This window comes from Paroedura picta, chromosome 7, assembly GCF_049243985.1.
Source record: "Paroedura picta isolate Pp20150507F chromosome 7, Ppicta_v3.0, whole genome shotgun sequence".
NCBI lineage: Eukaryota > Metazoa > Chordata > Lepidosauria > Squamata > Gekkonidae > Paroedura > Paroedura picta.
The window spans coordinates 98607536-98895893 of record NC_135375.1 but is presented as its reverse complement, the minus strand read 5'-3'; the positions used below and the strand labels follow the sequence as shown (position 1 = coordinate 98895893).

General features: G+C 45.8%; 4 protein-coding genes across 7 annotated transcripts in view; 3 read left to right on the top strand and 1 right to left on the bottom strand.

Moving 5' to 3' along the window:
• DGKQ (diacylglycerol kinase theta) overlaps positions 1–86217 on the top strand; it is a 130692-nt gene extending 44475 nt beyond the window's left edge. For both annotated transcript variants that reach the window (XM_077345597.1, XM_077345596.1), the window contains exons 2-23: positions 21507–21586; positions 34046–34145; positions 34833–34918; positions 35181–35306; positions 40965–41118; positions 46315–46392; positions 49312–49412; positions 49986–50209; positions 51718–51808; positions 55107–55161; positions 55741–55802; positions 60106–60256; positions 62473–62511; positions 63949–64064; positions 69472–69623; positions 71792–71940; positions 72895–73076; positions 74870–74970; positions 77181–77327; positions 82486–82597; positions 84627–84779; positions 84982–86217. In XM_077345597.1, the coding sequence (XP_077201712.1) occupies positions 21518–21586; positions 34046–34145; positions 34833–34918; positions 35181–35306; positions 40965–41118; positions 46315–46392; positions 49312–49412; positions 49986–50209; positions 51718–51808; positions 55107–55161; positions 55741–55802; positions 60106–60256; positions 62473–62511; positions 63949–64064; positions 69472–69623; positions 71792–71940; positions 72895–73076; positions 74870–74970; positions 77181–77327; positions 82486–82597; positions 84627–84779; positions 84982–85080 (2547 nt within the window). In that variant the 5' untranslated portion in view covers positions 21507–21517 and the 3' untranslated portion in view covers positions 85081–86217. The remainder of the gene's footprint in view (positions 1–21506; positions 21587–34045; positions 34146–34832; positions 34919–35180; positions 35307–40964; positions 41119–46314; positions 46393–49311; positions 49413–49985; positions 50210–51717; positions 51809–55106; positions 55162–55740; positions 55803–60105; positions 60257–62472; positions 62512–63948; positions 64065–69471; positions 69624–71791; positions 71941–72894; positions 73077–74869; positions 74971–77180; positions 77328–82485; positions 82598–84626; positions 84780–84981) is intronic.
• A 13598-nt stretch (positions 86218–99815) lies between these two features.
• On the bottom strand, positions 99816–129284 carry SLC49A3 (solute carrier family 49 member 3). The gene is given in 11 exon segments (XM_077345592.1): positions 99816–99937; positions 99939–100087; positions 102697–102809; positions 104882–105039; positions 108378–108530; positions 110753–110869; positions 113203–113340; positions 113502–113578; positions 115163–115382; positions 116664–116822; positions 128897–129284. Coding segments are annotated over 11 exon segments (1431 nt in total). The 5' UTR covers positions 129023–129284; the 3' UTR covers positions 99816–99916.
• Positions 128363–261430, top strand: PCGF3 (polycomb group ring finger 3). 3 transcript variants are annotated; one of them, XM_077345595.1, is made up of 10 exons: positions 128363–128618; positions 231256–231298; positions 246102–246219; positions 249678–249774; positions 250060–250115; positions 251594–251704; positions 254000–254088; positions 255723–255860; positions 259033–259113; positions 261122–261430. In XM_077345595.1, the coding sequence occupies exons 3-10, from the start codon at positions 246111–246113 to the stop codon at positions 261167–261169; spliced, it is 729 nt and encodes a 242-aa protein (XP_077201710.1). In that variant the 5' UTR covers positions 128363–128618; positions 231256–231298; positions 246102–246110; the 3' UTR covers positions 261170–261430. The 3 variants fall into 3 exon arrangements, with proteins under 3 accessions (XP_077201710.1, XP_077201708.1, XP_077201709.1); XM_077345593.1 differs by lacking the exon at positions 128363–128618 and adding an exon at positions 168143–168473; XM_077345594.1 differs by lacking the exon at positions 128363–128618 and adding an exon at positions 203466–203486.
• On the top strand, positions 132849–139459 carry LOC143841936 (uncharacterized). The gene is made up of 3 exons (XM_077346485.1): positions 132849–132917; positions 134580–136216; positions 139330–139459. The coding sequence occupies exons 1-2, from the start codon at positions 132849–132851 to the stop codon at positions 136173–136175; spliced, it is 1665 nt and encodes a 554-aa protein (XP_077202600.1). The 3' UTR covers positions 136176–136216; positions 139330–139459.
• Positions 261431–288358: the final 26928 nt, after the last annotated feature.

The window sequence follows — 288358 nt, the reverse complement described above, 5'->3', positions numbered from 1 at the left end:
CGCATAGATGTTAACCAATGTCAAATTTCTCCCGTTTGATAGGATTAACTTTAAAAAGATCGAATGGCCTTGCAAGTCTTGGCTAAAAGATCTGCTGAGACATTTGAGTTGACTATGTACACTGCCATTCCTTGAGGCAGAACTTTTTGACATGCTGAGGAGGAAAACCCAAGCAGAAAGGGCTGTTGATGTAGGGCTCTTTTATATATCCTAATGGAACAATTCAGTGTCATGGAAGAAAGCTCTGTATTTTCTCCTCAGACTCTTTAATATATTGTTTTGTACACGGAAGGAGTAATAATAACTTTTTTTGTCAGTAGGTCAATCTCATTTTTCTTGAGCAAAGGGATTATTTCTGAGGGGATCTTTAGGGGAGGGCTGTGTATGTGCTTTACCAAAGATCACAGATTCAGAATGATTTCGTGTAGCATGACCAGGGAAGCCCTCTGATTTGAGACCTTGGAGAAGGACTGCCAACTACATTAATGGTACTAAGATAGTTGGACCAATGGCCTCATGAGGCCTTTATATAAGATCTCTTTTCTGATCAGAACAGTTCTGTTTTTACTGCATGTGTTTGCAATAAGTTCCACATCCGTTCTTTTGTGCTGACGATTCCTCAAAAGTTGGTCCAGAAATTATAATTACAGAGTGACAGATCCATACTTCCTTAGCTTACACTCTCAGTTTCTTAACATCTTTGGAGAGGCTATTATTCATCTTCCCATTAATCCATTTTATTGGTAATTTTTGTTGCTTCCAGAGTGGGTATTTGGTCTGGCTTAGATGCTAATGCAAAGCAGAATTTTTCTCACTTCCATGCAGCATCTTGGTGCTTTCATACTCCTTCCCCCTTTTCTAAGGCTTTTCTGTGAACCTTCATAAACCCACTTTATTAGGATCTTTTTTTTTTAAAGAATGAGCAAAGCTGGTGGTGGATGGGAAAGTTGAGATCTTTACTGACTTCCCTAATATATATACGTTGTACGGTTAAGATATGCCTATGCCTTTACCCTCATATCTCCACAATGGAAGAGAGCACAGAATTTTTTTTCTTAGATATAAATCATAGAATCATAGAGTTGGAAGGGACCTCCAGGGAAATCTAAAACAACCCCCTGCAGAATGCAGGAAATTCACAACTACCTGCCTACCAGCAGTGACCATAATTCCATATCCAGATGATGCCCCCCCCCCCGTGAGAGAAGCTAGTTGATTATTCAATTACAATCTGTGATTTGTCAGTTGTATTATTTTCTGAGTTACTGCCACAGAGACCTATGCAGCATCCTGATGCTTTCATACTCCTTCCCCCTTTTCTAAGAATGATGAAAGGAATATATTCTATAAGATATATTATTTTCTATTAAATACTAATACTAAATGGCTGAAAACAATTGTGAAACTCTAGATGAAAAATTTGAAAGCCCCGATAAGCTCAGAGATTTGGGTATCAGTGTTAAGCAGTTTAACATTCTCAGTAAACTTTTTTTTGCAAAGGAAAATTAAATAAAATGCTGTATCAGTGGCATCTTTTATCTTATAAATTAACAAGGGCTAATGGGTTTGTTGGATATGTGGGGCTACCAACTCCAGTTTTTATATACATCTGGTGGGAATGTAGGGGAGCAGTAGAGTTCTGGAATATGAGGGCTACTAAAGGCATAAGGAAAGAGCCAGCTTGGTGTAGTGGTTAGGAGTGCGGACTTCTAATCTGACAAGCCAGGTTTGATTCCGCGCTCCCCCACATGCAACCAGCTGGGTGACCTTGGGCTCACCATGGCACTGATAAAACTGTTCTGACCGAGCAGTAATATCAGGGCTCTCTCAGCCTCACCCACCGCACAGGAAGGGGAAGGTGACTGTAAACCGCTTTGAGCCTCCTTCGGGATGGGAAAAGCGACATATCAGAACCAACTCTTCTTCTTTCTTCATTATCATCAATATTTTGTGGGGGTTTTTTGTTGTTATTAAATCATGTAGAATTTCCTTCTAAAGATGTTTATGAATGTGTTCTTAAGGCGATAATATCTGCAAGGCTAATTTTTGCTCCGACTTGGAAGACAAATATAATCCTGAAGGAAGAGGTTAGGGAAATCAACAGAATGCATTATTCTATGTAAAATAACTTGTTTCCTACATGGCCAGATGCCTGTTAAATTAGGAAAATGGAATGCTTTTCTGCCAAGAATGAGAAATTAATTTCAAGATCATATTTGATGCTTTATCATAGCTTTGTAGTTTGTATTTCAGAATTTTGTATGTATTAGTTTTATTTCTATTTTTTTATCCATAAAAAAGGGATTAAAAAAAAATCCCAAAGCTTTTCCTAGGGAGTTTGTGAGCATGAAGTTATCCTTGCTACAGATGCTTCTCTCTTGAGATGGGACACTTCCTGCGAGGGATTGTCCGCTTGGGGTACGTGGTCAGAAGATGACAGGCAGTTTCATATTCATCTGCTAGAGTTGCCAGCAGGTCATAATGCCCTTAGCTGTTTTTCAGATACCCTGTGGAACCAGTCTGTACTTGTCCAAAGAGACAATAGTGTTGCAGTGTTTTATTTAAACAAGCAAGGGGGCACAGGAGTCTATGCCAGAAGGCTACTCTGACCTGATTCATGGCAGTGAAGCTCAGTGCTTTCATTCAGACCATCCATATTCCTGGGAACATAAATATAGAGGCGGACAGGTTGAGCAGAGTGGGGAAGCTCCCTTACGAATGGTCCTCAAAGACCGCATGCCCCACCCCCTGCTGAGTAGTGTGCTAGAATCCCCATTTGAGTCTGCACAGAATTACTGGATGAACAACAGTTACATCTGTCTTCTATGTACCTTCTTCCCTCCTGTCCTGCGGCATGCTTTGGCGATGCTAGAGGTACTGAGGATGGGGGCTCTGCTGCACAGGGGCAGGTGGTCTCTGGGTGAGAACAAGTTTCTGGCTCCAGCGCACAGTGCCCCATGGAATCTTTTAGCTGTAAAAACCTCTCCAGTGGCAGGCCTGCTCATGTGCAGTCCCCTTGTGTGCCTTCACAGAAAATACTCAATGAACAGTAGTTACAGGTATGCGTGCTTATAGGTTCACTAGCAGAAAAGCCCACTGCAGTGTGCAGTGCAATGGGGATGGTTGTTTGGGGGGGAGGGTTGGGGTAGGCAGCAGGCAGGTGGAGCATCCTCCGTGTTGGGCTTGCAGGCTTGCATCAGGCAAGATAGCGGGGCAGGTGTGGGGCATTGGGGGGGGTATTCCAGGGACGGTGGCAATGGGCAGGCGGCTTATCTTCTGTCCTGGCATTGGTGAGGCGGGGCAGATTGGGAAGCAGGGTGGCATGTAGGGTATATTTTCTGCTGCTTGCTAAGTATTTGGGGGGCAACAGGCCCTCCGTTAGAAAAGGGGCATTGGATGGTGGCCTCAGTTGTGGGCCTGGTGGCACGGCAACCTGTGGCTGCTCCTGTCCTGTGGTGTCAGTGGGCGAGGGTAGCGGGGCTTGGTGGTGCAGCACCCATTGGCCGCTGCAGTCCTGTGGCAGTGCTGGGCAAGGGGAGCGGCCAGCAGAGAAGTGTTGCCCTGGGTAGCCAGGTTTGTCTCCGGGCTGGCTGTTGGGCAGGCAAGTGGCCGGCCAGGGAGGATGTGAACTTATGGACCGGCCAAGTCAGAGTGCCGCACCCTTATTGGGCTAGAATCAAGTCTGGACAGTTTTCGTGGGGCCGGAAGTACTCTACCCACAGGCCTGTTTCACAAATATATAAGGGAACCATGGATAAAAATGGTAACAGCAAGTTATGTAATTTGTTTTGAATGGATCAGGTTTATTTGGTTTGGATCACTGGTGTGGGGGGGCAGATGGAATGTTGTATGGGGGCCCATGGTGGCTCTCTGCAGCCATGCCCCAAACCCTCTGGGAGGGAGGGAGGCAAGGTTACCGTGGGAAATATGGCAGGGTAAATACAGAGAGACTCAGCATGTGGAGGCTCTGTTGCTGCTGTGCTTAATCATCAGCCTCAGCTGCAATCATTATTAAGTGAAAGTCCCCTCTATGCCCATGTATACTTTTACTGTGTCTCATCTTTCCCTTTAGTAGCTTTTCTCTCTCTTTCTAGTAGAATAAACCAGAGCATCCTTTTTTGAGCAGGGTTGGTGCACTTAATGTGTGCGCCCGCGCCTCCCCTCCACAGTGTGGTGCTGGCTGCGTCGGGAGCATCCGACTGTTTCTGGTGCCGAAGCACTCAACCCTAGTTGGTGCAGCCTTATGGCACATTGCAAAATGTTTTCCATATATTATCAATAATGTCAGGAATACAGTTATTCAGAAGGGAACGAAATCTTAGGTGTCAGAAAGTCCATTCTTGCTTAGTAAAAGGGGATTTAAATATTTGAAATAAGCATTTACTTGAATGGGACAAAAGAAAAAGCTGAAATATTTTACACATTTCTCTCCACAAGGACAATGCATATCTGAATATGGTATTTTTGATTCTCTCTGACAAAATTGTTGCTGGTAAAATATTAAACCTAGCAAGAAAAAAGACTCTGCAGTGATGTGGAATACTCAAATAACAGAGCATATGGTCTGCATTTAATGAGGTTCCCAGACTTAAAGTACAAGTTTTATTTGATGTACTACTAATTTTTTTGAAATCTGATATCCGAAAAATCTATGTTTTATTGCTCAAAATGCATCTGCTGCATATTAATTTTGTACTCAAGATAGACTAACCAATAGGAAGACTGGGATTCCATGAACATTTGGAAAATAAAGCTAGAAGTATGAGATTTAATCATAGTATATATTTAATGGTTATAAGCCACATCTTGGTTTCCAATAATCTTTGTTGTTGTTGTTAGGTGCGAAGTCGTGTCCGACCCATTGCGACCCCATGGACAATGATCCTCCAGGCCTTCCTGTCCTCTACCATTCCCTGGAGTCCATTTAAGTTTGCACTGACTGCTTCAGTGACTCCATCCTGCCACCTCATTCCCTGTTGTCCCCTTCTTCTTTTGCCCTCGATCGCTCCCAGCATTAGGCTCTTCTCCAGGGAGTCCTTCCTTCTCATGAGGTGGCCAAAGTCTTTGAGTTTCATCTTCAGGATCTGGCCTTCTAAGGAGCAGTCAGGACTGATCTCCTCTAGGACTGACCGGTTTGTCCAAGGGACTCACAAGAGTTTTCTCCAGCACCAGAGTTCAAAAGGGTTGATCGCTCCCAGCATTAGGCTCTTCTCCAGGGAGTCCTTCCTTCTCATGAGGTGGCCAAAGTATTTGAGTTTCATCTTCAAGATCTGGCCTTCTAAAGAGCAGTCAGGGTTGATCTCCTCTAGGACTGACCGGTTTGTTCGCCTTGCAGTCCAAGGGACTCGCAAGAGTCTTCTCCAGCACCAGAGTTCAAAAGCCTCAATTCTTTGACGCTCGGCCTTCCTTATGGTCCAACTTTCGCAGCCATACATTGCAACTGGGAATACCATAGCCTTGACTAAACGCACTTTTGTTGGCAGGGTGATGTCTCTGCTTTTTAGGATGCTATCTAGATTTGCCATAGCTTTCCTCCCCAGGAGCAAGCGTCTTTTAATTTCTTGCTGCAGTCCCCATCTGCAGTGATCTTGGAGCCCAGGAAAATAAAATCTGTCACTATCTCCATTTCTTCCCCATCTATTTGCCAGGAATTGAGAGGGCCGGATGCCATGATCTTTGTTTTCTTGATGTTGAGTTTCAAGCCAACTTTTGCACTCTCCTCCTTCACCCGCATCAACAGGCTCTTTAGTTCCTCTTCACTTTCTGCCATTAGAGTGGTATCATCTGCATATCTGAGGTTGTTGATATTTCTCCCTGCAATCTTGATCCCAATTTGTGACTCCTCTAATCCCGCATTTCTCATGATGTGCTCTGCATATAAGTTAAATAGGCAAGGCGACAGTATACAGCCTTGCCGAACTCCTTTCTCAATTTTGAACCAGTCAGTGATTCCATGTTCAGTTCTCACTGTTGCTTCTTGACCTGCATATAAATTTCTCAAGAGACAAATAAGATGCTCTGGTATTCCCATCTCTTTAAGAACTTGCCACAATTTGTTGTGCTCCACACAATCAAAGGCTTTAGCATAGTCAATGAAGCAGAAGTAGACGTTCTTCTGGTACTCCCTAGCTTTCTCCATGATCCAGCGTATGTTGGCAATTTGATCTCTAGTTCCTCTGCCTCTTCGAAATCCTGCCTGTACTTCTGGAAGTTCTCGGTCCACATATTGCTGGAGCCTAGCTTGTAGGATTTTGAGCATAACTTTGCTAGCATGAGAAATTAGTGCAATGGTGCGGTAGTTTGAACATTCTTTGGCATTGCCCTTCTTTGGGATTGGAATGTAAACTGACCTTTTCCAATCCTGTGGCCATTGTTGAGTTTTCCAAATTTGCTGGCATATTGAGTGTAGCACTTTTACTGCATCGTCCTTTAAGATTTTGAATAGTTCAACTGGAATGCTGTCACCGCCACTAGCTTTATTGTTGCTCAGACTTCCTAAGGCCCATTTGACTTCACATTCCAGGATGTCTGGCTCCAGGTCAGTAACTACCCCACCGTGGTAGGGAGATAAGTGGAGAGATAAGTCTCACTTATAAGTCTCAGGGAGATAAGTGGAGAGATAGCAGGATGTTGGAGCTATGGCAAGGAGGGCCCATAGATTTTAATTGCTCTAGCCTCAACCAAATATCTGGCGGAAGAGCTCCGTCTTGCAGTCCTGTGGAATTGAGAAATTTCTTGCAGGGCCCTCAGCTCTTCTGGAAGCTCATTCCACTAGGTCAGGGCCAGGACTGAAAAAGCCCTGGTCAAGGCCAGAAGCACCTCCCTTGGACTGGGAAGCAGCAACAGAATACCCCTGCGGGGGCCATAAACTGATAGCTGGTCCCTCAGATATACATGGCCCAGACAACAGATGGCCTTTGAAGATCAAAACTTTAAACCTGGTTCAGGACACAACTGGCAATTAGTGCAGTTGCCTTAGCACAGGCTGGATGTGGGATCTCCAAGATGTCCCTATGAGCAGGGGTAGTCAACCTGTGGTCCTCCAGATGTCCATGGATTACAATTCCCATGAGCCTCTGCCAGCATTTGGAGGACCACAGGTTGACTACCCCTGCCTATGAGAACCCTAGCAGCTGCATTCCAGACCAGCATAGAGCAAGTTACAGAAATCAAACCTGGAGGTGACTGTTCATTGGATCACTGTGGCTAGGTGCTCTGGGGACAGGTAGGGTGCTAGTAGCCTCACCTGGTATAGATGGGATAATGTTGTGTGGGCTACTCTAGTGCCGCCTACTCTATGCATGCAAGTCCATCACAGGGAAGTCTACAGATACTCTTCTAAATTATGAAGCAAAGATACCTTCAGAATGCAGCGTTACCTTTATTTCTCAAAATATTTCTATAAAAGCTACACTTTTACAGGTACTACAGTTTTCACAGTTCAGCAAAAATATTTTCTGCATTAATATTTATAAAATAATTTTGGGAGAGAAAGCCAGGAAAAATCCCCATTTAAACACAATTAATAGCTTTCTGTCCATAAACACTGCACCAAGAACCTAACTCATTTATATTTTGCAGTTCCTTTAATTATATTCCAGCACACTCAAGTTTTCATCCAAGTTAACATCAAACAACCATCTTCAGGATCCACTCTTTGCATAATAACCAAGCCGCTGACAGGAAGTCTAATTAAGATCAATTAAAACTCAGAGATAAAGCAACTACTAAGATGCCCCAGCTTCAAAGCTGCAAATGATAAAGGATTATGCTCTGTAGCCAAGACAGCTTCAAGGTCATATTCTAAAGCACAGACAGGAGAACACTGGAAAGAAACAGGAGCAATTACACTTCAATCAAAATTAGCAGCCTATAAGGGAAAGAGGGCAAGTCCCAGAGAATCCATGAAAATGGCCTCATCTCATCTGAGCCAGTTTCTTCTTTAAAAATTATGGCTTAGCATTGTTTCAATTTTTAAGCATACACAAGGAAGTAGAGTCCTAATGAGTTCCATTGTATGTTCAGAACTAGAATGAATGACAGAGATCCTGTAAAAATGGCTAGCTCTACTATGCTGATGGTTCACTTGGTGTAGGGCCAGCTTTGTGTAGTGGTTAGGAGTACGGACTTCTAATCTGGTGAGCCGGGCTTAGTTCCGTGTTCCTCCACATGCAACCAGCTGGGTGACCTCAGGCTCATCACAACACTGATAAAGCTGTTCTAACCAAGCAGGAATACCAGGCCTCTCTCAGCCTCACCTACCTCACAAGGTGTCTGTTGTGGGGAGAGGAAAGGGAAGGCGAATGCAAAGCACATTGAGACTCCTTCAGGTAGAGAAAAGCAGCATATAAGAACCAACTCTTCTTCTTCTTCACTTGAGGGATGGGTTGGAGTAGAAATGCCAAACTTCATGCCGTGCTCAAATTAAATTATATAGTTTTTACCTATTTGTGCCTGGAGCCAATCATACCACATAAAAAGCATTGGGTTCTTCCAATGACATGCACCTCTGACTGGCCCTCATCGGGGGAGCCTTTCCCCAATAGAGTGAGAGCTCTCAGCCACTGAGAGCCAATCAGAGGCTCTTCCCTACCCTGTCCCCCTCCATGAGAATGAAAAGCCAGCAGGAGGTAAACCATGGGGCTCTAGACAGCTCTGCCCCACTGTGTTCCCCATACTCTTGCCTGATGGCAGGCCAAGGAAGGCCACCCCGCTGCACTCCATGCCTGCCCTGCAAGTCACATTGTCCTCCTAGCCACCAGGAGAGTTGGGAGGCCCACCAAGGAGGCTCTTGGCCCATTCTTAAAACAAGCTTCACTACTAGTTTGCTATATAAACTGATGTAATGCTATGCCTAGTGATCTTTTCCAAGAGGTGGCAGGCAATCTCCACTAGTCACACAGAATCTAGCTTCTAGATAGCACATGGACACAGTGCTAATATTAAAGAAACTTTCATTCATTAATCACAGAAGTTTTAATTGATCAGATCAAGTTTGGCTCTATCCACCTTCTCTGCCACATGCATAATTTTATAAACCTTCTATCAAATCTCCATTAAACTGTGTTTTTTTCAAGACTGAAAAGTCCCAAACTCTCTCACTTCAACCCCCTAATCCCCTCGGTTGACCACCCTTGTATTTTTTCCAGTTCAGCAATGCCTTTTTTAAAGATACAACAACCAGAACTGCACATAGTATTTTAAATGATATTGTGCCATAGCTTTATAGAACATTAGCCATTTTATTCCCAATCCCTTTCCAAATAGTTCTTAGCACTAGCTTGTCCTTTTCGCCACTGTTGCACTCTGGGTCTTTTCACTGAACTTTCCACAAGATCATTTAGTCTTGGCCACATCAGACCCCATGAGCACATATTTGAAATCAAGATTTTCTGTACCAATATGTTCAAAAGCAGGTAGCTGTGCTCGTCTGAAGCAGCAGAACAAACTTTGAGTCCAGCAGTACATTTAAGACCAATGTATGAGCTTTTGTGTGCATGCATACTTCTTCAGATACAGTGTCATGCAATGGAAGTCAGCAGTTCATACTTATAGGCAAAGTGTGAGAGTAAATTAATATACAGCATGTTGAAAATGATTAACAGATTCCGGAGATAAATAGAGGAAAAACAGCAATTTGGATTTGTTTGAATTACATGGGAAACCTTTTGTATACAATAACAGTGACCATTCCAAACTACTTTGCATTAACTAGTCATAGTTACATGACGATCTACTAGTATAAATCAATCAATCAATAAAATAAATTTTATTGTGGGATTACGGGGTTTTATTATGATTTTATTACTTTTATATTGTAAACCGCCACAAGATGGCTGTTGCCATGAGTGGCGGTATATAAATTAAAATATAAATGAAGAGGACATGTGACCTTTCTGATAGATTGTTAAGAATGTGGGTTAGCATATATAGTTAAATAAGAAACCAATCTCCTTCTTAGATTACAATACAATCTACTAGTCCAAATCAATTATTCCAAATAAGAGATGAATTAAAATTTGGACTTTCTGAGGGATTGTTAAGAATGCAGGTTACAATATGTAGTGAATTAAGAAACCAATGTCCCTGTTAGGTCCTGGGGATTCCATTGTTTTGAGTGTTGTAATGACTTGCATTTCAGCAATTCCCCTTTCCATTCCTTGTAGTCATTTTCTGCTTCTATTTTACATCATCACCTTCCTAAACTTTTTCATATTTTTGCATAAAATTTAGTCACTTTTCACATTACAATTTTGTACACTTCTAAAACAAAAAGTCCAAATCTATCCACACAACAGAAAACAAGGTTGCACTTATCCGTAACTGTTGTTTATCAAGTGATCTTCTGTGCACTTCTGTGCCTGCATACAAGCCACAAAAATGAAATACAAGTTTCACTGCATTAAGGGGAAAGGCACATATGCACTGTAAACTAGGGTACAATGTGAACGATTTATGAAACATGATAAAGAGCCAGTTTGGTGTAGTGGTTAGGAGTGCGGACTTCTAATCTGGCATGCCGGGTTCGATTCTGCGCTCGCCCACATGCAACCAGCTGGGTGACCTTGGGCTCGCCACGGCACTGATAAAACTGTTCTGACCGAGCAGTGATATCAGGGCTCTCTCAGCCTCACCCACCCCACAGGTTGTCTGTTGTGGGGAGAGGAATGAGAAGGTGACTGTAAACCGCTTTGAGCCTCCTTCGGGTAGGGAAAAGCGGCATATAAGAACCAACTCTTCTTCTTCTTCTAAACAGAGGCAATCTTGCGTACACTTAAGAAGCCATGCATTTAAACAATAGTATGAAACTAGGACTGATAATTTTGTGGTGCAGTCCGAACCAGAGTTAAACCCTCCTAAGCCATTAACTCGGCTTATTATGGCCCTAGGCCCCCTTTCCTAGGTCCATTAACTGAGCATTGTTAGATGCTTGCAGAAATAAAATTCAAAGCCCTAGACACAACACATGTCTCCAAAACAATAGCCAAGCCATTTACAGTTCATGCCAGGATAGTGAAGCAAGGGGCAATACAAGTATCCATATACAGGAAAAAGAAACCCACATCTACTAAAATATCTTCTGAAAGCTTCAGCTATTTTCAAGCCTCCTACTAAAACTGTAGCTATCTCGTTCTGACATGAAACACTGCAAGATCGCTCTGTGTATACAAGGATTTCCTTCTGTCTTCTTACAGTACTGAAAAAGCTGTTCTGACCAAGCGGTAATATCAGGACCCTCTCAGACTCACTCATCTCACAGGGTGTCTGTTGAGGGGAGATGAGAAGGACGAATGTAAGCCGCTTTGAGACTCCTCCGGGTAGACAAAAGCAGCATATAAGAACCAACTCTTCTTCCTCTTCCCTGCAGGTAGCCACGTAATTAATTTGTTTTACAAAAGAAAAAGTGCTGGTTGGGGCGGGACATATCCTTTCAGGCTATCAATGGTGCCACAAAAGTACCTGTGGACAGGATGGCTAATACAAATCAAATCTTTACCATAGGTTCTCTATATATTTTTGAAATGCCCATCTGTCCAGCCTCTGTCCGTCTGCTGTCCGGACACAGGAACCTCCTGTCCGGGCACCACCTCCAGTCCAGTGAGCCAATCCAGATGTGCTCAGCTTGGGCCAGCCCCTGGAGCACCCGCCTCCTTGAGGTCCATGCCCCCAGCCTTGCCAGCAGAAGCTTTCTGGTCAGCGAGAAGGACACAGACCTGGTGAGAGCCCGGCCGCTACCTTCAGATGTCCGCGACTGGCGGTAGGGGCTTTTCCTGGCTTATGAAGGGCTCTCGCCGCGTCGGCAATGGGCCGAGACTCTTCCCGGCCAGGGAAAGCCTCTCCCGCTGGCCACACACATCCGAAGGTGCGCGGCTGGTGGCAGGGGCCTTTCCCGGCCCACTTGGCCCCCGAAGGGCTCTCGGCACATTGCCGATGTGGCGAGAGCCCTTCGCGGGCCAGGAAAGGCCCCTCCTGCCGAGCGCTCGTCTCCAGAGGTGCGCCAGCAGCAGTGGGGGCCTTTCCTAGCCCACTTGCCCTGCGAAGGGCTCTCGCCGTGTCACCAACATGCCGAGAGCCCTTCGCTGGCTTGCCACCACCTGCAGAGGTGGCCCGAGCCCCTTCCTAGGCCCATTTTAAAAATGGGCTTCACTGCTAGTCAATAAATAAATTACTGGGATGTGGAGTTATTTGAAAGGCAGCATTACATAGTGCTAAAGATATTAAACATTCAATATATCCCTGACCTGGATAGTCCAACCTAACCCATTCTTTTCCAATCTCATAAGCAAAGTAGAGCGATTACTATTTGGATGGGAAACCACTAAGGAAGGCTAGAGTTGCCATGCTAAGGCAGGAAATGGCAAACCAGCTCTGAGCATCTCTTGAAAACCCAAGGAAGGGAAAGAAAAAGAATAGGAAGGAGAAGGGAGAAAGAAGAGGAACAAGCTGTTTTTCATACCCTGCTTATCGTTACCAGAAAGAGTCCCAAAGTGGTTTACAACCACCTTTTCCCTTTCCTTTCTGCACAACAGATAGGTAGGCAAGGCAACTGCTCTGTCAGAACAGCCCTAACAGAACTGTGACTAGCCCAAGGCCATCCAGCTCGCTGCATGTAGAGTAGGGAAACAAATCCAGCTCTACAAATTAGAATCCACCACTCTTAACCCTACATGTGAGAGTCAGAAAATTCTTTTTTCTCTAAGACATTGGAAACCTAAGTGGAAAGCTACAATATTATTGAACAGGTTAAATGCTTCAAGTATTTGGCTATCCTTTTTCAATATAATGTTAATTGGACTACCCATTGTAAACTAGCAGGGAGAAATATCAACAACCTCACATATGCAGATGATACCACTCTAATGGCAGAAAGAGAGGAGGAACTAAAGAGCCTGTTGATGCGGGTGAAGGAGGAGAGTGCAAAAGTTGGCTTGAAACTCAACATCAAGAAAACGAAGATCATGGCATCCGGCCCTCTCAATTCCTGGCAAATAGATGGGGAAGAAATGGGGATAGTGACAGATTTTATTTTCCTGGGCTCCAAGATCATTAGAGATGGGGACTGCAGCAAGAAATTAAAAGACGCTTGCTCCTGGGGAGGAAAGCTATGGCAAATCTAGATAGCATCCTAAAAAGCAGAGACATCACCCTGCCAACAAAAGTGCGTTTAGTCAAGGCTATGGTATTCCCAGTTGCAATGTATGGCTGCGAAAGTTGGACCATAAGGAAGGCCGAGCGTCAAAGAATTGAGGCTTTTGAACTCTGGTGCTGGAGAAGACTCTTGCGAGTCCCTTGGACTGCAAGGCGAACAAACCGGTCAGTCCTAGAGGAGATCAAACCTGACTGCTCTTTAGAAGGCCAGATCTTGAAGATGAAACTCAAATACTTTGGCCACCTCATGAGAAGGAAGGACTCCCTGGAGAAGAGCCTAATGCTGGGAGCGATCGAGGGCAAAAGAAGAAGGGGACGACAGAGAATGAGGTGGCTGGATGGAGTCACTGAAGCAGTAGGTGCAAACTTAAATGGACTCCGGGGAATGGTAGAGGACAGGAAGGCCTGGAGGATCATTGTCCATGGGGTCGCGATGGGTCGGACACGACTTTGCACATAACAACAACAACAATCTCCCTGAGGCACAGGATTTGGAAGCGGTCTACTGAGTTTGGATATTGGGTGGGGGTGGGGGGTCAGGGATTGGATGGCCACTGTTGTTGTTGCTTTTAAGTGTTGTGGTTTTTATATTTTATTGTGGGAATCTTTTATTGTAACCTGCCACCATTTGGCTACCCCAGGAGGGTTGGGTGATACACCAAATAAATAAATAAATGCCTATTCTTTCTCTGAATGTTGGCTTGTATATGGGTTGGGTAGTGCAGTCTGTCAAATGTGGTTAACCTTCGGGGCTGTTGTAAGACATAATACATGTATCTGCAGAAATTTTAAGAAACTCTGAGGCATCCCACGTACTTTCAAGAGTCACATGTTCATGGCATTAAGCAGGAATTGTGCATGCAGTGGAAGATCTTGGAGCTATTTGGATTATGTAGATCATTGCATTTAGCACACCATGTTTCAGGAAGGTTGTGGTATTTGAATTTACATTTCCTCTTAATTCTTAAGAAATTTCAGTGGGGTTTGTTTGTTGCAGCCCATAAAATCCAAAGAGCATTAAAAGACAGCAATTGTATTAATCTTGAGAATGTTACAAGTCTAGGTGGTGCGGTGGTGATGAAGAGCTACCAGCAAGTCAGAGTTAAGCCGTGACATCACAGTCTGTCTAGCAGGCAATTTAGATAGCACATCAGGTAATGTGAAAGGTTCAAATTGTTAAATGTGACCTCAGACTTTACATAAGTAACAGGAATTGAAGCATTATCACTTATATAACATGATTAATTAGACATGATGCTGGGAGATCTTTGGTTTGGATATTCACAGAAAAACAGAAGCAGAAGCTTCTCTGTTTGATATATGCTGAAATGTCTCATTTAATGTCTCATTAATACCTACTTGGAATAGGTATTAATGCAAATGTATCTGCTGTCATTCGGAGAAAATGAATGCTTGACTCAGTGTCGGATTTTTTAACAGTTTGCAACATGATGTTCCCAAACAGCCAGTTCTCCCCCAGAGGCGGAAGCCATCTTGGCTGTTTCTTACCCCTCACCTCAGGGACTTTTTTCTCCTTCTTGTTTCCCATGTGGGCGTGCCTGAAATCCCCAGTTCTTTCCTGCCTCTTTTACAGGGAGAGCAGCTCTTTCATTATGCTAACAGCTATCCTTCTAAAATTCTTCTAAATTGTTTCTAATCTTATATCTAACATTACCTTTTTTACTAATCTCCTCTGGCACTTCTAGTGTTTATTTCTTGCCTATCTCTCCTCGGAGAGCTCTTTGGCGCCTTGTGCCTTTAGCGGACCTCCCTGATTGCAGTTGAAGAGAGCGATCTTGCTTGTTATGGCTTCCAGGCGAGCGGATGATTTCCTCTCAGCGGACAATTTGACAGTTCAGGTCATTGAAGGCAACCAGCAGCTCCTGGGGCCGATGGGCGCCCCTTCTGAGGCCCTTCAACGTCTGGTCAGTGGGAAAATGTATGGCGCAAAAAGAAGGATGCCCTGGACAAAAAAAAGAGCAGATTACGCACTCCGTAAGTCACACGAGGCCTCTGCAGTGGCAGTATGTGCTTGTTCTATCGCCCCTATTATTTCTCGCGCCAATATAGTGTGGAAAAGGAAAATAGTGCAACTTTTTGGGGATAAGGATAAAAGATTGGCTGAAGGAACAAACAGAATGCTGCAGGCAGTTTTGTTTGTGGCTGATGCAACCTTGGATGCTGCCATTTTTAATGCTCAAAATATCGCTTCCACGTCTACTGCACGCAGAACCCTTTGGCTGAGGGTCTGGCAAACTGATATACTCTCAAAATAAATTGTCACAGCATACCCCTTCCAGGGGGAGAGACTCTTTGGGGATGCTCTGGATAAGGTCCTTACAGATTCTAAAGAAAATCGAAAGTCCATGCCTAAATTTATCAGGAAAAATTACAAGCATCCATATTCAAATTATCCCTTTTGTTCCAGTGGTTACTTTCTCAGGGATCGACAGGATGGAAGAGCCAACTGGTCGCAAGCCAGACAACAATTTTGCAAGGGAAATTTCAAGGCCATACAGGAAGGGGAGTTCCTGACATTACTTGATATTCAGGAAGCATATTTGCATGTTCACATCTGACCAGCTCACAGGAAGTTTCTTCGCTTTTGCATAGAGGACCAACATTTTCAATTGAAAGCTCTTCCCTTTCGTCAGCTCCTTGGGTTTTCTCAAAGGGTTTTCTCAACCCTGTCATTGTCCTGAGGGAACAGAAAATACACATCCTTTTTTAGACAACCTGCTGATAAGGTCCCCATCCCTGTCTCAAGCTCACATCAACAGCAATGTGGTCATCGATACTTTACAGGACTTTGGAATTAGCATTTACCTACAAAAGATTTCCTTGACTCTGACTCAATGTCTGGATCACCTAGGGGTGATCCCTGGATCGCACAGGGAAAGGAATGTTGTTCACTACCGAAAAGATGGCAAGGAAAACCAGAGAGCTGGTGGTTCAGGTCATCAGGAGCAAAACATCCTTCTTAATGTTCCTGGCAAGTCTATTGGGTTTCATGATATCTTGCTTAGAGACTGTTCAGTGGGCACATCTACATACCAGACAACTACAAGCCTTCTTGAGACCTCATAAGCAGAGCATCATGTACAAGATGGACAAGTCGTTAACTGTCACACTGGCGATGAAACAGAGCCTGCAGTGGTGGGTGGTCATCTTCAACCTGACAGCAGGGGAAAGGTTTCTTCTCCATCAGGAGCTGGATGCCAGTCTTCACTCAGAAGTCCTCAAGATAATTCGATGGTCAGAACAACATCTTCAGTCAATCCGAGCTGAGCATATCCAGGGTATGGAAAACTGTAAAAGGGATTAGCTCAGCAGATGGAGGATTTTGGAAGAGGAATGGGCCTTGGTGAAAGAAGTTTTCCAGCAGATAACCAGGTTGTTCTGTCTACCCATAGAAGATCTCTTTGTGTCTAGCCAGAATCATCAAATTCCCAGATTTTGCACCAGATTCTTCCACCCGGAAGCAGAAGCCATGGATGCTCTTCTGGCGCCATAGCCAAAAGGATTACTTTAGGTTTTTCCTCCAACTCTGATCCTACCAAAGGTGTTGAGAAGGATAAAGACTCCAGGTAATATTAGTAGCCCCACACTGGCCAAGGAGGCCGTGGTTCTTTTCGATTCTACAGCTGGCAACAAGCAATCCTTTACATCTGACAATTATCCCAGATCTCCTGTGTCAAGGGCCAATCTGGCACCCAGAGCTTGCGTGGTTCCACTTAACTGCCTGGAAACAGAACCGCAACAGCTCCTGAAGGTAGGATATTGAACACTGTGCTTTTGATTAGAAGAAAATCCACTAGTAAGACCTACAAGTATACTTGGAAGATGTTTAGGCTGTGGTGTAATCATATCCTCTGTACAAACCCTGGGCTGAAGGATGTTCTAGAATTTCTCCAAGTTGGTTTAGACCAAGGTCTGAAAGCTGCCACCCTACAAAGACATGTAGCAGCGATATAAACTATTGTTCCCAAAGTTCAGAAGGTACGTCTGTCCAGACAACTGTGTAGTATTCAATTTTTAAAAGGACCCTCATTAATCGGTCCGCCAACACAACACAGATTTCTGACTTGGAAGCTGAATGTGGTGCTTTATGCGCTCCCAAAGCCACCATTTGAACAACCACATTGTTGTGGTGAAGACACTGTTTCTGGTTGCTGTCACATCGGCAAGACAGATTTATAAGTTGGGAGCCCTCTCTGCAAACCCAAAATTATGTGTCTTCTATAAGAACAGTCACCTTACCTTTGGATCCATCATTCATTACTAAGATAAATTCTTCCTTCCATAAATCTCATTTTGTCCTAATCCTAAACGCCTCTTGAGAGGTCCTGACATAATCTAGATGTTTGAAGGGCCCTTAAGGCTTTTCTTATCAGAACACCTGACTTTAGGAAAACAGAATATATTTTCATCTCGGTTTCGGCACCTAACAAAGGTTCAAGAATATCTAAATCCACACTAAGTTTAAGGCATCCATTAAGTGTATCATTGAGACGTATAAGGCATCAGGAACTCAAGTTCCAGAGGGAATAGTGGCACATTCGGTATGCAATGCAGCCACAATGGCTGCACTTTTCAATCAGTCTTTTATAGAGGAGATACGTAGGGTGGCCACCTAGTCATCTGTTTCCACCTTTACCAAGCACTGTAAAGTAGACTTGTATAGTTCTGCAGATGTGGCATTTGGTAGATCCATGCTGCAGGAAGTAATTTCTACTTAAGCAACTTCCCACCCTAGGGACACTGTTCGGGGAGGTCCCAAGATGTCTTCTGCCTCTGGAGGAGAATGACCATTCGTCTTACCTGTGAGGGTTCCTTCTCCCCAGAGGTATCCCTCCCTAGAAGTTGCTATATTCCCTTTTTGATGTATTTGGATGTTAGCATGATAGCATATTCTTTAATGTTAATTCTTTTTTTTTTTCCTGTTCTAAACTCTATCTGTATTAGGAGTGTTTTTGTTAAGGTTTGTTCCAAGTTTCTAGCTAGTGCCTGTAATTGCGGAACAGCGTTGGAAGTTTTGTACTGGGGATTTCAGGCACGCCCACATGGGAAACAGGAAGGAGAAAAAAAGTCCTGCCTCCCTGATGAGGGGTGAGAAACACCCAAGATGTCTTCCTAGATCTCTGGGAAGAAGGACCCCTCACAGATAAGACCAATGGTTGTTTTCTCAGCTGGCATTTTAAACCATGAGCTGTAAGCCTATTCTCTAACACCATAGCTTGAAAAGCATTTAATTTTGAAGAAATGGTTCGTTCCATCTATTGTTAAGTGCAGCAGGTACCTGCTACTGGTAATAGTTACCCGTTCAGTTGCAGTAATCCATACTACTAGTATTGATAATTCCCAAAGTTTAAATTTAAGAATTGCCAGTTAGGAATAACAAGACTGGTTAAGAAGCTATTATTTTTGAAGACCATGAGATCTAAAGACGTCTCCTGTTTCTAAACATTGGCATAACTTGAACTATGGTATCTTCCACACAGGGGTGGGATTTGTGGTTTTCTCATTGCTGATGCAGTTGAAGGTAAAATGCAACAGCAATGGGGTTTTCACATAGTTAGCATGGTGTAGTAGTTAAAAGCAGCAGACTCTAATCTGGAGAACTGATCCCTTCCACATGAACCCTGCTTAGGAGGACTTTGGGCCAGTCACAGTCCTCTCAGAACTCTCTCAGCCTCATCTACCTCCCAAGGTGCTTGTTGTGGAGAGAAGGCGCTAAGGTTATTGTAAGTTGCTTTGAGATAGAGAAGATATTAAAATGTACTTTTCTTCAGGTTGCTAAGCCCTGATCCCCTGGACCACCCCATTCCCCTGAACCATAAAAAGTTTTGCATTTTCTTCCCAAAAAAGCAGCACAAGATTATTATATTGGTATAGCATTGTAACAACAGGTGCAGCATGTTCTCTGTATTCCTAATTTTGATTCAAATTATTATTGTTGGCGTTGTTGTTGTTATTTCTACAATTTTTAAACCACCCTTCCAAAACTGGCTTAGGGTGGTGTACATAGCCAGAAAATCTGACTATACCCATCCACACAGTAGCCATGCAGGCTTTACTCAATCTTACCTGAAATGTTTGTTTGTTTATATTTAGACTTATATCCCTGACAAAATAAAGCAATAAAACAGGGTAATCTGTAAAACCCCATAAATAATTAAAACCAACATTCCCCACAACAATCTCCCAGAAACCATTCCCAATCAAGGTGGCAGTATAAACTCAACACTTCTCCATTATTTAACCCAGCTGTTCCCAATCTCAGAACCACTCCCATGGTACTGGTAGATATAACTCAAGATCCTTGATCTTCCACAACCAGCGTAATGCGCTAGCGTAGGGCAGGACCCTCAGATCATAACTCTGGGCATCCCCTGGCCTCAACCAAATGCGTGGCGGAAGAGCTCCATCTTACAGGCCCTGCGAAACCTTGATAGCTCCGTCAGGGAGCTCATTCCACCAGATTGGGGCCAGGGCCGAAAAGGCCCTGGCCCTGGTTGAGGCTGGCAAATGTCCTGGGAGCCCAGGACAGCCAGCAGATTTATGCCCGCAGAGCGAAGAGCCCTGCAGAGGGCATAAGCAGACAAGCGGTCCATCAGATAGATAGGACCCACGCAGAGTATAGCCTTGAAGGTCAAAACCAAAACTTTGCAACTGATCCAGAAGCAAACCGGTAACCATTGTAGTTATCTCAGTACAGGGTGGATATGGGCCCTCCAAGATATCTTAGTGAGGACCTTCGCAAGTGCATACTTTGCCAGTTGCAATTTTCAGGTCAGGGACAAGGGTAGGCCTGCAGTGAGCAAGTTACAGAAGTCTAACCTGGAAGTGACCATTGCTTGAATCACTGTGGCCAGGTGTTCTGAGGACAGGTAAGGTGCTAGTAGCCGCGCTTGTCATAGATGAAAAAATGCAGCTGGCTACATTCATGATCTGAGCCTCCATGAAAAAGAAGGCATCAAAGACTACACCCAAATTCCTGGCTGCTGGTGCAGGTGTTAATTGCACCAAGTCTTGGCATGGGAGATGGGCTGCCTGTTCCTGCCCCTTTCTGCCCAACCACAGGACCTCTGTCTTGGAGGGGTTGAGTTTAAGATGTCTCTGCCTGAACCATCCAGCCACTGTTTCCAAAAAACTGGCAAATGTATCCGGGGGGGGGGTCCATCTGTCCATCCAACAGAAGGTAGAGCTGGGTGTCATCCGCATATTGGTGACCACCCCGTGGGCAGGATGGAAGCCAGCCAAAGATTCCCCCCAAAATGCCAGGAGCTGGTCTGCTGCGGCCTGCTCCACTACCTTTCTCAGAAACCCAAGTTATGAGACTGGATGGTAGTTGTCGGGGTCCCACGGGTCCAGAGATGGTTTCTTGAGGAGAGGGTGGACCACTGCCTCCTTAATCCCTTCAGAGATTTCCCCCATTGAAAGGGAGAGGTTCACAATCTCCCTCAGGGACCTTCTTATCCACCTGTTGCCCAATTTGAGCAGCTAGGACAGACGGATCTAAGGGGCAAGTAGTCGTTTTCACTGACCCCAGCAGTTTATCCACTTTGGTTAAAAAGAGCCGTCTGAAGCCATTAAACAGCCTTGTGTTTTCATTGGCTGCATTAATCTCAGACCAATGTCTAGAAGGGAGGAGTTCCTCCCTCCACCCCCAGGTAGACACCCAACCGGCCAAGCAATTCCACAGTGCTGTACTGTCCACCAGGTTGGCCCAAAGCTCCCATTCTTCACTGGCGTCACTCTTTCCTGTCGTCAGCTGCTGTCACAGCCCGTCGCTCCATTTTAAGCCACCTCCAAACTACTCTAGTTCTCACAGCTCTCCGTTCCGCGTCTCCACCGAAGCTCCAGTCGTGTTCTGCCACCACGCAGACTGGCAGCTCGGGGCTAGCTGCAACACGCCCAGAGGCACAGGAGCAGCAGGATCTTTCCCCAGCCGCGTCCTGCCACTATGTGGACCAGCAGCTTAGGACTAACTGGAGTAAACTCAAAGGCACAGGGGCAGCAAGTTCAAGGCGGGTTTAAAAGAGATTGTGGGAAAGCCAGGGAGGCGCACAAATGCACCACAATGTTGTTGGGCAAAAGGAGAAAAAGGCTTCCCAAAAGCATTACATTTGGGGCAGATAACCCATGTTGGAAGTCCCCCGTTTTCTCACCTTTTTTATTGTCTTGATTATTGGAAAATTAAGCTGAATCCCAAGAAGAGTCTCCACAAGAGCATTATGTGTCTAAAATTTAAGCCTAGGCTTTTTGAAACTCAAGGGAACAGTGTGCTTCTAGGCTGTAGTGCGTAGTTGAAACTGTTGGAAAAGTCATTAATGTATATACTTTATTTTCCACAGTCTGCAATTTTATGTCTCATGAAAAGTGCCTGAAACATGTGAAGATACCATGCTCCTGTATTGCTCCAGGTCTTGTAAGGGTAAGTCACTCATATTTTGTGGTAAGACTATTTAGAGTAAAAATATCAATATGTTTAACTTGAATTTTCTAGTTCTTACCTCTTAGCTTCTTTTTAAAGTGTGTATGCAGAAAATAAGATCGTTTCATATACTCTAAAGTAGTGGTCCCCAACCCCCGGTCCGGGGACCGGTACTGGTCCGCAGATCAGTCGGTACCGGGCCACAGCTCCTCCTCGTCCTCCTCCCCAGCTGCTGCCTCGGGGGCTGCCCTGCCACTCTGCTGCTGGCTCACCTTTGGTGCTCTCCAGCAGGTGCCATGGCTGGGGCTCCCCCTTGACGTGGCACTGCGCAGCTGCTGCTGGCAGCACCCCCCAGCGGGTGGTGGGAAGTCAGGGGCGTCAGCAGGAAAGCAAATGGAGCAGGGGCTAAGGCGGCGGCTTCCCTCGGCAAAAGACTACCCCCCCCCCCGGGCCTCAGTAAACTTGTCAAGCATTGAACGGTCCCCAGTGATAAAAAGGTTGGGGACCACTGCTCTAAAGTAGTCATTTAGCAGAAAAGTACAAATGTGCCAAATGTGTTCTGCTGCTAAACTGAATCTTATTAGCCCTTGTGCTGAAATATTAAATAAACAGAGTGTTGCTTTGGAAAAGAGGCAGTGAACCAACTAAGGGCAATGGATCAGGATGAAATAGTCAGCTGTATTGAAGGCCACTGATAGATCCAGAAGGATCAACAGAGCCAGCATGCCTGTATGCAGATGTAAACAGAGTTTGTCAAACAAAGCAGCCAGTGCTGTCTCAGTCCCAAAGACAGGCCTGATTGATTGAAAAGAATCCAGGGCAGATGTCTCATCCTGGAAAACTGGAACCCATTGGCATCGTTGGATGGTGCTGACGGTGTCCGGAGTTGGTAGCTGCAGATGGTGTGGGTTCCTGTTATATTAATCCTTGATGATTCTCTGGTTTAGTGTATACCAAGAGTTGCAAATGGGGCATCAGTCTGGTGAATGAATGCTCTCTTCCTCAGTTTACTCTCATCTGTAGTATAAATTCCTTTCCCCTTTTCCTTATTGGTTGTATTCATGGATAAGTGTTATATCAACATTGATGCTATTTATTGCTCACGCTAGCCATTGTTGTGGTGTAACTAGGATTTGAAATCAGTGATTGTCGCAGGTCTGCAAACTCTGGTTAGTATTAATCATAGTTACAACCTGTACAGGTGGGATACTAAGCCAGAATTAAGGCAAGCAAGGAAAAGGAGGGACAGTGCGTGAGTGGGCCTTCCTGGCATTTCCTCCATAGCTCTCTTATGATTTCAATTGATACCACTAAGTGTAGTGCAAAGGAGAAATGTGGGGGGGGGGGCAGGGGCTGTGCATGGCAGAGTATATTGATCATTGCACTTTGTGCATAATAGATGGGAGGAGGCTGTTCTTTGTTTAGAGTTAGTGTCATATTGGAAGTCATATCCAGACATGATTTTAATTCATAAGTGTCGTTGGAGGAGGGGGAGGGGGAGGGGGAGGAGGAGGACTTAGTTCTTATAGAGAGCCAGTTTGGTGTAGTGGTTAGGAGTGCGGACTTCTAATCTGGCATGCCAGGTTCGATTCTGCGCTCCCCCACATGCAACCAGCTGGGTGACCCTGGGCTTGCCATGGCACTAATAGAGCTGTTCTGACCGAGCAGTGATATCAGGGCTCTCTCAGCCTCACCCACCCCACAGGGTGTCTGTTGTGGGGAGAGGAATGGGAAGGCGACTGTAAGCTGCTTTGAGCCTCCTTCGGGTAGGGAAAAGCGGCATATAAGAACCAACTCTTCTTCTTCTTCTTCTTCTTCTTCTTCTTCTTCTTCTTCTTCTTCTTCTTCTTCTTCTTCTTCTTCTTCTTCTTCTATATGCCGCTTTTCTCTACCTGAAGGAGTCTCAAAGGGGCTTACAGTCGCCTTCCCTTTCATCTCCACACAACAGACAACCTGTGAAGTGGGTGAGGCTGAAAGAGCCCTGATATCACTGCTCTGTCAGAACAGCTTTATCAGGGCTGTGGGGAGCCCAAGGTCACCCAGTTGGCTGCATGTGGAGGAGTGCAGAATCGAACCCGGCATGTCAGATTAGAAGTTCGCACTCCTAACCACTACAGCAAACTGGTTAGAACAGGTTGAAGTTGGTGGTAAAGAGAATGCTTTCATTTATGCTCCTTTGTGGTTTGCTGCAACTCATGTTTAGACAATGCCATCCAAAAAAGCATATGTCGTTTCCATCAGTGGGTGCTGAGCTGAATGTCTCTGTGGTTTATTCTAGGAAACCTTTCCTTTTTGAGCTAGCCAAAACAATCTCCCTCTTGTAAACTGATTTGGCACATAGACATTAGAAAGTGTCATAAAAATGTTCAGTCACTGCTGTTAATTATGGTCTGCCTATTGGTTTGCTGTTCTGTGCAAATGAAGCTGTGTCACATGGAGATATCTGTTTTGCGTACTGGCTACATGAAGCAAATACTCACCGTGACTGTAGGCTGGAAAACATAACAGAAGGCTTAATGATAGTTTATTCTATGTATGGAAACCATTTATTTTTGTACTGTGTTCTCTTTACTGATTATACAAAGTGGCTATTTATGGAAAGTCCTAGTATAGGAAGGGGTGCTAAAGATTCCCCCCCCCTCTACAAGCCAGATTCTTAGAATGTATAATATTGCAATTTTCTTGAATACACTAAGAGAAAAAAATAGCAGACGGTTCCATACTGTTTTTTCCCCCCTGTCTTGCTGAAAATGTTGCTTTCAAGCAAGATTTGCAACTCAAGGTCATCATGAACTCAGGAAGGGGTGTCAGATAAGTTCAGGTGTCGAGGACTTTCCAAAAGAATTATGGAGTTTGTTAGGTTTGCCAGGTCTGAGCAAGAAGTTCCTGGAGAATTGAGGGTGGAGCCTGGAGAGAGCAGGAATTCAGGAGGGGCGGGACCATACCACAGAGTCCACCCTCCAAAGCACTGATCTCTGTTGTCTGGAGATCCATTGTAATTCCAGGGAATCTCCAGGCTGCACTTTTGAGTGGCCAGGTCTGAGCCGGGAAATATTTGAGGATTGGAGGGGGGGCTACAGCTTAGGGAGGGCGGGGTTTAAGGAGGGGAGAGACTTCAGCAGGGTATAAAGCCATAGACTCTACCCTTCCAAGCAGCCATTTTCTCCAGGGGAACAGATCTTAGTTGCCAGGTGCCACCTGTAGTTTGGCAGCCCTAGAGATCATGTACTCTATATAATCTTGTTGAATGGTTACAAGCTGGCTGTAAGCCATGCTGTTTTAGAATTATTTTTTGTGAACGGTCTAGATTCTAGTCTAGCTTTAATGAACATTTTTCCATATGTTTCTCCTCCTGCATGCCACCTTTTTAGGGGCTGTCTTGAGTCCTTAACATGATGTTGTTGCTTATGACTTCCTTGGGAAATGGCTACTTTTATTTGGCTGAGTATTGCAAAAATGAGACACACAGGCAACCATAGCGATGAGATTAGATTTTAATGACCTTCCTGCATAACAAAATCTTACATGGTGAAGTCATAGAGAGCCAGCGTGGCGTAGTGGTTAAGCGTGGTGGCCTCTAATCTGGAGAACTGAGTTTGATTCCTCCACATTCAGCCACCATGACCTTGGGCCAGTCCCAGTTCTTTCACAACTCTCTTAGGCTGTCTTATCTCACAGGATGTCTGTTGTGGGGAGTGGTAAGGTAGGCAATTGTAGCCTGCTTTGAGACTCTTTCAGGTAGTGATAAGCAGGGTATTAAAAAACAGCTCTTCTTCACTCAGGGAGCTGCTCTACCCTTACAGCTGCATTCATCGGAGCAGGGTCTTCTGCAGGTACCAGCTGACAAAGGGGAAAAATCAGTAGCTGCCCATATACCCTGTCATAGACTCCGCCTTGCAGAATGGCCTGTCTGAGGAGACCAGGAAGGCTCCCAACTCTGCTGGCTTACTACAAACTATGCAAAACCGATTCAAATGAGTAGCCGTGTTGGTCTGAAATAGCACAACAAAATCAGAGTCCGGTAGCACCTTTAAGATCAACAAAGATTTATTCAAGGCGTGAGCTTTCAAGTGCAAGCACTCTTTGTAAGTCTATGAACTGACCATCATAACAGTAGGAATATATAAGCAAAAGTTAATCCTATTGCATTAGTAAACTGTGTCACAGCATCCACACACAGGATTCAAAAGGGCTTTTCTATGCAGGCAGTAGAATTATGCGGTCCTGATTGAGTCAAAGTTACTTGGGAAGATTGCTGGTGACTGCGGTCTACCCCACTGTGCATAGCTTGTTATAACTAGAATCCTGCTATGGAGTTTTGCATCATTTTAATGTGTCATGTTAGTACTTATACTGTGCTTCATTCTGCTTGTAGACTTCTTGTTGGTTCTACAACCGTAATCTCATTGCATTGTTTATTGACTGTCCCATCTGTGGATTGTATTGACTCGCTTTGGTTAATCCACTTTGAGCAAGTGAGAAAGTTGGACTATAAATAACATAAGGTAAATAAATGAAGTGAGAGCCCACAGCTAAATAAACCCTGCTCTCGATTGCATGCATTGGGATGCCCAGAATACCCCCAACGGAGAATTTTGTTTAAACTATCATCTCTATGGGTTCAGATTCAGGGTACCTTTATTGGCATAAAATTGCAAAGCATAAAACAAAAATTTCAAACAGTTCCTGATGTAAAATCCATCGTAAAAAGATTTTCATTTAAAATTGCCAGCAAAAACTTTGCTACTTTTATCATAGTTGCTGAGTCCCTCACATTTAGTATTGTTTTAATCCAGTGCTTCTCATTAACACAGCTGAATTTCAATTTCTTCAGATAATTAGCTAACGGGCGACGATATACTTCAAACTTAGGACACACCAGAAGTATATGGTACAACGTGTCAGGGGCAATACATCCATGTAAACAGTATCTCTCCTGAGGAGGGATCTTCAAAAATCTACCTCGGGTGAGCCATGGGTTCTTAATCTAGTCCAGAAGGAATCCTGGACTAAGATGCTTCTAATGGATATTTAACTATGGAGACATTCATGTGGAAGGAGGTTTACATTTCCTGGAATTCTAACAGTATATTTAGTTAAAATATGACAGCTGTAGCCATTCTTTCTCCCCGGCCTCTTTTTCTTTTTTCCCTCTTTCTTTTTACTAATGGGAAAATATTTTCCTAAAAGCCACAGCTTGTCAGGCTTAATGACAGGGGACAGATCTCTCGTTGAAAGATTTCTTTAGAATGTTTATCATACCAGGTGGGTATTGCGGTTGGAATTTCCATGGGTTGATTTGTATATGTGAGTGGATTAATTACTCGGAAACCTTAGTACTGCAGGGATTTGGATTCTCAAGTTCATGGATTCAAAAGGACCCAGGTTTGTGTGTACTCCAGCCAACATGTTGCTCTTGCCCATTGGATTACTCATCAGAGCAGACCTGGAAAATGCAGTGTGTGTGTGTGGGGGGGGAGGAAGCATAAGCACTAGCATGCATAAATTTAATGCAATGTTTTTCAAATGTTAGGATGGCATTGTAGAGAAGTATATCTCAGTGACTGGGTCCCTTGAGATAAAAGAAGGTGCTTTAGTGATACCGGTTCATTTTTGTTCCCCTTTGCCCCAGCCATGCAAGCACACAGTGTGCCAGTACTCTACTTGAGCAATGAGCAGTTACAGATTTTTTAATGAATGTTGTGGGAATAGGATTTTGAGTTGGAAGGTCAGAAAGATGGTTGGTCGTTCCTGGGTATTAGCTTGTTGGCCGAAATAATGAAATGCCACGCAAAGATGAGCAAGATACGCTTGGGATTTATTAAAGTGCGATGTTTACAACTGAACTGACATTCAACAGAATCTTTGTACATAAAGCCAGTTGGTTCCTTTCCATCATTCTTAAAGGACAGAGCGTGATAGCAATTCACCAAATGGCTTTGGGAAAGACAGTACATCAACAATTCATTGGCTGTCTCCACTGCTGGTCTTATTTGCTGGGAGGGAATCACCAGCACCTGCCTGCCTTCCTACTATCCTCTCTCATTTTCAGACCTTACTTTCCCTTCTATTTGCATCTCTCATTTGCCAGGGCACCAGTAAGAGAGCCAGTTAGGCATAATGGTTAGCACATTGACCTAGAACTTGGTTTAGATTGCCTCTGTCATGAAGTTTTCTCAGTGATCTTGAGCCTTTCTTCTCTCCGCCAGTGAGAGAGCCAATGTGGTTCAATGGTTAGAACACTGGACTAGGACCTGCGAGAATTAGCTTTAGATGGCCTCGGCCATCAAGTTTTCTCAGTGACCTTGAGCCTTTCCTCTCTGTACCCTCTTTTTCTTCCTACCTCACAGGGTACTTGTGGAGATGAAATGGGGGAGGACCATGTACAATGTCTTGAGCTCCTTGGAAGAAGGACATAATATATAGTGATATAGTGGCCACTATTTGTTTCCTTCTGATTGGCACCATCTGGGGGAGGGGGGGATGACCATGGAACTGTTTCTCAGCTAGCAATCTGCTTATTACAGATTCATATAAATCTAATCATTTTTATATGCCTGGTTTTTAGATAGTATGCTTTGTGTTGTGTATGGCTTTCTCTTTTTTTGTTCCTTTGCGTAATAGGCTTGTAAACTTTATTCCAGTTTTTACTGGTTTGATGCAGGCTGTGTTTTGTAAGTTGATATTTAATTATTAGATTTTATATGTTATGAGACATAACATACCAGTATCCTCATAATAATAAAGACAGTGCTGTACTGCTAAGCTATGCCCCCTCCCTGGCACATTGGAAAGAAAAGCTAATGCAAAATTAGTTCATATTCTGAAATGTACGTAGTGAGCACACTGGATTTCTTTGATATCCTATTCTACTCCAAATTATACCAGCTCCAGAGACATCTGAGTTTAGTGTATTAAAGTTATGAGGCAACTTTTTTCTTGAGCATGGAATGTGTCATTAATTCTGACCTAGAGGATCCTCAGATTTGTGTGCCTCTAGTTTATTGTGTGTGGCTCAATAAACACTTTATCAGCAAGCCATAAGTTGTGGAAGCTTCTTATCCACAGGCTGTCGATAGGTCTGTTCTCTGCAGATCAATTTTCCAGATGCTGATTTGAAGTTCTGGTTTATAGGGTGGAGAGCAAACCATAGTTTGTACTTTGGAGACAATGATCAACCACGATTTACTGGAGAACTAGAAGCCAGATATGAGGAGAAGAGCCAGTGAGACTGGTGAGCAGGTTCATATAAGGTCTCATTCAACAATCCCTAGTGTGGTGCCTGCCAGTATGTTTCTTGATGTCCACTTGGTCCTTCCCCAAAGCATCTCTTCATTTAACCAAGGAGCCTCTTCAGGCTTTTCTCCACCTTATTAGAGCAGGAAACCTGACCTGGATAGCGCAGGTTAGCTGGATCTTGGAAGCTAAGAAGAGTCAGCCTTAGCTAGTATTTGGGCAGGTGACCTCTAAGGAAAATCAGGGTTGTGACACACAGTCAGGCAACAGCTAACCAACCCTGAATATCTCTTGCCTTGAAAACTTTACAAGGCCACCATAAATCATTTGGGATCGGAGCGGGAGCTACTTCAGAAGAGTCCAGGAGGCATCACCTCTGCAGAGAGCACACAATTCTGTAACACGATAGGCAGATGTTGTGGTTGCAAACTCCGAACACATGGAATCTTATGGCATCTTGAGATTGGACACGGTTCCCATGGCAACCATTTTGCAATTGGTCCCAACCACCCTTTGGTACCGTAAGTTCTTCTAACATCAACATGTCATTTGAGACAAGATGTATCTTACATGATCTAAAGCAGGGGTAGTCAACCTGTGCTCCTCCAGATGTCCATGGACTACAATTCCCATGAGCCCCTGCCAGTGTTTGCTGGCAGAGGCTTGTGGGAATTGTAGTCCATGAACATATGGAGGACCACAGGTTGACTACCCCTGATCTAAAGCAGCCATTCTCATATGCCCTCTGGGGGGGGGGGTGCTGGTGCATTTGAAGTGAGCCGCAGTCTTGAAAAATGTGACATGGGAAACTCAAAGGGTTTATGGGTGCCCTTGGTAATGAAACCGAGAAAATGATGTCTTTAATTGCTAAAAAGCTTGACCGTTGTCAAAGGAAATAAAAATTGTGTGATCCATTCCTTTGTACTTGAATTAACGCAATCAGGGGAAAAATAGACGTACATGCTTCTCTTAGTCGAGTGTTTGCCGCATGTGTATGTAAGACAAGGTACATTGAGTATAGTTAGCTCAGTTTTGGCTTAGGCCTTTTTTAGCCTAGCTCATTGTGCCAGTAGCCAGCCTACTGCAGGGGGCCCTGGAACCTCATAAGAGCCCCCAAGAAAGCTGGGGCCAAAAAAGGTTACGAATGGCTGATCTAAGTATGGTGCCTTTGAAACTAATGGCAGTGAAATTGTACCATGCATCTTTTTATCTCCCTTTTCTTTTTTGGTTTTCTGATAAAAAACGTGTGTGGGTGTGAGTGTAAAATTTCTGGTTTGTTTCCTGAAGCAGAATAAATTGTATTAAGACCTTGTTTGGATAAGTAGTCTACCTCATTTGTTTGTTTGGTTGCAGCTGCCTTTAATTGTCTCCAGTTTGGGTCTTGATGAGCAAATTGTTTACTGTGTAAACATCCTACTACAATCCTCTTTTCAAGCCTGATTTGCATTGCTAATAGTGCTGGCCTCAAAGGATTCACTTGTTTTCATTGGTGTCGGAGAGGGGTCCCTAAGCCCAGCCTTCAGTGTTTCTTAATCTCTAAATGAAGGGTGGGGAGGTTGTTTCCTTCCTAGAATTTATTCTCTAAGGAGGAAGCAATATCGTGAAATCCCAGATTATACGTAGACCAAGCGTGGCTTGGGAAGTGGTCTTTACATACATTGTTATTGCATGTATGCTTCCTGTACTGATGACATTTCACAGCGTTGATTAAGCCAGGGTCAAATTACGCCAAGCGTTCAACATGGCTTTTCAGGGCAACAATTTTATAACTTTCCAATTACTTTTGTCTCAGGGTCAACATTTTTACGGCAGTCTTTGATCAGGGATATTGGTTTAGGCTTTGCAGCTGTGCATATCATTGCTCTAAATTTATCCACACAATGAAGGCGTACAGAGGGAAACCCTTATAAAATTTGAAACAGGAAGTGTAACTACTGAAGATAGCTGAAAATAGAACGGGCATCCTGGTGCCTTAAATAGCGGTTAGTGCTTCCACTCTGTACAAGTAAACCATAATTTTTGCTTGTGCTCATCAGGACTTTCATGCAAAAAGGTTCTAACGATTTTTAAACAAACATGATTTCTTTTAATAGTCTGTATTTTTAACTTTCCCTGGCTGCACTTACAGTTTACTTTTTATCAACACAAACTTTTCTTCTACATTTTGAGTTCAGGAAGCATACAACAGCTCTACCATAAAGCTGTCTACCTAATTGATGCCCACTATTTATGTACACTGGCATTTGCAATGGCAAACATTAAAAAAAAAAAGAATCATAGAATCTTAGAGTTGGAAGGGACCTCCTAGGTCATTTAGTCCAACCCCCTGCACCATGCAAGACACCCACAACCCTATCACATAACCTGCCACCCCCTTGAACCTTCACAGAATCGGCCTCTCCGTCAAATGGCTATCCAGCCTCTGTTTAAAAATTTCCAAAGATGGAGAACCCACCACCTCCCGAGGAAGCCTGTTCCACTGAGAAACCACTCTAACTGTCAGGAACTTCTTTTAAATTAATTTCATCCCATTGGTTCTGGTCTGTCCCTCTGGGGCAAGAGAGAACAATTCAGCTCAATCCTCCATATGGCAGCCTTTTAAATAGTTGAAGATGGCTATCAGATCCCCTCTCAGTCATCTCCTCTCCAGGCTAAACAGACCAAGCTCCCCCAACTTTTCCTTATACGTCTTGGTCTCCAAACCCCTCACCATCTTTGTTGCCCTCCTCTGGACATGCTCCAGTTTGTCTAAATGCAAAACTGAAAGAGGTGTTTGTTAACCTGCAAGGGCACACCATAAACATCAAGTGGTAAGAGCTGCGACTAGGGTTGCCAACTCTGGGCTGGGAAATACCTGGAGATTGTCGGAGGGGAGCCTGAGGAAGGAGGGGTTTGGGGAAGGGGGATATATACCTCAGTGGGGTACAATGCCATAGAGCCCACCTTCCAAAGCATCCGTTTTCTCCAGCCGAATTAATGTCTGTTGCCTGGAGTTCAGTTGAGACCTCCAGCCATCACCTGGAGGTTGCCGACCCTTGCTGCAACCCACTCTTTGCTATAAATAGGCTCATAATAGGGCTTTACAAACAGATGTCTTCTGGCATTGACCACTGCAAATGTGTTTGCCTCTTTTGCCTCAATGTGAACGGACTCTGTCATTTCATACACTATTCCAGTGGCAAATGAGGTTTGTCACTGTGTGTGCAGTTAGGAGATGCAGCCAGTTTCCAGTTAGTCACATGTGCGAGTTACAATTTTAGGTGTACATTTTAATAATTTAGCATGTCCTTTAGCATTCCGGAAAGCTTCTGTTTCCTAAGGATTTCCAAAGGTTGAGCTCTTAGTCTAACAGCTAGGAATAAGGCTTTGAAGAAAAGCTAGAAGTCATTGGAAACAAAGTATTTAAGGATATTTGGCAACCAGGGAAACATCCCATTGCTAAATGTTACATAGATACTGATTCAATGGATGAAAAAGCTTTCCGATAACTTAAAAGCATTGCTAGAGTATGATTTCTCCATATCCTCTTGCAAATGGATTTTAGTGACTCATATATGTGTTTTGCATTCTGGAGAAGCTTTTCAATAATAAATGAGAACCAAAGATTATGCAGCCTTCTCAGGGTGCCTTTATGATTTCACCAGGCGGAATTAACTTACTTGATCTGTCCCGGGTGAAGATTGTGAGCAGGAATAATTGAGGCTTTGAGAGCAGACTGCTCAGTCCCTGCTCCCATGGCATCTAGGGCAGCCAGGGCAGATCGGGTTGGGCAGAATAATTAACATTACCCCTTTACCTCCCAGTTTCTGTATCAGAGAATGTATATATAAAGCTTAGTAGTTCTGTGTTTTTCGTCTGAATGTAAGATGCGCTTTTGGATAGGCATTTATGGGAGGAAAGGAAGGGTGTCAGTTTGTGGCACTGGTGATGATAAGCCGTGACTTGATTGTCTTTGGCAGTTCTTGGGCAAGAGAGAGGACCTCTTCCATGCCTGGGTTGATGCGGAAGTTGTGGCTGGCACTACCCCTGCCCTTATCTTGTGGTGTCAATTACATAGCTTGCAATTGCTGTGTAGATTTTTCTTTTCGTTTTTGAATTGGTTCTTTCATTGGTACTTCCCGGGGGCGGGGGCGGGGGCTCTGTTGTGTGCTGTTTTTCTCATGCGTATTTGAATTTCTAGATTTCAGGGCCTCCAATCCTGGTAGTAAAGGCACTGCATTTCATTGTATTTTCCTGTATCAGGCAAATTAAACTCTTAAGAATTTGCTTTGTGTTTTGCGTATTCATAGGACGCTACTCACATCTTTACTACCAAAGGCAAATTATCAGATCTCATTTGTGCATCAGACATTTTCAGTTATTATACACCAGCCAGCTCAGGTCTTTCTGTTTAGTAGCATAGTGCAGAAGAAGGGAAAGTTTAGCCTATGATAAATTATATGGGTGAGGAACAGCTGCCATAACCTGAAAGGATACGTATTGCAGGCAAGCACTGAAAAGCAAAATAATTTGTAAGGTAGTTGTGTCCAAAACTTGTACCCTGCCTTTCTGCCCCACTGAGATGATGAACATTTAAAACAAGCACAATCAAAGCTCACCTTTTAAAAAGTTAAACTAAAATGCGTCTTTTAAAACACAAAAAAGCCAATTAAAACACACAGCAGCATGGAGAGATTACTGAGGAATGCCAGATGAAATAAAGAAGCCTTTATCCACTGGTGAAAAACAATGACCTGCAGTGGGTTGCTGCCCCTATCTTCAATTGCCCATGCTTGACCAGTTGAGGAGAAAAACTGAGGTATCCCAGTACCTGCCACACTCCAGGAAAGTACCATAGAGCTTGGGAGAATTTCTGGAGCACTCTGTGTGTATGTGTGTGTGATGTCACAGCATTCACAGTGTTTTCCCCCATGCTTCACCCCACCCCAGACCCCTGAATGTGGTCTGGCAACTCTATCTCTGTTGCCTCAGATGTCCCTGCTAATGAAGCCCTTGTGAATTTACTGCCATCACTGTCTATTTACTATGTATGAACTTAAACTGTTGATAGTTCTATGTTTGTACCCGTGTCTGGCAAGATTGATTTTCTTACTGAATATACAGTAATCATGCTCTCCAAACTACCTAGTCGTTTTTTTAAATGTTACATACGCATACATAGGCTAAACTTATGCATTATTAGATTCCATTATGTGGCTAAAGCATGGCTTTCTTTTTGTACAGGTTCCAGTTGCACATTGTTTAGGACCTCCTGGACACTATAAGAGAAAGTTTTGTGCTGTCTGCCGAAAGCAGTTAGAGACTCCAGCATTTCGTTGTGAAGGTAGGGCTGAAACACAATGGATCATGTTCAGAAATGGGGCATAGCAAGACATTTTCTGATCTCTCTCTACCAATGAATGAAGGCTTAATTGACAGAAGAAAGACATGAGGACCATGGATTTGCAGGGTGGGGGGATGGCTTAGAAAGGTGAAGAATGTTGAAATAAAGGAAGCTGCATTTCCTTTTCCCAGCAACTATATTCTGTATCCCTAGCACTGCAGTACTACTGAGGTAGATCTACCACAGTACTTGTCTCCTTCTGCTGGGAGGACATGTTTCTTCCAGAACATTTAATGCTATGTATAGTGGGAGATGTGGCAGCTTCAGTGATTGTTCTCAAGATAAAAATCCGGTGTCCTTGTAATGTAAAACAAGCATTTATCATTGTCAGATCACTGATCCTCCTGGTTCAGTAATTTTTTACTTTGATAGTGGCTCCCCAGGCGCTTAGATTTTTCTCAACCCAGTCACCTAAGCTGCTTTGACTGGCAGTGGTAGCAGCTGACGTTGGAGCCTCTCTGCTAGTGATTTATCACCCCTCAAACTACGCTCTTGAATATGGGTTTGGAATCTGTAAGCATTTCTCTGTTATAAAGATGGTGAAATCTAAGAGTAAAACAGGAGACAGGGTAATGTGCAGATAGAAGCAAACACAAAAGAGAACTTCCTTTTCAATCTGCTTTTCAGTGTGCGAGCTACACGTGCATACAGATTGCGTCCCGTTTGCTTGCAGTGACTGTCGTCAGACCCATCAAGACGGCCATCAGGATCATGTACGTCCAGCGATGATTGTTTTAAAAGCTTAGGAAGCCAATTGACTTGATGATGCTTTTGATTGCCATTCAACATATATTCTCTGTTGGCTTGAACGTGCATTCTGTGTTCGCATTCAAGATTCAGTTCATTTTTTAAAAAATTCTTCCAGAATTTCTGTTCATATTTCAAACACAAATAATACTTTGGTGGATGTTTTGTTTTATCGAAGAGGTAGATATTTGAAATAATTGACTTGTCTGTGTCTTTGTTTTTATACAGGACACATACCACCATCACTGGAGGGAGGGAAATCTTCCTTCCGGTGCACGTTGCAAAGTGTGCAAGAAAACATGTGGTTCTTCAGAAGTGCTCTCGGGTATGAGATGCGAATGGTGTGGCATTATGGTATGTTTGCATGTATTACTCGGTTTTTATGACTGACTTATAATATAATTATAACGGCCCAGTCAGGATCCCCAAGGCAATTGCCAATGATGTTCCATATAAAGACACAAGGAAAAGAGTCTTGTTGAATCACAAAGTAAAAATACCTTTTTATATTTGTTTATTTATTGTATATTGAAAAATACCGAAACATGCACAAAGAACAGTGGACATGCACAAAGAACTCCCCTAGGCAAAAACGGTAATACCATCTGTGCCCCAGAAAAATAGGCGCGTGGAGATATGCCTCTTTTAAGTCTAGTGACGTGAGAAACTCTCCTGGATTTGACAGCCTCCGCAATCAATCTTAACGTTTCCATGCAAAAATGTTTTAGCTGAATGAACTGATTTATGAACTTCAAGTTGAGTATGGGATGCCACTCTCTGTTTGTTTTTGGGACAATAAACAAAATGGAATGAACCCCCCTTCCTTGTTCTGAAGTTGGCACATGTTCTATAGCTCTTATTGTTAATAGATGAGAAACAGCTTGCATGAGAGCCACCCTCTTTTGAGGATTTGAACTCAGAGGAGAGTTCAGAAACCGACTGGGAGGAAGGGAGTAAACTTCTATCTTGAAGCCCAACTGGACTACATCCGCAACCCAGTGGTCTGATTGTGTAGTTTTCCAAACCTGGTGAAATAATGACAGGTGACCTTCTACCGGTACCTCCTTGTAGTCAGGCTCTGTTCTGACTGTTGTCTCTGTCAGTCTTATCTTGTCTATTTGGCCCCTGTCTGTTGCATTTTGAGTATCTTCCTCTCCGAAAGGACTGACAACTGTCAGCATCCTCCAGTATCCTCTCTGGTTGTCACGAAACCTAGACAGGGTGTTATGAGATCTGAAAGAAAAGCCTTGATATTTGCGATCGGTACCTTGCCTGACAAATTTAGGCATTATCAGTTTTTTTAACACATGTCTCTACCAATATCCTGTTCAGGGCATCCCCAAACAATCTATCTCCTTGAAAGGAATAAGAAATTACAATGGTCTTAGAATAGTTGTCCGGTGACCAGGCTCTTAGCCATAACACCCTTCTAGCAGCTGCTACTGAAACCAAACCTCTAGCTGCAAGGATTACAGAATCCAAGTTTGTATCAGCTGGGAAACAAACCGACTTTAATAAATGAGAAACCCCTTCAGTTGTTTCCTTATTGGATTCAGGAACTAACCTGACCAATTTTCTGGCCCATACTATAGAGGCCCTGGCAGTTATTGAAGCTGTGGTAGATGCTCGTATGGACACTAAATGAGCACACTAAATGAAGTGGAACCTTTTATATGTGAAATGTGTGCTCTGCCATTGAACTCTGGTTCCTCTCCTGTCTTAAACTATAGTTTCCTTCCAGAGCTCTTAAATCATTTTGCTGGTTTTGCATAGAACAGAACCAAAGCCAAAGTTCAGGGTACGTAGACCTTCTTATCTCAGTAGGTTTTGGTTGGTGGTGGAAAGTACCATCAAGTCACAGCTTACTTCCAGAGACCCCATAGGGTTTTCAAGGCAAGAGACAAACATAGGTGGCTTGCCATTGCCTGCCTCTGTGTAGCATCCCTGGTCTTCCTTGGTAGTCTCCCATCCAAATTCTAACTAGGTCCCGCTTTGCTTAGCTTCTGTGATCCAATGAGATTGAGCTAGTCTGGGCTATCCAGATCAGGGCTACCTTGGGGTTCGTTGGATTATGGGACCTCCCCATGACTGAAATAATCAACCTCCCAATGTTACTGTTAATTGTTATTTATATTATAAATGTGTTATTGTAATCCATTGATTCTTTACTGAAAGTTGTTTGTTACAGTGTGTATAACATTCCATGTAAGTTATAGAATGTTTCAATGTAAACCTCTCAAAGCTGCAAAGAAATGGGCGGTATAGAAATCTAAATTAAATAAATAAATAAATAAATAAATAAATACATACATACATACATACATACATACATACATACATACATACATACATACATACTCAACCTTGAGGTATAGAACTGTTTAGTTTTGAAGTTTTAATGCTGCTTGTCCAGAAACCTTCACAAGGAGGTTCACAAAGTTAAAAGCAATGCAACAGTAAAACATAAGCACTTCTTGCTTTGTGCCCATGGGCTGATGTGCAGCCAGGGTAGATCTTTCAGGACAGGGGTGATAAGATTGCTGTGCCCATAAGTGTGAGGGTGGTAGGGAAGCTGAGACCGATGAACATTAACTTTTGAATGATAAATCCAACCATAATTGACCCCATTTGTACATGTTTGCTTGTTTTTTAAGTTGGTAGCATTTCTCTTATGTCAGGAGCATGAAAAGGTCGGGACTGGAAGTTTCCATGACTGATTTATGCAAACTGATTGACAGCTGACACTGGAGATCAAGATCTGGGTTTTAGAAACAGTTTTTTTAAACGAGACTCTTCCTCCATCATGTATACACTGGTGGATTGGGCATGGGCCCAATTATGAGAATCAAAAGAGCACGTCGGTGGCAGGTGCTGACCATCCCCACACCTGTTGCTTGGTTTGTGGGGTGAACAATAATTGATATCAGATAACCGTATTGATAGAGCCTCTTGTGGCGCAGAGTGGTAAGGCAGCAGACATGCAGTCTGAAAGCTCTGCCCATGAGGCTGGCAGTTCAATCCCAGCAGCTGGCTCAAGGTTGACTCAGCCTTCCATCCTTCCGAGGCCGGTAAAATGAGTACCCAGCTTGCTGGGGTGTAAACGGTAATGACTGGGGAAGGCACTGGCAAACCACCCCATATTGAGTCTGCCATGAAAATGCTAGAGGGCATCACCCCAAGGGTCAGACGTGACTCGGTGCTTGCACAGGGGATACCTTTACCTTTACCTTTTAACCGTATTGATGTATAAACAGGAAGCTTAAATTCATGATATATAGTTTTGTTTGTCTGTCATGTCATAGATTTATCCTTCTTTGAAAATACATCTGAGCAATCCTCACAACAACTCTAAGACCCATTATGCACGGGGGTTTTAGCACACATTCGGGGTGGAATGACGGCGACTAAAATCACGGATAACGCACGGAGCCGGCTGCAACCGGCTGCAGCTTCGGTGCATGCCGCCGAAAAAGCCGCGTCAGTGAAACGCGGAAGAAAGCGCAGCTTCCGGGTGACCGGGGCGCAACCAGAAGCGGCGCCCGGATCGGCGCGTGCATAATCGGTTACTCTGGGTTTTGCCGCCGTCGCGCCCCGCCCCGTGTATAACCGGTATGCGTCGCGTCTTCCCCCTCCGCGTTTTCCATGTGACCCGAAATCGCCGTTTCGGCGGCCGTGCATAATGAGCCTAAGGCATGCTAAGCTTATAGTGACTGTTCATGCGTGCACAGGGAGCGTCATGGCTGACTGAGGAGTTGAACTTAAGACTTCTCACTCCTAGTCCAATGAGCAACTATGTCTTAAAGGCTGCTCCTTCTTAATATTTAATGTTTCATATTCTGGTGTATTTTTTCTCTTTAAATTTTATTCTAGACAAAAATCATGAGACTAGATCCCTCAGAATAGTTCCACTAATATTTGTACTTTTTGGCAATTAGCTTGCCCTTTTTAACAAAGGAAAGCATCTCTCATGGTAGAACATATTCTAAGGGCCTATAGAAATGTTTATAGTCTGCAAAATAAATAAAGCCTGACTGGGTTGGTGAGAGGATTTGGGACTCATTGCCTACCTGATTTTCCATCCGTCCAATGAATGGCCATACCATGGCCTTTTCTGCTAGTGAAATTGTGTGCACACCTGAATAAGTTGTGATAGATGTTCAGTTTTAGGCTGTTGCTTTTGCTGTTATTCATCAGTTAATTTTGTCCTTCAGAAGGAACAAAAACAACTTTATGTAGAGCATGTGTCCTGGAGCATTTAGGAATTATCCGTTCATCCTTGCCATTGCTTGGGGTGAAACGTGTCAATAGTTGATGAGCCAAATGAATAGAAAAGTGATGAAAAACCATTCTTTAAAAATAACTTTTTGAGTGACTTGAAAATGTATTAAAATTAGTGCGTAAAAAATCTTCCTGTGAAGTACGTACTTATCTACAAAAGACTTCTTTGATAGTCAGTTTGAACCAGTGAGATTGGATTTGCTCACATGCCTGTTGAAGCTTATCACTCTGATTCAAGATCTATTCTTGGTACACACGTTCAGCTCTTCAACTTGCATAAGATTAGTTGATAATAGCGGAAATTATTGTGCGTATGTAGAGATTTAAAATTTCTAACCATTTTGGAGTTGTAATGGGGGTGAGAGACTTTTTCCCCCAGGAAAGAAACAGAGATGGGGAGGGGGTTGAAATATATGCAATACTTTTCTTATCAAACATTAACTTATTTTACTGCTTTAAAAGTATAAAGTGCATGATTGGTAACTTAGCACATAGACTTGAGCTGCTTAGCATACGAAACTTATCAGTATAAATGCTTTCGTTTTCTAGAAGTAACCCTGCTGCACTCTGTGCTATTGTAGCAAGTATATTTCAGTTCATACCAGAGTGGTAGGAAAAATGTAAAATGATAATTAAAAAGATTTTTGTTGCAAACAAATCAATGTTTTTTGAGCAGTTATACACTGATGAACCTAAAGGTAAAGGTATCCCCTGTGCAGTGAGGTAAAGGTATCCCCTGATGAACCTAGCACACTTTAAACTTTGTTACATTGAACTTCATAACATTGTTTTCATTAGTATGTTATACAAATCTGTTCCACATAATATATTTCTGGTAAGGGCTTGGAGGAGGAGCATGTCTCATGGCTTGTGCCATTCAGTGCTTAACACCCACTTAGGTTGACTGTCCCGCCCCTGGGTGCCTCCTCCTCCAACTGACTTGCCTGTCTGTCCAGCGGCCTATCGCCTACCACCCCCTCCTCCTTCCACTTCCCTCCGAGTCTCAGAGCTGCAGATTCCTGCCGCATGAGAGCTGCCCCTGCTGCCTGCCTGCAGCCTTTCCAGGTCCTGAGGGGAGTGGGAGGACATCCTCAGAGTTCTTCCACTCCATCCACAAATCTAGCACCCATTGTATTCCTGAATACAATGGGCTTGGCCCCTAGTTATAGCATATTAACTGTAGATAAAATCAGTAACATTTAAGCAATAAACATCTTTGAAAATGCTAGTCTTGCTGACAAAAAGGTAGTTACTTCCCACCCCCCAGTCATCTGGGACTATTAATGCTTATATCATTTGCGGGGCAGATCAAACAAGAAAGCAGATGACTCCCTTGAAGATTGTAGCATCCTCTAAAGAAATATGTCTTGAATTGGAGTGTTGCTGATGTTTATAGCATACACAGGAAGTATCATTGTCTAATGTTGTCAGTTGTCTTATGCAAACAGCTTCATGCTACACATTTTGAATTGAGTAAACCTTGTTTTTAAAAGCATTTTGTTCCAAAACCCAAAATGTTTCTTAAGTCCCGCCCTTCTACAAGGTGCTCCTTCAAACTACAGGTATCCCGCCACGGCATCTGAATCTCAACTTGGTCTTCTACTTCTAGAGAAATGCAGGGAGGGAAAAAACCCCTCTCTGCTGAAGGATTCAGTGTTCACTTACAATATCAGTAGAAATTAGATCAGGCTTTAAATGGCTCTTTACAAGAACTTTGTGCTGTTATTTCCATAGGCTCACGCTGCTTGCTATGCGGTTATACCTCCAGAATGTACATTTGGAAGGCTAAGGAATATGATTCTTCCTCCTAACTGTGCGTGCTTATTTTCTCGCAACTTCAGTAAGATGCACTGTTTTCGGATATCAGAAAGCTTACAAACTGAACCAGGTAAAGTACTGAATGTGTAAATGTTGAACTGTTGGTTTCATTAGCCGCTGAACTATGCTGTGTTAAGCAGTGCTACACCCTTCTCAGGCCACTGACTTCAGAAGACCAAGAAGGATACATCTCTGTTTAGGATGGAGCTGCCATATTGTTTATTGTTAAAGGAACTATGATTCCTAAAAGGAGAGGCCGTAGAAAGCACGGATGATTAATAACTAATGATACGGAACCCTCCTATTTTCCAAATATGCACAGCTTTGGCAATATGTGCTCATGCATTTCTGGGAGAAAAAAAGATTTTTCTTAGGTCTTGGTGGGTCAGATGTGAGCTTGGTGCTATATGATGATTACCTGTGGTGAGATTGAGATTATTTTTAGCAATAATGACTATACTATTTCATTGATTTTTAAAAAAGAGTTAATTGGTATCGCTGGGTTCAGAATTTCAAAGAATCTTGAAATCAAAGAGTCAGTGTGGTTCAGTGGTTAAGAGCGGTGTCCTCTAATCTGGAGAACGGGGGTTGATTCCCCACTCCTCCACATGCAGCCAGTTGGATGACCTTGGGCCAGTCCCAGTTCTTTCAGAGCTCTCTCAACCTCACCTACCTGACAGGGTGTCTGTTGTGGGGAGAGGAAGGGAAGGCAATTGGAAGCTTCCCTGAGACTTCTTCGGATAGAAGTGGGGAACAAAAACACCAGGTCTTCTCTTCTCCTATTCAATTTTTGCAAGGTTGCTTCCTCTAGGATTTTGTAGGGAATAGATAGCCTTGTCTTTGTTATGTCCTGGCGAGAATAAAATGTACTTTACGGTTGATTGTTAATATATAACAATATATAACAGTATATAACAAAACTGTGGCATTGGATAGTAGGACAAGAATTCACCCTGGCATAGCCTTTTCCCTTTTCTCCTCCTGTCTTTGTTTTTCAGCTTGGTAGATATTCATTCAGCAACATAGCAGTCAGGTGTTTATTTTGACCTTGCATTGAAAAGGCATTAGAATATTGACAAAAACTGCAAAGTGATCAGTAGACCATTTTTTTAGTCAGGGTAAATTGAATAGCATAATAAGATGGAAATGTTCTCTGTGGGTGGCTGAAATAACCTCTTCATTTGTTTTGGCTTTATTGAAAAGACTTTGCCAGCTTCTAGACTAGAGTGATGTTTTACTGCCACCTAGGGTACATCATGTGTGTATTCTCTGATTTTTGCAAGTTCCTTCTGCAAGTTCCTTAAACATGGGGCATGCTGGGTTTTGTAAAACCCTGGGCATGTAAAATAATTTTGATCAAGTACATTTCCCGCATCTGCTGCCAAGTCTTCGGTGGTTAACAGCTTTCAGTTCAGCAGGAACCCCGGTAGTTGTGAAAATAAACTTGCTTGTAATTGCCAGCAACTAACTGTTATGTGAGCAATTATAAGCAACATGCTATGTTGTGTTTGCCACATAACTAATAGAATTCAGCCCCGATTGGCAGGACGGGCTGTTTGCAAACATCTCTTGAAGAGATCCTCGTCTTAGGGTCAGTGAAGAAATAATACCCCCCCCCCCGGCCCAGTTAGTTTAATACCGATATTAAATCCTGGTTAAATAGGATGAAATTGTTGATTCTCATATATCTCACATGAGCCTGAGCCAGTTGCAGTCTTTGGGTAGCCACCTGCTGATAGTGCCCTTCTTCAGGTCGTCTGCCTGGTGTCAAAGAGGCGTAATTTGTTTATGACCCAATCTGTGGAATGGGATCTTTAAGGAGGTAAGGGGGCCACCATCTCTAGAAAAATTTAGAAGAAGAGAATGAGCTAGTTTCTTGTATCTCACTTGTTACTTCCCAAAGACCATTGCCTTCCCTCCCTCTCCCCATAACAGACATCCTGTGAGGTAGGTGAGGCTGAGAGAGGTCTGAGAGGAACCGTGACTGGGCCAAGATCACCCAGCAGGCCTCATGTGTCTCAGGGGGGCTTAGAATCGTCCTTTTCACTTTATATGACAAGGTGCAGATTTAAGCATAAAGAAGTTCTAGTGTTGGTTCCAACAGGCATCCATCATGATTAAATAGGCTGTTGTTATGGGCATTAAGTAACTGAAGAATAAGTAAGGAATCATGTATCATCTTCAGATGACTTTAATAAACATATATTGTACGCTATGAGGTGGCATAAAATCTCGTAATTTTAACCAATCTTGTAATTGGTTCAAATAAATATATTTTATAACAACAAATGAGTGTGCAGTTATATTTAGGAAGTATTTAAATAATGGGATTTTAAATTTTAAATGTGATATAAAGTGGCGGAGGGTTGATTGTGCCATAATTCAAGGTGGCATTTTACACAACTCCATTAAATATATATATATTTGTGTGTTCATTTTTTAGTTTGGATTGTCAATCTTTTAAAGAAGTGTCCATTGAAAGTAGAGGTGGAGGAGAGAGAGAAAAACATTGGCTCATGATACATTTTTATGGGAAGGGATCTGTTATAGTAGTAAAGAAATAACCTTTATACAATTGATTTTTCAAAGTGCATCTTTTAGCATTGCATACTCTTAAAATTGATTTTTTGGTTTAAAGAGCACTCGGCTCTATAAAAAATATCTACTTGTGGAGAATATTGAATTAAAAGTATTGAATTAACTGGAACAGGTTGTTACAGGATAATGTCTAAATTACTTACTGAAATCGCCATCCACTAGATAGAATGACAGTGGAATTTTCTGGTAATTTTGAAAAAAATGTAGCTCTGGAGCCATGTTGGTGCATGTCACGTCTTCCTTTCTCAGCTCAGGTTGCTAAAAGGAAATAACCAGTCTTTGGTACATCTGTTGCTGTATAGATGTTGGAAGGAAGCTCCCCTATCCCCCACTCCTGCTGCCTTCGATCTTTATTGGCCATCGATCTTATTGAACTGATATTGTCCTGCTGAGCCACAGCTTGATAGTCCAAGCACTTGGGGCTTTTCAGATAACATTTAGGAAGCAGTTTATGATGAACTATATGCTCATTATCGTGGCTTCTGTGCAGTCCAATTGGGAAGAGCTTTTAAGCTTTAAAGACTTTTCCAGAGCCCAAGACTACTTCTCCCTACCCTCCATCTTGAGTGTCGACTTTCCTGCCCAGTGGGTCATTTAATGGAGGCAGGGCAAGCACTCTTCCCTCACCTCTCTTCTGGCTACCATAAGGAGTTCACAAGCTGTGTGATCTGCATTCTTTTGGAGTCGCCTTCTTGGTGTCCTCATATACCATTCCAGTATTGGGATTTGGGACTATTGTGAAGTACCAATATTTTTTGGATACAGTAAACCCCCAAAATATGGTGTTTAATTTTTGCACACCCCTACCCTGAACATAAGAGCCTCTTGTGGCGCAGAGTGGTAAGGCAGCAGACATGCAGTCTGAAAGCTCTGCCCATGAGGCTGGGAGTTCGATCCCAGCAGCCGGCTCAAGGTTGACTCAGCCTTCCATCCTTCCGAGGTCGATGAAATGAGTACCCAGCTTGCTTGGGGGGTAAATGGTAATGACTGGGGAAGGCACTGGCAAACCACCCCGTATTGAGTCTGCCATGAAAACGCTAGAGGGCGTCATCCCGAGGGTCAGACATGACCCGGTGCTTGCACAGGGGATACCTTTACCTTTACCTTTTTACCCTGAACATAGAAGTTCGCCTCAGTCACTATGGCTAGTAGCCATTGATAGTTTACTCTCCATGAGTCTATCTAATCCCATTTTAAAGCTGTTTGTAAGCGCCCTGCTACCACACACCAGCAAATTCTCTCATCTCTGAGGTCCTGCGAGCTAGAGATAGAGTGGGAATAATTTTTTACCACTCGACAAAGAGGGCCAAAGAGGGTCTTCTCTTCAGGCGTAACGGGTCTATGGGTTGTGCACTTCACTGCCATTATGGGAGGGCTCCCAGAGCAATATTTTGTACCATTATGACAATTTGTTGACTGAGTCCCAGATGATGATAACCTCTTCCTAAGGTGTTGCTCTTAGAAGGGCAGAAATTGGGGAAACAACAGTTCATTCTAGCCAGGCATATATCTAGTTGTTCTGAAGGTGCATTCCATGACAGCTCAAGCTTTGTCGGTGACTTTTGCATTCAAGCTCATGCCAGACGGTGTCACACTCACCTTTTAATTGTTCGCTGAAGAAAATTGATATATGTGGGGAGTGAAGATTTCATTTTGATGTCTCATTGCTTAATGGGAACATTACAGTGAATACTATGCATATGGAATGATAGAAATGCTAAACCAAACACTTTGTAAAAATACCACCCTCTCCTTTATGGAGAATGCACCTGAAATTTACTTTTAAAATATAAAGGCAGCGTCAAAATATGTTGAGTGGTCATTGCTTGCTGGTTTATTGCTCTGTTATTTTCCTAAATTGGCAGCAAGCTTGATTATTTTGGTTTTCTTGTGTGTCCCAAGGTTGTGCACCATTCAGATTATCTTTTCACAAAACAAGAGCAAATATGCTGTTGTGGTTGTTTTGTTGAACTAGGGTCAGGGAGAGAGAGAGAGAGGGAGAGAGACTAGTTTTGCTTAGTAACATTATCTGAAATCACTGAGCTGATTATAGTTCAAATTGAATTTAATATTCCAGGTGGGCAACTGGACTAACAATGGGGAGGTTGTAAGAGAAACCGGTGGAATGGATTGGGTGGGGGCATGCATAGGGTGGGGGCATGACTGGTATAACGCCTTCACTTGTCTTTGCCTTTTACTGTTGCACCTAAAGAACCTTTTTACGAACTTGTTTCCTGATGTCTGTCTTTATTTTTTTACTCACACCGGTGCACCTCTTCAGTCTTTTAAATCAGGGGTAGTCAACCGGTGGTCCTCCAGATGTTCATGGACTACAATTCCCATGAGCCCCTGCCAGCAAACGCTGGCAGGGGCTCATGGGAATTGTAGTCCATGAACATCTGGATGACCACAGGTTGACTACCCCTGTTTTAAATTGTTCTGTAGTGATATAAATAGGAAAACTGAAAACATCAAATATTAATTTGACCACGTGGCTTTTCTGCTCAAGATTCAGAGAACATGATTATTTTAATATATATGTGCACAGCACAGCATTGTTCTGTTTAACATCCCTTTGGGGTTGTTCACAGCTCAATGCCTGATTTTAAGATGGATGATGTGTGCAGCCCTCCATTAATGGAGATACCTCAACTTTTTACCCCTGCAGATGACGACGACGATGTCGATAGTTCAACGCAGGGATCGCTGAAAGAACCCCCGGTTTCAACAGACTCAAGCACATCAGGTTTGTGTCTTAAAGTATCAAGTGTCTTTTCTGATCAGGGCTTTCTGTTTCGGTAAGGTGGTTTTCATTGCATGAAGCATTATGCAATACAGTTTCAGAAAGCCAACGTTACGGTTACCTGTACATGCTGCTCCTGCAAACTGGGTTAGCTGCGTCTTGTTATCATAGCTGAGAATTGTCCCAGCCTTCAGTCTAGTAAAATTAAATTAAGGCTTTGACGTAATTACACTGTTGTTGTTCTAAGTGTCAGCTATCCCTATTAAATAGATTAAAATATTATGAAAGATGAATTATAAAAGATCTTTGCTCCAATGATATCCTGTACTGAGAAGTGGTATTTGCCTCTGTCCAACATGGAATCCACTGGCATCTGTGTCCGCTGGAATGACTTCTACTCTTTGGTAGCTCTATGACAATAGTACTGACATGGATTCAGCATAGAGTAAGCAGAAGGTGTTGTTGGAAACAGAATTTTTTCCTCCTCTTTCTCCTAGCACAGTGGTTCTCAGCCTTCCTGATGACACGACCCTTTAATACAGTTCCTCATGTTGTGGTGACCCCCAACTATAAAATTATGCCAGTGTTCTTTCACAGAAATTAAACCAAAACTGACCAATGGCGTGAAGATCCATTGTTCGTGATTGTATATAAATTGGTTTTCTTTCCGGGGTTTCTCAGTTCAGTTCTGCCTCTTGTCCCATCATGCCGATCTCGCTCTTTTCCGCTGCTCCAGACAGACGGACGTTCTATCTCAATCTACCCCACAAGGCTGTTGTGTGGATGGCGCCCCCCCTGGCCAAGCTGCTTGCCCTGCCATGACCCCTGTGAAAGGGTAATTCAACCCAGGTTGAGAACCACTGTCCTAGCAGCTCCTTCTCAGTCTTGAGAGCCCCTTTAGATGAAAAGCCATGCAGCATGATTGGTTTGCATTAAGGAAGGGACATGCAAAAGCATTTGCCCTTCCTTGCCTCTTCCAACAGCAGAACCAATGGGTCTTCCTGCAGAATGGGGAGGTGGGGTGCCTGTTTTCAAACACCGTAAGGGGAGGTTACTTGGTCTGGGTCTTTGTTTTTTTTTTTACCCAGTGTCCTTTGGAAATGAAATACATTCAGCAAAGCCAGAATGTGACAAGGACAGCATGAATAGAAAATAGAAATATAGAAGAATTGTAGCTATAGTGATAACTCATAATTAAAAAAAAATCTCACCCATCCCAGGTCACAAGGACTGCTGCTTTTTGTTGTTTTATTTTTAAAATTTGCCTCCTTGAGCAGAAGTTATATTTCAGTGTGTGCCCAAGCTTTAAGCTGGATTTTTCCTTCCACAAGTCTGGGTTTGCTTTTTCAAAGCAGCTGTTTAGCTGTCATATTTATTTTGGCGATAGTGTATGAATGTAATCTGAAGGCTTAGTTAAAGCCATTATTTTATTATGGAGGCTTAGTATTTTTATGTTGGGCTCACAAGTTGCTTGTGTATGAGTGTTACAATATTATTCAAATGTTGTACGGCCTTTGTGGCTATTTGTTGGTTAATTTGGATACTTTTTGTGTCATGGTCCCAAAGAGTTCTCTCTTACCTTCCGTTTCTCAGAAAGCTGGTTTTGAAGACCCGCTCTATTTGTGTACATATTTCTGTCCTCTGTAGGAGTCTGTAAACTTCTTGTTCTGTTTCCTCTCATTCTCAGTAGAGCTGAGAATGAGAGGCTGGAGAACGACCTTCTTGGTTTTATCAATTTTATAGGTGCATTAAAAGCTTGCAGTGACACTTTAACTGCATAAACATTGCAGCTAAGTGAGCCTAACATGAGTCTAAGCATGTGGCCTGTGCTTAGATGTCCAGGTATCTATTGCTGGTAGACTAATGTTGAGATATTGCCTCTTGGAGGTGCCCGCCCTTTTAGAATGTACACAATAATCAGAGACTTGACCTCTCTTTTCTAATATGTCACTAAACACATGCAATGCTATTAAGTTAGTATTCCCTTTGTCCCATGGTTGATTTTATAGCTTGCTGCTCACATGGATGGGGGAGCAAATACAGTGGCATGTTGAACTTGGTTGCCTACAGTTCCATCTTGTTACGGCGATGCAGCTGGAGAAGTGAGTTTGTGTCACCCTTAGATAGGAGTAGGCAGCTTCCAGCATACACGCTGAACAGCATCTCAGCAGACTCTCTTGCTTGGCTTTGAAGCTTCCTTGCCACATCCTAGGAAGAAGAGTGTGATGGGACTGTGATGGGTTTGGATCACAACTCGGAGGTTAGAAAGGCAGGTTGGAAGGCATCAGGATCCTGAGGTAGATGTTGTCTTTTTATGCTATTCAGCCTCAGAAAGGTTTTTTGCCTGAGACCTAAGGCATTCTGGAGGATATGCTATCTTGAGTGGCATGTCTGGTAAGGGGTCGGTTTCCGGCATTTTTTTTAAATTTGAGGTTCAAAAGCATGGGAAGGGGCTGTGTCTCAGGGTTGAAATCATCGGCATGCAGAAGGAGGCCCTTGGCTTCTGTAGCTAAAAACATCATGTAATGCCATGTGAAAAACTGAGCCCTTGGAGAGCCGCTATAGGTTAAAGTTGACCATACTGACTTTGATGGACTGAAGATCTGATCCAATTTAAGGCAGCTTTATTTATTGCTGAGTGTTTTATACGAAGTATACAATTGACCACTCGCTGAAGAAAAAAGTGTTTGAAACAGCATCTCCAAGACACTGAAATTAATAGAAATGAGGCAAAGTTGGTTTGGAATCATGAACCTTTGCTCCATTTTCCTTCTAAATCCTCACTTAAGTAATAGAAATGAAATGCAGAAACAGTGTCTGTTATTAAATATTAAAATGTGGCTTTCCTTTTAGGCAAATAAATATTAAAGATCTTTGACCACATCACAGGCATATAAGAACCACTTGTTGTTGTTCTTCTAGGCAAACAAATATTAAAGATCTATGATGGGAATGATGCCGTAAAGCGGAATCAGTATCGGCTTATTACAGTTCCACGCATTGCAAAGCAGGAAGAAGTTGTGGTAAGAATGTCAGTGCTTTAAACTTGCTGGCACATTATACACTTCAGTGTGTTACTTTTGTGGAATGTTATGTAAGTTTTATTGGTAGAAATGTTCAGTATTTGCCAGCATCAATAAATATTTCCCACAAGACTTGTCTTTTCTCTTGGATTGTCAGTCAAGAATGGAACTCTTTTCTGCTGTCTTTTCTGTTAGCTTTTTAGTGCTTCTTTAGTGTGCTATGCACCAAGTTACCACCGTGGTCTTTGATTCCTCCTTTCTTCAGAGTTAAGACTTGGCAGCCCTTGGGATCAAGTCTCCCACCCACCAAGAGATGCCATGTCGCTCCTTGCTTGTAAGATAGATTCCAGGGAGGTTAGACAAAATGGGTATATGTGGTAACAGTACTTGGCAAAAGTCGGTTCTAGGATGGAATGAATTAAGGCACTTGCCTGCCCCTTCTTGTGATTTCACAGTGGTCCTCAAAGAAAACACAACTGCAGATTCAGGTGCCTAGTGTTTGATCACCTTTCTATTAAGACCCTTCATGTATTGATCTTCAAAATCAAGATTCCATATTATGTATCTCTACAGGAGGCTGCATTGAGAGCGTACTACATAAATGATGATCCTAAAGACTACGAACTTCAGACGTTCACTCAGCAGGCCTTGTTTTGCGAGGATGTCATTAATAGGAACGATGCCACCGAAGAATCCCCAACTGGGTCAGTGTTCCGAGAAGCTGTTCCCGAAGCCTGGATCATCAGAGCCAGACCAAAAGACAATGAAGTAATAAAGATTTATCCCGCTTGGCTCAAGTGAGTGACTTTCCCCTCCCCCCTAAAGCTCATGTTCTCAAAGGAAGAAGCAGGTTATGATACTGTTAAGGGAATACCCCTAAAATCCATGATTCCTGGACTATGTTGTAGAGAAGCTTCCTGAGGTGACAGGATAATATTTTGATTGGTTCAATTTATGTAAAAGAGTCCAAGAGTCAAGCAGATACAAAGAAAAGTTAAAGAGAAAGCTGTGTGCCTCTGCAATTTTTTTTTTTTGTAGGTGTCTTATTCAGGCCTTTATTTAGAGCCTCTTGTGGCGCAGAGTGGCAAGGCAGCAGAAATGCAGTCTGAAGCTCTGCCCATGAGGCTGGGAGTTTGATCCCAGCAGCCGGCTCAAGGTTGACTCAGCCTTCCATCCTTCCGAGGTCAGTAAAATGAGTACCCAGCTTGCTGGGGGGTCAACGGTAATGACTGGGGAAGGCACTGGCAAACCACCCCGTATTGAGTCTGCCATGAAAACACTAGAGGGTGTCACCCCAAGGGTCAGACATAACCCAGTGCTTGCGCAGAGGATACCTTTACCTTTATTCAGGTCAGGTATAGATGGATCAGGGGGAGAAACAGCCCTTATCTCCTGTTATCCCTTCATTTCCTCCCCTGCTTTTAGCCACCACATCCAGGGGCAGCATGCACATCTGCACATACGCTGGATATCCAGGCACATAGAGAATCCACTCTTCAAAAGCTCTTGCACACCTGTCCAGGTTGGCACATCCCCGTAAAGGCAGCCTCCTGCTCCTGCACATGCTCTTTGAAAATGTGCGTGGGATTTCCTGACTGATAGGCTTATAAAGGGACTAGCTGAGATGCTGCCTCTTATCTTGACATATTCTAATGGGCAGCTTTTGTAATCTGGCTGGGGAGAATGGCTGGTAAGAGGAAGTTGGTCTTGGAGGACGAGGATATAGTTCCCACACTTTGACGCAAGCTCGGCCCTCACACTCCATGAGATAAAAGCGCGGTCCGGAGGATAAGGTTGCTAGCAAGTGGAGCTGAGCATCTCTGGGGAGCCAACGCCTACAAAGAAAAATTGTATAACTTGGGAAATATGTAAGCAGCGGGGGAAAGTTCCAGGTGGGGCCAATCCAGATAGGGGTCACTAAAAAACTGAAATTAAGCCAAACTGTAATAGTTCATTAGTTTGCATGCCTAAGGAGAAAAGTGGCATAGCAATATCTCAGTGAATAAATTAACTTAATTACAGTGCCTATGGTGAATTAGGAACACATATCCATTTTAGAAAGTCATACTAAGGGTTTTAGATGCCTTTACTTTAAAAAAAAAATAGCTTAGGTTTAAACATGCATATCTGCTGCAGTCATCTGTGCAAACTATAGTGATGGATTTTAAAGACCAGTATTCATAAAACTGACAGAGTGAATGCAGTGTAGTGAATGGTCCTTTACTAAGCAGTGGCAAAACAGGAGTTCCTGTTAATATTCCTCCAGCCACCGCCCACCTTAAACAAATGATGTTTTCCCTTCTAGGGTTGGAATGGCCTGTGTCTCAATACGAATAAAGAAAGAAAGCACTACCCAGATGGTAATTAACGAAGTCCTCCCATTACTAGGATACCAAGTAAGCAGTAATGGATATTTTTTCCTTCTCCCCCTGCCCCCAGTTTAGTCTGTGTGTAATTATATTATTCAAATCTGGATTCAGTAGTATATTTCTAGGTTTGAGTTAGATGCTTAACATTAAACATTTCTTATAGTACAGTATGAGTTTTGGCCCTGTATCAATACCCTGATGAAGGGAGAGGAAAGTAGGGCTTTGCCTTAAAGATGTACAAAGAAAAAAAATTACAAAAGGATTTCATAATTTCTCCTTATCCTTAATACAGATACATCTACAAACCATTTATACTTGACCCATTCTAAGAGCCATCCTGACAGGTATAAGTTGAGAGCTTTGCATTTTCTACAGATCAATATGGGCTTTGGCCCTATAACAATACACCAATAAAAAAAAAATAATAAGGGGGGAAAGCCCCATTTTATATTTCTAACGCTAACGATTATATTACCTATATGCCTACTAAGAAAAAGAAACAAGAGAGAAAAAAGGCACTGCTTCCCCTTTTTCATAAAAATAGCAATGTAGAATACAATATATGTTGTTAATACAGAGAATAATAAGATTTTCAGGTTTAGATTAAATGCTTAGCATTAAACATAAAACAATATAAGCTTTCAGTCTTCTATAGCTTCTCCTTATCCTTGGTTCTGATACATCTACAAAACAATTTATGCTTGACCCATTCTAAGAACCATCCTAACAGATATATTTTCAGATTGAAGTTGAAAGCTTAACATTAAACATTTTCTACAAGTCAGTGTAGGCTTTAGTCCTAGGACAATACACTAATAGAAGAAAGAAAAAATAAGAGGGGAGAACCCCATTTTACATTTTCAGCACTAATGATTATATTACCTATATGCCTACAAAAGAAAAGAGACAAAAAAAAACAAGAGAGAAAGAGACACTGCTTCCCCTTTTTCATAAAAATGGAAATATAGAATACAGTATAACATTAAACATAAAACAATATGAGCTTTCGGTCTTCTTAAGGAGGTCTCATCTCGAGGCTTGCTACATCTTGTCGTTCCCGTAAAATTATATTCTGTCCCATTGGCCTTTGGCGTAGAAAGTGCAGTTGTACTCTTTCCCGCAGAGTATGCATCGATAAATCTTGAGGCCGTTGCACCTCCTGGACTCCAGTATCAATACAATTTTTTCCCCAGAGAGATCCTTTAAATCGGTTACTTTCACTGCAGATCCATATTTCTTTTGATTGATTTTTATACACTGTTGCTTTGAGATGGCTGTATGTCTTTTTTAAAAGGGTGTCCTTATCTGGGCTGCAGAACTCCGGCATCCCATTTTCCGTCTCCAGAATTTCAGATTTCTCTTCTACTGTTGGTTTTCCACCTTGTTTAGAGCTGTCATCAGCCACTGTTATTGATCCATTATTCCTGTTAAAGACGTCTTCCTTGGCTTCTTGGATCTCCTTGAAGATATGAATTTCAGATTTCTCTTCTGCTGTTGGTTTTCCACCTTGTTTAAAGCTGTCATCAGTCACTGTTATTAATCCATCATTCCTATTGAAGACTTCTTCCTTGCCATCTTGGATCTCCTTGGAGATATTTTTGATCAATCCATCTAAAAATACTTTGTAATCTTGGGTTTGTATCTCTATTAGATGAGCCAATCTTTTTAACATAGACATGATTTTGACTTTAAAAAAAACCGGCCTCAAACAATTTTACAAGTGGCCAGTAGATGTCCTCTGTTTTATCCTCTAATGTTCCGGCACAGGCATGTGGCGTATTGAAGTCAGTTAAGGCAGAGATTCTCGTACTGGCACAGAGTTCTCGTGAGATTTTCCCATTCACAGCTCTTATCTTCTTATCTTCGAAAACCAAAACAATTACAATAAGAGCTTTTGCCAATTAGTTCGAGTTGATTTGAGTCCTTCTTCTGCTTAGTTAGGAGAATTAGCCTGCCTCTTAACGAGGTGGCTTCAGGCAGAGCAGAGTAAGAGGAGGGGGGAAACAAAGGGCTTTGATGCAGGAAGAAAGACGAAGAAAAAAAAACGAGAGATACTTGCAGTAAATGATGTTTTGGAACTCAGCCGATGTCCTCCCCTCAGTTCAAAGCGTTCATTTGTGGTAAATCATCATGTAGGGTTGAAGCAGATACTTTAAGATTAAAGAAAGAAAGGAAAGTCCGAGGTAGAAAATGGCAGTCGTCCTCTGGACCTGGAACGCTGACAGCCTATAATCCAGGGAGATATACTCCCTAAAGGATTGGAGACGGCCCCAAGAACTTCCTGGGTAGAAAGGTGAGGTGGGGTTTGCGTACCCCTCCTCTTTTCTGCCAATTGCTTGCACAATTGACCCCTGTCAGGCTTCAGAGATAGCAGAGCAGATGCCCTGCTACCCTCTCAGGACGACATCTTTAGCCACACCCCCACTTGCTATTCTTTATGAGTGTGTTAATTGCTGTCAAGTTGCATCTGACTTCTGGTGACTTCATGAATTAATCACCTCTGAAACGTTTTTTCATTAACAATCTTCCTCTGGTCTTACAGACTGATGGCTGTGGCTTCCTTTACTGAGTCACTCCATCTCATGTTTGATCTTCCTCTTCCTGGTGCCTTCAACATTTCGTAGCATTACTGTTGTTTCTAGCGATTCTTGTCTCCTCGTAATGTGACCAAAGTATGATAGGGGGTCACTGCTATAGAGGAATTACATGTAGTGAAGTTAATATTAGTTGTTGTTGTTGTTGTTAGTTGCGAAGTCATGCCCGACCCATCACGACCTCAAGGACAATGATCCTCCAGGCCTTCATGTCCTCTATCATTCCCCGGAGTCCATTTAAGCTCGCAGCGACTGCTTCAGTGACTCTGTCCAGCCACCTCATTCTCTGTCATCCCCTTCTTCTTTTGTCCTCAATCGCTTGCAGCATTAGGCTCTTTTCCAAGGAGTCCTTCCTTCTCATGAGGTGGCCAAAGTATTTGAGTTTCATCCTCAGGATGTTAATATTAGTAGACTTCTACAAATTTGAATTTATGAGACCAGTTTGGGATTGAATTACACACCAAGATATTATAGAGACTACTAAATTATGTTCAACAATAAAAAAAACATTATTAGAGGATTGAGTTATTACAATATTGAGATTTAGAATTCACTGATGAAGAAATCGAAAACGAACATAGACCTGGGAATCCGTTTTGAAATTGTTTTGAGTATTGTGAATTTGGTTTCAACATTAAATCACTTTGCCATTGCCAGCTTGAGACTTTTTTCTTCTACTTTATTATGGCTGATGGTTCTTCACCCATTGCATTTGTCCATTTTTTTGGCAGTCGGAATGCCCCCCGAACGTCACATTGGTGGAAGTGCTCATGGGTTGCAAGCAAGGTAATTCGCTGATACATTTCATTTTTTCAAAATGTCTCTGTGGTTTAATCAGCCTTTCTCAACCTTTTTACCATTGGGACACCCTGAAACGTTCTTCAGGCTTTGAGAAACCCCAGAAATGACATGATTGTGCAGAATATGGTTGGGAAGCATGGCTTTGTTACATGTCCACTCCCTCCAGGCTTATCATTGGCCATTTTGAGGGAGTGGGGGGGTAGATATGACCTTATATGGTCATATACCTGAAAAGTGTTTAACAAATTTTAAAAAATTAACTCCCACCCATTCAGGAAACCCTTCCAGGGCCATCAAGAAACCCCAGGGTTTTACAAAAACCTTGTTGAGAAAGCCTGGGTTTAATATTACTACTTGCATTCAAATCAGAGAGCCTGCATATTTTTTGCTTTCTATATATTTATTTTAATATTGCGATTTCTGTGTTTTTGTTTGTTGTTTGGAAAATTAATTAACTGAAAAAAATCAACAATCAGATTGGCAATTCGGGGTATGTTAATGAGAACCATGGTTTTAGTTTTAATTGAGAAGGAACCACAATAGAGCTGTTTTTGCTTCCCGTAGTTCAGCGAATGGTGCTGGATGATCATGAACTGATTCTCAACAGATTTCAAGACATAAGAAAGGTAAACAAATAAGGAAATGCTGTTAAATAGTTTAGCATATGTCTTGGGTTTTGATTATTCACACATAACTCTTTATATATACTAGTTGTAATACAATGTACGCTAGCTCATGGTGTGGTGTGGGTTTTGTGCCTCCCTTGGAGTTCCTGTTGTCCACAATACCAAATTGTTGCTAATATACCACCCAGGGAGGGCGGTATATAAATATAATAAATATATAAATAAATTAAAAAACTGGAAAACCTAGTTCTCCCCAAAGTTTCACTGTCTACTTTCCTGTTAAACTTTTGTATGCAAAGCTAGCTCCACTTGAAATCCTGGACCATTTATGCCTTTTATTTAATAAGACCTTTATGTAAAGTACTGATTTTTATTTATCAGGCCAGGCTTGAGCAAAGTCACATCAGCCCCTATGTCTTTCCATTCAGTTGCTTGTTCACCAATTACAATTACAGTATCTAAATAGATCTTGTTTAGGTCTTCCTGCACTTTCCAGACTCGCAGAACCCTTGCTATTCTCTTTCTGTTTGCACCAAAAAACAAACAAACTATTGCTGGTAAGGGACTGGCCTGAGCCCACAGCTCACACCTGCGCCACTCCTCAAAACCTCAGCCTGCAAGCCTCTACCATGACTCCACTATCCAGTTGGTCTGTTTGTCTGTTTTCATCAAAAAGTAAAAACTGTTGCTGGTAAGGTTTGGCCAGAGCCCATAGCCCAGGTGGGACGCACCCATGCCACTCTACTCCAAACCTCAGCCTGCAAGCCTTTGCCATCATCTCAACTATCACTGCTCCTCTCTAGACAATAAAGATCAACTCTGCAATCATAAATTGCTGCTTTGGAGGATGGACTATGAGGCATTGTGCTGATCTGAGGCTCTGCCTCCAAACAATTAATATTTCCAACCCAGGGATAGCTGGGCCTCCAGGTGGAGCCTGTAGATCTGGAATTACAGCTCATCTCCAGACTATAAAGGCAGAATTGGCTGCTTTGGGGGGGGTGTGGATAGGGCTGTTATGAAAAAGAAACTTTTGAGGCCTCCCACACAGGTTGTTGTGGAGATGAAACACTTGAGGCAAAAGAACCCTTGCAATAGCATCCATTTTCATCTGCACAACAACGTTGTGTGCTCAACCACAAATGTTGCGAGAGTGGTAGAGGAGACATGCATGTCTTAGCTGCCTCTTCCCTCCAGCAGTGAGGCCAGCCACAGCAGTGTTGTGAGAAGGGGGTTGTCTGTGGCTTTCCGGTCAGCCAACCATTAGGCAGCAGCAGAAAGCTTTCCCCTCTCAAAACAAAGGCACATGTATGCCCACAGACTCCTCTGCGTTGCTCTCAGAAATGCGTCTCTAGCCTCAATCCAGGGCTGTTAGAGGTTCTCTTCACAGCAGGCCTGAAGGGAAGGGTTTTTTTGTGTGGAATCCTGATGAAAAGCAGCAGTTGGCCCTGATGGAAGGAGATTCCACCAATAGGAGGCTTTGGAACCTTCAGCATTTTGTCAGGGTTATAGTCATGATTTTATATATGGAAGAACTACAAACAACTTAGCTCTCAAGTAGACACCATTAGTCAAGCATGTGTACTTTTTATGGTCACGGTGACACTTTAAAATTTAGCCAGTACCTCACATTTACTTATTTAGAAAAAAACCTGTGCCAGAGAACCTGCTGGAGACAGCTAACTGAACAAAAAATACAACATCGTATAACAGTCATAAATGGTTTGAGCTTTGATAACTAGCATTCGTTTGAATGAGGGATGCCTCAATAAAAGATGCCAGTAAATTTTTACCCAGCAGCAAGATGGTAGTGGGGTCAGTCAGGCCATGACTGGGAGCTACAGCTGTCTCCAATTCCACCTGCTTGATACTAATGTTCACTTGCTAATTCCCTGCCTGAGTGACTTACTTTCCTCAATGACTCGATAGTGGCAAGAGGGCAGTAGTACCAAGTGAACAGTGTACAGGTGATTCATGTGGGCCTCTGGCTTTCTGGTTAAGCAAGTTATCCAATTAATCAGGTGCTGGCTCACCAATCACTAACAAACTGTTAAAATCCCAGCCGAATCATGAAAACAGCTGATCTTAAAACGAGTCCCATAAAACAGTTCTCAGGCTAGAAGCAGACTATTAAAATTATCATAAAAGATCAACTCCTTTATTACAATACTGGATAAAAAGGTCACCTGTCACTTTTTTCTCTGCCAGAGAAAAATCTCAGGTAAAGGTCAGGGTTTCTCCAGAAAAAGATCTGATTTGATTCATCATCCTCAGCTTTCAGCCTGTATAAAAAGGGATATCTTTGTAATGGAGTTTTTGAAGCACGCCCTTAGCTGAAGTCAAAAACATGTAGTTTGAAGGGGAAGAAGGGCCTCCAGTGTCCAACTCCAGAAGTTTACCTCGGTCTCCTTTCTCTTCAAAATTAGAAAGGAATTACCGTATTTGCCAGCGTATAAGACGACTGGGTGTATAAGACGAACCCCCAACATTTCCACTCAAAATATAGAGTTTGCTACTTTACATTACAGTACTATGGGCCAGTATGGGCAACAATGTCTATCCCAACTGAAGTGCACCCGGCGTATAGGATGACCCCCCCACTTGGAGGCATGTTTTTCAGGGGGGGAAAGTAGTCTTATACGCCAGCAAATACTGTAGATGAAAAGGAAGGAAAGGATTTAACAATGTCATGGGAAAGTGATGTGGGGGTAGGAATTAGGGTGTGGAAATGGAGAACTTTAAGGAATTGTTGGATTGGTAGTAAAAGGACAAGGCCAGGGAGCTCAGGGCACCAGGTTTTTGCACATCAAGCTGCTTCATCAAGACTGTTTGTCTACCAAGATCAGTATTGTCTACCCAGATTGGCAGTGGTTCGCCACAGTCTCAGGTGACCTTTCACATCACCTGATACCTGATGCTACACATCATTTCACATCACCTGATACCTCATCCTTTTAACTGGAGATGCCAGGGATTGAACCTGGGACCTTCTGCGTGTGAAGCAGAGGCTTCTCCATTGGGCCAAAGCCCCTCTCCATGGAATTTTTCAATCTTTCCTCCAGATATCCAGGCCTGTTTGTAGGCTTCTTTTATGAGTGCTGTTGAAACTTAGGAAGGGGTTTTCTGCAATGGGGTTTTGCTCTGACTTGGTTTCTTAACCGCATCAGTTTCTCCCCTCCCTGACGCGCAGTATCATTTGCAGGTCATGGCTCTCCCAGTTTTTCTTCAAGTTTTCCCAGATTATTTTTTGGGGTGGTGTGAATATAGGCAACTCCCCCTCCAAAAAAACACAAACAGCCTTACTGGACAACAGAGATCAGTAAACAATACTGTGTCTAAAGAAGGGGGGGAAATAAATGCAGTTCAGGAACCAAGCTTGAGCAAAATCCTGGTGCCAAAAAGCCCTTCAGGGCTATTTGGTAGGAATCCACTGCTTTGCACAGATCATCTTTCCCACGGCTTATAGGTTCTTTCCAATGCCACCCTCTTAACTGCTTGCACCTGCATGGTCTTCATGCCATTCCAAATTCATGCACTATGCAGTGGTCCAGATGGTGGGTGTGATCTACTTTGTATCCAGTAAGAGGCTTTTTCAAACAAGGAGTATTTGTCCAGGGATGGACCAAAACCAGTCTCTTGTCTTGCCTCTAGATTGACTGGGGGTGGGGGGGGGGGGGGAAGACATGTATTTATTTTATGTAGTGTACTTTTGGGATGGAATTCACAGTTCTGTGACACTTAATCTAAATTAATGAGGAAGATGATACATAATGGATGGTACTTTGTTGTTTTCGCCAATTATCCTGAAAGCTTTTATTTATGTTAGTGTAAAATGAGATTAAATGAAAATAGTCTAAATGGGAGCCAGCTTGGTGTGGTGGTCAGGAGTTCAGACTTCTGATCTGGTGAGCTGGGTTTGATTCTCTTCATCCACATACAGCTAGCTAGGTGACCTTGGGCTCACCACAGCACTGATAAAGCTGTTCTGACCAAGCAGGAATATCAGGGCTCTCTCAGCCTCACCTCCCTCACAGGGTGTTGTGGGGAGAGGAAATGGAAGGTGACTAAGCTGCTTTGGGTAGAGAAAAGCGGCATATAAGAACCAATTTTTCTTCTTCTAAACAAGCAAGCCAAAAAGAAAGGAAAGAGGAGCCCTATATATAAAAACACTGTTTTAGTCATTGTTAGCCAGTAATAATAGTTTCTGCATATGGAAGCCAGCCTTTTCTCTGTAATCTGATGTTTATAATGTGATGAATTCTCAGAGTTCTTATCCCCCCCCCCTTTCTTTTCTGTTCTGCAGACTTCACTACGCCAAATGAACCAAACCAGATTTTACATTGTAGAGAACAATATGTCTGTGGTGCAGGTGCATTTATTTGTGGGTGGCCTGCCACCTCATCTCTCTGTTGCAGAATACACAAACATCCTCAAGGATGAATTAACCATTAAAAGTAAGTCAGATGCCATTGCAGTTTGTCGACCATCATACAATGCAGTGTTGCTTGAATTTATGAAAGGCCTTTTAGATACTGTTCAGGCGTGGCTGAAGTTCTCCAGTGGGTTTTGTTTTTGTTTTTTTAATTATATACTGTGGAAGCAATATACCTTCAGAATTTATCACAGCACAGTACTATGTGTAGGAAATGTTAGAATAAGAGCTCACTTTTGAATTAATGTATCCCACCTGTTTATTCTCTTAAGTAGGTGACTGAAACATTTTTAGGGTATTTGTTACAATGCATCAGGGCATAATCAGAATCATTATATTCATTATCATTCAAAGCAATGTTGGTCCCATTTTTTTTCTTTAATGAAAACCACAGTTGTTCAAATTGTACTCCTTGGTGAATTTATTAATACATACATACATACATACATACATACATACATACATACATACATACATACATACATACATACATACATACATACATACATACATACATACATACACTTCCACAAGGTGGTTCATGGCGGGTAACAATCAAATGATCAAACTTTAAAATCCCCTAAAACAATTATAATATCCCTATATAAGCCCTCCCTTTGGTGGCAAAAGTTCCCTCCCCTCCCCTTGGCTCAACAGACTTAATTTGATAATAACAGTGCTTCAGGGCACATCTACAGGGGAGTCCAATGACCTGGCTTGCCAGTGAGGGGCCCAGTTCTTCCTCGCACTAGTCTCAACGAAAGACCTGGCAGTAGAACTCAGTCTTGCAGAGAAAGTTCTGTCAGGGCCCTCAGCTCTCCTGGGAGATCATTCCACCAGGTTGGGGCTAGGACCTAAAAAGGCCCTGGCCTTAGTCGTGGCCAGGCGAACTTCCCTTGGACTGAAAACCTCCAACACATTCATTACCCATAGAGCACAATGCCCTGTGGGGATCATAAGAAGATAGATATATGAGGGGCCCAGGCTGCAGATGGCCTTGAAGGTTAGTACTAGAATCTTGAACCTCATCTGGGTTGCAATCAGCAGCCTATGCAGCTGCCTCAGCAAAGGCTGGATGTGGCTCCTCCATGTTCCTGTGAGGACCCTAGCAGCTGCATTTTGCACAAGCTGCAATTTTCAGGTCAGGGACAAGGGTAGGTCAGTGTAGAGCAAGTTACAGAAGTCTAATCTGGTGGTGACCATTGCATGGATAACTACGGCCAGGCAATCTGACGACAGGTAGGACACTAGTAGCATCGCTTGGCATAGGTGGAAAGATTGCAGTGCGTGCTACTCTTGTGACCTGAGCCTCCTTGGAAAGGGAGGCATCCAGAATCACCCCCAGAATCCTAGCCAAGGGCGAGATGTTAAGTTGCACCTCAGCCAAGGTGTGTAGGTGCACTTCCTGATCTGCTGCCTTACTGCCGAGCCACAGCACCTCCGTCTTGGGGAGGGGGGTGGGTTGAGTTGCAGGAGACTCTGCTTCAACCATCCCGCTTAGAATGTTTTGAACTTCTCAGGAAAGTAATATAAAATGTTTCAAATGCACCAGACATAATGATGGGGCATTAACACAATGTCTCCTCAAAGGAACACGAAGGAATTGTTTAAATGGAGTGTTTCTGGAACTAGGAGGCAGTGGGGCAAGTGGAGATAGAATCTGTTTGCTATATAAGGTAAAGGTAAAGGTATCCCCTGTGCAAGCACCAAGTCATGTCTGACCCTCCAGTGTTTTCATGGCAGACTCAATACAGGGTGGCCTTGCCTGTGCCCTCCCCAGTCATTACTGTTTTGCTATATAGCAATGAGTAATACAGGCTTGTTGTCATGCAGTTATCTTGGGCTCCCCCCCCCCCCCCCGTTAATCTCCTCCCCCAGTTGGCATGATTCTGTGACCCTTTGAAATCCTACCCACTGTGGAATTTGCTTAGAGTAAAGCAACTTAAGGTTAATTGGTAGTTTAAGCACTTTTACTACTCTGGCTTTGTTGGTCAGATTTTTAACCAGTTGAACCTGTTTAGTGTCCTAAGGCTTTCTAACTAAAAAACAAAGGTGGCTTGTATTTTAATTGTGTATTCTTTCAAAGAAACAGGCCTTGGCCTCAACATATTTGTAAAATGGAAGGATATAGTTTCTTAAAGCTTTGTTTAGGTTGTGTACAGTTTTTTTTGTTGTTGTTTTGACTAAAGAAAAGCAAATCTTCTAATGCTACTCTTTTGCTTTTTTCAACTTTTCCAGCAAATTTAGTTTCTGTGAGTCATGTGTATTCATCTCAAGGTAAGGATACAGCAGTTTAAATGGGGTTTAGTATGCTTTATATGGTAAATCTAGTGTATAATACAGCCTTTCTCCACCTTTTGACTGTGGAGTAATCCCTGACATATTCTTCAGGCTTCAAGTAACCCCACAAGTGATGCCAGCTAGCCACGCCTCCCTGCCACACTACTGGAAGTCACATGTTTACAGTGTGCATGGCTTAAATAAAATGCTTGTTAGTTTCGTTTTTGTTTGTGTAGTACCTTGCCTGAGCAAAACAAGGAAACATTCGTCTCAGCTGCCATAAAGCCTGCTATACAAAGCAGCAGTTCTCAGGAGAAATGATCTGTGTGATTTGGAGATCATCTGTAACTTTGGGAGATCTCCAGGCACCATCAGGAGGTTGGCAATCCTAGCAAGGCCTGAGAATATCTTTTCCTAGGGCGAGGGGAAACCTGGGAAGAAAGGAACCCTTATGCAGATTGTGCACAGTCCTTGCACTGGATCCAGGCATAGTAGCTCTCATCCAGGAATGCCAGCCTCCAAGTGGAACCCAGGGATCCCCTGCAAATACAGCTCATCTCTAGACTACAGAGATCAGTTTTCCTGGAGAAAATTGCTGCTTTGGAGGGTGGACTTGGTGGTGGCATTGGACACAGTCCTCTCCTGCTTAAATATCTGAATCCCTTTGCGTGCAACAGCCTTCCTCCAACCATTTTCTGCTGGCGGGGCTCTGAGAAGAAATTCTGAGAGAGGGGGAATGGGAGGAGCCAATGGGGAGAGTGAAGCAGATTCTGCTCTTCCATTCCTTTTCCATTGTGGGTTAATTCAGCAAGGACATCACAGACCAGATAGATAAACAGAAATCCACTCTGTCCTCCTGACTCCTCCCTGGATTAGTTTTAACAATACACACATTAAAAATTAAACCCTCTACAACTGGAGTAACCCTGTGGTTACTTAGCAACACTGGTTGAGAATCACTGGTATAGTGTATAGATTTATGGTGTAAAATCTGCTGGTTGGGCTGACTTTGGGAGAAGAGGTGTTGGCTGAAGGACACGGTTGTTAAATACTATGCTGGAGGCTGATTCCTTCCATTCAAAATGAAAGATCAGTAGAGGTTCTCAGGCTTGTGTGTTCCCTTCTTATGCCCTTCACGCTAGACATGGAGGTGAATTCCTAAACTGGGTGTTTTTGGCTCTTATGTCAACAAAATTCAAGTAGCAGCTCTGAATTTTTTTTTCTCCAGCAGTTACAGTATTCAGGGTTATAGAAGATGTTGCATTTGAGTATTTGTGGGATCTCACAGTTTATCTCCATGACTTCTGTGCTGTCCCACATGAGACTATGCATACACAAACCACTTAGGACAAAGATGTGACATCATATTTTTTGTACATAAATCTTTGTATTTCATGAGAAGTGATGAAAAATGATCCAATTCTTTGATTGCAGGTGCTGTTGTGCTAAACATTTCATGTTTTTCTGAAGCTGAAAGATTGTATATGCTGGCTAAAGATACCACTGTTAATGACAAGCCGCTAACTGCTGTAGTTCTCCCTGAAGTTCTGGTAAGATCCATCGGCTAAATGTTCTGTAAGAAATTAGCAAATACCTTTCTTCTGCAGATACTTTGCTCCATGGAAAAACTGGAAAGATAGACACAGTGGACAGCAAAAAAAGGGAGAGCAGTATAGAAATATAATAAATAAATAAGAATATCTGATGCCCAGAGGGTGCCACCTAAGCAACCCTCATGTCAGAATTGAGCAGCTGTAATTGCATCTGAGAAAGAGAGCGAGATACATTCACATAACCAACAACTGGGGAGAAAAAGGAGAGGTTTTGACAATAACTTGAGATGCTTTTGGACTTGTAGGACTCTTTTCTCCAAATGATGCCTGAAAATGGCTCTTTCCAACTTCTTTTCTTCATGAATAAACCTCTGCGTTCCAGATTAGAAGGTGATTGTGTAGATCACTTTTGAAAAGTGCTTATACTTTTTTTTGGAGAGGGAGGGAATTTTGGCTTATTTTATATTAGGATCTTAAAACCAAGTAGTTGTCTGATATGAGGGGAAGCAGCCATACAATGAATATGTGTTAGATATTTTACACGTGGCGTTGTTACTTGATGTGCCCTTCCTTTATGTAATTAATCTTCTCCCGTTTCGAGTACAAATTGCGTTTCTGCCCATTGGTATCCAAGAATTTCTTTTATTCACAGGATAAATTTGTAGTACTTCCCTAAATGAGAGTAACTGAAGTAAATGAAAATAAGTTAATTAAATCCAGTCCTGTTCTGAATTTGCTTAGCTTCTTTGCTTTGGATACAGAAAGGAGGAAAGCAATTAACAAAGTAGGGGGACTGCCAGCCAAGGAATGTGTGGTTATAAACAAAGAACAGTTTAGGTTTGATGTTTGGCCTTAAAATAATGAGCTATTTTTGTTCTACTTAAAGAAAAACAGCTTTGCTGTTTATAATCCTGAGGGATAGTCAGAACTTGGCTCGAAAATACCAAAACGGTCTGTATGCTGAGAACGTAATGATGGATTAATTTACTCCACTTAAGGGCACCCTTTAAAATGACTCCCTATCCAGTTGGCGCTCTCCTAGCCTGTTGTGAGCTCATAACCATGCTCTTTTTGAGCTGCTCTGCCAAGTTTAGATCTTCTGAAAAGGTCAGGATGCTCAGTGGCCTCCTGGACACATACCCCTAGTGAAGACGAGGTTGCCTATTTATGGTACGATTCCCTCGCTTCTCTGTGGACCAAAATGACACATCCATGTTGGCAAGGCCAACTGCTTGGGTCTTACCTACCCGATTATTCTCTAGCCCAGGGGTAGTCAACCTATGGTCCTCCAGATGTTTATGGACTACAATTCCCATGAGCCCCTGCCAGCAAATGCTGGCAGGAGCTCATGGGAATTGTAGTCCATAAACATCTGGAGGACCACAGGTTGACTACCCCTGCTCTAGCCAACAAGTGGGAAAGAGCCACCCCCTTTCCACACACATGCACACATGTGCGAAAAGGTTCCCCCACTTACCCATGGGGATAGAGTGAATCTAGAGTATTTTAGAAGTAGGTTACGGAAGCTGTATATTAACCCACAATTGCACTCACAAATATCAATCACCTCTAAGGAAGCTGTTTGAAAACTTAGTTCTTGGATCAGAGAGACGTGCTGTACCTTTATGCAGGTCTTGCTGTTTCTCATCACTTGCATAGGTTCTTGCACATAGTATCAGAATTCACCAATAGGAGTAGCATATGGAAAAGAACACAGCTGTCCATTAGGCTGTCTGAGAACTTTGAGTTTTGGCTACTGTGTGACACTGAGTGTTGGATGCGATGGACCCCTGGCCTTGATCCAATGTGGCTGCTCTTGTGTTCTTAATTTGGCCGGCTTGGCCTCTTGAGCGCTCTGGAAGTTCCACCACCAATAGGGGGAGAAAAAAGGGCTAGATGGCAGCCATATTAAACACTGTTCTCAGTGTCTTTCTCCACAACAGGCAACTTCCCATGCTCTTCTTGGTTCTTGTGGAAGATTAACTGGTAGGAAGAGTTGAACAGAGATCCAGCCAAAGGGGAAAAGCAGCTAATGGCATTGTGTGGTGTGGGAGTGAAAGTGTGACAGCGTGTGACTGATCTGCCCAAGTCTTTTCTTCTTGTAGGGTTGGGGTGCCTTCAGAGTTTTCCAGGAGGCTGCTTCACAGCGGGAATGCAACATTTAACCCACTCTTGTCAATCATAATGGATTGTTTGATGAGCCTTTAACTTAGACTGCTACCCAGCTTGTACAAACTAGATTATACCTGAGAGGAGAACAGGAAAACAGTCCTCCTCCAACCAGCATACTAGGAATGGAGGTCTCATTGTTACAGTGTCCCAGCTCTATTCTTCCAACACCAAACAAGCTCTCTGTAATGCTGCCCACTATGGAAATGGCTGGCAGTTTGTGCATTGCCACATGGCTAACAGATGAATGACAGATAATCCTCAGACCTGAAGCTGCTGGAAAATATATCTTAATTGTAAAAGGGGCCTTGCAGCTGATTGGCTCAGTCCTTAAATGGAGACTTAAGGTGAGAGCGAATTTAATAAATGGACCTGGTTGTCCAAGTTCAATTTCTTCCTGTCTGCTGCCTCTTAAGTTGTCATTTTCCTTCATGGAAGACATTTAATTGTGTGGGAAAAAGCGTGGAAATGATTATACCCATCAGTTTCACTGCACATAGGTACAGTATTAATTTATTTGTATGTATGTATAGAGCCTCTTGTGGCGCAGAGTGGTAAGGCAGCAGACATGCAGTCTGAAGCTCTGCCCATGAGGCTGGGAGTTCGATCCCAGCAGCCGGCTCAAGGTTGACTCAGCCTTCCATCCTTCCGAGGTCGGTAAAAGCTTGCTGGGGGGGTAAACGGTAATGACTGGGGAAGGCACTGGCAAACCACCCCGTATTGAGTCTGCCATGAAAACGCTAGAAGGTGTCACCCCAAGGGTCAGACATGACTCGGTGCTTGCACAGGGGATACCTTTACCTTTTATGTATAGAATTCCATGTATCCTTAATAGTTGAAAGGGAAGAGCTGTACAAGGGCATGCTTGCATGCAAAACACAAGGTTGGAGTAGTGCTTACTCTTTAGAGCAGTGGTCCGCAACCTTTTCTAGGCTGCGGACCGCCGGCGGCAGGGAGTGCTGCGCATGCGCGTTTGCGGCCGCACATGGCGCAAACGCGCATGCGCAGCCTTATGGAGGCAGGGAGCCGCGGCACAGTGCCAGGGCCTTCGCAGCCCGGCACCGGGCCGCAGCCCAGTGGTTGGGGACCACCGCTTTAGAGGACTCATTAGGCCAAAAATTATTGCAGTCTGTGGTATTTGAGAACTTTTCCAGGATGTACTCAGAGCAAAAGGAAAGCGTAGCATTGCCGGACATATTGGCTCAGGTCCTACCATGATTAGCAAACCATGATTAGGGGAACGTAGCTGTGGCTAAGGCAATGCTTTTGAACTGATGATCAATGGCTTGACTAGCCATCAGGCTGGAACTAGAAACCATGGCTTGAAGTTTGGGCCTTAGCTTGGTTTCTGAATTGAGTTCAAACAAGCCATGGTTTGATGCGATGTGTGAAATGAGCCTGGCCGTTAGCTAAGCATGATTGATCCTCTCAGAGCAGACAGTAGTCTGGGTCGTATTAATCTTATCTAAATTAAATCTGTCTTGATTGCTGCTCTCCACAGCCAATTGGAGTTGTTTGCTTTGGTCAGTAACAGTGGTGCGATTGCCCGTGCCCCTCTTACAGAGAGGCAAGTCAACAGTGTGTTTGAATAGCTGCCTAGAACAATTAATCTCTTACCATCTTCAGATAGCAAAAGGAGGCTTGTTGGCTTCCCCTCTCTGCCGGGAACTCCATTAGCATGCTGCTGCTGGGTATGCTGGTTCTACTTGAGGCAGACATGTAAAGTGCAAGCAATGGGCATGTGTCTTAAAGAAACATTCTTTGTACATGTGGCAGAGAACCTTAGGTCAAGCAAGCCTCCCATGCATGTATGCATCCAGATGTTCTAATGATGTAAATCTGTTTCTCGTGGATTTGCGTTAACTTCACTATTCTCAGTTTGTTTTGTGAAGTATGGAGTTGCCCTCCCTTGGTGGCTTTAGCCAGTTTGGTGTTGAGGTTGGGAGTGCGGACTTCTAATCTGGCGACCCGGGTTCGATTCTGCACTCCTCCATATGCAGCCAGCTGGGTGACCTTGGGCTCGCCACAGCACTGATAAAAGTGTTCTGACAAAGCAGTGATATCAGGGCTCTCTCAGCCTCACCCACCTCACAGGGTGTCTGTTGTGGGGAGAGGAAAGGGAAGGGGATTGGAAGCCGCTTTGAGACTCCTTCGGGTAGAGAAAAGCGGCATATAAGAACCAACTCTTCTTCTTCAGGAACATCAGGGCTCTCTCAGCCTCACCTCCCTCACAGGGTATATGTTGTGGGGAGAGGAAAGGGAAGGTGAATGTAAGCCGCTTTGAGACTCCTTCGGGTAGAGAAAAGTGGCATATAAAAACCAACTCTTCTTCTTCTTCATGAGAATATGGAAATTATACTGCGTTAGATCCAGACTAAATTTCCTGTTAATGCTGGACTCTTCCATTGGCAGAATGGAACTGCCCCCAGCCCATTGACCTCCCTGACGTGCTGCTTTGGGGGGATAGGGTACCCTCTCAAATGGTGTGAGGGGTGGCCAGTTGGGGATTTGCAGGTGGAAGGGAACAGGGTGGAAATGACACTGCTCCTTCTGTTTGCAAAATGTTTCAATCTTTATACTTGGGAAACAAAACTGTTGTAATCAATAACTGTTGGCACGCCACATTTAATGTACAAGTGAAATGAGCTAGCTTGGTCTGTGTTTAGTAAAATTTATTATTAGTCGCGACATCACAAATGAAGAAATATAGATCTGCCTGAGTAGATCTAGAGCAGGGGTAGTCAAACTGTGGCCCTCCAGATGTCCATGGACTACAATTCCCAGGAGCCCCTGCCAGCGAATGCTCCTGGGAATTGTAGTCCATGGACATCTGGAGGGCCGCAGTTTGACTACCCCTGATCTAGAGTCTCAAGCAAAAGAAGAAAAAAGTGCAGCCTTTTCATCTTTAAGGTCATACCGAGTGGTTTGATTCTTTAGCACTTTAGTGTTAAGCATTATATGCTGCTTACAGGTCCTAGCACTGTAAAAATGAAGAAAGGACAATGTGTAAAACTTACAATAGGATTTGAAGCTGTTAAATTATTATTATTGTTAAGAGCCTTGTCATGTTAGCAATCAAGTGGGAGCTTCTTCTAGGCAGTTCAGGTGCTTTTCTTAAATGTTTGCACAGGAGACATTTCCACTACATCGTGCCCCAGCCTGGAAAAAAGTTTAATCTTTGCAATGACATCTTCATGTATGTCTGTTTCTTTAACTGTGCCTTTGTGTTTTCTAGCATTCCAAACTCCCCCAGAACTGCTGTCCGCTGCTTGTCTTTGTAAACCCAAAAAGCGGAGGCCTTAAAGGTCGGGATTTGCTGTACAGTTTTAGAAAATTGTTGAATCCTCACCAAATCTTCGAACTAACAAATGGAGGACCCCTGCCTGGGTAACTGTTTCAGTTCAATATTTATTTCCCTTTCCTGGATTTTAACAAAAATCAAGTTGGTGGTATTTTACTTTATTTTGCTCGACTTCCATTTTTTGCTTTCTGGTCCAGAAATCAAATACTCTCTTTCAAGTGCTGGAGGGAACCAACTGCCCCCTGAATAGTATTCAACTGGAATAAAGTATGGAAGCCATGCAAAAATGCTTGGCTGCTCCTTTGAGGAAGAGCTGGGTGTAAAACTATAACGCATTAATCAGATAGCTCCTTCCTAGCCATCCGATCGGCTATGCCCATTTCTATGTTTGCATCTCCCTTTAACGCCTGCCTGTGATTTGGCAGTGCCTGCTACGGTGCTACTTTTAAGAATCTGCTTTTTCATAAAACGGTATTGTCACAATATAGGTGAGCAGGCAGGTTTCCTTTCTGTGCTGACCAATAACGATGACAGATCAGATCAGTGGTGCATCTGGGATTGCCTCTTGGGGAATTTGTGCAGGTTTTTTTTATTTGAGCCACAGCTTCCTGTACATATCACGGATAATTTTTTTGAAACTCTCCTGAAACAAGGTGAGGATGCTGCTGTTCACCAGACCCTCAAGCCCCATGGCTGCGTGATACTACTTGCCCTACCTCCTAAGCTACCGTAACGGGGCCCTGCCACAGCGTGCTGCTGCTGAAGATGAGCAATGCTGATGGCACAAAGGTGCAGTGGGAAAGCATTGTTTAGCCCTGCTGTCAAAACAGTAAATCTTCCTATTTTTAAGGTCAGCTAAGAAAACTGTAGGGGAGATTTTAATACATGACAGTTCTATTTTTACATTTGGGATTTGGCAGCAGTTACAGAAACGCAGCAGAGGCTCATTTCTCAAGCGCACCAAGATGCACTGAGCATGAAATGAAGTTCAGTGAGTACAGGAACGATGTCTCATCAGCTTGTTGCAAAGCAGGGCTAACTTTCCTTATCTGAATCCAGAGCCCAGGAGTTGATTTAGTGCTCTGCTCTGAAATCTGCTACATCCATGAGTGTAGGTTGGCTGCTGCCTCTTGAACTAAGGTTATTAAAAACCAACAAAAAACTTATGATGCAGAAGCAGAAGATATTGGGTTTTCTCATGCCGTGTGCATGTTAATTAATTGGTCAAGAACAACAAAAATTGACTATTTTAAGATGGTTTATATATCTGACATTGTTCATTTTTTAAAAAGAAGTCAGAGTTGTCAGTGGTAATGTCTTGCTGGCATACCACCAGCAAGCAACTGGCCTCCTTCTTTCTTTGTTTTTATTGGTGGGCCCACATGAGCTCTATAACCTCCCTTTATTTTCAGTCCAGCTGGCCTAGAACTGTAAAGCTGTATTGCAAAAACTTCTTTTTAAAATCAGAAAATTATAGTCACTAATTGCAGAAAGACTCTCTACTGCAGGGATTCCCAACCAGGGGTCTGCTGGAACTCTTGAGGGGGTCCACGGCCTTTCCCCTCCTGCCTTAATGGATTTGGCCACCAGCTAGGGAACATGCTGCTTCCATTGCTCCCCCTCTCCCCCCTGGAGCATGAGCTTTTTCATGGTTTCTGTGCCTGGGAGGGATTGGGCCTGCACCCTCGCTCCCCCCCCCCCCCAGTCCTCAAGGCTGGCTGTTAACATGGATGGTGATGTCATTTTTGATGACATCTCTCTTCTGTGGTGTGTGAATGTGAGGGAAGCATGGCCAATTGATATTAGTTCTGGGGCTCCTCGAAATCTGGAAAAATTATTTCAGCAGCTCCTCCACCGTCAAGAAATTGAAAAAGGCTGCTCTAGTGATGTGCTAAGAACTGTAGTTCATGTGTGGTTGTAGAGGTAGACTTAGAAACCTAAATCCCAAGACTCACACAGCTGGTTCAACATGTGAAAAGTAGCTCTGGACCTGTGCCATGCCATATCACAAATGCCTTTTTGAATCTCTCTTCCATTTCAGAGGCAAAGAGCCATATGGCATTTCAGGGTACAGTCCAAAAAATACCAATCCAAGCTCTTCTTGGATACACAGATCTAGTTGTGTAGTTCTTTGGGTCCTGAGGTCAGTTGGTTAAAAATTCAATTTGGAGTTCTCTCATTAAGATGCCAGATTGTACGTTCTAATTGACAGCAGCCTGTAGTAACACTGTGTTCCTTTATTTTTATATCAAAGACTTCATACGTTCTCTCAGATCCCGTGCTTCCGAATATTGGTGTGTGGAGGAGACGGCACAGTTGGTTGGGTTCTCGGTGCCCTGGAAGAGATCCGGCACAAGCTTGTCTGTTCGGAGCCATCTGTGGCTATTTTGCCTTTAGGCACAGGTGAGGCCGAGACTAGAATGGGAATGGGAAACCATCACCTGTGCTGATGGTGCAGTGGTTTGGGTGTTGGACTAGGCCTTGAAGAGATGTGGGTTGAAATTCTTACTGTGTCATAGAAACTCACTGGATGACCTTGGGCCAGCGTCACCCACACTCAGTCTAACCAACCTCACAGGGTGGTGGTTGGGAGAATAAGGTGGAGGAGGGGAGAACTGTATTGTGAATTGCTTTGGGTTCCCATTAGAGAGAAAAGGTACAATTAAGCCTTTCCACCTCTTAAATTGCAAAAATTCCACCTCAGAGCCTCTTGTGGCGCAGAGTGGTAAGGCAGCCGTCTGAAAGCTTTGCCCATAAGGCTGGGAGTTCAATCCCAGCAGCCGGCTCAAGGTTGACTCAGCCTTCCATCCTTCCGAGGTCGGTAAAATGAGTACCCAGCTTGCTTGCTGGGGGGTAAACGGTCATGCCTGGGGAAGGCACTGGCAAACCACCCTGTATTGAGTCTGCCATGAAAACGCTAGAGGGCGTCACCCCAAGGGTCAGACATGACTCGGTGCTTGCACAGGGGATACCTTTACCTTTACCTTTACCTCTTAAATGTGTCTTTTATTTGCTTTGTCAAGAAACTGCAATGTTGGTTATAGTGAAGAGTATAATCACTGCTTGCAGAAAGACTCTCTAAAGCAGGGATTCCCAACCAGGGGTCTGCAAGAGCTCTTGAGGGGGCAAAGCATTTTACATTTTCAAATGATTGTGTAAAGACGTACAAAAATGTAGTAGTAGCCATACAGATTTCCTAGTGAACTACTTATTTTTGCTTTTGTCCAAATGGTTAATGAAAGGTTCCTTCCTTCCTTCCTTCCTTCCTTCCTTCCTTCCTTCCTTCCTTCCTTCCTTCCTTCCTTCCTTCCTTCCTTCCTTCCTTCCTTCCTTTCTTTCTTTCTTTCTTTCTATCAGGTAATGACTTGGGGAGGGTGCTGCGCTGGGGTGCTGGATACAGCGGTGAAGATCCCTACTCCATTCTGATAGCTGTAGATGAAGCAGATGATGTGCTCATGGATCGCTGGACCATCCTCTTAGATGCACAAGAGGCCATTGAAAGTTCAGAAAATGGCGTATTGGAGCCGGAGCCTCCTAAGGTATTTTTTTGTGTGTGTTTTGGGGTTGTGTGTGTGTCCAACCACGCAGTGTCAAAGACTTAAGGGCACTTAGATTTCCTACAGTGGAGACAGTGGTTTCTGCCTATACTCCCCTTTCTCTGAGTCCACTGAAATTTTGTTCCTGGGAGTCATGAAACCCTGAGGAAGACCATAGTGGGAGTGTGCAATAGGAGTAGATTAGATTAACAATGCCCCATTCATGACATCATACTACGTTGCATTGTATCATGCAATTTATTTATTTATTTTATTATTGTTATATTTATATACCGCCCTCCCCGAGGGCACAGGGCGGTTTACATAATAACATAAGAACAATACACGGAACAGTCTTATAAAACATTTGAGTAACCGTGCAATAATAACTGACAATTGTAAACATATAACATTATAATTGTATAACCAATAAACAATACGACGTTGCAACATGCAAACAGGTCCAGAGTGTATAGGTGGTGTTCTGAGGGGGGGCGGGGAGCAGGGGCCCTTTGGTCATTGTTGGTTATATATATCTGGTCTCAACCGAATGCCTGGCGGAAGAGCTCCTCCTTGCAGGCCCTGCGGAACTGTTTAAGCTCCGTCAGGACCCTGATCTTCTCCGGGAGCTCGTTTCACCAGGTGGGGGCCAGGACAGAGAATGCTCTGGCCCTGGTTGAGACCAGGCGGACTTCTTTAGGGCCAGGGACTTTTAGCTGGTTGGTAGCAGCTATGTTCTTTGTAAACCGCCCTGAGCCACAAGGGAGATCGGTATAGAAATCTAAATAAATAAATCAATGACCTTTTGTAAGAAAAATTAAGTGCCCTGAAGTCTTTAGATATGTGAACAGAGGATTGTGTACTTTGACCATTCCTGTGAGGTTTGCTCACCTCAGGCTAAGGGCTGCTTGTCATCATCGGAAGGAGATCCGGCATGGAACTGGCAGGATCTGGGATTGGGAAAGGTGGTATCCTTTAGTCCTAGAGATTGCTTGGAAGGTAGGGGAGGAACGGCAGTGCTAGCAATGAGCTGGTGGAATGAAAGGAAGAGATGTTTTGGTGTTTGGACTTCTGCTGCTTCACCACTGCTGCTGCTTCACCACCACTCCCAGTACCATGATGCCATCGTACTGGCTCTACATCCATGGGGCTGTCCCAAGCCCTTTTGGATTTTACATATGAAATACGTAGATCAGTATTTTTGCTCCAGCTGACAAATTGTTGGGCTTCTTGGGGAGCTGTAGTTTAGACCTCTGTCAAAGCTGATTATGATCTACTGAAAGCTGCTTTGGACTTGGCAGTTCCCCTTTGTATTGAGTGGGGGACTTGTTAGGATGGTCCTCCTTCTGGGAATTAAGGATCTATTTTGCCGTCCAAAATTTTTGGAGGGATTGTTTGGACAGTGGCAGTGACTACCTAGTGGATTCACGTGTTTTGGGAAGTCAATAGGGTTGCATTTTGGCATCTCCCCCCCCCCCCCCCCCCAGTTTCTTGAAGTTCCAGGGAAACATGAAGCGGGTTGTATGATGTTCCATTGGAAAGTGCAAAGCAGTAGTGGTAGAATATGAACACTGAGTCATACTTAAGCCATTTGAAGGTAGTGGCAAGAAAGAAATCTTTTCTGCCCTCATTGTTATTGGCTGATTCATGTCCCAAGGAATCTTTCGGATTGGTTCAGTGTCCATTATCTTCTAGGGTGGAATCATATGAGGGCAAACCATTTGTTGATCAGTGTGATGTTCTCATTCATGCATTTTAAAAAAGAAATTTCCATTTGTAATCCCCCCCCCCCCCAGATTGTACAGATGAACAACTACTGTGGCCTCGGAATAGATGCAGAGCTCAGTCTAGGCTTCCATCATGCCAGAGAAGAAGAACCAGACAAATTCAACAGCAGGTATCGGAAGCCACATCTGAAGGAAACATGATAACTTTGTCCCTGGCTGGAGAGGCAGTCAGGGGGTAACGGACAAGTATCCTTATATCCTGGATCTAATTGAAATTCCCGGAAGTGTAAAGATAATGTCATCTGACAAGAAACTGAAATTGACACATCTAATATTTGTATTTATTTATTTTATTACGTTTATATACCATCATCCCTTGTATGTTTTACTTTCCCCTGCTAGCCTGTGCTATTTATGACTGGTAATAGGACATTAAGAGAGAGCTGTCCTGTAGGGCAAAGAATACTTTAGTGGCATTTGGTTCTGATGTCACTTCATAGCCATTCCATTTGGTACCTTTATAATCACATGAGACCATCCATGATGTGGTTCTTTTCCATGCTGCACAATCTTAAACAGAGGTACATCCTTCCCTTTCATTGAACTTTGTGAACTTAGAAGCTCTCTTTAGGGTTAACTACTACCAAGTTAGACTTTGGGCTATTCTGAAGTATTTTCTTTCTTTCCCAAAGGCCAACAATTGGCATCAGTTTAATCCAGCGTAAAAATCAACATGGTGGCTTCCATAGTTACATGGAACAACTGTTGGCTTTTCTCTTAGTTTAAGTTCAGTTGAGAGGCACCTTTGTCTTTTATTTAAGTAAGTCACCATGCACTTAGTAATAAGTCTTATGACTGTAACAGGACTTATTTCTGAATTAAAATGTGAGAGGCTGTTTTTTCTTCATTTTATTTCTGGTTTTACAGCTCTCTGGTGATTGTTTTGATGTTGCCATTTAGCATTTTACTTTGCCAGCTTGTACTCCAATTTAGCAGCTACAATTGTTCCAGGAAAGCTGGATTGAATAGCTCAGTTGTGGGACCTTAAACGAGGTTGGTCCTTGTACGGAAGCAAATACGACTGGATGAGCGGCCCACCATGGGCCCTGATTGTCATGCTGCTTGCTGTTCAGCCCACTTTTTGCCAGGTTTTCTTGAGAGCTTCAACTTAAAGTTGAACATTTCAGTTGGAGCAGAAAAGATTACCTTTTGTTAAATGACGCTCTGTATCACACACAAATGAAAGTCTGATCAATTCCTGGATACTGACTGCAGCTCAGACATAAGAATTAAATAAAAATAAGATGTTTATTTTTAGCCCACCCTTCCAAGTAGCTCACGGTGGACAACATTCTATGCAAAAGCTCCCGAATTTTTTATAAGGATCCTGGGAATTTTGCAATGTATATAAGGAATCTGCCCAGGCTTTAGCTCATGGTGGTGATGGTGGACCTTTCCTGAGCATTGCTAGATAAACTCCGGAATTACATGGGTTTCTATAGCTTGAGAGCTTTCCTAAGAGGTGCCCTATGAGCTCGTGCTAGGACTGCATTGTTGCCTGGAGCTTAAAAACCAGCTGGGGGCAAGGAGAGGCTCTTTCATATATCTAGTGTTCAAGACAAGGAGTAAAATCAGTGGTCCCCAACCTGCGGGCTGCGGCCTGGCGCCGGGCCGCAAAGGCCATGACACCGGGCCGCGGCTCCCTCTCCCCGCCCCCCCCCCACCGCAGTAAAAAACTTCCCAGGCCGCAAGCTTGCGGCCCGGGAAGCTTCTTACTGCGGGGAGGGCGGGGAGAGGGAATCAGGGCCGGGCCGCGCCTGTGCAGGCCACGCCTGTGCAGGCCGCGCCTGCGCGGCCCGATCCGCGGGCGCGGCCCGCGGGTGTGGCCCGATCCGCGGGTGTGGCCCGATCCGCGGGTGCGGCCCGATCCGCGGGTGTGGCCCGCGGGTGTGGGGGACCACTGAAATAGATGAAATGTCAAACAGAAAGCCAGAGGTGGTTTTTGAGAACAGCAAATTCAGAAATAGAGCTATGACACCTTTTATCTCTAGTTGGATTGTTATATTTTATGGTTTTAATCAGGTTGTAAGCCGCCTCGGGCCGACTGTGTTGGGAGGGGTGGGGTATAAATTAAATTACAAATAAATAAATATAAATAGTTATATTCCAGGCGCAAGTTGGACCTGTAACATTGCATCTTATTCTAAACCGGTTTATTCTAAACCGCCCTGAGCCTTCGGGGAGGACGGTATATAAATATAATGAATAAATAAATAAAATATAACATCTTCCTTAAAAAAGGGGAAAAAGCTATTGTATTAATGAACAGAGAGCACAGTGAGTCTGCTGTTTGTGTTAAAAGAAAAATCTCTTTCTCTAGGTTTCATAACAAGGGTGTCTATGTAAAAGTTGGCCTGCAGAGAATGAGTCACACAAGAAACCTTCACAAAGAAATAAAACTTCAAGTGGACCAGCATGAAATTGAGCTTCCAAGTATCGAGGGTCTTATTTTCATTAATATCCCCAGGTAAAATCAAACCCTCTCTCTCTGTCTCTCTCTCTCTCTGTGTGTGTTTGTGTCTCTAAGAAAGCAGCACTTGCTTTAGATTACATCCAGTACTATATTTTAGTAGCCGGTGGGGATGTGTATTCAGATCTACCCGAGCCAATATTATACCTGGAAAACACCTTATTAGTGTTTTTAGATATACCCCGGCTTCCCAAATGTATCTAGGTTTTCTTGGGGAAACCTTTTTTTTTTTATCCTGGGGACATTCTGGATATATTTGGGGATTTCGGGTAAATCTGAAAATGGCAGAGAGTTGGGAGCAGATTGCTGCCGCCTCTTTGTTGCTTGTCAAGCAGGTTTATGCAGGAAGACCTTTAATGTTTAAAGGGATTGCAGAAGTCAGCCTGAGTATCAACTGGGGAGCTGAGACTTCCCTGCTTCTTCAAGTCCTGGTTGGCTTCTCTTGCAGCTTAGTTCAAACTGGGCTGCAAGAGAAGCCAGCTCAAGATCATTTGGGTCGATGGGAGAGTTGAGAGCTCCCTGCAGGCCAGCTCTGCTGCCTGCTTCAAACTGGAGAGAGAGCACCCCCAACTGGGATGGGCTATGGTTGCAGGAGCCAATCACTCCCTGCCGGCACAGCTCTGCTCTGCTTTCTCCTGCCGCTTGGTTTTAGAATGGGCTGCAAGAGAAGCCAAGCCAGCTACTGCACTGGACTGGTATTTTTCACTGGTAGTTTTCAGTTTGAGTCTATAGAACTTGACATTTTTTTAGGATTTCCCAAAAATTCCAGATTCAAACTCTTGGATCCAGGATTTTTCAGAAATCCCGAAATGTTTTCGGGTCCAATGAACTCGACCAAAAAATACAAGTAAAAAACCTGCACATTCCCTAATAGCCACAACCTCTCTCTAGAGTATTTGTAGTGATGATTGGTAGCAGGAGCTCCGAGTCTGTGTACCATGCTGGAGGTTGTCTGAAGCAGGAGTTCATTTGCAGCACTTAACTTTTATGTTGGAACCAACTGGAAGAGGCAGAGGGGAAAAAGTTTGAGAATGCTGCCCTACCAAGGTACTCTATAAGCTTTTAGTGAAGCTTGCCTGCGCCAGCCCCCCCCCCCCCCCCCGTTTTTCATGCTCACCCAATGAGCACACCATATTTGCATCAAGCTTTTGGGGAAGGGGACTGTCTTTGATGAACAAACTAACATTTTTTTGTAAAGGGGTAGCCCTCTCAGTGTCTTGCAACAGTATTAAACCAAAGTCCTATGAAACTGTAAAAACAAAATTTTATTCCAGCATAAGCTTTCCAGTCCATGAAGGCTGGAATAAGTCTTCAGTGTTCCTCAAGGCCTTAATATTTTTCTGTAAACCAAGGGAACCCCCTGCATAATCAAAGAGCCTGTGAGCTCCTTTTGCTATCACTTTGATATTTACTGTGAAGAAGAGTTGGTTCTTATATGCCGCTTTTCTCTACCTGAAGAAGGCTCAAAGTGGCTTACAGTCACCTTCCCTTTCCTCTCCCCACAACAGACACCCTGTGAGAGATGTGAGGCTGAGAGAGCTCTGATATTACTGCTTGGTCAGAACAGTTTTATCAGTGCTGTGGGGAGCCCAAGGTCACCCAGTAGGCTGCCTGTGATGGAAGGAGCAGGGAATCAAACCCGGCATGCCAGAAGTCTGCACTCCTAACCACTACACCAAACTGGCTGTCAGGGGATACAGGACTGTGCCTTTTGGGGGGGGGAGTAAACAATTTAGAAATTACCACCCTATCTCCCCCTTCCAGGATATTGTCAGTACAGCTCTATGTAAGGCTATGCTATATGGCTGTGAGAGGCTCAATTTCCCCATCCCTTTCCTAGTTTTGCTCTCCCCTCACTGGAGTCACTGAAGCAGTCGGTGCAAACTTAAATGGACTCCGGAGAATGGTAGAGGACAGGAAGGCCTGGAGGATCATTGTCCATGGGGTCGCGATGGGTCGGACACGGCTTCGCACCTAATAACAATAATAACACCCCATGACTCTCAATTGCTGTCAGCATTTCATGTATCTACAAGCATGCTCAGCCCTCATTGGTCAGTTTTTTTCTGGCAGCCTAGCCCCTTTTCAGTTAATTCACAGTCATTCACTGCATAGTGAGACCTCCCTTGAGTACACAGAGACCCTGTGTCATCTATGGATGGCTTGGTTTTTCTGCTTTCGAGCTTGGGGTGCACCCTTCCATTTACAGATACAGTAGTAGTTGATTCGGGGATAGCTTCCACACTTCAGATGCATGGATCTGAACTATTCTAAGCCATACAAAATATATGAAAACATCATTATTAAGCACAGTCTTTGCTGTGTGACTGTCATGAGTTAGTGGCTCTCTTAGTCCCCCCTCCTGCTGCCTTTGTCCATTCAGCTTGCAGTGAGGACAGACAAAGTCAACTTGTACTGAGTCACAGAATTGATTCATGTCCCTTGGCACTGCCTGTCCCAACCAGCTGCCGGGCCTTTTCCAAGGTCTCTTTCCCTGCCCTTTTGCCTGCCATCCACTTACCTACAGATGAAATCTCTGTTCTTTTTTTTGCATGTCCAGTTGTGCTCGAAGGCAGTGGCACAAAAAAAGGAGAGAAATTGTGTACCAGGCACAACTTTGTCCCACTTAGGGTACAATGTGGAGCTGGAGGCAGTGCACAAGCCTTGGCAATAACACAGGGTCCAATAATCCAGCAGTGTTTGATGCGGAGGCCTTGCACGTCCCACACTGGAAAAACGTTGGAATTACAAATCAGTGTTTAAGATGGAATGATTTCTTTAAATGATGGTTTCAATATAAAAAAAAATCTTGTATCTCACCTGCTGTGTTTTCCTTATTTTCTAGCCTGTGTCACTAATCTGTAATCAAGAATGAATTATGAACCTAGGATTCCGAGAGACCAGATTTCTTAGAATAATACCTAGTGCTGAATCTACTCTGTTTATGGCAATATTTTAATTCATGTTGACACAAATAATATAAAGGAAAGTGAGTGAAAGGGCCAGCACATCTTTTAATGCTGAGTTTCTATTCTTTTTCGAGGCTTTACTGACTGGCTGATGTAAACAGGGTTAATGTGGATATCTGTGTGTGTGTGTTTTGTAACTTATTTGCTGGGACTTTAAAGCGTTCATAGATTTGTTGAGATTGTAGCATGCCTGCACCCGCATGTGGCTTTTTTTTGGGGGGGGGGGCAGGACCATTTTAATACAGGGAATCCTGAAGTGCCCTCTGCAGGTCGTCAAGCAGAAAACCAAAATCTGACCAAAAGTTTGACTTCTTTGTAATCTTTCAAGGAAAGAACTGAAGATTTCTTGCCTACAGTGCCATATATGGCTGTTTGAAACTAGCTGTGTCTACCTAGGGAAAAAAGGAAGGTTCTAGAGGAAAAAAAAGTCATGGTTGCTACTTTTTGTGATCCTCAATAAAATCTCTCTGATTTGGGCTCAGCTGAGAACAGTAATGACGTGAGCACTGAAACTGGCATGCTTTTGCTGTAGAGGAAGTTTTTTTAACTTTTATGAGGTTGAATTCATATTGAGCCTATCACGCGTTCGTCTTCCTATGACTCAGTGCTCATCGTGTTTCAGTATCATATTTATTAATCCAATACTATAAACCCACCATTTGGATTAGATATGGATTAGATAGGGTGTCTGTTGTGGGGAGAGGAATGGGAAGGCGACTGTAAGCCGCTTTGAGCCTCCTTCGGGTAGGGAAAAGCGGCATATAAGAACCAACTCTTCTTCTTCTTTATATTGGTTTTTGCCAATATCAAGCTGTGGGGATTGTTTGGTCATTTGAGTGATGCTACTCCCTGAAAGTGGGCTTGAGTAGAAGGTTAAGGCTTTCTGAAGGAGGAAATTAAATTAGAGAGTGTGTTTAGTCAGGAGAGATGGGGCTCCTTGCTAGAGAATAATCTCTTAGCAGGTAGAACAGAGGGAATTGCCTGCTCATGTTCCACTTAGCCTGGAAGCATCCCACAGTCTTCCTTCCCCTTTACCCCCTTCTCTTATGAATGCTATGGATCAGTTGCCCAGAGGGGGGGGGGGCTTCAGTCATTGTAAAGGTGTAGGCAACAAAGCCAAACTTCATCTCCTGGTACTTCTGGACTGCAGGCAAAAGGGGAAAGATGTGCATCAGTCCGCCTCTTGTCACACTTCCTGTAAAACAGGGGTAGTCAACCTGTGGTCCTCCAGATGTTCATGGACTACAATTCCCACGAGCCCCTTCTATTTTTTAACATCTTAGAGCAGGGGTAGTCAAACTGCGGCCCTCCAGATGTCCATGGACTACAATTCCCAGGAGCCCCCTGCCAGCGAACGCTGGCAGGGGGCTTGTGGGAATTGTAGTCCATGGACATCTGGAGGACCACAGGTTGACTACCCCTGCTGTAAAACGTTGGCAGTGGCCCTAGTTCTAAGGAAGGAAGGTGTTATCATCTGTAAATCTTTATTAACGCTAATTTTGTCAGTTTGTTTCAAATGGGCAGTCGTTTTGGTCTGAAGTAGCACAATAAAATCAGAGTCCAGTGTCTCCTTTAAAAGCAACAAAGATTTATTCAAGCAGTGAGCTTGCGTATGCAGGCACGCTTCCTGAGACAATGGAACAGCAATCATAAGAGTACAGATCTAAGGAGAAAGTTTAATTATCAGCAAATTAGTAAACGGTATCACAACATCCAAAATATGCAGCAAGATCATTCCTTGCTAGAAAAAGGACTGAATCGCATCTTGAATAAATCTGTGCTGGTCTTAAAGGTGCCGTTGGATTCAAATTCTGTTTGTCAGTTTGTGATAGAGCATCCCAGGTAGAATTTATTTGCCATGTGACTTCTGTAGCGTAGCCAGGAGATCCGAGGATTGTCTGGTAATGAGGCAAGGGACATTCAGAGGTGGTTTGCTGTTTCCTGCCTCTGCATTGACCCCTAGTGTTCCTTGGAGAAACTACCCCTCAAATCCTTGGAGGTCTCCCATCCTAATACTAGTCAAGGTTGGCCCTCCTTAACATCTAGATCTGATGAGATTGGGCATGCCTGGGCTGACCAGGTTCAGGGCACTGGGTAGGTCATGTGCACTGGATTTTGAAAAAAAAAACTTCCTTTAACAGAAGCAGAGTGGTAAAAATTGTCCTCTTGCAATATTCTCTGTGCAGCTGGGGTTCTGGTGCTGATCTGTGGGGCTCGGATAATGATAATCGGTTCGAGAGGCCAAGGATTGATGATGGCTTACTGGAGGTTGTCGGTGTCACTGGAGTCGTTCACATGGTGAGTGTCAGTTCCGAAAAAAATCCGGAAAAGACCCAAACAGAAGGTATTGTTCATTGGAATGCCAGAATTACCTGATGGATTTAAACCAATTCATAAATAAAATAAAAACTGTAATAATTGTGTTTCCCACCCAAAACTGATTGACCAGTTTATCATATTAACAACATATTAAGATGAGATCCAAATGAAAAAATGGCAGTAGACGCATTATATTGATGATTTGCCTATTTATGGCCAGTTTGAAGCTTGAGAAAGAAATAAGGTAAAGGTATCTCCTGTGCAAGCACCAAGTCATGTCTGACCCTTGGGGTGACGCCCTCTAGCATTTTCATGGCAGATTCAATACAGGGTGGTTTGCCAGTGCCTTCCCCAGTCATTACCGTTTACCCCCCAGCAAACTGGGTACTCATTTTATCGACCTCGGAAGGATGGAAGGCTGAGTCAACCTTGAGCCGGCTGCTGGGATCGAACTCCCAGCCTCATGGGCAGAGCTTTCAGTCTGCTGCCTTAACACTCTGCGCCACAAGAGGCTCTTGAGAAAGAAATAGGACATTTAATTAACCTAGCTGGCTGTTGTTGCTAAATGGTAACATATCACAACCTGTCACTAGGTTTAAAGAACAATTCAAGTTATAGCCAGTGTCTGGGACAGAATGGGTTTTGAAAAGCTTGGATTTTGGCGGGAACAAATTCATGTGAGGTTTTACTGGAAGTCCATTTTGGCCTGTGTAGCAAATGAGTCAGAAGATGGTGTATCCGACAATGAAAAATATAACTGCAGGTCTTTTTTAACACAACTTATTTTGCTATTAAGTTAAATATTTTTCTTCTTAACTTCAAATCTGGTTAATATCTGTCTCAAATGTACTGATTACAAAAAAAAAACATTCTAGAGAACTGGGATTTTTTAGAGCAGCTTTCAGAAGTTCCGCCAGATTTATTTATTATTTAGAAAACATATCAAGCATTTGCTGGAGTCTGACTGACCCAATAACATCAGCTGGTCCCCTCCCCTCCATGTCCTGAAGCAGCCTGACCTCTCTGGGGGTTGTCCTGAAGCAGCCTGACCTCTCTGGGGGTTGTCGTTCTATTTGGGTTGTCGTTCTACTTGAAGCCTCTGTTAGTTTATTGCCGATAAGTAATTTATTAATGTGTTATGTCTTCAAACTGTTCTATGTATTACTCCTGCAATGTTTTCTGTGAACCGCCCTGAGCCGTATGGGAGGGCAGTATAAAAATGTGATAAACAAACAAACAAACAAACAAATGCTCTCACTCCAGAAATTGAATTAAGGCAGCTCACAAAGTAAAAAACAGTGCAAAGCATCAAAATAATTATATCGGAGAGAACTACTCAAAGTAAATGATTTATTATTTTGATTTGAAATGGGTACTTTACCACTTGATAGCAAAAATTATTTTTTCACAAATGTCATCTGAGGCTTTAATCTTGAGAATGTTTCATGAGATGATATACATAATGATATTCATTTGGCCAGTTTGGATGCAATTTCCTATATCCTTTGTCAAGTAATCCTGAGAAGGACTGTTGGATTGGTTCAAGTGGGTAGCTGTGTTGGCATTCATTCATTCATTCATTCATTCATTCATTCATTCATTCATTCATTCATTCATTCATTCATTCATTCATTCGATTTCTATACCGGCTCGTGGCAGCTTACATCATATGGGCCTCACCTATTGGCTTGGGATTCTCTTCCTATATCCCTCCCCCTTCTGTGAAGCGAAGGCTAGTCTTTAATAGTTTTAAATGTATTTATGTGTTTTTATACAGTTTTATGGTTTTATTGTTCACACTGTTGTAAGCTGCCCCGAGATGACTAGCTGAAGAGGGCAGGCTATAATTACAAATACAAATAAATTAAATTACTGTACAATCCCATACTGGTTCAGTAATGTAAGATTTACCTTTATTTTTGTGGTGGCTGGAAAGAATGATATTCCTTAAGTGCAAATTGTGGTCATTTCAAGATGGACTGTTCTGATCCTATTCGTCTTAATATAGGGTCAGGTCCAGGGTGGCCTCCGTTCAGGCATCCGCATTGCCCAAGGCTCCTACTTCCGCTTGACCCTTCTGAGGCCCATCCCTGTGCAAGTAGACGGAGAGCCCTGGATCCAGCCTCCAGGCCAGATAATCATTTCTGCTGCAGGACCAAAGGTAATGCCTCTAGGTTTTGTCCCAATGCGTTTCTCTTTCTGGGAGAGAAAAACCAACGCACAGACCTTACCTCCTGTAGAAAATGTATTCTTTCAAGCCTGCTGTTAACTCTTAAAAGACCTTGCTTCTTCCTTGAGAAAGGGTTTTCAACAAAGGTTGCTTTGAAGTGACTTACCTTCTTATTTTTTTTTTTTAATTTAAGGTTCGCATGCTAAAGAAATCAAAACAGAAACAGAAAAAAACTGGGAACCTGAAAGATTCCAGATCTGAGAGCACGACGTCCAGTGACATGGGCCGTTGACAAAGAGAGACCAGTTGCAGCACACCCTACTGTAGACCAAGTGGACCTGCCTGACAAAGCTGCATTGTACAGCTCAGGTTAAGAAGGGTTACTTACAAGCCTGCTGTTCCATTCCATGTTCGTTGTATGGTGCCTATCCTGTGGCTGTCATGAGATAGACGTTCATACATCACGGGCCGATCAGAGACTTTCTTTGCATTAAGCAGCCTTTCAGTCAACCATTTCCCAGTTCCTGCTTGATGCCAGTGAAGCACAGATCCCATTACGCTGTGCCATTTTACACTATTGTCTTTCTCTGTTTTAGCCTCTTGGAGCCAAATGTTTTATAAACATAAGCTTTTAGTCTTTGTGTTTTTTTTTAAATAAAGTTTAAGCTAGCTAAGATTAGAGTTTAAACTAGCCAGGATTCCCCAGAGGGGGTATGTGCGCGTATGTGTATATAGTGAGGAGCATACGAAACGAATTGTCTTTATTTGGCCGACTGACCTGTGCAATAATGCTTGACGTCGGACCAGGACCCATTGACTGAACCCAGGGGTATGATCCATCCTGCACTCTGCTAGTAGCACCGCCCCAGTGAGGGTTCCACTGCAAAGCACCTGGATGTTGCTGATCCAGTTGGAGGCCCTTTGCAGTTCCGAGGGGGGGGAGGGATCCAGTAATTTGGTCCAGGCCCACAACATGCACGTTACTTCTACTCTCTGGCTAATACCTGGGTGCATCACAAGAAGCAACGGTTATAGAATGTTATTGGGGATCAATTTTCCATGGATGTAGCACTGTGTGGATTGTATCCCCAATGCTAGGTTACATTCTATTCAGAAGCTCATGTAGCTGAGGAAATAATGTTTCATATTTCTGCACTACTGTACCAATCCTTTGGGGGGGGGAATACCTTATTGTCATTTTATTGATTTGGGGGGAGGCGGGAGGTAGTAAAGCACAGGGTTTTTTTTTTACATACACTACAAGCTTCTGGTTTTCTACTATACTGGTAGCACGTGTGTTTCTTTCTTCCAAATTCCCATTGCTGGTATGCCATTCCTAATTTTATGTCCCGATTATCTCCTCTTCTAACATACTACGAGACTGTTAATGGAAACACCAAAGCTTGTAATTATGGCACGATATTGCAAACGGCCTGTTTCCAAGTTGGTTATTCTTTATTTATTGGTACACTAAATTGAAAGGTGCTGCTGTTTGTTTGTTCCATATTAAAGAGCTGATCTGGGTGTATCCACCTAGGTCTTTGTGTATGTCCTACATTAATCTGGATGTGACTACTGATAGGGGAGAGGGAGGAAAGGTTATGTGCAGGTAGGTCCTTACTGAGCGTCGTTCATTCTTTATGAGGCAGGTAGCTCTTCGCACTTCTTAACTTTAATTTCAGCATTTGCTAGGGCCAGAAGTTTCAGGCGTCTCCTTCTAGCTCTGTACTGCAATTGGGTTTTACAAGAAAAGGTTAGTCTTCTTGTGCATACAATACAGGAGGAAAAATGGAGGAGAGAAAGCTGAGCTTGAGTTTAGTCTAGCTCTGAGAGCTGTAACAGTAGTATAACTAGAAAACATTTTTTTGTAGAATCCTGTTCTTTAGGATGGTTGACTTCTGAAGTCTGCACCATATTATTGTGGACATTTAGGGGAATTACCAAAGTCCCTCAATTACAGAAACAGCAGTACTAGACCCAAACTCTGTAATTGTTCACACAGGTGCAAGATTTCTCCTTCGCCAGCTTAAAACAGCTCCCTGTTAACAAATATACAGCAGCTGCTTCTCTTTCCCTCACTTCAGGGGGAAGCCTCCTTAAGTGGCTTTCTAGAAGCTTCTTATCCATTGTGGATCCACTTCTTATGTATGCTAAGCTGATGCAAAGGCATTTGTCACCTGTTTTATATTATACTACAGGAGTTTATGGTCTGCAATGCAAGGAAATATTTGGAAAACAAATCTTTTTGATGAGCCTCTGCCCCCACCATCATCAGAATTTATAAAGCAACCTGCAGTAGATGCACTTTCCCATCCTAACAAGATTAAAGCTGGAGAATGGTGCCTTTTTTAGAAGATGTTCTTGTAGAACCAAGAGCTGCCTTCTTTTCCTTGCAATATTCTTGAGTTTTACAAAATGTCCGATGAATGTGAATAGACAAATGTAGTGTAGTCCTATGCAGAGTTTACAGCCTTTGGAATATGGTTTTAGTAGGGTGCAGCTCTGACAGTCAATTGTAAATGAAATACTCCAAATCATTCTCTTTTGATCAAGACCAGTGGTTCCCTAATATTGGGGGGCCACGCTTCCTTTGGTTCCATAAACTCATCCACTGTGCCCCCTGCCCTATAAAAATTGCAGTTTGCACAACTTATCAAGGAAGAGAATAAAAATAAAATTCAAAACAGTAACAAGTTAATTGCACATTTGTTCAAAATCCAATTAGCATTTTTAGTTGCTTATTGAAGTCTCAAAGTCATTTATCAAGAACCTTAGATATCACATTTAATAACCATTTCGCTGTTTAGTACGCACTTAATGCAACAGATGGGCTTGATGAAGTGATAACATTTTCCCAAAATCTCTTTTAAGGAGACTTAAATCATCATGTTAGTAGTCTGGAGTTGATTTCTTTGCTTGGGGAGAAGTCGGATGACTAAAACCATGTTTCACCAAATACAGCATTGAAAATGCAACAAGGAGCTTCTCCATTGTCCGTAGGGCAAGGTAGTGATTAGAAGATTTGCTTCTATAACCAAAATTCTTGGTATGATTCCGTAAACTTTGGATTCAGCTCAATGCCATTTTGTAACTTAATTGGCTCCTCCTCCATTATCGCCACTTCCTCAATATCTGAAATCTGGAATTTCCATTGAAAGAAGATTCTTAAACTGTTAAGACAAACTTGCAAACCATCATCCAGTATCTTACCTTTCTTTTCTACCTCAGGCACAAAAATTAGTATAGTTTGTGACAGCTGATATTGCATTTGGATAGAGTTAACATTGAAATAAATGTAGAGATGACAGATTTGGCCTTAATGACCTAATTTCTTTGCAACTCATTTCATTGCAGCTGCATCTTCATTTAACTGAATTTAGCTGGTAGTACATATGAATACAAGAGCCTCTTGTGGCGCAGAGTGGTAAGGCAGCGACATGCTGTCTGAATCTCTGACCATGAGGCTGGGAGTTCGATCCCAGCATCCGGCTCAAGATTGACTCAGCCTTCCATCCTTCCGAGGTCGGTAAAATGAGTACCCAGCTTGCTGGGGGGTAAACGGTAATGACTGGGGAAGGCACTGGCTAACCACCTCGTATTGAGTCTGCCATGAAAACGCTAGAGGGCGTCACCCCAAGGGTCAGACATGACTCGGTGCTTGCACAGGGATACCTTTACCTTTTTTACATATGAATAAGCAATGTGATGCCTGATCCCCTTTGAGTTCCTTACTAAGCAAAGCACCCTTGTCTTTAAGTTCCACCACAGTGTCAAAGGTCATAAAAGCATCCCAGATAGTTGCCTTTTGATAGCCAACGCACTTCAGTATGAAGCAACAAACATTCAAAATAGTCGTCATTCTCAATGCAGAGCTCCTTGAATAGTTGATCATTGGGAACAGGAACTTTAATTTTATTCACTGTAATAATGGCAGTGTAATTAATGACTTGGGCAGGTGACCACTGGGAGAGGGGGCTGCAACCAGATGTTGGTGATGAATGTCACAGTGAATGGTGAAGACATCTGGCATGGCTTTTTGCAAGTTAAGTAGCACACCCATGGTGCCTCATCATTTGCCAAGGAAGTGTTGTAATGCAGATTTTCCTTGTCTTTATATGAACTGCTCAGCAGCATGAAATGTTGACTCCCCTCTAGTATCTGTTCTTTGTTGCCTTGCGAATAATAAGCCTTGAGCCAAATTTTGTCTTTTATAAAGTGCACATAAGCGAGAAGCAAAGATTTGTTGCCTGGCAAAGTTGACTCATCAATCTGCAATGCAAAGTTCGCTGTTTGTATACTGTACAATGTTATCGTCCACATTTTCAGCCATTTAATTTTTGCATCTTGGGACTGAATTGCTGTTGAGAAGAATAGTCTTAATTGTATTCTGTGGTGACTTACGCAAAACAATACTCTGAACCTCATTGAGCCCTACTGGATCAGATGTATGGTCCATCTAGTCCAGCATCCTGTTTCACACAGTTTCAACCAGTTCCTTTGGGCAGCCAACAACAGGGCATAGTGGCCGAGACCTTCCTATGATGGTGTCTCCTGTCTGTGATTCCGAGGATTAGTGCCTCTGTGGAGGTTCCTCTCAGTCACCAAGGCTAGTAGCTATTGTTAGCCCATGAATCTATCGAATCCCCTTTTAATCCCCTCTATGAATCTATCGAATCCCCTTTTAATGATGTCTATTCCTGTGGCCATTGCTACATCCTCTAGCAGCGAACTCCATATTTTTATCAATCTCCGTGTGAAGTAGTATTTTCTTTTGTCTGTCTTCAACCTACTGCTCATCAGCTCAAATGCCAGTATTTTGGGAGAGGGGAGAAAGTTTTATATTTGTCAGCTCTCTCCACTCCTGGCATAATTTTCTAACACACACACACACACACACACGGTCATCTGTCTCCTAAACTGAGATGTCCAAGACTTCAGCCTTTCCTCATAGGAGCTGCAGCCCCCTAATCACCTTGGTTGCCCTCCTCTGCTCTTTTGCAGCTCTGTAATGTTTTTTTGGAGATAATAGTGACCAGAACTGTACACAATATTCCAAATGAGGCCACACTGTAGATCTGTGCAGGGGCATTATTATACTGATCATTTGATTCTTGTCATGGCGGCTTTGTAGAGTTTTCAAGGCAAGAGATGTTCAGGCGTGCCATGCAATTGCCTCTCTCTGCTTAGCGGCCCTGCTACTCCTTGGTAGCCTCCCATCCAAACACTGACCAGAACTGACTCTGCCTGGCTTCCTACTCTGGTAGGAGGAGTTCTTCATCCATTGCATGTGGCTTTCAAGGCTTAGTAGTCAGCATTGAAATGCTGTATGATGGACACAAAGCCATCAGCGCTTTGTTGTGTGAAAGATTGCAAAACATGCCGTGACAGCATTGGCTGCTTTTGTAATTTGTCACGAAACGAATGCAGATGATGCCTTGTCAGGCTGGCACCTTCTTCAAATGTTCATTCATTCTAAAAGGCTTTGTTGCCTCATTAGAAAAAGATATTTTCGCCTATTAGGCACCTTGGCAGCTGCCGATTTGGCCTGCTGCTATAAATCCATACTTCAGACATTCCCAACTGTATTGCCTACCATTTCTTCTTTGATTTTCTGCCTCTGCCATTTCCGCTTAGCTCGAATGTGCACTTCATCAATAGGCTCAGTAATTGAGAACGCAGGAAAATAAATACCACGCTCAGCACTTAATCGTGTTAAGGACGTAGCACAAACACTTGAAAAGTGGCGAGGACAAACACACACACAGTGACAACAGTTTCTGAAAACACTGTGTAGTGATCTGCCTAGAGCTTTGGTAGCATATTTACTAGGAATTCGGAGAGTTTCCACCAGTTTTCAGCATCACACAAGGCAAGGATTTGGAGCTGCATTATACAGCATGGTGGCCACAGCCTGGTCAAGTCAGTGTAGTTGAAAAGGGCCACCTACAGCCAACGCCCCCCCCCAGTAATTCTATCCCCCCCCCCAACAAATAGGGCACAAGTACTTCCCCTGGTGTTGCTTCTTAGCATAAATCTAGCATCTTATATTTTTTAAACGGAATTCACCCGTTCAAACGGCAAACACAAATAAGGGTAAGCCCTAGGGCTATCCAAATATAGATCTTTAACTCTCAGTATCTGTAATTATGTTTAATTTTCTTTGACCACATACCCCATCAGTAAATGTACTGACAGCATGCACTGTCAATAACAATGTACACTGTTAATAAAATCCTTAATTAAACTTTAGTGATGACCAGGTTTCCAAGGCAAGAGACATCCAGAGACGGCATGACATTGCCTGCCTCTGCTTAGTGAACTTGGTACTCCTTGGGGGTCTCCCATCCAAATACTGACCAGGACTGACCCTACTTAGCTACCAAAATCTGACAGAGATTTGGGCTATCCAGAAGATAGCACAGTGCAATTAAAATAAAATATTTAATATGTGTATGTACTTTCCTGAATTATGCCCCTCGTTGTTAGGTGCGAAGTCTGACCCATCACAACCCTATGAACAATGATCCTCCAGGCCTTCCTGTCCTCTACCATTCCCCGGAGTCCATTTAAGCTCGCACTGACTGCTTCAGTTACTCCACCCAGCCACCTCATTCTCTGTCGTCCCCTTCTTCTTTTGCCCTCGATCGCTCCCAGCATTAGGCTCTTCTCCAGGGAGTCCTTCCTTCTCATGAGGTGGCCAAAGTCTTTGAGTTTCATCTTCAGAATCTGGCCTTCTAAAAAGCAGAGGGCTGATCTCATCTAGGACTGACTGCCCCTCTAGTTTTGTCTAAATTACAATAGCACAGTATACATTTGTCAGCAGATATTTTTAAAAAATCACAACCTGTAATATGCACAAGTATTTGCAGAAATACTGGCTAGGTACATTGTGTTATATTAAAACAGCATCCCTGGCAGAGGGTTTTTTTTTAATTAAAAAAAACCCCCCTCAGGCTGGGTTTTAAGTGGCAGCCCGTTTGTCTACAGTCCAGCTGAATCCTTCATGTGTAGACTCTAAGAATATAGGAGGAGTCCCCCTGACTCAGGCTAGTAGTCATAGAATGATAGAGTTGGAAGAGGCCATTGAATCTAACTTTCTGCTAATGCAGGATCAGCCTAAAGCATCCCTGACAACAGTACATCTAGTTCAGCATAATGTTTTTCACAGCAGCCAACCTGTTGCCTTGGAGGACCAAGGACCAATAAACAGTCCCTCCCCTGGCGTTGCCTCCTAGCACCTGAATCTGTCTAAATCCCTGTTAAGGACACCTATGTTTGTAACTGTTGCCAAGTCTTCTGGCAGTGGGGTTCTGCAGCTGAATCTGCCAGCCTTGTGCCTCTAAACTGGCAGTGGCCAAACTGTGGCTCCCCAGATGTCTATGGACTACAATGACTATGAGCCTCTGCTGATCATTGCTCATGGTAGCTCATGGTAATTGTAGTCCATGGATAGAGCCACAGTTTGGTCAACCCTGCTGTAAAAAACGCCTATCTTACATACAAGTCTTGATTAGTTTTTTTTGCTGCTCTGGTCATACTAGTAAAAATACAATGAACATTAGGATTCTGATGCTCTGTGTGACTGAGAGAGAATACCAAGGTACAAGGAATTTTTCAGAGGTCATATTATCCACTGTATCAGTAGTGAACTCTGCAGTTGTCGGTTCGCCTCACACAGAAGTAATCTTTCAGCCCAATAATAATAGGACCCAGGAGGATAGTAAAATGACAGTGTAGCCCTAAATGGAGTTATGTGCTCTTCTTACACAACTTCAGTGGGCTGTGATGGGTGTAATTCTTTGTAGGATAGCAGTACTGGTCCCTGGGTTGATTAAGCAATATGTCTTTGGTACATTTTTTAGACTGTTTTGGTTTCAAGACTTCACCTCCCTGGTTCTAAGAACCATGCCAAAAGTTCTGCATCCCCAACGCTTCAAGCCTTGGATTTCTTTCACCCACCCCACCCTCAGTCACATGACAAAAGCACTTTTGAAGTGAGAGATTCATTAGGACTTGCAATACAGCAGGGGTAGTCAACCTGTGGTCCTCCAGATGTCCATGCTGGCAGGGGCTCATGGGAATTGTAGTCCATGGACATCTGGAGGACCACAGGTTGACTACCCCTGCAAAACAGCATGCCGGCTTGCTGTTCGGGGGGGGGATCCTACTGGGGTGCATGTGAGCTCCCCCCTCCCCATATTGGGCCCAGCTAAGGTTCCACTTGTTTTGAATGGGAGAGATTTCGGAATTAGTTTGATCATATTTTACTAGAATCAAATCGGACTTTAAACGCTTAGCTTCAGTTGGCTGGATGGATCACACTCATAGTTGGGTGTCATGAACAAACATCTTCTTATTCTGATTTCCTTTGGGAGATGCAGAAAGGGGTCGTTTTAGAATGAGAGACTGGACATGTTTTTCTGCCTCAAATCTGACAGCTCCTAAGGAGTCAGCAGTGAATGTAGTTCTCTGAATCCAAAAGCACAGCTGCTGGCTTAAGGACTCAATCTTTTCTTAGTCTTCTGGCAGGAATGGCTTTTGTAATGTCGCCTATATTGGCAGAATTGAATATATTTTAACTTTGTGATTTCTACAATGTTTACGTGGGTCTAGACAGAGCATGCCTTTTTTTGTTGCAAGTTCACACTTCACAGCCTTTAAATTCTTTTAGGCACATGATATGCACAACATTTCAGAATTTCTAGATGAGCAATTGGCAAGTTGAGATTATTTTATCAGAAGAGAGTCTGCCTTGTGGATAGACAAGTATTTTTGTACCTAAAAGGAAGTGTTTGCGGTTTTTCTGATGCTGCTGTTGAAAGTGACTTTGGATTGAGTGGCAGGGACACTAAAAATTGAGCTCTGTAGCTTATGCCTTGTATCCTGTTTCTCTGGACTGTGTGCTTTCTGTAAAGCACTGTGTTAATGCACTTAGATATTAAAGTCGATGTATTCCTTTGCACTACAACAAGCTTCTTCCACCTACTGCCCTGTGCAGTGGACCTCCACCTTTCTCTTAGTGCTTGCATACAGATGAAGTAGGCGTATCTTACCAGTTTTCATTATTTCTACCAAGAGTGATGAGGCTTCAAAGTTGAACTATTTGTGATGTAACCCCATTGGTTTGGATCCCATCTAAAACTGCCATGCATGAAAGCAAGACTGCAACAAAATGGCTCATCATATGCTGTGCCTGTGGGACAGAGGACTCCCCAGGAGCAAGATGAGAGAAAGCTGCTGGGCAGTGGGGGCAGAAGTTGCCCTTCCCCGACCCCTCATGTTCATGGATCTTTTCTATCTAACAGTTTTCTGGTGCACATAGAGTATTAGCTCCTTGTTCATCCCTGGCTTACAGTTGGGGGAATCATCCTCAGGAACACACAGGCCTTCCCCCCCTTCTATTCAGGGTATTCGTCATGGCTTCGTATTACATGTATACTAATGCAAAACACGGTTAAATGTAAGCAGCCTCCAATCTGCAAGGGAATTACGAGGGCAAGTGAAAAAGTATTGCTACGAAATCATAGACCAGTTTTTTAAAGCAAAAAAAAAAAAATCAAAATGTGAAGGACTTGACATACCCTCCATTTAGGTCTATATGTTTCTGGAGGTGGAGTTTCCATCTCTCTAATGCTTCCTTGAAGTATGCTGTGCTTTTCAATTTACATGTCAAAACAGGAGTTTTGGCATCCTTGAGGGACTCAAATTGTGTTCCTCTTAAATATTCTTTGAGTTTCAGAAATAAAAAGAAGCCTGGAGGAGCAAGATCAGGGCTGGAGAGTGGATGGGGTAAGATTTCTCAATGATATCCTCATCATACAACCCTTGTTACCCTCAAAGAATGAGCAGGTGCATTTTCACGGTGGAGAAAAAAATTCCTCAGCACAACTTTACTGGCCTTTTTCTCATCAATGCAGTTTTTCAATTTTTAAAGTTATTATTACAGAGAGAACTTGTCTACAGCCATCCATTGATTGCAGAAACGTGTTTAAACTCATTTTATCTGGGATGAACCTATGCATGTGCAACCTGAAACCATAGTAGCAATACTGTTTGACTTGCCTTCCCTTTTGCTGGCCTGTGGTGCAGGTGGTGGTGGGCCTCTATGATTGATGCCAGGAAGGCCCTGCCCCTTCAGTGCCGACTGTTTAGGTTTGCTCACGGGTTATGCATACAGATGGCAGTGTGTATAGTTGTGAGCCGACACATGTAAGGGAGCATGTGGACTGGGCCTACATTTCCTGACCTGCATGTGTGCTAGCTTCTACCCAGCTGTGATTCTAACCCAGAACATCAGAGGGATGTGGTGGCAGGGGAATCCCAGAGAACTGTGGGATGCTTTCACATCCCCATGCACATTGGATTGTTGCTTACTGTGCCCTCTCATTCCTGTAGTACCACTGTTAAAATGTGATTCTTCAACAAAATAATCTACAAGTCTTCCCTTCCCAGCAGGAGTTTCACAAGTCCATTAAGCTGAACTCCTAAGGGTTGAGCCACCAATGGGACTACGTCAGTTTGAGCAGACATGCATCAAACTGGCTGGGGGGGCATGAGTCAGGCTGTGAAATATACTGGAATAAATGGGTTTTGTTGTCCAGTTTTGCCTTGAATGTAAAACCGTTCTTTGTGTGGTTTGCGGGAGCAAAACTTCATGTCGTGTTTGCGGACTATTGCTTTGACCAGTGCTTTGATGTTTACAAGATGGCGACTATTGATTGTAAACTTCCGCAGCAGTGCGCTGCTTCCGTGGGAAGGCTCCTCTGTGCTGCTTCGGACCATGGGTGGAAGAGTTTCCTCTCCTGATGGGCCCTCCCAAGTACAACTTTTCCGAGAACTTTGTGGCGTTCGACTTTTCTGTTGAGAACGGAATGAGAATAGTTTGTATTGACACAAATACCGAATAGAACCTTTCGTACGAGGAGGTTTATATTTTCTGAAATAATTTATAAAGAAGGTTTTATATGCAATTGTAGTAGTGTTGATGTGGTGATATATATTCATTATATGTAAACAAAATGTATAGTAACCAGTCTTATTTCAGTGATTTTTTCTCTCTCATCAGAATATACAGACCTGTCAGTATGAGTGTGTGTCTCTGTGTCTAATACCCTTCTAATGCTGCATTTCTATTTTTTAACATCTTAGAGCAGGGGTAGTCAAACTGCAGCCCTCCAGATGTCCGTGGACTACAATTCCCAGGAGCCCCCTGCCAGCGAACACTTGCAGGGGGCTCCTGGGAATTGTAGTCCATGGACATCTGGAGGGCCGCAGTTTGACTACCCCTGTCTTAGAGGATGAGTACAGTGTATACCAAATGTGCTACACAAATATTGCTCCTGTGCAGGAAACGTCCTATGTGCACACTGTTGCATGAGACAGTGTCCTTTTGTAGTCTTTCTGTACGCGAAGCCCTGATTGGTGCCGGTTTGTTTTGATGTATACATGCAGTGACATATACCTGAATGTTCCTCACAGTGACGATGTCTGCAAGATGCTAAAGGCAGTTTCCCGCAAAGAGAAAAGGGTATCTGTGTAAGACATTTTGGCAAGTACGACGTGACTCTTTTCAGGGAAGAAGAAACTGTTTAGCCTGTGCTCTTAAAAGTGGCTTGCAACTTTTTTAGAACCATGCTTGTCTTCCACACTCCTCTACCAATGAGAATGCAAATAGCTGCTTAATTGAAAATTTTTGCATATTGGTTATTTTACCTAGACTCCGGGCTCCAAGTCAGCGGTTCGTTAGCAGGCCTTGGCATTACTCTCTGTGAACTCAAGCGTTCACCCTGGAACACATCTCAGGCTGGGTTGGATCCATCAGTCTGCTTTAGGCGGGATCGTGGCTCTTTCCTGCTTTCCCCTCCCTTTAGCAGATCCTGGGAGAGTTTTGATTCATGGGGTTGCTGGACCCATGAAGAGCAGTCACCATGTTGGTGGGTGGCCTACAGTGAAGAGCAAGGGCAAAACCATTCCATCCATCTTCCACCAACTTTCTTGGGGATGGGTGTGGATCCAGGTGTGGATCCAATCTATTCCCTGCAGCTGCATGTTGCAGAGTGAGGGGTCAGTGATCATGGGTCATCTGTTCTTTGGGGAGCTTTATGAACCATGACTGATCATCTCATGGAGGAACCTCAGAACACAGCCTGAAAGCCACTGTGCTGAACTAATTCTGCCCGCCTTTTTGGTTTGTTCTGTTTAAAACAAATCAGCCTTACTTTACATTGCGCCTTTTGTGAATCCATTCTTATTTTCCAATTCCTGGCCCAAGACCTGCATGGTAAGAATGTATTACTTCCAGTGCTCCAGAAATCCAGCAATTGCTCTGCCTGTTTTGCAATCAGTGGGAGTATATAAATGTTTAAGCCCATGTGTTGTAAACTGGCAAATAGGAATCTGCGCAATTTAAGAGTAGTCATGAGAGTAGTTCGGTTTTACAAAAGGAAGGTAGAGAGAAACTGACCTGGTGATAAATGTGGACTTCAAGATGTATCTTTACCAAAGATACAGAGTTCTCTAGCAGTTCCACTCCTGAATCCTGGGACTAATAATTGGGTGAGAATGCCGAGAATTCTCTGGGAAAGATCCTTAGATATCCCCCCACCACCTCAGTTGTGGGTCAGTGTGGCTAACTAGTTTTGATTTCTGCCCTTGGAAAAGAAGAGAATGAGGACTGCTATTAAAACCTCAACCAAACTGTAGCCTGTATTCCAGTGTTCACTGTGATGGCGAGTCTGAACTTTAATTGGATCATGAAATATTTAATCATGCAGTGGTTCTTGCACTGAGATGGGGGGGTCCCTCCTCTGAGGGCAGAGAACTGCTGCAGTAGGGGTGGCTCTTGAAGGGGAGAATCTAGTCTGTACACGTAGGATAATGCACTTTCAATGGGCTTTGGCAGCTGGATTTTCCTGTGCAGAACAGGAAAATCGACTTCTAAAGTGCATTGAAAGTGCATTATCTATTGTGTGCAGACTAGGCAAATACTTCTCCGAGCTTAAAGTAAAAGCTGCAGAGGAGCAAGGAGCGTACAAGCATGTCGGGTTGCAATCCATTCTCCCCAGCCTCTTTCTTGGCTGACTTGGCTTAAGAAGTCCGTGTTGGCTACTTGTAGACTTCTTTTTAAAACTCCAGTGTTGGATTAGCACACCAGGCTATCTTCTGCTAGGATTCCACACGCTCACCTGCCAAAGAGAGCTCAGGGAGGTATCTCAAATTTAGCAGGGGCATTCAGAAAGCCTGAGCTACACTGGGCTAGACCTTTCAATAAGCTGAGTGAACTGTAGTGATTAGAACCTTTAAACGTGTCCCAGGTTATGCCGTAATGTAAAGCAAAGCTTGACAACCTGGAACCGTTGGCTCATTGTGTCGTTCTTGCTCTTTGCAGCGTGTTTGCTTCGCAATTCTCCAAAGGGTGACTGTAGTATTCCGCACTTTGGATGAGCACTGTATCCACATGGTTGTGCTTAACACGAAGCACATCCATACCTTTGTTTACGTGTCCCTTTCCCGTCTAAACAGGGTTTTTATTGCGTATCTAGTTTCTTAGTTGCCTGCCTCACAAAAACCTCTTGTATGTTGAACTCTCAAATCTGAAACGTAATAACTGTAAAAATAATAATTTATATGGCGTGCTCTTTCTTTTGTATTTAAAGATCTGGTTGTCTTCAGAATATTTTCTTTGGGAGATTCTGTATATATATTTTTGCTATGTATTTTTTGTGTTTTGGTTTTCATTTTGATTGTATATTTTGGCACTGTTTTGAGATTCTGTATTAAGTGCTTTGTGAGTCTTGGACTTCTGATTAGAATTTGTCTGTGACAAATATAACCGCTGGTTTCTGTTTTACCCTGGATATGTTTGTCCATTGTGGGTTCTTTCTTTTTTCTTTTTCGTGCCGTAGTTGGCCATGTACATAGCCATTATCTGGTCATGTTTGGTAAGTAAGCATCCTTTCAAGATTCACTTACAGAAGACCCCCCTTGAAAGTCCACAAACAAACAAGCATGTGTGAACATGTGAGCAGTGCAGTATTTTTGGGAACTAAGACCATCTCAAAGCATTTGTAAGCCTGCTATAGAGGAGAATGTACATTTGCTTCCCCCCCCCCATTCTATAGAGGTTTATTCCCCTTCCCTACCACTTCTAGTAAGATGGGTCATGTAGCTGAAGTGAATTAATATGCATTTTGGTCATCGTTTCTCAAATGTGTGCTTCTCCTTGGACCTCTGGGTAGCAGATACAACAGTTCTCCCATTTAATTATCTCAGCTGTTTTGAGATTTAAGACTCAGGGCAGGATCCTGAATCAGGCACTTATGCAGCAGCACACTGGCAACGATCTATGCACATAATCATGTACATGCCAGGGGTAAGAGTTTGGTTGGCACATTGCTACACACTAGTACTACCACCTTTGCGGACTGAACCACAGGAAAAGGGGTGGATTCCATTAGGATGATCTGTAGCCTTATGGGACATCCATTTATCCCAGGGCTGCATTGTGGCTTCCGCAGGAGAGGGCCTTTCTCAACGGGACCTGGTAGGACCAGAAGTTCCAGCAAGGGTTTATCTGCTGATGGTCCTGCCCTCCATCACCTACACCTCTAGGGCTTCTCTTCCATGCAGGATGCTCTGTTGCAAACTGACACAAAAAACAGGTCAGGGCCTCGCTTCGTGGGGCCACCAGGCTCTGCTGTGCTTCTGTGTGGTGATGGGATGTGGCCAAACAAATTTCTACCTTGGATTCCTCGTATTTCCTCTGCAACAACTTGTCTCCAGCTGAGGTCTCTTCCCTCCAGCTCTTTTTTGGTGCAAGGTTTTCCCCTCACCCCGACAATGCTCCCTGCTTGCTTGCTTGCTTGCTTGTTGTCCTTCCTGGCTCCACCCCCTTCTCTTTGCCTTGCCTCAATCTTGCGTGAACCCCAGTATGGTCGTCAAACGAAGGTCACACTTCTGCCCACCGAGCAGACAATTTCCAGGCTGGACACGCATATAGATAAGAGACTTCCTTGCGCCGGCCAGGTGTACAATCAAAGTACAATTTTACTCTGCTGTTTTATACAGGTTTTGGCACACAAAGTCTGAGAAGCGTCCACTGTTTTTAAGCCCTTGGGCTAGTCCAGAGTTCAATCAGCATCTTTCCCTTTTCTGTATTCCATCTGTTATGTAATCGTCTGTTTTGTTAATGGAACAGGCATTTGTGGTCTCTGCGTAGATCCTCCTGTAGCTAGTGTGAAAAGCCACCACGTAGAAGCAGGCTAACAGGCTGCAGATTCCCGCAAACACCAGCGACGAAGCTGTAAAGAGGTTTTAAGAATAGATCAGCACATTCTCAGAAATGAGCATCTGCAGTAGGAAGGCGGAAGAAGAAGCCAACCGCTTGCCTCCCAGCAACACACCGTGGTCTGTTGATGCTTCCCGTTATTTTGAATATTAAATCTTAAACGTGCTAGCACGTTCCACCAAAATCAACAAAAGCGTCTTCAGCAATATGCCAAACTGAATAAAGAAACAGAGGGGAATACTGTTCTATCCATGGACTTTTCCCACCTTCAGAAGGATCATGCCTGGCATTGAAAGATCTGCGATGAAGGTCATTTCCTTCAAAACAAGGAGTGGCAAAGGACTGAAAGTGCTTCACTTCCCTCAGTAACAGGGAGCAATTTTTAACACCTTAACCCTCCTCTCTCCGGTCATTACAATGTTCCACCACCTGGGTCCTATGCCAATGGGCCTGATCCTTTTCATAGTTGGAAACATGCCCAGCAATAAATGCAAGAGAATTTAGAATCATAGAGTTGGAGGGGATCTCCCAGGGCCATCTAGAATGCAGGAAATGGCCACAAGAGCCAAGCACCTACACAATCCCTTCTGCCCACCCACTTACAATCCGCCTAAGTTCACCTTTGTGCATGAAGTGGTAGACTGCTACCCAGCAGGTGGCTTAGTTTTCACGACACCAAGAGAGTTTAGTGCACTTTCATAAATATATCAGTGTTTGTGAGTTTGGCTGTGTTTCGTCCATTGCACAAGCGCCATTTGTTACCCGGCACCCGCAGTGCACAACACCTCTCCCCAACTCTTCCTATATATTTTTTTAAACTTCACTAATTCTATTAGTGCTCTGGGTAGGGACCAAAATTATATACGGATCTCAGTAGATGAAAAGAAGCAGTTCACATGATATTGTTATTAAGTAACAATGATATTGTTATTAAGTATCAGACTGGGATGGGGGAAGTCTGGTTTCAGGTTCTCACAAACTATGAATCTCACAGTATTGCTGAAGTACTCTGCCAGCTGGTTAACCCTCATCTACTTCCCAGATCTACCTCTCAGAGTTGTAGGGTGGATGAAATGTGGTATATCTTGAATTCCTTTGAGGAAGGGAGTCATAAACGTGATAGAGACATGGCTGAAGAACTGCAGCTAAGAAACTAGAGAACTGCATTAGCAGAATATAAGTGTCTGCCAGTCCAAGGGAAAGTGATGTAGTAGTAAAACCTAAGGCCGTGTGTTATGGTGATGGCTCTCAGGCTGTCTGCTAAGCTGACACCTCCACCCCCTTTAGGACTGTATCAGCTCTCCTCATCCAAACCTATCCTGACATGCTATGTGCTTTGTTATGACTAAGTTGCAGCTGCTCTTAGTGCACCTGTGTGCATGAACAATGGAACCTGGAGTCATCAAGAACATGAGAAGCTTTAAGTGATTCATCCTGGATGGTGCCCCAGCTTACACCTCCACTTCCAGATTCTAGCTGATGGTATGCTAATGCCACGCCTGCTTTGCTCAACTTCCATAAGGATAAAACTGAGGGCTTGCCAAGTTCGTTCCTTGGAGAAAAGGTGGAACAAGTTGCTCTTTGTGTAAAGCTAGGATGCCTCCCCATAAAATTCATTTGAAATGACTGTCCCAGGTCAGCAGATACTAAAAAAATACAGACGGAATGAAGAACCCCTGAAAGGAACTGCTTTAGAGGGGCTCCAGAGACATCTTAGAAAATACAGCATGCATGGTGCTGTGAAATGAAAGGTCTATCACTATTTCCATCTCCCATTCCCACCCACCCCCACTTTTGTTGAGATTGTGTATTGAACTGTCTTGTGGTCAGGCTGCAATCCAGCGTCTGCAAGTCTTGGGTGGGCAGAGCTTCCAATTTTAGTGCTCATACCACAGACGAAGAACCAAACTCTTGAAGAAGATGAGTCATATGGCACCACTTAACAGAAGTGAACCCTGCTGAACTGCAGCTGGGTGACTGCATGTTCAAAGATTTCTGTGTGTATGTGTATATAGCATCTCTAGTGTGATGAACTGCACAAAGGCTTTTGGTTCGGGCTGAAAAGTCCTAGATTCAACTCACCACTCAGTCATGAACCTTGAAGGGGGAAGTTGAGTTAGTCATCTAATTCAACCTACCAGTCCTCAAACACAAGGGGCACAAACCCAGCAAGAAGAATTCCAATATCCAGCAAGATCTACAGCACTCACTTCTGCTCGTGTAGCTTAGCTCTTTGCTGGAGGAAGTTCTGAGAAGGGCCAGATCCATGATGGAAGATGACCAGGTCTTGTGCTCAATAAGAGCTCAATGGTCTCCCCGTGCAACTTGGGCGGAAGTTGCCGTTCTCATAGCGAGACCCTTGCTCCCTCCTCAGACTGCTGTAGCATATTTGCTACAGCCACTGGCCTGCTTTTCCTTCTGTCCAACTGATTGAGAGGTCTTCTCTCCCTCCAAACCCCATTGGCACATCCTCCCAGCATGGAGACAGTGTGATTTCTTCAAGTAGCCCCCAATCAGCAGGACGTTGGATGAAGAGGAAGAGAGATGCTGCCTCTGAACTCCAGCTAGGACTCTGCCACCAGAATAAGTGGAAGTGTTTATAATGCAGAAGGTGACACTCACTTGACCAGTCCAGGGACCCTCCTTGAGCTACTGTGCAAATAGAGTATGGGGCGTTTTTCATCTCCACCGCCAGGCTTTGGAGCACGACCATGAAAATAACTCCTAGGATCTGGCTGTCCAAAAATGAAACAGAACAGGCCATTAATTATGTATGCAGAAAATGCTTAGGGCTCCTCTCCGGAGAATCTAATTCAGGTGGCATACAAAATAAAACATCATAATAAAAACTCACATCCTAGACATTAACAATTAAACCCCCTAGATTTTTGTAAAGTCAGCAGCCTTAACACATACACCACCGATCAAACCACTTTAAAAGAGTTTCATAAAACAGGCTAAGGCATGCTGGAAAAAGGATTTGGAAAGGACGTCCCCCTAAAAAGCAGGTAAAAATCTGGCTTGGTACCTGAAAAAAAGTTGGAATAGGTGCTACCTGAGTCTCAAGGGGAAGGCACTCCATAAGCAAGGTGCCACTATCAGTCTCTTGTCCCTGCCTATCTCCTCTCTGCAGGTGTCTGACACAGGCAGTAGGGCTTGCCTGGTGGATCCTCACTAGTGGGCTGGAGAATGCGGGAAGGGATAGTCCCTCAAGTCCCCCAAGCCATTTGGGGCCTTAACTCTGAGTTGTGCCTGGAAAGAAATCGGCAGCCAGTCATTATCCAGGTCCTCTTGTGAGTTCTTCATGGTGTATACCCTGAAACTCTTGTTGACCTCTAAGGTGCTCCTGGGCTCAAATTTACCTTCCATGGAGTATCCACTATGCCCCTGAAATATTTTATGACCTCAGAACTTACCGGACATGATAAATATAGTAACAGAATGCCTGCCAACATATAAAATATCTGTCTTGAGTACAGTGGGCCTTTTTGTTTCTATGGTGCTGGGATTAAAATCCTTCATTCCGATGATTGGTGGGACATAAGGTATGAAAGGCTGAGAAACACTGGTGTACGTGATCTGAAAAAACCTAATATGGAGCACTTGGACAGCTCCTGCCAGTCTGCGTAGGCAGTACTGACCTTCAAACAATTATATCCCACTTTTCCTTGCGGTTCAAGGTGGATCTTTTATTTATTTAATTTACTAGCAAGAAAGCCCATTGCAAACAGGAATGCAATGGGCGCTAGGACCCAGGGGATACTGGCAGGCACAGATCTCTCTCTCTCTCTCTCTCTCTCTCTCAGCAGGAGGCATAGGAGATATGGGCTCCCTAGGGAAGCAAGGGTCATTTGCAGTTTGGGGCTCATTTTCAGTATGTCTCTGTCTATCTCTCTCCTTCCCAGCAGGAGCCATAGCAGGTAATCAGGGGTTGTTTGTGGTTTGCCAGGGCTCTCTATGTCTCTGTGTGTCTCTGTCAGGCGTCTGAGAGCAAAGTGGCTAGCGTCCAGGGAAGGAGGGCAGGAGCTGGAGAGGGAGGGCCAATCAGGGTGCGGCCAGCAAAACTGATTGGCCCTATTCCATCTTGGACAGCCAGGACACACTCCACCCCCAGGTTTCACAAATATTAAGAGGAACAATGGATAAGGATCATTGGACTTACAGACCGCCACTCTCGGACCAGCCGGCTTGTGGCAGTTTACATTAAAAACCTAAAATTGTAAAATACAATCCCCAAACAAACCATAAAACAGATGGCGGCAACAATATTTATTTATTTGTTATTGTATTTATACATACAGTATATCTGACCCCTAATCCCTCAATACCTTGGCCCTTCTGATTCACAGTTGATGTTCCAATAGATGTCATCAGGCGATGTTGGCCCACAAGGGAACCTAGTTTCAGCTAGAAGGGGGGGATGACCCGATCTTAGTTCCCCCAGTCTCCAACCCGGCCTCAACCAAATGCCCGGTGGAAGAACTCCATGTTGCAGGCCCTGCCGAACCTACAGAGCTCTGTCAGGGCCTTCAGTTCTTCCTTCTGTCTAAGACAGTTTTATGTGTGTTGGTCCCAAATGTGGGGTTCCTTCTATAATAAGCCTTTGTGGTATGCATCAGAATAATACGCGTAATTCTGATAGCTACTGGTGTGGAATGAATTAAAATAGGAGAGTTTATTGCTGGCAAGCCTGCCAATGACTAGCTGAAGAGGGAAAGGAATTGTACACGAGCAACCCTCGATTAGAAAAGGAAGAGGCTCTGTTTTCTGGAATGAATCAACGGCCTACCCCAGTCGAGCTTCTTACCTGGCCACAAAAATCAGCCCGGATGACGTTCCTTCTCCCACAGGGTAAGAGCATTCCACAGCAAGCTCCATCGTGACAGGATAGATTGCAAATCCAAAGAACCCGAAGCACGAACTGATCACTGCCAACAGGTAGGTTTGGTTCCTAAACTGCGACACCTGGAAGAAGGGAGTCCGTGTGGAGTGCTAGGTATGCATTTCACTTTTCTTCATTTGCATGGGAAGTCCCAAAGGTGCCCAGCCCCACATCAACCCACCCAGTTTGTGGCCAAGCCTGCTTGGTGATACAAGCACAGCTCATGTATAATCCTCAAATTATATTTGGTCCATCTGGGTTATATGCCACACTTCAGGGGCTGGAACTGTCAAGAGTTCATGGAAGGAACCTGTTCTGAATTGCTTCTGGAAGAATTGGTAGAGTTTTGCATGCAAACTATGCCAGCACTGTGTGTGTTAGGGGCTGCAGCACATTAATATCTTTCCCTCCACCCATTTGCAGCACATGTCCGCAGCAGAGAGACAAAAGAGGGAGGTTTAGCTCCATTCCCTCTTGTTCCTGCAGGGGCCCCACCCATTTCAGGATATCATTTTCCTTGGAAAGTCCTGCCAGGACTCAGAGAGGATTTTCAGAACAAACCGTAGCTTGCTTGAGAAGGTGGGGAAAGATCCCACCCCACCAATACCTTCTGCAAACTCTTCCAGTGGATCCGACCTCAGGACACAGATGGCAAGGCTCACTCTTGGGGGTATTTAAGCCAAAGGAGAAGAAGAAAAGAGCTGGCTTTTTATAACCTGTTTTTCACTCCCTGAAGGAGTTGCAAAGCAGCCTACATTTCCCTTCCTCCCCCCACAACAGACACCTATGAGGGAGATAAGGCTGAGAAAACTCTAACTGAACCATTCTGTGAGGATGGCTCTAAGAGAACTGTGACTAACCTAAGGTCACCCAGCCAGCTGCGTGTGAAGGAAAAGTGGAGAATCTAACTCAGTTCTTCAGATTGGAACCAACATGGTGGAGAGGTTAAGAGCGGCGGCTTCTAATCTGGCGAACCGGGTTTGATACTCTGCTCCTCCACATGTAGCCTGAAAGGGCTGTTCTCACAGAGCAGTCCTATCAGGGCTCTTTCAGCCTCACCTACTTCACAGAGTGCCTGTTGTGGGGAGAGGAAAGGGAAGGTGACTGTAAGCCGCTTTGAGACTCCTTTGGGCAGTGAAAAGCAGGGTACAAAAACCAACTCTTCTTCTTCTTGACCACTACACTGGCCTCACCCCACCCTGTCATCTCAGTCTTTTGTCTCAACTGTCCTTTGTCTCACTGTGGAGCACCAGTGGCCTGCTTGGGTTATCAAAGCTCCTTTGTCTTCTGTATCCCATGAGTTATTTTCCCTTCAGGCTTCCGGCCCACGTCTGTTCAAGCAAACTGAAGAACAAGCGGCTGCTTCTCTGAGTCAGCTTGTGACCCTTCGACACCCCAGACTGGCCCCAGAGACATGCCAGCGACCTTCCCCCCCACCCCTCACACTGTCATGCCCTTGATCCAATCCAAGAATGGTAGGCTTCTCAGAGAGAGAAAGGATGGGCCATCATCTTCTTCGTGACTCTCCCGAGTATGGAGTATCAATCCCAGTTCTATTCTGCACAAAGGGTAGGGAAGCCATGAAGTATTCATTGCCCTGCTTCTGTTATGAGGAGGGCTGGAGCATTCTTCTCAGTAGCTTGAAAGGAAAAAAAACACACACCCCACAGACTTTTGAGAGCCATATTTAATGTTCCAACGGACACAGGTCCAACCCATGGCTATCAACAGCATTCTGGGGGGGAATTTATCTCCTTAAAATTGCCACAAGGGCCTGGGCTTGGTCAGGCCTGCAGCATGATATCAACAGGCAAGCACTAGGGATGCCAGTCCCCAGGTGGGCCCTGGCGCAACTAAAGAGATCAATTCCTCTGGAGAAAATGGCTGCCTTGAGGGTAGACTCCATAGCATTATACTCCATCGAAGTTCTTTCCCACTCCAAATCTTGCCTGCTTCTGGATCCACCCCCTAGGTCTTCAGGTATTTCCCAACCTAGAGCTAGCGTATTATGTTCCCTTCATTAACATTATTCCCAAGGCCAATGTTAGCTGTTTCTTAGCTCTGTTCAGGCACACCTTCATTATTGAGCCAGTGCGCTGTCGCAATTAAGAGTATTGGACAACAACAATAATAATCTTATAATAACTTTATATTTAGAACCTGCCCCTCCCAGCTGGTTCCGGGCGGGTAACAACATAAAATATATGAAATAATCTAATGTACATGATTAAAAGTTAATATAGAAATTTAATTTAAAATATGTTATTAAAAACTGCCTATTAAAACTTTGGGGGTAGGGGGATTAATTCCTGCTGGACGAATTGATGTCTTCTGGGTGGGAATTACGGAGTAAGAAGGCTAGCGTGTCAAAGGAGTTCATTTCCTGGCCGCAGCTGTAGGTCTGGCAGAATAGCTCTGTCTTACAAGTCCTCCAGAGCTGTTGAAGGTCCTGGAGGGGCCTGATCTCACCAGGGAGTATCCCACCAGGCCAGGGGCCGGGACCGAAAAAGCGGTCAAAGCAAGTTTTACTTCTTTTGGGACAAGGATCCTGAGTAAGTGTTGGGCCCCTGATATTAATGCTCTTTTTTGGGGGGGGGGGGAGAGATATGGCGGAAAGCCGAGGTTCAAATCCCAGCTCCAGACAGAGAAGCTTGCTGGGTGACCTGGGACCAGTATAACCTACCTCACAGGGTTGCTGTGAGGACAGAATCGGGGTGGGGTGGGTGAATGGTCGGGAGAAGAGGAGTATTATGTAAGCCGTACTTTACCCTCCTAGGGAGAAAGGTGAAGCAGGAACGAAATCAACACATCTCTTATCTTACATATATAACATGCAGGGTGCCGCCCACGACTTGCCGACCCTCTGATTGTCCCTTGGGAAGGAGGGCCTTCCCTCCGAGGACCAATCAGAGGGCCGGCATGACGCCGAGGCCGCGCCTGCCTCCTATGCGAGGCCGCGCCGCCTCTGGACTCCTCACCTCTACCTGCCCCGCGCGAGCCCGCCCGCCTCCTCCTCCCCCCCCAACCCCTCGCCGCCTCCGCCCGTCCCCCACCCTCCACGTGGCTCCGCCCCCTGTCCCATCCTCCGCCCACTCCCTTCTGGTGCGCCCCCACCCCCGCAGCTCTCCAACCCTGGGGCGCACCTGGCGGGAGCCTACCTGCGCGCTCGCTGCGGTTTCCCGCCCGTCTCCCCCTCAGGCCACGTGGTGCCGCCTCTCTGCCCCTGTAATCGCCCCGTTGCCGCCACACCTCTTTCCCTCCCTCAGCCGGGCATTGGCGCTGACGGGGCTCCTCACGGCACGGCGGTCCCCCCCTTTGGAGCCACCTGAGGTGCGCGGCACCGGGCCCGCTGGTATAGTCCCTAGATACGGGGTTTCCCATTATGGCCATTTACACCGCAATTGTTCCCAACAGTACTTACCACTGCGAATGCGGTGCAAGCCAGCGCACATAAACAAAACCCAGTCTTGGTCGTTTCTATGAATTTCTTGGTCCTGTCCACGTACAGCCCGAGAAGGAAGGCCCCGGTTAATCCAGCCACGGTGTACAAGGCGCCACACAGACCTGCAAATGACTGTAAGAGGGGCTCGGTAAGGGATTGTCCTGACACAGAAGGGTATCTACACGATGGGCCTTGTGTGTTGTGAAAGCGATGGAGACACTCAGTTCAGAAAGCAGACAAAATCAAAGCTTCATGAAACCGTGGTCGATGTGATTATCTGGATGTGGGCCCGACCCTACACACTAACTGATATTCTATCAGCTGACTAACTTTGGCTAGGCAAGGTGAGTCAAACCTGGGTTTGAAGTTGGTTTGCTAGTCGCAGTTAGTCATGAGTATGATTCTGAGCAGTTTCTCAATGCCGATAATTGTGACTAAATCCTGGGCTGTCTCACTAGTCACAGAGAAAACAAGAAGGAGCCATTGTTTACCGAGGCAAATGGAGACTTGAGTTATCCTGGTATCACAAACTAGCTGTACTTAAGATAAGCCACAGATTCATGTTATGTCCGAGCCAAATTAATGTGTCCCTCTCTAATTTTGTTGACAATATTAACCCATGCTAATAACCGTGAGCCAAAAGACTCTTAGCCTTTCCAGGAGAACGCATATGCTAAAGGGTCCAAAGGACTTAATTTTAAACCCCAGAAAATGAAATGCAGTTGTGATTTGTCAACATTTGTTATCAATGCCTTAGTCTAGCATTCTATAAGACACATGAGAATACACTCAGGCTGAGAGAGGGCTTCAATAAGGATGGCACCTGGAAGAATATATATTCAGATTGGGTGGCTCCTCAATTTGGATGCATTTTATTAGTGTGGGAGCCTCTCCATATTGTTTACCACCTTATAGTCCCCGTTATTACATCACATGAGTATATTTAAATATTAGACCGGGTTTTCTGGTTTCTTGTCATTTATCCATGTGTCAAAATGTTTTGGATTTGTGCAATAGTGCATGATATATGTTGGTGTTTTAAAATTTTATATGTGAACATGTACTGAAATAAATATTTGCAGATTAATATTTAATATATATTCTGCTGCTGTCCAACCTTTCAGGTTCCTGGATTGCGTACACAGGTTGAGTTACACTGTTCCCTTTTTTATTGTTTCACTCTTGCATCATTACCACACTTGGAAAAGGGGCAGAGCTTGGATGCCTACCCTTGCCTTAAACTGCCTCCTTTCCCCCCATTCCTCCTCAGGTGTCACAAGGTGGCATGGTCGAGTGCCCACTTCCAGTCCAGTTCAGGGGCTCCCCAAAGCCTGAAAAATATTCCAGGGGCTCATCCATGGTCAAAAGGCTGAAAAAGGCTGCTAGCAGCTTCTCAGTGCCCTCCAAACCAGAGCTACTAAGCCCATTAACATCAACAGACTCAGATCGCACTTAAGATTAGTTTCAATATTGTATAGTTCCTGATATTTGTAATGTAGCATCTGCAAGTCCAAGGTAGGCCGGAAGACAAAGAAAATATCTCACGCAAGATCAGAAAGATTCTGCATCTGAACAAACATGGGATAACTTCTGTTTACTGCATCTTACTTGCCGTGAAAGGGGTATGTGTGTGTGTATGTGGGGGAGATATGAGGTTCAGGAAGGGTCCACCCCAGGGGTACACCTGTCCCTCACTAGGTCTCAGAACAAGAGGGCTGGATACAGTCTTTCCCTGAGTTTCCTCCTCTCTATGGCTTCCTAAACTTTGGACATTTTTAGCTAGTGTGAGCTGTGTAGCACCCCGGCTGGTCATGGACTTCTAGGGTGCAGGCCACTCCTTAAGAACCAGGGTGCATCCATATTTATCTATTTTTATTTATTTATTATTTTTTACATTTGTATACCGCCGCTCTCCATTTGAGTTTGCGGCGGTTTACAGTGAAACAATAAAAAACAGTAAAGCCCCGAAAAACCCATTAAAACATTAACACTAAACATTAAACGTAAAAAATTACAAGATGGCTATACGTCTAACCCTCGCCCTCTGTTTAACTAGCAGTCAAGAGCTCTTTCTCATTGGGAGCCAGGTTCCCGATCTAACCACCACTAAGGGATCCCCCAATAGTAACTCCAGGACCCCACCATGGCCTCAACCTGCTGGAAGAGCTCCGTCTTACAGGCCTAGCAGAAAGCTGACAAATCCGATGGCCCATAGCTCATCAAGGAGCACATTCCACCAGGCTGGGGACTCTTAATGTCCTCACTTCCCTATATGCCTGCATGGTGGCATCTGGCTGTATTCCTGGGCCTTGCCCCTCACCAAGATGAGTCACATAAGAAAGATGGGAACTTACATTTGAATATCCCATCACACACAGGATCTGTTCCAGCAGAGAAGAGTAACAGGAGAAGAGCGCAATCCCTCCTCCAATAGAGACCATCAGGACAAGGTAAGACTTGTTTCGAAGGAGCTGGGAATACAAGGTGAGAAGTGGTGGTCAGGTGACACCTACTTTTGCTTCTAACACCCCTGATTGGAATTCTCTAGGAATTTTGGACCATTGACCATTCTGAGACGGTTGTGTATCCGAAGCTCTAACCTACTCTGAGGTTAATTGTGGAGGGAGTTGTTGGCTTGGGTCTCCAAATTCTGGAAGAAGTGCCATTTTTCCTGTTTTAGCTCTCTCTCTCTCTCTCTCTCTCTCTCTCTCTGTTTCATTATGAAGAAACAAAAAACAGAACTCTCAGAAAGGAAGCTTTATGCTCCCATTTGGAGCATGCTAGCCATCTGTCATTTGGGCTGTTTGTTTTCAGGGCCAAAAGCAAAGGGCCAACATTCCTTTGGGAGTCAGTAACCATGTAATTACTCAGGGTAGTGGTAATGGAGTGACTAGAATATTATTTCCCACTTTCAGTGAGGACCCAAATCAGCTTACAGCATTGTTCTCCCTGCACCATTTTATTATCACCATAACAACTCTGTGAAGTTAGTTGAGTATGATAGATTGACTCAGGGTCACCTAAAAAGCTTTCTTAGCAGAGTGGTAGGCATGTCAGTCCCCAGGTGGTACCTGGGGATCTCCTGGAATCATAGCTCATTTCCAGGCGACAGAGATCAGTTCCCCTGGAAGAAATGGCTGCTCTGGAGGGTGGACTCCATAGTATACTCCACTGAGACTACTTCCTCCCCCAAATCCTGCCCATTCCCGGATCCATCCCCAAAGTCTCCAGGTATTTCCCAACCCAGAAGTGGCATCCCTACATTGTGGGGATTTGAATCTGGGTTGCTTACATTCTAGTCCCATGCTCTAACCACTACACCATGCTGGCTGATTGGATATGACTAAATGATATGTGGTTCAAAACAGCCATGATGGCTCCAGCGATAAGTTGATGCCATTTTTACCATAGAGCTTTTGCCCAAATACCAGAGTGTCATCACTTGATGATTTTATTTCCGGTACATAGAGGAAGTATGGTAAGTATGGTAAGTCTCCTCACACCCCTCACAACCACACTGCCAATAATAACAAAGGAAACCTCAGCTTATCCTTGGCTTTGTTCCCCTAATATTCCAAATGCAACTTTCCTAGCCCTCAGTGAACTGGATCCACCTTCCTTCTCAGGTGTAGCCCAATAATAAAATACCAGTCACCTTGATATTTTATTCAGCTGCCTCCCTGAGAAGGTTATGCTGAGTGCACTTGAAGAAGAAGAGTTGGTTCTTATATGCCACTTTTCTCTACCCAAAGGAGTCTCAAAGTGGCTTACAATCCCCTTTCCTCTCCCCACAACAGACATCCTGGGAGGGAGGTGAGGCTGAGAGAGCCCTGATATTACTGAAGAAGAAGAAGAGTTGGTTCTTATATGTTGCTTTTCTCTACCAGAAGGAGTCTCAAAGCGGCTTATAATCCCCTTCCCTTTCCTCTCCCCACAACAGACACCCTGTGAGGCAGGTGGGGCTGAGAGAGCCCTGGTATTAGCTAGGTCAGAACAGCTTCATCAGTGCTGTGGGGGAGCGCAGAATCAAACCCCGCTTGCCAGATTAGAAGTCTGCACTCCTAACCACTACACCAAGCTGGCTCTCTACTTGGTCCCATTAGCTGTATTGAGGGCTATGGGATAAGAACCACCCGTACGGCTCTAGTGCCATCTCGAACTAGGGATGCATACAAAGAAGCGCTAGCCAGGTCAGACTCTTAGGCTGCAGGGCTGAATGTCAGAACACTCACATCAGATCTCCAGTTTGAATCCTACTGTGTCATGATGAGTTATCCAAGGCAACAGAGCAGGGGGAGCTACTCTGCGCAGGATCCTACCACAAAGCAGATTTTTATGTCCATTCAGACAAGGATTACCAATCCCCAGGTTCTGCCCTCCACCACCAATTGGTTACCTGGCAGGAGGACTTAGCAGGAGCAGGAGGGAGGCATAGGCTATGTTCCTGGCAACGTGGTGCCGTTACTTCTGGCACGTGCTGGGAGTGACATTGTTTTGCCAGTGATGTCTGTGCAACTTTCTGGTGCTTGGACAAAAACTCTATGGTTGACACCGTTTTTACAGCAGAGTTTTGCCCACATTCCAAAGTGCTGGCACGTGATGGTTTTATTTCCAATACATGGAGCGACTGATATTGCTGGCCGTGTAGCCTGCGCCTCTCCCTCGCTCCTGGTAAGGTCCCGCCTTCCCCTGCTGGTTGCTAGGAGGGACCTAGCAACCCTAGTTCATAATAATAATAACTTTCTTTTTGTAGACAAGCCTTCAGACCCAGGGCTGGGAACACAGTTCCTTGCTTGCAACATACCATCTTCACGCCTGCAAAGACCGACTGTGAATTAGACTGGCTGGCACTGGCTGATGGGGGTGTTGGAGGCTCCTTTTTGCGAATCCCCAACGATGCCAAAACACAGGCCAAGATAGCAGGCCCTGTGTACACTCCAAGCTGGGGGGGGAAAAAATGCAAGCTCAACAAAGTAAAAAATGGAGCACTCAGCTCCTCTGCAAGGAGGCGGAACAGATTCTAAATTCATTTGCTTTTATTTTTCCCCTTTAAAACTTTTACTTGGGTTTTTCAAAATGCAACATAGATTAGCTTTCATTTACCATTAAAGGGATATCTTTTCCTTCATGAACAAGAGCAGGAGACAGTATGTTAGTTGTAAGGATGCCCAGTGGATTGGCTATGTGGAAAGAAAAAGAAGAAGTGGTTTTTATTTTCCCTTAAGCAATCTAAATACGACACCAAACATTTTTATGCATATGACGATGGACTGTGACCAGCCAAGGAGGAGTTCACCTGGAACCAGACATTGGCTTGGATCCACTGGTCACTTAAGCCCATGGAGTGTGACTTCCTTCTCTTCCCCCTCCCACTAGAGCCCAAAATTACCCTTCAGGTTGGCTCATGGGGAACTGGGGGGTCCTCAGAAAGAGCATGAAGGAGAGAGCTTGCGGCAAGAGGATGGCATCAGCAAAAATCATACACACCCTTCATCTACAGTGTATAGATCACAGGTGGCCCAACTATGGCTCTCCAGATGTCCATGGACTACCAATTGGCAGGGACTCATGGTAATTGTAGTCCATGGACATCTAGAGTTGGGCCACCCCTGGTATATTGATTTAAATGTGGAATTCACTGCCAGAGGATGCAGTGATGGCCAGAGGAATAAGCAGGTTTAAAAGGGAATTAGATAGACTCATAAGGATTGGTCTAACAGAGGCTACTAGCTGTGGTGACTAAAGGGAACCTTCATGTTCAGGGGCACTACATCTCTAAATTCCAGAGCCAGGAGGCAACATCAGTGAAAAGCCTTGGCCTCTATCGCCTGTTATTTTCAACCAGAGGAACTGGTTGGCCATTGTGTAAGACAGGATGTTGGACTGGATGGACCACTGGCCTGATCCAGCAGGGCTCTTCTTATGTCCTTATGTCAGAAGAAGAGGCTGTTTTTCATGGATTTCTCCTTCCCATAACAGGATGGACTCCCCTCCTCCATGCTGTTCCTATCCCCCAGGAGCAGCATTTCAAAGCATAACTACGGTTCCATCAACAGTAATACTTTCAGTCAGTGAATATTTTCAGCACGAGCCAAGCTGTTATCTCATACGTTTCAAAAGGAAGCTCTAATGTTGGAAAGCCACAGCTGACTTAATGACAATCCCATGGGGCTTTCAAGACAAGAGAGGCTTAGAGATTATTTGTGTCTGCATCATATCCCTAGCATTTCTTGGAGGTCTCACTTCCAAATATATGCTGGGGCTGATCCTGCCTAGCTTCCAAGATCTGACAAGATCCGGCTAGCCTGGGCTATCCAGGGCCTATTCTGCACACAATAGATAATGCACTTTGAATGCACTTAAGAAATAGATTTTCCTGTCCCGCAAAAGAAAATCCAGCTGCCAAAGCATATTGAAAGTGCATTATCCTATGTGTGTGGAATGGGCCCAGGTCAGGACTGTAAGATAGGAGAGTATCGGCATGAATCCTGCTCAGCAAAGTTTGACCGCTTCCTCCAAGTTATGCGGCTTTTCCGCCCAGCGGAAGAGCCACTTCAGTTGGCGGAAGTCTCCTTAGACTAGAGGAGTCCATTAAATTTTATTGAGGGGAGTGGTAAGATATCACAAACTGGAAAAAGTGACCGGAGTTGGGGGGGAGTGAGCGTCCTGCCATGCTGTGAGTTCATGCCAGTCGAAGCCAGGGGCTCATGGCTCAGTCATCTTGCCATTGTGCTACTCGTCCCTGACCATTTTACGTTACTTACACATTGAGGCAATCATGTTAGCGGTGGCTCTCTGGTGATCAGGGAACCACAGAGCAGCCAGTTTGGTTGGTGCAAACACAATGAGTGGCTGGGCCATCGCACAGAGGCACTGTCCCACGAGCAGGTAGACAACGTTGAGGGAACCTAGGCTCAAGACGTTGATGACGCTGAGTACTCGGACAATGCTGCCCGCCATGTTCAGCCAGGCACAGAGTATCACCTGCAACAGAGCAGACAGGTGTTAAGGCTGTCCTCCTAAAGAACAGGGAGAGGGATTGAATGGAAGGCAAAAGTGACTGACAGTCCGCTCAGGGGAGTGATTAAGAGCAGCAGCCTCTAATCCGGAGATCTGGGTTTTATTCCCTGCTCCTCAGTATGAAGCCAGCTGGCTGACCTTGGGCCAGACACAGTTTTTTCAGAGCTCTCTCGGCCTCACCAATCTCACAGGGTATCTGTTGTGGGGAGAGGAAGGTTAGGCAATTGTAAGCCATTTGGTGCTGGGTGACCTTGGGCCAGTCACTGTTCTCTCAAGAGCTCTCTCAGCCCCACCTACCTCACAGGGTGCCTGTTTTTGGGAGAGGAAGGGAAGGCAATTGTAATCTGCCTTGAGATTCCTTTGGCTAGTGAAAATTGGAGTACAAAAAAACAGCTCTTCTTCTCCCTGTGTTTTCAGTAGGGTACTGGTCCAAGTTACTTTTAAGAATCTGCATGTGCAGCTGCCAACCAGAGTCCAGGCATTAGGATCCACTGTGGCTCAGTGGCAGAGCACCAGCTTGGCACACAGGCATCTCCAGTTTAAAGGATCGGGCAGCAGGTGGTGGGAAAGACCAATTCAGTGCAATTCAGTCCCACAAATTCAAGAATCCAGGAATGTTTTGGACTGTGTGCCCAACAGCGTGAACCTAGGCACCATCTAGCATGGGAGGGCCAGTTTATGTAATGCACTGAATTAGGTGAAAGGACAGGCTCCTGCCTTCCAGAACTTGTACCAACCCTGTGCATAGAACGGTGCCTGAGCTGCCATGGGAAAATGTGCAAATGCTAGGGGTGTTTTTCAGAGAGGCACTCTTTATCTTAATGCTGCTTTTCAGAAGGGCTACATCCTTTGTATGTTAGCGGTAACTCTATAAGGTAGCAGTATTCAAACTTTGTACTTTTGAGGAGCACTTGTTTTGTTGAGCCTTCTACCTAGGAGCCTCATTGCACAGCAAAAAGTTTTGAAGTAGAGTTCTACAATGTAGAACTGGCCAGGGATTTCTGTCGTTCTATCAGTACGCATGTTTGCCTTTCACCTAATGCTGTGCTGCAGCAACGTTTTGCAAGAAGAAGAGCTGTTTTTTTTAATCCCCCAAAGGAGTCTCAAAGCGGCTTATAAGCACCTTTCTCTTCCTCTCCCCACAATAGACACCCTGTGACGTCGGTAGGGTTGACAAAGCTCTAAGAGAATTGTGACTAGCCCAAGGAGTCAACCTTATCTGTGCCAGACTCTGTTTCAACTTACAACACACTTCAGTCCAAAGGTGTCCAGCATCCATATGGCTACCAGCCCAAACGGAATGGATATCACCAGGTACACGAGAGCTAGCCAGTTGACCATATCCAGTGTAATGTCGAAGTATTCGGATGTTTTATCAGCCACCGGAGCAAACGACAACCAGAGCTGCAGAGGGGTAGAAAAAAAAGAGAGTGGTTTTTATACCTGCCTTTTTGCAGAGTAAAGTAACAATCCAGGTACAACTGGCAGCGGGCAAATTTTAGACCCCTGTGATAATGATGGCTTATAAAACATTTCTTGCCCTGACCTCACCATTCAAGGCTCACTTCCAGGTGAGTTCCCTTTAGGAAAGTTGGTGATTTCTTTTGCTCTGTTAATGGCTACAATTGAGAAGAAGAAGAAAAGTTGGTTCTTATATGCTGCTTTTCTCTACCCAAAGGAGGCTCAAAGGGGCTTACAGTCGCCTTCCCTTTCCTCTCCCCACAGCAGACATCCTGTGAGGAAGGTGAGGCTGAGAGAGCCCTGATATCACTGCTCAGTCAGAACAGTTTTATCAGTGCTGTGGTGAGCCCAAGGTCACCCAGCTGGCTGCATGTGGGGGAGTGCAGAATCGAACCCGGCATGCCAGATCAGAAGTCGGCACTCCTAACCACTACACCAAACTGGTTCTACACCAACCTGACATGAGTAAGCAAGAGGGCTGGAAACAACATTTGTAGGGCAGTAATTTTAGGTGGCCCCGACTAGCCCAACCTTGCCAGGTTTTGGAAGTTAAGCAGGGTCGGCCCTGGTTAGCCTTTGGATGGGAGACCGTAAAGGAGGCAAGCAATGGCAAAGGTCTCTTGCTTTGAAAACCCCACTAGAAGGTTGCCATAAGTTGGTGGTAACTTGACGGCAGTTTCTGCCAACAACATCTGAAACGCTATCCAGGGGTGGCCAAACTGTGGCTCCTCTCCAGTTGTCCATGGACTACAATTCCCATCAGCTGGCAGGGGCTTGTGGGAATTGTAGTCCATGGGTGGCTCATGGGAATTGTAGTCCATGGACGTCGGGAGAAGAGCCACAGTTTGGCCACCCCTGACCTTTACTGACAAGGGGAGAATTTAGAGTGGTCCCTTCTTGAAATGCTTATGAAAAGCATGCCCCACCTTCCCAATAGCTGGGCAAATTAATTATATTCATTCTATGCAAACCAGCCTCAACAGATCTGGGAGGCATGCATGTGGAAGAAGCTCACAGAACCCTGCAGTCTGTGATATGAAAATAATGTGCCAGGAGGAAGGGGAGAACCAGAATTACAACTCTACTGTTGTCAAAGAGGCAGATCTACAGGGGTTCATGACCTACCAGTGAGCCAGTCTGGTGCAGTGGTTAAAGAGTAGTAGACTGCACTGGAGGACTGGGTTTAATTCCCCACTCCTCTACATGCAGCCAGCTGGGTGAACTTGGGCTAGTCACAGACTTATTAGAGCTGTTCTCACAGTGCAGTTCTCTCTGAGCTCCCTCATCCCCACCTACCTAACAGGGTGTCTATTGAGTGAAGAGGAAGTGTTTGTAAGCCACTTTGAGACGCCTTCGGTTAGTGAAAAACCCAGTTCTTCTTGTCTGTTAGTGTGTCCCAACCCATAGGCTGCAACAGAACAGTAAGGAATGGACTATGGAAAATGGATTAGCCCGGTTGCTAGCAAATAAATTGGTAAGCAGAGGTGGTTCCAGGTTCTTTCTGTGTGGCCTGGCAGTTTGATGCTGATTGTGCCAGCAGTAGGGATTGCAAAATGGAGGCAAACTACAACCTGTTGTTTCTCGCCAACTGAAGGGGACTGCCTGACAGCAGGTTGCTCCAACACAGGTAGAGCGGCTCCTCAAAGTTTTATAGAGGGTGTAATTTGAAAGATGATTAGTGGTGGTGAAGAACCTTCCGTAGTTGATCCTTGGCCTGTTCTTCACATGGTACATCTTGCAGTGCATGGCTGGTTCTCACCCTTTGGCACAGTCTCAGATTTTTTTTTTTCATTACCAGAACTGAAGCTGCCTCAAAGCAGTAATTAGGAACTGACTGCAAATCCAGGAATATGTTTAACACACCTGGCTGGCACAAGTTCCCCTTAGACGTCTGACCCTGGGCCATTAACATATGTTCAGATTGGCACATGGCCAAGAGTACAGACAGGAGTCAGTTCTGTAGAGGCAAAGATTAATTTAAAGCAAACATTGCTTTTTACGAAGTATTCTGGTTCCAGTCACCAAGAGGGATTTCAAAGTCTGACTATTTCCTGATGCCACTGAGCTATAAAATTCAGTTCAGGTTTGGTCCAAGGTACCCTGGCTGAAAGCAGAACTCTGGTAAAACTTTCCCTCAAAAACCGTGGACAAAAGCCGTCTTAAGTAATTTCTGACCACAACGAAGATGGTGAGGGTTTTGGAGACCAAAACGTATGAGGAAAGGTTGGGGGGAGTTGGTCTGTTTAGCCTGGAGAGGAGACGACTGAGAGGGGATCTGATAACCATCTTCAAGTATTTAAAAGGCTGCCATGTAGCGGATGGAGCAGAGGGAGGGAGGGACGGACCAGAACCAATGGGATGAAATTAAGGCAAAATAAATTCTGTCTAAACATCCAGAAAAAGTTCCTGATAGTTAGAGCGGTTTCTCAGTGGAACTGGCTTCCTCGGGAGGTGGTGGGTTCTCCATCTTTGTTGATTTTTAAACAGAGGCTGGATAGCCATCTGACGGAGAGGCTGATTCTGTGAAGGCTTAAGGGGGTGGCAGGTGACAGTGGATGAGTGATAGGGATGTGAGTATCCTGCATAGTGCAGGGGGTTGGACTAGATCACCCAGATCTAGTTGGACTAGATCACCCAGGAGATCCCTTCCAACTCTATGATTCTAAGATTAAACAGTGAGCCTGGATTAAGAATAGCATTAGAATTGTTTAGACTTAGCCTCGAAGGTCCGTGCCTAACCCCATCATGAGGTGGTTCTCACTGACCACTTTCCATATCCGAGAGCACACGCTGTGCCAAGACTGGTAATTACTAAACAATATTTTGCTAGGACACAGAGAGGAATGTGACGGCTGGGAGTTTTGTTTGTACTTAAAACGTAAAAGTCAGACCTCATGGCCCATACAAGTTCATTAAAAAGAACTGAACAAAAGCAACAGAAAATGTCCAATTTATGAGGACTAAGAGTCACAGCTAGAGTTCAAGTTTTGTTTTAAACATTAATTACCTCTGGATTTGATCCAAGATCACCAATTTAAAATTAACCCCAGAAAGTAACCTCAGGTTTTGGTCCCCTTAAAAAGCAAATTATATCAGAAAAATCTCAGTCTTCCTTGTGTACAAATCTTGGAGCTTCATCAAGTATCACTGAACCAACTCAGCTCTGTATCAGCTTTTTACTATCCAAAGGTGTAGCCACAGGTACCTGGTCTTTATCAGCACAGAGCAGGGGTAGTCAAACTGCGGCCCTCCAGATGTCCATGGACTACAATTCCCAGAAGCCCCTGCCAGCGAATGCTGGAGGGCCGCAGTTTGACTACCCTGGATTAGACATCTGGAGGGCTGCAGTTTGACTACCCCTGGCACAGAGGAAACATGTCAGGTGACAGCCCTGGGAGCAGCAGAAGTGTTCTGGGACCGGAATGGCAGGCCCCACAGTGGAATTACAGCCCTGGGGAGTAGGAGAAGCCTTCTGGGACAGAAATGACAGCCCCTGAGTGGAATGACAGGTCCTGGAAGTAGCAGATGTTCTCAAGGGGAGGAGTACTCTCTGGTATGCTGGTTTCCTTGTTCCACAATCCTGGGAGGCAGGAGATTGATTGCACTTTCCATCTTTGAGGGGAGGAGCAGCCCACCCCCAGTCTGTTTCCTGCCTCGCCCTGAGGGAGCGATGGATTTAGAGAGCTCCGAAGATTTTTCTCTAAGGCAGGGATAGTCAACCTGTGGTCCTCCAGATGTTCATGGACTACAATTCCCATGAGCCCCTGCCAGCAAATGCAGGTTGACTACTCCTGCTCTAAGGAGCTCCTTTGGTTACATCTTTATTTTTGATTTCCACCCGTGTGCATGTCCCTTAGTTTGCAAAACAAAAACACGTTGAGAACCACTGACCTAAACCTACCAATCGTCCCGTACCAGAGGTCAGCGTTCCAACACAGGGCAACAGTCAAAGTGGTGACTAAGAATTGCATGAGATTCGTTGCTGTGCCCTCACGCTCCTTTTGCCTCTCCCTCGGAGCATGGGACTTGATTTGAACCTTCCCATTTCCGTGAGACTACCGAAACAGCCGGGGTGTGAGGCTCAATAAACTCAGATTTGTTTCTTCCCCATCGACTGGGATGACACCAAGGTTTAGAATCCTGGAGGTTCAAGACAGGCCCTGCTCATCCTGGTTGGCCAGGGGCCATCTATTCAGAGATGCAAAGGTTCATGCCTTTCCCCATTCTGAGATCTGGGATTGTTTAAGGGCAAAGTACCAGGGATGGAAGATTGTGAGCCACTCTACATAGGAAGGATCTGTTCTATCACTGCCCTAGGGCTTTTCCCTCTCACAGGGTTCTATTAGTCACAGAGCTCCATTCTGAAAGCCAGCGTGATGCAATAGTTAAAAGAGTGGCACCCTCTAATTTAGAGAACCGAGGTTCCTTCCCCACTCCTCCACATGCAGCCAGCTGGATGGCCTCGGGCCAGTCACTGTTCTCTTAGAGCAGTTCTTGCAGAGCTCTCTCAGCCCCGCCTACATCCCCGGGTGTCTGTCGTGGAGAGAGGAAGGGAAAGGGGACTCTGGGTAATGAAAAGCGAGGCATGAAAAGCCAGCTCTTCTTCTTTTTCTAAATGAAGAAAGCCAAGGAGAGGCGGTATGGTGTAATTGTTGGCGTGTTGGACAAAGAAGTCAAGAGACCTGGGTTTGGGTCCCCATCTGACCAGAAATGCTCACTGGCTGACCTCAGACAAACTGTACCTTTGCAGCCTAACCTTCCTAGTGTGTCTACAGGGGTACAATGGAGGAGGGGGAAAACAATGCCCTAAGTTGCTTTGTGTCTCCATTGGGAAGAAAAATTAGTGTATGTTTGGGGAACCACTGATGTCCTTGACCCCAGGTGGCCAGGGAAGGTAAAGCTCAGCGTTGGTGTGCTGTAACTCCAACGGGTAACTCCAACAGAGGGGGGAGTCCAGAAATCAGCAACCTTCTCTCTACTGTTATGTCTATTTTCAGCCTCCCTTGTACAGAAACCCCTTCTGTGTCAACTTGTCAAGAGCAGACACCGAAATTGAAATTGCCAAAGGAAATGGAATTAATAAAGCCTCAGGTGTCACCGAGAGCCTCCTCCACAAGCTGACAAGGGCCGTCAAGCTAATTACGCTCCAAATACAATAATCCTGGAGCAAAGTACAACCTGGACCGCAGAAGCGGGGAAGACTTTACCCGAAGTGGGAAAACAATACCGCTTGGTGCAAGCCATCAGCCGGCATGGCAGCTCCCAAAACAACACAGCAGTGGAGAAATTAAGTCATCTTAGAGAGGGAATGCAGCGCCAACCATGGGCTATGACTCAGAGTCCCTTCCAGTTTACAGTACTTGGCAGGCCCGCCTCTCAGCAGTATGAAGGCATTTTTTTTAAATTCCAGTGTAACCAGCGGGCTTAGACTAGATGCAGGAGTGGCCAAACTGACTCCCCAGATGTTCATGGACTACAATTCCCATGAGCCCCTGCCAGTATGTTGCTGTCAGGGGCTCATGGGAATTATGGTCCATGGACATCTGGGGAACCATAGTCTGACCATCCCCGGGCTAGAGCTTGTGCGTGCAGTGTTTCTATTGCATTTTATAAAAAATTTACTCCCCCGTATTTTTGTAGGTTCATCCCATCTGCTGTTTATAGATTCTCCGTAACTCCTCAGTCTGTGGTGTCTTTCCCGCAGAAGTTCTTGGGTTGAGAAGCTTTGTTATGGGTGCTCCAAGGTAAGAATGTTTTGGGCATTTTACCTTCAGAGTGCATTCCTGACCAGTTTCGGAAGCAATGCTTATGCCTTCATTCATTCATTCATTCATTCATTCATTCATTCATTCATTCATTCATTCTCTGACCAGAAAGATTATTTCTGAGGAAAGCAAGCAACACTTCTGTAAATTGAAACCTGAAATGTAGGCTCAATTACTTAAGAACGTAAGAAGAGCTCTTCTGGATCAGTGGTCCATCCAGTCCACCACCCTGTCTCACACAGAGGCCAACCAGCTCAGCTAGATGGCAAACAACCAAGGCCTTCCCCTGATGTTGCCTCTTGGCACTGGTATTCAGAGGCTGACTGGCTCTGCACGTGGAAATTGAGTCACCAGGGCTCGTAGCCACCGATAGACTGACCCTTCGTGAATCTGCCTAATCCGTCTTTAAAGCTGCCTATGCCTGTGGCCATCACTGCATCCTCTCACACATTTTAATCCTTCGCAGCGTTGAGTTTAACTTGAAGATTAAACTAGCACAGGGATTGCCTCCTCCAATGAATTACAATTACCTTTGAAGGGAGCATCTGCATTACAAATGCCCGGCTGAATGATAACAGTCTCCATGTGCTTTTAATAATGAGCTGGTTATCTCCCAAGGTCCCAGTGCCTTATGCCTAATAAGCAGCAGGTGACTCAGGCATGATGATATGTATTTCACCTTCAGTAGCAAACAGTAGCAGTAGAATATAAGGCATGCACGATACAGGCTTCATGTTTGTTTATTTGTGCCTCATATTTCTCCCCTGTGGGCACCCAAAGAAATTTACATCTGTCTTCCCACTGTTATATCCTTCCAACAACTCCATGAGGTAGGATAGGCTAAGCGGACAGATTTGCACCTGGGACTCCCAGAGTTTAATGATCAAATCAGTTCGTATTAGTATCAGTATTATCAATATTAGATTTATCAATATTAGTATTATCAATATTAGAGAGCCAGTTTGGTGTAGTGGTTAGGAGTGCGGACTTGTAATCTGGCATGCCAGGTTCGATTCTGCGCTCCCCCACATGCAACCAGCTGGGTGACCTTGGGCTCACCACGGCACTGATAAAACTGTTCTGACCGGGCAGTGATATCAGGGCTCTCTCAGCCTCACCCACCTCACAGGGTGTCTGTTGTGGGGAGAGGAAAGGGAAGGCGACTGTAAGCCGCTTTGAGCCTCCTTCGGGTAGGGAAAAGCGGCATATAAGAACCAACTCTTCTTCTTATTATTCTAGATTTATTACCCTCCACTCCCTGATGGCTCATGGCTGGTTACATTGATTGAGATAAAAACCCATAGAACCCTGATTAAAAATCCCAATAAAATTACAAATAATCAGATCAAAAGAAGAAGGTATGGCAGAAAAAACCATCCCTATACTCAATACCCCAGCAATTTGCATCACAGTGGGAGGGGGGAAAGTGTAGGTGTCACTCATAACCGTCTCAGCATTACCTGGAAGGGGGGCCATGTAGATCTCCCTGACCATAGTGGCCTAAACCGTAGACCTGGCAGAAGAGATCCGTTTTACAGGCCCTGCGGGACGCTGAAAGCACCCGCAGGGCCCACAGCTCTTCTGGGAGCTCATTCCACCAGGTCAGGGCCAGGACTTGGCTGGCTCATGTGAGGAAGAAGGGCTTTAAATAAACCCTGCATAGTTCCTCTCTCATAATTTTCCTCCATAAGGAATCCCTGTTAGTAATGCAAGAAGAGCAGTCTGGAGAAGAGTTAAAATGAACTAACCTAGAATTGCTTCTCCAGCACTGGAACATAATAGTTCTGTGCCAGAATGAATACACACACACACACCCCACAAGCCGGAGAGAGGTTAAGCGCCACAAGTTTGCCATTTAATTGCGAAAATTAGCAGTTCAGCTATAGGTAAGTAGGACCAGAGAACAAGGTGTCATTTCTGGTTTTGGCCACAGCTTTTAAACATGGATAATGAATGGGGTCTATGGGGTGATCGGGATTCATGTAATAACTGGGTAGATTGGAGAGAAGGCCAACTGCACACTGTTTGCTGAAGGTTTGTCAACCTGAATGAAACAGGACTAGTTATTTGGCAAAGATTTCTATGACCTGCTTCTGAAAATGTAAAAAAAAAAATTAAAGTAAGCCCTTTGATGACAGCCAACCAGATGACATCTAGCAGCGTGCAAGCATTGAAGCTCAACAGAGCTGTTCATTAGGCCTGATGTGACAATTTTTAAAAACCTATTTACTTGTACTGTCCATAGAGTTTTCATGGCAAAGATACGGGAGTGGTTTGCCATTTCCTTCTCCAGTGGATCACCTTTTGTCAGAGTTCTTTGCTATGACCTGTCCATCTTATATGGCCCTGCACGGCATAGCTCATAGCTTCACTGAGCTATGCAAGCCCCTTCACCACGACAAGGCCGCAATCCTTGAAGGGGATCTGCTCCTAAAAAGCAGAGACATCATCCTGCCAACAAAAGTGCGTCTAGTCAAGGCTATGGTCTTCCCAGTTGCAATGTATGGCTGTGAAAGTTGGAGCATAAGGAAGGCAGAGCGTCAAAGAATTGAGGCTTTTGAGTTCTGGTGCTGGAGAAGACTCTTGCGAGTCCCTTGGACTGCAAGGCGAACAAACCGGTCAGTCCTAGAGGAGATCAGCCCTAACTGCTCCTTAGAAGGCCAGATCCTGAAGATGAGTCTGAAATACTTTGGCCACCTCATGAGAAGGAAGAACTCCCTGGAGAAGAGCCTAATGCTGGGAGTGATTGAGGGCAAAAGAAGAAGGGGATGACAGGGAATGAGGTGGTTGGCTGGAGTCACCGAAGCAGTCGGTGAGAACTTAAATGGACTCCGGGGAATGGTAGAGGACAGAAAGGCCTGGAGGATCATTGTCCATGGGGTGGCGATGGGTCGGACATGACTTTCCACCCAACAACAACAACCACCACTTATTTGTAAGACCCAGCCGGACAAGAGTGCTGTTAAACTTGAAAGCTTGCATGGTTAACTGGTCCTAATAAAAGGTACTACATGGATAGTACTATGCCTTCTTGGTGTTGACATCCCTGGGACCAGCACAGCTGCTAACCATTTCTTCCAAAAATATGCTTATCTTGGACAACTGGAATGATTCTTTGGTTTGTTTTTATGCTTCCAAAATGGCAAATTTGTTGTTATGTATTGTTGTTCGTAGAGCCTCTTGTGGCTCAGGGTGGTAAAGCAGCAGAAATGCTGTCTGAAGCTGTCTGTCCATGAGGCTGGGAGTTCAGTCCCAGCAGCCGGCTCAAGGTTGACTCAGCCTTCCATCCTTCCGAGGTCAATAAAATGAGTACCCAGCTTGCTGGGGGGTAAACGGTAATGACTGGGGAAGGCACTGGCAAACTACCCCATATTGAGTCTGCCATGAAAACGCTAGAGGGCGTCACCCCAAGGGTCAGACATGACCTGGTGCTTGCACAGGGGATACCTTTACCTTTACCTTATTGTTGTTGGTATTTTGTGTGTGTGTTAATAAAAAACATTAATGGCAGCGTGTGTTTATTTCTACCCCATGAACTCAGATCTCAGGTGTTCCAGTGTTCCAAATGCAGGCAGAAGTTTTAGCTTAGCCAGAAAGTGGGACATCCATGCACAACAGCTAAAAAATGGGTCACCCATGCACATTCCAGTATCTGCCTAATCGAAATACCACAAACATGCATGTTTTGCAGTTCTGTGAGTCCTGGTATCACCTCTGCACCCAAGATCATTAACTCATTCCAGACCAAAGTAATTTTTCTCTGCTACAGTCACCCCACATAAGCTTTCCTACTTCCTCATTGGATTCTCTCTTTTAATGACCATACTGGCAAGGTGGAAAGTTTGGCAGCCTGCTAGAGTGACATATGACAGGGCAGTCATAAGAAGTTGGCATGCGTCACCTTCGTGTGTGTGGACATAAATGGCCTGCCAAGTTAACGTGGCCCACTTCCAACCCGGCAGCCTCGGGGGATGAATCACCCGATGACATAAACAAACACCTGGACGCTCACCACTCCCAAGCCCTCCTGAGCTCTGCAGCCTCAGAGCCTGAAGAAAGGCAGGAAGGATCAGTTTGCACAGAGTCTTGCAGCACCTTGGACTGCCTTTGCTGGGCGCGCAGAGAGAAAGTGACTAGCACCACATCCCCAGGGCTGAGCAGGGATCTGAACTGGTTCCACTTGCTGTTTGAGTCTGGGTTAAGCCCAGATCAATTGGAATGTGTTTGTTTCACGGCTTCACTGGGAGGAACAGGCGTCTGACTCTGGGGCTTCATTTTGTACACCTCCTCCCCTGACTTTCTACTCCCTCGCAGAGAATTAGGGTTTTTCACGCGCTGAAGATGCAGCTTCTGGCTTCTGCCAATCAAGTTAATTGCCAGTCTTCCAAATCCTAGAGCTTTGAGAGCGCAGGGAAAGTTTTCATCGTGTAATTTTTGTCTTTTTTCATCAAATCCTGCCTCGAGCAGCTTCGTGGGCTGAACTCAACAGCCTGACAAGCTCTTTCACCTTCTGTCAAGAGGAAGATGCCCCCCCCCCCAATTCCCTTTGCTTATCGTTTCCCCCCTCAGCCATGGTTCCTTTACTATGGGGATGTTCTCCCTTTTACAAAAAGGCTGACTGTGTGCATCTGTCTGCTGATCTCATTTCTTCCCCCCTTTCCTCCCTGCCTGTGCCTCGCCCAGCCTGTGGGGAAAAAATGCACTGCTTTAAAAAAAAAAATGCTGCACACAGATGGAACATCCTCAGACTTCCCGTTTCTGCACTTGGCTATTGACCACGCTCTGCATGTAAACCAGAACTACAGAATAGGCTATTTCTTTTAAATCCATGCTGCTTTTTACAAAGCAAATAGGGTTAATTTGACAAAGGAAAGTCTGGGGGTCATCTTGGAACAGGGACTGTAGCCGCACAACAATAAGGAAGAAGCACTCTGCCCATGTTCAGAGGACCCTGATGTACGTCCCCCAAAACTAGATTCCAAGAGCTGATCCTGATTGCCAGACTGAAACTGCAATTCAGCGGCTATTTGGGGGTGAATCCGGTTCAACTAATTTGGCCTGTTATTTAAAATTTTTCATTTTTATCCTAACCTTCCTCTCAGAGAATTCAGGCATACGTGAGTCTCCCTTTATTTTATTTTCACAACAATCCTGAGAGGTAGATGAGTCTGAGAACAACAGAAAGCTTTATGGCACAGTGCAGGACTTGACCCTGGGACCGCTTGCATCTGACACTCTACTGCAACGTCTCATCCATTTTAACTTCACAACAACCTTGAGAGGCAGATTAGTCCAAAAACGACACCAGGGACCATGGTCACCCAGTGAGCTTTGTGGCACAATGCAGGACATAAATCTGATAGCCCTTGTACTGAAGTCAGACTCTCTTAACTACTGCACCATCCCCTCTATTTTATCTTCACAACAACCCTGCGGGATAGGTTAGGGTGAGCGGGGAAATGGATCAAGATCCCCCAGCAATCTTTACAGCAGAGTGTGGGACTCAAACTACAGACTCTAGGACCGTCTGTCCCGCACTGGCTCGTCAAAAGGCCTGGGCTGCAAATTCAGAGGCATAGGATCATGCCCAAAGGAGCCAGAATACAGACAGGCGGGTTATTATTTCAGGCGTCTCGGAGCTTCCTTCTTTAAAGGAACACTGGACTTCTGCTTTTTTCCCCGTCTCTGGAAATCCCACGGCGAGGGACCAAACAAAAAACAAACACCCCAAATCTGCTTCGCCTGCGATCCTATGCAGCCTGACTCCAGTGCAAACCCGTCGGTTTCAAGGGCTCCAGGTCCGGAGCGGAGCCGTCCCACCTGGGAGGCTGCCTCGAAGCAGGCGGCAGGAACAAGCTGGCCGGCCGAGCAGACCCCGAGGGGCGCCGGGACTCCTCCCCCCCCCCCAACAGCCGCCCCGTCCTTTCCTCCGGAGTCCGGGGACACCTTGACGCCCGACGACGTTTCGTCCCAGGTAGGAGCTTTCTGTCGTGCGCGCACACGCTTCCTCCGGAAGGGAAGGAATCCGGACATACTTACGGGCCGAGCGCGAGAGGGAAGGCAGAATGAGAGCAGCTGACAGATCCCGCGGATCCACCGGACCAGCAGGGGACACTTGATGGGGTTGGTTCCCCGGGAGCGTCAGAGCCAGGCTCGCATCCATCGCGGACGTGTGCAGGATGAGCCGGTCCCCCGGCCTCGCCTTGGAGGAAGGGAAGGAAGGGAAGGAAAGGGCGCCCACCCGGCCCTTACCATGGCGTTGGAGCAGTTGAGCAGGCAGACGGCGGCCAGCACCAGCCAGCGCCTCCGGTACACCTGGAAGCCGTCGCCGCCGGGCAGGCTCGGCGCGCCCTTCTCCTCGGCCGCTACCGCGTCCATCGTCTCCCGCCGCCGCCGGGGCTGCGCTGCCTTTTGTCGGAGGGGCAGGAGCCCCGGGGCCGCCCTGCGCGCACCCTCCGCCCCGCCGCCACCGCCACCGCCACCGCCGCTCTCCCGCGAGCATCCGGACCGGCGGAGGCCTGAAAAGCCGGTTCGCCTGCCCCGCCCGTCCCGCCGTCCGCGGGCGCTTTAGCAACGCGGCAGGGCAGAGGGACCCGGCCAGTTCCTGCTTGGCAGACGCGCCCGGGGCGCCTCCCTCCCTCCGCGCCGGCCGCCAGTCCTAACGCCGGCCTGCTTCTGTGCCCCCAGTAGCCTCCAGTAATATCGATGGCGTGCTCTGGGCCGCGGGCGGCTTGCCATAAGCCCAGGTGTGCGTCTCGCAGGGGTGGCCCACCTGCGGCTCTCCAGATGCCCCGGGAGCCCCCACACTACGAGCCCCTGCCGGCGCAGCAGTCGCAGATTCAAGCCCCAACCAAATTCCCCCCCCCCCGTCCGCCTACTCTACCCCACAGGGTTGTTGTGAAGATAAAACGGAAGGGGTGATATGATAACCATCTTCAGGTACTAGAAGTGATATGATAACTTTTTCAAGTTCTTGAAAGGCTGTCATATGGAGGATGGAGCAGAGTTGCTTTCTGTTTCCCCCAGAGAAACCAGTGGGTTGAAATGAATTCAAAAGAATTTTCAGCTAAACATCCGGAAGAAGTTCCTGGCTGTTAGCGCCGTTCCTCAGTGGAACAAGCTTCCTCCGGAGGTGGAGGTTGTGGGTTCTCCTCCTTTGGAAGTTTTTAAGCAGAGGTTAGAATGATAGTCATCTGACAGACATGCTGATTCTGTGAACTTGGGCAGATTTAAATGGGTGGACAGAAGGGATTGCGTCTGAGCTTGGCTCTTGTGGCCTTTTCTTGCTTTTCTTGTTTGTTTGTTTGTTTGTTGGTTTTTTGAGGGGGGCATCATGGGCATGGAATTTGGGTCGCTGTGGGTGAGCAGGTAGTTACAGTTTTCCTGCCTTCCTCAGGGGGTTGGACTAGATGACCCTGGAGGCCCCTTCCAACTCCAAGATTCTATGGATGGTGCAGTAGTTGGAGGGTCAGACTCCTGCCATGAGCTGGCAGAGGCTACCCCATGCATAAGGGGTGAACACTCCGGGTGCCGGATGAAGCCAGTTCTGACTCAGGAGAGCAGGTGCTGGAATGCATTTTATTCATTAGAACAAAGTTTGAGTCTTGTGTAGGGATGCCAGATCCCCTGGAATTATTGCTCATCTCCAGGTGACAGAGATCAGTTTCCCTGGAGAAAATGGATGCTTTGGAGGGGGGACTCCCTGGCATTCTACTCCACTGAAGCCCCTCCCCATATCCCGCCCTCTACAGGCTCCACCCCCAAAGTCTCCAGGTGTTTCCTGACTCAGAGCTTGCAACACTAGTCCTTTGGCACTTTTCCGACCAACAAGGTTATATTCAACGTGCAAGCTTTTGTGTGCACAGCACACTTCTTCAGATACACGTATGCATGCAGATGAAAACTTATACCTTGAATAAAACTGTTGATCTGAAAAGGGCCACTAAACTCAAACTTGGTTCTGCTGCTTCACGCCAACACAGTCTATTTATTTATTTATTTATAGTCTTCCAGATGCCGCTGGACTTCTATTTAGATTGTCACTGCAGAGAGCCAGCTTGGTGCCATGGTTAAGAACGACAGCTTCTAAGCTACGTTTGATTTCCCTCTCCTCCACATTCAACCTGCTGAGTAACCTTGGGCTCCTCACAGCCCTGGTAGTGCTGTTCTCACCGACCAGTCCTGTCAGAAGCTCTCTCAGCCTCACCTCCATCACAGGGTGTCAGTTGTGGGGAGAGGAACGGAAAGTGATTGTAAGCCGCTTTGAGACTCCTTCAGGCAGTGGAAAGGGGGGTATAAAAGCCAACTCTTCTTCTTCTTCATTATCCCAAAGTGATCGAAACAAAAAGCCCGCTGTACTCAAGGCAGATATGTATATGTTTGCAGGCATTCTATTACTATATTTATCATGTAGGGTAAGTTCTAAGGCAGGGGTAGTCAAACTGCGGCCCTCCAGATGTCCATGGACTACAATTCCCATGAGTCCCTGCCAGCAAATGCTGGCAGGGACTCATGGGAATTGTAGTCCATGGACATCTGGAGGGCCGCAGTTTGACTACCCCTGTTCTAAGGTCACAATTCCTCTGGAGGGCCAGCAACAGAGCATAGAGCTGAGGCCTTGCTCTGATGTTGCCTCCTGGCTCTGGGATTGAGGTTTAGTGCCCTTTAGTCACCGTGGCTGGTAGCCCCTGATAAGGCATCTCCTCTATGAATCTTTCTAACCCCCTTTTAAAGCTGTTTATTCCATGGCCATCTTTGAGCAGTGAATCCCACATTTTAATCATTTGCTGTGATTGCAAACACATGAATAAGGCTATTCCATTTTGTTCTTTATTGATCTGTAGCATCTCGGCATGCTCTAATCATTTTTCTCCTCCTTTTTAACCTGCCATTTCTTCAAGGAGCCTGCAGTTGCGTGTGGGTAACAAGGTGGGTAGAATGGATTAGACCAGTGGTCCCCAACCCCCAGTCTGGAGACCGGTCTCGGTCCGTGGATCAGTCTGTACTGGGCCGCAGCTCCTCCTCTTCCTCCTCCCTGGCTGCTACCTTGGGGGCTGCCCTGCCACTCTGCTACCGGCTCATCTTTGGTGCTCTCTGGCGGCCACCATGGCTGGGGCTCCCCCTCGGCGTGGCACTGCGCAGCTGCTGCTGGCAGCACCCCCCAGTGGGCGGCGGGAAGTCAGGGGCGCCGGTGGGAAAGCAAGTGGAGCAGGGGCTCAGGCAGCAGCGACGTCCCTTGGCAAAGGACTACCCGTCCCCCCTCCCCCGGGCCTCAGTAAAATTGTCAAGCGTTGTCTGGTCCCCGGTGATAAAAAGGTTGGGGACCACTGGATTAAACCACGAGAGTGTGGCCTATTCACAAGCTGCAGTGAACTCAGGTACAAAAGATGAAAAAGGCGAGTTGGGTTTTATACCCTGCTTTTCACTACCGGAAGGAGTCTCAAAGCGGCTTACATTCGCCTTCCCTTTCCTCTCCCCACAACAGACACCCTGTGAGGTAGGTGAGGCTGAGAGAGCCCTGATATTACTGCTCGGTCAGAACAGCACTATCAGAACTGTGACTCTGCTAGGGCCCTATGAATCCTTAAACTGGCTCTGGTGCTACAGGCCCCATGAATCTTACACTACTCCTGGGTGGATGGGGAGGTAAGGGGCACTTTCCACTATCCATTCTTGCTGCTCAGGCAATAAGTGAAATCTTCCTTACTACATATTCAGGGAAACGTGAACTCTTGCAAGCTCCTAAGTTCATATCTTTGAAGTCAAACGCCAGGCTAGTGCAGGAGGCTCATGGGAACTGTAGTCCATGGACATCTAAAGGTAAAGGTATCCCCTGTGCAAGCACCGGGTCATGTCTGACCCTTGGGGTGACGCCCTCTAGTGTTTTCATGGCAGACTCTATACGGGGTGGTTTGCCAGTGCCTTCCCCAGTCATTACCATTTACCCCCCAGCAAGCTGGATACTCATTTTACCGACCTCAGAAGGATGGAAGGCTGAGTCAACCTTGAGCCAGCTGCTGGGATCGAACTCCCAGCCTCATGGGCAGAGCTTTCAGACTGCATGTATGCTGTCTTACCACTCTGTGCCACAAGAGGATATCTGGAGAGCCACAATTGGGCCACCCCTGGCCTACAGAGATGCTGTTCAGTTGTGTAGTCATTGTACACCCCCTGCTGTCGGCATTCTTAAGTGCTGTTTTGGCACATGTGCCGCTCCACCGGTGAAGGAAACCATCACTTATTTGATGTGTTTGAATACACCTTACTTATTCAAGTGTGTTAGAATGAGCCTTTCTTACATGGTGCTTAAAGGAACGTGCTCTCTCCAGGAGCTGGGGCTCAGCGATAGAGCATCTGCTTGGCATGCAGAAAGTCCCCAGTTCAATCTTGAGATTGCTAGTTTTTTTAAAAGGGTGATGGCAAAGCCTTCAACCTGAGGCCAGTTACTGTCCTTCTGAGTAGACTGTACTGTCCCTGAGACCAATGGTCAGATTCAGCATCGGGCAGATTTATGCATTTCATTGAATCATGGAATCCTAGAGTGGGAAGGGGCCATCCAGTCCAACCCCCTGCTCAGTGCAGGATCAGCCTAAAGCATCCGGGATAGGCATCTGTCCAGCTGCTGCTTAAAGACCGCCAGTGAGGGGGAGCTCACCACTTCCTTAGGCAGCCCATTTCATGGCTGAACTACACTGTTAATCCCTCCACCCCCCCCCCCCATTTTTTGGTCTACACATAGTTTAAGTCCATTGCTGCGGGTCCTCACGTCTGCTGCCAGCCACTCCCTGCCCTTCTCCAAGTGTGACAACCTTTCAGACACTTCAAGAGAGTCACCACGTCCCCTCTTAAGCTATTCTTCTGCAGGCTGAAAATTCCCAAGTCCCTCAGCCTTTCCTCACAGGGCTTGGTCCCCAGGCCTGGATTTACCCTCGTTGCTCTCCTCTGCACCCTCCCAATTTTGTTTACGTCCTTTTTGAAACGAGGCCTCCAGAACTGCAACCCCAGGAATAAGGCTATATCATGTTCTCCCAGCCTAACCTACCACACGGGATTATTATGACAATGTTGTCATAAACTTTGGGTCCCCAGGGGGGAGAAAAGTGGGTTATATATGAAATAAAACGAATAAATTGCTCAGGGCCAGGACACTTGAAGGACTGCCAACAACTGTATTGGAGGCTTTGGGGGTGGAGCCAGGAGTGGGCGGGATTTGGAGCAGGGAGGGATCTCATTGGAGTATAATGCTGTGGAGTCCCCCCTCCAAAGTAGCCAGGGGAACTGATCTCTGTAGTCTGGAGATGAGTTGTAATTCTGGGGAATTCCTAGGTCCTGTCAGGATTGTAGAATCTCTGTCATAAATTAGCCTGAGTTCCTCCATGTCAGTTATACTGTTTGATTGGGCCTGGCGCCTGCTTGCCCTGGCCTTGTAGTTTGTAAGCTATAAAGTAGAGTAGTGATGTTATGTTAACCTTTATCTTGTTGTGGGCTCCCAGGGTTGTTGTCACCTCTCTCAAGGCTGGGAGAATGGAATCCTGTTGTTTTAACACACATGTCTTTTCTCTCCTACCCCCCTCCTTGGGAACTGTCAAGTTTTGGGCGGGAGAAATGTATTGATAAGCTGGGGCAAATCTGGCCTCTGGTCAGATTTGACTTTCAGTCCAATGCGTATAGTGCTAATCAATAAAACTCTTTTCTTTTGAATAAGTTTTGTTGTGAGTTTCCTGTGCGTCTGACATCAAGTCAAATCTGCAAACTCCTTTCACCTGCAAAAATGCAGGGCGAGGGACATACTTTTTCTGAGCAGGGAGAGGGCCTGGATTGGGACCTTTCCCAGGGCGACGGCGCTGGTGCAGGGCCGTACAGCTCGGGCATGCTGAGGGCAGTCTCGGGGACAACCCCGGGGCCCGAGGAATTTTTGGAACGACACGTCACCCAGCGTAGGCGATTGTCAAAGTACGACCGCCCTACTGGGGACGAATTGTGGCCGGAGCACCTGGCACTGCCTAGCTACGGACTGGAGCCTGTGGGTGAGACGCAGGACTTGCAGTACAAGCTGGACAGGGTGACCAACTGGCTGCAGGACCTTTCGGGTCGGCTGGATCCGGAGGAGAAACGCCGGACACAACGCCTGTTGAAGGAAGTGCTCGGTGGTGGTGCGCACGATACCAGCGGGCGCAGAGCGAGCGGTGGGCTTGCCCTGCGGGAGCACGGCATGGCAGATACGCAAGCAGCAGCGGATGCTGAAGCGGTGGCCAGGGCCAGAGCGCAGCTGGAGATCGAGGCGGAGGCGGCGGCTCGAGCGAGAGCGCAGAGGGAAAGGGAAAACGAAGACGAGGAGCGAGAGGACGCGGGCGGCGCTGGCGGCGACGGAGCCGGAGGCGACGGCGCGGACGGAGACGATGAAGCAGCGGCGGCGGCAGCAGCGGCGGCGGCGGCGGACGTTGCGGGAGCCGAGGCGGCAGCAGCAGCAGCGGCACGAGAAGCAGCGGCGGCGGCCGCGCGGGCAGCAGAGGCGGCGAGGGTGGCAGATCGAGCGAGAGCGGCGGCGGGAAGAGGACGAGGCATCGGCCGTGGTGCAAGACCCCTGGTCCCAGCCCCGGCGCCAGCGGATTGGGGCCCAGGACGCCTACCTCCCCACCTCCGTGGAGTGGAGATGCGGAGCACCTATAAATTCAAGGCTAAGTTTTCGGGGAACCCCGCAGATTTTCCTACATTCCTGGTGCATCTCCAGGCCTACATGATGGACATGGGTTTTACTTTCCATGACGACGCCGAGCGGGTGCGCTTTGTGGGGGAAGCCCTAGAAGGCAAGGCTGCCAAATGGTTCGTGGACTTGTACCGTTACCATCCCCAAGCCATCCGTAACTACAACCATTTCCTGCGGGCCATGCGCCAGATGTACGTGGAGCCGTTCGAACGGGAGACTGCAGAGAAGAAACTCAGAGCTCGCCGGCAAGGAAAATTGTCAGTGGTTGAGTATGCCAGGGAATTTAAGGAGCTGGCGTCTTCGGTGCCGGACTGGACCGAACCCCAACGCGTACTGGCGTTTGTGGGGGGCCTCAATCCCACTCTGGCTGACAAATGCCTCCTTTTGGAAGACCCGCTTACAGTCGACGGGTGGGTCCAATTGGCTGGAGAGATGGAAAATCGATTGGAGCGGGCCTCGATGATTCAGGTCCTGGCGGGTAAAACCGTGGCGAAGACTTCCACCCCGGCGAAAGTCAAGCCCCGAGCGAAGCTGGAGCCGACTGAGCGCACCCGGCGCATGGCGAAAGGGCTGTGCTTGGGCTGCGGCCAAGCGGGGCATTTTCTCGCACAATGCCCGTCAAAAGCGGGATCGACCCCGAGAGCCGCGAGCAGCCCCCCACCGAAAGCTCAGCCCGCCAAGAAAGCCGCTCCGAAGAAAAGTGCCAAGTCTCTTCTGGTGCCAGTGGCTGCCGTACCGGCAGTGGACGACTCGGAGGAAAGTAGCGGGCTGGAGGATGAGGACCAAGCTGAGGCGCAGTCGGGAAACGAGGACGGTCTGCTGTAAAGGCGCCCCGCCAGCAGGCCGCCAACAGGGGCAAACGCGCGGTGAGTGATTCCCCCTTGCTGCTCTTACCTGCCAATCTCTCCAACCCCAAGTCGGGGAAAACAGTGGGTGTCCGATGTATCGTGGACTCGGGGTGCACCCAATCCTTAGTGAGCCCGGCGCTGGCCGAGACTTTGGGGGTGGGAAAGGTGCCGCTGAGAGAACCCTTGCCAATCACCCAATTAGATGGGAAATGTGCCCCCGGAGGGGAAGCCACGGCAAAAACGCGCCCAATGGACTTGGACATAAAAAAACATTGGGAGCAAATCCAACTTTTGGTAGCCCCTCACTCTGCCTTCCCTTGCGTGTTGGGATTGGATTGGCTGAAGGAACATGACCCCCTAGTGAAATGGAAAGAAGGGACTGTGGAATTCACCTCTCCCGCTTGCGAGCAGCACGCTCGGCCGCGGAGCCCCCCGAGCTCGGGGGTTGTGGCCGCATTGGGATCCGGGGGGGCAGCGCTTCCTCCCGAGTATCGGGACTTTGCTGATGTGTTCGCGGAGGTGGAGTGCAACCAACTTCCCCCCCATCGTAAAACTGACTGTGCAATTGAATTGAAGAAGGGGGAACCCCTCCCCAAAGCCAAGCTTTACTCCATGAGCCCGCGGGAAATGGCGGAGCTCAGGGACTTTTTGGATAAAAACTTGGCGAGGGGCTTTATTAGACCGGCCACATCGTCCTTGGCGGCCCCGGTCCTCTTTGTGAAAAAGAAAGACAGTTCACTGCGTTTGTGCACCGACTACCGGGGTTTGAACGCAGTCTCCACATGCAACGCCTACCCGCTTCCCCTGATAAAGGACTTATTGGGCCACTTGGGGAAGGCGCGAATCTTCACGAAACTGGATTTAAGAGAGGCCTATTACCGGGTCCGAATAAAGAAGGGACACAAACATTTGACAGCCTTTAACACTCCCCTGGGGCAGTTTGAGTACACCGTAATGCCGTTCGGCCTTGCCGGCACTCCGGGCGTGTTCATGAATATGATTAATGAAATTATGCATGATTTATTGTACCAGGGGGTGTTGGTTTATATTGATGATATTCTTGTGTATTCAGAAAATGTTGAGAGTCATGCTAACCTGGTCCGTGAGGTGCTCCGCCGCTTGCGGGAGCACCAGTTGTTTGCCAAACTGTCAAAATGCGAGTTCCACCAAGATGCGGTGGAGTTTCTGGGCTTCAGGGTCTCCCAGGCTGGGATTGAAATGGACCCGGGCAAAGTGCGGGACCTGTTGGCTTGGGAACCCCCCCGTACTAGGAGGCAATTACAAAGTTTCTTGGGGTTCGCTAATTTTTATAGAACCTTTATCCCCAATTTTGCCAAAGTGGCGTTGCCTCTTACTGATTTGTTGAAAACCAAACAAGGGGGAAAGACAGCTAACCGTCCGGGGGCGCCTCTCCATTGGACTCCCCAATGCCAGGACGCGTTTGACAGACTGAAATTGTTGTTTACGTCCGAACCGGTGCTGGCCCATGATGACCCAACTAGGCAATTCACCGTGCAAGTAGATTCCTCGGACGTGGCAATGGGGGCCGTGATCCTCCAAGAGGGGGAGGATGGGAAATTGCACCCGCTGGCCTATCTTTCAAAGAAATTTTCTGGGGCGGAACGAAACTGGGCCATTTGGGAGAAGGAAGCGGCTGCAGTCAAATTGGCTCTTTCCACTTGGAGGCATTGGTTAGAGGGGTCCGCAGTGCCATTTGTGGTCTGGACGGATCATAAAAACCTCCAGGCGCTCAAGCAGCCCCGCTCGCTTTCGGCAAAACAGATGAGATGGGCGGAGTTTTTCGCTCGTTTTAACTTCTCCCTTAAACATCTACCCGGCAAAATGAACTTTCTGGCAGACGCCCTGTCGCGCCTGCCCCAGTACAACAGCAAACGAGACCCATTGGTGGATACAGTTTTTACCCCCGCCCAACTGGGGATGGCCGCGGTGACGCGCAGCCACACGAAGTCTGTAACGCCCATTCCAGGGGGTTGGGTCCAGAAGGAGTTGTCACAGGACTCGGAATTCTACTCCCTCCGCCCCGATCTGACTGAGAAGGGGGGGCTCTTTTTCAAAGGCGAGAGGCTTTTTGTCCCGGCTGCGGCCAGGGGAGAGGTTTTAAAACTTTGTCACGATGCGAAAACAGCTGGACATTTTGGGTTTGTGAAAACTCTGCACCTGGTCAGGAGACAGTATTGGTGGCCCTCTCTGCGCAAGGATGTGGAAAAGTATGTGCAGGGGTGCCCCATTTGTGTCGCCTCAAAACCTGCTGGGGGAAAGAAAAAAGGGCTGTTGCAGCCCCAGCCCACCCCCTCTCGGCCTTGGACGGATGTCACTATGGATTTTATTACGGACTTACCTCCCAGTCAAGGGAAAACCGTCATTTGGGTGGTAGTGGACGCTTTTTCAAAGCAGGCTCATTTCATCCCGTGCACGGCCTTGCCTACTGCAGCCAAATTGGCTTCAATGTTTATAAACCACGTGGTACGTCTGCACGGGATCCCGACACGTGTTCTGACGGATCGGGGCCCCCAGTTCGTTGCCAAGTTCTGGCGGGAGCTCCTGAAGTTGTTAGGCATAGAACAAGCCCTCACCTCAGGCTATCACCCCGAGTCTAATGGCCAGACCGAGAGAGTCAACCAGATCTTGGAGCAATACTTACGCTGCTTTATCAATCATCAGCAAGATGACTGGGTTTCCTTACTGCCACTCGCTGAATTTGCCTATAACAATGGGGCCCACGCCTCAACGGGGGTATCCCCCTTCAAGGTGGTGTATGGGACTGATTTAGTGGCAGCACCCACTTGGGAACTTAGCTCCACCGAAGCCCCTGACATAAATAAGTGGGCTGCAACCATCAGTGCAGGGTGGCCGGAGATAGTTGCCAGCCTCAAGGGAGCGAAACAGGCCTATAAAGCCCAGGCAGATAAAAAACGGGTACCTGCACCAGAATGGAAAGTGGGAGATCTGGCCTATTTGTCCACAAAGAATTTGCGGTGTCAACAAAAATCCAAGAAGCTTGGCCCAAAATATGTGGGCCCATTTAAAGTGGTTAAACTAATAAATGCTGTAACTGTGGAACTTGCTTTACCAAAGACTTATAGGAATGTGCATCCGGTTTTTCATTCCAGCCTGCTGCGGAGAGCTCCCGTCCCGGATGAATGGCACCCTCCTCCAGCTACGCCTGTGCCGATATACATCGACAAAGACACCCACTATGAAGTTAACCAAATTTTAGACTCTCGTATGCATAAGGGTCGCCTCCAGTATTTGGTCGATTGGAAAGATTTTCCCTCTGGGGACAAGGAGTGGGTTGAGGCTGGGAATGTGAAGGCACCCCGCCTTCTCCGGGCTTTCCATCGAGCATTCCCTGATTGTCCTCGCCCGGTGGATGCCGGCTAGGTGGGGGAGTGAGTTAGTTTTAATGCGGAGGGATGTCAGGATTGTAGAATCTCTGTCATAAATTAGCCTGAGTTCCTCCATGTCAGTTATACTGTTTGATTGGGCCTGGCGCCTGCTTGCCCTGGCCTTGTAGTTTGTAAGCTATAAAGTAGAGTAGTGATGTTATGTTAACCTTTATCTTGTTGTGGGCTCCCAGGGTTGTTGTCACCTCTCTCAAGGCTGGGAGAATGGAATCCTGTTGTTTTAACACACATGTCTTTTCTCTCCTACCCCCCTCCTTGGGAACTGTCAAGTTTTGGGCGGGAGAAATGTATTGATAAGCTGGGGCAAATCTGGCCTCTGGTCAGATTTGACTTTCAGTCCAATGCGTATAGTGCTAATCAATAAAACTCTTTTCTTTTGAATAAGTTTTGTTGTGAGTTTCCTGTGCGTCTGACAGGTCCCACCTGGGGGCTTTGGGATGCCCTCCCCTGTGAGGCTGACCTGGTGCCTCCTTTCCTGATTTTTGGATACCTGGCCACAATATGTTCCTTCTTGACCCGAGCTTTTAAGTGAGGAGTTTGATCTCTTTTTGCCATTTTATGGTCTGTTTTTGGACAGAGACTGTTTTGCAGATGTTATTTTTGGTTGTTCGGGCGTCTGTTTCATGCCGTTTATATTGCTCCTATTGAACGGCGTTTGTTGAGATGGTTTTGTTTTATTGTTCTAGTTGCCTCGAGCAGGTCTCTGGAGAGGCGGCCTATAAATTTGCCATACAAATAAGCAGGTTGCCCTTTGAAAGAAAGGCGGTTGGGCCCACAAATAAATCTAGGTGATGAATCTCACCATCGCAATAGGTACTGCCATCGTCAAGCAAGTAGACAATATATCCAGTGCTGGTCCTTTAAACGAGACGATTGGCCACACAGGTGCAAAAGAGAGGGAAAACTGTGAGGGATTTGTTAAGAGCGGCAGCCTCTAATCTGGAGAACAGGGGTTCATTCCCCACTCCTCCTCCACATGCAGCGAGCTGGGTGACCTTGGGCCAGTCCCAGTTCTCTCAGAGCTCTCTCAGCCTCAATGACCTCACAGGGTGTCTGTTGTGGGGAGTAGAAGGGAAAGGTTTTGTAAGCCGCTTTGGGACTCCTTTACATAGTCTAAAGCGGGGTATAGAAACCCCTCTCTCTCCATCCATCCATCCATCCATCCATCCATCCATCCATCCATCCATCCAGTTATTATACTGCATCTTCTCCTAGAGCGGTTTGCAATAAAATGTTCTACAATAATGCATCATAAAATGCATCTAAACATTAAAATAGTGCAGGTTGAAAATACAATTTCAGTGAAAATTCATAAGCCAGACACATAAGAACCCAATTCCTAAGAAATAACCCAGTTGATAATTACCAGTTACAGGCAGTGGGCAATTCCACAAATTTAGCCAAAGTTCTGATGAAACAGAGAGGCTCCACGTGCCCTGTGGAATGAAAGATCCTGCAGAATATGGGCCTCATCAGGGGCCTGTTTCCAAAGGGCAGGGGCTACAACCAAGAGGGCCCTGACCCTGGTGGAAGATAAATAGGTAATCTAGGGGCCAGGCAACTCTGATAATCCCTAAAATAATGACTGAAGGAGCATAGTGGCGGTTAAGACGAGTTAGTTTTTATACCTTGCTTTTTACTGCCCAAAGGAGTCTCAAAGCAGCTTACAATCCCCCATGTTGATGTTCCTAGCACTGCTGGTGATAACGTGGACTTCTGGATTCCTGAGGGGTGGCTATTCTGGCCCATTGCAGCAAATATATACAGGATCAGGGCTGACATCAACTTACAGTGATGTGGGGCAACTGCCAATGCCCAGGTCTTCAAGATAAGGCTGCTACAGCCTTTCCCCCACTCAACCCCCCTCCCCCCGGCTCCTCTGCTTGTTGGGAGCAGTCGGAGGACTAGAAAAGGCGCAAGTGATTGGAGGAAGGGTAAGTGGGGGAGGCAGGTTTGCCAGGTCCTCTGGTCCAAGCAGGGGTCTCTCGCTTTCTGATGCACCTCGCCTTCAGACTCACTCCAACTTAGAAGAATGTCATTTTTTTTTACCACGGAAGTGATATTGGCATGCTGGGTTCATCAGGGAGGGGCACTGTTCTGGTTTTTGGGAAAAGGGGCCTCAGATCTGGAGTTTTATCTCCCAGTCCTTCACATGAAGCCAGCTGGGTGATCTTGGGGCAGTCTCAGTTCTCTCAGAGCTCTCTCAGCCTGCCTCACCTCCCTCACAGGGTGTCTGTTGTGGGGAGAAGAAGGGAGGATGAGTGTAAGCCTTCGGGTAGCAAAAAGAAGGGTTGAAAAACCACCATCGTCACCACCACTGCTGCTACTTCTCTTCGTCTCATGCCTTTTCTCCTACTTTCTTCTTCTTCTAAATGCAGATCCTGTTTTTAGTTTAGTGGTGCTTTACATGGAATAAGTTTTATTATGTGAAACAGAATCCAGAGCTGAACTTCTGTGTTCCTTCACACAATGCAACATGGGAGAAATCCGACCCTGACACAAAGCATCCGAAGAAAAAACCCTCTCGGTTTTAAAAATAGTTTTCATTTGTCTTTAATGCTTGGGTTATTAGATTATTGTCTCGCTGTGGAGGGGATTGCAGGACGGGGAGTTTCATTTATTTGCATGGTGCCACACCTGGTGTGCAGCTGAAGCGTTCCATCAGATTCTTGATCCAAATTCTAGAAAGTTAACCATTTCCCCCGTTTGCAAATTGACTTTGAAGCTGTGTCTATTCCTCCAATTCGCCAGCAGAAGGAGCTCTTAGTGACCTGATTTTAGTGGATTTGGGCAGTTTTGGTGTGTTGATTCTGAAATAATTCTAATAGTTGGATGCCATGTAACCCTTCGCACTCTAGTTGACCCATTGCCTCTTTTTTTTTTACATTTTTACGAATCTGTGGCAGTCCATGAGAAGTACCTGTCCAGCCGCTGCTTGAAGACTGCCAGTGAGGGGGAGCTCACCACCTCCTTAGACAACCAAGTCCACTGCTGAGCTACTCGGACTGAAATTTCCCTCCTGATATCTAGGCAGCACCATTCTACATGTAGTTTAAACCAGGGGTAGTCAACCTGTGGTCCTCCAGATGTACATGGACTACAATTCCCATGAGCCCCTGCCAGCGCTTGCTGGCAGGGGCTCATGGGAATTGTAGTCCATGAACATCTGGAGAACCACAGGTTGACTACCCCTGGACTGCGGGTCCTACCCTCTGCTGTCCACAGGAACTGCTCCCTGCCCTCCTCTACGTAACAATCTTTCAAATACTTAAAAGAGAGCAACCCTGTCCCCTCTCCACCTCCTCTTCTCCAGGCTCAACATTCCCAAATTTCTCTGACTTTCCACCCAGCCCCGGATCATTCTGTGTTAAAGTGTTGGCTGTGTTCAAGTCTGCTTGTGAACAAACTTTTTTAAAATTGTAAAGCCCTTTGGGTGAAGAAAAGGGAAATAATTGGTTTTCAAAGAAAAGCAAATAAACGGCTGGTGATGTCTTAAATGCTGTTGTTTCAAGAAACTGGTGACTCTTTTAATAACTCTACAAGGACTGAGTTTGCATGTACCCTCGCACACACGCCAAAAGAAATGAAATGTCAAAGGGATCGTGTTTGTGGATGTGAAATGGTGAAGCTAAGTGAAGGATGACATGAAAATAAATGAGGTTTACTTTATTGGGCCATCTTTGGAATAATAGCTCCTCGTATAAAGCTGCTAATGACATTCTAATAGGGATCTCTTCTGAATGTACTAATCGTATGAGTAGTATATTACATTGAGATGGATGACTTATTGGGATGGCTTGTTCCTAATGAATTATGTAGGGATGTAATTTCCTCCCCTTCCTGCTTGTCTCTACCTCTGCAGCCTCAGCAGTGATTTTGGTGGGGAGGGGGCAGAGGTGCTCCTTCCTCCTTGCCTACCTGCCTGCTCCAGCACTTCCACCTCAGCAGTAATTTATTTTTGGGGGGGGGGAACGACAGCAGGGAGGTGATGGGGTGGCTTCTTTGCTTGGCCACCTGTATGTCTCCAGGTGGGCTGCCTGGGTGCTCATCCACCCACCTGTCTATCTGACCTGGCAGCAGATCCTGGTCTCTCTTTCCCATACACCCACCTGGGGGGGAGAGGGGGGTGGGCTTAATCAGGGCATACGTGGTCACCTGGCTCTTCTCACCAAGCTGGACATGTGCAGACCAGTACTTGGGGCTTTGAAAGCCACCCTCCATTTTCTAAGAAAAGCTTTTTCTGGTTTTTCTGGCAACCTGGATGGGTGGGGGAGTCCTCTAAGTCTGCTGAACACTCTCCCATCTCTCCACGTGGCCCTGAACTGCAGATTTAAGTATCCGCAGATAGGGCCGTGTTGACTATTCCCCAGCTTTGCAGTGGAATCTCACTGTAACTTCTCCCCCCTTGCTGCTCCACTTTTCTGTTGCTCTCTTAGTTGAGCTTGTGCACATGGTGTCCTGAGGCAGTCTGGACTTAACAACAGTGAGGATTCCTCAGAGGAGGAAGGGCCAGCATAGCCCGATCAGAGGTGGCAGACGCTGGCACATAAGAGACGGAGATGCAACCTTGCCAGCCAAGAGCTTGCACAGACTCACATCCACCTTGTAGCCCTGACCTAGCAGATAAGAGCCAGCTGCCTGCTTCCAGCCCTCTGGGAACCCCCGGAACCTAGGGAGCAAAAGCAAGGCAGGGGAGTACACAGCTAATTGTGGCCTCCCAGAGTCAGCTGTGGATGATTAGCTGCAAGGCAGGTTTAAAAGTGGTGAGGGCAAACACCCATTCGTGCTGGCCATGTTGTTTCTTCTGGACCTGCACCTCCAGAGTCCGGTCCTCACTTCTTGGACTTGCTTCCCTGTCTTGACCTTTGGCTTGTGACTCGATAATGGACTTCCTTCTTGCTCATATCAGACTTGGCCTGTGAGTGACAGATTTCTGGCTGTTGACCCCGGCTTCCATTTTATGGCCATGTCTTTGCCCACTCCATTGAATTACCTGGCTGCCTGAGCATCTCTCCCTGCTGCACCTGGAGACTTGACAGAGGGGGATCATGACATTGCGAGGAGTGATTGTAAAGGAAAGAGCTATTCAGTTCCTCTCCCTTGCAGTGATGTAAAGAACAACCAGAGAAGCCCTGTTACCATATGAGGGGCCAAGGGGACAGAGGTCATCCCTCTTGCTAAAATAATCTTCAGCATACTGCTGCCCCCAGCTCTGCAGTGTCTTCGATGCAGTGTCGTGATGCATTCTGCTATAGGCAAGAGCCTCTGTGCAAGATGGCCCTTCCTGCAGTTGTCCTGTGGCTGTCAAGATAGGCAGACTTTTGGGCCCATCCATTGCCTTGGTGAGGCTGAAAGGCAAGGTTATGCAGCTGGTAAATCTAAATAAATGCATGAATATTCCTTTTACCCTTCACAGAGATGACATTAAGGGCTGCCCTCAGTTAGGAAGCCCTGGAAGGAGATGGGGTGAAGTTTTGAAACACTACCTTAAAGGGATTTTTGGGAAAGAGGGATGGATTGCAATGACTCGTCCCCAACGTAAGAGGTGATGTAGCTCAGGGCTGCTCAAAAATTGCGTTCTCTGAGATGTAAGCCCTGTCTGTTGTCCCAGCTGGGTGTGCATGGCATTGCAAATAAAATAGTAATTCATATTTCTATATCGGCCCATCAACAGCTTGTGTCGGGCAATCCTGGGGGAAAGATACTCTACACCTGCTCAGAGGCACTCTTGCCAAATCCTTGCATTTGAGCCCTGACTTTGAAAAGCCCTGGGTGTGAAGCCTCTGCCTTTCTCTAAAGAAAGACTCAAGGCAGTTGATGAACGACCGGTGGATAACAAAACAAAGATCGATAACAAAACTAACAAAACAAATAATATATATATGACTAATAACTAAACCAGAAGCACCTGAGACCTCAGCATTAAAAACAGTGAGCCACTTTACTAAAGAGAAGAAGAGTGGGTTCTTATATGCCGCTTTTCTCTACCCAAAGGAGTCTCAAAGCGGCTTACATTTGGTTTTCCTCTCCCCACAACAGACACCCTGTGAGGGAGGTGAGGCTGAGAGAGCTCTGCCAGGACAGCTCTGTGAGAACAGACCTATCAGGACTGTGACAAGCCAAGGTCACCCAGCTGGCTGCATGTGGAGGAGCGGAGAATCAAACCTGGCTCACCAGATTAAAAGCCGCCACTCCTAACCACTAAGTGGAGCACGCTCTTAAATAATCCCTGGGGGGCACTCCTGCAGCAGCGATGCATGATGCGTCTGGAGAAAGATGAACCCAAGAGGAGTTGCTACTGAGATCCACAGGAGGTTTTCCATGCCTTAATCTTCCCTGAGGGCAACAGTCTTATCTGGCCACGGAGGAGGGCTTGCCGATTAACACTTCCAAAGGAGGATTCTTAGCAGGTTTGCAAGCTTTCCTCAGTCAATCTCAAGGGCATTCTAGGGAGATAAGCTGGTTAGCCTTTCCTGATGTCAGGGACTCTCCATTGCCTGTCAACCCCGAGCCTGAAATTCTGGGGATAGCAGAGGTCTCCATGTTTTTCAGCTCTGGGCTTTGAGAGCTAGCGTGGTGTCGTGGTTAAAGCGTGGCAGATTCCCCACTCCTCTTCCACGTGCAGCCAGCTGGTGACTGGGGGCCAGTCAGTTCTCTCAGAGCTCTCTCAGCCCCACCTACCTCAATGGGTGCTCATTGTGGGGAGAGGAAGGCGATTGTAAGCCCTTCTGAGACACATGAGGCCTGCTGGATGACCTTGGGCCATTCACAGTTCTCTCAGGGCTCACTCAGCCTCACCTAGTGTCTGTTGTGAGGAGGGGAAGGTGTTTATAAGCTGCTTTGAGACTCCTTTGGGCAGTGAAAAGCAGAGTATAAAAAACCAGCTCTCCTCTCTTCTTCTCTTATACCAGATCTGTTCTAACTCCTCACTCATCCTCTACAAGAAGCTTGCTGGGTGACCTTAGAGCTGTTCTTGCAGAGCAATTCTCTCGGAACTCTCCCAGCCCCATTTACGTCACTGGATGTCTGTTGCGGAAAGAGGAAGGGAAAGGCATTTGTAAGCTGCTTCGGGACTCCTTTGGGTAGTGAAATGTGGGGTATAACCCCCCCAGCTCTTCTTCCTCTTTGCATCTTGATTGGGGTAGCAGATAATGGGACAGTTCCAGGAGAAGAGACAGCTGTCTCTTCGCATTGCAGGTGTTGTGCTTCATGTTGGTGAGGTTTGGATCCTTTTGGAGCCAGGCAATGATCTTAATTATTTGACTCTGCATTTCGTTTTGCATTATCACTCCCTGGTACTGATCGGTTATCTAGCAGTGTAACTGCACTGAAGGGTTTGGGGGAAACTAGGTCAGAAAAAGATGCGGTCTTTCCTTGTCAGTGTTCCAGCCACGATGCAGGAAAGCCATGCAGGTGTGATTTCTGGGACGCTGAGACGAATATGGTATTCTTGCTCCGGCACTGGTTTCGTGTTCGTCAATCTACAGGGAATTTTGTGTTGGCACAGTTAGAATATGCAAAGAGAGCAAAGCGCCAGGCTGTTTAAAGAATAAAATAGTTTTATTTATGAAGAGAATGATAGAATCATAGAGTTGGAAGGGACCTCCTGGGTCATCTAGTCCAACCCCCTGCACTATGCAGGACACTCACAACCCTATCGCTCATCTACTGTCACCTGCCACCCCCTTGAGCCTTCACAGAATCAGCCTCTCCATCAGATGGCTATCCAGCCTCTGCTTACAAATTTCCAAAAATGGAGAACCCACCACCTCCCAAGGAAGCCCGTTCCACTGAGAAACTGCTCTGTCAGGAGCTCCTTCCGGATGTTTAGATGGAATTTCTTTTGAATTAATTTCATCCCATCCTGTTGAGCCATTTAGAACACTAGAGGAGATCATCTGAAAATCCCTATCATTCGAAAGTCATACACCCAGTGCCCCCTTTCTGTTCTGCTTAGTTATGCACACTGCCGATTTTGTATATTCCAATATTTTGTACTGTCTTCAACCCATTCAATGTTAGACATATGTCCCAGAGGGGCTTACAATCACCTTCCCTTCCTCTCCCCACAACAGGCAGCCTATGAGGTAGGTGAGGCTGAGAGGAGAGCTTTGAGGGAACCATGATTGGCCCAAGGTCACCCAGCAGGCTGCGTGTGGATAGCCATCTGACGGAGAGGCTGATTCTGTGAAGGCTCAAGGGGGTGGCAGGTTACAGTGGATGAGCGATAGGGTTGTGAGTGTCCTGCATTGTGAGGAGGGTTGGACTAGATGACCCAGGAGGTTTCTTCCAACTCTATTATTCTATGATTCTTTGAATCTATGATTCCATGTGGAAGAGGAGTGGGGAACCATGGCATTGCAAGCAGCAGTTACAGAGGGAAGAGCTGTTCAGTTCCTCTCTTTCGCAGTGATGTGAAGAACAACCCAACAAGCCCCATTACCATGCAAGGGGCCAAGGGGACAGAGGGCTTCCCTCTTGCTAAGATAATCTTCAACGTACAGTTGCCCCCAGCTCTGCAGCGTCTTTGTTCACTGGAATTGCCTCACCTGACGGGTAGAAAGTCTCTGGGGTCTTTCACATCTGCAACTACCAGAGCCTTTCCCCTGTGGGATCATGCAAAGCTGACGCTCTGCTATGGAGCAACAAGTTGGCCTGCAACAAGTTGCCAGGTACTTTGGAGAGGCTGGGTCAAAACAAGATCCTATTTTACATCCATCTCTCTCTGTCTTGGAACCTCTAGGTTTCAAAGAATGACATGTCAACAGGTGAGGCTGGTGTGGGAGGGCAGGTTAGAAGAATCAGCCCAGGATCAGGAGGACTGCTAGGCACCCAGGTTTTCCTTATGGAGAGAGTATTACCTTCCCTCCCTGCATGTTTTCCTTCTCTTTATTTCCCATGGCGGTTCTCCCCTCTTCTCTCTGGAATATGCATCATCTGTAGTGTGCATGATACAGAAACATATGAAGAACGGCCTGCAGGGGGCATGGGAGGAGGTGTGTAGCATAGATTGAGCAGTTTTGTACTCCAGGGGAACTTAGCTCTGTAGCTTGTACAGTTATTCATTCAATTTATATACCGCCCCTCATGATGGCGTCATAATTCCAGGAGGTCTCCAGGCCCCACCTGGAGCTTGTGACAGACTAGCCACAATGAAATATGAAGTCGAAATGTAGTCTTTAATTCAGATCAGTACATAAAGCCCAAATGTGGACCGGTAAAAGACATGTTTTCACAGCTTTCCTCAGTAGCTTAGCTACGATATAACAATATCAGGACTACCAACCAAAAAACTGTTGAATAAACTCATACACACAATCATATTTGTGTGTTCTGCTTACTGAAGATAGTGACAAGTTTTACATTCAGTTTTGATGCTGATTTGCAAGATGACTCAAGCCATCCATCTTACACGAGAAAGAATACAAAACCCGGTGAAGAGATAGAAGCCAATTCAAAGTTAACCACGTATTAATGAAGATATCTTACCTAGGATGAATCAGAATAATGCTAACAAGCAAGAAATTGCTTGCAAAAAAGATCTTCCATGGGGGAATCAAGTACTGGTGGCTCAGCTGACAAAGCTGGTAAGTCCCTCACCAAGTACAAGTGGGGTAGATTTAAATAGGAGATGGCCAAAATTTGCCAAGTCACTCTTAAAAGGGAAGTTACAAAAACAAGCAAAATCCAAAGACTGCTTAGTCCTTCAGGATACAATCTTCTTAGCCATTGGATGTTAAAAAAAAACCTCTCTCGGAAGTAGAACCAGCTGGTTGTTAATTTGCCTGGTGGGTTTATGCGAAACAGTCTCCAAACCAACCAAAATGACAAATCAGTAGGATTTTGGTGAATTAAAGACTACTTTTTGACTTCATACTTCGTCGTGGCCAGTTTGTCAGTTTCTTCACATATTTGCTTTGCAACTTCTTACAGGTGGCTTTTAATTCATATTTCCCACCTGGAGTCTACCAGGGCCCCTTGCTAGCTGAGCCCCCCACCGTATACGGCAGAAAGAAACTCTGTACATATGTTCCAAAAGGGCTCTCAATCAGCCATAGATACAGGGGGAGTAGGAACATTGCATGCTTCCATGGGATCACCAGCTCATGAGCACATCATGTATGCATGTAGGTACATAGAATCCTAGAGTTGGAAGGGACCTCATGGGTCATCTAGTCCAACCCCCTGCAGACCGACTAGTGCACAGATGTCGGAGAGTCTGCCTCCTAAAGCAGCCATTTTCTTCAGGCAAACTGATCACTGTAGCCTGGAGATTGGTTATAATAGCAAGAGACCTCCCGCCCACACCTGTAGGCTGGCAACCCTCCAGTGATGTTCCGTGTGTCTGATGGGAGGGGGGGAGGGAAGCATCCGATTTAAAAATCCGATGTATTCCTGTTCTAAAGGTGCGAGCAAATGAAAACAACACAGAAATCGATACTCTCCGAGTGGATTTTTCCTCACCCTCAATTCGTCATGTGGGTCTCATTAGAAATATTCTTCCTAAGGAATATTTGTGTTCATAAGGGCTTCAAGCTTCAATTGGTAGGTTAATCAAATGCAGCTTTAGGTAGAATAATATTTATTATGTATGAAGCTCTTCAGAGTTCGGCACTGCCCAACTCACACGAGTCACCGAATGATCAGTGATTAACCAGGAAGAGAATTCCTCCCCCCCCCCCCACAAAAAAAATCAGATGGAAGTTGAGTTTGACGAATGAGGGCTTTATTTGGTAAGTCTGTGTTTGTAGGGGGCTAATGTAATATTTCTCATTTTTCATGCTAGCAAAGTTATGCTCAAAATCCTACAAGCTAGGCTCCAGCAATATGTGGACCGAGACCTTCTGGAAGTACAGGCAGGATTTCGAAGAGGCAGAGGAACTAGAGATCAAATTGCCAACATATGCTGCATCATGGAGAAAGTTAGGGAGTTCCAGAAGAACGTTTACTTCTGCTTCATTGACTATGCTGAAGCCTTTGATTGTGTGGAGCATAACAAATTGTGGCACGTTCTTAAAGAGATGAGAATACCAGAGCATCTTATTTGACTCTTGAGAAACTTATATGCAGGTCAAGAGGCAGCAGTGAGAACTGGGCATGAAATCACTGATTGGTTCAAAATTGAGAAAAGAGTTTGGCAAGGCTGTATGCGGAGCACATCATGAGAAAGGTGGGGTTAGATGAGTCAAAAATTGGGATCAAGATTGCAGGGAGAAATGTCAACAACCTCAGATATGCAGATGATACCACTCTAATGGCAGAAAGCGGAGAGGAACTAAAGAGCCTTTTGATGTGGGTGAAGGAGGAGAGTGCAAAAGCTGGCTTGAAACTCAACATCAAGAAAACTAAGATCATGGCATCCGGCCCTCTCAATTCCTGGCAAATAGATGGGGAAGAAATGGAGGTAGTGACAGATTTTATTTTCCTGGGCTCCAAGATCACTGCAGATGGGGACTGCAGCAAAGAAATTAAAAGATGCTTGCTCCTGGGGAGGAAAGCTATGGCAAATCTAGACAGCATCCTGAAAAGCAGAGACATCACCCTGCCAACAAAAGTGCGTTTAGTCAAGGCTATGGTATTCCCAGTTGCAATGTATGGCTGCGAAAGTTGGACCATAAGGAAGGCCGAACGTCAAAGAATTGAGGCTTTTGAACTCTGGTGCTGGAGAAGACTCTTGCGAGTCCCTTGGACTGCAAGGCGAACAAACCGGTCAGTCTTAGAGGAGATCAGCCCTGACTGCTCCTTAGAAGGCCAGATCCTGAAGATGAAACTCAAATACTTTGGCCACCTCATGAGAAGGAAGGACTCCCTGGAGAAGAGCCTAATGCTGGGAGTGATTGAGGGCAAAAGAAGAAGGGGATGACAGAGAATGAGGTGGCTGGATGGAAACACTAAAGCAGTAGGTGCAAACTTAAGTGGATTCCAGGGAATGGTAGAGGACAGGAAGGCCTGGAGGATCATTGTCCGTGGGGTCGCGATGGGTCGGACACAACTTCGCACCTAACAACAAAATGTAAAACTTGCAGGGATTGTTCGCATTTATTTAACGGCATCTAAACTTTCAGTCTGTCAATTAAGTCACTGGGAAATCAGGTTTTAAGGCAGATGATAACCCACTGAATATGACTGTCATGGCTGACTGGGCTGCTCTTCAGGCATAAATGTGTGTTGCGAATCCTTGTTTTACTCTTCTTGTAAAAAAAGGAAGAGCTGGTATTTTTGTACCCAGCTTTTTGAGACTCAAAGCACTTTATAATCGCCTTCCCTTCTTCTCCCCACAACAGGCACCCTGTGAGGTAGGTGGGGCTGAGGGAGCTCTGAGAGAACTGTGACTGGCCCAAGGTCACCCAGCTGGCTGCATGTGGAGGAGTGGGGAATCAAACCTGGTGCTCCAGATTAGAGGCCATTGCTCATAATAACCACTATACTAAGCTGGCTCCCAAAAGCTGTTGTATAAAGATCCCACAGAAGGAGGTCCGCAGAAGTTTGGAATATGACAATTCCAACAGGGTGTTTATGATAGTTTTCAGTGTGCACATAAAAAGCTCAGTGCATATAATGTTACAAAACGGAGAGGGAAACTCATTCACATTAAATAACCCTCTTTGAGTGTAACTTGCAACTGGCAAAATCCACTTGCAAATGGTTGCTGAAGAAGATGGAAACAGCATGATTTAGCAGGCGGAGAACCAGGTTTGATTCCCCACTCGTCCACATGCAGCCTACTGGGTGACCTTGGGCCAGTCACAGTTCCCTCAGAACTCTCTCAGTCCCACCTAGTTTCTGTTGCGGGGAGAGTAAGGGTAGAAGATTGTAAGCTGTTTTCAGACTTCTTCAGGTAGTCACAGTTCTCTCACATTTTGGGCTAGTCACATTTCTCTGAAAGCTCTTGTTGCAGAACAGTTCTCTTTGGGCTCTCTCAGCCCCACCTACTTCACCGGGTGTCTGTTGTGGGGAGAGCAAGGGGAAAGTATTTGTAAGCCACTTCAAAATTCCTTTGGATGGCGAAAAGTGGGGTATTAAAAAACAGCTCTTCTTCTTCTTGCCCATCCACCCACCTGCTCACTTGGGACTCCTTCTCCAGCCCTCTAGCAAGGTCTCCTACCACCTGCAGTCATAGCTGCCTACACTGTGTTCCTACCCCTTCTCCAAGCTAGGAGCGCCACTGCCATGGCTGCCAGGAATCTTTTGTGCCCCAGCCACATGACCTCCTCCAGTAGTAACAGGCAGCATGTACAGCTGGGAGCACAGATATCTAAAACATTTCCAAGCAGGCAGAGAGCCAGCTTGGTGTCATGGTTATGGGTGCAGACTTCTAATCTGGTGATCCAGGTTTGATTCCACGCTCCCCACATGCAGCCAGCTGGGTGACCTTGGGCTCGTCACAACACTGATAAAGCTGTTCTGACCAAGCACAAATATCAGGGCTCTCTGAGCCTCACCTCCCTTGCAGGGTAGAAAAAAAGTTGGTTCTTATATGCTGCTTTTCTCTACTCGAAGGAGTCTCAAAGCGGCTTACATTTGCCTTCCCTTTCCTCTCCCTACAACAGACACCCTGTGAGGTGGGTGAGGCTGAGAGAGCCCTGATATTCCTGCTTGGTCAGAACAGCTTTCTCAGTGCCCTGGCGAGCCCAAGGTCACCCAGCTGGCTGCATGTGGGGGAGTAGGGAATCAAACCTGGCTTGCCAGATTAGAAAGTCCGTACTCCTAACCACTAAACCAAGCTATACCAATAGAGATCTGAGGTATTATTTAAAAAACTGACCCAACTTTTGGCCTCTTTGGACTGATGATATGCAAAAACAGCAAAACATCAGGACCCATGACAACCTGCATTAGTCAGATGACTGGAAGGAATCGTGGCCCTTCTTGAGAGCCAGCATGGTGTAGTGGCTGAAGAGCAGCAGACTCTAATTGAGAGAGAGCTGGGTTTGATTCCCTACTCCTCCACAGGCAGGCAGCTGGGTGACCTAGGGTTAGTCACAGGATGTTTTAGATCTGTTCTTGCAGAGCAGTTCCCTTAGAGCTCTCTCAGCCCCACCTACCTCACAAGGTTCTGTGGTGGGGAGAGAAAGGGAAAGGTGTTTCCTGCTCCTTTGGGCATGAAAACGCGGGGTCCAAAAAAACAGCTCTTCTTCTTCTGTTCTTCCAAACTCCACTTCATCTTACAGCCTCTGTCATGTTTCCAGAGTACGGGAGTCACTTGTGAAAAAGCCTGAGAAATTATTTCCCTCACATACTTTGCACCCCCTGTAAAATGTTCTAATTACTAAAGGAGTCCTGCCAGCTAAAGAGCTGACCATGCTATCTCATTTACAGAATAAGATATTATACTCAGCGTCTGCAGTTACTGTTGGGCCGCCGCCGAAACCCCCAGTCCTGTTGGGAACTCTTCCCTCTCTCCTTTAACGCCTAGACGTATTTATTTTTAACGTACGGAACGAAAAACAGCAGGAAAGAAAACTGATGGTAATAGTTTTGCAAATAGCTCAATTCATCCGTCACCCTGAGATGTTATAATCTCAAACCTGAGATGACTCACCAAACTCTGAAATATAATGGGAGGAGAGCTACTAATGCTCAGCATCCACAAAATCTATTACTCCGGTTCCGGGAAATCATGAAAATGTAGGGGACTCCATGGAGTCGTGTCAGCATTCAGGGTCTCTTTGGGGAGAAACTGAGTTTGATTAGAAAGAATTGTGGAAAACTTAAGACTCAGGCCTGGTTTAGATATGCAGCACGGATGAAATGGAAAACTTGTGATTTGGGAGTAAGATTTCCTGCTGCTCTGCCTTGGGCCCTCAGAGAGTGGGGGTGAGATTGGAGATGGCCATTGCCAGATCCAAACTGGGAAACTCCTGGAGATTTAAGGATGGATCCAGGGCAGGACAAGAATCTCAGTGGGGTAAAATGCCAGAGGTAAAAACTACCAATTAAATTGATCCAAGCTTACCGCATTCATTTTAATTTTGTTTAGTATGCTGAACAACAAATACATCGAGGCAGGGGGACAGAGACTAGTCCTAACTGGGATTTCTGGGGTAAATTGTGTTGTTGTGTTGGGTGTGGCTAGTCTCTTCCACTGTGGCCACATTAGTGTCTTTACATAGGATACATACAGTGACACAGGAATACATTTTTTAACACAAGTTGATGACAGTAGTTGAGGCTTACCATCCTGGCCTGAACAGAGTAGTGTTCTTCCTAGCCCATTGTTTTTGGAGGATTTAGAAAGGTGTCTCTCTGCTTAGCAATGTGCTGTAAAATACCTCCAAAGCTCTCAGATTCAGGGGTGGTGAGGGACTTCTATTATGCACGAGAAAGCCAAGCTTGGCTTTGTCATTCTTTTTGGTGGCTTTGATCACAAAAACATGACCATTAATTGGTAGCCAGTTGTCAATGAACATTCCCGATAAGCTCATATATCAATAGCCCTTAATGATCCTTCACTACCTAGGGTCGCTAGCCCACGGCTTCTGCTACTTCCAGGTCACGCCGGTAGTGATGTCACTATTATTATTTTTATTTGTAATGTCCCTTCCAGATCACGCCAGAAGTGATGTCACTATGTCACCAAGGCTGGCAATAGGTGGGAGACTAACGTTTTAGAGGGAGAGAACATGGATAAAGTCATGAAAGAATTGGCTACATCTATGCTGCCATTTATTGCTTATTGTTCATGTCATTTTTATTGGAGATTTATTGTGATTGTGTTTATTGTGATTTTGTTGGTTTTATATTGTAGACCGCCATGAGTGATGGTATATAAATTGAATGAATGAATGAATGAATGAATGAATGAATAGAGAGCCCACCTTCCAGAGCAGCCATTTAGTCCACAGGAACTGAATGATGTAGTCAAGAGATGAGCTCTAATTCCAGGGGATACCCAGGTCCCACCTGGAGGCCAGCATCCCTTCCCAGGTGGGTCAAATATGTAATGCTCCCCCAATGTCCAGTGAAACAATTCTGTCTACGCTAGTTTAAACCTTAATTTATTAATTCTCACAACAACCCTGTGAGGGAGGGCAGGTGCAACCTGTGCAACCGATCCAAGGTCACCCAGCAAGCATTCATTGTAGACCAGGGATTCAAAACTGGGTCTCCAGATCCTTGTCTGACCCGTTAACCCCAGCACCATACCTTGCCTCACCTCTTAACTATGCCTGAAACAGCTTTAGATAGCCCATCGTTAACCACCATCAAGAACCACCAAGATTAAATCAAAGTCCCAAACCCACAGAGCCCAGCTCGAAGACTTGTGGGGAAAATACAGTTCGACATCATTTGTGAAATGTTGCCAGAGAAGGTACGCTGCTTGTCCTCTTCTGGAAGCTTTTTCCCCACAGGGCAGGTGCTACTGCAGAGAAGGAGAAGGAATGGTTTAAATAGCCTCAATTGACATTCATTTCAGAGAGACGGTGCTGGATTTGCTTTTGATTTTCCCAGAGGGGCTGACGTACACCCTGGTGTTTGTCTCCAGGAAAGCCTACCAGAGCGCAGCACGAAAAGCTATCCGTAAATCTGGGTCTTGAGTTAAATATTAGAACAACATTGACCTCATCGGTAATGTGTCATCATCAAGCACAGCATGTGCCATTCTAACTGTGGAGAAGGAGAAGGAGAGAGCTACATAAAATCCATATTATGTCCTTTAAACAATCGCTTGGATCCGGTGGTAAATTTCTGCGGAAGGAAGGCAAAATGGGACTGGCTGCTGAAAAGGAGTTTATTCTCACCCCATCCCACTGCCTGAAATGCTGCCCCTGGGGGACAGGGATTCCCCCTGGTTAACAGCATGAGCAGCGAATGGGAAGTTTGCAGCAGGCGACTAATCAAAAATTGCTGCCATTCATCAAGAATCACAAAACTGAGAAACATGTAGGAGAACATTTCAGCCTCCCAGGGCATTCAGTGGAGGATCTCAGAGTAGCTGTTTTATTGCAAAGGAATTTCAATAACACATAGGTATGGGAGGCTGCTGAATTGTAAGTTATTACAACGCTCAGGAGAATGGAACACCCTGGGCTTAACAGGGATATCAGCATCTAATCTCACTACACATGTTAAATCACTGAATTCTCACTTATGCCCATCAATTGAACTTTGTTGGTATTTTTTTTTGGGGGGGGGGGACTGGACTAAAACTCGATTCTCACATCTGTTGTTAATTCCTTTATAACCTGTATGCCAATTTGCTGCTATTTACAAATCTCACCAAATGTGCCATTTAGATCTTAGCTGTATTTACTGCTCAGCTACTTATATGCATCTTTACTCTAATTAGCCTCTTCTGGCAACTAACCCCCCCTATCCATAAGTAACATTTAAGGAAATCTGTTTCACTGTACCTGAAGGTGCATGCTATTCTCAGCTGGTCTTGGGGTTGACACTGGATTGAAACTTTGGTCTCATGTTCAAATGAGCAGCCGTGTTGGTCTGAAGTAGCACAATAAAATCAGAGTCCAGTAGCACCTTTAAGACCAACAAAGATTTAATCAAGGCGTGAGCTTCCGAGAGCAAGCACCCTTCGTCAGGCTATGATCTTCTTACATGTTCTCATGTTTGTCCCTTAACTCTTGTATTGGTATGCTGATTGACTGCCCTTCACCGATCTTGACAACTGCCTTAATCTAATTTTAGCTATTATCGCCCAATTTGTTATGCATGTGGACTCTAGCAGGGTAGTCAAACTGCAGCCCTCCAGATGTCCATGGACTACAATTCCCAGGAGCCCCTGCCAGCAAATGCTGGCAGGGGCTTCTGGGAATTGTAGTCCATGGACATCTGGAGGGCTGCAGTTTGACTACCCCTGAGCTAGCCCTTCCTGGCAATTAGCAGCTCCTCTCCTGCACCCCCCCCCCCGCCCCACTCTACCTACACATAATGGTGGAGAGGATTCTGTTTCACAGTATCTGAAGAAGTGCACTTGGACACAAAAGCTGATACCTTGAATAGAACTTTGTTGGTCTTCAAGGTGCCTCTGGACCCAGACTTTGTTCTGCTGTTTCACATCCACCTAAATCTGTTGCCATTCTGTGAGCAGGAATTTACTGTGGGATAAAAGAGCACATCGGACAAAATAGTGGGGCATATCCAACCCCAAAGTGACATAGTTTTAACGGCACGTGTCTAGACAAAGGGGCACTTCCCACCTTAGACACCCACTTTGCCTCCAGTAGGGTTCCAAAGGGTTTGTTGACCCACAGGAACAAAATTTCTGTGGGTGCTCAGTAGACTTCAGTGGGGTGGAAAAGAAGAACGGTTGGTTCTTATATGCCGCTTTTCTCTACCCGAAGGTGTCTCAAAGCGGCTTCCAATCACTTTCCCTTTCTTCTCCTCACAACAGACACCCTGTGAGGGAGGTGAGGCTGAAAGAGCCCTGGTGTTACTGCTCGGTAAGAACAGTTTTATCAGTTCTGTGGTGAGCCCAAGGTCACCCAGCTGGTTGCATATGGGGGAGTGCAGAATCGAACCCTGCTCACCAGATTAGAAGTCCACACTCCTAACCACTACACCAAGCCAGGTCCCATTTGCAAAGTCTATGCATGGGCAGATTCATTCCACAGTCATCACACCTGTTTCTCAAATCAGAATCAGTTTCTGAAATTTCAGTACCTTCAGGTTTCAGGCTGTCATATTTTCAACTTGGGGTGAAGCTAGAGATGCCAGTCTCCAGGTGGGACCTGGGGATCTCCTGGAATTACAGCTCATCTCCAGGCAAGAGATCAGTTCCCCTGGAGGAAATGGCTGCTCAGGAAGTGGGCTGTATACCCTACTGAAGTTCCTCCCCTCACTGAAGCCCCACCCTTTGCAAGCTCCACCCCCAAAGTCTCCCAGTTTTCCCCAACCTGGAGCTGGCAACCCTAGATATGGAGGACCTTTCCTTGAGACCTTGCAGAGCTGTTGCCAGTCTGAATATACAGTATTGACCTTGATTCAGTATAAGGCAGCCTCATGTGCCCATGGGCCCCTATGGTGTTGTGGCTAAGGACAGCGGACTCTAACCTAGTAAGTGTGATTCCCCACTCTTTCATATGCAGGGATTGTTATGAAATCTAACACTTTGGGCTAGTCACAGTCCTGTTAGAGCAATTCTCTTAGAGCTCTCTTAGCCTCACATTCCTCACAGGGTGTCTGTTGTGGGGAGAGGAAGGGAAGGCGATCGTAAGCCACTTTGAGATTCCTTTGGGTAGTGAAAAGCAAGGTATAAAAACCAACTCTTCTTCTAGACTGCCCCTAGAGGAATCCGCCTTAATTTTTCCATTTTTCTCACAATTCTAACCGTAAAGCCTTGTATCAGATATCACCTTCCTGAGAATTGTCTTTATCCTTGACAGCCTAAGAACTACCGCCTTCACTCTCAGGGATTGTTATGAAATCTAACAGCATTGTATTACTGGGGAAAACAGAGTCCAAAACCCTGTAATTAAGTAATTTGATCCTTCTGCTCTTTATGCTGGGAGCTAGTATTATGTGGGGGTTAGAGCATCTCTGGTTAGCTGCCAAGTTCACGGGGTGACTTCGGAGCTATCGCGGTCTCTCTCTGAGGTCAGCCTACCTCACAGGGTCACTGTAAAGATACGGTGGAGGAGGGGACAGGTTTATACGCCGCCCCCGGAGGAAGGGCGGGATTTTAAAAAAATGTATCCGATAAAAGACGGATCTCTGTTCCATCAGTCGCGCGCCACACTATCCTAATGCTGGCTTACTTGATCCTGAGTCATGGCGAATGCAATGGGATTGACTCATAATAGATGAGTGTGAACATGAATGTACCCACCAGACCTGTCAGGTTTCACAGACGAGACTCCACTGCCCATAATCCCACTCTTGGTCACATGTCTTGTCAAGACCTGGGCTCCAGCTCCTTCACAGGGGACGTTCGGCGAAGAATAGAATGGGGTGAGTCGTTTTCCTTCGGCTCTCCCCCATCACTGGAGCTGTTGTCATGGATACTGCAAAAGGCCCGGCCTGCTTTTCTAAACTTGCCCCCATGTTGCTTTTACGGGACGCAGCCTCCTCCCATCCTTCTGGAACTAGTTCCTGAGGGGTTTTTTAGTTGAGATGGGAGAGGCTTTGAGACCACCTGCAGCTCTCGGACTGTCTTTGTAAGGGGGAGAAAGGGCAGAGTTCAGGAGAGGGTGTCCTTTACTTGCCATTTTAGTTAACCCCTGACATCTCAGATGTAGGGAACATGTGTGTGCGGGATCTTCGATGCCTCTCTTTCAATGGAGGCACAGATTGCAGGGGTAGCACATCAGGTATTTTTCCGCCTTCGCCAGGTGAATCTACTAGTGCCCTATCTAACCCTGGAAAACCTAGCCACAGTGATCCATGCAATGGTCACCTGTAGGTTAGATTGCTGTAAGTTGCTCTACGTGGGTCTGCCCTTAACTCCCTTAACCTGGAAACTACAGTGGGTACAAAATGCAGCACCACAGGTCCTTCCTAGGACACCATGGAGGGCCCATATTCACCCTATCTTCCAGCAGCTGCATTGGTTGCTAATGGAATTCCAGAGCAAGTTTCTGGTCTTGATTCTAACCTCCAAGGTGGTGTGGGACCCGTTTATTTGAAGGACTGACTTTCCCAATATGCCCTTTCAAATACCAGCATGATGGTGTTCCCTGGCCCAAAAGAAGTTAATCTGGCATTGACCAGAGAGGGGCCTTCTTGGACCTGGCTCCAATCTGGTGGAATCAGTTGCCAGCCAAGATCCGGGCTCGGGCCCTGACGGAACCACTTAACTTCCGCAAGGCCTGTAAAACAGCACTCTTCCACCAGGCTTATGGTTTAGGCCAGAACATGTCAATAAAATCATTCTTCCCTCTCCAGAACATCCCACTGTATGAATACATGGAAAAGAAGTGGTAAAAGAGAGCATGGGGTATTTATTGTTTATTGCTTTTATTGTACTTTAAACTGACTTTAGTATGTTGTAAAACACCCTGATTCTGTTCGCAGAGAGGGACGGTCTATAAATTTAATAATAAGAATTAGAGGAGGGGTGAGGAAACACCTTTCTCTGTCTGAGACCTGCTCCCAGTCAGAATATGCAACGCATGACTAGATGGACCGATGGTTTGGTCCCCTGCAGTGAGGGTTGCCAACGTCCCTCCAGGGTCTGGAGTTCTCTTGGAATTACTACTAATGATCTCCAGAGTCATGAGGCTAGTCCTCCTGGAGGAAACTGCAGCTTCAGATAGAGTGAGCTCTGCCATTACAGTCCCTCTGAGCTGGTCCCTCTGAGCTCCTTCCTGCCTCCAAATTTGGCCCTCCCCAAACCCCACCTACAGATCTCTAGGAATTTCCCAGTTTGAAGCTGGGAACCCCACCCGTCACACCAGTGACCTACTTGTTGTTAGCTGTGGCCACACCGTGTCAGGATGTTAGCAGGTTTTTCTCCCTCCCAGCCTTGTCTCCTAATGCTGTGCTTTGTTAGGAAAGTTGGAGGAAATGCTGAAGCAATTCAGTTGTATCAGGGTGGTGGAATCTTGGCGATCTAAAAACAGGGCAGGGTTACTGCACACTTTGGAGATTCTGTGGGGATGCAGACATGCATATTAAGGCGAAGAAGAGTTGTTTTTTATACCCCACTTTTCACTGCCCAAAGGAGTCTCAATGCAGCTTACAATCGCCTTCCCTCTCCCCACCCTGTGAGGTAGGTGAAGTTGAGAGAGCCCTAAGAGAACTGTTCTGTGAGAACAGCTCTGACAGGACCATGACGAGCCCAAGGTCACCCAGATAGCTGCATGTGGAGGAGCCAGGAATCAAACCCGGCTTGTCAGAAGGAGAGAGGAGACTGGGCTTATGGTGACCCTAGAGCTTATAGTTAAAGTGTCAGGCGAGGATCTGGGAAACTGAGGTTCGAATCCCCCCTCTGCCATGAAAGTTTGCTTGCTAACTGTGTCTTCAGCCTAACCTAACTCACAGGGTTGTTGTGAGTATAAAACAGAGGAGAGAGGAGAACAATGTAAGCTGCTTTGGGTTCCCACTGGGGAGAAACGTGGGCTACAAATAAATTAAATGAATGAATGAGTATCCCAGAATTAGGGGAAGTACACCTCTGATTCTATTTAATTCTATCCCATTACTTTTTACATCTTAGAATCATAGAATCATAGAGTTGGAAGGGGCCATACAGGCCATCTTAAAGCAGGCTTTCTCAACTAGGGTTTCGTGATGGCTCTGGAAGGGTTTCCAGAATGCATTAATTTTTTTTTTACATATTTTAAATTAATTTTTTACATATTAAATTAATTATTATTTTACATATTTTCAAAACTTGTTAAACGTTTATCGGGTTATATGACCATATATGGGCATGTTGAGCTTCCCCCCCTTCCCAAATGGCCAGTGATGGGCCTGGAGGGGGTAGGAAGGGGAGGGGCCCCAGATGGGCGTGTCCACAGTTATGTTTCCCAACCATATTCTGCATGATTGTGCCACTTCTAGGGTTCCTTGAAGCCTGAAGAATGTTCTAGGGGTTTCTCAACAGTAAAACAGTTGTGAAAGGTTGGCTTATAGTATCCTAGTCTGTGTATGAAAACAGGATCAGGGGTACCCTCCATAAGGTGTAAGCTCCCTGATTCTGTTTTCCCCTAACACTCCCGTATTCCTACTTTCCAGTGCTCACCTCTTCACACTGAACTGCCCAGTTCAGTTCCTTCTCATCTAATCCTGAATAAGATTAGCCCTCTTCAGGGAGAGAGAGCCAGCTTGATGGACTAGAATCTGGTGGACCAGAATCTGGGAGACCCAGGTTCATATCCCCACTGTGCCATAAAGTTCACTGGTTAATTGTGGGTCAGTCATTCTCTTACAATTTAACCTACCTCGCCAGTTTTGTTGGGGTAAAATGGAGGAGGAGAGACCAATATATATGCTGCCCTGCTCTCCTAGGAGAAAAAGTGGGGTAAAAATATACTCAGTAAATAATATAGTGCTAGGCTGCTGAGGTTTTGGGACTAGATGAGCTCTAGATTTCCCTGGTCAGTGCTGTGTGGAAAATTTCTAGTGGTGTGTCCCACCTCCCCCGATTATATCTTATAGCCCTCCACTTTGCTCATAACAGATGCTCTAACTGCATTCTTTTGGATTATGGAGGTTGTTTAACTGAAGAAAAAAAAACCTGTTCAGGTCTGCTTTGACTGACCTGAGGTACCATCTAGAGGATATAGATCGAAATTAGGAACAAAGCTAAAAAATGTAATCAGGTAGGGGTGCTGTTCGTGCTGAAGAGAGTCAGTAAGAATAAACATGGCTCTGGTTGCATAGCATTACCAACCTCCAGGTGGGGCCTGGAGCTCTCCCACTTTTTCCACTGATCTCCAGGTTACAGAGATCAGTTCCCTGGAGAAAAGGGCTGCCTCGGATGGTGAACTCTGTGGCATTGTACCATGCTGAAGTCCCTCCTTGCCCAAAACCCCACCCTCTCCACAGGCTCCACCCCCAAATTTTCCAGGTGCTTCCCAACCCGGAGCTGTCACCCCCTCTGGTTGCGTGATACGGTCAAAACATAAAATGTTGGTACCGAGGCATGCGTGTAATTTTGCTCGGATGTGACCCTGCTGGTTCTCAGTTCACCTTTCTCTGTTGTTCCTTCCGTACATTGTTGTAAACAAAGCAGGTTGAAAGAGGTGAAAAATAAGCCTCGGTCCCACACTGCTGCGAGTGTGTGGGTAATAAAAAGGGAGTGTCCCCATTTGCGGTGAGTGATACATGCCTGTCCTGAAACTAGGTGTGAGATTAATCATCACCCGCAAGTGCAGCCACCAAAGTGCAACCACAAAACCAGTCGAGCGGCGCATTTTTATTGAGTTCGTTGCAATACCAAAGCCCAGCTGTGCTTAACTGTGTGGCACAGGGAGCAGGCAAAGGTGGGAATGCATTGTGCTATTCAGAAGGGGCTGGAGCCTGTCTGTGGCACAGATTTAGACCTGGACTCTTGCTTTCGTTTCCCACGTCTCTGCTTTGTTCCTCACGACTAGAGGAAATTCAGCACCAAGACTCGGAGGGCTCCCTTCGGGTTGTTCTTTAAGGCTTCAGTGTACGCTAGAGTGGAACTCTGTTTGCGCCGGGTTGTTCCTGATGGCAGCAACCATGCTTAGAGGAGAACCAAGTTCACTTAGCTTTGGCTGGAGTTCAGGCATACAGGCAGGCAGCCAGAACCTGGGGAGGACAGAATTCTGAGCCCGACAGAATGTTTTTGTGAGATGAATAGAACATTCAGCTGTAAAACCACTTTAATGGACAGGGCATCTCAGAATGAAGAAAAGAGAAAGAGTCCAGTAGCACCTTGAAGACTAACGACATTTGTGGCAGGGGGATGAGCATTCGTGAGTCACTGTGCACTTCTTCAGCAGTGACTCACAAAAGCTCGTCCCCTGTCACAAATGCTGTTAGTCTTCAAGTAGCTAATGAGAAGAAGAAGAGGAAGATGAGCTGGTTTTTTTATACCCCCTTTCATTACCTGAAAGAGTCCCAAAGCAGCTTACAAGCACTTTTCCCTTCCTTTCCCCACAACAGACACCCTGTGATGTAGATGGGCCTGAGAAGGTTCTAAGAGAACTGTTCTGCAAGAACAGCTCTAAAAAGTAATGTGATTAGCCCAAGATCACCCAGCTAGCTGCAAGTAAAAGAGTGGGGACTCAAACCCAGTTCTCCAGATTAGAGTCCGTTGCTCTCTGACCACTACACCATGCTGTCTGTCTGTACTCTTGGTTTTTTCTCCTGCTCACATGGGTCCCCCTCTATCTCCAGGGGTGTGTGCGTCTCAGAGCATTTCCCCTTATAAATCAGACTATCCAATAACAGAGTTATCTCATAGGCTTCTGTGCTAAATGCCCTTCCCTCTTCAAAGGAAGGAGAGAGCAGGGATTTTTATTTTTGAGAGAACTGCAGTGAGCAAATAGCGCTGTGTAGAAGTCACATTCAGAACAATTAAGTCTTTAGGGCACAGACTTTCACAATGGCTTCTCACCTTGATAAATATACCTAGGAACATAATCTAAATATTTAGGATGCAAGCCGGCAACTTGAGAAGTAGGAAATGAACTGTCGGTCGTTAGAATTTCCTTGGCAGCCTTTAATATTCCCCTTCTTTTCGAACGCATAGATCTATTAAGACTTTGCATGGAAATTAAAACCAGAGCGTCTTTCTAAGCAGATAGAATTCTAGGTCTGAGATCTCGTAGCTGAGGTCTTATAGATTCATGCATTGGGTTGCTTTGTTTCAACTTGGTTTATTTGGATAGAATGGTTCACCTCTAGGAGATGCTCAGGACAATCCTAAACCAAGTTACACCCAAGTAAGTCCACTGAAGTCCACTGGCTTAGGGTACTCTGCTTAGTACTGCACTGTCAATGCGGTGTGGGTGGCTAGCCCACCGTATCTGGACCCCAGAGATCTGAGTTTTGATCTCCAAGCCACCTGAAGAGAAGCTGATATCTCCCAGCCTAACTTATCTCACAGGGTTGTTGTAGAGAGAAAATAACTCTCCGCGCTAAGTGCTCATTGGGAGACCACAGCCAACTAACATGCCTCCTTGATGTGTGAATGCAGATGTATGGCTCCTTCAGTACAGTGGCCATCTTAGCCACAAGGAATTTGGGATAGCTGCCCCTGGCCCTCCATGAAGAGGCAGGCTGGGATGTCCCACTACCCTTTAGCTAGCTGCCCTAGCTGCCCCAGCTGCTGACTGAAGCTCAGGCAAGGGGCAGGGCTGTGTGTTGGTGGTACCAGAGAGTGGCAGGTCTGTTAGGTTTGCTCCCAGCTGACCTTCTGGCTGCTGATCCCCTGATCTGCCTGCTGGCATCTCACGCAGCATTGGGAGTGGGGGAATCAGCTGCAGGGCCCACAACTGCCTACAACTGGGCCAGCCTAGTGTGGTGGCTAAGAGTGGTGGTTCACCTCTAATCTGGTGAATCGGGTTTGATTCCACACTCTCCCACATGCATCCAGCTGGGTGACCTTGGGCCAACCACAGTTGTCTCAGAGCTCTCTCAGCCCCACCTCCCTCACAGAATGTCTGTTGTGGGCAGAGGAGGGCTAGGCCATTGCAAGCTGCTTTGAGACTCCTTTAGATAGTATGTTATGACTTGCTGGTCTTCAACTGTATAATAAAATTGGACTTAGGGCTAGTAAAACGTGGGGTACAAAAAGCCAGTTCTTCATCTCCTCCCTTTCTTCCTCCTCCCTCTGCCTGAGTGATTCTGAGGCCCCATTGTTGTTTTGACTGGCCCTCCTGAAAAAACTCTATGACTACTCCTGTTCATCTGTCACTGCCAATGGATGTGGAAGCCATATGCTTCTTTATGTCATGTTGTCACACGGATGTTCAGAGCGCCACATCAACATTGTCAGCCATTTAGGACTTTCTTAGCTTGGAAGGCCATGGTTAGTATTTGGATGTGAGGCCCCCAAGGACATTTGGGAATGTTGTGCAGAGGGAGGCCATGGCAAACCCAAACTGCTCATCTCTTAAGACTCCCATGGTTCTGGGGTCGCCATGGGTTCCTAGTGACTGATGGCGCCTGGTTAGTTAAATTATGCTATATTTGTTTTGCCAGAAGAATAGGTTCTGGATGAAGTGGATAGAGTCCATGTGGTCAGACGAATCCTTGTGGTTCAGGTTGACCAATGCCCAGCGTAGGAAGGACTCATGAGCACATGGCTACTTACTTAAATCTATCTTAGATTTGGTGTGCGTAAGACTTTCCCCTAACCTGACCTCAAGGGCCCAGTCAAGCCCAATCTTGTTATTTGGAAGCTAAGCAGAGTTGATTGAAGTGGAGATCATCAAGGAAGTCCAGGGTTGATATGCTGAGGCAGACAAAATCACCCCTCAATGTGTCTGAGAGCCAGCTTGGTGTAGTGGTTAGGAGTGCGGACTTCTAATTTGGCGATTGAGGTTCAATTCTGCACTCCCCCACATGCAGCCAGCTGGGTGACCTTGGTCTCACCACAGCACTGATAAAGCTGTTCTGACCGAACAGTGATATCAGGGCTCTCTCAGCCTCACCTCCCTCACAGGGTGTCTGTTGTGGGGAGAGGAAAGGGAAGGCGATTGTAAGCCACTTTGTGACTTCTTCGGGTAGAGAAAAGCGGCATATAAGAACCAATTCTTCTTCTTGGGTTCAAAACCCTATGGAGTCACCATAAGTTGGTTGCGACTTGATGGTTCTTCCTGCCACCCAATCCGTTATTGAGGAGCAAACTAGCGGGTGGTGAAGAGTTTTGTTTCTACATCATCCCGCCATGCGATCAAGTTGGACTTCTCCATGCTACATTGAGGGTAATGGGTTGATCAAGTTTTGCATGCAGAAGATCCCAGGTTCAGTCCTCAGTATCTCCAGTAGAAAAAGATCAGGTAGCAAATGATACAAAAGACTTGACCCTGGACCAATGTACTCACTCAGCTAGAAGACAGCTTCATGTGTTAATACACTGCATGTTCCCCAAGCTGCAAGACACTATTCTGGACTGGGTGTGAAGAACACATGTAATCAGAGCCTTCATTGTAGTAGGCAGGGTTTGAAGAGGGGAGTGACGTCAGCCGAGTACAATGCCATAGAGCAGGGGTAGCCAAACTGCGGCCCTCCAGATGTCCATGGACTACAATTCCCATGAGCCCCTGCCAGCATTTGCCCCTGCCATAGAGTCTACCTTCCAGAGCTGTCCAGGGGAACTGATCTTGTTCATCCAGGGATGAACTGAAATAGCAGATGTTCCAGGTGCCGCCTAGGTTGCCAGTTCAGAGTTGGGATATTCCTGGAGACTTTGGGGGTGGAGCTGGGAGTGGGCGGGATTTGGGGCAGGACCTCAGTAGAGTGTAACGCTATGGCAGGGGTGGCCAAACAGTGGGTCTCCAAATGTCCACAGACTACAGTTGGTAGGGGCTCATGGCATTTGTAGTCCATGGACAATTGGAGACCCACCATATGGCCACCTCTGTGCAATGGAGTCCACCCTCTGGAACAGTCATTTTCTCCAGGAGAACTGATCCCTATTGCTTGGAAATGAGCTATCTTTCCAGGGGATCCCCTGGCCCCACCTGGGGACTAGCATCCCTAGGTAGGTTGGCCTTCCTAACCACACCTGAGGTGCACATTTCTGGTACAGGTGGTCAAAGAGGTGGGCAGCACAGGGGGGACTTTATTTATTTTCAGTTTTATTTATTTAGTGCAGCCACAAGGCCCGCCTTTCTCCCAGCTCGGCCACTGGGACTCTTCCTCAACCACCTGTGGTGTGGAGGGGCGAGCGAGCCATGATCCAGGCCCGCCCAGGCGGCCACTCGTCGTCATAGGAACGGGAGGTAGGGGCGTGTGTCCGTGTGCGCGCCCCTCCGCCCGCGTGCCCCTCTGCTCCCCTCACACGGGCACCACCCGCAGCGGCGGGCCCATCCAGGCTCCGCCCCTTTCCCCCCTCCCCTCGGAGAGAAGCCGCGCCGGGAAGGACGGGGAGGTGGAAAGGTGGGAGGGAGGCGAGGCGGCGCGCGCGCTCGCTCGCTCGCCCGCGCGGCGCCCCAAGCGCGCATGCTCCCCTTCCGCGGCGCCCCCGCTCGGGCGCTTTCGGCTCCGCTCGGCTATTTCCGCCTCTTTGTTGTACTAACTCCCGACCGGAATAATTTCCTCCCCCCGCTCTCACCTTCTCCTGGCTCCCCTCGGTATTCCCCAAAAAAGCCCCGGCGGCCCGGCCGAGCTCCCCCAGCGGCCCCCGCGAGTGCCTGAGGGGAGCGGCCCCCCTCCCCCCCCCCCACCCACCCGCGTGGCCGGCGCCGTCCTCGTTGCTGCTGCTGCTGCTGCTTCCTCCTCCTCCTCCTCTTCCTCCTCCCCCCAGCCAGGTCAGTGTCTTCTCTCGCCTTCTCTCCCCCCACCCCTCTGCAGAGGCCCTGCGGGGCTGCCCCCTCCGGCCTCCGGGCCACGGGGTTGGCATGGGGGGGGGGTTGCTGGGGAGAAGCCCCCTCGCCATGCCCGGGGTGGGGGCGCGGGCGGTGGGGGGCGCCTCCTGTTTGCTTTCCGGGGAGGGGCAGGTGGGGGCCGGGAGAGGTGCTCTGCGGTCAGAGGCGCCCCCTTTGCGCGCATGGCGGGGGCTGCTTTTGGTGGGGGGGGCGTTTAACCTTCTGGCAGGGGGTGGCGGCGGCTGTGGGGAGGGGGGCGCGGGTGCGTTTCTCTGCAACTTTCTGCGGCTGTTGCTGCCCATGCCCTCCAGGGAAGGGGTGTTGGTCTTCCCTGCTTCAGAGTTGAGAGACTTTTGCTCCGTGCCTCCCCCCCAGTGTCGAGGGCTTCCCCTCCCAAATTGGAGCTGACACTTATTTTAGGGAGTTCTTCCTCCTCCTCCGGGAATCTCGAGTTAAGACTTGTTCTCGCCGGCCTGTTTGGGAGACTTCTCTCTCGTTCTTCCCCCCCCCCCCCCCGCCCCCAGAGAGCCCTCCCCTCAAAATATGCCCTGTTCTTATTTGGGTGCCCCCTGGATTGGTCTTCCTCTCTTCCCAACCTCTTGCCCCATGGAGCCTTCTCCCTCAGTTTGGAGTCAATTCTTATTTTTCTATGTTAGTGACTTCTTTCTCTTCCTAATCCTGAGGCAATCCTCTCTTTCGGTGTGTCGCCAATCCCTTTAAAAACAATTATATATTTATATATAAAATATATGTGCCTGCTCTGGGTGACTTCTTTTACTTGTCTCCCTTCTCCACCTTCCAAGTAGGAAGAGATTGGAATTGTTCAGAAATCAAGTAGACTTAAAATGGATACCCTGCTTTACATTAAAAGCTACTTAAAAAAAAAAGTGTTCTTCTCGTACTTCTCACCCCCTCCCCACCCGCCCCCAAATTCTGCGAAGGAGTAGTCTCGCTCACATGGTGACTAAGGGCTTGTTCATATCATTGCCTTGCTTGCAGGGCAATGCTTGCTGCTTGTGTGCTTTTCATTTGCAAGCTTGTCATGCCAGGAGTAGATGTATATTTTCAGAAAAAGAAGTGGTGTTTGGTTGAGGGTCTGCTGAGGCACAACGTCTTAAGTTGATTTGCAGAAGTTTTGTTTCGGTAGCAGCAGCAGCCACCACCAACCTGCTAGTTTGCTACCCTTTGAAAGTGTTCATGGCCTCAGGTGTCTGTAAGGAAATAATCAGTTTTGCATTCTGTAGTCCAGGGATTGTTATTGGGGAGATTCTTTCTTCAGCTCCTTAGCCTAACTTTTGTATTCCAAAGTGGGCATTTTGGAATGAGATCTCTTTGATTGTGGTGGTGAGAGAAATGGTTATGGGAGCAGGTGACTGAGTTTGAGGAGGAAGTGTACTTCCTACGTATGGTCCAAAGTTAGCTTGCTTCTGAGGGTGTCTTCAACATTTTTGTCTTTCTGTGATGGGAGCAGTGCAAAAATGAGCATGTTTTTGTGTGAAGGTGACTTGATTTATTTGAGATGTGCATATTGTGGATTTTGAGATCTTTGCTGCTTATCTTGGTATGCCATTGCTGAAAAAACACACTTTTGTGGCTTCAAGTGCAGTTAGTTCAGGGTACAAGAAGTGCTTTCATGTTGCCTTTTAAGTTTTGTGTTGCTGTGGTAATAGTAGCAGTTACTATCTAGTTACAAATATGCTGTAGAATTCTTCACATGCTCCCAGTAATTGGTTCTAACTCTTCCTGCAAACACAAAATCCCCTCTCCCTTTTGATATTTTTATATATTAGCAATATATGCTTTGGTGTGATTGAGTTATTTCTAACCACAAAGCTACGGAAGGTGCATAAACTTCATGATATGGGGGCTTGCCCTTGAATGACTCCATATTTTCAATTCTCTGTGTTATGTGTATGTAATCTGATTATTTCGTTGCTTTGTATGCTAATACATTGAAACTGTAAGACAGGCTTTGCTTTTTCCCCTGATTCCCAAGCTTTATTTTGGTTCTAACCTGTGGCGACCTGTTGGAAAGAGTTGTTTGCAGTGCACATGAACTTACTACCGGGAGAGGAGTTCTTGACTAAGGTTTGCACAAACTGTATCTGCTTAAAAGTTCTCTTTAAAAAATATACACAGTGACTTTATACGGAAGGTAGTATGTGTTGATTTTTTTTAGCATGGCTGTTTTTCTAAAGTGAGAGGTTGTTGCCCCTTTTTCCATGTGTACCGTGCAGAAACTCTCTTGCATCTTGTGCAGTGCCCTTAAGTGTAATTTTCCATCATGTGTGAAATGTAAAAAACAGAGGTTTTTTGCAGTGACACTAAATTTTTCCCAACAAATATGCTCTAGTTAATGTCTATGTGGTATACCAACAAACTACGTGCGTGTAGTTTTTGTTCTAGGAGATTGCCTGTGATGCCCTTGTCTGACCAGAGTTTCTCCAAAGTGGTTCTCAACCTTCACAGTGGTTCTCAACCTTCTTAATGCCACAACCCTTTAATATAGTTCCTTATGTTGTGGTGACCCTCAACCATAAAATGATGCCAGTGTTCTTTCACAGAAATTAAACCGAAACTGACCGATGGCATGAAGATCCATTGTTCAGGATTGTATATAAATTGTTTTTTTCCCTGGGGTTTCTCAGTTCAGTTCTGCCTCTTGTCCCACCATGCCGATCTCGCTCTTTTCCGCTGCTCCAGACAAACGAATGCTCTATATCTACCCTGCAAGGCTGTTCTGTGGATGGTGTCTCCCCGTCCAAACTGTTTGCTCTGCCACGACCTCTGTGAAAGAGTCGTTCAACCCCCAAAGGGGTCCCGACCCCCAGGTTGAGAACTACTGCCCTATCAGTTTAGTGGGGAGCAAGGTGGGAAGACGGAATAAAATATATATTTTAATAAGTAACTTGAAGTAAACAAATTGAGTTGTTCGGGCTAAAAGTTAATTCAGCTTATCTTGATCAATTCCTAACACTAACTTCAAGTTAAAATAAAATCTCATAGTACCATTTGTGTGCCTACAGACGCACATACTGTTCTACAGAAGGCAGAAGTGGGAACTTCTAATTGGTTTTGCTGTATATTAGACATAGGGGGGAGGAGAATCCTACCCCTGCATTGTGGGCGGCTCATATACATTTTCAGGCAGAAAGGAAAAAGAAATTCCTTTCTCAAACTAGCATAATTAAATTGTAAGTTTAAAGCATGGCCATATAGCACTTAGAGAAAAATGGCGTGCAATCAATTGTCATGCTGTCTTTCAGTATGGCTTGGAGCCCTCCACTTGGGTCCCCTCAGTTCTCTCAGCCTATAGTTTATTAATTATATTTATATACTACCCTCCCTTTCAGCTCAGGGCGGTTGACAGTATAACTCACTCAGTCCAGTACAATGAACATTCAATAAACTTATTTAAAAGTGGAACTTGGATCAAACAGTGTGATCTAATAACAGTACTCAATAACAATATACCACAGTTTTGGTCTGTCTGTACTGTGGTCCGGTTTTCTGTCAGTGCAGATTATGGGGCTTCTGGTTGGTGGTTACTGGCTTGTTCGCGTATCTTGATGAAATGCCAGGTGGAAGAGCTCCTTTCTGCAGGCCCCGTGGAATTGTGTTAGCTCAAGCAGGGCCCTGATGTCCTCTGGGAGCTTGTTCCACCAGGTGAGGGCCAAGGCTGAGAAAGCCCTGGCTCTGGTCGTTGGCAGAGTAACTTCCCTAGGTCCAGGGATTGTCAGTTTGTAGGTGCTGGAGGAGCTTAAAGTTCTTTTGGGGGCGTAGGTGGAGAGGTGGTTTCTCAGGCACTCAGATGATGCTGGGACTGGTGGGAAAAGTGATAGAGGCCAATACCATTCCACTGCCATCCTTGCCAGTTTGGTGTAGTGGTTAGGAATGCGGACTTCTAATCTGGCGAGCCATATTCGATTCTGCACTCCCCCACATGCAGCCAGCTGGGTGACCTTGGGCTGGCCACAGCACTTGAGAAAACTGTTCTGACCAAGCAGTGATATCAGGGCTCTCTCTGCCTCACCTCTCTCACAAGGTGTCTGTTATGGGGAGAGGAAAGGGAAGGCGACTGTAAGCCACTTTGAGACTCGTTCAGGTAGAGAAAAGCGGCATATAAGAACCAACTCTTCTCCTTCTCCTTCTTCTAGATGAGGGGAGTGGGACAGGTCTTTCTTGTAATGCAGCCTCTTGGCCGAACTCCCATTACAGCCAGTCACTATCATATTTCAGTAACTTGGGTTTATTCCAGTACAGCTAGCTCTGCTTTGGCCAAAAAAGCAGCCAGGGTGGCATCCCAACAAACTCTATGTTCTGTCCTCGGAACAACCCCCCCCCTTTCAATTTTCCTTTGCTGCCCGCCTTTCATTTCCAAAAGACATCTGTTTGAAAACGCGATGTGGTTATCTGTGTGCATTTATATCTCGCCTTTCTTCCCACGGGGACCCAAAACAGCTTACATCAGGGGTAGTCAAACTGCGGCCCTCCAGATGTCCATGGACTACAATTCCCAGGAGCCCCTGCCAGCGAACACTGGCAGGGGCTCCTGGGAATTGTAGTCCATGGACATCTGGAGGGCCGCAGTTTGACTACCCCTGGCTTACATCATTCTCCTTTCCTCCTCTTTTATATCCTCACTAGTAAAAAAGCCCATTGTATCCTAAAGACAATGGGCGCTAGCAGGGGGGGGATCAAGGGACTGGTGAGGGCTGTGTGAGGAAAGGTGGCTTACCGTCAAGAGGTGACAGGGACAGCGGGCGGCTCCAGCGCGGCGTCTTCTTGGCGGCGGCCATCTTCTTTTCGCGGCGGTGCGTCCTTTGGCGGCAGGGACTCCCTGCCCGGCTGCTTTTTCGCACTGGTGTGTCCTTCGGCAGTGGGGACTCCCTGCCCGGCGGCTCTTTCGCGGCGGTGCGTCCTTTAGCGGCGGGGACTCCCTGGCCGGCTGCTTTTTCGCGCTGGTGTGTCCTTCGGCGGTGGGGACTCCCTGCCCGGCGGCTCTTTCGCGGCGGTGCGTCCTTTGGCGGCGGGGACTCCCTGCCCGGCTGCTTTTTCGCGCTGGTGTGTCCTTCGGCAGTGGGGACTCACTGCCCGGCGGCTCTTTCCCGGCGGTGTGACCTTTGGCAGCGGGGACTCCCTGGCTGGCGGTTTTTTTGTGCTGATGTGTCCTTCGGCGGCGGGGACTCCCTGCCCGGCGGCTCTTTCACGGCGGTGCGTCCTTCGGCGGCGGACACTCCCTGGCCGACGGCTTTTTTGCGCCGGTGTGTCCTTCGGTGGCGGTGACTCCCTGGCCGGCGGCTTGACGCGGCGAGAGGCGCTTCGCGCCTCACGCCGCGTCAAACTGCCGGGCAGGGAGTCCCAGGCGGCGGCCTGACGCGGCGCCTCTGAGCAGAGGCAGGCGGCTGCAGCGCGGCGTCTTCTTGGCGGCGGCCATCTTCTTTTCGCCGCGGTATGTCCTTCGGCGGCGGGGACTCCCTGCCCGGCGGCTTGACGCGGCGAGAGGCGCAAAGCGCCTCTCACCGCGTCAAGCCGCCGGGCAGGGAGCCCCCGGCAGCCGCGCTCCGCACGACTGCCGGGGGCTCCCTCAGGCGGTGGCCTGACGCGGCGAGAGGCGCTTTGCGCCTCTTGCCGCGTCAGGCCGGGAGCAACTGCGAGCCACGCTGTGCGCGGCTCGCAGTTGCTGGGGCTGGGAATCAGAGGGACCAATCGGCAGGCGCTTCGCACCTGCCGATTGGTCCCTCCGATTGTCTGTCATGAGGAAGGGACTAATCCGGACCCTTCCTCATCCCGGACACATCCCGCCCCAGAACCCCTTACTGCTTTATTTAGTCCGTGGCGCCCGCGGCGCCACAGGCGGTGTACAGATTACAACATTGTGACATAGGTTAGGCTGAGAGTGCTGGATCGGCCCAAGGGCAGCTAACAATCTTCCGATTTTGAGGTGTGGGCTGTAGTGGCTGCTGGCTATTTCTCTTGGATCACGGACACCTTGGGCCAGCTCTGTGTGTCTCACTTAGTTCTGAAACAAAATCAGAGTCCAGTGGCACCTTTAAGACCAACAAAGATTTATTCAAGGCATGAGCTTTCAAGCGCAAGCAGTCTTCCTCAGACTCCTTCTCAGACTTTTGAGTGCAAGTACTCTTCCTCAGGCTGGTGTAGGGGGACTTTGAACCCCATCTAACCACCTTGCCAGAGTATTCTCAGTCTGAGGAAGAATGCTTTCACTCGAAAGCTCATGCCTTGAATAAATCTTTGTTGGTCTTAAAGTTGCCACTGGACTCTGATTTTGCTTTCTTGGGCTGCTTCAGACCAACACAGCTACCCACTTGAATCATTTTTGGTTCTGCTTTCCTTTCAAGAACCTCTGGGCAATGCCTGTGGTTCTCATTCTGCTTATTATTCTCCCCGTCACCCCAGAAAAGAGCAAGGTTCCAGTATACTGAAAAGACTATCCCATTTTGGGGCAGGGTATGAGCTCTCGGGGGTCACTGCTTGCTTCTTCAAATGGATCTTGATCCATCCCAGTAACCCAGTGAGATGGTTTCTGGCTCAGGGTCCCCCAGCAAACATGGTGGCAGGGTTTGGCTTTCTCAACCAGGCTTTTGTGAAACCCTGGGGTTTCTTGGCAGCCTTGGAAGGGTTTCCCAAGTGGGTAAGGTTAATTTTTTAAAATATATATATTAAATTTGTTTAACATTTATTGGGTGGTATGTCAACCCCCCAGTGACTAATGGTGGGCCTGGAGGGGGTGGGAAGGGGAGGAGCCCCAGGTGGGCGTGTCCACAGCTGTGCTTCCCAACCATGTTCTGCAGGATTGTTCCCCTTCTGGGGTTTCTCAAAGCCTGCAGAATGTTTCAGGGATTTCTCAATGATGATAAACGTTGAGAAGGGCTGTTGTAGGGGGACCTGAACCCCATCTAACCACCATACCAGAGTCTTCTCAGGTTGCCCAGGGAAATAGTGAGTTAGGGAGGGAGGGGATCAGAAAAGTATTTAAGCTGCACCATAAATATTTCTGTTGTGATCAAGGAAAGAAATAGGCTGAGAAAGAATGGCTGGCCCGTGACAGAGTTTCATGGCAGAGCTGAGCTTTGAACTCCTGCTTCTGGAGCTCTAGTCTGATTCCCTTGTTTGTGAAGTAGGACAATATTTCTAATCTTAAAAGGAAAACAGGCAAGTCTCGGTTAGAAAGGAGACTATAAATGCAGCAAGTTAAAAAAGAAAAGCCAACACTTTGGTTTGAATAGGACTTTTGTAGCATGCCTGGTGTCTCTCTCTGGTCTCTGTCTTTTAACTTTCAGGAAATAAGAACCTTTTTTTGTGTCTGTGTGTCTTTATCCCTAAAACTCAAGTTGGGTAATTCAGGTATTGCAGCAATTGGAGGTGTGGGAACGTGTCACTGGTTCCTAGGTGCTCACAATACATTTGATGTGGAATGGAGGGCCAAATCTTTTGCTAATGCCTAGGATGAGCTGGCCAAATTGTGGCTCCCTAGATGTCCATGGACAACAACTCCCATGCGCTGGCAAAGGCTCATGGGAATTCTGGTTCACGGACATCTGGAGTGCCACCGTTTGGCTGCCCCTGGCCTAGGGAAATCTGCTCCCAACTTAGGAGCCTCATCCAGAGGTACTCAGGAAGCGTCTCTCTATTTGGAGAACTAGTGCTGTGACTCTCCCCCCACCTCACCTTGCCCTCTGTTGACCACTGAAGATCAGGCTTTAGGCATGGGCGTGATTGCTGCTGCCTTTGGCAGTCTCTCCAAAAGAATTTTGTGTGTTAGGGGCTGATATTGAATTGTCCAACCCTCCCCTTTGCTGCTCTTCTGTTACTGTCTGTCCCTGTTTTGCAACGAATGAGAGCCGATCTGACTACTCAGTCTCAGTTTGTATAAAATGTAGAATTCTAGAACTCCCTGCCTGTAGAAAGCTAGCTTGTGGGAAAGAATGATAATTCTGAACTCTCCTTCTAAATATTCTGTGTAGAATGCCCCCCCAAACGACAGTGGGTGAGCTTTCCAATGGATGATCCCCTTTTTTGTAGCCTGAAGTGGCCCAGTCCATGAAAAGCCTAATCTCTTGATTTCTGAGTTCATAAACTGTCTCTAATTCGAGTCCAACTAGCTGCTCCCATCAGCTGTGTCCTTTTCTGAAGTGAAGGGAATTTCCCTCTCTCTAGTGTTTTTATTCTTCAGAAAGACAAGAGGGCAAATTAGGGCATCGTTGTTTCCTGTCTTAAACCGGTCCCTAGACTGCGTTAACCTTTTTTGCTGTCCTTAGTGCTGTCATAATGCTTTTTTTATTTGACGCAAACTGAGCACCTTTCTCTCAAATGTTTGGCTGAGCTGCTGAGAAGGAGTACCTCTTCTTTTTGTCCCCTCTGATGTCACTTTTGTGAGCGACTGCTGGTTTCTGCATATGAAGTGAAGGCCAGTTGTCCAACAGCAGCTTTTAAAGACCATCTTGGTGTAGTGGCTAGGAGTGCGGACTTCTAATCTGATTAGCTGGGTTTGATTCCCCGCTGCCCCACATGCAACCAGCTGGGTGATCTTGATAAAGCTGTTCTGACTGAGCAGTGATATCAGGGCGCTCTCAGCCTCCCCTCCCTCACAGGGTGCCTGTTGTGGGGAGAGGAAAGGGAAGGGAAGCTGTTTTGAGACTCCTTCGGGTAGAGTAAAGTGGCGCGTAGAAGATCCAGCTCTTCTAAAGAATTTTGGGTGGGCTGAGGGTGATCACGTTTTCTTTGCCTTCCTGCATAAAGCAAGGGTAGGCTGCCTTGGTATGTATGTCTAGTTGTGGCAAACCAAAATGAGCTCCTGAGATGCCAACGTGCAGCTGGGGTCAGTGGCGTGGGAGAGGGTGATGGACAGGGATTTTGCCCGTCGTTGTGTCCTGCCCTGCTCTGGGGGAAGCATCATAGTTTGGGGCAGAGCATCTGCTTGGCATGCAGAAAGTTTTTGGTTCAATCCTTCCCTTCTCCAGTTGAAGGATAAGGTAGAAGGTAATGTGAAGGGTAGTCTATCTGTGACTCTAGGAAGCTGCTGCTGGTCTGAGCAGACAATACTGACCTTTTCGGCCCAATGGTTGGATTTAATTTCAATTGGATTTCAATTGGATTTAGATTCATGGGCTAGTTGGATTATAAGTGAGCCCTTGATATTCTGGCATCTCCCCTGGGTCCCGGCTCACTCCAGTGGGTTTGATGGTGATATTAGCCATTCAGTCGCGTCTGACTTTTGGCGATCCTATGGCTCAACTGTCGCCATGTTTCTTTTGATCTTGTACCACTTCTTTTAGTTGAATAATACTCTGGCCAGTGTCCATTTTGATCATCTCTGACCACTGTGTTATTTGTTGGCCTGGTTTCCTTTCACCACTGACCAGTCCTAGCGGAATTGCCATCTTCATTGAGTTGGATCGCACGATATGGCCAAAGTAAGTGAGCTGCAGTTTCGTGACTTTGCCTTCCAGTGATATATCAGTCTTTATTGCATCTTTTCTAAGTAGGCGTTGTATTTCCTTGGCACTCTGAACCCCCCAAGTTGCCTACCTCTGGTGTAAAGCCTTCCGAATCACATGGGAATACTTATTTAAATTGGTCATGTCCTATTCCTCGTGAGATTGCTTTAAAGAGAGTGCTTGACCACATCCAATCGATTTCCCTGGATTTAACAGTGTTCAGTCTAAAGGAAGCTTTGTTTGTTTGCTATCTGTTGCTGAAGATGTGAATGGGTTATCTTGTCATTCAGGGAAGTGTAACAACTATTTCCCCCCTACGTGTATTCATGCATGAATGGCCACCTTCTATGTTATTCCTGCACGGAAGTAACTTCCCAACACGAAAGAGCGTGAGACCGGCATGTTTGCAGTCACAGGTGCATGAGTGTATTACCCTCCACAGAGGTTGTGGTGTTACTTGTTAGTGCTGAACCTGTGCTTAAGACGCCATAAAGGGCTGAACAAGGTGAACAAACTATCTGGAAAAATCAGAAGTACTGTGAAGCTGTGGGAGGAACTGATATGGGAACTGGTGTTCGCTCAGTTGTGCATGGGGTCTTAAAGACCATGTTTGCCACATAGGGGTGCTCTTTTGCCCCTTGAGAACCAGATGATGAAGGCAGCGAGGACTGCGTTTTAGCAGCTTTTATTTGATTTATGTATGTATTATATTTATATACCGCCCTCCCTTTCAGCTCAGGGTGATTTACGTTATAACTCTTCTATGCGGTAAAGTACAAAGGACATTTAATATGAAACTTATTTAACAGTGAACTTGTATCAAACAGTGTAATATAATAACAGTAATTAATAACAGCAACAACCAACAGTGTGGTGTAACAACAACAGTTTGGTCAAGTCTGCACTGTGGTCCGGTTTTCAGTCAGTGCAGATTATGGGGCTTCTGGTTGGTGGTAGTGGCTTGTTCACTCCTCTTGGTCAAATGGTTGGTGGAAGAGCTCCTATTTGCAGGCCCTGCAAAATTGTTTTAAGTCTGGCAGGGCCCTGATGTCCTCTGGAAGCTCGTTCAACCAGGTGGGGGCAAGAATGAGAAAGCCCTGGCTCTGGTAGTTGACAGACGAGCTTCCCTGAGGCCAGGAATTGTCAGTTTATTGGTGTTAGAGGAGTGTAAAGCTCTTTGGGGGGCATAGGTGGAGAGGCGGTTTCTCAGATACTTAGGGCCCAGACCCTGTATGGAGAAGGTAATTAACAGAACCTTAAGTCTGATCCGGTAGTCAACTTGCAGCCAGTGCAGCTGTTGGAGTGCAGGCTGGATATGGGCCCTCCAAGGTGTCCCCATAAGGCCGCTGGCTGCTGCATTCTGGGTCAGGGATAAGGGTAGGTCTGTGTAGAGTGAGTTGCAGAAATCCAGCCTAGATATAACCATTGCCTGGATCACTGTGGCTAGGTGTTCTGGGGCCTGGTAGGGCGTGAGTAACTTGGCGTAGGTGGAAGAATACCAACTGGGCGACCATTGTGATCTGTTCCTCCATGGAGAGGGAGGAGTCAAAGATCACACCCAGGTTCGTGGCCGAGCATGCTACCAACAGTTGCACCCCGTCCAGTTTGGGGTGAGTCAGGAGTCCATCATGAGGAAGAGCTGGGTGTCATCGACATATTGATGACATCCCAGTCCGAACCTCCTTATTAGCTGGGCTAGAGGGCGCATAAAGATATTAAATAGGACTGGGGAGAGAACTGCTCCTTGTGGCACTCCATAGTGGAGTTGCCAGCAATGGAATTGGTTCTCTCCTATTACTATCCTCTGTCTATGATCCCGGAGGAAGGAGATGAGCCATTTAAGGGCTGTCTCTCAGATCTGGCATTGGCGAGGTGGTGATCTACTGTGTCAAACACTGCTGTGAGATCAGTTATAGTGATTCATGGAAAAAACTTGGAAACTTCAGCTGATACAAAAGTCAGTATTTAAGGTGTTGACAGGAAGGTGTAAGAATTGGCATGCAGCTCCACTCTTAAAGTTGCTTCTCATTTGTCTCTGGCTCCAGTTGATAGTATTTTCGACCCTTTAAGCCCTTTCTAGCTTGGGACCACCTACATCCATACATACCATGCTGGTTCCTGTGCACAATGTGTTTGGGGTGGGGGGGAGGCTGTCTTATTTTGGAATCCTGCCTTTTTGTAGGTTGGTTGATTTCTGTGGCTGCCAGACTATGGAATTGTCTGTCTGTATCTTTACGGGCCTTTAAAAAAAATATGTGAAAGCCCATCTGTGTTTCAGAAGGTCTTTGGTAACATTTTGTTGTGTTCTCTGCCTGGTATTTTCAATTGACTGTTTCTTTTGTCACAATCTTAATATTGTCCCTATTTGTTGTCCAAGTGAGTTTTGTTCGGTGGGTTTTGGTTAGAATTAGAGAGTTGGAAGGGATCTCCTAGGTTACCTAGTCCAACCCCTTGCACTATGCAGGACACTTACAAGCTCATTCACTGTAACCTGCCACTCCTTTGAACCTTTGTACAATCAGCCTGTCAGTCAGATGGCTATCCAGCCTCTGTTTAAAAATTTCCAAAGATTGAGAACCTCCCACCTCCCGAGGAAGCCTATTCTACTGAGAAACCACTCTAACTGTCAGGAACTTCATTCGGATGTTTAGACGGAATTTCTTTTGCATTAATTTCATCCCATTGGTTCTGGTCCATCCCTCTGGGGCAAAAGAGAACAGCTCTACTCCATCCTCTATATCAGTGGTCCTCAACCCCCAGTCCGGGAACCACTACCGGTTCATGGATCAGTCAGTACCGGGCTGCGGCTCCTCGTCCTCCTCCCTGGCTGCTGCATCGGGGGCTGCCCTGCCATTCTGCTGCCGGCTCACCTTTGGTGCTCTCCAGCGACCGCCATGGCTGGGGCTTCTCCGCAGCTGCTGCTGGCACCGCCCCCCAGTGGGCGGCGGGAAATCAGGGGTGCTGGCAGGAAAGCAAGTGGAGCAGAGGCTCAGGTGGCGGCAGCGATGTCCCTCGGCAAAAGACTACCCCCCCCCCCGGCCTCAGTAAAATTGTCAAGCGTTGACTGGTCCCTGGTGATAAAAAGGTTGGGGACCACTCCTGTACATGTCAGCCATTTAAATACTTGAAGATGGTTATCAGATCCCCTCTCAGTTGTCTCCTCTCAAGGCTAAACAGACCAAGCTCCCCCAACTTTTCCTCATATGTCTTGGTCTCCAAACCATCATTATTGCCCTTATATGGTTGTAGGCTGCTTTATGTATTTGTGGAAAAGCAGGATATAAGTTCTCAAATAGTAACAGGAACTTTATGGTTTTCCTTGTAGAATTTTGTCGTTTATAGGGTCTTGAGTGCTTCAGTGCTGGCTTGTCCCCCTTTAACACCAAATTACAAGATGACGCCACGCCTATGTGTACTGAAGTACATATGCACACCTCTACCCTGCATACCTTGGAATGTTTTTTGTTTCCAGTGTTTCTTGTTGGGGAACACACTGGAATGTCAGCCTTTATTTGCATTATCCAGGTTTGTGGATTATCTTGTTTTTTTGCAAGGAATGCAGCAAACTCTAGCAGCCTGTCCCATTTAGAGCACCATTTCCATAGGCTGGTTACCTGTGGATTTGTCAGAGTAAAAGATTAATAAATTCAATGATGCCATCTTTTTGTTTTAAATCCTATTTAATTTATTTAAAAATATTTTTTTAATATAATGTACAATGATGTTGTATAGAAAGGAGAGAATAGCAACTGTATCACCTGTAAGGCTGTCAACCTCCAGGTGGGACCTGGAGATCTCTCGCTATTATGGTTGATGTCCAGACAACTAAGGTCAGTTCCCCTGGAAAAAATGACTGCTTTGGAGGGCGAACTCTTTGGCAGGCTTTCTCAACCAGGGTTTTTTGAAACTGGGGTTCTTGACAACCCTGGGGTCCTTGAGAACCCTAGAAGGGTTTTGTGAATGGCCGGGGGTTAATTTTTATATACTTTTCAAATTTGTTAAAAAGGTATCAGGCAATATGGCCATGTTGACCTACTCCCCCTTCCAAAATGGCCAATGATAAGCCTGGAGGGGTGGGAAGGGAAGAGCCCCCAGGTGGGCGTGTACATAGGTATGTTTTCCATATTCTGTATGACGGCACCCCTTCTGGGGTTTCTCGAAGCCTGAAGAATGTTTCAGGGGTTTCTGAATGGTAAAAAAAGTTGAGTAAGGCTGGTCTATGGCATTATACCCAACGAGATTCCTACTCTGCCCTCCTCAGGATCCACGTCCCCTCCCAAATCTCCAGGTATTTCTCAGCCCATAGCTGATAACCCTAAATGCCTGTCCCAAAATGTAAACAAGGGGTACCTGTAAGGTGCCTTGTTCAGCTTTTCTCCCCGGGAACTGAAACCACTGCTAATGTTAAAACGCCCCAGAAGTATCTGCTCCTGCACTATGTTAGAGGCAACAGCCTTCATGCGAAACAACATTCAACACCGCTGTTTTTAAGAGCCACCAGGCAGTTAAAATGTATGCCGAAGCTTGGCCTTCCAGGTTTGGCAAACTCTTGCCATTGTTTCTATTTTATTGGTGTTCGAGCGGGGTGGTGGTGGGGAAATTTGGAGCCGCTTATACCGATGTGTGTGCTTGAGCCAACAATGGGAGCTGCAAGGAGGAGGACTCTGAAAGCAAGAACTGTTGCCAAGGCTATTCATATGAAGCATTAATCGTAGGCAGACCTAACCTCTGCACGTGAAGTTGGCCTACACTGCCTGTTCCCAGTGCTGTCAGTAAGCACGAGAGAGTCACGTGATGCTGCCTTCATGGCTATATTCCAAGCCTCTGCTTTATAGCACAGTGCTGGAGGCGATTGACTGACATTTAGTCTTCCTTAATCATCTTTCTTCTACTCCTGAAAGCAGATGCCTTCCCGTACGCGATGGACAAAAAGCATGGCCTCCTCGAAGGCCGGCCTCCGGTGTCATCCCAGCATTCTGCTTCTAGGTCAGGGGGTTGTCGTCTCTGGAGTTTAGGAAAGCCACATCAAAACAGTGCTACTAGGTGGCGTTCCATTGGGCAAACCACGTCCTGAGATAAAATATTCGAAAGAGGGACCTTTTTCTTGCAGCGCTATTGATACTTCTAGTGCCCATAGTTCAGCCTTCCAAAGAGTCACTTGCTTGGGGTCAGTAACATTCCTTCCGGGTGACTAGTTTTGTCAGATCTGCTGCTGCTCGAGTCAACCTGTGATGCGCATGGATACCTCCTGTCAGGTAAGCTGCTAAAACCAAGCAGATTATCCTGCTTACCTGCAAGTCCGCAGTTAATAGTAGTGATACATATTGCAGATCTAGAGCGCACACGAGTGGCTGCACACTGCTTCTTCATCCTTAGCGACATGCCGAAGCGCCCCGTCATTAAATGCTCATGCTGCCGAGACGAGACTTTGGAATCGATCGATGTACATGCTTTGTAAAACGGATGCGGGTCTTAGTTGGGCCCATTTGGGGTTGGGTACTTTGAGAGCCAGTGTGGTGTAGTGGTTAAAGAGCAGCGGACTGTAATCTGGGGAACTGAATTTGATGCGGTGGCTGCAGCAGCCAAGCGCATCTGTGAGGCAAGGGGCGAGTGCTTGCTGAGGGAGGGCGGGAGCCGCAGGGGCAGGGCCAATCAGGGTGCGGCTAGCTTTGCGCCTGCACCCTGATTGGCCCTATTCCAACTCAGACACATTCCACCCCCCAGGCTGTTTCACAAATATTAAGAGGAACAATGGATAAGGGTATAGATTAAGCAATTAAAGAACTTTGCTTAGTGGAGTTGGTAGGGTAGGGGTGGAATCTATTCCAAATGTTACCAATGTTTTTGGAGTGTCATGGTCGCAGAGATGATATAACAGAATTGTGGCTGGGAAATTTTACCTAACCCTCAGGCATATATGGTGAACATACAGGTCTTCCTCACACCAAATCAGTCCATTGGGTTTCCTCAGCTCAGCGGTCTCTTCTGCAGCCAGTGTGATTCTCCAGGTGTCCGGCAGAGAAGAGGCGCTGGCTATGTTGTTTAATGGTGTGGTTTTTCCTTGGGGTGGCCAAGGGGAGGAGATGGACCTCTACTAGAGACGGGTCCCTGTTCTCGTGATAGGATCCTAGCAAAAACTGGAAAGCCGTTGTCTACACCAACCCTTTTCAAACTTTTGGCCATGGAGGCAACCCTGAATAATTCTTCCGACTTCAAGGAGCCCTGGAAGGGATGCCGGCTGGCCACGCCTTTCTGCTGCACATCCTGGAAGTGACATGTCACTGGAAGTGACATCACCACCCACGTTAACTGGCAGGCTTGAGGAGAAGAGGAGAGACAGGAGGCAGCTTAAGGCAGGATAGGCTCGCTCAGGCTCGCCTCTCTCCCAGATGCAGACACCATGGGGAAACTAACTCATTCTCGGGGTGGGTGTGGGAGCAATGGAGGCGGCCAGTTCCTTAATTTGTGGCTGAGTCCATTAAGGCAGGAGGGGGAAGCTGTGGACCCCCTGGTTGGGAATCCCCGGTCTACACAGAGCAGTGCCTTCTCCTACCGTCTATGGAAAAGGATAACTCTCTGGTATGTGGGTAGGTCTGGCCGGAGAGACAGGGAGAGATGGCGTTGGTCTTGGTACCCTCTTAGGATTGTAATCCACCAAAAAAGTTTTCTTGCACCAGTCCTGTTGAACTGAATTAGAGGAGCACATGAATTTAGTAGACCTTGCAGCTTCCTGGTAGATTCTGCTCCTAGTGGTGTCGGCCTGTGACCTTGCAACAAGGTTGTGGTTTCACTGGCAGGGCCAAGAACGGGGCGTGTGTAGAATTTGCCAAGTCATCATTAGACCTTTACATACTACTGTTAAGTGTTTAGCTTCCAAAGAGGGGAAGGTTTGGTTCGAATGTTGTCTGTAAACCTCGGGTCGTTTACTTACTGAGATTCTGAAGCGATGGATTCAGTGATTCATACTGTGTCGTCGTAGAGTGCGTTGTGCTTTGTAAATCTGTGTTTATAAATGTTGCAACCCGCCCTGAGCCTCTGGGGGATGGACAAACTAGAAATCCAATAATAAATAAATATTTACCTTTATAACCCTGCTTTTCTCCCCAGATGGGACCCTTGTGGTTTAAACTTTCCCTTCCCCTCTGTTTTATTTTCACAGCAGCCCTGCAATATAGGTTAGACTGGGGGGAAAGTGGCTGGGCTCAAGCTTCTGTGGCAGAGCAGGATTCGAACCTGGGTGTCTGATCTCATTGTGGAGTGGACCATAGTGCTGAATAAGGGATGTCAGGTCACCTTGAAAAAAGTCTGTGTTCTTTTGTCGTTTTTTTTTTTTTTACTGCAAAGCTTCCTTTACAACTTTTAAAATACCCGCTCTTCTGAAAATGCTCAGAGCTTGGCTTATGTGATGTCCTTAAGAGGTCTCTCATCCTAGCGGCGTACGAGGTGAGACTTGCTTAGCTTTTGCCAGTAGCTCCAACCATTCTCTGCTCCATTATTCTGACAGGCAGCATTAGTGAAAGATTTCCTTAGTATACTGTCTTAAGCAAAGAAAGGATCAGGTTCTTAAGTTCACAGTCTTCTCATAAAAAAAAAAATGGGCCAGTTTGCATATACCCTCTCACTGTACAAGGATTTATTTGAACTGAATTCATTTTGTTTTTGAGAATTGGTCATTTGATAGATTTGAGCAGTTCTTCCACATGTTTCTGAGATTAACATCAAGCTACCGGGAACTAAATTGGGGTAGTTTCTCAAAAAAAAAAAAGTTAGGAGAATACCTTTTGTTTCCAGGTACTGGATTTGTGTTTGTTTCCTCATAGTCGTTCTAATAGCTAGCAAGCATAGCATAGGTTTCTCTAGCAGAAGCCTAATTTTTATGTGCACTGTCCCTATCTGCGACAGAAGACCAAAAGATATGTTGAAATGCGAGCCTGTGGAGCTTTCTCCCCTGGGAGGTGAAGCTCACGCTGTGCCCAGAGGCTTTCTGGGCCGAATTTGAAACTTTTCTCTTGGAGGAGGATTTCGAATTGGGTCGAAGAAGGGATGGCGTTTCCATGTAGATGTCTTTATGAATCCCGCAGAACTGTTCCATCCAATTTTCACTTGTAAGCTGCCTCGAATGTCTTCGGATGGAAAGGCGGCTGATAAATAGTCAAATAAAGTTTACCCTATTACTCGGCTCAACTTTCTTTGAAATCGCAGCGTGATCAGGACCGTGGGGGACTTAAAACAGTTCTTCAGGGCCTGCAAGACGGAGCTGTTTCACTGGGGCTACAATTGAGGCCCAGAGAACATTAATTACTGCTCCCCCCTAATGCAGACAAAATCTGCATGCCAGCTATAGTTATGATGTTATAGCACTTGGTTCCCCTCCCTCCCTCCCTCCTACTGCAGGGAAGGCTGGGGGGGGGGGCGTGAGGGTCTCCTGGTTTTAGTGTAATCTGGTTTTTAAATGTTTTAATGTTTTAACCCTTGTTTATATTAAATGCAGTGAACCACCGAGCGCCCTCAGGAAAGGGCAGCACAGAAATTTAAAAATAAATTTAAAAATGAAAATGATATTGCCCACCAGGCTCCATGCTGGAACGCTGGTCTCAGTGAGAAGGAAATGTCATGTTCCCAGTACTAAACATTAAAGATATAATTTAATGTATGTGGCTTGGGAATTCAATACAATATCTCAGCTGCTTAGGTAGTCTGAATGAGGTAATCCTCCCTTTTGGACATTGCTAGTAGTTAAGCTGGGTTGGGTGATGTTTTACATTCCCTGCTAAAATCAGTGCAGTTTAGTAATTCTGGGGGTACAGTGAGCCCTTCATTTTCAGGGAGAAGGGGTAGGCCACCTGTCTTTATAAGAGCCAGTTTGGTGTAGTGGTCAACAGCAGCAGCCTCTAATCTGGTGATCTGGGCTTGATTCCGCAGTCTTCTTCCGCATGCAGCCAGCTGGGAAACCTTGGGCCAGTCACAGTTCTCAAAGCTCTCTCAGCCTCACCTTCCTCACAGGGTGTCTCTTGTGGGGAGAGGAAGGGAAGGTGGTTGTAAGCCGCTTTGAGACTCCTTTGGGTAGTAAAAAGAGGGGTACACAAAACCATCTCTTCCTTATGAATAAGAGTTCTTATATGCCTTTTCTTCACCCAAAGGAGTCTCAAAGTGGCTTCCAGTCGCCTTCCCTTTCCTCTCCCCACAACAGACACCCTGTGAGGGAGGTGAGGCTGAGAGAGCCCTGATATTAATGCTTGGTTAGTACAGCTCTCAGTGCTATGGTGAGCCCAAGGTCACCCAGCTGGCTTCTTGTGGTGGAGGAGTGTGGAATCAAAGCAGATTAGAAGTACACACTCCTAACCACTACACCAAGCTGGCTTTCTTTATTTCTTTGAAAAAAGTAATTAGTGCCTTGGTCTGTATAAGCATGTTAACATTTCGAGGCTGTAACGGGGAAGTATCCTAACAATTAAACAACTTTGGCACCCCATCAACCAACCAGCCCGTAAACCCCAAGCATCTTGATTTCAGATATTTATATACCACTTTTGTACTAAATATATATTTTCGGTCAACCACTTTAGGTATAAAACAATTAAACTATATAAATTGAAAGAACATAAAATCAATAGAAATCCATTAGTGTGAAAACAGCTGATAGTATCACACATACACTGTAGCAATAACCAGATCAGTGTTTGTGTGTGTGTTTGGGGGGGAATTGCTGCACCACGAAAGCCAGGAGCATAGAACCACTTTGCCTAATTGTGGTGCCACTGCAGAAAAGGTTATTTTCCCGGTGCCGTATATTTACTGGAAGATGGGACCGCATGGACTCTGAAAGTAAACGTCATCATTGGACGAGTTGATCCAGGAGGAGAGACTCGTGTCCCCTGGTCCCAGACTATTTAGGGCTTTCAGGATTGTGTGCTTTGAATTGTGTGTGGAAATGAATACAGCTGTGTTATGGCTGACTCTTGTTAATAATATAGAAGGCGTACTGTGAGCTGGTTGAAGTTTCCAAAGATCCTTGAAAGGTAACTCTATATACGATGCAGGGAGGGAAGGCAGCATGAGAGCCAGTTTGGTGTAGTGGTTAGGAGTGCGGACTTCTAATCTGGCATGCCAGGTTCGATTCTGCGCTCCCCCACATGCAACCAGCTGGGTGACCTTGGGCTCGCCACGGCACTGATAAAACTGTTCTGATCGGGCAGTGATATCAGCGCTCTCTCAGCCTCACCCACCCCACAGGGTGTCTGTTGTGGGGCAGGAATGGGAAGGCGACTGTAAGCCGCTTTGAGCCTCTTTCAGGTAGGGAAAAGTGGCATATAAGAACCAATTCTTCTTCTTCTTCATGGTATAGCCCAGTCTTGGAAGCCAAGTGGGGTCAGTATTTGGACGGGCTCCCAAGGAAGACTCTGCAGAGGAAGATAATGGCAGGCCACTTCTACAGTTCCTTCTATAACTTGTAGGAAGCAACGCATTGCTTGAGAGCACTTTTACGCACCAATGTACAACGCATCACAGTAGGCAGGCCTGAAAGTGTCACTGTGATGAAATTGCGACTTTCTAGAAGGTCACGCCGGTTCTATATCAACTGCGGTTTCAGGCAAAAATAGCGTGTATGTGAGAGAGTGCATTTGCCATCTCCCCAGCATTTAACTTTTTATTCAGCAAGAACAAGACTGCTATTAGGAGAGGCCCTGCCTGCACATCTAATGAGACACCTCAGACCAGCATTCTCTCCTGCATTCAATTTGGCTTATTCAATTTGACCTTTCTTATTAGGTCCACTCAGACTTCTGTGTTTTCCTAGCATGTATATGTAGCCTCTGTTTGGCAGTCTAAACAGCAGGGTGGTTTGGAGTCAGTGGGTGCCAAATGGCATTTTTCTGGGACCTGGAAATCTGGGACCTTTGAAATCTGTGTCTTGAGGACAACTGTAAATATCTTGTTTTCAGATTTTTTGAATAAATGGGGCTGTTAGAATATACACGTGCCACATTTCAGAGTTTCTCCCCCTTAGGGATCTCCACGTGATGGCTAGTGGGTGAACTCAGCACCTGTACAGTTTTCTCTGACCATAGTCATTTGTACCAAATTTTAATCTAAGTGTAATTAAAAACAAAACAAAAAAACAAAGTCTGCCCATAGGTTCCTTTGGAAGGAGAAGACCAGTATGTGTAAGACAAAATTCTATGCTCTGTATCTGTCTCTTTGGATTTTGCAAGTTATGTCTTAGCTAAGTCGGGGAGCGCAGGCTTCATCACAAAGGCTGCCATTCCTACTTGAAGTCACCAAATTAGTTTGGGTGAAGCTATTCAAGTCCCTGGGCCACTGGACTGGCCCTTGGATGTTTGAATTCAGCCATCTTTACTACAGTTCCCTCTGTGACTCCTAGGAAGCAACCCTAAAAGCTGGTGGACTTGTAAGTCCATGGGGTGACTCCTACCCCTGCCCTCTTATGCAAACTGAGCAAAGCGTAAAGACTTCCTCTAGCTTAGGCAGCTTCATCTTTGAGAAAGAACAAGTTGGAGGAAAGGCTCCTTTGAGGACAATACCAGTGCTCCTGGTATTGTAACTCTAAGGTGTTTCAGTAAGATAACAGCTTGTTAGCCAACCGCAATGATGATTTTAGAGTCCAGATTTGGTTACAGCTTTCCGTGTTCTGATGACATCCAGATGGGGTTAATAGAATGTATGCTTGGAGAGCCTGCATGGTGTAGTGCTTAAAAGCGGCAGACTTTAATCTGGAGAACTGAGTCTGATTACCCCACTCATCCACATAAAGCCTGCTGGGGGACCTTGGGTCTGTCACAATTCTGTAAGAACTCTCTCGGCCCCATGTACTTGACAAAGGTGCCTGTTGTGGGGAGAGGAAGGGAAGGTGATTGCAAACTGCTTTGAGACTCCTTAAGGTAGAGAAGCCGGCGTGCTGGCGAAAGATAAACTATTCTTCTTTGTGGGGCTGTCAGTATGGTACAGTTGAAAAACTTGAGCTGGTTTAAAATGGAACCTCTTCGGCCTGGGCACGACAAATCCCAAGCGCCAGGTCACCACTAGGTTCTGATGCGCCTTGGCTGTTTCGGCGAGCACCAAAGACCGAGGCGGCCAGCGGAGGGGAGGGGCACCGTCTGGAAAGCTGCCGATGCCCCTCCCCTCTGTGCTGCAGTGCTGGCTGCCTCGGGCTTCGGGGCTCCCTAAAGTGTGCTAGAGCACGCAACCCTAGTTGGTGACCTGGCTTCAGCTTTGGTGCTCGCCGAAGTGTGCTGGAGTGCACAGCCTGAGTCATGACAGATCCTAGAAGTTTCATTCTGGAACCTGGTATTTCCAGCCCTGGCTTTGTTGTTGTTGTGTTGGCACTCCTTAGTAGAAGTACTAGACTAAATATTTTCACAACAGAATATGTGTTGTATGATGCATATTGTCATAGCTTGTTTGTATGCAAGCTTAACATCATGCAGTGTTGGTAGAAGAATTCATCTCTTAACCTGTTGCTTTCTGTGCTGGCTCCGATAGTCAATGCGATGGATCTTTTAAAGGGAATAATGAAAACCATGAGAACTTGGGGAGGTTAGGGTTAGAGGTTAGCCTTTTGTTGGCTTGATGATAACCACATTTATTTATATAGCATAATATCACAGCTTAAGTAAAATTGTAAGGAACACTGAGGGTTACGTTTTGTGGTTGCAATAATGAGAAAGCCTTGTAATTAAAATACAAAGCCCTAAATGCTGAAGGATTACGCTGGCTCCTAGAGCCAAAGAAAATTTGTCAAGGCCTGCCCTAAGCCTACTACATGGTATAGTATGGCTGTCAGAGATCCTATTTTGCCTGTTTTAAAAACTCTATACCAGGGGTAGTCAAACTGCGGCCCTCCAGATGTCCATAGCGGATGCTGGCAGGGGCTCCTGGGAATTGTAGTCCATGGACATCTGCAGGGCCGCAGTTTGACTACCCCTGCTCTATGCTGTCGATTACAGACTTCCTCAACTTCTTTGTTGCTGTTGTGAGCCATTCAGTCGTGTCTGACTCTTGGTGATCCCATGGCACAGCCGTCGCCATGACCCCTAAACCCACATCGCCTTCCTCAGCTGTGCAGTGTTCTCGCTGGTGTCCATTTTGATCTGTTGAGAACCCCCTGAAATACCCTTCCAGCTTCGGGAACGTTCAGAAGTGGCACCATTGTGCCGATTATGGTTGGGAAACATAGCTGTGTACATGCCCACCTGGAGCCTCTCCCCTTCTCCCTCCCCCCCCCCCCCAGGCCCAGTATTGGCCATTTTGGGTGGGGTGAGTGGATCACCTTGACTCTATATGCTCATAGCATGTGATACATGTTTAACAAACTTAAAATCTTTATTGAAAAATAACTCTCACCCATTCAGGAAACCCTTCCAGGGCTGTCAGGTAACCGTGAGGTTTCATGAAAGCCTGGGCAATGGGTTTGCTTCCAAACACCATTTGAAGTGCTGATTTTTACCTATAGTAAAAGGCCTGTCTATGAACTGGATTCAGGGTGAGGCCTTATCCCATCTGTGCCCGCAGGCTGAGTTTAATCAAAGGCCTACCTTTGTATGCCTCCAGGTTCTGAAGCTAGGTATGCTCCCGACGTGGCTTTCCGAGTGGTGGCAGCCGTATGTATTCGTCTGCTGATAGGTCTGTTTTTTCAGGTGCCAGGTGAAGATACGTTGGAATTCCCTCGAGCCTTTTAGCTGCAGGTTAGCTTCCCTGGCTTGTCACCAGTAGTTTTCTGGCTATGTTTCAAATTCCGTTTTCAAGTTGTTCGTAGTTTGCTGTGTTACTGCTCCTGTTTCGTCTTTGGTGCAATGTTTAAAACATCATTATTTGTTTGTTTTCTTACATTTTTCTACTGCCCTCCCTTGCGGCTCAGGGCGGTTGGCAACATGAATTCACAGCTCACAAACCCATTGTAGTATTGGTACAGTAGAGAGAAGCTAAACTGAACATGTGTTAACAATATGAACATTATAACGTAACTCTGTAAGACGGAGCTCTTCCACTGGGCTTTTGGTTTGTCTGTTTATTTTTATAGTTATATACCGCCGTTCTCAAATGTCTCACGGCGGTTTACAGAATTCATAAAAACAATATAATCCCATAAAACTCATTAAAAACGTAATTAAAACACAATATCACGGTGGCGGATAATAAATATATAACCCACTCCCCTCCCCCCGTCCAGCAAAGGCCTGTCACTCTCTGTCTGGGAGTGAGGGACTTAGTTGGTTTCATCCAGAGATCCACAGTTGACAACGTCCTGGCCTCAACCATATGCCTGGCAAAAGAGCTCCGTCTTGCAGGCCCTGTGGAAAACTGATAAATCCTGCAGGGCCCGTAGGTCTTCCGGGAGCTCGTTCCACCAGGTTGGGGCCAGGGCTGAAAAAGCCCTGGCCCTGGTCGAAGCCAGGCTTATGTCCCGGGGGCCTGGGACCACCAGTAAATTCATACCCGCAGAGCGAGGTTGAGGTTGGGGAGGAAGAGCTGTCCTGGGATTTACAAACTGCAAGTCCCACCTAGTGGAAAGCACTGTTTTAATTCTACCTGGTTGTATCGGAGAGTGGATGCAGTTGGGGTAGGAGATTTGCTGACTGGAATAAGGAAGGAATTTTGTTCTGCCATCTGTTGGAGTGTTAGACTGTAATATTGCATGTTAAGGGGGATTAACTGAAGGGGTTTTTATGGAAATTGTTATATTTTACTGTTTATCCTGATATAAGCCGCCTCGGGCCGACTGTGTTTGGAGGGGAGGGGCATAAATTAAATTATAAATAAATAAAATAATGTTATAAACAGTATAAATGTTTAAACCGTGCATATTGTTTGTTGTATATAATTATAGAGAGGCAGGACGTCACGTATTTCACACAAATCAATAGCTCATTGGGAAATACCTTAACAAAGAAGGTAGGTGCTGTTGCAAGGAGCTTTGTTGATCCACAGATAAATTCAAAAAAACATACCGTATTTGCCGGCATATAAGACTGGGCGTATAAGACGACCCCCCAACATTTCCACTCAAAATACAGAGTTTGTTACATTACATTACAGTACCATGGGCCACTATGGGCAGCTATGTCTATCCCAACTGAAGTGCACCGGCGTCTAGGACGACCGCCCCCCCCCCTCTTGGAGGCATGTTTTTCAGGGGGGAAAAGTAGTCTTAAAGGTAAAGGTAAAGGTATCCCCTGTGCAAGCACTGAGTCATGTCTGACCCTTGGGGTGACGCCCTCTAGCGTTTTCATGGCAGACTCAATACGGGGTGGTTTGCCAGTGCCTTCCCCAGTCATGACCGTTTACCCCCCAGCAGCAAGCTGGGTACTCATTTTACCGACCTCGGAAGGATGGAAGGCTGAGTCAACCTTGAGCCGGCTGCTGGGATCGAACTCCCAACCTCATGAGCAAAGCTTTCAGGCGGCTGCCTTACCACTCTGCGCCACAAGAGGCTCAAAGGTAAAGGTATCCCCTGTGCAAGCACCGAGTCATGTCTGACCCTTGGGGTGACGCCCTCCAGCGTTTTCATGGCAGACTCAATACGGGGTGGTTTGCCAGTGCCTTCCCCAGTCGTTACCGTTTACCCCCCAGCAAGCTGGGTACTCATTTTACCGATCTCGGAAGGATGGAAGGCTGAGTCAACCTTGAGCCGGCTGCTGGGATTGAACTCCCAACCTCATGGGCAAAGCTTTCAGGCGGCTGCCTTACCACTCTGCGCCACAAGAGGCTCTTAAAGTAGTCTTAAAGTAGTCTTATACGCCAGCAAATACTGTAAGTCTCATAATACGTAAGAACTTGGACTTCACAGTGTGTGAGCGAGATCTAAGCAGCCAGCTTTCTTCTTGGTTTCTGCTAGTAGTTTTCTAGGTTTGAGTAGAGACCTACAGAATAACTTGAATGGGCCAATTTGTATGATGAGTGATTAGTTAGGACGCTTGATGTATTTAGCGGGATATTTGCAACATGGTGTGAGTATCTTTGTGCCAGCCATCTATTTCAACTTGGCTCTGGGTAAGGTGGCGTGTTAACAGTAGCTCTACACAGTTGTGCTTCACATCTCAAGTGTTTTTAACACATTTCTAATTAGGTGTGAAGTGATTGAAGTTTGGTAGGGTCTCAGTGAATGGAGTGCGTTCAGGTTCCCTGCTAATGTAGTTTATTTACTTAGGTGGGTCGCCTGTTAAAGAAGGAAGGTGATCTCAATTTAATGTGTGTGTGTAAAAAAAAAAGAAAGCCTTGTTTTGATTTTTTTGAAACAGATATATTTAAGAATCCATTTCTTTTGGAAGATATAAAAGGTAAAGGTATCCCCTGTGCAAGCACGGGTCTTGTCTGACTCTTGGGGTGACGTCCTCCAGCGTTTTCATGGCAGACTCAATACAGGGTGGTTTGCCATTCCCTTCCCCAGTCATTACCGTTTACCCCCCAGCAAGCTGGGTACTCATTTTACCGACCTCGGAAGGATGGAAGGCTGAGTCAACCTTGAGCCGGCTGCTGGGATTGAACTCCCAGCCTCATGGGCAGAGCTTCAGATAGCATGTCTGCTGCCTTACCACTCTGCATCACAAGAGGCTCTTTTTTGGGAGATATACCCATGCTCAATTCTCACTTCCATTTGGCGACTGCACCTCGTACTTGCGTATTGAAAGTGCAACTTGAACTCAGAACACCTTAAGGCAGTGGTTCTCAACCTTCCTAATGCCGCAACCCTTTAATATAGTTCTTCATGTTTTTGGTGACCCCCAACCGTAAAATTATGCAGGTGTTCTTTCACAGAAATTAAACCAAAACTGACCAATGGCGTGAAGATCCATTGTTCCTGATGGTATATAAATTGTTTTCCCCCCCGGGAAATCTCAGTTCAGTTCTGCCTCTTGTCACGCCAAGCAGCGCCAAGCTGCTCACTCTGCCATGACCCCTGTGAAAGGGTCGTTCGACCTGCAAAGGGGTCCCGACCCCCAGGTTGAGAACCACTGCCTTAAGGACACTGTTTCGCCTAAGTGGCGAACTGAAATAAAATACCTGCTTTTACTTTAGGATGCAAAGATGAGCATGGGATTGGTGCTAAAAATAACTCTCCTGTTGATGCATTAAAAAAAAACTTGCCCTCTTCTTTGACTGCCTGTGAAGTAGCTTCCAGAAATACAAAGACCCGGTGCATCAACAACGAACCAAACCATACTCACCATGATCAAATGAAAAGTAGGGCCTAGTTCACAAAGCCAGCCCCCAAATACACAATTTCAAGCAGAGCCATGGAAGTATCATGGGCAAACAAAGTCCAGCAGTCCTGCTGCTACTGAGATCCTGCACCTTTCCTTGCAATGTATGGTTATGGAAATTTATGTCTTCTACCCTCCTGGTGTCGTGTGGGACTGGCATTGCACAGTGTTATAACATCAGGTGATAAGGTTCCATAACTTTAAATTACGGGAAGGTAAGGAAGAGGTTTCTTTGCAGGTTGCTATTTTCAGTGGCAGTGCTGTGATTACCATTTCCCGTTCTGCTGGCTTTTGCAGTGGTCAGGGAGTTGCTCCCTTTATGGTTAGGCCAATTTTTGTTTCTCTTGGGCCTTCTGGATGACTGCAGTTTCTGTTAAAATGTCCGGGTTCCTTGGCACAGATTCAGTGGTGTGGGTGGCTGGGGAATTAAGGAGCTTCTAGGGCAGGGAGTGACGTCTACATTTGACAGAACAAAAAATACAAGTGTAAAAATGAGACATAAGTCCTTTCTCGGGGAGAGTAATCAGATGTGAGGGGACCTGCTATGGATTAAACCATTTTAATGTGAGTGCAGAGCAAATCTTTCCCTCTAGACAAGGTGGAGGAGTGGGCATGGCTTCACAAGCCTGCTTTCCAGCATTCAAACCATATTGTGCATGTATCAATCAATCAATATTTATTTACGGTCATACAGACCGATATTCAAATACATATAATTAAAAAAATAAAACAATTTAAAAAGAGAGAAGACAGAAGTAATACTATAAATTTTTAAGAAACTCTAACATCATAGGAACTTTTAAGATGTTAGATTCAATATTTAAAACATACTTTAAGTTACCGGTAACAATTGGCTCTTTGTACTTTTGAAGTTGGATCAGATAGAAATTTTCTGATCCACATACATAGTACGCAATTTCATGGCGGCAGTGCAAAATTTAGCTGTGCAGAGAGTTATTTGCCTGTCTTCGTCTTGAAGCAGCACCTGGAATTTCTCCTTTGCGCATGTACCAGGCAGAAGAGGATTCAGAAAGTGACATTTGATTGGTTAGCTAATGCAGCGCATGCAGGGAATCATGGGTATGAGTGAGTGTTCCGATGGCCCCACAGTTAAGGGCAACTCATGTTTTCAATGGTGGTTTCCATAACAAATGTTTAAAGGGCGGGCGATAGATGTGTGCTTTGAAACTCTTCCTTGCATGTGCTTGGAAGCCAGAACAGAGTACTTTTGTATTAGCACACGTGTCTTTTCACACAGCTGTGCTGGCTGTGTATCTGCAGCAAGTACATTCAATGCGAAAACTTCAGTCTTGTGCTAAGAATACTTTTACTGCTTTTTAAAAAGAGCCTTGAACAAAGCCGCATGAAGATTCTGTTTTATAGAGATAAATCTTGGATTAATGTATTTCTTTCTGTGTCCTTTAGGGAACTTGCTATGAGTTTCAGATGAAAATATGTGCTGTTTAATACCAGAAGTGGGAAAAATACGTTAGATTCCAAGGTATCATTTTAAGTTCTAGCCCTGAACAGAGTTAAATACTTTTAATTCCTGAATTTCTAGACTTAACAGCTAGCCTGTTAGTGCCCAGCTGAAATTAGTCGTTGGCTTTATTGTATTTTTCTAAAAATGTTTTCTAAATGTATGCATAGATTAGAAAACAGACTTTTTAAAAAACATTAAATTTAATTATAATCCAGATGAAGCTAGCCCACTTCCCAGTTTCGTTTGATTTTCATTGGATGAGCGGAATATATGTGAAATATGTTTAAATGTCACCTGTTGAAATTGAGGTATTCAGATCTTAGTATTTAGAAACACTAAGATCTGGCTAAATCTTGCCCTCTCCGGTTTGGTGCAGCAATTAGGAGTGCGGACTTCTAATCTGGTGAGCTGGGCTCGATTCTGCACTCTCCCACATGCAGCCAGCTGGGTGACCTTGGCCTCGCCACGGCACTGATAAAACTGTTCTGACCTAGCAGAAATATCAGGGCTCTCTCAGCCTCATGTCCCTTACAGGGTGCCTGTTGTGGGGAGAGGAAAGGGAAGGCTAATGTAAGCCACTTTGAGACTACTTCGAGTAGAGAAAAGCGGCATATAAGAACCAACTCTTCTTCTTGAATTAGGATTTTGTTTACACTATCTCAGTTCTAAATTGTTTGAGTAAACTTGTGATGTAAGCATGGATAATAAACATACGCTGATTTCTTGAGCTGACTTTTAAAAAAAAATCATTCATGCTTTCCTCCCCATTCCTGTAAGGATTTGGAAATAGAATCTTACGTGTTAAGTTGCAGACAGAACAGCCTCTCTTGTAGGCGTAAAGGTTCATTTGGGCTGAATTTCAAGTGTGAGAATTCAACTGAGAGTTGAATCCAACTTTTCTCTTGTTCCCTAGGAACAAGATGTACTCTTCTGGAAGGCAGCCTATCCAAGGTACAGAACGTTAATTTAAATAGGAAGTTCATGTGATACATTTCACGCTGGGTATAAGTAACCCAGTTTGTGATTTTTTAGTTCGCTAGCTCCGCAATCTTAAATTCTTCTTGGTGAACTTTTCTTCTAATTTATAGGCACCCTCCTCCCCCAATGGCTGGCCTTACAAAAGTCCTTAGGATTTTAGTCCACGCAAACTTACACTAACAGTTATTCTTTCTTTGCCTACAAGAAAAACAAATTTCTGGGTCACCTGCATGTGATTCTTAGTTGTTACACATGGCTGTTTTCTAGCTGGCAATGGGTGTTCCAAAGCTTACTGCTCCAAATCTCTAGGTCTAGGAGTCCACACTCCCTTTCAGCTAAATGTATCTGAGAGTTTAAGAAATTAAAGTTCTTTTTTAGGGTTGCTGTTAATATATCTGCTCTATATGTCACATTTAATGGTATCTCAAAAAGTTGGAAAGCAACTGTGTTGCTACTAAATCCTAAAATAGTTTCATACATAATGATAAGGAAGATTTTTTTCTCTTATATATGCGCCATAGAAAAGGGAAAGGAATAATGTGTCTCTAACTGTACTCCTAAGAATCCGATTAAATACATCCACATGTACAGCCGCTGGAACATAGACAATGTCTTTGTATCCTTAAAGAGAAGAACGTATTGAGGCTCTCATGCTCTTGTTAATCTGCAGATTATGTCAAACAGAAATCTTAAGAAGGGCATTTTTATAAAGGCAGGAGGGCTATATTATAACATAACGGTTCAGGAAGGTGCTTCAGTAAAGGGAACAACTGCGAAGAATATGCTGCATTGTTTGCTGAAGTTCTTTTTACTTATGTAATATCACATCGTGCATTGAGGTGGGTAGCCGTGTTGGTTTGAAGCAATAGAACAAAGTGGCACCTTGAAGACCTAACGGAGTTTTATTCTGGGTATGCATGTACATGAAAGCTTATACCCAGAATTAAACGTGCCTTGTTTCAGATTTCTGTAATCCTAGTCCTATTATTTTGCGTGTTACAGTGGTCCCCAACACCTGCTCCAGGGACCGGTCCCGGTCCGTGGATCAGTCAGTACCGGGCCGCGGCTCCTCCTCGTCCTCCTCCCCGGCTGCTGCCTTGGGGGCTGCCCTGCCACTCTGCTGCCAGCTCACCTTTGGTGCTCTCCAGCGACCGCCATGGCTGGGGGTCCCCCTCGGCGTGGCACTGCGCAGCTGCTGCTGGCAGTGCTCCCCAGTGGGCAGCGGAAAGTCAGGGGCGCTGGAAGGAAGGCAAGTGGAGCAGGGGCTCAGGCAGCGGCAATGTCCCTTGGCAAAAGACTACCCCCCCGGGCCTCAGTAAAATTGTCAAGCATTGACCGGTCCCCGGTGATAAAAAGGTTGGGGACCACTGGTGTATTAGATGCCTTATCGTGCTTAAGGCATTGACCTTTGCACTGTGCAATCTGCCTTGAGTCCCAGTGGGATAGGAGGGACTATAAACATTAAAAAAGGTACCACTCCCATTATTTGGATCCTGCTGACATGAGCCGCCTGTCATTCAGTCCCTTCACCTCCTGTTTGTCATGCATGGGAGGCCACTGGGAGATGTGTGGAAAAATGTTTGATGTCATAAATTTAGAAGAGAATGGATTTGACAGAGCAGCTTTTGGAAAGAGGTTGGGATTTAGAAGAAGAGTTGTTTTTTTGTACCTTGCTTTTCACTCCCTGAAGGAGGCTCAGAGCGGCTTAAAATCGCCTTCCCTTCTTCTCCCCGCAACAGTGAGGTAGCTGGGGCTGAGAGAGCTCTGACAGGACTGCTGTGTAAGAGCAGCGCTATCAGGACTGGAACGAGCCCAAGGACCCCTGGCTGACTGCATGTGGAAGTGTGGGGAATCAAACCCAGCTCACCGGATTAGAAGCTGCTGTTGTTAACCACTGCGCTGCAGCAAGGTTTTTATGCCCTGCTTTTTACCCCCCGAAAGAGTCTCAAAGCAGTTTACAGTTGCTTACCCTTTCTCTTTGATAGAGCTGTGACTGGCCCAAGATCAACCAGTTGGCTGCACATGGAGGAATGGGGAATCAAACCTGGTTCTCCAGATTGGGAGTCTGATGCTCTTAACCACCACGCTGTGTTGGTACCACAGTTCCTGGACACTTTGTTTTGTGAAAAGGCCATGGGCTACCCACATCAGATGCAGACCTCCATTCATATCCTTGTAACTTTGAGGCTCGATTATGTTAATGCGCTTTGTCAGAGGTTGTCCGTGATGAAAGTTTGGAGGCTCCTGCTGATGCCAAATGCTTGAACTTGGTTATTGGGCCTCTGCATTACATTCCTTTACTAGCTTTGCATGCTATTCAGAGTGGTGATTTATCGAGGCCCAAAAAGCTTGGGTTCAGCGTACCTGAGCAGAGTGTTACATTATCTAGAAATTTTGGAGCCATGGAGCCCCTCATTTGAGGAAAAATTGAAATATATGCAGTACTTTCCTATCAAACCTGAACTTCTTTTACTGATTTAGCAACAGGAAATTTATCACCTCACCTATGACATAAAGTTGCAGTATTTGGCAAATTTATGGAATTAAAAAAAATATAAATGTCTTTGTTTTCTATAAAAAAAGGCAAGTTGCTTGAGAGAGTTGTGAACTTCTGCACCGCGTGCTGTCATAATGTAGGCATTTTAACTTTTGCTGTCTGAAAGGCAGGAGGGGAAAATGAAAGGTAGTAAATGAAAGGAGGAGTATTATTTGGACAGCAACATACTCAGTGTTATTAGGTAAGATTACCATCATATTTAAATGTTGTTAACTTTATAAAATAGAAAATGCTCAAAACATTAATAATTTATTATCATTACACATTGTATTATATAAATTGTTGTCAGAATTATTTACATTTACATATAAACAATGAAAAATATTGAAAAACTTGCCTATGTCTGCAGCAGGGATTTCCAACCAGGGGGGTCTGTGGGAGCTCTGGAGGGGCTCTGTGGCCTTTCCATTCTGCCTTTCTGGGCTCGGCCACAAGCAAGGGAACTGGCCGCTTCTGTTGCTCCTCCTTCCCTCCTCCAGAATGTGAGTTCCCCTGTGGTTTCCTGGAAGGGGGTGAGCTTGCATACCTCCCCCCAGCTTAAACCCTACCTCCTGTCTCTCCCTCCTTTAGTATTCCTCCAGCTTGCCTTTTAACACAGATAGTGATGTCACTTCCAGGGGAGTATGGCAGTGAGGTGTGGCCAGCTGACATCACTTCCAGGGCTCCTCAAAGCCTGAAAAATTATTTCAGGGGCTCCTCCACGGTCAAAAGGTTGAAAAGGGCTAGTCTACAGTATACATGGGAATGATCATTATCTAATGCCATAGAATGGTTCTGCACAAGCATTCTTATTGTGCACATTTTGCTTGAAACTGCCTTTCATTCCAGTCATTCCAAAAGGAGGAAAAACCAATGCATGGGCTTTCCCCCCTTTGGAAACATAGAAAAAGTGTGAGGACTTTTTTCATGTGATGCATTTGGAATGAGACAAATAATGCCTGAAGCATTTCATTCATTTGCGAAAAGAAAACGTGGATAAAATTGGGAAGGTGCAGAGGAGAGTTAAGAGGATGATCTGGGGCCTGGGGACCAAAACCCTAGGAGGAAAGCTTGAGGGACTTGGGAATGTTCAGCCTGGAGAAGAGGAGGTTAAGAGGGGACATGATTACTCTCTTGAACTATCTGAAAGGTTGTCACTTGGAGGAGAGCAGGGAAAGTTTCCTGTTGACATCAGAGAAGAGGACCCACTGTAATGGGTTTAAACTACATGTAGAATGATATCAGCTAGATATCAGGAATTCTTTTCACAGTCAGAGTAGTTCAGCAGTGGAATTGGCGGCCTAAGGAGGAAGTGAGCTCCCCCTCACTGGCAGTTTTCCAGTAGCAACTGGACAGATGCTTTAGGGTGATTTTGCCTTGAGCAGGGGGTTTGGGCTAGATGGCTTGCATGGCTCCTTCCAGCTTTTATGCTTCTGTGATTCAGAGCCTCCCCCAAATTTTTGCATTCGCAAAATGAACAAAGTTCTTAGAAGAAAAACAAGGAAGTTTCCTACATTTTCCTGTTTTTGTCCTGGTCCTATCACATTTATACCAGAGTCACCATCTCTGTCCGTAGGTTCCACTGTGACTTTTCAGAATAAACTGTTTGGGCTTTAAGTCCACAATCTGTTTCTCAGATCTGGGCTGCATGGGTATATCAAGAGACTTCTTAGATTTCCCCTTCACCTAGAAATGATCTGCTCTGGACATTCACTAAAGCCTCAACCTTTTATCTTTTGGAAGCAGAGTCAGATACTTTTATTCCAGAGAGTTTTTAGGTGGGAAGGGATATGGTAGTTATAGCATGAAGCAGACAAGGCGGTTTGGTATAGTGGTTAAGTGCTGTGGCCTCTAATCTGGAGAGCCAGGTTTGATTCACTGCTCCTCCACATGGAGCCAGCTGTGTGACCTTGGGCCAGTCACAGTCCTATTAGAGCTGCTCTCAGATTGCAGTTCTTCCAGAGCTCCCTCAGCCTCACCAACCTCACAGGTTGTCTGTTGTGGGAGAGGAAGGGAAGGGTAGTAAAAAGCAGGGTATAAGAACCAACTCTTCTTCAAAACAAAGCTGCTTGAATAGAACTTGGTAGCCCAAAAGTTCTGTGTATGGCAGAAATGTATGTGGACCTGGAGGCTTGCTCCCATTATGTACTCCTCCCAGGTAAAGGTGTACACCGAACTAGAGCTTTGTATAGATCTTAGTCTGAATACAATTTAAAAGAATGCAAATTTCAATTTAGGTAACTACTTTAAACCATTTTCTTTCATATAATGTTTTTTTTTTAACCTGACAAGTGATCAACTCTACTTCTTTTGGCATCCTTGTTTCTGTCGTTCATACGCTCGCTTTCTGTTATGACGTACAGCAGGGGTAGTCAACCTGTGGTCCTCCGGATGTTCATGGACTACAATTCCCATGAGCCCCTGCCAGCGTTAGCTCATGTAGTCCATGAGCATCTGGAGGACCACAGGTTGACTACCCCTGACATACAGCATCTGTATTTTTATTCTCATTGATCATTAAAAGTCTTTGAGATAGCTGCCCAGAAGGCCCCACCCCTTGAAGCTTTATCCAAATTTCATGTTGAGCCATAAATTTAAGAATCCATACATACGGCCTTCACATCCTGTCTGAAAGCTATTTGGGTGACAGGGCCAGGATGCAGTGTGTACAGGGGGAAACGCTTTATCCCACAGCAGTCTTCCTTGCCTGATGTCGGTTGTTACCCAGATGGTTGTCTTCGAATGATTGATTATAAGAAGCACCCAAGATAATTGCATTGGGAGTAAAACCTAACACACCCCTCCCCACTATAGTTAATCTTAAGTGATATGTGGCAAGACTTACCAGCTCCTGAGTTTATTTCCTCTGAAAGTGTTCACTAAGACTTGCTCAACCTGGAGACTTTTTTTTTGGTCCTTGAAGTCATAATTCTGTGTTTATGACATTGCTTCACATAGCAGTGCTGGCATCACATATTTAACTCCTGACTTGGTTTAAAGTGTACATGGTAATAAGTGGAGGAAAAGGAGGTTTGGGACATCAATAAAACATCTGCCGCAATAATTAAATCAGGGGTGTCAAACATAAGACCCGGTGACTGGAACCGGGCCCATCCGGGGCTCTTATCCGGTCCACAAGCAACTAGGGCAACAGAGGGAACAGGAGGCTGGGGGGGGGGGGAGTGGGCGGAGCTACTCCGATTGTCCCTTCAGCCCTGCAGAACAACCTCACCTGCTGCAGTCAGGCAGAACTCCTTTGCTTCCCTGGCAGCCTGAGTGGTGAGTTGGGAGCCACAGGTGCATTCAGACTGTCTTGGGGTTCCAGGGCGAGGTCACATGCCTCTCTGCTCAGCCTGTAACTCTGGGGGTGCTGTACTGAATGGTGGAGGGAAGTGGCATCTACATATGGGGGTGTGGGTACAGACGATCCTCTACTGGAGCCTGCAGGAGACCAGTGTTACCACTGTATTCGCATTCCCCCTCTCAGCGGATGTCCTTTGGGCCAGCCCTGCCACCAAGCACACAACTCAGCAGCCAGACCTCCCTATCCCATGGGTCATTTTGTGGCGTTCATCTGTAGGCAAGCTGCAGCCTTGCAGGAGGGCGATGCTGGACATCTCCAGCTATGCTGGACCCTGGTTGTCTGTGGCCTCTGCCTTGTGCCTGCTCCCCCATCAGACAATCCAGCGGCCTGCATCCTGGGGGGGCTGCTGTCACGTGGGGACAGCATAGTTTGCCCACAATCTCTGACTCGAATCCCTGCCATGTTAATCTTTTCCATATCGTTTCAATTTTAGTATACGTGCTTGTGAAGCGAGCAAAAGATTAGATCTATGGGTATCTCCATAGATTCTTTATGGCTACTGAATCCTCTGCATTTGGATGTCTGAAGCGTAGGTTATTGGACACGGAATTACAAAATCTCACCGAGACAGCTAGAGGATTATGTTCTCCTTTGAGACTTCTTGGGACTTCTGCCGAGCTACGGATCCATTCTTTCATATTTTTACCACCTAACAGCCCCCCCCCCCAAGCTGCAGCAAGCATTTATGCAAGGGAGATTACAAAAAGACCTTACTCTAAAAGTATATGTCCCTGTAATTAGGGCTGCGTTGAAGCAACCCTACATGTTTTTTTTTCCTATTGTCTGTTATATGCCATTTTTTGTGGGCAGCTCATCGATCCTCTTTTTTTTCTAAACAACAAGGACTTGATGATGAAACTAAGATCATTTTCCTATTAGGAAACAAAAACTCAAGTTATTGATTCAGTTGCCAAGTTTGTACCGCTGGCTATGAGGTCCTGGAACTGTAGAACAATTAATGCTTTATAATGGATTTTTTCTTCTGTCATCTTTCTTTATATGCCAATAAAATTCTTCTGATTCTGAATCCCTGCCATAGATCACCTGGCGATCTTGGCTAGAGGCAGTGGATGCTGCATGGGCCCCTACAGTTCATTGGGCTTTGCTTGCCCTGCTCTGGGTCCCCCAATGCATGTGGCCTTCTGCTAGGGCCACTGCCCCCCTCCTCCACTTCTCTTGGCGGGGGAAGGGTTAGTTCAACTTGTCTTCTTGGTCTGCTTTCATGGTGACACGGAGGCTGAGAGGAGTTCACAGTACCTAATCGCTTTGTGTTTTTACTTTGGGGCCAAGACTGTAGTGAAATAATGGCTTCAGATCTTGTTCATGAAACTTTAGTTCAGGCTTCGGCCCTGTGCAGTCTTCAGTGGGCCGCATGAGAAAGTTTTTCCTTCTTTTAGTGCAAGAACGTATTGCCAACTAGTTGCACCTGTGCCCTTGAGAAGCCTAACATTTTTGCACATACTGATAAGACAATTGGCTTTAGTTGTTCACAATTGTTATGAGAACAGTCCATGAGTTAGATGAGACAGCATTACCTCATCTGTCTTGACACTAGTAACCCCTTGGTTAAGTAATAAATTGCTAACTTCTTTTTGATTGGCTTATGTGCCCAAAGCCCCACATGGGAACAAGCGATAAAGGTCTTCCATTGAAACATCATGCTGTTCAGTTTTTTGAATTGTTCAGATTTTGGGGAAACCCTTGTCTGCAACCTTGTGTACCTGCAACCTGCATTATTATTATTATTATTATTATTATTATTATTAGATTTATAGCCCGCCACTCCCTTGCGGCTCGTGGCGGGTAACAATATCGCAATTCCCCATTAAAACCCCATAAAACAATAATAACATTGCCAATATTGCCGGCATGGCAAGAATGGCAGCTCAACTCCCCCCCCCCCTCCCACTACTAGCGGGTGGAGAGGAGGTCCTGATGATGATTTGCTTCGGGTCCAGAACCCGAGTCCCCGGGGGAGGCATAGATCTATTATCAGCCCCGGCCTCAACCATAAACCTGGCGGAAGAGCTCCGTCTTGCAGGCCCTGCGGAATGTTGAAAGATCCCGCAGGGCCCGCAGCTCTCCCGGGAGCTCATTCCACCAGGTCGGGGCCAGGACCGAAAAGGCCCTGGCCCTGGTCGAGGCCAGGCGTGCTTCCCTAGGGCCGGGAACGACCAACAGGTTTTCACCCGCAGAGTGCAAGGCCCTGCGAGGGGCATAGGGCGATAGGCGGTCCCTCAGGTATGTGGGTCCCAACTCGCGTAAAGCCTTGAAGGTTAGAACCAGAACCTTGAACCGGATCCGGGCAGCAATTGGCAACCAGTGCAGTTGCCTCAGCACTGGCTGGATGTGGGCCCTCTAAGATGTGCCAGTAAGGACCCTAGCAGCTGCGTTTTGCACTAGCTGAAGTTTCCGGATCAAGGACAAGGGAAGGCCCGCGTAGAGCGAGTTACAGAAATCTATTCTGGAGGTGACCGTTGCATGGATCACTGTGGCTAAGTGTTCGGGGGACAGGTAGGGCGCTAATAGTCGGGCCTGGCGAAGGTGGAAAAACGCCTGGCCCGCTACTTTTTTGACCTGCGCCTCCAAAGTCAGGGAGGCATCAATGGCCACACCCAAGTTCCTGGCCTGGGACGTGATGGTGAGTTGCGTCCCTGCCAGGGTGGGTAAGCGCGCTTCCTGGTTCTGCCCCCTACGTCCCAGCCACAGGACCTCCGTCTTGGAGGGGTTGAGCTTCAGGCGACTCTGCTCGAACCATTCTGTCACTGCTTCCAAACATCTGGCGAATGGTTCCGGGGGGGAGTCCGGGCGGCCGTCCATGAGGAGATAGAGCTGGGTGTCATCAGCGTACTGGTGGCAACCCAGTCCAAAACTCCGTACCAGCTGGGCCAGAGGGCGCATAAAGATGTTGAATAATGTGGGGGAGAGGACTGCACCCTGAGGGACCCCACAAGGGAGTCTATAGGACTTTGAAACTCTGTTGTACAACTTTGCCATTCTTGTGTGTACACTGTTGGTTAGGAATATTATACAACGTTCTTATTTTTTTCACTGCTAGTATATAACTTACATAAGTACACGCTAAAAAATTCAAAATAGTTTTTAAAATCTTGTGTTTGATTCTTGGACACGCTAATTTGAAGCCTAGCCTGCCTTACTCGTGCAATATTACCAGAAAAACCTTTTTGTTTATGGGTCTTGTCTCTGGACGGAGCCAGGTACCCTGTTGAAACCCTGATAGGCCCCAAGACTGCCTCTGGGTCTTGAAAGTCTAGGGGACCACTCAGAGGTGGTGGCAGTACTACCATACAAGGAGGTTGGGTTATCTACTTCCTTGGGTTTTGTAAGTGTTCTGACCCTTCTCGTAGGCCACCCTCTTCTCTGAGGTCTGTGTGGACTTGGCCTCAGGGAAGTAGGGTGTGACTACAAGGACTCACAGCATTGGCGTTGGAAGTGGGCTGTGGGAAGGGGGTGCCTGCCCTCCAGGCACTGCGGGGACATCTGTCCAGCTCTGCATTGTTGGCTCTCCAGTCTGCAAATGTGAGTTTTCCTTTGCATTCTCCCAACCCATGGGGCTTTGCACTGAAGATGTACCAATTTAGAATTTACCACCTACTCTCCTTTATCAAGTTTGTATCTCAGATACTTGTCAAGACATTTATGGTGCACATGGGCTGGCCTGACCAAGTGACATTTATGTTCAGGTCCAGCCCTCATAACATACGAATTCCGCTCCTCTGAATTAAATTGTAACTGGATTAAGTATTGGCCTCTGACATCCCTAATGCTTTCGCGGTGGATTTCATTTTTTTTAAATTATTATTCTGGCCAAACTGACAAGCTAGATGAAATGGTGAAGGAGAATTGGTGAAATCATAGATTTTTGAATACTGCCTAGAAGAGACATAATGTCATTTCTGTTTTTTTTCTTTTCTTCCTGGAAGTGATGTCCCACGATTGCAGAAGTTCCCATCTCCTGCTGATTAGAAATTAGGTTGATGGATGACGAACTCCCCCAAGTGCTGGTGGGCTTCAAGAACCAAAAGGCTTTGAAAACTGCTGTTAGCATAGTTTAGATCAAGCTTGTCCGAACTCAGAAGCTAAGCAGGGCTGGCCGTGGTTAGTACTGGAGTGGGAGACCACAAAGGAAGACAGGTAGCTGCAAGGCAATAGCCAAACACCTTTGCTTGCCTCCCTGTGGAACTCCTCATTCATGGCATTGTCCTGAGTAAGGTTGTGCGCCACGGCCGTACATACCCAAAGTGCTGGCCCCGTCGGGCATGAACGGCTGCTTTGGCGGCCGATGCACACAACCCTAGTCCTGAGTTAGTTGCAACTTGGAGGCATGTTTTTTTGTGTTGTGCCAGAGGTGATGCAATAGTTTTTCAGGCTTCTTTTGTAATATTATTTGAATCTCTGGATAGCTCTGATGCTTGGGGCAGGTGCCTAAGCAACATAGGAGAGATCAGAAACTAGCATATTGGCTGCTGCCAGTCTGAATGAGACAATACTGGTGATTGACTGATGGTCTAATTTAGTTAAAGGCACTTCATATATGCAGATAGTGCTCCCCCTCCCCAAAAAAGCCTACTTAAAAATTTGATCTTGGCTGCTAACATCCAATATGTTTAAAGGCATCAAATACATTTCATGTTTTTGTACGTCTGCAGTCAGTAATATCATCTATTCATGAAATGATCTCAAAAGCTGTTTTCAAAGTTAGCCAGAGTCATGGGCGGATGCCAAAGGCACACAGACATCTGTGTAGTAAGCATCAACTTGAAAATCTCAAGTGGAGTTTAAAAAAAAAAACCAGTGCCATTTAACCATTGCGTGTGATGGTAGCTACAGATGTGGGCAGGCAGAGGCATCAGCTGAGAGGCAGCAATAAAATTATGCAAGCAGAGACTTGAGATGCATCCAAATAAATTCAGAACAGCTTGGTGAGCAATTGATTCCCTGCTGGTCAGCAAGACATAAGCCAAACAAATGAGTGATTGAGAATCCCCTCTTCTGAGTACAGAAACAGAACAGTTACAGTAGTGAGGGGTTTCCCCACCATTGGACCATATTCTGTGGCTAAGAGCCAAGTCCAGCATTCTGTTGCTCCGTGCTATGACTGTGGATCCAAAATTGGAGTGGGACTAGGCAGATAGGAACTGTCTTGGTTGTGATTGCTTGCTGAGTCACAGAAGGCATTTCTGGGGCACAGCTGGAAGGAAAAAGCTTCTTAAAAAATGAGAACTGCCTCAGCTTCAGACATGACCGAGAAGAGCCTTCTGTTTGTAGCAAGGGCACCCCTGCGCAATGGCTGCTGAACGCTAAGATCCTTTAGCCAGACTTTGTTAAATGGTCCAGTTTGAAATTAAATCAGGGGCCCCTGATCTGGCAGGAGTTTCCTTGGGCACAGTCACACAGGAGTATCCTAGCTGCTGGAAGGAACACATTGATTGCAGGTTTTCTGTTTAAAGCTGCTTGAGCCTGGCCATGAATAATAGACTCAAGTTTGCTGGACAGTAACAGAGAACCCTTCGCCATACTGCTTTTCCTCAGTAATCCAGGACAGGCCATCAAGGCACTGCTTAGGCTTTTTCGGACAGGTTTGAGCCAGCCTGCCATGCAGACAGCTCACTCATCCCACCTTTTTTCACCTCAACTAGCATGCCCATTCTTGGATCCCTCTTGTGTGTTCATTGCTCAGAATTCAAACACGCCAATGGGAAACCAGGCCCTGCACCCTTGATCCAGTCCCACCATGGGTCCCAAGTTCTGCATCCAGTTGAGCCAATGACTGCAGCTCCTGTTGAAGTTTAGCCACTCGTGTAAAACCACATCTCAAGCTGCTCCAACATTAACAAAATTCAAGTCCAGTAGCACCTTGAAGGCCGAAAAAATTTCCTGGGTTGAAGTTTTCAGGACACAAGCCTCTCACTCTATGCCTTCCTCAACTTCAAAGTCCATTATCTAGAATTGCGGACGCTGCAGTTGGCCTGCTTGCTGGACTTTAGCCCTTATTCCGAATCACTGAAATCCCTCACCTTAGATCCCCCCCCACCATTTTCTTTCATAGCTTTCCCTTTATATCTTGTTGTTAGCTCAGCAGCCCCTTTCCCATTCTTTGTTTTTCCCTGACTGTCCCACCCAGTCATTTGAATGTACATTGGTAAATGCTGACCCAGCGTAGGGAACTGAGGGAAGAGACTGAGGGCCTTTTCGCACAGGGATCTTTGTTGCAAATTGTTTGCGGAATGAAAAATCGCCATTTAAAATAGTGGAATTCGTCGTTATGCATACCTGCCTTTGTAGTGGAATCAGTTGCGTTTTTTAGCGTTTCCCACAGGCTTCCGGTCTCGGCAGAAATCGCTAGAAAGGAAGCGCTATTGCCAAGCTCGTCCCGCCCCTGGCCGTCAAGCAGCCAATGGGCAGCCGTTAGCATGCTCCCAAACAGCCCCTTTCCCTTTAAGAAAGGTTTTTAAAAAAAAAAACGACCCATAGCAACGAATCTAGGTAGATTCGTTGCTACGGAGAGACCCATCCAGCTGCCTAATGTGAGCTGTCCTTTGATTGTATGATCGTTTGCATGCTGCCTCGAGTGATAAAAAAAAAATCCCCCCCCCCCCTCTCACGGGCACGATTTTCGGCTGAATTTATTTGTAAAAAATAAAGGGACTTTATTTCAGCAAACGGGCTTTTCAGTGGTTTGTGCTTAGTGACTAAAGGTGAAGGACTGAAGCCAGGGAAGCCTCTAAACAGAAAGAGGCTCGCCGGTGCGTTTATCCCCGCTCGCTCGGAGAAAAAAAAATGGCGATCGCTTCGCCGGAAGTTTGGAGGAGAGAGCCAGGGGGAGGTACTTTGAAGAACCAGCAACAATGGTAACGCACAGGTCTTTAGCGCTACTGTTGCAGATTGGTTGCAGGAGTGTATCGCTATCCGGAGGGTGAATCCACTTTTCTGGATTCCCCTGAAAGCGCCACAACGAAGCGCTTTTTGCTGATTGGTTTCAGGATTGTTGCAGATTGTCTACGACGTCGTGGGTTATGGCAAATTAGTAGCGTTTCCAAATAGCAACCATTCTGCTACTTTGAAGCCGTGCGAAATGGCCCTCAGATCCTTCTTTTGTCCTTGTTTTATAATGGCATATGAGAGGCTGATGGTAAATCTAAACTAACTGTTTTCTTTCACTTTGAGGGGAAGTGGTCAGGTAGGAGTCAGGTTTAAGATTTATGAGGTGAACCAGCAACAGGAATGAGGTAACTTTGTATAAAAATAAACATCAGATAATTTGTCACAAACAGTTAACTGTTTCTGTTATTCAGGCAGGTCTTTAGAAGTCAGTATTTTAAGCGCATAAACAAGCATAAACTTCTTGTTCTCAGAGACACTAAAGTTGGTGAAGGTAGGAACATTCACACAAGTTTCATTTTCTTCCTTTAGCCACTGGCTAAGTATCACCCCATTTTCTAGGCTCTATTTCTCTCAGACTTGATAGCATCACCCCCTTCTCTAGGAGCAATTTCCTTCAGTCTTGACAGGGAAGGGTTACGCTTCCCTAACTTAGGATCCTTCTTGATCCTGTCTGCTTGGTTCTCTCACTGTTAACAAATCTCAACTGCTAGCTGACACTCTCAACTCAAGAAGTCCATTTGAATCCCCTGTCACTCGAGGTTGTCAGAATGGGCCAAAGCATTAACCATTTACTGCCTGTCTTCCTATGTATAACAATTGCATGTTACAGCATTGACAGCACTCAACATTTGTTAATCATATTAAAGTGACAAGGGTGTTTAATGTATGTTGTCTCAAGTAGTTGTTACAACACAGGATTGAACAAACCTGGTCTGCATCTAGGGGCAAGTTTTGAACGCTAGGTGATCTAAATCTTTCTGAAAGCACATACACTTGTGCAGAGGGCTAAAATTTGGGGAGATAATTGTAGTATCTGCAGTAGTTGTTCATTTATTATTATTTTCAAGTTAATTTTTAAAATAATTTCAATACAGATGATAAAGCAAAAGGAAAAATAAAAGACAGCATACTAGAAGAGAGAGAAAGAGATATTAAAAACAGACATATCAGACTCATTGCAGTAAATTTTTAGTTTTCATCCTCCCATACCTTAGAACAGGGGTAGTCAACCTGAGGTCCTCCAGATGTTCATGGACTACAATTCCCATGGAATTGTAGTCCATGAACATCTGGAGGACCACAGGTTGAATACCCCTGCCTTAGAAAAGGGATTCCCAGCCAGGGGCCCCCAGGGATCCACAGGAGCTTTGGAGGAGGTCCGCTACCTTTCACTCCTGCCCTAATGAACTTGGCCACAAGCTAGGGAACTGGTCCCTTCCATTGCTCCCCCTGTCCCCCCTCCCAAGCATGAGTTTCTGTGGTTTCTGTGCCTGGGAGGGAGTGGAGCCTGCATGCCTACTCCCATCTTAAACCACTCCCTGTCTCCTCCTCCCCCAGCTCTCCTAGAGCCTGTCTGTTAACATGGATGGTGATGTCACTTCCAGTGAGATGTCACTTCTTGGGGGCGTGGCAGAGAGGTCCCTTTGACATTCCTGTTTTTGCTTCCCTCTGAATTCAGGGTGATGCCTCAGGTTCTGAGGAGGGCTAATGCTCAGTCAGAGTTAAATTTCACATCTCTTCCCAGCAGAAAAAGAAGTATTTCAATGCAGAAGGCCAAAGAGAGCTAGTACTGTAGAATTATTGCTGTCAGTAGTTATTTGTGTCACTTGACTATGTCCTATGACAACCTCAGGCCTGCCCAGTGAGTCTTAATGGTGCTGGATGTTGGTGACCTAGCAACTTCCTCTCCTTTTACTCATGGCTCCTCACCATATTATTTCATTACATGCTCATACTTACTGCTAGCCCAGATTTTAATTTTCTGTAGTGAGAGGCTACAGGCCTTAACCTCATCAATGTATCATGTCCTTTCAGCACTGCAGTACTTTTCATGTAGTGAGAGTTTTTGGAGCTTCAATCTGAGCATTTTGCCTCTCTAATCCTCCAGCCCTAATCCTAGATTTTGTGGAGGTCAGGACAGGAATTTGACAATGCATCCTGATCTCCATGTTCTTCATTAATGAACAAAATAAGTTCTTAAATGGTCAGAGGGGCACATTGTTTCAGGTAGGCAATTCGGAGGATTCCTGTATACAGTTACCATATACCAGGGTGAGTGTGGCAAATAGATAAGGCTGCAGTCATTACAGGATGGCCCTTGAAGCCATCCAAGGATTTTGAGCCATCTGTACTGGTACATCCTGAGTAAGGGGTTGACACCATCTCCTAAAATACGGGATTCCCTATGGCTTGCCAAGAAAATTGCCAATGGAAGGTGTGTATGATACAGCATCAGTTCATAGAATCCTACATTGGAAGGGGCCATCCAGGCCATCTAGTCCAACCCCCTGCTCAATGCAGGATTATCCGAAAGTATCCAGGGAATGAAGCTGTCCAACTGCTGCTTGAAGATTACCAGTGATGGGGAGCTCACCATCTCCTTAGGTAGTCGATTCCACTGCTGAACTACTCTGACTGTGAAAATTTATTTCCTGATATCTAGCCAGTACTGTTCTACACGTAGCTTAACCCCATTACTGCGGGTCCTATCTCCTGCTGCCAACAGGAACCTATCCCTGCCCTCCTCTAAGTGGCAACCAGGCTTGTGTGCTTTGGTCCGCTTTGGCGGCCATTCAAGCCCGAGGCAGGCAGCGCCGTGGTGCGCGGGGGGGGGGGGAGCAGTCGCTGCACGCACGCATATGCAGAGCTCTGCGCCTGCATGTGGGCGCTGGGTTATGCGTTGCCCCTCCCCCCCTGCAGCAGCACTGGCCACCTCGGGCTTGAATGGCTGCCAAAGCAGCCGAAGCGCATACGCCTAGTGGCAACCTTTCAAATGCTTCTAGAACAGGTAGTCAAACTGCGGTCCTCCAGATGTCCATGGACTACAATTCCCATGAGCCCCTGCCAGCAACCGCTGGCAGGGGCTCATGGGAATTGTAGTTCATGGACATCTGGAGGGCCACAGTGTGACTGTTCTAGGCCCTTGAGTTGCTAGGTCCATCGCTTCTCTGTCTCTGAATCACATATTATGTGAGAGCCTGGTACAGCTTTGTGTTTTTGTATGCCTGTGCCAGGCCAGCCTGTGTAATTAAAATCCCTAGCTACTTGAGAGTCAGTTTCAGATTTCTTAATTCAGGAAGCCTGAGCAAAAAGCTCATGTGGCAAGGCTTTCTCTTCTGACAGCTTCCAGAAATCGAAAGTTCTTCTTTGGTGTGGTTAAGACACATGTTAGCTTGGATGGCTGAGGGGTGGCAGTTGAAAAGGAGGAACGAGCTTAAAAAAAAAAAGATGTGATAGGCAAATTGAGAAGGCTGCAGTCATTACAGGATGGCCCTTGAAGCCATCCAAGGACAGCCACTTGGTTTCATTCCTATGGAACAAAGTGTTTGGAGGTATGCTTTGGAGCTTGTGCAACAATACTTTTTATTTTAAGGGTGCTGATGTTGCAGAGGTGGGTAGAGGAATCTGGCATTTGTCACGAGGGACACCCTGGGTGTCACTGTGGACTGGCACCTGTAGCACTGGCCAAGATAGCTTTCTCTTCAGGACTCAGCAGCGTGTGCAGATAAACCGTGTACCCGATATGTTGAATGAATCTGGGCCACATCAAGGAGACTTTTTCCCTGCCAGCTCTGACTCCAGCAAAGTCTAGTTTTTCTCTCTGAAACCAAGCAAAGTCCTTCCATGCAGGGAAAAGAAAAGGGATCTTGTGTCTACTTGCTGTTGATTGAGCACCAGTTCGGCTAACAATAGAAATTATATACCTCAGTTATTCCTGGCCTTTCTCCTGGGTAAGGCCCCACAACAGCCTCCCTCATTCCCTCCTCACAACCCTGTAATGTAGGTTAGGCTGAGAGTGTATGGCTGGCCCAGAGTTACTCAGCAAGCTTTTAAGGTCAGATGTGGGTTCAAATTTAGGCCTCCCAGATTCTAGTCCAATAACCCAGGGGTAGTCAAACTGCGGCCCTCCAGATGTCCATGGACTACAATTCCCATGAGCACCTGCCTGTGTTTGCTGGCAGGGGCTCATGGGAATTGTAGTCCATGGACATCTGGAGGGCTGCAGTTTGACTACCCCTGCCCATTAAATAACAAAAATATATAATTCCAAAATATTAATGAAATTGTGTATTTACACTAATTCATCTCAAAGCTCTTTTAAAAAAATTCTCGGAGCTGTTGAATTTATAGCTTTTTCCCAGACGCTGGAATTAATCTAATTGTTAAAATTGCTGTATAATTTGGCATCTCTCTGAATATTCTGGCGGGTGCTGTTGGGATGATTTCCAAACCGAGAAAGCATATTAAAAAAAATGTCTAAACTAAATTTGGATCGATCCCGTTTCAGCTAGCTGCTAGGCTAAAATGCATTTAAAGGTGCTTGCAAAAGAAAAGGGGAAAAAAAAAGAGATGTGGAGAACCAAAAAGTGACACAAGTTATTGTGTGATGCAAGAGGACATGTTAATTCTACAAGTTAATGAGACAGGCAACAGATGAAGCCTATGTGCGCACTACAGGCTAGATTTGGAAACAGGTGCAAATAAATAGTACAAAATAAAATGAAAAGGAGCCAGGGAGCAACTGTAAAGACTGACACCATTTTATGCCACTGTAAGCTTTGGTGAGCTATAGCTCTTTTCTTCAAATGTTATTACTTGATCCTCATAATGCACACAAAAGTTTACACCCCAAATTAAACTTTGTTGACCTTAAGGGTGCCACTGGGTTCCAACTTTATTTGATCACAATGCAATTATTTTATGAAGATTTTTTTTGGGGGGGGGAAGAAGGGTTAACAGGCTTCAAAATGTAGGAAATGCACAGTGGAAGTTATGTAAAACTCACATCCCTTTAGGAAAAAAATACAGAGATCATTCAAGGGACTTGTTAAGCATGGAATGGGTGAAGAGTCTGAAGTTTTACTAAGATCATTAACATCTGCTGTAAGGAAACCCAAATCTGAAAGAGGCTCTAATCCACATATTAACAGTGGAATACAATTAGACTTCCAGGTTTTTTTTGGGGGGGGGGTTTTGCTGTTACAGGTTAACATGACTACCCCCTCTGGATTAGGGAGTGAGGTGGCAGTAGGCAAATACAGGAGTAGTCAAGGAAAAAGAGTTGCTTAGGAGGACATAATGTATTAAATTACTTTTTGTCTTGATGTTAATAGTCAAACTAGTAATGCCTTGGGATATGTGTTTTGAACTGACCCTCCTAAATTCTTTAGTCCCTGGTTTAATTTTTAAAACAAGTAATTAAAATGTGGACTTGACTGCCAGATGATGTAGTGATGGCCACAGGCATAGATGGCTTTAAAAAGCGATTAGATATGGGGAGGTCTGTCAGTGGTTACTAAAGTGGTGACTTAAGGCAGTGGTCCCCAACCTTTTTATCACCAGGGACCGGTCAACGCTTGACAATTTTACTGAGGCCCGGGGGGGGGGGGTAGTCTTTTGCCAAGAGACATTGCTGCCGCCTGAGCCCCTGCTCCACTTGCTTTTCCGTTGGCGCCCCTGACTTCCCACTGCCTGCTGGGGGGCACTGCCAGCAGCAGCTGCGCAGTGCCACACCGAGGGGGAGCCCCAGCCATGGCAGCCTCGGAGAGCACGAAAGGTGAGCCAGCGGCAGAGTGGCAGGGCAGCTCCTGAGGCAGCAGCCAGGGAGGAGGACAAGGAGGAGCCGCAGCCCGGTACCAACTGATCTATGGACCAGTACCGGTCCCTGGACCGGGGGTTGGGGACCACTGACTTAAGGGAACCCTCACATCTGGAGGCAGTCAGCCTCTGAAAACCAGTGCCAGGGAAGCTATTGGCATATGTGCCCTTTTGCTGACCCTCCAGAAGATCTGTTTGGCCACTGTGTGAGACAGGATGCTGGACTAGATGGACCACTGGTCTCATCCAGCAAGGCTCTTCTTCTATACTTATGATCTGTTGCTGGTCCTCCAGAGGAACTGGTTGGCCACTGTGAAGCAGGATGCTGGACTAGATGGACCGCTGGTCTGATCTACTAGGGCTCTTCTTATATTATAAGGTATTTTTAGTTTTTGACTATTCAAAATCATTAAACATTCATAAATGGCGGAAAGTCAGTACATCCTGCAGTTGATTAGAGAAAAACTGAATAAGCTGAATCCTTAAAGAAATAATAATTCAACAGCAGCCCTAGTGAGACAGCCTCCCTCCCAAACAAGACAAACCCATACAACAATTCAAAACAAATGCCTTGTGCTTGATTTACCATAAATTCAAACAGCTTCAAGAAAACATGAATCGCTTCCAAGGTTCTAACATAACGTCTTGCCTTCAAAAAAAAATCAATTAGAATGGGAATCCTCATCTATAATTAATAGATTCCCATTGAATAATTGTAATTGGCTTGGATTTTGAATGAGCCGGTGCCTTAAGTTTTCAGAATATAGAACTAGCATTACAGTAGGGAAATGGTGTGTGTGTGTGTGTGTGTTTTGGAAGGCCGGATGAAAACCTTCCAGTTGTGTCCGGAGACAAATAGTTAAATCCAATGAAGTATGTTTAGTATTGTGGGATGTTTTTCCAACCAGCCAATTCCAGTGAGTAATGTGGAATCAGGATTGTGAATCAACTGAAGTTTCTGGGTAGTCTTCAAGAGATGCTCTACATATTGCTGCAATCAAGCCTGGATGTTATACCAAGACATGTGTAACTCTGGCAGTACTACCTCTGTCCAGGTAAGGGAGTAACTGCCATGCTAGTCTAAACTGTCAAAAGTTGCTTTGTGCCATGGAAGGTTCTGAATCAAAGTCAGTCTAATACCCTATCCAGCTTTTGAAATTTGATGATGACTACAGCCCTATCCAGAATAGATGGAACATTACATATCAGGCCCAGTGGACCAACCATCAACAGTACCTCTGTGTTGTCCGGGCTGGTTTTCGGTCTGTTAACCGTCTTCCAGCCTATTACCAACTTGTTGCTCCTGATTCACATAAAGAAGTATGGTGAAAGTAGAGATGATATTTTTACTTCAGTTCCTTGAATTATCTGAGCTCTGAGCATTTTTACTACCATACTTATCTCGGTGGCGGTAGTGGTCACGGGTGCATTTTCTGGAAAGAGCAGCGCCCAGCTCCTCTTTCTGGTTAGCCACCAGGGAAAAAAGGGTACTAGTACATGAGAAACTGTCTCCATATGTCTAATATTCCAGGTGTTGCTTTTTCCATCCACTGCTTCTCTGTCTCCCCCCCCCCCATAGAATCATAGAATCATAAAATCATAGTTGGAAGGGACCTCATGGGTCATCTAGTCCAACTCCCTGCACTATGCAGGACACTCCCATCTAGGGTTGTGCGTGGCGGCATCTGAATCGGCCGTTCCAGGCCACCGCAGCCAGAGCCGCACCATGAGGGGGAGGGGAGTGTACGCGACCTTGTACACTCCCCTCACCCCTGTGGTGCGGTGCTGGCTGCGGCGGCCTGAAACGGCCGATTCGGATGCCGCCACGCACAACCCTACTCACATCCCTGTCGCTCATCCACTGTCACCTGCCACCCGCTTGAGCCTTCACAGAATCAGCCTCTCCGTCAGATGGCTATCCAGCCTCTGTTTAAAAATTTCCAAAAGATGGAGAACCCACCACCTCCCGAGGAAGCCTGTTCCACTGAGAAACCGCTCTGTCAGGAACTTCTTCTGGATGTTGAGACGGAATTAATTTCATCCCATTCGTTCTGGTCCGTCCCTCTGGGGCAAGAGAGAACAACTCTGCTCCATCCTCTATGTCAGTGGTCCCCAACCTTTTTATCACCGGGGACCACTCAATGCTTGACAATTTTACTGAGGCCCGGTGGGGGGGGGTAGTTTACTCCTCTACTCTCAACCACTGCCCTAACGCTCTCTGATCGCTATGGTAATGTTTAAACATCCCTTCAAAATAAGATACAGACACGCCACAACAGTGAACATAAGGACAATTTTATTTTCATGGAAATTTTAACTCATGACAATGACAAATCAATGGGAACCCTGAGCTTGTTTCTCTGCAACGAGAGGGTCCCATCTGGGAGTGATGGGAGACAATGACACCCAAAGTGTGTTGTAAAGGGCCGGGGGGGGGGGAGAAGACGTCCTTTGCGGCCCATCTCCAATTAGTCGAAGGACCACATGTGGTCCGCAGCCCACAGGCTTGGGATCGCTACTCTATATGGCACCCTTTACCCACTCCCCGGTCAAGCTGTCCAGGCTGCAGTTTTCCATAGGGGAGTGTAGGGAAATCTTGACCATTTATTCTCTCCCTCTTTTATACTTCTAAATGGCTCCAAAGCTTGCTTTTGTCCCAGCAGAAGAAAGGAGCCGTGTATCTTTTGTCTCCCGCCAGAACTTGGGGTGGTGGTGGAGAACAACACCGTCCTCTTCCCTAAGGACCTTCAGCAAGTAGAACTAAATTGTTTGTGTGACTGCGGCGCGTGATTAATGTCACAGGCTAACTCGGTGATGTGAATATATTGTTTTGCGATACCGAGTCACAACTCTTCATTAGCGCTGTCAATTCTAGGAAGTTTTATCATAGTATTGGGGAAGGGGGATGTTTGGGAATGTCTCTGCCTGTTATATTAAGATAGAAACTCAAGTTCTGCTTTTGCTTCCCATTGTGGGTACAAGATTGGCTAGGGGCACCTTTCTTTCGGTGGGAGCCAAAGAGCTTTGGGTCTGTGGCTTTGGCTCCAGCCCGTGAAGTAGTTGACTGTTTATTTATTTTTGCCAGCGGTTTCACTTAAAAGGCATTTTGGTGAGTTGCTATGGCCTGACCTGGATAGTCCAGGCTAGGCCGATCTCATCAGATCTTGAAAGCTGGGCAAGGGTCACCTCCGGTTAGTACTCGAATGGGAGACCACCAATTTAAGTCCAGAGGCAGGCGGTGGCAAAACGACTCCTGCCTTGAAGGACCCCGTGGTTGGCCTAAGTTAGCTGTGACTCTGTGGCGCTTTCCCATCACCAAGCAGCTTTGGGCTGCCACTGGGGAGGAACGGGAAGTATAAAATGCCTGGAAAATAAAATTGTGAAAGGTTCTTAAATGACGTTACGATTGCCGTCTTTAGTAAGTACAAGGTGGCCTTTGCAGCAAACTAAAGAACTTTTGGACTGATAAGTGCTGTTGCTTGGAATTCTGTAATTAGTTTTCATCCAGCTTGGTTCTCACTCCCTCCCACCCCCAAAAAAAATTCTGCATTCAAACATTCCTTTAAGCCAGTGGTTCTCAGCTGTCCTAATGCCGTGACCCTTTAATACAGTTCCTCATGTTGTGGTGACCCCCAAGCATGAAATTATGCCAATGTTCTTTCACAGAAATTAAACCGGAACTGACCCAATGGTGTGAAGATCCATTGTTCATGATTGTATATAAATTGGGTTTTTTCCCCGGGGTTTCTCAGTTAAGCTCTGTCTCTTGTCCCACCGTGCCGATCTCGCTCTTTTCCGCTGCTCCAGACAGACAAATGCTCTATCTCAATCTATCCCGCAAGGCTGTTGTGTAGATCCCCCCGCCAAGCTGCTTGCCCTGCTGCAATCCCTGTGAACGGGTCGTTTGACCCCCAAAGGGGCCCCAACCCTCAGATTGAGAACCTCTACAGCCATGCAGAAACCAGGCTTTATTCTGGCACAAACTAGTTTTTTCTCTCCCTTCTGATGCACTTAAAAAGTAGATATAGTTACTCCCAATATACCAGGGCAGAGTATCTAGAGTTTCATCCAGGCTTAGAGTCTCTGTGTTTAGGGGAAGACGGGACTCAGCAGTGAGTTAATTTAATGGTGGGAAGAAGGATATAGGGACAGCCATGGCTGTATGTTTGGGAGAGAGTTGGGTTTTTTATACTCTGCTTTTCACTACCTGAGGGAGTCTCAAAGTGGCTTAGAAGAATGAGTTGGTTTTTATATCCCGCTTTTCACTGCCTGAAGGAGTCTCAAAGCAGCTTACAGTCGTCTTCCCTTCCTCTCCCCACAACAGACTCCCTGTGAGATAGATGAGGCTGGAAAGACCTTCTAACAGGTCTGCTTGGTCAGAACAGCACCATCAGGGCTGTGACTAGCCCAAGGTCACCCAGCTGCCTACATGTGGAAGAGCAGAGAATCGCCAGATTAGAAGCTGCTGCTCTTAACCACAACACTGGCTCTCTAGGAGGTAATTGGAGCCGAGAGAGCTCTGACATCACTGCTCTGTGAGAACAGATCTAGCAGGACTGTGACCGGCCCAAGATCATGGAGCTGGCTGCATGCAGAGGAGCAGGGAATCAAACCCAGCTCTCTAGCTCAGAAGCCGCCCCTCTTAACCACTCCACCAAGCTGGCTCGTGCACATGTTGTCTTACTGAGATGGCTGAATGAAGCTATGGGGAACTTGCTACGACCTGAGCTGGAGATTTCTGCATTAAAATGAGGGAGACCGTGGGTGGTCTCGAGTTCCCAGGCTAGCTCCAGATGCTCTCTTTTGTGTCCCTGGCCCACTGCTACTCTTAGCTGGGTTTGGAGCTAAAGCTTTGCCATATCCTATTCGATTAGCACTTTTTTGAAGTGCTAATTCTGAAAGAAGGGGGGGGGGGGAGAGCGGAAGAGCGAAGTGGCTGAAAGCCATTTCAGGATTACTACATTAGTGAGTCATTACCTAATTTGGGTCGTCTTTATAGATACAATGGGTTTGTCGGGAGGTTTCTTCATCTCGCCCGAACTTTGCCGCAGCGCATTTCGATGCCGTGGCTAATATCACCTAAGCTGCTTTCAATACTCTGAACAGGAATTTGGCCTTGTGTGAGGATGGATCTTGTTAATGGCCCGGGCTGCAATCTGTTACTGTGCTCCGAGCCTGCTTTAATTTCATTGCCTTTGATCCGTTTTTGGAGCTTGTTTACTCCCCTTAGCTCTATTGGGTTTTCCATGTCGGCAGCTGCGTCTACCAAAGCACCCACTGTTGACCCGGAAGCTCTCCACTATTTTAAGGGCATTGGGGAAATTAAGCCAGGCCAGAGGTCTGAGGGCCAGGCTAGATGGATCTCCTCAGGTCTTGGAAGCCACCCAGGGTCTGCTCTGGGGAGTGTTTGGATGGGAGACCTCCAAGGAACACTTGGGTCATGACACAGAGGCAGGTAGCTGGCACACCGCCTCTGAACGTCTCTGGCCATGAAAATCCTATGGGGTCACCATAGATGACTTATGGTGTCGATGACTTGATGACCAAATGCCTGAAGAGATAAGAGAGGAAAATGGTATTCCAGTTGGCACTTATTTACTTCCATTAATACTTCATCTTTCTCCCAGTGGGGGTCTGAAGTGTCTTACAGCGTTCTCCTTTCCTCCATTTCATCTTCATAAGGTTAGGCTGAAAGGGTGTGACTGACCATCTTTTGATTTTGAATATTCTGGTACTTTGGTCGGGCCCAGATGAGATGTTTCCCACTTTTTACTCCCTAAAGGACTCTCAGAGCAGCTTATGATTGCCTTGCCTTCCTCTCCCCACAACAGGCTCCCAGTGAGGTAGGTGGAACTGAAGAGATCTGTGACAAAGTCATGATAGGTCCAAGGTCATCCAGCTGGGGGCATGTGAAAGAGTGGGGAATCGAGCCCAGTCCACGAGATTGGAGTCTACTGTTCCATTTGGTGGAATGAGCTCCCAGGGGAGATCAGGGCCCTCTCCGTGGGAGCTTTCCCATTTCTGCAGGGCCTGCAAGACAGAGATCTTCCACCAATCATTTAGTTGGGGCCAGTGATCCCAATCACATCAAATAGGCCTCCCGCAGACCTGCCCCCATGGAGAATGTCCTCTGACAGGTGCATTGGAATATGGCAGAGACGTTGAGATTTTATAGTCAATGATTTATTTATTGTTTTTAAGGCTTGAATACCCATATTTTATTGAAGTACATGTTTTTTGCTACAACGTGATTCATAAACGGAAACCACGTTGAAATAACATGAACAGTTAATGTGCGCTAGCTAATGATGTATCTTTTATGATGTATCTTTTATGCTTACGTCACATTGGGTCTTTTACCTTTGGTTTTTGCAGTTAGGATGCAGCTTATATATATGATGTTGTGCATAGTGTCCACTTAGAGAAGTATTATTCCAGAATTGTAATTCGCCATTTTTTCTTTTCTTTTCTTGTGTTATGCAGGAATCTGACTGGCCAGGGACCATATCAATAAAAATGAGCCACATGGGAGGGTGGTATATAAAATAAGTAAACAATACTACACCATACTGGCTCTTGGCATGCTCCCCCTTGTGGTCAGTGTGGTGTGCCTTATTGAGGATTCGGGGGCCTTGAAATTCTGTCATCATTGGAGAAGTCCTGCAGGGAAGAGCAAGGACAGCTCTCCTAGCTGTGGCCCCCACCATGTCCCAACCCCTGCTGCCCCATCCCCTCCCACAATGCCCTACTCTCCTCCTTCTCTGAACTGGCCAGCACTCTCACAGCGCTGCTCTTTAGGAGTCACACATGCAGCAGGTTTTGAATTACCGCTCCGGGGCTGAAGTCAGTGCCCTGGTGTACTGATGCCTGCAAAAGTGGGTGTGCACGTGCAGTTCAGATTGTTGCACCGAATGAAATTGCAGCTGCTGATTTCTACTAACGGGGGAAAAAAATCTTTTGGCAAGAGGCCCAGAAAAAAAAAAATCAACAGGCTGCGATGGCAAGGGGGTGTCATTTGGCAGCTCTGGATGCTGTGGAAGTGTCGAGCTGTAATTCCAACATATAAGTGTGAACATATTCTTGAAAAATGAGTGTTCCCCTAAGGCAAACATGAATGACTCCACAGAACAGTTATTCTTAGTGTGTCTGATTTATGCCGCAGCCTTGGAGTATGATCCAGGCAAGTCAATGTGTTTTTAAATCCCATTGATTTAGCTTAGAGTTAAATGCAAGCTTTAATGCCTCTTTCTGAAATCAGTGGGAAAACTTAGCTTTAACTGGATTGTGCGCATTGAAAAATAGGAGACTTCTGACATACGGGCGCTTCGAAGTCCGAAGCGGCTGGTCTCTCCCGGCGCAGCCAGTGTTGTGCTGGCAGGCTGACGCCCGTGCCTTCCCTCCCCACGGCTCTGGCTGTGCCGGGAGAGACCGGCTGCTTCGGACACCGAAGCGCCTAACCCTAGCACCAGTCAAATTGGAGGGATTCTTAAACTGGTAGTCAAAATCCTGGGTGCTCTTTTCCTTCGGTTATGACCCTGCTTGCTTTTCTGTGTTGTGTGCCCAAAGGAGAGACTGTTAAACCTGCAAAAAGTGGCATTTTCAACTAAAATTAGAAGTAGAGGGGTAAAAGTTTAAAAGTTTTGGAAGCCATAGCAAATTAAGTTTTGTTGTTGATTTTTTAAAAAAAGATTTGCGGTTGGGGGTAGTAGAAATATGTGCATTATCTATATTCTTGTCAAGCCTGCAATGATTTTCCTGCTTTAAAAATATAAGATGTGGTTTAACTGTTTGTTATATTAATGGAATTTGAAAGCATACCCGTCTTCATTTTCTAAAAGCAAAATTGCAAATATACCTAGAGTGACTGCTACCTAACCTATTTTGGCATACATATCTTTAGTTTTTTTTAACCATCTGTGAGATTAGAAAGCAAAATTTGAAGTAAAAGACAAAAGTTTATTATTTTTACTGAAAAATTCACATACCATCAGTTGAACTACTCTCATATTTTAATATCAAGTTACATTTCTTAACATTGCAAAACTCTTCTGTCATCTTCCGTTTTCAAGGAATTACAGCAGTTTAGCTGTAGATAAAGTTACTTACACTCCAACATCTTATGAATATATAGGAATTCTTAGCTTAACACTATAGGTAGGCTTAACTAATTTCTTCTTGCTGTATGCTTTGAGCAAATAAAATGTTGTCTTAAAAAGTATTTCACTCAATCTGAAAGACAGAATATTTCACAGGCATCCCCCCCCCCCAATTTTCTCCACTCAGTTGTAAAGTTGGGGGGAGAGGAGATTTTGGTTGGGAGATCCTCTCTCCCAGACCCTTCACATGTTTAATCAGAATTCAGTGGAGATTAGGATTATCATCATGGCAGCATCAAGAGTTTAGGACCCCCTGCCTCCCAGGGGTCTTTAACTCCGAGAAATTTGAAGACCAAAATCAGCAGTAGTGAGAACAACAAGAGGGCAACGTTGAGAGTAGAAGGCATTTAGTGTTGCTCCTGGGCAAAGTGGACATCCTTGAGGGGGAGCAACATGGCTCTTGCCCCAGAGGGACAGACCAGAACCAATGGGATGAAATTAATTCAAAATAAATTAGTTTAAACACCTGGAAGAAGTTCCTGACAGTTAGAGCGCTCAGTGGAACAGGCTTCCTTGGGAGGTGGTGGGTTCTCCATCTTTGAAAATTTTAAACAGGGGCTGGATAGCCATCTGATGGAGTGGCTGATTCTGTGAAGGCTCAAGGGGGTGGCAGGTTACAGTGGATGAGCGATAGGGTTGTGAGTGTCCTGCATAGTGCAGGGGGTTGGACTAGATAACCCAGGAGATCCCTTCCAATTACGTTATTCTGTGATTCGATGATTCTATGGTAACTTGTAGCTGAGATGTTATTCTTAGTGGGTCAAAACCCTGCATCCCGTGTCCAGTTTTTGCATTCAAAGAAGCAAGCCATCGTTGGATGAGCTTTTTATCATCTTCCTTCTGGTTGTTAATTGTCTCCCCTTGCTGATTTTGCTGGGCTAGTGAGGCTGATTCAGGGTCATTGCAACTGTAGGGTGGATTATTCTGATGTTTTATTTGCGCCAAACACAAATGCTCTTCTTTGGACTGGTGCACGCTGCCATGTGCATTTTAATGCCTGTGTATTGGAAGGATCAGCTTCATGGCACTGATGCTTAAAGAGATGCAGCCCGTTCGTGTCCTGAAACCCACAGATATGAGTGTAGCTTTTCCTGGCTTTGGGTTCTTTTCTAGCATGATGGTTAGTTAGTAGGAATCAGAATCACAGAATCATAGAGTTGGAAGGGGCCATACAGGCCATCTAGTCCAACCCCCTGCTCAACGCAGGATCAGCCCAGTTCTATCAAACGTAGAACTGTTTTCTGATGGAAGAGATGTTATTTGCATTGTGACTTTATTTGCATTGTGACTTCCTTCATTATTTTGAGTGGTGGAGAAAAAACAGCAAAAAACAAACACAAGGACTGATGTCAAACCAGAGAGTCTCTTCAGTAGAAACTGGAGTGTTTTTTTTTTTGGGGGGGGGGGAATTTCCCGAAGTGTCTATATAGGCTTTTGCCATACGGAAAGTTGGTTCCCCTTGGGCACAGAATTCTGGAACGGTGCAAGTAGTGGCTTTGCAGGTGCCTTTTTACGACACCACTTTTGAGAAATATTTGATTACTTTCTGTAATGTACTTCAGAGCCTATTAGATGTCCCTTGGTGTCTTTGCTACTGATGAAAAGATTCTTGAAATCAGTTTGTCATCTGGAAGGCGCTCTGGTGAAGACTACGAATAAATCAGCAAAAGGAAAAACAGACGAGAATAATTTTTTAAAATACCGATTAACTGTTCATATTAGTTGCACTCTGCTCAGCCTTTGCTCAAAACTCTCTGTGATTTTAGTACAGAGTGCCCAGCGGGATCAGGGCCACTGTGGCAGGGCCAGCTCAACAAATCCAAACAAGTTTTTTCGTTTTTTTTGCAAAGCCTCTTCTGACTTCTCCACCATCGAGCAGTGAGGCCTAGTTTTCTATAAAACTGGTCTCATAGAGATGACCCTGACCGGCAGTAAATGGGCAAACCTCCTTAACAGTAACAGAGCTCTAAAGATCCACAGCCTGGTTATTATGCTTCTATTTCTCCAGAATAAACAGTTGATTCAGAGACAGTGGTGCATCGGAGATGTTTGGCTTTCGGACATACTGTGCCTGTTGCCGGCTTTTTGCATTGGATGCCAGCAAATTTCGGGTTCAGTTCAAGATCCCTGTGGCTGATTTTAAAGCTTAACATGCATAGGGCTTTGTACATGCATCTGTGTTCATAATGCAGCTCCGTTGCTGGAATTCCACTTCGGCTCATAGGCATACTCCCCGGTCCCCCCACCCCAGGCAGCTAGTTCCTTTGCAATTCAAAAATAAGGCTATTATACAGGCAGCTTCTCTTGACTGTTAAACCCTTCTTGCTCTTGGCCATGTGGATGTTGGGTACTTGTAACTTATGCCTGGTGTTCATTATCTTTTGGGGGAAGATTTTTATATGTATGGCAGGGCACTGTGGCAGGCCGGAAGCAATGCAGTGTTTTAAAAATAGTCTTGATATATTTGCAAAATCTAATGGAGTTGGGTTTGACTTCACTCACTCACTCACTCACTCACTCACTCACTCACTCACTCACTCACTTTTATTGATCACTACTCCTGGACCCTGCAGGCTCCTGGCGGTTTACATTCAAGTCATAAAACCCAGATAAAATGCAAGATAGAAATACAAATACAAATGCTGGCAGCAGAATCCCATCTGCATATGTGCCAGTTTTGTGTAGTGGTTAGGAGTGCGGACTTCGAATCTGGCATGCCAGGTTCGATTCTGCGCTCCCCCACATGCAACCAGCTGGGTGACCTTGAGCTCGCCACGGCACTGATAAAACTGTTCTGACCGAGCAGTGATATCAGGGCTCTCTCAGCCTCACCCACCCCACAGGGTGTCTGTTGTGGGGAGAGGAATGGGAAGGCGACTGTAAGCCGCTTTGAGCCTCCTTCGGGTAGGGAAAAGCGGCATATAAGAACCAACTCTTCTTCTTCTTCTGCTAGGAGAACATGAAGCTGGAGGGATGTATAAGATAGGCTAACTTGGTCCTTGTCGGCACTGTCTTTCCCCCCACTCTATTGCTCTGGGTTCTGCCTTTGATTGTGGAATGATTTCTCTTCCCACAATGCTGCTTGGTTTTTTGCTGCCAGTGCTCAGTGGAAGCATACTAGAAAACTGTTTTATCTTCATACAGCAGGCTTTCTCAACCAGGGTTTTGTGAAATTCTGGGGCTTCTTGATGGCCCTGGAAGGGTTTCCCAAATGGTTGGGAGTTAATATTTTTATAGATTTTTAAAAATTTGTGAAACATTTATCAGGTATTATGACCATGTATGATCGTGTTGACCTCCCCCCTCCCAAAATGGTCAATGATGGGCCTGGAGGGGGTGGGAAGGGTAGGAACCCCAGGTGGGTGTGTCCATAGCTCTGCTTCCCAACCATATTCTGCATGATCACTCCACTTCTGGGGTTTCTTGAAGCCTGAAGAATGTTTTGGGAGTTTCTCAACAATAAAAAAGTTGAGAAAGGCTCAGAAGGTTTAAACGAGACAGTGGGCCCATGATTAGCTCTTAAGGATCTAATGAAAGCAGCAGGGATCCTAGCAGTCTACTAGCTGAGGTTAAAGTTGTACAGGTGCATAAATAAATATTATGTGTGTAGGGGATCAGCACATGGATTTAAGAGCGCTTTCTCAGGCCAGGCCTCTTGTCTGAAATCAGCTCCACATCTTCATCTTCATTCAGCCACAGAACTTTTTATAATATGTAGGGATTGTGATGGCTTTTCCTAAAAGATCCTTCCCAACTTCTCTCAGTAGTCGAGTCCCAGCATCATCACATATCCTAACATTAAACGAATTAAGACTTGTTTGGAAGTCACGCATCTCGCGCAGTTGGTATGGCGGAAAGGCCTGTCAAGAATTTGAGAGAGTCTTGTTTTGAGATTGTTTACCAGCTACGTTTGAGGCGACCACTAGCTAGGCGGTTGGTTTTCAGAGGCAAAGCTGTTGTGATAGTCTTTCCCTGTAATAGACTTGCATGTGGCTATGCTTCCACCCTTCACCTTGAAAGTCACAGATGTCGCCGCCTGAAGTCAGTTAGCGGCAGTAAAATGCATGGCATGTGGAAATCTGCAGCAGATGCAGGGGCGGCTCTGAATTTATTAATTGCATGGTGTATGTACTGTAGGCAGGAGATTGTCTGGCAGACAGACAAGGGACGTTCAGCAATGGCTCGCCCTTTCCTGCCTCCATGTCATGTCCCCTGGGGTTCCTTGGAGGAACTGCCCCCCAAATTCTTGGAGGTCTCCCATCCAAATACTAGACAGGGTTGGCCCTGCTTACCTTCCTAGAGCTGACGGGATCGGGCTTGCCTGTGCCACTCAGAACCAGGTGGTTCTGAAGAGAGCAAGCGTCTTCCTAGTTCTTTGTGTGTGTCCACCGTTATGGGTTTTGCAGCCAGTGGGTCTGGATTTCAGCACACAGCTTCATCAGCTAGACCCTTCTGAGTCATTCTTTTTGGTACCATCTGTTGACTAAATGAGGCGGGGGAAGACGACGGAACGGCACATGATTATGTAATAACGAGTGTGTTAGGATGAATGACGCTTAATTTGTCACTTGTGGTTGTCTGATGTTCAGCTTTAACAATTTTTCGATCTGAGTAGTGAACAGCACATACCAGGATGGAGGGGGGAACCTTCGAAGACATACATTTTGAACTTGGTATTTTCTACCTTGTAATATGTAGGGTTATTTGCAGAAATAAAAACCCTGCTATCAGTAACTCAGCTCGGGTAAGTTGTTCTTCATCCCTCCACTCCCCCAGGTCAGGGGCTAGAATTGAAAAATAGTTGTAACGATTTTAACCATTTTGGTGCTTCTTTTTTCCACCATGTATGCAGGGAACCATAGCTGGCTTTTGGCCTCATACAACAGTGGTCCCCAACCTTTTTATCACCGGGGACCACTCAACGCTTGACAATTTTACTGAGGCCCAGTGGGGGGGGGGTAGTTTACTCCTCTACTCTCAACCACTGCCCTAACGCTCTCTGGTCGCTATGGTAATGTTTAAACATCCCTTCAAAATAAGATACAGACATGCCACAACAATGAACATAAGGAACATTTTATTTTCATGGAAATTTTAACTCATGACGATTACAAATCAATGGGAAGCCTGAGCTTGTTTCTCTGCAACGAGATAGTCCCATCTGGGAGTGATGGGAGACAATGACACCCGAAGTGTGTTGTAAAGGGCCGGGGAGGGGGGGTAGAAGGCGTCCTTCGCGACCCACCTCCAATTAGTCAACGGACCACATGTGGTCCACGGCCCACAGGTTGGGGATCGCTATTATACAAGGAGGGTATTCCAAACCTATGACCACTCTGGGAGAAATAGCCAGCATTTACACAGTAGCAAATATAGGATTGCCGTGGTCGAAATTTGCCCAGTCTTACCTTTTTTTGTGCCAGCACGGTGTACACATTCCGACACTTGTTTGCCACACATTACAGCTTTAGGTTATTATTGTTTTTATCATAATTGTTATGTATTTGATTTATTGCCCGCCAGTCCCTGACGGCTCGTGGCGGGTTACAAACGTCTGAATAAAATCCCAGAAAACAACAAAAAGGGGTTGGGAGATAAGAGGGTCCAGATGACACTCGCAAGCCGTCATTCATGCCCGAGTGAGTAGTGCAAAGAAGGCCATGTGAAAAGCAGGCTTTTTTGGCAATAGCTTCTTTGCGTGGAGAGCACATGTCCCAGTAAAAGGCATTCTGACCCAAGCACACGTATCTCGAGTACTTTGGCACGAAGACCACGAGTTGCTGCCTGGGAGGTTCCTGCTGGTTTAACCTTGACCCTGTGCCTGATCTTTCTCAATTTAGCAAGCATAATTCACCTCCGAAGGCTGCCAGAGGATTTTGTGCTGTGACCAACTGGTACTTGGACATTGCTCCTTCTAAGCGGAGCGGCTGCAGCTTGCTGCCCCTGTTGATAAAGTTCAATTAGACATTGTTTTTACCAAGACGAGCAAGCCACCAAACTGACTTCTGTAGTAAGACGACCTATTCATCTTGGAGTGGCCCTCCTGTCAGGGTCGCCGTTTCCTTTTGTTGCTAAAAGAAGAGAATTAATTGAGGCCTTTTCACTTTCTGCTTAGGAAACAGGTGGGGGGAACATAACTTTGTTATAAATGAAGGGGCTGATTTCATGTGCATTTCTGCGGTTTTAATTTTAATAAATGGAAATCTGTTGGTGGAAAAGGGTACAAGATACAAAGGAGCAGTAGCTCAGTGGTCGAGTTGCATTTAGATGATTGGAATCAAAGGAATGTATGAGACAAGGAGGGAGTATGAGCCTATCAGGTAATAACCTTGGGGACTGGGTCACAAGCAATTCTGTTTGGGGACCGGCCATTAGTTACTGACAGTAGAGGGGAAACCATTGAACTCTCTCTGTGTGAGGCAGCTGCATACATCGAATAGGTCAAGATGTGATGGGAGACACAGAGCTTGGGAAATCCTTGCCTTCTGACCGTGTTAAGTCCTTGCTTGATTTTAATTTTGATTAGACTCTTGCATTTGAACCGTGGAAAATGGGTGAGATTTCCCCTGCCCGTGGTGGCAGGGAAGAATGGCATCTCGGCTGGGTTTCAATTAGTTACCCCTGCAATACTTTCCCCTGTCTTCACTTTTCTTCTCCTGGCTTTGGCAGCATTCGCCGTTTTCAAATGTCAGCCCCACCCTCCCAATTCATTGAGTCTGTTTTCTGAATTGCACGATTTGCTGAGAGGAAACGTCCCTTTTGGCAGTGTTAACTTTCAGATTTTTTTCCCCTCTTATCTTTTCAGGTCTCTGGATGGCAGACTCTGAAAAGAAATGCAGTTTTAAGAGGTATGCGTCCTAGCAGAAACGTGACTGTCCGTCTACATCTTTCTGTTGCGTTTGTGTCCTTCCTTTCCCCTTAATGTTATCCTAACAACAGCTTTGCAAGGTAGGCTCCCCTGAAAGTTAGTAAATCACTGTGATCTTTTTGGCTGAGCGTGGATTTAGAGTTGTTTCCCTGATCCTGACCTACTGCTGTTGTCTCTTACTGTGTGGGTCACTGGAAATGCCTGGGAAGACTCTACTTAACCGATGGTGGGTTGTCTTATTTCAAACCAGTGAAACGTGAAACGGAAAGCAGAGTGAACTCAACCAAACTTGGCCCAAACTTGGAGATCTGATCAAAACTGAAATGGAAGTCTGTCCCTACTCTCTCGAGACGCGTCTTTCTGTTATAGTCAATTTAAACCAAAGCACTCCTTCCGTCTTACAGGATACAGCCAGTTTTAGCACGAACATCAGGTCCAGTGTAAGCTAGTTTTATGTCGGCCTCCAACGTTATTGCATGGTAGCAGTGCTTCATCCATAGGGTTATTTGCAGAGATAAAAATTCTGCCATCAATGACTTGGTTAGCCAATGTAAAACATTACCCCTCCCCTCAGGTAGGGGGATGGAATCGCAGAGTAGTTGTAATGATTTTAATCATTTTGTGCTTCTTTTTTTTAAACCATATGTGCCGGGAACTATAGTTGGCTTTTGTCATTTTTTGTAGCGGTTAAAGGCAGCTCCTTCTAATTTGGCAAGCCGGGTTTGATTTCCCACCCCTCCACATGCAGCCAGCTGAGTGGTTTCGTCACAGCTCGGACCGCTCTTTCAGAGCTCTCTCAGCCTCATCTACCTCACAGGGGGTCTGTTGTGGGGAGAGGAAGGGAAAGGCGATTGTAAGCCACTTTGCGACTCCTTTGGGCAGTGAAAAGCGGGGTGTCAAAACCAACTCTTCCTCTTCTTTTCCTCCGCTGAGGGAAAACGAGATGGCATTCTTACACCTCAGGTAGCATGGGGTTGATGTGGTCATCAGTTGACCAGTATGGAGATCTTGGAGGAAATGTTGTAATGAGAACATTACCATCCACTTACCATTCTTGACAGTGGCCTGATCTTCATAAGCTAGATGTTTGGGGCCATCGGAAGGCCGCCATGCACAACCCCCTGCCATAATGGTGGGCCCTAGGCTGGTTTCTCCATTTCAGAGCTGGAATTGCCTTGAGCAGCATTGGAAGGGTGAAAGGCCGGAGAAGTGAAATGTGCGTCCTCCTCACAGGTGAGTATTTTGGGCTGGCAGGAAATGACCTGTGAACGGTGCCGTTTGGAAATTGTCAGGCTTCTGCGTGACCTCCTTGCTCCTGTTAGAAAGCCGAAGGCCACGACCTTCATTAAGAAACAAAATCACCTTTTAATAAGCATGCTTTAGAGCCGGGGTCAGCAGCTTGGGGCTCAGCGTGGGACAGAGTATGGCACTTTAGAAAAGAAAATGACACTTTAATGTTAAGGTATAGCAGAGGGAGAGCCTCTTGTGATGCAGAGTGGCAAGTGGCAGAAATGCTCTCTGAAGCTGTCTGTCCATGAGGCAGGGAGTTCAATCCAAGCAGCCAGCTCAAGGTTGACTCAGCCTTCCATCCTTCTGAGGTCGGTAAAATGAGTACCCAGCTTGCTGGGGGTAAGTGGTAATGACTGGGGAAGGGAATGGCAAACCACCCTGTATTGAGTCTGCCATGAAAACGCTGGAGAGCATCACCCCATGGGTCAGACATGACCTGGTGCTTGCACAGGGGATACCTTTACCTTTTTATAGGTTGGGTGCTGTGTTATGTTACGCGTGTAAAGGGAATAGCAGGGCAAAGATGTTTATGAGACTATTAGGCTTCTCCGATTAGTTCTACAGAAAAGGAAATGATAGAGGTAATCAGTTTCCCATTATCCCTTGTGCAAACCACGTGCCGATTTATGGCAGTGCACTAAAACAATCATGCAGGGTGCTCCTGGAGACATTTATTATATGTTGTGAGACCTGGCGTGTGTCACTGCCTAATGAAGGAGTCGTATCAACCACAGTTTGAGCGGACAAAACGACGGATTATTAATCAATACTTAAATGGTCAGCAACGTTAGGCTGTACATTTTCATTTGTACAGGTAGGTTTTCTTCTGGAGGCTGTTTGTTGATCTCTTGACCTTGTCTTTGACACAGTTTGGGTCTTTAATTATAAAGGCTTTGCTGGCCCCTGACTTAGAGCACAGCATTTCCCTGCCAGCTGTACTGTGTCAGCCACAACCACATGAATGACTGTACTCACCACGTGAGTCATTAAATAGATGCCAACATCTGGCTTTTGATGTATGCTTTCATATCGGCACAATATGCATTTGATGCCGAGCAAAATGCACCTTTCGCCTGGCGGCATGAAAAGCCAGAAAGGTTTTTGGATATGAAAAAGCAAGCTTCTTTCGTGATTTAAAGTACCTGTTCTTTTTTCAGAACTGATCTGAATTTCTATCACACGTAGATTATTAAAGAAAAATTAGAAGTAGCACTGACAGGAGGAGAGTTTGGAAATAAAGCAGTGTGTGTGTATGTGTGTGTGTGTGTGTGTGTGTGTATGTGTATATGTGTGTGCTTGTGCGCATGCACACTGAATCTGGCCGAAGCACCTCTGTACAGGGAGGGACCAAGAACAATGCAAGGTAGAAGAACTCTTCAGGTTTTATGCATGTTTGCAAACACAAGCTAGACTCACATAGGGAAAAACCCTTCTTTCAAAAACAGAAGAGAATATCTCCTAAGGAGTGGAGGCCAGCAAGGAACAAACCACATTTTGCGTGCAAACTAAGATCTGTTGTTTATCTCTGGGAGACAAACCAGAGGCAGCTGAAGTTGTCTTAATGTCTGAATACAGCTATAAACTCGCACCCACAAGGCCTGCTGTTTGTTGCAGCCACTCCACCTCCCATGCTAGGACCTGCAACCTTTTACAATTCTACAGAAAACCTATGTTAGGATTCAGAGTCAGATCAACAAAGATGAGGGCTAGGAAGAACATCGAATTGTAGCAGGTTTACCCAACACTCAAGCCTGTGTTCTTGCAGAACTGTATGCATTAGCCATCCTAAACAGCCTGACATCTGTCACAGGTCATAGATATGTCATTCCCTCGGCTATTATTATTATTGTTATGTTATTATTAACACACACACACACACACACACACACAAACAAATAAAAATTACTCACAGACCAGAATATAAAATTTACACATGGGAAAACATCAAGATTTTAAAACACGTTAGGGGGTGTAGAGAATAAAATTAGTCATTATTTAAAATGTTAAAGGTGTTTGGTTTTCTTCCAGTGCGCTTGAATCGCGTTGGCACAAAATTTTGCTGTCTGTAGAGAGACTTAAGGCTCGTCACCCATGAGAAACTCTTTGGTCCAATCCGCTTCCGTTTGGTGTAACCTCCCTTCCAAAAGGGGGCGAATAAGCTTGTTACGAGCTGTGATATACGGGGAGCAACAAAAGAAGATGTTTCCCATAGATTCCACCTCCATTAATGGACAGTGGCACCAACTCTCTGATATTGGCATTCTTCTATATTTGCCCTCTAGAAGTGCTGTGGGCATGGCCGTACATCATGCTGATGTTAGTGCTCTCCTATATTGGTTGACGTCAATTGATGAGAGGTAGGCAGCTGGTTTTAATATGTATCTCGTGGATGGCAATGAGTGAAAGGCCGGAGCGTTTGCCAAGTCCATTTGTCTTTCAGGATCTTGTATTCGTTGCCTGAGAGCCCGCTTTGCCTGATCTTCACCCAACCTGAGTAGATCATTTGGGGAGAAGCCCAGGCTCACAAGCTTGGTCTTGGTGGTTTTACGCCAACTAGGTTGGAAGGGATCCTGAACGATCAGAGGAAGAAGCCCTTGGGTTCTGAGATTTATTTTGAGCCACAAATATAGGGACAAGAGAATGATCCTTGCCTTCACTCTTCATGTGCTGGTTTCAAGTCATATCATGACATTTGAGTGTTTGGAGAACAGCTCACAGGATCTTCGACTGGTCTCTCTCCAGTGGAGTAAGGCAGGCTGCGAGTGGTCTGAGATGAATTCCATATAGCAGTTGTGCCATAGATTTGGCCTGAAATAGCTTCGGTGCTACAGAAACAGAATGGCTTCCCCTATAGTACGGGGGAACTTGATTATTTTATAAGCTGATTTTCTTCCTTGCTCTGAAATGGGCTGTCCTGGTACCTGAGGATTGGAAAATTACCCCGAAGTACTTAAACTTTTGGACCCCCTCTGCTATTATGATTCTGGCCATGAAGGCTGGTGCTATTCAACAAAGTTGAGTTAATACTTTGGGTAGAAGTTGTGGTTAGTAACTCTAGAACAGGGGTAGTCAAACTGCGGCCCTCCAGATGTCCATGGACTACAATTCCCAGGAGCCCCTGCCAGCATTCGCTGGCAGGGGCTCCTGGGAATTGTAGTCCATGGACATCTGGAGGGCCGCAGTTTGACTACCCCTGCTCTAGAACAAAGTGTGAGTCCGGTGCATCCATTAAGACCAACAAAGTTTAATTCTGGGTAAAAGTTTTTGTGTGCATGCATTGTTTCCCCCAAAAAGCTTATACCTAGAATTAATGCACTAGAAAGCTTATACCCAAAATTAAATGTCGTTGGCCTTTGTTCCTATTGCTTCAGATCAACACAGCCACCTACCCGAATCTATCTCCACCTTAGTAATTCTAGTTCTGAAACAATTTTGTAAACTTGGTTTGACACAGTAAAGCACAATTTGACTGACTTGCATTCAGATGCGACCATAAGCCATAGATTGATCAAATCCATGGAATAGGTTTTTTTGTGTGTGTGTTTTATTATAGTACATTCTAGGAATTGCTTGAGCTGACCTCCCTCAGTTTTACATTGCAGAGAATGTAAAACTTTTTGTATGTTTCTTTTTAAATTTGCAGAATAACTTGAGGGAGGTCTCCTGCAAAATACGGGAATTATTGGGGAATATCTTCGTTTAAAAAAAAATCCCAAGTTTGTCTTTTCCTAGCAGGTTTTATATAATTGCAAACATATTAAACAGGAAAGAAATATGGCTGTGCAGAGTTTTAAAAGAATCTGTGTGTGTGTGTGTGTGTGGGTATAGGGGGGCATATTCTCAGATCTGAAGGCTCGAATACATTTAAAACCTTGCTGCATTCAAGCTATGAAATGTGCTACAAATTCTTTAAAAAATTAATTACAATGTTTTCTGAGTCAGCAAGTCTCAGCAGCTCTTACTGAAAAACATCTTAATTTGGTGACACCTGCAGTGTAGGAGACCATTGCAACAGATGGTAAAACCAGTTTTCCCTCCTGTTTTAATTTTTTTAAGACTGCATTTCTCTTCCAACAGTGCCCATTTTTCCCCAATGAGAGAACTGAGCAGGTGTTTACATTTGGCTTCTGGTAGACTTCAGGAGTTCTAGGAAATCTGTTTTCTGAGATCTGAGCTTGGGCTTTTGTGTTAAAATTCAGTGCTGCCTTTTATCTTCTTTAAAGAGTCTCATAACTTTGGTTGGGCCAGTTAAGAATGGGCTAATTCGTTTCCTAGGCCCAGACTCCCCAAAGTTCTTGATGAAAGGAGAGAGGGGCAGAGAGAGATAGACAGCAACACATGCCAGACCAAAATACCCCTCCTTTTAAGGTAAAGGTATCTCCTGTGCAAGCACTGGGTCATGTCTGACCCTTGGGGTGACGCCCTCTAGCATTTTCATGACAGACTCAGTACGGGGTGGTTTGCCAGTGCCTTCCCCAGTCATTACCGTTTTACCCCCCCCCCCCCAGCAAGTTGGGTACTCATTTTACCGACCTCGGAAGGATGTAAGGCTGAGTCAGCCTTGAGCCGGCTGCTGGGATTGAACTCCCAACCTCATGGGCAGACAGCTTCAGACAGCATTTCTGCTGCCTTACCACTCTGCGCCACAAGAGGCTCATACCCCTCCTTTTAGAAATACATAAACATTCGTTATCTCTTACAGACTTGTGCATGACACAGCAGAATCACACAAACAAGCTTTTAAATCAAGTTTTATGTAATGTGTAGGTCATATAATGTGCAGCCTGTTTCCCCCCTAGGCTTCCAGCAATTTATCACAGACCCGATGATTCCACATTCCTTGACCTCTGATGCCTAGATTTCTACCAAGCCAGTTTCTACTGACACAACCACAGGTTATGTCTAACTAAGGATGTGGCAGCTTAAGACCCACTCTTATTGTTGTACACAAAATGATATTAAGCATAGCTTTGAGCTGTTTCGCTAGGCTGGGATGGCCACACTGTGGTTCACCAGATGTTTGTGGAATACAATTCTCCAGAGCCTGGCAGGGGCACATGGGAATTACAATCTATGGACATCTGGTGAGCCACAGTTTGGCCATGTCTGAACTGAGGAACATACAGCATTCTGCCTTTTTGTTTCTGCATACGAAGTCAGAGTATACTCTTTAAATAGCAAGCAGGGGTCTTGATATTTATACGTGTAAAAGTGGAACAGTAATTTCTCTTGGAATAAAGCGTTACCTTTGTACTCTTTTGGGGGACACGCATGTGGCAAGTCTGCAGCATTCAGTGATTAGTGCTTGTGTTAAGGACAGGAACTCAAACAATATAAAATTTTAACAATTATTAAAGTCTACCAATATTAGGTTAAAAACAAAGTAAAAACTATATTAAAAAACTATACAGATCTAACTGCACACAGACAGACCAAATGCATTTCAACCCTACTGGGTCTTCCAAAGTGGTCAATAATTTTAACACAGCCACGGGCACCGCGGACTAAATAAAGCCGTAAGGGCTTAGTGGGAGGAGTTAGGGCGGGCTCTGTCCGGGATGAGGAAGGGTGCCGATTGGCCCCTTCCTCCGGACAGACCATCGGCCGGGCCAATTCCCGCCCTGCCGACAAGGAAGCAACTGCGAGCCGCGCGGAGCTGTTGCTCCCTGCCCGGCGGCCTGACACGGCGAGAGGCGCTGCGTCAGGCCGCCGGCCAGGGGTGCCCCCAGCAGCCGCATGGAGTGGCCTGACGCTACGCGTGACTGCCGGGGGCTCCCTTGCCTAGTGCCCGCTGTAAATAATGCAGTCTTATCTAAAACCAATTATGAAGTAGAGTTGGGTGGTCAAGGGAAATCTGTTAGGTGTAGCCCCAACAAATACTGCTATAGTCCTGTTTTTTTTTGTTTTTTTTTGGAGCACCACCTTCTAAGATACGTAATATATAAGAACACCACTCTCAGCTATTGTTTCACTCTGCATAGAGAGTGCATCTCAAGTGTGTGTCAGAAAAAAAACAAAAGTTCTTCAGAAGCTTGTTTTGGTGAGAAGGTCAGTCACGACAAACGTGTCCACAAATGCTTATGTTCCTCTGAAGTGTGTGGGCTACAGGTAAATGGAGTGTGTTTGGGGTTTGCATTCTGTTAATGCTCGTTAATGGCGAGGTCCAAAAAACCTGGCTGGTATGGCTGCTGACATGAGTATGGAAAAACATCCTTATCCATTGGTTCCCATATATATTTGTGAAACAGCCTCGGGGGACGAACGGTCCGGCTGTTCAAATTGGAATAGGGCCAATCAGGGTGCAGCCAGCTGCACCCTGATTGGCCCTGCCCCTACAGCTCCCACCCTCCCTCACCAGCCGTCACCCCTCGCCTCACCGATGTGCCTGGCTGCTACAGCCAGGCACGCCTGTGACTCTCCGCTGGTCCATGGCTTTGCAGGGTCCCAGGTAAGAGGGCTGGCCACAGGGTGTAGCAGGGGGGGAGGGAGCACTTCCTGGCCGTGGGGAAGCCTTCCAGCCTCGGGGGGGGAGGGAGCACTTCCCCACCGCGGCCCAAGCACACGCTTGCTGGCCCGCGGGGAAGAGGCTCAGGCTATGGGGGGGAGTGGGGAGAGCCTTCCCTTCCCCAGGGCCCAACAAGCGTGCCCGCTGAGTCGCAGACATGGCGGGTGTGCTTGTTGGGCCCCCGGGGAAGAGCCTTCCCTTCCCTGTGGCCCAGCTAGTGCACCCGCTGTGTCACAGATCAGGCTAGTTAAGAAAAGGGCCAGACTAGTTAAGAAAAGGGTCACAAATAGGAGTAATAGTTATGATCTTGTTGGTTTTACTCTTTCGCCTTATTCAGTGTATTCCAAACTAATGGTCTACATCTGCTTCTTGTGTTCAAAAAAGGAGACTGACAGCACATTAATTATGAAGCTTTGCTAATGTAACCTGAGGCCAAAAACTCATATGTTGTGATACAGACATAAAGAGTCAAAGCGGGGATTGATGGGCAAGATTAACACCGTTTACAAGAGCAAGTGATTATAGTATTCAGCTTAAGCAAGCGAAAGCAAATGTCAGCAGATTTTTAAAACAGGATGTGACAAAATGGACAAGATATCTCGAAACTTAGCTGACCAAGCAAAACAGCTATTTAGAGAAAAGGGAAGTGGGTTCACAAGCATAACAGGACAAATGGGACTAAAATATATGCTTCAGAAAATATACTTATATGGGTATAAAGGAAGGCAAAGGTCTATAGCATAACAGACATCTGTGTATGTCTAAAAGTTGTTTATTCCATTATATAAAATGCTGGTGCTAATGTTGTTTTAGGAGCCTCTTGTGGCGCAGAGTGGTAAGGCAGTAGACATGCAGTCTGAAAACTCTGACCATGAGGCTGGGAGTTCAATCCCAGCAGCTGGCTCAAGGTTGACTCAGCTTTCCATCCTTCCGAGGTCGGTAAAATGAGTACCCAGCTTGCTGGAGGGTAAACGTTAATGACTGGGGAAGGCACTGGCAAACCACCCCATATTGAGTCTGCCATGAAAACGCTAGAGGGTGTCACCTCAAGGGTCAGACATGACAGTGCTTGCACAGAGGATACCTTTACCATTACCTTGATGTTGTTTGGGCAGACTCCTTATTTTTTGCTGCCCTGGAATTATTGCAATAAGGGTTGTCTACTTCTGGAATCTTACTGGTTGTGCTCATTATTGGGCATTGGCACAACAGCCAAGAAGCCCATTTGGCTATCCGTTTCGTGATTCAGGATGTGAAGGTTTCTCTCATTGACCATGGCTAGTAGCTGTCACAAACCCAGGATGCACTTCCAAAGGGCACAAAACGAGATGAGGTTTTTCATGCAAAAGTTCAAAAGCTGTTTATTAAAGTCCACAGAGAGCATTACAGGTCAGTTTGTGGTAGCAAAGCATTGCTAAGAATAGGTTGCCAAGCAAAACCTAGGGTTCATAGAGACGATTCTCCTCCCCCTCCCTTCACACATTGAGTGTGCCGAAATACTTTCTCACAGAACACAGTTCCTTATCTACAAAGCAAAACAATAGCTGGAACCATAGTCATCACCTAGCCATTCCAGGGAGATAGGCCCTTTGATATTTGTCCAGACAAGATCCTAGTAGCGACAAGAGATCAAAAAAGTGATGCCTAAAACCTCGAGGCATACAGAAATGGGTGGTTCAGCAGAGCTTCCTTTTGTTCCCAAAGTCTCTTGCCCAGATATAAACAGGATCAATGAAGACCCAGCTGGAACCAGCCAAGTTCCATCTATAGAAGTAGAGATGTACACTGAAAGTTCTTTAGAGAACCTAACCCTAGAGGCAGACCATCTCGGTAGGGCAGGGAAGCAGTTTAAGCAATTCAAGTCATGGCGTCTATTCCTAGCCGAGAGTCTTCTTTTTCAGGTAAGTGTTCAACAAGAACATGGCACAAAAGAAACTTCCGATAAGGTTTTATTGGCCTTAAAATCAGTGAGAACCTAAGCAGAACTTTCCAGCTGTCCTCCTGTTGAAGGTTTTGTGACGCTCTGTGAAAAAAGCAGAATGAATTTATGTCCTTCCATTTCCAGAGGTAAAACAAAGCTTAAGCCTTTATAGCACTCTACTAACAAATGCTCCAGAAGGAAGGATACTCATATCTATCAGCTAAAATGAACATGTGACCTGGAAATTCCACAAACCTCAACTCCCTCTTAAAGGGCAAGTACTAATTACATTTTCCTTGATCAATTCATGTATGCACTTGCTATGTGTAGACAATTTATCATTCTGCCAGGGCAGCACAATGCCTTTGACATTCCTAGGGGGGGGGAGGATGACCCAGTTCTAAGCAAATGCTTGGACCATCAAAATAGTCTCTAAGAGATATACGGTCAAACTCTTCAATCTTGCACTGGATCGCTTCATACTTTCTCTGATCTCCAAGAGACCAGAGAAATGACAAAGAACCTACCAGGCTATTCAACATTTTCTCTTCATACAGCCCATTGATCCCGTGCCACCCTCTGACTAGATATCAAGTGTCTACTCTTTATTCTTTATGGTCCCTATGAAGAATGGAAACTGGAGAGCCTTTCTGTATTGAATGGTCTTGAACAGATTCATCAAGATAAGATGTTTTGGGATGAAAATCCTTCAGTCCAAAGAATCGCTGGGACCAAAGGAATTTCTCATTTCCATGAATGGAAAATATCTTTGTTTCTGCCCCGGGGAAGGTCATTTTCAGTTCAGAGTGCTCACATTTGGCCTTGGCATAGCCCCAAAAGTCTTCTCCAAAATGCTAATAACTCTGAGAAAACAAGGGATTCATTTGCATCCTTAACTAGAAGAACTACTCATCAGATCTTGTTCTAGAAGCAAGGTGCAGTTTGATTTGCAAATGATGGCTCAGTGTCTCTAGGTCCACAGGATTATGGCCACCCTTCAGAAGACCTTCTCTCCTATCCAGAACCTAGAACATCTTTATTGACACCACCTCCGGTCATCTGTTCTTACCTGAGGCCAAAGTGCAAAAAATAAAAAACTATCAAGAATCATAATGAAAGCCAGTCCACATCATTCATGATGTTGGCCATGATGTTGGCCATGATGTTGCTGATTTCCATTGTAGATGCTTTGCAAGGGTCACGTCTACATGTGAAACAACAACAACAACTTCTATAACCCTGTCAATCTCAGATTTTGTGAAAAGAAAATCAGGTAAAGACCAGCCACTTTTGGTGACTAGACCCTCCAACCTACTCCAAGGCAAAGTGTATTGGAAACAAATACTGCGGAGGATTACCAATGCCAGCCTCTCAGGATAGGGAACAACACTGGACATAAGACCAATTCAGGGCATATGGACCAGTTCAGAATCCAAGATGAATTATCAGTCTCCTGGAACTGAGTGCCATATGGCTAGCCTGAAGTATTTTCATCCAGACATACTACACAAGTGTGTGCTAATCAGAACAGACAACATCTCAGCCAAGACTTGTATCAACAAGCAGGGAGGGTTGGGAACATTATACAAAGAAGTGATAAAAATATCCCGGGCTGAGAAGAATCTGTCATAAATTTTAGCCAAAAACATCAAAGGATGTACCAGACACAAAGCAAATTGCTTCAGTGGACAGACCACATGGGAGGGGAAGGTCTCTGAAGAGGGAGTTATTTCTTCAAATCACCAATTGATTTGGGAACCGACAAATCGATTTGTTTGCATCTCCAGAAAACGATCAACTGAGGCACTTTACAAGATTTATCACCCAAGAGCAGAATCAGTGGATGCACTAACATTTCCATGGTCCAACGAACTACTTTTTGCTTTCACCCCTCTCCCAATAATACAGAAAATCTGGAATCAGCAGGAAGATGTATTCTGGAGGTTCCACATTGGTCATGCTGACTCCAGTAAGTAGTACCATTAAAGCTTGTATAGTTGAGGCCCACGAGGCACGTAAAATTCCAGGTGTTATTGTTCACTCCATCAGGAGTGCTGCCACCAATATGGCCCTAGTCAAGCATGCATCTGTTGAAGAGATGTGCAAAGTGGTGACCTTTATCTGCCTTTGTCAAATATTTCAGGATTAATAGCTCAGAAGTTGCTGACTTTAGTAGACAGATGCTGCAAAATATTTTGAGTGACAATGACTACATCCCACCCAATAACTGAGGGCAGGCCCCAATCAAGATGTCTTCCATCTCAGGGGAAGAACTGACCATTGTATACTCACCATGAAGGGTTCTTCTCCTCTGAGGAATGGAGGACATCTTGTCCCTCCTGGAGTCATCGCTAGGAAGACTCCTTCAAGGGATCTCTTCTTGGCTTTTCTGTCTCCTGTTATTTTCCTTTTTTCTCCTTGACTAGAGAGATCGTATTTCTCAATAGACTTTGGTTGGAGATGCCAAACTGGAGAGCATGTCTCCCAGGGACCCATTATGCACGGTGGAAGCTATGCCGCGCTGCTGCCATGCCATTGCAGCGGGGCCAAAAGCCCCACTGTCCCCCATGTATGCATGGGGGTGGAGTTCCACCGGCTGTGCTGGCACAACGGCCCCGCACACACAGCGCAGGGCAGGGAGTGCTTCTAAGCGGTGACAGCAGCTATGGGGGGGGGATTTGGGGCAGAGGGCCCCCACTGCAAGATGGTGGGGAACAGCATGCTGCTCTCCCACCATGGCGGGGGTGGGGGGGCGCCCCTGTCGGCTCTGCGGAGCTGTGGAGCTGGCAGGGGCGAGAAGCATCCCTGCAGGGTTGCCATAGGTCAGGGAATGACCTCCAGTTATGCACACCTTGCCTGCACCCTTGGGAGTCCCAGGACTCTGGAAGAACCTGCGTTTCATTAACGTGGGTCTTCTGAGGGCCTGGGTCGGGCCGGGCCCTAGATGGTGGCGACGTCGGGCATAATCGGGGATTTTCCCTGAATCCCTGTCGCCGCCATTTCGGGCATTCCGGCCCATGCATAATGGGTCATAACAACAGAAAGTTTAAAAAGATGAGTTCCTGTTGCTGTTAATCAGATGGTGGGAATGACCCTCAGAGGAGAAGAACCCATCATGGTGAGCATCCAATGGTCAGTTTACACATATTGTCTAGACCAGGGGTAGTCAAACTGCGGCCCTCCCGATGTCCATGGACTACAATTCCCATGAGCCCCTACCAGCATTTGCTGGCAGGGGTTCATGGGAATTGTAGCACATGGACATTTGGAGGGCCGCAGTTTGACTACCCCTGGTCTAGACATGGCATGTGCAATGAGGAATGGGAAGGTCATGGCAAGTTTTCATAGTGAAGCAGTATTCAGTGTTGCTTGGAGGGGCACCCCTTAAGCAGGCCTACACAGAAGGAAGTCCTATGTTACTCAGTGGGGCTTACTCCCAGAAAAGCTTCCTCAGGATCACAGCCTCTTCGAATCTCCTGCCCAACCTCAGTGGTGACTGGTAACTTTGAATGGGGAGCTCATTGCATGATGGCCACCATTCATATGTTGGTTTGAGCTCTGTGATGCCACAAGGAGATGCCAGTTCATGATATGCCAGTTCATGATATCACAGTCCGAGAATAAGTTTTTGACAAAGAATAACGAGCTCAAGTCCCATAGCTTTAAACATGAAGAGACGTATCTTGACTCTTGCCTTGGTACAGCAATGGAACAGGCTGACCACTGGTGTCATAGGGGCCATCGAAGCAAGATTAGCAAAGTGAGTGCCCTGTGTCTAAACTGGACACTGGTAATTTGTGAATTGATTCAGAGAGGCAGAGTAGTATAGTTGTTAAAGAACTGTGGACTCTAATCTAGAGCAGGGGTAGTCAACCTGTGGTCCTCCAGATGTCCATGGACTACAATTCCCATGAGCCCCTGCCAGCGTTTGCTGGCTGGGGCTCATGGGAATTGTAGTCCATGAACATCTGGAGGACCACAGGTTGACTACCCCTGATCTAGAGAACCAGGTTTGATCCTCACATCGCACATCCCTAGTGAACTCTGATCTGGAGAACTCCTCCACATGCAGCCAGCTAGGTGACCTCGGGCTACTCACAATTCTCTTAGGGCTGCTTTCACAGAGCAGTTCTCTTAGAGCTCACTCAGTCTCACCTACCTCACATGGTGTCTGTTGCGGGGGAAGGGAGGGAAAGGTGTTTGCGAGCCACTTTGGGACTCCTTTGAGTAGTGCAAAGCAGGATATAACCCCCCCCTTTTTCCTAGCGCCATGCTACTATAGTTTTTCCATTGTGTTTGTTTTTTCTGCAGTTGGGAACCATGAACACCCAGCACTATAGTGACCAACTTAAGTGGATCGTTGGGAACATCTAAGTTTAACCCTCAAGTTTCTGGCCTCATTTTCCTTAATGAGTTGGTAGGTCAGCATCAGGCCTGTACAGTTTCAGAGTGCAAAGGTTGGAAGGGCTGTATGATTCCTTCAAAGGGAAGGATACTTTTCACATATAAAAAACAAAGCTAAGGTAGCAGTACAGAAAGGCTAGGCTAAAGTCTTCCTCCCTGACTTACTGGTTTTGAGTGGGCAGGGATATTCTTTTTCATGGACGGGCTGTGAAGATGTATTGAATTGTGCCAGCCTCCCTCCACCCCAGGCAGTTTAAAGTAAGATCATACTCTTCCTTTTTACTCTGCTCTGTTCTTGTGTGTCTTGTCTTTGTGCTGTTAAAGTCACTGGTTGATGTAAGCTAACTTAGAAGATGACTGTTGGAAAAATAGGACAGAAATGTACCGCTTTAGCTGTGTGTTACAGCTCAGACAGTTCATCCGCTCTTGGGAGAACCAGATCTCTGTTAAAACCTTTTCCCCAGCTAGTTAGGAAAGACCTTCTGCAGCATTTACCTTCATTTTGATGCTCCTTGTTCGTATACTAACCTCCTCCTCTAAAAATCTTGTGAGCAAGAAAACTTCTGGCAAGTTTATCCTGAATGTCAAGTGTTTCCGTTAGCCAAATGCCATCTTGGGGGGGAAAAAACAAACAAACACTTGGCTGTCTTGGTTATTTTACAGACACCAAAGATGCTGACGAGAAAGATTAAGCTTTGGGACATCAATGCCCATATAACCTGTCGTCTTTGCAATGGTTACCTTATTGATGCTACCACTGTAACAGAATGCTTGCATACATGTGAGTATGAAAGTCACCGTTTTGTATAAGTGCCGTTTGATTTTTAATTTGTCAGCTTTCCACAGGGCCTGCAAGACGGAGCTCTTCCACCAGGCATTTGGTTGAGGCCAGGGAAGGCTCCCGGTGTTTCCATCAAGGACCCCTTCCCAAAGTCTATGAGAGTCTGTTAGATCTGCAGCTATTCACTCCCAATCAAGTGGAAGAAGACTCAGCCTCCGTCTGAACGAGGCGGGATGGGATAGATTGTTGAAATACCTTTTTGACCACTTGCTTGTCTGTTGTCATTGGGGTTTTATGGGGGATTTTATTGTCTTTTAATGTTTTATTCTGTGAAATGCGGTGGCATACAAATTGAAATAAATAAATAAACAAACAAACAAATTAATTTTAAAAAGAAAATGTTGGTTTAGAGGTTTTAGGGCTAAGGTTTTTTTATCGTTGTTTTTGCTGGGCGATGGAATCAGATACGAGGAAGCTAATCTCACAGTGAAGATAACCGAGTCCAATAGCGCCTTTAAGACCAAGCAAGATCTTAAATCTTGCTTGGTCTTAAAGGCGCTGTTGGACTCAATTTTTGTGGTGCTACTTCAGAACAACACGGCTGCCCTCTTGCATCTAAGTTAAGAGAACTGTTATCACATGCTTGTTCGCTTAGTTACAGAATGCATACTCTGCCTTTCTGCCCAGTGAGTGCCACCAAGGGGGCTAACAGTTAAGAGCAGGACGTTATAAAATAGAGTATAAAGCCACTTTAAAACCTAGAATGGTAGGACCTTTTAGTGTGTAAGGAAAAGAGTTCCTTGCTGCGGCTCTCTCTGCCCTCTGAGGTCCACCTAAGCAAAATACCAAGTTTGTTTTTTTATCCCAGATCCCACTGAACTTTGGATGCAGACATCCAGGAACACAGAGTGGGTTTGATTCAGATTTAAATTGGCAAGTTCTGCTGATTCCCCAGCCCTGCTGTGGATCCCCTAGTGACATTCCTCAAGGTCCACTATTCCCCCTGCCCCCCTTCCGGCAGCATTTTACAGAGATCAGTGGACCGCAAGAGGAAGGGGGCAAGCAAGGCAGGCAAATTCCATTATGTCTTTAATAAACATACTTTGGATCCAACCCATTCCACATCTTTAGAAACGGCACTTGGCCTTCCCAGGTATCGCTTTCTACTGAGGAAGGTGGACCCCAAGGCTGGATCCTTTCGGCTCGCAGAGTATGAATTCCGTATTCTGACATTAACCTCTTTCCTAGGAACAGGGGGGATGTGTCTAAATTGAGTGAACAGTATGATACCAAATAACCTATTTTGATGTTCTGGTGTTATTTAGTGATCAGGGGTATGGAATGTTAAGATGAGCTTTTGGGAATGTTGAGGAGGGGGAGGGGCAAAGTGTTCTGGAAGATGTAATGGAAGCCAAGTGGAGATGGTTGGCTGTAGCGGGTCCCAGTGTAAGCTCAATTGTTTGGGAGAGCGCCGCTTTTCTTTCTCCCATCCAAAGTAAGCAATGGTACTAAATTGATGGTTTCCGGTGACTTGGCTAACGTTTATACCGATGACTTGGATACTGATGACTTCACTGGCAGTCTTCAAGCAAAGGTTGGATACACACTTTTCTTGGATGCTTTAGGATGCTTAGGGCTGATCCTGCGTTGAGCAGGGGGTTGGACTAGATGGCCTGTATGGCCCCTTCCAACTCTATGATTCTATGATAATGTGGGCTCAAAACTTTTTTGGGTTGACTAATGAAGTGAATGAGTACTGTCGAAGGGATATCTGAAAGAGTTAAGCAGATGGTTCGTCATCGCATAGATTCATAGAATTAGAAGGGGCGAAACAGGCCATCTAGTCCAACCCACCCGCTCAGTGCCTAAAACATCCGGGATAAGTATCTGTCCAGCTGCTGCTTGCCGGTAAGGGATAGCTTATCACCTCCGTAGGCAGCTGATGCCACGGCCGAACTACTCTTGACTGTGAAATTCCCCCCTCCCCTTGATCTCTATCGGTCTGTCATATATCCCTGTTTGCTAATTAAGTTGAATGCAGAGTTCAGGCCCATTTTAACATGATTCACTCATCCTCATTTAGAGGATGCTGGACTGTTACAGCATTGGCCCAGATGGGGCCTTAGACTATCAGTCTTCTTAATTATATTAGTAGAGGCTGTTGGCCAGATGGAGACCAGACAATAGGTTTGTGACTCTACCCTTGCATAGACATAGCAGCTCCTCCTCCATGGAAGAGCAAGATCATCAGGCTATGACTGATACATTCTGCTTGTCTTCGGAGCGCCGCCCTGCTGTGTGTCTCCTTCATTTAAATATTTTTGTGCATGGACAACCCCAAGCGATTGCTCTATTTCTTCCCGCCTTCTCAACGGGCTCCCCTCTGAAGGCTCTTGAGTGCCTTGTTCTGGGAACTAGCAAATACTCTCCTTGTGCTTACTTTTTAAATTGGGCTCAAAACGGATGAAATGTGCATTTTTGGGCATGAGGTATAGATGGCGCTGTTTACCTGCAGAAGCCACGTTTTCAAAGCTGCTGCAGTGTTGCTGGAAGAGGCAGCCCATCCGTCGAGGAGCTGCGGGCAGAATGAAATGCTAAGCGCATCGTTACTGCAGGGAACTTCGGTTACCCAACAAAATGAGATGCCAGAATAATCTTGTCTGCTGCCGGAGATGGCCCCCTAACCCGATATTTAGCGAGCCCCTTATAAATAGAATTAGCTATGTATACAGAACTCAAATTGGCACTGAATGTCAAGGTAATAAATTTTGTGCTCTACATAAGAAACAAACATTTTAATAACACGCTCTCCTTTGGAACGGCCTCCACATTGGATATTGGTGGTGAAAAGTGCTGTCAATTTGCAGCCGGCTTAACGGAGACCTTGCGGGGATGTCCAGACAAGAGATGTTTGGAGGTAGTTTGCTGTTGCCTGCCTTTGTGGAACAGCCCTGGACTTCCTTGGTAGTCTCCTATCCATGTACTAACCAGATTTGGCCTTGCTTAGCTTCTTGGGCCATCCAGATCAAGGCCTCTAATGAATGCTTGAATGAAATGCCAAGCAGCTTAAAATTAAAACGGAACGAACAGCACCTCCCTCCCCTGTTCTTGGGCCAAGAATAGTGTTCATTTCCTAGGTATTCTTCAGGTCCCTGTTAACAGGCCAGTGCGGTGGAGAATTCTTTCTATCCTCTCCTCTGAAAAGAGCCAGAAGTTCGCTGGAACCATGTGGTCTAAGTGCTTACTTAGGTCCTTAGTCTGTGTAAGTGCTTAGTGGGTCCTTCACTTGTTAAAACTGGCAGATGAGTGCAGTCAGTCACTGGACTATGTCCCACATACAGCTTCGAACAGCTCTTGTTTGACTTGGCAGTACCGGTGAAGGTGTTTGTTTAGGCGCTTGCTCGAAAGTAAGGGACCTAACGCTGTATCCCGCTGACCATGAATTCATCTGTCAACAGTCTGCAGGAGTTGCTTGGTCAAGTATCTGGAGGAAAATAACACCTGTCCCACATGCAGAATTGTCATACACCAGAGCCATCCACTACAATATATTGGGTAAGTAAGGGCGTGAAGAGTAATGCGCAGAGATCCGCTGGGCTTGCTTTTCTAATTAGCAGGCCAGTTTGCAGCTGCATTTAAAAGAAATCATTCTCTTTCTCCTAATTACTAGATTCAGACCGGTCTGAGAAATCACCCATCTTTGCTTTTATTGAAGCTGCACGCACCTTAGGGCCAAGAGATGGGTGACTTTGACTCTCATTTCAGCATTCAGTGTTAAATACGGGCATTCGTCAAGGCAGTACTCACTTGTTGACTTCTGTTTTTCTTCCTTCTTGCCAGTCATGACAGAACGATGCAGGATATTGTTTACAAACTTGTTCCAGGTCTTCAAGAAGGTAAGTTGTGCCATGCTTTTGAGTGACCATTACATGGGATTAAAGCTTTTCTGTGTGGAGCTTGGAAGGCACAGAACCATGGGTACTTAGGGCATCATGTCCAATTTTGTTTATGCTTGCTTTAACCAAATTACTCCAGACAGAGTAATTTCTCATGACCTCTTTGGTATATTTGAGGATTTGTTATCCGTATGGGAATCTCGGAAGGTACTGGCATTTAGCAGTAATTCTTGAGATTTTGAAGAGGTTCTGGGAGTGCTCCTAGGTCTGTTGGATCCATATTATTGGTGCCAGTTCACAAATTACAGGGATATGACCGAAGACGAGGAATGCCAGCCTCCAGGTGGAATTACAGCTCATCTCCAGACTTCAGAGATCAGTTCCCCTGGAGAAAATGGATGCTTTGGAGGGTGGATTCTATGGCATTGCATCCCACTAAGGTCTTCCCCAGCCTCCATCTCCAAATCTCCAGGAGTTTCCCAACCTGAATCTGGCAGTCCTACCCCCAATCCTTACCTGTGGCCAGGGGAGACCTTATTGAAGTCTGATACACTTTATTGAAAATTATGTTAACAAGGATTGTCAAATAGTATTATTTCAGATTCTGAAGTTGCTGCAGAAGTAGCATTTGCACAGTAATGGTAAATAGCATCTGTACTGTCTCAGAATGGTTTTTTCAGAGTCTTGGATCTAGCAGAAATGAATGCATCAATGAATGCAGTACTGCAAAGAAATATGTGCAGTAGCGTAAACATAGTGGCAACATGGAAGCCCTCTATGTACTGGAAGCTTGGAAGTATTGCTATACTATGTGAGAAGTATTTTATTTCTATAGTATTTTTTTTAAAGCACACCAAATAAAAGGTGGTAAATGTTCAACTGTCATCCTCATTTCCACCCTATAGCAGTAAGGCACGCATACTAAAGAATGGTGTGTGTACATGTCAAAGCCAGATCTGAAACCACGATATTTGGGCCTTCTAAAATGTCAAGAATGACCAGTCACCCGTGAACATTTTCCAGTAATAGTTTTTAAAATGTGCAAGTTGTTCGTTAGTGGAAACTTTGTAAATTGGGAAGCCCAGTTTCTTTGCAGTTCAGTTCATTGGGAACACTGTAAGGCCTATAAATGGCCTGGCTATTTTTGACTTAAAAGTTGCATTTGGGGGGGATCTGACAAAAGTGGAGAAAACTTTCCCCTCTCTTAATTCTAAGTCTTACCAAAGTACAGCTGGACTGCTGCATGGGACATATGTCATTTTAGGTCCGAAAATAGAATTGCATCCTTTGGGAAGTGGTTGAAGTTTAGAGGAAATGGGTCAAGTTTTTGCTCAGCGAATTAGCTGCAGGAAAGCAGGCAAACGTTAGAGGGTGCTCTTGACGCATTTGTCGACACTGCGGCGAGCGGCAAGCCGCTTACTTGACTTGTTGAAGTCCACTGCTCTTAACAAAAGACACTGTTTTGAAATGTTAAACAGCGGAAATGAGGAAGCAGAGGGAATTCTACCACAAATTGGGCATGGAAGTACCAGGTGACATCAAAGGGGAGACGTGCTCGGCCAAGCAACATTTAGATTCTCACCGTAACGGTAAACAAGCATTGCGTGCGTTTTGCTGTTTTAAAAGCATCCTTGTGGTTACCAAAGGAAAAGTTGTTTCTGTTTTGTTCCGAACAGTGCTCCTTTTACTGAATAGGCTCAGATTGTGAGAAATGATGAGTCCATTTTGCCATGGGTTGGCAACCGTGGCTGCCAGCGAAATGCTGGCAGCTGACGGGAGGCTCGGGATGGGAGGGAATGGCGGGATGTTTCTAACGCCATTGCTCCAGCAATGTGACATCACTTCCAGATTTGTGCAGGAAGTGACACGGTGCCATTGGAGCATTGGACACGGTACCATTGGTGATTTTTTCACAGCATTTCCCTTCTGCCACCCTCGGAAGCAGTTGTGGAGTTTGGGGGCTGCCAGCCAGTGAAATGCCTGGCAGGCCTGGTTGGAAACCTGCATGCACTGGCTTCCCAACTAGCAAGGCTTCATGGCATGGTTAATAAATGGTACTTGGGGTTTTCCACCCAGCATAATTATATGGCCTATTTGCTGCTGAAGTAGAGGGATTGGCCCCCGAATCCTGATATGTAAGGAGACTTTGAAGTAGGAATCTTGGGCTAGTCAGTGGGTGTTGACTCCCCTCTGCTGCACTCAGATAAAGCTGGCTTGTAGCCCCTTGGCAGGGATAGAAGCACACTTTATTCACACGTGCTGCAAAAAATGGAATGGAGCGTGGCCCTAAAGCAAGCTATGCAATGGGGGCATGCAGATGGCTACCCCAGTAAAATGCATCAAAACACTGACATTGCAAATATCACACTGGTGTTACAGGTTGCCTCCAGAAGGGCTTTACTCATGGATTAAGATACTTGTCTCCAGCCTTTCCTTTTGGCCTAAGGCATTGGGAGTAGCTTCCATATTGTTTAGCTTAGTTTAACTTTCTTAGATTTTTAGACCGCCCTTCCAGCATGCTGGCTCAGGGTGGTGCTATTTGCAAGGCTTTAAAAATGGGATTTAGTTTGCAAACATAAGATCGGGATGTCACATTCAGGCTTTAGGAAGTATTGGCTCCTAAATACCGAGACAGGGTGCCAATCGAGCAAGGGCTGAAGGGATCCATGCACTGATTTACTTCTGAAGAGGGCTCTTAAATCCCTCCTCAGCCAGCATGAGTGCCTGCAAAAGCCCCTGCAGAATCCTTCCTCAGTTGCTAATTGCCATTTTCCTGTGTATTTGCTTGGGTGGGGAAGGAAGTGGCTGAGGTGCATAACAAAAGAGCTCATCCTCTGTTGCTGGAGAAGATGGGATAGAAGCCCTGTGCCCTAGATAGTGGCTGGGTGTATGTATGTCGGTGTGTGGGATAAGAGCAGGGAGGAAGGGTAGGCGGGGCTTATGAGCAGCGGGCCTGAGAGGTGCTAAATTGGAAACTCTTTGGGAGCCTGATTTGATGCTGATCCTCCAGATCTCCCATTCCTAGTTGGGTGGTGGGGGAAATCATAGTTGATTTATGTTGAACCCGTAAGGTTTTCAAGGCAATAGACCGGGGTTTCATGAAACCCTGGGGTTTCTTGATGGCCCTGGTAGGTTTTTCTGAATGGAATTTTAAAATTTGCAAAACATTTATTGGGTGATATGACCATATGTGGTCATGTTGGCCCACCCAACCCTTCCAAAATGGCCAATGATGGGCCTGGAGGGGACAGGAAGGGGAGGGGCCCCGGTGGGCGTGTCCACAGCCATGCTTCCCAACCATATCCTGCATCATCACCCCACTTCTGGAGTTTCTCGAAGCATGAAGAATATTTCAGGGGTTTCTCAATGGTCAAAAAGTTGAGAAAGGCTGCAATAGAATTAACAGATGTAGTTTGCCATTCCTTGCCTCTGAGTGGTGACTCTGGACTTCCTGCAAGATCTGACAAGATCAGGCTAGCCTCAGCTATCTAGTTCCGGGCTTCATTCCTAATATAGATTTTAATGGTTAAAATTTCAAAGAAAATAAACCTAGTGTGTCCTGAAGTTATTCCCCCCCGTCGATGAGAAATCTGGAGGATTTGCTAGCAAACAGTTGACAGTCAAAGCAACAAAGGCTTAAGCAGCAAACTAATGCTGTAATCTTATCTGGAATTAATAGGTTCCGGCTTTTGACTACCAAACACCCAAGTCCGTGGCAAGAAATAAAGCGTGCAGCGACACATCAAACCCATGAGCATTTGTCAGTTAGCTTGACTGGCTCTCTTAGTATGCAGTTGACACGCTTGCGTGTTTGAAGGCAGAGCGTGACTTTGGAATCTTGAAAGTCTTCCACGTCATCATCAATGTACTTTTCTTCCCAACAGGGGAAACAAAAGCAGACGAGAGTACAAACAAAGAAACGTCAGAAGAGAAACAGGAAGAAGATAATGATTATCATAGAAGTGATGAACAGGTACTGCTTAAATGGGCTCCTTTGTGGAAACAGGTGCTTGCTTCCCTTTGTGAACAGTCCAGAGTAACGCTATACTTTTTACAAACGGAGTAATTAGAGGCTTAGGTAACTTCAGTGGAAAGTACTTTTAAAAGTTTCTTTCGAATGGGTGCTCAGTTGAAGTTATACTTGGGAAGGTTTGTGTCCTCTTTCTGTCTCCAGAACCATTTTACCGACCTGGCTGCGTATATTATTATATGCTTCCTGTGTGTAACTCTGCCATGATAAATAATATATATATATAATAATAAAATAATATAATAATAATAAAAAACCTTTATTGGCATAAAACAATAAGAGGTGAATACAGCCAAGCAGAGTAAAAATATAATAATAATAAAAGCAACAAGTGGTAGTTCTGTTCCAAACTTCAATATGTTGGATTCATTATTATTAAGAAGAATGGGAAGTGGCCATGTCTGGTCTCTCTAAACATTTGAGATGTACTTGAATTCATGCCTTGCATGCAGAAGACATGAACCAGTTCCATCACATCTCCTTGGAAAGCATGACACTAGTATTTCTGTGACAGATGGAAAAGAGTCTGGCGGTCTGCACCACAATTGCATTGGGGTCCTGTATTCCCTGCCTCAGGGAAGGGCATGGCAGGTGAATGTTGTCTGCCAGAGACTTTGAAGGGGCTTCTCCTGCTTGCATTAGACCAGGGATGGTCAAATTGTGGCTCTTCAGATGCCCCTGGAGTACAGTTACCATAATCTTATGCCCTTTATAGTGAGGAGGGGTAATCAACACTTTAAAAAAATGTTTAACATTTATAAACTACTGTATTTGCTGGCGTATAAGACTACTTTCCCCCCCTGAAAAACATGCCTCCAAGTGGGGGGGTGTCGTCCTATACGCCGGGTGCACTTCAGTTGGGATAGACATAGCTGCCCATAGTGGCCTCCCGATGCCCGCCCATCTCATTCTACATACCATCCAGTATCGCGCGGCATCCAGCGCGGCCGCGGCGGGTCATCAGCGTGGCTGCGGTGAGCATCAGCAGCGAGACAGGGGTGCCAGCCTTTTCGGGGTGACTGGCCCGTTCTGCTCGGCGGGAAGCAGTGGTGCTCCGACCCGCCCCTTGTCTATGCAGAGCTCGCACATGCGCACTTGCGCGCTAGTGCCTGTCACAGGGAGATGCAGGGGCGGCCCGGGTATATAGCAAACTCTATATTTTTAGTGGAAATGTTGGGGGGTCGTCTTATACGCCCAGTCGTCTTATACGCCGGCAAATACGGTACATAACTGTCCTGAGCAATAGGATATATGTTATGGCCAAGTTGTGCGTCACACAAAGAAATTATGCAATTGAGGTTCTTCTCCCAGCTCATCCTGTTCCTCCTTCCTCTTTCCTTTTGGCCTCACGGCCCTCTTGCGAGAGAGCCATGACCAACAGTTTGACTGTCATTGGTCTGTAGAATTGTTGCCCCACCACAATGAGCGGCTTTCTTCTTAATTGGAAGGTGAATATTCATGAAGTTCAGAGGTCTCCTTTCTCCGTTTTTACGGCTGCCAAACCAAAAGTCACACAAACCCAGAACTTAACATGTTCACAAACATGGGCTGCGTTTGCTTCCCCCCCTCCCCGGCAGGTGAGCATCTGCTTGGAATGCAACAGCAGCAAATTACGTGGACTGAAGAGAAAATGGATCCGCTGCTCGGCACAAGCCACCGTCTTGCATCTAAAGAAGTTCATTGCCAAAAAACTTAATCTTTCTTCTTTTAATGAGGTAATGATTGAGTACCGGGGGAGAGGAGGCTTGTGTGTGTAGAGAAAATGAAGCATACCACTGTGGACCTCAAGTCCGTTCGTTTCTTAAAAAAGAAAATCACATCAGAAGTATTTGGGGATGTTTTATTAAAGCTTTCTGGTAGCTTAGTAGCAAGTGGGGAAACGTGAAATCATTCCTTGGGGCTTTTTGTCTTCCATCCTATTGTTCCTCAGTTGCATTTTGATGGCACCCTGGCATCCACGACCTTTCTCCTCTGGTATTAATGTACTTGGCCACAAGCTAGGGAATTGGCCACTTCCATTGCTCTCCCTCCCCCATCCAGAGCGTTTCTATGCCTGGGAGGGGGCGGAGCCTGCATGCCTATTCCCGTATTAAACCACCACCTGTCTCTCCTCCCCCTCAGTCCTACTCAAACCTGCCTGACATGTAACTTCTGGGGGGGGGTGGGGATTTGGCAGGGAGGCGTGGCCAGCTGACATAACTTTCAGAGCTCCTCAAAGCCTGAAAATTACTTCAGGGGCTCCTCCATGTCCAAAGGTTGGAAAAGGCTGCCCTAGGGGCACATCAACATAGCGGCTTAGCGGCTTACCCTAAATGAACTCCACCCTTTCTGTTCACCCCATGATCTTTGGTAAAAGCAGCTGAGATGATTTCAGGCGTTACTCTGCATCCTGACGGTTTATAAATGCTCCCGAAAAATCCTGGTATCACTCTGACCACCCCAGAACCCCGATGAAATAGCTGGATATTCTGTTATAAAGCCATATGGATGGTGATTGTGGCCTTGCTGATTTTGAGCATCCATGCATTTGGGGGGGGGGGGAGAAGTCTTCTTTTTGACCGTTTATGCACTGAGAATTTCACTGCCCCACCTCCCATGCAGGAGCACAGATTGGGAGCGAATGAGGTGCACTGGGCCAAATACTCTCCCATGTGGGTGCAGGAAGAGGTGGGCCAACCTGCCACGACTAAAACTCCAGTCTGCAGCCCTGCATGAAACCTCCAGTGCACAAACGGTCTTTGTCATGCCAACATAGCCTTGAAACACCACTGCAGCCTAGTTATTGTCTTACTAGGGAGGACACTCTTTTGTTCCACAGGTTGGTAACTTCACTGATTTGTGTTTCAAAAAGATGTCTGTCTTCTTGACGTCTCCACTGGCTCAAACCAGTGGGCCATCTGGTGTAGTATCCTGTTTCACAGGTGGCCAGCCAATTGCCCTGGAGCAAGGGTGGCCCGTGGGTCATCAGATATCCATGAATTACAATTACCATGAACATGGTTGTTGGCAGGGGCTCATAGTATTTGTAGTCCATGGACATCTGGAGAATCACAGTTTGGCCAACCCTGCCCTAGAGGGCCAAGAAGAATGGCCAGAAGGGGTTTTACCACCCCTCAATGTAGATTTTCTCTTTAATCCCTGTGGCTGGTAGCCATTGATATTCTCCATGAATATGCCTAACCCCACCTTTCCATCTGGCCTTTTGTCCAAAGGCAGCAGTTTTTGAAAGGAGATTTTTTAAAATGGGCTACGGTTTCAGCGCGAATTCCCCGTTGAACCGGTTAAAAGATATTAATACATTTTCCCCAAAGCAGTCTTAATTAGCTATGTGAATAGGAATCTCATATGCCTGACACATCACTTTTAGTCCCCCTTCGTGTATAGGCTTAGATATTAGGTCAAAGGGGTGGAAAATAAGGGATAGCCCTGTTGTACCCTTTCCAATAATCATGGCCTTCAAAGCCTTGCCCTGTAAGCTAAAGGGGTAGGGCAGGGAAGTCCTGCCCGGCAAATATCGGGTCCCTTTTCTGCACTTGTTAATTGTACTTATGGTGGTGCTGGACCTCTCTGGTCCTGGTGTCCATTTATACCCTGTCTGTTTTATGCTGGTTGTTTCCCCCTGTGCCCTAAGGCCAGATGCCTGGAACAGGCTTTCCCAGTAATTTACTAAAACAGTTTCTTCTACGCGCTTTCCTCAGGCCTCCTCTTCATCTGACTTCTGGCCAGGAGCCAGTTGCCCAGCTTGGTAACTTGGTTCCCTGTTAGATCTAGATGCAGGAATGCTCCGAACTCATGGCGCACGCTTGTTTTGCTCGCCAAAGCCCGAGCCATGAGGAGCTTTGGGTCTTTTGTGGGAGGGTCTGCATCATGACCCCACGTTTTTGTTTTTCTCCACACTAGCCGTTTTAAGTCCCGAAGCCAGCATGTGTGAGTCTGGCCAGTGTCTGAATATTACTTCCACGCCACGTGGCTCAGGTTCGTTTATTAAAATAACTGCATCGCACCTTTCCTGCTGACCATAGGGATTTTAGCAGAAAACAAACACACAGGACTGACCCACAGGCAGTCAAAAGCTGTTGTGAGTAGGGTTGGACATTTCGGCTTCCAAAGCGGCCGTTCATACGTGAACGAGTGCTTCGGACATTGAAGTGCCCAACCCTAGTTTGCCTAACCCAGGCAAAGATTGAGATTAAATTATTATTATTGTTATTGTTGTTGTTATAATTGTGATTGTGATTATGATTATGATTATGATTATTGCCTGCCACTCTCATTTCTGGCTTGTGGCGGGTTACATATTTGTCCAAAATTAAAAACCCCATTAAAACCATCCGGATAAACAGTGTACATATCAAACTCCAACAATAAAAACTATGATAGAAAACCCCACTCCCCCCCCCAAAAAAAACTAATATAGCAGTGGGGAGGAGCAGGAGCTGCCAAATTCTGTGCACACTTGAGAAGGGGGGTCCAGAATGCAGCAAGAGAATGGGCCTGCTACACTGGCCAGGCAGCCTAAAGAGAAGGCTCAACCAGGAAGGAGACCTCGGCAAAATCTGAGAGGGCAAAGAGGCTCATGGTGGGAGATGTGGCCCTCCAAGAAATGAACTATGTAAACATTTTGTAGTTTGCACCTTGGTTTAACATCACAGGCTGTTGCTGGAGGGTTGATCTCTAGATGCTGAAGACTCTGAGTTTGCATTTCGAGAAGTCTAATTGGAGTTCTTGGAGATTGCATGTCTGTTTTGCCTCCGGAGCAGCTACATTTCTCCCTTAGGCCACCCGCTTCTTTTTAAAGTTCAGGGTATTTGATTGCTTAGATGGAAATTGATTTTTTTTGGGGGGGGGGGTGAAATAAACCTAATCTTTCTATTTTTTTTTTATCAGCTGGATATATTATGCAATGAAGAAATTCTGGGCAAGGACCACACTCTCAAATTTGTAGTTGTCACAAGATGGAGATTTAAGGTACGTGGTTCTAAACTCTGAGTGTATTTAGCAATTGAGACTCGGCCTGTGAATTTTGGTCTTTAAGGTAGAGTTATGAACTAGCAGCCAACAGGTGGCATTCAGCCTTTCTCAGATTCCTTGTGGCTCAGGCCAGTGTTGTATAGTGGACAGAGCAGGGATTAAAGCTCGCCAGAGGCTCCCTGGCCTTTCCCCTATCTCTAGCCTTCATATACTCGGCCAGATGCTATTCCCAATACTGCCATGAAAGCAGGGGACTGGACGCTTCCATTGACCTGCGGGTGGCATTCTTGCGTGGTTACTGTGCCTGGGGGAGGGGACCAAGTCTGGATGCCTATTCCTGCCTCTACCTTCTTTCCCCCCCCCCCCCTCCTTCTCAGGCATGGTAGGGTGGCGTGGTTATCTGCAATCACTTCCGGTCCAGTTCCAGGGCTCCTCGAAGCCTGAAAAATATTTCAGGAACTCTTCTGCACTCAAAAGGTTGAAAAATGCTGGGTTGGAGTGTTGATTTGCTGGCGTGCCTTGAATTCAAATCCGTCTTCAGCCCTGAAGCTCACTGGGTGACCCTGAGCCAGGCACACTGTCTCAGCCTGAACTGTCTCAGGGTGGTCGTGAGGATAAAATGAACACAGGGAGGGACTGAGGCCCATTGGCAGAGCATCTTCTTGCACTCAGAAAGTCCCAGGTTCAATCTCTAGCAGATCTAGTTGAAAGGACCAGGTTATGGATGATGTGAAAGATCGCTGCCTGAGATCCTGGAAAGCCACTGTTGGTCTCACTAGCCAATGCTAACCTTGATGGGATTGATAGTTTGCTTTGGTATAAGCCAGTTCCACGTGTGAAGAAGATGACCAGTTGGTTTTAGACCTTACTTTTCACTGCCCGATGGGGTCTGAAAGCAGCTTAGCTTTCCTTCCCCTCCCCACATCAGACAGCCTGTGAGAAAGGGGTCCTGAGTGAACTCTTGACAGACCTGCTCTGTGAGAATAGTTCTAACAGGACTGTGATGAGCCCTAGGTCGCCTAGCTGGCTGCACGTGGAGGAGCAGGGAATCAAACCCGGCTTGCCAGATTAGAAGCTGCCACTCTTAACCACTACAGCACTCTGGTTGAGAAAAGTTGTGGACAGGACATGTTGTGGACAGGACAGGATAAAAACATTACAAATTTTACTTAATTTGAATCTGCCTTTCTCCCCCAAACCTGCTTACACCATTCTCTTTCCCTCCATTTTATCCTTATAGGATGCTTTGGGCTGATCCTGCGTTGAGCAGGGGGTTGGACTAGATGGCCTGTATGGCCCCTTCCAACTCTATGATTCTATGATTCTATAACAACCTTGTGGGGTAGGAAAAGCTTGAGAATATGTGGCTGGCCCAAGGTCTCCTTGCAAGCTGCCATGACAAAGTTGGGACTACGAATCTGGACCTCCCAGTCCCTAGTCTGACACTGAGCTACACTGCTCTCAGTATATCATTGATGGTCCTTCCATGCCCCATGTTGAAACTGCTGTTGAATTTTACCCTAAATTTGCAGTGCTCCTCCATGGCAAATTGCTAGAATACCCTGGCTACTATCTGGACGGGAGACCTCCAAGGATTTGGGTGGTAGTTCCTCCAAGGAACACTAGGGGTCATGATGTGGGTGCAGGCAATAGCAAACCATCACCAAAGGTCCCTCGTCTGGCTGCTAGACGATCCTCAGATCTCCTAGACACGTCATACGATACATAAATATCCGATGCCATCATACAGGTCCTCAGGCGTTCTCTCATGGGAATATTTCCTATGTTATGTTGTCGGGGAGCTCCTCCTTGACTGGTGGCCCGGTGGGGAAGGTCCGTGCCACTCTTGGGATCCTCTGACCTTCCAAGCATCTTTGCTGCAAAAGAGCCAAAAACTCAAGGCTGGAAAAGCTTCCTGTTGCCGAGATCCCCCAATTTGAGTAGGATTCTGTTGGCCTTTTCCTCAAGCGACTATGTTTGTGTCTTTTTTTTTTTAATCTTTCAGAAAGCACCTCTACTGCTACATTACAGACCCAAAATGGACTTGCTGTAAGAACTATTTTGTCCTTCTGGACGGTTATTTTTGTTTTTTTGCAGAGACTATCATCGGGCACCTTCTTCTTCGTGCATCACGCAAAAATTCACCCACGTTACAAACCAGCAGAATCCATTCCCGAAAACAGTAGCGCTTTCCCATCCAGCCATCCTTCCGAATATTTCTCCTAGAGATGCATTAAAACCCAACTTTGTGGACAGGAAAATATTTATACTTTTTTCTACAAAAAAATAAAATGTCGAAAAAAAAAAAAAAAAAGGAGATTGCAACTCAAGAGGACACTACCAGCATGGAGTTTACAGACATCGAAAACACTTCACAGTTCCTGCTTCCCTCCCCCACCCCCCACCCCATCCTGAACATGTGGCTTGGTTCTTGGCTGCCATCTTGCTGTGACCCCCATAGGTTAAACAACGACGAGAATTCACAAAGAAGATAATTTAGGATTTATTGTCGCTTCACAACTGAATGGATGGGCGGTATATTTCATTTTGCAAGGTGTTCTGTCTTTTTTTATACCTCATATCCATCTTGTCTTTATAGTACACCTTTCTTTAGGATATTGAACAAGATCTCATGGCCAGCTGTTCTCTTTTGCTGTGATTGACGCTGCTGCTGGGTTTACTACGCCCCTTTGTCTGTTGGGCTTGTTCGGTTGAGGTTATGGAAGGAGTTTCAGTTGGGGTTTCGTTCTGCCCCCCCCCCCAACCCTTTCTGTTGCTATCTTATCAAGTCACGTCCTCCATGTGCTGAATGTTTAGGAAGAAACTCTCCCTTGCGGTGTAAAAGGGGCTTTGGGAATCCGGGGCTGAGGTTAGGCTGAGGGGTTGTCCTCTCCCGTAAGCAGAATGAGCAGTCAGCAGCCAGACCTACTTGAACTCCAGTATTGTTCCTTTGAAGAGACCTCTGTGAGAACGCTGCAGCAGATTTTCTGTGACCTGGGTTCTCGCCGCTTTCGTTCCCCCGAATTCAAGACCTTTTTGCGTTCCGCTGATTTTCCACCGAGCTACAATTGTAGGCTCGGGAATTAGTCGATAACGTGATAACGTCCTGGCCTTGAAATCTGGGTTTGTTTTTAATCCAGTCCCCTCCACGGGATGCATTACACCCGTAAACAACACTCTTTCTGTAAACAGGTGAGCGGAAGTAATTTGCTTGCTTTGTTTTAAGCAACTTGAGACTCCGCCGCCTCCCCCCCTCCCCACTGTGGGTATCTTTGGAAATGATTTTGTCAGTTTTGCAGGGTGCCCCAAACAAAGTGTGACTTACAACATGCTAACCTTCCTTGGTAAAAGACATGCAGGGCAAGATTAGGGGACCTCTTTCATCTTGGACCGTAGTTTTGAAAACAGATGAAGTGGCTGAACCCAGAACGGGCCCACACGTTCTCATCTTTGCATGTTTCCCTAGACCCAGGCATGGGGTTTTTTCTCTCACTCGTGCTCTCACAGGCTAATGGAAGCATGTGTATCCTTTGCATGTACACAAATTGGCCTTCCCTCCTTCATGCACCAGCTTGGTTGCAGCACATATACAGAGCAAGGAGGTGTAAATGGCTCCTGGGAATCGCAGGCGAGAGGGCCGTCGGCGTGACGTGGCGCTTTGCTGTGGAGTGAAAGGCTGCCTTGAAACTAGCTCTTGCTCCTCTCCATTATAGCCCCGCTCCGGATTAAACACAGGTGGGATTGGGGTTCGGAAAGAGGCAGGGAGTAGCCACATGAATAAGGATTCATAGGGAGGGAGGCGTGTTTCAGAGAGACTGGCAGAAAAGCAAGGTTCCCCATCCTTGGAGTCTTTTGAGCCTGGGGGTTATACCTGAACAGAGATCCAGACTGAATCTTTAGCATAGTTGCTAAATTTCTTTTTTTCCTGAGCTCCTTTGCTCTGCGGTTATGGATTTTCCATTGTAGAGCAAGCCTGTGCCAAGGTTTCAGTGAGGAGTTTCATCTTCAGGGCACAGCCTGTGCAGCAGTCTGAAGTAGGATAACTTTCAGATCAGTTCCCCCTGTTTTACAGACTCTCCTATTCTCTTCCATGGTCTCATATGGAGGATGTGCTAGATTCCACTTCTTCGGGAGGCCAGGATTTTTTTCTCTCAGTTATATTAACTATTTTAGCACCATCTGGGACTCCCCATACTTTCCAGATGTTGGCTAATTTCATGCAGCTAGCCCATGGTCTTGGATAATTTTTACATAATTGCATTGCAGTCTTTACGTCTGCATTTTATGTTCAGTTGGCCTTGCTGTTGCACTGTTATTTTTCATACCTCCTGTGTAAGATGAAAGCATAGGGAGGATCCACATAGACCAGGGGTGGCCCAGATGCCCATGGACTACAATTCCCATGCATGCTGCTGACAAGGGCTCATGGGAATTGTAGTCCATGGACATCTGGGGACCTCCTGATATAGACTCTGAACAAGTGGGTCTTAGTCCATGACAGCTTATGCTTTCATGGACTAAGTGAGAGTGCTGCTTGTTTTTGCTGCAACAGATTAGTGTGGCTTTATCCCTTTGGTCGGATTCTTCAACATCTTTTCTGTGCCTCCCCCCCTTTGGTGCGTTACAATGTCGAAAGCCCGTTTCGCCAACATTGGCTTCTCTCCAGTTATAATGGCACGTATGAATTGTCAGAAGCAAAGAGAGGGTCCAAAATGGGCGGAAGCCTAGCAAGCATGGAAAACCAGGATGTGTACGCGATGCTACAGGTTAGCCATAGAAGGGAAGGAAACACAAAGGTGCTCATCACGGAGCCCATTGAAATGAATAGGAGACCCAAGTGCGTTGTAATGCCCTTCCATTGAATGCAATGGGACGTGTCCAGGAGATTTTCGCATTGGATCGTGCCTTTTAACACGTGGTTCTCGCAAGGTGGTAACCTTAACAGTAACCGGTTGCTTATTTGATGGCTGTTGTCTGGAAAATACCTTCTAAGGCGATTTTTTTTTTTACAAAGTTGGTTAATGGGAAGAACATAGTTTGTGTGGTTGTTTTTCTTTCTTTTTTTTTGTGGAGTATGCATGAGTCCATCAAAAAAAAAACCCAAAACGATACAGCCTTAAACTTGAGGTTTCCCCCCTAAATTCAAAGGCCGTGTGGTGCTATGGGAACATTTATTGGCGAACACTGCTTCGTGAGCCTTAAAACTGGGAGCCCCCACCCAAGAAAGAGTCACTTGATTCAGTTAAACTTTTCTTTAAAGGGTTTAATGACCATATACAACGATTTAGTCTACCTCAGACGAGATACACAGCCGAACAGTTAAGACCGTCGCCCCTCGTAAAACACGTAAAATACGGAACGCGGATCTTATCCTGTGTAACCGGAACTGAGGTATTTAAGTACCGAGATGCAAAATACAAGCCCGGGGCTCTTGACTGCAACAGTCTTCAGAATCTGTATTGCTAAGTTTCTAGCAAGTTTTTGAATCACTTGAATTTGATACGGTGCTATATAAATATATTTAAGTATAGATATCTAGTTTGGGTGCACGAAACCAAAGCCAGCCGTCGACACCTGAGCTGGTTGTATTGCTCTGAAGTTTTATCTCTGCTTTTCTAACAGAGGACAGACAGCCTTGGCAGAACTTGCTACTCCCCCCCTCCCTAGTTTTGTTTTGAACAGTTTCTCAGAATACCCTCCCCTTTGTTCCTTGGGGCGTCTGTGGTTTAGAAGACCTAGCTGGGCTTGAACAAAGAAACAACATGCTGTTAATTCCAGCAGTGAAGATCCTTGTGATAGAGGTTGTCTCTCTTCTGTGAAGTGTTACAAGAGGCAAGGTTGCACAGTGGCTTTGCTGGTAGAACATTCAGTTTGTTCTGTCTTTTCGGGTCTTCGAAATCACATTCGGCTTGGGCGACCAGGGCTCGCTTTGGCCGCCACGCAGAGCTTCTCCTGGTCCGTAAAAGCGGCATATAAAGTTACTGTGAAGTCTTTTCTGTTTTCTTTTCGACGACTGCTTAAAGCTGGTGAACGAATGCAGTAAAAATGGTCTTGTTGCATTATCCTCGGCAACGGAGGGACGAACGTAACGCAGGTTCACGGTCTCGCTCGGTATAACTTTTCTTTTAAAATAGAGAAATCAGAATATATAATATTGAATTTTAAATAAGATTTTTTTTGGGGGGGGTTAAAAGTTAACTTTATAAAATTATTTATTCTATTTTAAGCCTTCTGTCTTACTTTTTACCATCTAAGTATTTTTTATTTTTTATTTTGGTTCTGATGGTCCAGCTTTATTTATGGGCATATAAAATGAAATTGTGAGATGTTTTTTACAAGCTTCTTCTTTCTTTCTCCCCCCTCCTTTTCAGAGCCAAATAACATATTATGCTAGTGGGCAGCTGGTACCAAAAATGGCAGGGGCAGACACACTCTTCTGGTTCCTCTAACCCAGGGGTAGTCAACCTGTGGTCCTCCAGATGTTCATGGACTACAATTCCCATGAGCCCCTGCCAGCTCCTGGGAATTGTAGTCCATGAACATCTGGAGGACCACAGGTTGACTACTCCTGCTCTAACCAACCAGTCATAATGTCTAGTCCAATTTACTGGAACTCTGTCCCGGTGACATTCTGTTTCTCCTCCTTCTTCCCCGCAGCAGAATTCTGGGAGGCGGGTAAATTGGACAAGACGTCATGGAGCATTTGTTCAAGGAGGGGTAGGAACAAGATGCGAGATGCCACTGTTTAATTTGGCAGTTGCCAATTTACGTATAATGTCTCGTTTGGTCTCGCATTTGATTTTTTTTCCTTGTATTTTTTTTTTTGGTGGGAGGATATGTTTAAAGAGCATTCTTCTATGCTTTTTGTGCAATAGTTTTGAAATATGCTTTTTTTTTTGTTTCGTTTTTTTTGTTAGGCATACATTTTAAATTGTAAATGTAGCATCTACTAACCGCAGCTCTGAAAAAGGAATGTAGGTGGGTTTAAATGTACATTCAAATGGTCTTTTCTGGGTTATTTCTTAATTAATTTTTTTCCCCCGGTCCTGTTTCTTGGGATTTTAAAGATTGACATTTGGGACTTGTGTCTATGTGCAAGAACTACCTGTTAGCAATATTTTGAAACTGATCTGGCAAGAAATCTTAAATGTGAAATGTGGAAGCAATCGGCAAGACTTGCAGCCCATATGAGTTTTTTATTTCATGTCTGCAATTGGTATGTCTGGTATCTCCCCCCTCCCCTTCATTTGTTTCTGTGTACCATCTAACTGGGAAACATTTTTCTTAGTGGTTGTGCAGGCCTCCAGACACAGCATTCTAACCTCTGGGCAAAATGCAAATGTTTTAAAATATTATCAGACGTCAAAACTACGATGGTGCTATTTGTTTTTTTTTGTTCTCAATAGGATTTGAGCCTTTTGAAAGCTTATCTGGCTCTCTATTGTTCTCCTAACAATAGAATTTAGTCTCGAGAGAATTAGCGTCCTGTTCCTTTTTTCCAGCGGCTGATCAATCTATTAGCATGGATGCTTTTATTTGCGGTAATTCTGACATCGAGCTGTTAAGTTCAATGCAACAGGAGAAAGCCAACCAGTTTGTACATTCACACGATGACTATTTGATAACTTTCTATATTTTCACCCGTGCATAAAGGAACGCATTTCTTAAAAGACGGCAAAAACTGTATTTTACAGGGAACAAAAAAAAAAAAAATCTGGTTTCTGTATTTCCTCAGGTAATTGCTCTGTTTTAAACAATGTCACGTGATACCTTACAGTGCGTGCGCGGGCCCTTGGATTGATCTCTTTAGGCGATAGGGGCATAGGGCAGGCAAGTGTGATAGGCTCACTTAGAAGTCAAAGTGTGTGCCATCCTTAAGATGCATATTGGCCAAGCGCTCCCCCCCCCCCTCCTTAGCAGAGTAGATACGCCTAGTCCAGAAACTTCTTTCTAACCTTGAAATTGGCGGTTGTCATTTTGCAATTCCTTCCTATACTCCAAAGGCAGCTCACAAGGGCTGACGGCTGCATCTCAGCAGTGACTCGGGATTGGGACCCGGAGTCTCGGCAGGAAGGGCTGCAGTCAAAGGATGCTTGCAAGGCTGCGTCCTCCTCCTCCTCTGGCAAAGATGTCTGCAATCCTGGCAGGGGAATCCTTGCAGTAAAGCAATCCTTGCAGTAAAGCAAAGGTTAAGCACCCGCTCTGGTACTTCTCTGCCACGAATCACCACTTTCTCTCCCCTTTCACAGCCGATAACCGAGTCGAGTCCCCAGGCCTAGGGCTACTCCCAAACCGGTAGCTCTGACCCCAGACCTCTGCCGATATCTACGAGCTGGTGCACAGGCATGGCATTGAACCTATCAGGGATGGCCTGCAGATCACGTTTCTCATGGAATATTTGGAGCCAGTAGTTTATGGATATATTGAAGGGAAGGCCCTTAATCTCCTAAGGAAGGTCAACCGGGGCGCACTGCACACAACTTCTGGATAATAAAGGTATGGCCCAATGCCTTCCATCGAGGTTGGTGACGGCGTAACAGTCTTGAGACGAGCAACCCTTTTATCTGTAACAAGGTAAAAGTAGGGTTATGGGTCAAATAAGCCAGTGCGACCATTCAAGCCTTGATCCTCACTTCTTACGTGGCATAATAAAAGATACTGAAAACTCTTGCCGTTTAAAAAAAAAAAAAGATCATATTTTTAACTTGGTTTCATTTGAAAGTTTACATTTTTTTAAAATGCTTTGTGTTGCTGTGTAACTTTTGTACTCTTGGTGGCTAGTTTTTTTGTCTAAATAAACCTTTGGGGGGATTATCGCTTAATGTTTTGATTTTATGATAGTGAAGCTTGTATTCAGTGTTCTGCCAATTAATATTATATGCTTGTAATAAAAGCAAAACAGAAAAAAAAAACCCACAACCGACCCCTCCCCCTGCCCGTTCTTTTTAAAGAGTTAGGGACGTTGAGCAGATACAATCATGGTCTTGGCTCTGTTAAGACAGCACAAAATGGCTTGGTTTGAAACAGTTTATGCACCGAGGGGAAATGACTCTTCTGTTTACTTCTTTGGGCAGAATGCAGAGAGAAGAGGATTGGCTGCTTTTGGCATATTGTTACCTGCACATTAGTAAGCAATGTAAACAAAAAGCAAAGAATACCTAAGATACAAAATGGTCCTAGGGAAAAAAAAACCCTGATCTTTCTGTGTGTGTGTATGTGTGTGCAGGGTTTAGGGGGGTGGTATTTTGCCCCAGATAAGGCGATTGAGTGTTTTGTTTTACCCTTGACAACAACAACAATTCTTATGTTCTATGTAAACCGCCCTGAGCCTCCGGGGAGGGCGGTATATAAATATAATAAAATAAAAGCATAAGGGCTAATACCCCCCCCCCCATAAAAAGGAAACCTAGGGGAGCATTGATAAGTTCTCTGGAGAGATGAAGCCTTTCCTGTTTCCTGTTTCGGAGGAAAGGCAACCTGATAACGTTCCAGAGATATTGTGTGGACTATCAAATGCGCAAGGAAAAAAGTTCTCAGAAGGAATTCCATCTCGTGAAAATACGTCTCTGGGTTTTTGGGTGTTTGAAACAGGCTCTGGGAGTTGTGAAATAAACTAAACAATCATTGGAAACAACTTTTTGATTGAAATACTTGGCTATCCTGAGATTCTTTGAAAATTGTCTCAGAGTAGCAAGAATACTCCAAATATAACTTTTGTCAATTTCCCCCTGCAATATTGACACGGTTAAACCAACTCTGCTTCGTTGGTCAAACAAAATGTGGGTCTCTTTCTCCCTTCCCTCCCTCCCTCCCTTCGTATTCCTATATTTGATAATATAAATTATTATTCACTATAATTACAGCATAACTGCATCTGGGTCGGGTCAGATAGGCAACCGTGCTTTTAGATCTGTTGGCAGCATTTGATGTGGTCTACCACAAGTTGTTAGCCCACCACCTCGCCAGGACAGGTATTAAGGATTCAGCCTTACAGTGGCTGAACTTCCTTCAGAACTGGATGCAGAGAGTAGCAGTGGGGGAAGAGTTATCTGGCCCCTTCGTGTTCCCTTCTGAAGTGCTTCAGGGGGCAATACTCTCCCCCACACTTTTTAACATCTATATGCACTCTCTGGCACAGTTGGTCCTAGGGCTTTGGGCTGGGTTGTCACCAGTATGTGAATGACACCCAGCTCTAGCTCCTGATGGATGGCCGGCTGGACTCAACCCCCGGAAACATTTGCCAGATGTTTGGCAGCCTTGTCTGGATGGCTCAAGCAGAGTCGTCTGAAACTCAATCCCTCCAAGACGGAAGTCCTGTGGCTGAGCACAAGGGGACAGGACCAGGAAGTGTGCCTCCCCTGCCTGGATGGGTTGCAGCTCATGGCTGTGCCTATGGCCAGGAATTTTTTTTTGGGGGGGGGGTCTTTGATGCCACCTTATCTATGGATGCCCAGTTCACAAATGTAATGCAGACAGCGTTTTCCCACCTGCCCCAAGATAGGCTACTAGCGCCCAGAAAACTTGGCCACAATGATCCATGCAACGGTCACTTCCAGACGACTTCTGTAACTCGCTCTATACAGGTCTTCCCCTGTCTCTGACTTGGAAATTGCAATTGGTGCAAAATGTGGCTGCTAGGGTCCTCACGAGATCATCTTGGAAGGCCTATGTTCAGCCTATGCTGCGGCAGCTGCATTGGTTACCAATTTGCTTCCAGATCAGGTTCAAGATTTTGGTTCTTTAGGGCCATCCGCGGCCTTGGTCCCACTTATCACCTTATGCCCCCCACGGGACTCTTTGTTCTGTGGCTATGAATTTTCTGGTTGTCCCTGGTCCCCAGGAGGCACGCCTGGCCTTGACCAGGGCCTTTTTGTTCCTTGCCCTGACCTGATGGATTGAGCTCCCGGAAGAGCTGAGGGCCCTGACGGAGCTGTCAGTGTCCCGCCAGGCCTGTAAGACAGAGTTCTTCCACTAGGCGTTTGGTTGAGGCTGGGCTAGAAAGATCAGGTCCTTCCCTCTATAGGCCCCTAGGCTGGACATCACCAGCACATGCCCCTCTGGGGTGATGGGGACTGCTGTGGTTGGGTGTGAGTGGATGGGATAGGGGAGTTTTGTAGATTGTTTTTTCACCGCCAAGATTGGCCATATGTGTTGCCTTTTTATGAGGGCTTTAAAAGTTCTATTATAAACTGCCACGAGCCGGCTGGGCTGGGAGTGGTAGTCAATAAATACAAATACATATAAATAAATTCTCAAAGTAACAATGCAATTTTCTTAATTTGCAAATAGTTCAGTCTTTTCAGTTGCAGGATTGGTTAGCATTGAAGTGCACACTGCCTGCCTTTGAAGTCCTGATCAGTTTGACACGGTTCTTCTAAGCTGTTTTGCTGTTTTCTTCTTGACTTCACTTGGAACACGCTTCTAGTATCATAAACTGCGGTCAGGTGAGTAAATTCTAGCCAGGAGCCTGAGCCAGTTGCCAACATGACTTGTCAGCGACCAGCAATGCCTGAAGTGTGAGTAAGGGACGTGGGTATACAGCAAGAGCACTTAAGGCTCTTGTAAGGCTAGCATGCACACAGGAGGTGGCCCACCGCACCTCTGTATGATATGCCCGTGCTTCATTTCAGTGAGCCTACATCGGCGGTGGTTGGCTCATGCAGGCAACCCGTGCAGATGCAAGCAGAATGACCTGCCCCTAGAGGAGGTTTCCTGTGATTTCTTTGCCTGCGGGTTTTAGGATTGTCTCCTTTTCAACCAAGAGGCGCAGCTAGAGTAGTGGCTCTTGAAGGAAGACATGATGGGCTTCTCGTAAGGTGAGTAATAATTTTTTTCTGTGTGCAGAAAAGAAACCTTTACGGGGACAGCTATGAAGCGTTCATCTTAGTTCAAGGAAAAGGTTGAATCTCGGCATTAGCCATTGGGGAAACATTGTCGTGTGAGGAGCAGGACCAGTTTATCCGTGTAGCATGTGCTACTGGGCACCCCATGATTCCCGGGCCCCCGTGTGGTGCCTTTCCCCCCATGAATCAGGGCCATAGCCTCTCTCCTCACCACCTTTTCCTTCTTTAAGGATACTCTTTAACGGGTAGTCAAACTGCGGCCCTCCAGATGTCCATGGCCTACAATTCCCATGAGCCCCTGCCAGCGAATGGGAATTGTAGTCCATGGACATCTTGAGGGCCGCAGTTTGACTACCTCTGCTCTTTAAGGACCTTTCCACAGGGGGAGGGGGGTTCTCCCTCTGCCCCTGCCTGCTCCTAACACGATGTACTCTGCTAGGTCCCCGCAAATCCGTACACTGGCTCTGGTGCTGGGGACACCACGGATCCTTAAACCACGCATGGTGGGGGAATAGATCTGGCTGAAAAGAAATTTTAAAAAATTGTAATGCTGTCATTTATGAGAAATTTCCTTCTGCTTTAATACAATGATATTCATCTGCTGGAAACCAGAAGAGGTGTCGTGTAAAGGCCAGCAAATGAGTGGATTTCTTAGTGAACTTTTAAAAAACTGTGTGTGATGAGGGGGAAATTTGCAATCTAGGCTGCTCTGTGCAGTTCCTTATCTGCCCATTGTGTTGGTAATTTAAAAACTCCCCAGGATTGTAGTCACAAGAGTAAGTTGGTGCTGTAGCCCTGTGGGAGTTGCTTTCAGGCTGGTAGACACATCGATGTTGTGGTATACCAAGCCATACCTATGGCCAGTCTCCATACAACCCCCTGTGACAGGTAGATGCTGAGGACTGAACCGGGACAAAGCATATGTCCCACCAGAATTGTGACTCTCCCCACCTTTTGCCTTGTGGTAGGCAAGCAATCTTTCCTACCTCGAACCTCTACGCTGTATAGGAGATCAGGGTCAGCCCTTGCTTTGATATAGTTTTGAAGCTGAATCCGGTAGGAAATCTTGTTTTGTGTTATAAGAATAAAGCTCTTGATATTAATAAAGGCTCGAGAAGTGGGCTAAACTGAATAAAATGAAGTTCAATAGGGACAAATGTAAAGTTCTGCATTTAGGTAGGAAAAAATAAATACACCAATATAGGATGGGGGAGACTTGTCTTGGCAGTCGCATGTGCGAAAAGGATCTAGGAGTCTTGGTAGACCATACATTGAACATGTGTCAGCAGTGTGACTCGGTGGCTAAAAAGCCAAATGGGATTTTGGGCTGTATCAAACGGAGTATCGTGTCCAGATCATGGGAGGTGATGGTACCGCTTTGCTCTGGTTCGGCCTCACTTGGAGTACTGTGTTCAGTTTTGAGCACCCCAGTTGAAGAGGGATGTTGACAAACTGGAACATGTGCAGATGAGGGCAACAAAGATGGTGAGGGGTTTGGAGACATATGAAGAAAGGCTGGGGGAGCTTGGTCTGTTTAGCCTAGAGAGGACACGGCTGAGAGGGGATCTGATAACCATCTTCAAGTATTTAAAAGGCTGCCATATCGAGGATGGAACAGAGTTGTTCTCTCTTGCCCTGGAGGGACGGACCATAACCAATAGGATGAAATTAATTCAAAAGAAATTCCATCTAAACATCCAGAAGAAGTTCCTGGCAGTCAGAGCGGTTTCTCAGTGGAACAGGCTTCCTCAGGAGGTGGTGGGTTCTCCATCTTTGGAAATCTTTAAACAGGCTGGATAGCCATCTGACGGAGAGGCTGATTCTGTGAAGGCTCAAAGGGGTGGCAGGTTATAGTGGATGAGTGATAGGGTTGTGAGTGTCCTGCATAGTGCAGGGAGTTGGACTAGATGGCCCAGGCAGTCCCTTCCAACTCTGATTCTATGAAATTCGGAAGGCGATGTGCAAGAGAAAGCAGGCCAAGCCTTACCCTGTCGGATACTGGAGCATAACTTCCTCTGATGGGGGGTTTGTTTATTTGTTGTGGCACACCGTTGCCCTTAGCAATGCAAGCCAGAAATGCAGGCCCCCACCCCAGGGAGTTTACAGTCTGAACAGAGATGGCGGGAAATTAATCCTGGGGGGGGAGGGGGGAGTCCAGTGCACAGAAGGCATTATGGAAACGAATCACATTAATATGCAGGTTCAGCCTTCAGATATGGCCGGAAGGCAGCGTGCACATCTGCTTTCCAAGTGTGCAGGGAGGAAAACAAACTCTTCCATGACCTCTTTCAATAACACTTGATTTTTTTCTTCCCTGAGCGGAGGATTCAGGTTGGTTCGCCTAATATTTCCCCCGATAGGACAGTTGAGTTTCCATGTGAGGAGAAAAACGTACACAGCATTTGGGGGGGGGGAGACTGTGGCTCTCGAGATGTCCATGGACTACAATTCCCATGAGCCCCTGCCAGGATGTGATGGCAGGAGCTCGTGGAAATTGTAGTCCATGGACTACAAATATCTACATGGATCCCCCCCCCTTGTGCCAGTAGTATATTTAAGTTGGGATCCACTAGAGCAGGGATTCCCAACCAGCGGTCTGCAGGAGCTCTCGAGTGGGTCCTCAGTCTCCCCCCCCTCCCCACCTAAATGGACTTGGCCACAAGCAAAGAATTGGCCATCTCCACCTGGAGGGTTCAATTGGTAGGCTGTGGGTGTAAAAACCAAAGAGGGGAGGGAGTCAGTTGTGGTATGCTTTGGAGGGAGGGCCGGCCCCGGCTGTCTTCTCAACCCCTACCCTTCTTTCTGGCCTATGTACGGCGGAGCCACCGTACAAAGTCTGGGGAAGCGGAAGAAGGGCTACGGATGAGGCTGGTTATGTCACTTCTGGGGAGCAGGGCAGGGAGGCGTGGCCAGCTGACACCACTCTGAGTGGTCCCTGAAGCCTGAAAATGTATATCAGGAGCTCCTCCATGATCAAAAGGCTGCACTAGAGATGCAAGTTGTGTTTCTGTCCATGAAGCAAGATATCTCCGCCTTCCACTCCAGCTGCAGATTTTCCCCGATCGGCTGTTCTGGGGGTGGGGGTGGGGGGGTGGAACAGCTGTTCGTTGGGAAATTAAAGGTCTCCAGGGGAGAGGAGAAAGGCTCCAAATATTGCCCACCTTCCCTCCCTGGAAATCCCACCAGTGTAGCAAAGCCATGACAGTCGCAAGAGGGCCGATTAGAAAGTGCGGTTAAGTCGCAGCCAATTTACAGTGATCCTATTGGGCTTCCAAAGCAAGAGACATTTGCAAGGTGGTCGGCCATCGCCTGCGTCTCTGCAGGTTAGTACACAGCCCCGGATCAAAGAAAGCTCTTGGCGAGGCGTCCTGGCCCCAAGGTTTGTCACCAGCTTCCAGTAGGTGGGGGTATTGCTACGTGAAGTGATTCTGCACAGGCAGCCCAGGATGGGAGAAAGGAATCTCAGCTTTCCTGCTTTTAAAGAGAGAACTTCTTGTCATCTGCTCATGTAGTGAGCTCTTGTATCCTGGGAGCATGGGGGAACTGAAGGCCGGTCCGTGTTTGGCAAAAGAGAAATTCCACTCTGTCTCCCCAGCGAACTACTCAGTGAAATAGATTCACGAATGACAAAAAGAAACACTACTTCACATGGTGTAACAACAGGTTGATTTCTGTGCCTTGTTTCTGGGCCTTCTTAGCATTGCGTAATCTGGAGAACTGGGTTTGATTTCCTCACTCCTCCTCCACATGCAGCCAGCTGGGCCTTCCCCTGTTCTCTCAGAGCTTTCGCAATCCCACCTACCTCACAGGGTGTCTGTTGAGGGGAAGAGGAAAGGTAGGCGATTGCAAGCCGCTTTGCGACCCCTTCAGGAAGTAAAAAGCGGGGTACGGAAGAATCAGCTCTTCTTCATCATCATCATCTTCTTCCTTCTTTGGAAGTTTTTAAGCAGAGGCTAGATAGCCATCCAACAGAAATGCTGATTCTGCGAACTGAGGCAGGTGTGTGGGCAGTGGGGTGGGCAGAAGGGATTTGAGTGGGTGGGCAGAAGGGATTGCATCTGAGTTTGGCTCCTATGCCCTCTTTTTTTTCACTCGGGGGAGCGTGGTAATGATGACTCACCAGCTCACACGCCAGCTAGATGGGTCTCTACGTTAGGAAGAATCAAGGCATATTCGTTGAAACGTATGTGTGTGTTTTTTTAAAAACCTGTGATTAAAGGGAAAGGGGCTTTTCGGGAGCATGATAACAACCGCCCATTGGCTGTTCGTTTGATTGACGGCCAGGGGCGGGAACAAACACAGAAAAAAATTGCTTCCTTTCTAGCGATTCCTGCGAGACCGGAAACCTGTGGGGAACGAATGAAACGCTACTGGATTCCACTACAAATGCAGGTATGCGGAATGCCGAGATTCCACTATTTTAAATTCCATTATTGCTTTGTGAAAGCAATTGGCAACATTGGTCCTTGTGCGGAATGGGCCCCTGTCTAGCTTAGTCCGCCTGGTAATGGTTGTAAGGATATAAGGAAGGACAGGAGAGCAATGTAAAACACTTAGGTTTCCCCATTTGGAGAAAAAGTGGCTATAAATCAAGTCCCATCACTTGCCCAGAGTGAACCTGGAATTCTGCCCTTCCTAGTCCCCTAGCTAAGAAGAAGAGTTTGTTTTTATACCCCACTTTTCACTATCCGAAGGCGCCTCAAATCAGCTTACAGTTGCCTTCCCTTCTGTTCCCCACAACAGACACCCTATGAGGTAGGTGGGGCTGAGAGAGTTCTACGAGAACCGCTCTGCAAGAACTGCACTCTCAGGGCTGGGACTGGCCCAAGGTCACCCAGCCGGCTGCACGCAGAGCAGGGCGGAGTCAAGCCCAGCTTTTAACCACAACACCAAGCTAAGGAACTAGAGAAGCCATCAGTTTCTCTCTTGTAGGAATGCCATCCCCTCTTTTTCTAACTAGAATTCTATGTCAGCACAGCAGCACTGCAAATAATTGTATCTCGAGGCAGAGAATATATATATATATATTTGCCAAGCTTGTTTTTCTCTCTGCATGTCAGCCTTCAAAATCTTTCCTTCTCTTGACAACCACCACTGCAAAGAACCTTATCTCCAGCGGTGCTTGCGCCCACCTTCCTGTTCCCCCTCCCACATATAAATGATATTATTTTCTGGTAAGCAACGTTTCGGGAAATCCCATTTTCCTTGCGGGTTTCAGAGTCCGATGGAGGGGATCCTTTCAGCCTTGAATGGCTTAAGAGGTTGCTGCATAAGATGCCTTCCAGAGGGACAGACTCCCGAGCTGAAGCTGTTGGACTGAAAGTCCCACGTGTGTTTGACGCTATCAAGCTCAGCTTGATAGCGTCAAACGCATGTGGGTCTTTCAGCTTTGGCTTGATAGACACTAGGCATGGATAGCTCATTACAGGAAGTAGCAGGCCCCTCGTTCATCTGACTCTGTTTACTGTCTTGACTGTTTTCTGTCCTGTAATGTGACACGTCTCTGGTTTGGAATGTCTGGTTGGCTGGTAGAGACGCTAGCATCCAGGTGGGACGTAGGGGACTCCCTGGTCTTCACAGCTCATCTCCGTACTACAGGGATCAGTGCTTCTGGAGCAAATGGATGGTTAGGGGAGTGGACTCCATGGCAGGGGTGCCTAAACGTTGGCTCTGCATATGTCCATGGACTACAATTCTCACAAGCTCCTGCCAGGAGCATGGACATGGGGAGAGCCACGGTTTGGCCACCCATGCTCTATGGCATTATACCTCACTGAGGGCCCTGTCCTGCTCAGACTCTACCCCAATTCTGATGAAGCAGGCTCTTACAGAAAAATTCATTCATTCATTCATTCATTCATTCATTCATTCATTCATCCATCCATTCCATTCCATTCCATTCCATTCCATTCCATTTCTAGACTGCTGCCAGGAATCTCCAGCCTATTAGCATTCGCAGAGGGGAGAGTGTTCTGTGTTGGGGCATAGGGAGTTAGATGGCCCCTTAGGTATACTGGCCGAAGCCACATATTTACAATATGTTTTGTAGCTTTAAAGCTGACAGAGGAATCTGTTGCTTGATTGCAGCACATTCCCATGTAGTTGCAGAGGCATCTGTTTGGTTAGATGTTATAGTTTCAGTATACGATTTGTTTAGGCAGCTTCCCCCTCGTCCCACCAGCACCATCACAGGGGTTCTGGGAAATGTACATTATTCTCTCCTCCATTTTATCCTTAGGGCAACACTGAGATAGTTTAGCAGACTTCCTAACCTCCAGGTGGCACCTGGAGTTCTGCTAGTACAATGGATCTCCAGATGACCAAGAGCAGTTGTCCTGGAGAAAATGCCTGTTTTAGAGGGTCGGATCTATGGTGTTCTACATGGCTGAGGCCCCTCCCCTCCCTCCTAAACTCCACCCTCCCCAGGTGGCCCACCCCGATTTACAAGTATTTCCCAACCCAGAGCTGGCAACCTTAGAGCAGAGAGAGCACGACTGGCCCAAGATCATCCAGTGAGCTGCCACGTGAGGTGGGGATTTGAACCAGGTTTCCCTGACCTTCGTTCTCAATTCTAACCACTATAGCCTGCTGGCTCTTTAGGGATGCCCTCTCAGATTCACGGTGCCACTACTTGACATGGCCAGTTGGCAGGGGCTCATGGGAATTGTAGTCTATGAACGTCAGAAGCACCACAGTTTGCCCACCCTGGCAGTGAACGACAATTCTAATTCCTCCTCAACATTTTTGCTTTGCACATTCTGTGGGATGATCGAAGTTCAGCCCCGAATTGCACTGTTTTGCTTAATCTGATTCATACCCAATTCAGTGGTTGGAACAATGCACGCTCTGATTTATGTTATATGACATTTTAATGACCCTTGCGCTGAATACATCTCTTGCGGAAATCCTGCAATCTTTATAAGGTCGTAATAGACAAAACCAAGTCTGTAGTCTGTTCTTGTGTGGCAAAGGTATAATAAAGTTGGTACTTAGGGGGAATTTTGAATTAAGAAGAGGGACAGGTAAGAATTAATTTGTCAAGATTAGTGTGCTATAACAATTCTTGATAGGCAAACAGGGCTTATGGAAGCATGTAGGTGTACGTGGGAGCTCTGTGTGCTTTAATGAATGTCAACAGAGAGTACAAATAAGTAAATAAATGGGCATATAGCCCGCATGCCAGTTTATTTAGCTGTTTGTATTTTGCTTTCCTCCCCCATGGGGATGCAAAGTAGCTACAACATCATTTTCCCCTCCTCCATTTTATCTTCATATTAAGAACACAGAACATAAAAAGAGCCCTGCTGGATCAGACCAGTGGTCCATCTAGGCCAGTATTCTGCTTCACAGTGGCCAACCATTTCTTCCGGTGCTGGAGAAGGCTTCTGCGGACTCCATGGACAGCAAAAGTCCCAAACAAGGAAAGGCTAGAGCACATAAAGCCTGATGTATTCCTGGCAGGCAAAGTCATGAACTGGTGGCAGTCAGCAGCATCTTTGAACAGGTGTCTGTTTTGTAAAAACCCGATGCAAATCTGTTGGGTAGACTTCATGATTGCTCAGAGAAGAACCTGATGATGGCTATGTGATTAACCGGTTTATTCAAAGAGCCGAGCCAAAACAGGCTCCTAGGTAACCCCCCTTGTTTTCATATTTTCTTCCTCCGTGACTCTATAAGTGTTTTCTAGGTGGAAATAAGAATGATACGCTGGTGTATCATATACAAGATGGTTACTCTAATTTTTGTTAACACAGAAAACTCTTATATTGAGTCACTGAGGAAGAAAATACGAAAACAAGGGGATTATACCTAGGCACCTGTCTTGGCTCGGCTCTTTGAATCAACTGGCTAATCACAAAGCCATCGTCAGGTTCTTCTCTGCTAAATTTTGGACTGACGGGTTCCTACTGCAATCTGAGAGCCAGTTTGGTGTAGTGGTTAGGAGTGCGGACTTCTAATCTGGCATGCCGGGTTCGATCCTGCACTCCCTCACATGCAGCCAACTGGATGACCTTGGGCTCACAACGACACTGATAAAACTGTTCTGACCGAGCAGTGATATCAGGGCTCTTTCAGCCTCACCCACCTCACAGGGTGTCTGTTGTGGGGAGAGGAGGGGAAGGTGGCTGTAAGCTGTTTTGAGCCTCTTTCGGGTAGAGAAAAGTGGCACAGAAGAACCAACTCTTCTTCTTCTTCTTCTTCTTCTTCTTCTTCTTCTTCTTCTTCTTCTTCTTCTTCTTCTTCTTCTTCTTCTTCTTCTTCTTCTTCTTCTTCGTGGCTGTTCAGGCTGGGCGAGGGACTCCTATCTGACTGACATCCTCAAAGATTCCTGTGTTTGACTGTTGAACACGTTGGGGACCAAATTCACCGCGGCCACGCCACACTGGTTTGATGCCCCATGAAGGGAGGGGAAGTCAGTCAGTGGCTGAGAACATGCTTTGCTTGTGGAAAGCCATGGCTTCTATGTTGACTTGGAGCTGGGAAAGCCTTCCGACAGGAACCGCAGACAGCTGTCGCCTCTTAGAGTAGACTGTGCTGGTCTAGACCGTCACTGGGCTTGGCATCTGGCAATTTTATAAGCTTGCTTTTTGCAGGGGGTGCTGCAAACACCTTCCACTGGCAACCCCTCCCCCTGAGATGGTTGAGATGGAAATGGAATGTTGTGACACGGATGCACTTATAATCGTAGAATCATAGGGTTGGAAGGGAGTGACCCTACCTTCATCCGGAGTGACCCTACCTTTATCTTGCAATATCCTAGAGTGGTTTTAACCCTCAATATTTGAAGAATCAGATTGTGAAAGCAAGCAGATCTCTAGCTGCTTCGAATTTACTGAAGAGCTCCGTGGTAGAGAAGCCCTGATTGGCCAAGGCTGCCCAGCTGACAAACTTGCCTTAAAGGGGAAGCCCCTAATTTCTCTCAACAGAAACCCTAAATTCTGTTGGTAGAGATTTGCGTCTTGGATTTTTTTTCTACCTCCTCTGCTGTCTCCAATCCTCTTTCCCCCCACACCCAAGAAAACAAAGAAAGAGGCTCCAGCTGTGCTTGGCTCTGCTGTTTCCAATCCTCCCCCCCTCCAAGAAAATAAAGAAAGAGGCCCCAGCTGTGCTTGGCTCCCCCCTCCTCTTCTGAATTTCCCTAACCATGTGCAGAACACTTTTCTGTTTCAATGGGGAGGGGGGGGGAAGAAGAAGATCTGAGTTCAAATTGATCTGAATTCCAACAGGATTGACAATGGAATAATCAAAGTAAGTGCAGATTCAGCTCAGGTTAGGTCTGAATAATGCGGTATACAGTGGGACCATGTCATCTTACGATTTCCGTGTGAGGTCTCTATTGATACAGCCCAAGGCTGCATTCGCCTTATTTACCGCTGCATCACACTTTACCACTGCTCATATTTAGCTTACAGTTCACAAGCGCCCCAAGATTTTGTTCACACACACTGCTACCCATCCAGTATGTATGCTTCTCATTTTTGTGATCCAGATGTAGAACTCTGCACTTATCCTAACTGAATTTTCAGAGTATATTCTCTTATCTACTTTTCTTGTTCCCCTATGTTCATGTGAACTGCCATGAGCCTCAAGGGAGGGCATTATATAAATATGATACACAAATAAATAAAATAGTTCTGTTCTAGCTACTTATAGGAAATCGGTTGGAAGCTCTATTTAGTTACCTCTGGGGGTTGCTGACCGTGCCTTCCCCAGCTCAGCTTTCCCAGGGTCCTACAATGGAGATTCCAGGAGCTAAGCCTGGGTCTTTCAGCATAGAAAGGAGATACTTTGCCACTGATCTACAGCCTCTCTCCATGGACAGGAGTCTCCATCTCCTTCCAATGCTTCAAGGTTAGTCACTCCTGCAAATTCTTCCAGCATCATTTGTCTGCAGCAGGTAGAAGATAACATCTTCTCTAGCTCTGCAAAACATGGTTGTTTGGGGCTCAGATATATATGGAAGGTAATGTAGGAATCAGCCATTAGAGGTTACAGTGGTGCACTCCACAAGCATGGCTTACGTAGGGTGCAATTCAATGGCAGAGTAGCTGCCTTACGTGCTGTATGTATAGGTTTAATGTTGAAGCCCCCTGACGCCCCCTGACTGTAGTCTTGCTCTTGGAGATCTGATGATGACCCAGGCCCAAGTACTGTCACGCAACTTAATATAATGTTGATTTTAAATGTCTATTTTTAACAATTAACTTGAACATGTTATATTTTTATAGAAATGGTATAGAAATGTAATAAATAAATATATAAAGCAAAAGGCTATTCCGATCGTAAAAAAAACAACAGAAAAAAGACATAAATATCTAGCACAGCCTTTCTCAACTATTCTGCCATTGATAAACCCTGAAACATCCTTCAGGCTTTGAGAAACCTCAGAAGTGATGCAATCATACCCAATATGGTTGGGAAGCATAGCTGTGGACATGCCCACCCCCTGCAGGCCCACCAGGGGCCATTTTGTGTGTGTGTGTGTGTGTGTAGGGGGTAACATGAGCATATATGGTCATATCACCTGATAAATGTTTAACAAATTTTAAAAATATATTAAAAATTAATTAACTCCCACCCATTTGAGAACCCCTTTCAGGCCTGTCAAGAAACCTCAGGGTTTTTACAAAATCCTGGTTGAGAAAGCCTGATCTAGCAGCATGTATCATGATCATGAATTAAAAATAAATTTAAAAATTTAAAACAAAATTAGGGCTTAAAATTAGGGACCGACAATGAATGGATGCTGTCGGTAACACTGGAAACAAACCTTTTTGTAATAATTACAGAAGAGACGATAAAATTGTCAACAGTTGAGGTAACAGATGGAAAAATGTCTGCCAAGAGAAGCTTCACACGATCCTCATCCCGGCCAGAAATCTCAGATAAGGTTACGTTCAGTTGTGAAAGGATAGAGTCACATGAAGGGCAATGCAACAAATAATAAATAAGATTCTACTTGATTAGAACCACGACATGTGCCCCCCCCCCCGAGGCTCCTTATTATACCTACATGACAATGTAAATGTTCCTCAGTTCAATCCTTGACATCTCCAGTTAACAGGATTTAAAGCAGCAAGTTGCATGAAAGACCTCCCTCTGAGATTCTAAGAGGGAAGTCATCGCCTGTCTGAGTAAACAAGATTAGCCTCAATACAGCCATTGTCTATCTGGTATAAGACAGCTTCATCTCGTCATAACAGAAGGACAAATGTGCATTTCCCCCCCCAAGTGTCCTCAAATTATTATGAACAGAAATACCGGGACGCTTAGGACCCTTCTGTACATTTCCAGGTGACCAAGGAGCTGTTCGCTGCATTTCTGTAGAGTTTTTCCCCACTCCATGTGCTCCACGGGCAACTTAATGGGTGCCGTTCGCTTCTCCGGGCGAGATCATTTAATTTTTCTGGCTTTCTTTTTCTCTTTTGTACTCTCTTTCCAGAAGAATAAAGTGAATATGAATATGAACTGCTCTTCCCCCTGGAGAATGAATACTATTTCAAAACTCACGCTGAAGTGAGTCTTCAAGAAAGGCTGTGATAACATTATCCTTTGGCAATTAAACCTTTGTTCCCTTGTCAGGAAGTCAGGAGCTAATGCACAGAGAGGAATTGCTGTATAGATCACAAAATAAGCAGACCTCGTTGCTATTTTAAGTCTGTAGGAAGTGAGAACCTTCTATGGAGTGTGGGGGAAAGGATTGGAGTGTTGGATTTCAAATCCCGAATCTGCAGTGAAGCTCTCTGGGTAACCCTGGGCCAGTCCCATTGTAACAGCTGGCCAGATGCTGGGGGCTGAGTTGCAGTGCCCTTATCAGGCCAACAAATAAACAGAGCCAGGGGAGTTTGCAGAAAGTGTAATTGTTCCAAATCCATAGGTCAGGAGTCCAGAGGCCAGTCAAAACACAGGTTCAGTCTGGAAGAGTTTCAAGGTGAGGGAGCATCTAGTTATGTTTGATTTCACACTCCCTCCATTGTTTCCCAAGCTGCTATATAGAAATCAGCCACCTCAGTCCTGTGACAACTTGGCATCACTTTCAGCCAGTAGCTGCCATCGAGCCATGAGCCTAGCACTTTTCCTTTTAATCTGAAGTTCTGCTTTCAGTCTGGTGAACCCAGGGAGCAGGGAGCGGCAGCCAACTTAGAGCTGGTGGAGGGGGGGATATAATTCTGTGCAAGCTATTGGTTGTAAATCTTTGCTTGCCTGCTGCATCTCCTCACCCCGTCTTTTGGCTTCTGCTGCCTCTGCGTTAACTATGCTGGTCCCTTCCCCTTCTGCGGAGTCTTCACTATTGCTGTAGCCTGACTGAACCCATGCCATGCATTCTCTCTCACCCAAACCCCCAATTTGATGGATTGAGAGGAGAGTGAAGGATCACTTACTGATTCTGCTCTCTGAATCAGTTGCAAGTTATAATGCCGGTTAACCTGGGTAAGGGCCAAATTTTAAAGAAAGCTAACATAGTAATTTCCCTGTGCAGTTGGCAAATGTATTCCAAGCTCAGAGCCTTGCTTAGTAGCAAAATGAAGAAATAGGGCTTGGTCCATGCTTGGATCAGGAGACAGGAGTTCATTCAGTGGTCAGAGGCCGGTCTTCTGTACCCTGGGTAGTTCTGGCTCCTTCCCAGGATTAGCATAACCAGAATAAATTAGGTAAAATAAAATGAGCCGGTGGATGTGAGCTTAACCTGCCTGATTTGTAAAGGTCACAATGTTCTTGAAATAGATTGAGGGTTACCTTGACACAGAGTTTTGTTTCCTTTATAGCTTGGAGTGCGTTCAGATCCAGAGAAGCGGAAGGCAGCCGTCTCTCACCCCCAACCCCAGAAGTCCTGCACATACCAAATGTATTCATTGAAATGAAGAATATGAGTTCTGTTGACTAGTTTAGTCTAAAGGTACTCTGGGGGTATTTTTAGACTTAAAATGCCTTGACAGTGTTCCCAGCACCCACCGATGTCAGGATGTGAAAAACTCTGAGCTGTTCTGCCGTTGCTGTAATGCAGGGTACGTGTGTTCTGGCATGCCTGCCGGAGGTGGCACACCAGAGTGTTTTGCTTGGCATCCAGGTTCAGATTTCCACCCACGGTGGGCCAGCGCTGTGAATAAAAAGTCAACAAGCATGATGTCTGCCTGTGAACCCCATGACCTGCAGCAGGCGTGCTTTTAAGGGTTACAAGAGCAACATAGGTCACCCAGAACCCATTTTAAGGATTTGCGGGGTCCTAGCAGAGCACCATTGCAGCAGGAGCAGCCAGACTGGGGGCAGAGGGGCCACCACAGTAGAAAGGGGTGTCATTCCGAGTGTCCTTAAAGAGGGGAAAGGAAGGAGGACAGAGGCTATGGCCATGATCCATGGGGGAAAGGCACTGTGAGGGGCTCCTGGAAATGTGGGGCCTGTAGCCCATGCTACATGGATAAACTGGCCCTGACCTTCAGTAGGCATCAGGTGACTCCAAAGCAAATCCCTGAGATGCTAGCAATACCACAGGGCCCGGGTTTGCTCCAAGGGTGTATTGCCAAGTTAAACTAAAACAAAATTTCCGTGGCACGTTAAGGACTACTGATGAGGATGACATGCTACAGGATACTCATGAGGAAAGGGGCAAGCCCCAATGACTCAAAATGGCGGGCATGGGGAAAAACCCAAATGCATTCATTTCTGCATTGAGCAGCCCCAAATTAGATTCTGCCTTGACTGATGAAATTGCTGTAACTAGGAATTTCCAAATGCGCAGTAAGTCAGGTGGCAATTCAGGACTGTGACTGAAAAGATGGATTTTAATGTGGAAATGGACGGAAAAGTCGGCCCTCTAGAAATGCCAATGGAACGATTTTCCTGGTGCGGAAATGGTCCAAGTTGTCTTTCGTATTCATGAAGGGACATAAAAGCTTGAGGAGGGTGGGTGGCGGGTATGCCCGGATGCTTGAATCGAACAATGGCTGTTGTGTGCCATTGATGGATGAAAGTCTAGAACAGGGGTAGTCAAACTGCGGCCCTCCAGATCTCCATGGACTACAATTCCCACGAGCCTTGCTTATGGGAATTGTTCATGGGAATGAACAATTGCTCATGGGAATTGTAGTCCATGGACATCTGGAGGGCCGCAGTTTGACTACCCCTGGTCTAGAAGATTCCAAGAGGTGTAAAAGATGCCATGACGACAGAGTCCTTCTAGGAGGTAGGACAGCGAACCATTTCAATTATCCTTTATTCATGGTGAAAATGGATTTCAATAGGTCAAAAAGCACAACAATTCTGTGGGTGAGATTTTCCCTGTCTTTCCACCTTCCTGCTAAATCCTTCCCAAGTCTTGTCAAGATCAAAACCATGCTTTCGTTAGTGCCAGGTAAAATCTGCCTGGTTCCCTTTTTTCGGTTGCTTATAGTAAAGCAATTTTCACTCTAGAGAGTGTTTTAGTGGCTGCGGTAGGGTTTGATTTTAACGACGCTGCTGTTTGCTTGTATTGATTTTCAGGTTTAATCTTCAGTTGTGTTTGAGGTGTTCGTTTTGGGTTTTTTTAATCTCCTAAATTTTTTTCTGCAACAGTCTAGCTGGGGGCTAGCTGTACAAGAAAATCAGGCTTCTCTTTCTGTGTGCACACACAAATTCCAGAGGGGGTACCTGAGTTAGCCTGTTGTAGCAAAATAAAGGGGAAATTAAAGTTTAACAAACAACCACATCTGTTCCAGTCCCTCACACAGGGAATCACACCTGAAAGATTTGACAGGATTTACATCCATCCTTTCTGTGCTTAATCCCTCCCCTGTCTGCCTCCCTTCTGTGATTTTTTTTCAATATTTCTTTTCTTAAATTATTTCCTTCCTGTAAATTTCTCATGATGTGATCTCTGACTCAAGAAAACTCATGCTGGAATAAAAGTTGTTCTTTAGGGTGCCCTGAGACTTCTGTTTTCTGCATGTTGCCTTTCTCCATTTGTGTACGCTTTGCTTTCCCCACCCCACCTCGGAGTCCACAACCGATATGGGAAATTATTCTTAAAAATAAAAAAGCAAGAGCTCAAATGGGCCCAAAACACCACTGTGGAGGAAGGCAGGCCCCTCTGGCCTGTCTCCAGACAGTTTTCTCATGGGAGGTTCTTTCCCATGAAATCCCAGCAAAATCAGTGGACAACTCCCACCCTCATGGTTTTCATGTGAAATATCTGCGAAGGGGGAAGGCAGAAGCCCTTTTGCCCCAAGCCTGTTTGGGTTCTCTCTTTCTCTTCTCTTACAAATAATTCCCTGGCCCGTTCTGCACCTAGTAGATAATGCACTTTCAATGCACTTTAGAAGTAGATTTTCCTGTTCTGCACAGGAAATCCAGCTACAAAAGGACATTGAAACTGCATTATCCAATGTGTGCGGAATGGGCCCCTCAGTTGCTGTTGACTGTAGGGAACATGAGAAATTGAATGTAAACGAGCAGAGAAAGGCAGCATTTACTTGAGGCCTATATATACTACTGCAGTTGGATAAAGAACCATGCTCTCAAATGCTGATCCAAATGCTAGGAAGCACTGAGGGTGAATTGGTGGGTGAGGAAGTCAAAGCACGGGTAGTGGGGAAGCTAAGCCGTTGGTAGGGACAGGAGGAAGTAGGTTAAGATTCCCAGCACTGCCTTGGCAAATATCAAGTGATATTGGGTACACTGCCAGGGGAGGATGACATGTCATTTTGGGGTGACACTCTAGGCTGACTCCCTTAATCTCTGTAGTCCTTATCATAGGGACCTGGGGAGATTTCTAGAGTGCTGTTGTATGGCTGCCATTTTTTCTCCCATTCCTCAGTGCCAGGAAATTGGGGCTGGGAGTAAAGCACCTACCTACCCCTGGTGAATGAATTGAGAGGCCTAGAGTGGAATACGATTTCCCCTTCCCTGGGATTCCTATCAGGTCCTCATTTGATTGTATGTAATTTTACAGAAAGGGGTCAAGAAGTTAGCAACGTAAAATGTATTATTTATTTATTTTAAGATTTTTATGCTGCCCTTCCCTGAGGGCTCAGGGTGGCTCACAACATTATTGTGATAAAAACAGTTAAAACGTTTAAAATATTAAAAACCCAGGAGCTCCATGCCTTCTTTCTAGTGCAGTGGGGTCGGGACCACTTTGGGGGTCAAATGACCCTTTCACAGGGGTCACAGCAGGGCAAGCAGCAGTTCTCTCCAAGGGGGTCCCAACGTGGCCGACTTCACTCCTCTTCCATTTCATCCACACAACAGCCTTGTGGGGTAGATCGAGATAGAGCGTTTGTCTGTTTGGAGCAGTGGAAAAGAGTGAGATCGGCATGGTGGGGCAAGAGGCAGAACTGAACTGAGAAACCCCAGAAAAAACCCAATTCATATACAATCATGAAAAATGGATCTCTACGCCATTGGTCAGTTTTCATTTAATTTCTGTGAAAGAACACTGGCATAATTTTACGGTTGGGGGTCACCACAACATGAGGAACGGTATTAAAGGGTCGTGGCATTAGGAAGGTTGAGAATCACTGTTCTAGTGGGAGGGAAGGGGAGTAAAGTGCAATGACGTTAACTGTGTGGTGTATGGATGCTGCTGTGTTGTAGGGAAGTCAGTTATTGTTGGTGTTTGGTGAGCTTCAAGCACAGGCCTGGAGGAATAGCTCTGTCCTGCAGGCCCTGTCTTAACTGATTTAAGTCTCCTATGCTCCTGATCTCTCTCGGGAGGGCGTTCCACTAAGCGGGCACCAGGGAAGGAAAGTCCTGGCTCTGACTGAGTCCAGTTTGACTTCTCTCGGGCCGGGATCTTGAGCAGATTTTGTGTGTTCAAGCGCAGATTCCTCTGGGGAGGCTGGGGATAAGGGAGAAGACTATCATGAGAGAGCCAGGAATGCAGGGATGGCTTTACAGCTTCCCAGATTTTCTGCAGTGATTAAATTTTGAAGCCCTTGCATCAGGCTCTCTCAACCAGGGTTTTGTGAAACCCTGGGTTTTCTTGACAGCCCTGAAAATTAAATAAAAATTATTTTAAAATGTATTTATTAAACATTTAGTGAGCGATTTGATCATATATGGTCATGCCAACCCTCTCCCAAAATGGCCGATGATGGGCCTGGAGGAGGTGGGAAGGGGCGGAGCCCCAGGTGGGCGTGGCCACAGCTGTGCTTTCCATCCATATTCTGCACGATTGCAGCACTTCTGGGGTTTCTCGAAGCCTAGAGAATGTTTCAGGGGTTTCTCAATGGTGAAAAATTGAGGCTGTCTTGGGCCTTGGCTAGCCAAGCCTCCCTCATTACTCAGGCTACCACAGCTGCATAATTCTGGCCAACTTTAGCCACTAATGGCAATCTGTTCTCAGGAACAAAACTCAGGCATCTTCCCTCGCCTTGTATACAGCCTGGATCATATCGCTCTTCTGACAAATAACCTCATTTAGT

Bases quoted from the DNA above. Each gene is read 5' to 3' on its own strand.
- LOC143841936 (XM_077346485.1), top strand. From the start codon at position 132,849: ATGTGCCGCTCCACCGGTGAAGGAAACCATCACTTATTTGATGTGTTT. The intron at 132,918-134,579 runs GTGTGTTAGAAT...CACGTCACCCAG, and splicing joins AATACACCTTACTTATTCAA to CGTAGGCGATTGTCAAAGTA.
- PCGF3 (XM_077345595.1), top strand. From the start codon at position 246,111: ATGCTGACGAGAAAGATTAAGCTTTGGGACATCAATGCCCATATAACC. The intron at 246,220-249,677 runs GTGAGTATGAAA...ATCTGTCAACAG, and splicing joins AACAGAATGCTTGCATACAT to TCTGCAGGAGTTGCTTGGTC. The intron at 251,705-253,999 runs GTAAACAAGCAT...TCTTCCCAACAG, and splicing joins TTTAGATTCTCACCGTAACG to GGGAAACAAAAGCAGACGAG.